We start from the raw sequence: 287,402 nt of genomic DNA, 5'->3' as shown, positions 1-287,402 counted from the left end.
TAATATCCTAATAATTATCTTATTCCAATCATTAGGGCATGCCTTTCTTGTTAAGATGTGCATTTGATTATTTATGATAGTTCTTACATTTTGCAGCAATCGAGAATCCCAGAACAGGCAGTTTGTGAAAGTTATCTTGGAGTAAAACAAGCCACTGAGGACACTATAAACTCAAAGTGGAAAGAATTTGAAGAGGCAGTACTGAATCAATGGAAAGAGAGAGAAAATATTGTGGAGGCCAAATGCAAGGTAATTCAACTAATTTTCTCATGAATGCAACAACTTGAGCGTGGACATGATGATTTGCTCATGAGTGCTTCTGTTTTATTTGCATTTGAAGGAAGTCATGACAGGTCAACATACAAATGTAATAGACATCGCAGGATGTATAGGAACGGTTACCATCTATTAAGATATTGTTTGTAAGAATGAAATATATGAAAGTCTAAGCGGAATTTACAAACAGCTATCGGGCATAAAGGGCTCCTGCTAATGGTCTACATAGAAAAGAAGCATACAATACCTTTTTTTGAGGGGGGAAAAAGTTAAAAAAAAAAAAAAAAAAAAAAAACACACTTTTTAATCAAATAATGCCCCCAAAAAAAAAAAAGACCTTATACTCATACAATGTTGTATTACTATGTAGTTAAAATAACATTAATATATTTTTCTTAATTAATCAAGATTAATTCAGGTCCTGCCCCAAAAAATAAAAAATAAAAAATAAAACAAAAGGTTGCAACAAAACAGAGCAAGTGATAACGTGCAGGTGGAAACTGATTGCATGGATTTATTTAGAAGTCTTGCATGTGGTTCGCAAGCTTGCAGTCGGAGGTAAGGAGCTTTATTGCTTGATAAGTTTAGGTTGCGTGGTTCTTTTAATTCATGTACTTTCAATTTTAGTGCTTAGAGTCATAAACAAGGTTAGGAGCTTTATTGTTTGAAATTTTGAGTTTGCGTGTGCATTTCATTTGGTGCCCAGTGTCATAAACAAGTTTAGGAGCTTTATTGTTTGATAATTTTAGTTTGCGTGGTTCTTTTAATTCTTTGTACTTTCCATTTGATGCCTAGAATCATAAACAAGGCAGCCTCTTCCATTAAGTTGGACACCCCACAAACCAACCTAAGCTGGATCATTTTTTGTTTCACCACTTACTTCATCAATAAAAATTTTCCTTTTGACAAACTCTCTTTCTCTCGCACTTCGTCAAGGATATCCTATTCAAAGTTATCTTTGACATAAGAGAGAAAGAGACTCACTTTTAAATTCGTTGTGAAAAAAAGGGACGAAAAGGAAGATTAGCTTGCATCAGGGCCAGCTCAACCTGCTTGGGGGCATAAGGCAACAATTGAGTAAGGCGCTAAATTTCACCCGAAAAAAAGAGTAAGGATATAAATAATTTTTTTTTTAAAAATAAAAAATATTTAATTTATACATTTGGTTTTTGGATAATTATAATTTAGTACCCTTTAAAATCACATTATTTTCTTTAGGAAGCCATAAAAATTTTTTTGACACCTCAATATCCCATATTTTTAAAATTATTACAAATTGATCCAAATTTGTTAAAATTAACAAAACCGTGCAAAAATTGCACTTTAGTACCAGTAATTTTTTTTTAAATTTTATTCCTATTTAATTCAATAAAATAGATTAGTAAACTTAAAAAATCTTAAAACACCAAAAAACAAAATCTAAAAATTCACCATGTAATCCAACCAAACAGCATAAAGATATATTTTTTTATAAAATATGTTTTTTTTAATCAAATATTTACTTATCAAAAAAAATTTACAGTATATTAATAAAAATTACTGGCTCACTTTTTTGTTATAGGTCTTTATGTTCTTTTTTATCATTTTGAATATCCATAATATGTACGTATCATTATTATTTTTTTTTTGAAAAAATATATTGTATATTTTAATATTTTAATAATTATTAAAAGAATAATAGTTATCTTTTGACCCAAAAAAAAAAAATACTTATCTCTAAAAAAATATATAAAATTTTGAGTTTCTTCCCAAAGTTTATAACATTTTTTTATAGTACAATTTTAGAAAGAATTATAAAATTTTGTAAACTTATTTAAGAGATAACTATTTTAAAATTTTGGCTTGCCTCAAGCCGGCTCAATCAGTTTGGAGGCCTAAGGTAAGATTTGGGTGAGACCCGAAATAATTTTGTTAAAAAAATAAATATTCAATTTATATTTTTTTTTCTTTTGAAATTAAAAATTACTTGTTAAAAGTGTAAAATATCTGTTTTTTTTTTTTTTTAAGGAAAGAAATCTGTTGATGTCAACTATTAACTTGGCTATTTAGCAAAAGAATTAATTAGAAATATCCATGGATATAAATGCTTAATTAATTCGAATACAGAAGTTTAGAGAAATTAATAAGTGTCTAAAAACTTTCAATGTTTCCAAAAAACAAAATTACCAATACATATATTTCATAAATAAAAAATAAAAAAATAAATATACAGTAAAATTAATCTTGATAAATAAATATTCGATAAATGAATAATCTCACTAAATAAATAAAATTGTTAGGTCTCAATTCAATCCAATGTTATAAATGGCAAATATACTAAATGCATAAAATAAATTTTTTTTTTTCAAAATTCTTTGGAACCACTTGAATATATAAATTAATAGTTAATTAAACTTGTAAAAAAATAATTAATATATATATATATATAAACATTTACTATATATATAATAAGAAAATAATTATCCATAGTAGACTTCTTTAGTGAAATTTTTCATTAATTATTTTTTCTTTATTTGTTAATGAGTGGGAGGAGCAGAGAGTAGAGTCCGTGAGGGTGAAAGGAGGATCAATAGCTTAGAATATGCAAACAACAGAAATGAAGAGAGGATCAGAAACTTGGAATATGCAAAGAATAGAAATGAAGAGAGAATCAAAAACTTAGAATTTGTGAAGAATCAAAATGAACAGATAATCAAAAGCTTGGAATCTACAAAGGAAAAAAGTAAAAAAGAAGCATAAATTTATGGAGAGAGAATCAAAAGCCTAGAATCTGCGAAGGAAAAAAGTAAGAAAGAAACAGAAATTTATGGAGAGAGAATCAAAAACTTAGAAACTGCAAAGGAAAAAATTGAGAAGGAAATGGAAATTTATAGAGATAGGATCAAAATTTTGGAATCTGCAAAGGAAAAAAGTGAGAAAGATGCAGAAATTTACAGAGAGAGAATCAAAAGCTTGGAATCTGCAAAGGAAAAAAGTAGGAAAGAAGCAGAAATTTATGGAAAGAGAATCAAAAACTTGGAATCTGCAAAGGAAAAAATTGAGAAAGAAGTGGAAATTTATAGAGATAGGATCAAAAATTTGGAATCTGCAAAGGAAAAAAGTCATAAAGATGCAGAAATTTATAGAGAGAGAATCAAAAGCTTGGAATCTGCAAAGGAAAAAAGTAAAAACGAAGCGGAAATTTATGCAGAAAGAATCAAAAGTTTGGAATCTGCGAAGAACAAATATGAAGATAGAATCAAAAATTGCGAATTTGTGATGAATCAAAATGAAGAGAAAATCAAAAGCTTAGAATCTACAAAGGAAAAAAGCAAAAAAGATGCAGAAATTTATGGAGAGAGAATCAAAATGAAGAGAAAATCAAAAGCTTAGAATCTGCAAAGGAAAAAAGCGAAAAAGAAGCGAAAATTTATGGAGAGAGAATCAAAAGCTTAGAATCTACGAAGAATAAAAATGAAGAGAGAATCAAAAACTTAGAATTTGTAAAGAATCAAAATGAGGAGAGAATCAAAAGCTTGGAATCTGCAAGGGAAAAAAGTAAAAAAGAAGCAGAAATTTATCGAGAGAGAATCAAAAGCTTGGAATCTGCAAAGGAAAAAATTGAGAAAGAAGCAGAATTTTATAAAAATAGAATCAAAAGTTTGGAATCCACAAAGAAGAAAAGCGAGAAAGATGCCAAACTTTATGGAGAGAGAATTAAAAGCTTGGAATCTGAGAAGGAAAAAATTAAGAAAGAAGTGGAAACTTATAGAAAGAGATTCAAAATTTTGGAATTGGAAGTTTATAAAGAGAGAATAAAAATTTTGGAATCTGTGAAGGAGAAAATTGAGAAAGAAGCTGAAATTTATAAAGAGAGAATCAAAAGCTTGGAATTTGCAAAGGAGAAGAGTAAAAAAGAAAAGAAAATTTATAAAGAAAGAATCAAAAGTTTGGAATCCGTAAAGGAAAAATGTGATGTGTTTCTACTAAAACTCTACGCATCGCTTCGTTTGGCGGAGGAGGGATTGGTTAGGATCATCGATAATGTTGTTGATGAAGAAAAAGTTGAAAATTGTACAAAGGAGAGTGACGAGTTATAATTGGATGGAGAATTGAAGGCGGTTTCAGAGGAGTTACTGGCGGTCATAAAACTTGCCAAAGTGGTTGAATTGAAGGTGAATGAATATAAGGAATCAAAGAAGAAGGAGAGGAGGGAATTGGAGAACAATGTGGTGAGTTTGACGAAAGAGAATAGGAATACAGATAGTTTGCTTAGGATTGCTTTGGTGGAGATGTAGGGTGAGGAGAAGAGCTTGAGTAGGTTGAAGAAGAATGGTGAGCAGAATAGGGTGGCCATTTTGCAGATTGCAGAAAGTTCAGGGACTAAGGTGGATGCTTCTAGGGCTAATGTTGGGACTAATTTAGATGGTAGTGAAAGTGAAGAGGAGGTTGTAAGCCTGGTATGTTCTACTTTTGTTCCCTTTTTACTTGCACCGTTTCTTGGTTAAACTAAATTGGTTGAAAGGAAAGAGTGCTTTAAATTGTTGTTGGATTGAACTTTCATATTGCAATTTACCAATTGTGTGTCTAACTAGTGATGAATAGCAACTCTTCTTTTGAAAATAAGAAAAAATAAAATTTTATAATAAATTTGTAGGTTTGTTGTTAATTCATCAATGTTTTTTATTGCTCAGTTTGTAAGTTTGTTGTTAATTCATCAATGTTTTTTATTGCTTTGATGCTCCTATCTATGTCTATTTATCTTAGTTTTTTCTGGAAAATAGCAAATATACTTTTAAGCATTGGATATTTGCCCTGCTCCGAGCATTGTTCTATAATTTGTAATTGTTCTTATTAGGCATCAACTGTAGAGAGGATAACGAAGAATTTAAACCTGGAAATCAGTCAATTGAGGAGGTCTTTGGAAGAATTTAGGTATTTAATTATCAAACTATGATCACTCCATTAGTTTTTATATTATATAATCACTCAGTTATAAAAAAGTATTTTAATAATTAAAAAAAGATTTAATTTTGTAGATTGGGTCATATAATGATAATATTGAAATATGATAAAGCTTTCCAAGCGTGAAAATCTACACCATTGAAACTAGATATACTTGAGTATGTTTTGAGTGGTTTTCTGTTACTTATTTGTTGACTCTTCGCAGGTCAAACACTGAGGACCTACATAGTCTTGCAAAGAAATAAATTCAAGATATTCTGAAAACATGCTACATATCAAGGAGTTAGAAGATAAAGAGAGGGTGTTGGCCAAAAATGTAGTCATTTCACTTACTAAGGAAGGCTATGGTTGTTTACCCTGCATCCCAGCACTCTGTTTCTTTCTTACTTAATTCCCTCATTTTATGAATGTAAGGTTGAGGAACTACTGATGAAGATAAAGCAAACTGAAGCAGAGGTTGCTAGATGGAGGGAAGCTTGTGAATTAGAGTTGAAGCTGAGAAACATGAGATTGAAGAACGTGAAAAAGTGGTAAAAAGAAATTTATCCTTCTTTGATTAGGGTCTATTTGTTACACAAACACACACACACACACACACACACACACACATATATATGCATATATATAATCTTACTTCTTTTTTTTCCCCTTTTTTTCCTCATGTATTTCGTAGTAATTCTCAAAAATTGGTTTCTCACATTTTTGTTTTATTAGGTTGCCATTCTCAGCCAAGAACTAGAGAAAACAAAGACTGCTTTGGACATATCAAATCGCAAATTAAATGAAAAAGAAGAACTTGCAGCTGCTGCCATGGCTGCCCAGTCAGCAGCAGAGAAGTCCCTGCAACTGGCTGACAGCACAGCTATAGGACTCCGTAAGTGGGTAGAAGAGTTGTCAAAACAATTAGAAGAAGTAGAGATGTCGGGATCCGTCCAAAATTTCTCACCGGAACCCTAGACAAGCCCTGATCCCAGGAAAACCCTACCGGACCTTCCAATGGAAAATCCAGCAGAACCTCCCCTAAAGGTTGGACTTACCGCAAATTTCCTACACTGAAAACACACTTCTATATACATCCCCTTATTCCTTCCACATTACTACAATTTAATTCCACAAATTTGCAGCACTTCAAATGAATAACAGGAAATCAATGCATAATTAATAAATAAATGTTCAATACAGTATACAGAGCATTATACAAATAAATATGAAATTTATTCAAATATGGGCATCAAAATTTAATTCACAATTTATCTAATTAACATAAAATAAAAACATTCAAATATTAAAATATCACAATATAATTAATTTGACCCCCAAAATTAATTCCAAAGGTGGGTCACTCACCTGGAGCACGCAATTAATCCAAGATCCTCCATGGGATCAATTCCACGATGCACACGTGCTCCTAGAACAACAACATTGCACATCTCAAATAAATTAATATTTTATTCGGGTAAATAATACCCGGTACCAGGGGGTTTAACACAAAAGTTAACCAAAATTTGCGAGTAATATACCGAAACGAAGCTTATGGAATGACGATAGCATTACTGGCCTCCATTGACACCAATTCCGCCGGTGATGGTCGGAATTTTCCCGGGAAGTACCGGTCGAACTTCACCTCCTCATAACTCATGAACCACTTTGAATTTAAACGATTGGAGACCATATTTGAACTCAGAGGACCCAAAATAGGGGGAAAGGGGTGGAAAATCGGACTGGGCTGGTCGGAAACGGCAAGAATCGCCGGAAAAACAAAATAAGCCGCCGTCTGCTTCAACCGCCGATCTGGGCATGTCGCCGATCGGTCGGCTGCCAAACTTGGCGCCTGAGCTCGCCGACGGTTGGGCTTCACCGGTGGCCGGTGCGTGTGGCCGTCCGGTGACCGGAAAAGGTGCAGCAGGGAGAGAGATATCGACGGGAAGGAGAAAATGAAGAAAGAAGGAGAAGAAGGAAGAAGAAAAAGAAGGTTTCGGCCCCGGGGGGGGGGGGGGGGGGTGGGTCTTTTTCCCATGTGGGGGAAGGAAAAAAAAGAAAAGAAAAAGAAAGAAAAATAAAATAAAAGAAAATAATTAAATAATATTATTGTATAGAATAATAATAAAATAATATGGTATTTAATCATGGTTGACATGTGGCATCTCACCGTTGTGACACATGTCACCCTTTGTTAAGTCACACGTGGCATACTGTTCACATATTTAAAAATAATATTAAAATAATACTGTATTTGAAAAACTCTACAGGTCCATAACTTTCAAACCACATGTCCAAATCGGACGTACCACTAGTCTACGGACTCTTATCGACAAGTACTTCACAACCATGCATGAGTCAAGGTGCAACTTTGCATGACAAAAAGTCAACTCTGGCACCCCCTTGACAGTTCGACCTCAACTTATTTTGCTCATAACTTTCAAACCATAGCTCCGTTTTAGACGTGCTACTAGTCTATGAACCCGTGATAACGTGTACTTTTTAATGGTACCTCGGTCAATGTGAAATTCCATCAGGAGCAAAAAGTCAACATTTGATCCCTTCTCGGTCAACAACAGTCAAATCCGGTCAACCTTGGTCAAATTTGAGAAATTTTCGGTGTACTTTGGGATGGGATGTTACAAGAGAGCCGAGACGGGAACAGACGCAAGGCCAGACACATATGTGGGCCATGGCAACCACTCAAACTGAGTACTGCTACTATGAAAAATAAAGTGAAGATTGTAAGGAGGATGCTGTCAAAATGCAAGCCTTGGCGAGCTCTCAAACTGAGTACTGTTAAGAAGAACAATAAAGTGAAGAATGAAAGAAGGATGCTGCCAAAATACAAGAAGGATGTTGTCAAACTAAGTACTACTACTATGAACAATAGAGTGAAGAATGCAAAAAGGATGCTATCAAAATGCAAGCCTTGGCAAGCACTCAAACCAAGTACTGCTACTGTGAAAAATAGAGTGAAGAATGTTAGAAAGATGCTGTCAAAAAGCAAGACTTGATCGATTAATATCTGAAACTCTATAATTTATTTCAATTCTTTCTTCTTATGAAACTTTAATTATATTTGTGCCTTCTATTCAAATTTTTTTTTTCTTTTGTACACTCACATTTAACTAGGTTAATGGAATTTCTTCTAGTTGATTCAAAAAAATTATCTCAACAAAATTGCCTAAACAAAAAATATTTCCTTGAGGATGCTTGTACTCCTGAAAGGTTTTGGAGATTCTTCACAAAGTTCAAGGATGGATGATACTTCCTTCTCTACAATTGTCAGGACCCATGTAAGATCCCTTCCCGGAATCCCAGACAAGTCCTGATTCCAGGGAGATCCTACTGGACCATCCTATGGAAAATCCGGCAGCACCTTTCCTAAGGGTAAGATATGCTCCAAAATTTATCTGTACGGAAACATACTTCTAAATCGTACCACCTTATCCGTCCCTCCTTACTACAAATAAATTCCACAAATTGCAGCACTTCGATGATAGATCGTATAAAACATACACATATATGCAATAGGAGTAATTTACCAAATAAACAACCAAAATATACCTTTAAACATTCATGTCCGCCCACACCACCCACTTAGTGCTACAAATTCAAATACATTTCAAATGTTTTTTTACAAATATACCAATGCATAATATAAAAAGAGGTGTACAAACCAATCACCACACCAACAATAATAATAGTAAATATTTTAATGATAATGATAACTATATTAATACAATTCGTTTGAGGGCTACGTATAACCATACATATTCAAAGGTTATCCCATAACCTGCACGATGGCTATCACATAACCACACCTGCCTAATGGCTATCACATAATCACACCTGCCAAATGGGCTATCACATAACCACACCTGTCCAATGGCTATCTTTCTCACCCGTAGGTTGTAATACTTGTTCAAAGTTATCATATGATAATAACGATGATAAAATTTATTAATAATAACAAGAATATATAATAAAATCAATAGTAAGAAATCAGATCACGAATAGACAAGGTAGCATAAGATAAAATATTATCTTAAAATCCGTAACACATAATAAAATATGCATAATCGTAATGGAGATATATACGATACCATCTAACATACTGTGTGATCCATGATTCCAGCTGTCGCCGATACTCTGCTACCCATACAGTCTGGGGTGGTTGCCTAAATTAGCCATCTGATCCCTTGGATTTGTAGGCAACATATATACGAGGCTAGCTCTACATGGACCACATCGGATCCTCGCCCCGTACGGTGTGGTATATAAAACCTAATATAAACTGACACTACAAAAAAAATGGGAATTAGCGACTATGCTGTCAGTGACGAAAAAGTAATGGTCACTGAACGAATAAAACAACGACCGATATTTAGTCGCAGAAACGATAGTAAGAGAAACGTGTAGAATTTTGGTCGACCTGTTATGGTGACCAGAAATTTGGTCACAAAAATAAATTTTCGCTGACCAAAAACTATTTGGTAGTTAAAAAGGCAGGGCGGGAAGCTTTCCCACCTTTTTTTTTGGCGGGAACATGAAGTTTCAACGACCAACCACTATTGGTCACTAAAAGTATTTATAAAGGACCAATATATTAATCACTAATAATATAACTTAAAATTTTTTTTTAAGGAAAAATAGCAAATAATGTTAGCATAAGGCATTCCACGACCAAATTATTTTGGGTGGTCAAATGTTATATTTGTGACGAAAATATTGGTCACTAAATAGAATTTAAAATAATAAAATATAAAAAAAAAAGTTTATAATAGGTTTAGTTTAATGCCGTCAGCGACCAACTATGTTTGGTGAGTAAATGCAAGGGCGGGAAACCATCCACATGCTTTTCCATTTTGGCGGGAAGTGAGAACCTTGACTAAATGTAAGAAAAAGAAACATGAAATTGGTAATTTAATGGTTTAAGCTACCATGTCAGTGGCTATTAAATAGATACAAACGGTGTTAATAATAATATTAATAAAATAATCCACAATGAAGCTGCATTTTGTAAAGAAATATTTACTAAAAAAAAAACAGATTTTATTTATTTTTTGTATTTGTGGTTACAATCCCGATAAAACCATTTTTGGATGGATGATCCCCATAAAACCCTTTAGATGATAAAATTGCACCGGCCCTATTTCCTTTCTAAAACTCTCTCCAAGAGTTGTGCTGCCCCCTTTGGATTGCCTCACCTCTCTGACCATTCGTTGCTTCTGACTGCTTGGATTGGCATCTCTCTCAAGCTCCATCTCAGGTGTGTTTCCTCTCCTATTTTCTCTCTGTGCTTTTTCTTTTCTCTGTTTCTTCATTTTTCCCTAAGTTGCTCATTCCATGAAATGTAGGTGAAAGATGGGTTAGTTCTTTGTTACATATGACAAAGAGTCAACTGGATTTAATGAGCTGATAAAGGAAGGATTGAAGGATTTATTAGGGACATGAGAGGAAGCAAATCTATTCTTGGTAAGAGACATCTATAACTTCTTTTTTTCCCTCTATGTTTGTTGTGGTGTTTTGTGAGAGATAGGTATATTGAGTGAGAGGAGTCTCTGGCCCTATATGTTATTGGTTTTTGGCAATGTGGTTGATATTTTCAAACAATAAAGTTCTAGAAATTTTTCCCACATGTTGATACATAATTGCATTTTTATCTTTTTTCCTATGTTCTTAACATAATGTAATGAGTTTTCATGGATTGGAATTTTCTTGAACTGCTTTGTTGCTTTTGAAAAAAACACAAGCATCGTAATTTGATTGCTTGAGATTTTTTGTTTTTGAGAGATACTGAATCAAAATGTAAAAAAAGAAAAAGAAAAGAAAAAAGAAAGAAAAAAAAAAGGGTAACCGAAAATGGGAAAAAAAACTTGAGGTAAAGAAGTAAATATGGTTTTCCAACCTATAAACAAATAAGACAGTTTCTAGATTTTTACTATATTTTGGTTTTTTTGGATTGGAACTTTTAAGAACTTCTAAATTGTTGAATGTTGAATAATGGACTCTGTAACTTGTCTAATAATAAACACCCATAACATAGCAAAATGTAATTGAATATCAATATATAATATTATTACATATTGGGAATTGAATGGAGAAATCAAATTAGAATAACTCCTGTTGAATATATATAACTAATTGTCTAAATATTATTTATGATCACCTTGTGTAGGCATGGTGCATAATTTGTGGAGATTGGAATACTGATCGCATCCTCCATCTATATAGATGTATGTACATATATAAATATGTGGGTTTGAGAGATAGAATAAGAAGGGACTATAACATTTCCACAAGATCAGTGATGATTGCTTCATTTATGCATATATACATGTATGTATATATATATACGTATAACAAAAGGATTGAATGATTAAGATTATTGACAATATCAATCCCTTAGATATAGTATTGATATTATTTTTTATGTTTGTAGGATGGTAATATAGGGGAAACAAATATTGCCAAAATATTCCTTTAAATATGCCACCTAAGAGATCAAGATATGTACCAGGAAGAGAGACTTTGGTTCCTAGGAGGTCTCCTAGGACTACCCCAGCACAAAGAGAGACTTCGGTCCCTAGGAGGTCTCCTAGGACGACCCCAGTAGAAAGAAAGACTTTGGTCCCTAGGAGGACACCATCACAAAGAGAGAATTTGGCTCCTAGGAGGTCTCCTAGGATGACAGCATCATCTAGAAGGACTGCATCGCCTAATGAAGACACCATCCCCTAGAGGTCGACAACCTATGCAAACACCAGATCGTTCCACAACACCAACGCCTAATGAGACATCAATACCTAGTGGTCCAGAGTATGTGGAAACACCAATTCCAAACATTACATCGTCTAGAGGTCATTCTCCTATAGATCCTGTAGATGAGAGTACTGAAGATACACCTGTATCCACTGGTATGTTGGTAATCTATCATATATGTTATGTAAATTGAGAACCTATATTACATAGTATTATTAATTAACATTATTTCACTTTGTAGGTTTAATGAAGAAAAATACACGTGGCATTACGCGAGGATTGGAAATTCTTAAAACAATGGCATCCAATACTAAACTTCGCGTCCAAGTAAGTGATGGGGATATGCATGCATATGGTGACCATTGTTCTCCCTTTGCCAATCAGATTGGCATTGCTGTGCGTAACTTTGTTTCACCAAGATTGAAGGGATGGAAATATGCTTCTGATGATGAAAGGAAAATTGTCTACAAACATATTGTTGTGAGTAAAACTTAGACTCATATCATTAATATACCATATCAGTATTATAATAACTAACAAGGTTTTATTTTCCTTTTGTGTATAAGGATCGGTTCGACATTGATCTGAATGATCCTCAATGGATAGAGATTGTTGAGAGGCATTGTTGTGATAGGTACAAAAACAATAGGAGTTATTGCAACAATCATTTCAAGCTGTGTAAGATGCATGGCAAAGACCCATTGCAATTTAGACCAAAAAGATTACGATGTCAAGAAGATTGGGAGTGGTTGTGTGCTCATTTTGAGAGTCCAGAATTTTTGGTGAGTTAGAACTATTTAAACTGTTTCAAACTTTTTTTAAATTCATGTGTATATTTTATCATATTCTAAACCATTTATTTTATATATACAGAAATGTTCTAAAGTAGGGCAATGTAATAGGGCTAAAAGGCTATATAATCATCATGCTGGATCAAGATCGTTTATTGCAACAAGGGCAGCACTAGTTTGACATTCTTCAACAATTACTTTAGTTATATTTGAGAATGGATTATTTTTTCTTTATTATTTTTCCATATTATGGTAAATACTCGGTTCATAAAGTGCTTGATAAGTGAAATTTCCAATTGCATTAATACCTTTCATATCTTAGTGTTTACTTAGCAATTTTAAGGATAAATCTCTTGCTCATGCATCTTATGTCTATTCAAATTTGGTTGTCATTGGATGCTAATGGATTTTTACTAGTTTTGGTCCTTTGACAGTTTATAATATATGTCATGTATCTATAGCAGAATTGGGTTTGAGCTTAGAATTCCATGGCTTTAATGACTATTTAGTTTCATTGCCATGATCAAAAGGCAAAAATGTCAACAGTATCAGCTAAAAAGGACATTTACTATTACTACCTTTGTTATTCCGACAAACCTTTTATGCTTCAACTTTGTTGATATTGGATTTCTACTGCCTTGTAGCTATAGTTCTATGTGATTCTGTTGATTTGTTGTTACCTTTGTTTGTGAGCTATTTCTAAGCTATGAATCTTGGTGATTCATTGGGATGTTGAATTGAAGTTGGAGATTATGATTATAATGTTATATAAGTGTCTATATATACATATATATATATACATACATACATACAGAAGGTTTAGTCCCAAATGTGAATGTGACTTTCCCTATGTTTAAGCATGCAAGTAAAATTATCTTTCTTTTTATTTTGTAGTCATCTCCAAATGAACCAATTGGTGAGATTGAGTTTTTCAAGAGAACACACTGGACACAAAAAAAGGATGGAATAATGTTATAGCTGAATCAAGATATGTAAGTTTTACTTATCACTCCTTAACTGGTTTGACATACTTGTAATATCTTATAATGACATTTTTATACCTTTCATGTTGTTAGAATGAGATGGTTCGGCTACAAGAAGCACAAACGCAGCAGACACAAGATGATGCTTCTCCTGATGATACTGGTGCACCGGTTTTTTTAACAGAAGCTGACATTCGTGCACAAGTCCTAGGTAGAAATGCTGGATTCATTTCTGGTGTTGGACCAGCTCCAAGAAAGAGCTATAGCAACTGCTTAACCAGCCTACCCCTCAGTTGGCTACAGAGTTTGAAGATTACAAGGTTGAGGTAAAAAGACTTGCACAAGTTGTGGATCAACAGGCAGAACTCATTGCCAGACTTTCTGCATTCTTGGATGTGAGTCAGCATCCTTCACGTCCCAGCCAGTCGCCGCCACCACCACCACCTACTACAACAATGACTTGATGTTATGGTTTCTGCTTGTGATATGCATAGCATTAAAATTCACCTATACATAGTTTTTTGATAGTGTACATAGTTAGAATGCAAAATATTTGCATTCACAGGTGAATTTTTGGCACTATGCATGGTTCTAGACATTTGCAATCACAAGTCTTTTTGCAAAGCATGTACAGGCACAAGTGCTCAGCTTACAGTCCTTTTGATACACTACTTTCTGTTTGTAGTGTAAGTATATAAATGTATGCAATGACAATTATGTGTAGGCAAGGACACTACTTTATAATCCTATAATTATGACATGGATTTTGACTGAATTCGATACTATGCCCTCTCCATGGTAGAACGACATTTAACTGCAATGTTTTAAAGGTTTAGGAGGTTAAACGAACTTGAGGACAAAAATGCAAACTTAAATAATTAAATTAAGGATAAAAAATGCAAAATGAAAAATAGTTTGTGGGATTCCATCTCTCCCCTACATGATTTTAATTTTGTTTTTCTGTTATTATTTTTTTTTTTTTTTACATTTTATTGTTCTCAATAACAAGAATAAACATAATGAGACCAAAAAAAAAAAAAAAGCTTGTTTATATTAATGTTGTTTAAACTCGAGAGGAGGCAAGCTGCATTTTCTTTATTTTGCACTAGTTCGAATTTTTTTTTTTTTGTTTTTTTCACTAACTTTAATGTTATACTTATTTTTGAAGTAACTTATTTTTTATTTTTAATGTATTTTTAACTGTTCACATGGAAAATTATATGTATACACATATATATATATATGTATATATATTTTGTGCCTCAATGAATGCTTAACTTTTGACTATGAATTTATAATAAACGTGTTGTAAATTAATAATTGGTTCTATGCCAGGAAAAACACTTTTAATGTAATTGATTATTATTTGTCAAATCTTTTTGTTTTACTTAATATTCTTATCATTTTTTTGTTTTCGCAAATTAGTGCCACGATTATTACCGACATAACGTAATAATTATTTATGATTATATATTTTTTATTTTAATAATTAATTATAAAATTTACAAATTCTTACTCCCTTAATGATTAATTGTGAAATTTATATTTATAAGTTGTTGGAAGACATTTTGATTGTACAAATAGTTTGATGGAAAACGTCTAACATTCACGGTCTTAGTGTATTTTTCTAACATCAAATTATAACAAACCTTATTACAAATCTTAAGGGCTTAGATGTATTATAGCATAGTTTTTATAAGTAACTATATGTATATAGGGGAATGTACTGTGTACAAATTAGGGGTTTGACACATATTAGCGATCCTTAACTGTTATTAGCTAATGGTAAATAATCGCTTATTTTTATTAAAATAGATAATAAAAATAATTATTTTTCAAAATTATAATATATTTAAAATATATCAATTTTCAACTATTGAATGATCCTGCAATTGCTAGTGTGATTTGTCAAACATATTTGTCAAATATTTTTGATAGAACACGACCCCATACATATATATAGTTCGCAATTTATTTGAGATACTATATGTCGCCGTATAATTATATATAAAATATGTGTTTAATTATTATGATTTTGATCCTTCTTTGTTTTCTCAATGAACATTTGTTATGTTATTATAGTTTTTATCATACAAAGAAAGATGTTATTTACATACTAATCTACAAAGATACTTGTACATTTATATATGTATATATATATATTATCATTAGTGTTTAAATTCAAACTCATGATCATGATATAAAATAATTGCAAATGCACATAAACTTTTCTGATACTTAACCACATTATAAATATGTTTCCTAATAATTTACACTTGATTAATTAAGATGGACAAAATACATTTTTCACTTTCCATACATATAGCTTTCATTGTTATTTAACATATATATATATATATATGGACATTGTTTTATAGAAAATGTATATTACAATATTTGTCATATGAATATTAAATTTTTATATGGTTAATTCTTAGGTTCATATGATTTGGACAGAAGAAAAAAAGAGAAAAAGAAAGAAAAGAAAGCAAAATAGAGAAAGTAAACGGAAATTTATATTGGAAAGTGAAACCCAAATATGAATTTCTACTTTGGTGGGAAGTTTTGCCGCCTTTTTCCATATTTCCCATTTATTTCATTTTGCTAAAATCCCAATCTGTCCCTTATGTTTACGTTTTAGCAAAAGCAAATCCCCATTTGAAACATTTTGTGTGATAGGAGTCCACCCCTCTGTGCGTCCATTTCGACCGGTAACACTCTCAACCTCTCTCTCAGTTTTGTTTTCTTCTTTTCAAAATACAGCTTATTACCTCTGCTACCACCTATCAAATTTCGTCCAATTCCAAAATTTTGGCTGACTGAAGAAGTCATTCTTCATATGTATTTTTGCTCAGCTTGTAAGGTATACGTGAATGATTGGGTTTTATACATATCAAACGAAAGCAACTGGATTGAGGAGCTGGTTGGATTTTCAGTTGGATGTGATGAGCCGAGATGGAAAAGGTTCTTCATGAACTAAGGAAGGCATTCTTGGTAAGAGACATTTTCTTTCTGAGTTTGTGGTGTCTTTATGTAAATGACAGAGTTCTAGTACTGTAAATATTGAAAAATATATCAGATTTTTGTTTTTGGGTTCATACCAAACTACATGATGAGTCAATAGGAAAACAAATATATGTAACCTGCATTCTTTGTTGGAGCAACTTACAGCTTATTGCAGCATATATAGGATTAGGTGAATACTTTTAGTTCCTATGACTTATACAAATTACATTTCCATATCCTATTTGGTTTTCATAATTTCTAAGCGTAATTATATGTCATTTCCTGGAATTATGGTTTGGTTGTTTGTGGATGAGGTGGTTTTTTCCATTTGACTTACCCTCCAATAAGATTGAAAAAACTAATTTATTATTTTGGCAAAAACAATAAAAGTAGTGCATCTACACGAACTTGAGCCCAAAAATCATGTGGCAGAGCAATTGAAATAACCAAATGTAGGGATACTTGCCAAACTCCAAATCAGGTTGTAAACCAAGTCATCATAGAAACATAATAACATTGTCCACATTCTATTTAAAATATTATGTTACAAGATAACTCTATATCACACAGTTTAGCCATAACTTAATGCCTAGTAAGCTGGAAATTTCTATTCTTATTTTTTTCAATAAAGTATATCTACATACATATAATTTTTATGTGATACATAAATATATATTAGCAGCTCCTGACATTGTGCTTCCACTACCTTGCTGTCACCTTTAAAAAGGATCATGCTATAAGAAAACACACTGGACACAAGGTCATTGAAGTTTTATCTTTATTATGATAAAGTGAAGTTGATTATCAATGTTAATTCTAGACGGCTATGAATATACTCCAAAAACAAATAGTAGTGGAATGAATAATGCTTAGTATACCTATCATTGTTCTTTTTATTGTTTTTTTTTTTTAAATAGACCATTTCATGTCTTTGAGTATATGAATATTGCAATGTCTGTTCTCCTTTTGCTAGTTAACTAGTTTATTATTCTTTTAATTTCCTATCCTTTAATGCTATCTTGCTGTGTATTGAGACACTTAAACCCATTTTAGCTTCAATATTGTACAAGTTAAGTTATTTTAAGTGCTTGATATATTATATCCTTATAACTATACTATTGGTTTCTTCTAGGAAGTTATGGAAAAAAAATGGATATGGTGTCATGATAAGCTGTCAGATGAATACACAAATGGTGTTAAATCATTTATTGAATTGGCTAAACATCATTTAGATGAAGATAATAGGACTAGATGTCCTTGTCGATATTGTCGGAATGTGTATTTCCAAGATATAAGTGTAGTTGAACGACATTTATGGGTGAAAGGATTTTCACCAGATTATCACAATTGGATTTATCATGGAGAGGCATTGAATTTTCAAGGTATTGAAATGGGTTTTGAGGAAGATGATGAAGCTGTTGAACATGATAGGGAAGAAGATGATAATGATGATATCATGGTAGCATTGCAAGATGCTGTAGGTGACATGGATATTGATGTAGATGCATATGAAGGTCACATTGGAGATCAAGATCATAGAAATAAAGAATTTTCAAGATTATTTGCTGAAGTTGAAAGCGAGTTATATCCAAGGTGTACAAAGTTCTCTGCATTGACTTTTTTGGTCAGATTAATGCATATAAAAGCTTTAAACCACTGGAGTAACAAGTCATTTAGTATGTTGCTTAAACTTCTCAAGGAAGCACTTCTAAAGGGTACTAAATTGCCAAAGTCTTACTACAAGGCAAAATATACACTTCATGCACTTGGATTAGGATATGAAACGATTCATGCTTGTAAATGGGATTGTGCATTGTTTTGGAAAGAATCAGCTGAATTGGATAAATGTCCAATATGTGCTGAACCGAGATACAAATTTCAAGGTACTGAGGGGAAAAGGATCCCTCAAAAGGTGCTTCAATATTTTCCTATCACTCCAAGATTGCAAAGATTATTTACATCTCGCCATACTGCTATTGATATGAGATGGCACAAAGAGAAGCGTCCTAACACAAATGGAGTATTGAGGCATCCAGCAGATGGAGAAGCATGGAAGCACTTTGATGAACAATATCCGATATTTGCTATGGATCCTCATAATGTCCGGCTAGGTGCTGCCACTGATGGATTTAATCCTTTTAGTAACATGAGTACTTCGTATAGCATGTGGCCAGTGATGTTAGTGCCTTATAACCTGCCACCTTGGAAGTGCATGAAAGAGACTTTTTCGATGATGTCACTATTAATACCAGGCCCAACGGCACCTGGAAAAGACATTGATGTGTACTTACGGCCTATGATTGATGAATTGAAAGATCTATGGACAAATGGTGTCACCACTTATGACATCTCTAAAAAGGAGAGGTTTACAATGCATGCAGCAGTGTTGTGGACAATACATGACTTTCCAGCATATGGAACACTTTCTGGATGGAGTACCAAAGGATACAAAGCATGTCCGACTCGTAATGAAGATACTTCTTCCCAAGCTTTAAGAAGTAAGATTTGTTACATGGGACATCGTCGATATTTACCCATAAATCATGCATGGAGAAATAATCGACAATATGATGGAAAGCCTAAACGAAGGTTAGCTCCAAGGCAGTTTTCAGGAGCTGAAATATTACAACAGTTAGATAGGACAATTGAGAGCAGACCGGGGAAACATCCTAACAATGTGGATAAAAAGAGAAAACGTGCTGCCTGTGAATTAAATTGGACAAGGAAAAGCATATTTTTTGAACTAGAATATTGGTCTAAATTAAAATTTCGGCACAATTTGGATGTGATGCATATTGAGAAAAACATTTGTGATAATATAGTTGGAACAATGTTGGACATCAAAGGTAAGTCGAAGGATACTGACAAGGCACATATGGATTTAAAGGATCTGAATATTCGAAAAGAATTGCATTTACAAGAAACTGGCGGTAAAGTTTTGAAACCTTTGGCATGTTTTTCATTAACAAGGGATGAAAAACATGAGTTTTGTAAGTTTTTGAAGTCTATCAAATTTCCAGATGGCTATGCTGCTAATATTTCAAAGAATGTGAACATTAAGGATGGTAAGATATCAGGTTTGAAAACTCATGATAGTCATGTTCTTTTGCAACAACTTTTTCCCGTGGGTATAAGACCTTACATTAAGAAAGAGGTTTGTGGAACAAATATTGAAATGTGCATGTTCTTCCAAAAACTTTGTGCACGAACTCTATCTGTTTCAGACTTGGATATGTTACAAGAGGGGATAATACTTACATTGTGTAAATTGGAAAGAATATTCCCTCCAGCCTTTTTTGATATCATGGTTCATCTAGCAGTTCACCTACCATATAAGGCAAAAATGGCAGGACCAGTACATACTCGTTGGATGTATCCTTTTGAAAGGTAAAACCTTTGGTTATTAAAGTTGATCAATCAATTTACATTCTTTTTATTTTTTTATTTTTTTACTTTTTTTTTATTTTTATGATATTTTTCATTCATTATTAGAGCTTTGGGAACATTGAAAAAATATGTGAGAAATAAAGCTCATCCAGAAGGTTCAATAGCAGAGGGTTATGTTGTCAATGAGGCATTAACTTATTGTTCAATGTACCTTCATGGTATTGAAACTCGATTCAATCGGCCAGAACGTAATAAAGATGGTGAGAATTAGATTCCTTCGACTTTGCCAGTATTCACTCAACCTGTGAAGTTGTTGGGGAAACCTCAATTTGTTGAACTGAAAGATGATGATTATAAAAAAGCTCATTGGTACATCCTTTACAATTGCTGTGAGTTGCATCCATATTTTGAGTAAGAACCAAAACTTATATATTATTAGTTGAAGTTCAAAATAAGTAAATTATAAATCCATACTTCTAATTAAATTACATTTTTGCAGTGAGCACACCAAACTATTGCAAAACAGGGGTGTCACAAGTATTCTGCAGGTACAAGAAAAGGAATTTCCACAATGGTTTGAACAAAGGGTATGTATTTTTTAGTTATAAAAGGTAAAATTCCAGCTTGATATGTAAGTATTGTTAATTAATTAAAATTACATTTTCACAGATAAAATATTTCAGTAGATGTAAATATCCAATGGTAACTGATGAGTTGTACTCACTAGCATGTGGTCCTGATTATGGAATAAGATCATATAGTGGATGTGTAGTAAATGGAGTTCCATATCGCACAAAAGTTCGTGATGATAGGCGTGTCACTCAAAATTGTGGAATTTGGGTTGTAGGTGATCATGATGGTGAATCTTATGACTTTTATGGGGTAATAGAAGACATTCTTGTGTTAGACTATAGGTCCAAACACTCTGTTGTACTTTTTAGATGTGCATGGTTTGACACAAATGTGAAAAAGAAAAAGATGATCACAGAGTTTCAAATCACAAGCATTAATGTCACTTCATATTGGTATAAGAACGACCCTTTTGTCCTTACCTCACAAGCTAAACAAGTGTTTTACATGGATGATTACAAGATGGGTCAACATTGGAAAGTGGTTCGAAAGGTGCATCACCGTCATCTGTGGGATTTTCCAGACCGATTAGATGAAGGTGATGATCATGGTGATTCATTTGAAGTTTATGAGTTGGATGCTTATCAAGAAAATGATTCAATGGACATTCAAAATTTATTTAAATCAATTGATATTGAACGTCTTAATCGTGAAGATATTGACCCAATAGAAATTAATTTGAAGAGTGCAACAAACTATAAAGATGCAGATAGTGAGGCAGAGAGTGGAGATTTTGAAGATGCAGATAGTGGTGCAGAGAGTGAAGATTATGAAGATGCAGATAATGGCACAGAGAATGAAGATAATGGGGAGTACAATGAGGAAACCGACAATGATAGTGAAGATGAGTTGTTAAGTAATGGTGAAACCGGTGAGGATACTGACTCATTTGCATAAATAACTATATTTTTTTTTTTCCTTTTTTCAGTTTCCTATGTAATGATTTCTGTTCATGTTAAAGATGATTATGCTCCATTTCAAACTAATTTAATATAACTATATGTTGCTTTTTTAATATAGCTTACTAGCATATATATATATATATATTAAGTCCAGAATGTTCATATTGTCAGCTAATAATTCGTCTTTGTTTTTATTGTCATCACTTTACATATACTCTTATTCTTTAAATTTTTATCACAATATGATTATAATGCACCATGTTATCACCTTGGACATATTAGAAAGTTACTTCACTTTGCATATACTAATTACTTGTACTGTTGTATTTATGTAATGATTTCTCTTCATCATACTGTTGTATTTGTGTAATGATTTATATTCATGTTTATGCTGATCATGCTCCATTTTAACTATAGGTTAATATAACCTACGCTGTCTTTTGAATGTGGTTTATTTGCATATATTAATTACTTATATTTATATTCTCACTTAATAATTTCTTTATTTTTATGTCATCATCAATTCCAATATGCTTTTATTTTTTAAAACAGGGGTGTCATCATAATAAAATATATTGCACCATCTTATTACCTTGGACAAGCACCTAATGACAAAAATGAGTACTTTATTTTTTTTTTTTTGTTGCAATTGATTACATCTACAGTGCCGAACATGATCCTAATAGGATATTTCTTAAAGTGAATTAGGAGGATTAGATATATAAAAATATAAATATATATATATATACATATGTATATTTGTTTTTATTCCAATTCATGATAATATTTGGAGTAACAGTGATTCTATTTCCTTCAATGTTTTACCTTGTGCAAGTTATTTTTAGATTGAGAATTACTTGTATATTTGTGTAGAGTTTGTTTTGATTGAAAATTAATTATGTATTTTCATTTGTGAATTTATGCTCAATCATGAATGTTATTGGCTTAATAAAAAATGTTTTATTGGTGAAATTATTATTGCATTTTTTAGAGTTTGTCTTTTTTTTCCTAAATTTTATTATTGCCTCTATTTGTCAAATATTCACAAATGCATTTAGTGTTCTTGGAGAATTTCAATAGAAGTGAGGGATATTTATTATAGAATACTATTTGAGCTGAATCAGTTATGCACATTTTTTTTCCCCAATATATCAATCATTTAGTAATTTGTTTCTAATTTGTTTCGTTTGTATTTTGTCTTCAATTTTTTTTAATGTTTTTTATATTTAAGAATGAGATGGTATGATTACAACAAACATGCGTTGTTACAGTTTATGGTACGATTACAATAACCATGGATATTGGTGCATGCTTTTCAAATTACATTGTAGCATCTCACAAGTATAAATTATATTGTTTGCTTTATTCATGTTATATACAGATGCTTTTTCTTCTTTAATATTTTGTGTTTGCAATGTAAATATAGTGTGATATCAATTTCATGTATGTAATGAAATTTATAATAATATAATCAGTTTTATACTTTTTGGTTAAACATATAATTGAAATTATACAATATTATTAATATTTATTAACATTCATAAGCATAATTCACTACCAATCTATTGGTAATTGATACCAAAATAAAGGTTTATAGAAACCCAATATTGGTAATTGATAATGCCCTTTATTTTGGTATACAGTGAAAAAGGGATACAGTGACTAATATTTTTGTCATTAAAATGCATTTCAAATTGCCAATGATTATTATTATTAACCATAACATTCGTTAGTGAAAGGTTTCTCGAAGACCAAATAATAGTTACAGAGTAATAAAATTTGCCACCAATTGTAACTAGCCACTATACCAACAATTTTAGTGACTACAAAAATGTGTCACTCAAACACTATTTAAGGACCAAATAATAAGTCGTTGAAACTAAATTCTTCAACCAAATCACATTGCTGCTAAAACCATATTTTTGCAACCAACTACATGGTCGTTCAAAACCTCTTTTGATGACTGGAACATTTTGTTATTGAATACGATTTTTAGTGACCATAATTTTGGCCATGAATATTTTAATAATTGGTCCCATAACATTTTTTGGTTACGAAGTTATAAGTTTTTATGACTAAAATATATGCTTAAAGTGACCATAAATAGTCACCAACACAGCATTGAGTGACAAAATATTGGTTGCTCATATTTTATAATTGGTCGGTAAAAGCTTAAAATTGGTGTCCTTTTTAATATTCAAGGCGTTTTAAAGACTAATTTATGGTCACAAAATCCTTAAAAACTAGCCACTAAAACCTCAACTGATTTAGCAACCAACATATATTAGTTACTAAATAGAATTTGTTACAATCTTTAAGCGACCACGTGGTGACCACGGTTTTTTGGTCTCTAAAAGCCACTAGCGACCAAAATTGGATGTTTTGCAACCAAATTAATGGTTGTTAAAAGGCATTTTTTTAGTAGTATGACATAAATATGTATATATATATATACTAAAAAAATACTTGATGCACATACTATATACCAGTGGTACCCAACGATGCCCAGCGTCCTAAGGCACCGACTGACGGGGAAGTTATAAAGAGAAAACCAACATCCAGGCCGCCCTGGCATCCCAACAATGCCGATGCTATAAACACAATCCCGGCCACGGAGGGGGGCGGCTATGATCAATCTCAAACTTGCTTGCCCTCGATCCAATGGCAACCACGGGAGAGTATAAACCTGCATGCTCATCACACTATACCCGCATGCTAATCACATCCATAACTACAGAACACCGGTACGTGTATGGTGCATCGAAAATCAATAAAATTTTATAATATTATATTTTTATAATAATATAATATAATATTAGAAAATTTGAATTTAATAAAATACATTTAAATTTATGCACTTTCATAAATCCATAAAATTTCATGCATAAATAAATAATTAAACACATAAGTATAGTTTCGATCACAATAATTCAATATAATCAATTCCTCAAACCTGCAAATTAATTCATACTAAATGTCAATAGAACCACATACAATTCCACAAATAATTAAGCATATAAAGATACATTCTATTAGATGCCATAACCTCACAGTAACCTCACAATAAAGTTAATAATAATTTAACAACAGTTTAAAATGTACAGCTTTCCAAATTTCAAAAACATTAATTCAACCCATATTTATGCAATTCAACACAATTTGACATTATCAATATAAATAGCAATTATTTAAATATTAAACATATATTTTTCAGATTACCACATTAAAATAATATTATTTTATCCAAAAATGGCATCTTTCAAAATACTCAATCATGATTCACAAATAAGGTGCCAAATGAAAGCTAAGGAGATGATAAGTGTAAAATCAACCTTCGTTCGGCTCGGAACCATCGGACTTGGCTGGAAAATGGCTGGGAAGCTTCGGCCGAACTCCCCCTCCACTCATCTCACCAATGGTTTGGAATTTGGGCAAATGGATGTCATTTTTGGAATCAAGGGTTCGAAAACTAGGGGGAGGGGCCAACCTCAGGACCGATGGCCGTTGGAAAACCGTCCACCCACCACCTCGCTAACCGTTGGCTTTGGATGTCGATCCCAGCACATCTGCCGGCCAACCGACCGGCGACTTATGCCCGAGCTCATCCAGCCGTGGGCCACCATGTTGTCCAGCATGTGTGGCCGTACGACAGCCGGAAGAGGTGCAGCACAGAGAGAGACCGGCGGGAGTGAGAGGGAAGGAAGAAAGAAGAAGGAAGAAGAAGAAGGAATCGGGGGGGGGGGTGTTTTTCCCACGTGGGGAGAAGAAAAAGAAAAATAAAATAATATTAAAATAATTAAATGATAATATAATATTTAATTAATACGACACCTGGAAGTTTTCCATCGTGACATGTGGCTTTCTTTATCCATGATACATGGCAACTTCCAAGTGGTGACACATGGTGCAACTTTAAGGACTCCCTCAAATATTTTGCTACCCAGTAAAACTAGTCTTGGAAAACACAGTCACAACTTTACATACCCATACCTTTCCAGCCATAGGTTCGATTTAAGCGTGCTACCAGTTTACAGACTCATATTGACGAGCACTTTTGTATAATCTATGGATCAACATCGAAATCCATATAAATAAAAAGTCAACTTCGAGCTCGTCGACCAATCTGGAGCGTATCTTGTTTCACTCATAACTTTCAAACTGCAGCTCCGTTTTCAACGTGCTACCAGTTTACGGACTCGGATTGATGTGTAAACCACAATGGTACCTTGGTCAGTGCAAAATTCCATTAGAAGCAAAAAATCAACATTTTGACCCACTTGGTCAACTGTCAAACTTGGTCAACCCTCGATTAACGTGAAAATTTATGATGTATTTCGGGATGGGGTGTTACAACAATCCTCTATAAGAAAGAAAAATCTCAAATCACTTTAGATGTAAAGTATTAAAAATCCTGTACAATAAGAATAAATGTGCTTGTTAATTTCTCACCTTTAATCTTTTCAATTCTTCCCTATTGATAAGGAACAAAGGAAAAGAAAATAAGTTCATACAATTACAATCAAACTTAGCATGGAAGAATTCTAGGAATGAAACTTTTAAAGAAAGAATGGTTAGATGAAACCTTCACTCGACAACTGCGCATCTGAATGTTTCCCTAAGACTATTAAAATTAGCATAATCCCATCCATCATTTGTTGCTATTTTTTTATCAACAATGGGAGTTTCTTGTTATAAAAAGCAATCAGAGATAAGATGGAAGAGAATGAAATGCTCGTAGTGGTCATTAAAGGGCTTCCTTTTGTTCCTAGAAAACATCCGAAAAGAACTGCTACAGAACAACCAAGAATGGGGCAAAAAAACTATAAGTAGATACACAATTTCGACTGTGATAAGTAAACCCGAAATCAGATATTTGTACTTTGATCAACCATGGGTGTTTCTGGTTTCCTAATGTCAAGGGGGACTAAAGCATAAGATGAAGCATCATTCTCTTCTAGCATCTTAACACAGGGTGGAGTTGCAAAATATAGAGATTTCAGGTTGTTTAATATTTCCAGTTGTCTTGCACTAAGTGGTGGCAACCCTTCTTCATCCAAATGTTGTTTCCTTTTCACTATTTTGACCTATAACATGAGAGAACATGTCCAAAAGAAGAATTACGTTACATAAATTCACATCTCATTTTATATAAACTCAGACTTCAAGTTCCAAATGAAATAAAATAATTCACCTTCTTTGTCAAAATTGAATGTTTTTTCACCGCTATTGATGCTAAAGAGAACTTCCTTAAGGTGGCCCTCTTAAATTATAAAAATTTGTTATGCTTTCAACCCACATTTCATAATGCTTTTTTAAAGCAATTATTCATTACCTCTTCCACTATTGAAGCAAATTTGATCTGTAGGAAGCATGAGAACTTGAACCAAAGGGAAAAGGTTCTAGCACTCCTGGACTACTGACCGCTCAATACTCCTTCCATTCTCTTATTGACATGTGTAATTTGTTTTCCACATCAGATATGCCTTACTATCCTCTTAGACATTTTTCATCAATTCCATATCTTGCCTTCACCAAAACACAGTTCCCTTTTCGATTGTCTGGTATAGATTTACAATTGCAATGAACAAATAGCACAGGCTGGAAATAACAAGAAAGAAAAGAAGAAGAAAAAAAATAGTTTTTTCAATTTGTGGGCGTAATAGCCTTAAGATGACCAAAGAGGTGCTCTTTGGCATTCAAAGATCCTCTTTCTTGCTATTTTGCAGTGAAGGAAATTGCGCATGGCATAACTCATGATGATGGGAAATGGTTAGTTTCCAATATGGCAAAAACATAATGAAACCTTATGTCTTCTATAGTTGATGGGCCAACAAAATTCTTGTGACTACATTTGTCCTGCACTTGATTTGCATGATCTGCACCTTCAAAGGAGAAAGCAATGGCTGGCCAACCTGGGACTTGTGCCAAAAGTAACATGGCTTTGACATCAACCAAAGCTTATGACCATAATACCTACTTTATGATAAATACAAAAGATAGTATATATATATATATATCAAGGTCAAACCTTATGTCTTCTATAGTTGATGGGCCAACAAAATTCTTGTGACTACATTTGTCCTGCAATTGATTTGCATGATCTGCACCTTCAGGGGAGAAAGCAATGGCTGGCCAACCTGGGACTTGTGCCAAAAGTAACATGGCTTTGACATCAACCAAAGCTTATGACCATAATACCTACTTTATGATAAATACAAAAGATAGTATATATATATATATCAAGGTCGCATTTTCCTTTACTTGGGCAAATCAACCTCAGAATTTGACTGTCGATCACCACGTATCAACAGTGTTTGTTCAGTTCCCTTATTGGTAGACCACCACCATTTACATGCTTATTTCTCAACCTCAATGAAACCATTATGATGCTCAACAAGATTTCCCGTTCTAGGTCTTTGTAAAAGAAGATGTGCACATAACTTGCTGATCCAAAGCATGGAGTAATCGAATCCACTGGACTGGGCTGTCACCAGGCATGGAGAAAGAAAGAAAGAAATGGATCTTTTCCAATTGCTCTCGCCTAATGATGGTATCAAGAGAGAGTTATTTCCATCCTCTGATTTCATTGCACCTGGAGTTATTTGTTAATTGAGTGAGAGGAGCAGAGAGTAGAGTCCGTGAGGGTGAAAGGGGGATCGATAGCTTAGAATATGCAAACAACAAAAATGAAGCGAGAATCAGAAACTTAGAATATGCAAAGAACATAAATGAAAAGAGAATAAAAAACTTAGAATTTATGAAGAATCAAAATGAACAGATAATCAAAAGCTTGGAATGTGTAAAGGAAAAAAGTGAAAAAGAAGCAGAAATTTATGGAGAGAAAATCAAAAGCTTAGAATCTGCAAAGGAAAGAATTGAAAAAGAAGCAGAAATTTATAGAAATAGAATCAAAAGTTTGGAATCTGCCAAGGAAAAAAGTGAGACAGATGCAGAAATTTATAAAGGGAGAATCAAAGGCTTGAAATCTGCGAAGGAAAAAATTAAGAAAGAAGTGGAAATTTATAGAGAGAGATTCAAAAGTTCAGAATTGGAAGTTTATAAAGAGATAATCAAAAACTTGGAATGTGTGAAGGGAAAAATTAAGAAAGAAATGGAAATTTATAAAGAGAGAATTAAAAGCTTGGAATTTGCGAAGGAAAAAAGTGAAAAGGAAGAGAAAATTTATAGAGAGAGAATCAAAAGCTTAAAATCTACAAAGGAAAAATGTGATGGGTTTCTACTAAAACTCTTGGACTCACTCCGTTTGGCAGAGAAGAGATTTGTTAGGATCATCAATAATGTTGTTGATAAAGAAAAAGTTGAAAATTGTACAAACGCGAGTGATGGGTTGGAATTGGATGGAGAATTGAAGGCAGTTTCAAGGAGTTAATGGCTGTCACCAAGCTTGCTGGAGTGGTTGAATTGAAAGTGAATGAGTATAACGGATCAAGGAAGAAGAACAAGAGCAATTTGGAAAACAGTGTGGTGAGTTTGACGAAAGAGAATAGGAGTATAGATAGTTTGCTTATGATTGCTTTGGTGGAGATGGAGGCTATGGATAAGAGCTTGAGTAGGTTAAAAGGGAATAGTGAGCAGAATAGTGTAACGGCCCAGTCCACCAGCATCAAGATATTATCCGCTTTGGACCCAGCCCGCACGGTTTTAAAAGGCCTCTTGAAGGGAAAGGTATCCACACGCTTATAAGCCATGTTTCGTTCCCCTTTCCAACTGATGTGGGATGTTACAATCCTCCCCCCTTGGGGCCCAGCGTCCTCGCTGGCAAACCGATCCGGGTACTGGCTCTGATAGCACTGTAACGGCCCAGTCCACCCGCATCAAGATATTGTCCGCTTTGGGCCCAACCCGCAAGGTTTTAAAAGGCCTCTTGAAGGGAAAGGTATCCACACTCTTATAAGTCATGCTTCGTTCCCCTTTCCAACCGATGTGGGATGTTACAATAGGGTGGACATTTTCTTCAGATTGCAGAAAGTTCAGGTACTAAGGTGGATACTCCTAGAGCTAATGCTGGGACTAAGTTAGATAGTAGTGAGAGTGAAGAGGAGGTAGTAAGCCTGGTTTGTTCTGCTTTTGTTCCTTATTTTACTCGCATTGTTTTCTGTTGTTTAACCTAAATTGGCTAAAAGGAAAAAATGCTTTAAATTGTTGTTGGATTGAACTTTTATATTACAATTTACCAAGTGTGTTTCTAACTAGTGATGAATAGCAACTCTTCTTTTGGAGAAAAAAAATTATAATAAATTTATAAGTTTGTTGTTAATTCATCAATGTTTTTTATTGCTCAATTTGAAGTTTGTTGTTAATTCATCAATGTTTTTTATTGCTCAATTTGTAACTTTGTTGTTAATTCGTCAACATTTTTTATTGCTTTGATGCACCTATCTATGTCTACTTATCTTAGTTTGTTCTGGCAAATAGAAAATATAATTTTGAGCATTGGATATTTTCCTTGCTCCGAGCATTGTTCTGTAATTTGTAATTGTTCTTATCAGGCATCAACTGTAGAGAGGATAACAAAGAATTTAAACCTTGAAATCACCCAATTGAGGAGGTCTTTGGAAGAATCTAGGTATTTCATTATCAAACTATGACCACTCAGTTATTTTTGATATTATATAATCACTCAGTTATGAAAAAGTATTTTAATAGTAAAGAAAAGAGGAAGAAAAGATGTTATTTTATAGATTAGGTCAAATAATGATAATATTGAAATGTGATAAAGCTCTCCAGCAGCAAAGATCTGCGCCACTGAACCTAGTTATACAATAGTACATTTTGAGTGGTTTTCTATTCCTTAATTGTCGACTCTTTGCAGGTCAAGCACCGAGCACCTACAGAGTCTTACAGAGAAACAAGCTCAAGATTTTGCTGAAAACATGCTATATATCAAGGAGTTGGAAGATAGAGAGAAAAAGTTGGCTCAAAATGTAGTCATTTTAGTTGCTAAGAAATGCTATGGTTGTTTACCCTGCATTATTCCCTCATTTTATGAATGTAAGGTTGAGGAACTCCTTTTGAAAATAAAACAAACTGAAGCAGAGGTTGCTAGATGGAAGGAAGCTTGTGAATTAGATGTTGAAGCTGGGAAACGTGAGATTGAAGAACGTGACAAAGTGGTAAAAAAATTGTATCCCTCTTTGATTTGGGTTTGTTAGTTACACACACACACACACACACACACACACACACACACACACACACACACACACACATATATATATAGATAATCTTAATGATTTTTTTACTTTTCCATTTTTCCTTATGTATTTTGTATTAATTCTCAAAAATTGGTTTCCCACATTTCTGGAACTAGAGCAAATAAAGACTATTTTGGACATATCAAATCGTAAATTAAATGAAAAAGAAGAACTTGCAGCTGTTGCCATGGCTGCCAAGGCAGCAGCAGAGAAGTCCTTGCAACTGGCTGATAGCACAGCTGCAGAACTCCGCAAGCGGGTAGAAGAGCAGTCAAAACAATTAGGAGAAGCAGAGATCCGAGACCAGAGCCGATGCAAGGCCAGACACATATGTTGGCCACGGCAAGCACTCAAACCAAGTACTGCCTGTATGAACAATAGAGTGAAGAATGTAAAAAGGATTCTACCAAACTGCAAGAAGGATGCTGTCAAACCGAGTATTGCTACCATAAATAATAAAGTAAAGAATTTGAGAAGGATACTATCAAAATGCAAGACTTGATCCATTAATGTCTGAAACTCTATAATTTATTTCAATTCTTTCTTCTTCTTCTCAAATTTTATTTATATTTGTACCATCTCTTCATTTTTTTCTTTTGTACACTCACATTTTACTAAGTTAGTGGAATTTCTTCTAGTTGATTTGTTTAACTAGTATTAGGCAGCTTGGACGATGGGGGGAGGTTCAGGAATTGGTGAATCAAGTTCGGAAAGTGAACGATTTTGGTGAATCAAGTTCGGAAAGTGATATGTCTAACCATTGCAAATGCTATTCAAGCGATTGTTAACAAGTTCTGCTCTTTCTTTAAAACAATTTTTCAAAGGAAAATGTTGAAACAGTTTGAAATGACCAATTCATTTCTATCATTTTCATATTCCTAATCGGTTTTCCAAATTTCATCTGAGAATATTTGCCTTTCAAGCGGAAAACTTTTTTCATCATCATCATCAATTCCTCCTCCACAAAATCTTGTCGTTTGATTTGTAAGTTCCTAGTGTGCCAAACTAAACAAAGAAATCCACTGTGAGTCTCTACTTTAGCAGTGATGGAAGTTGCAAAACTTTCAAGTGCTGAGAAGATAGTTTTTCATATATATCTTTTTCAATAAAATGTGAAGTGTGCACGGAAGATAGTTTCTACATATATTTTTTTCAATAAAATGTAAAGTATATCAGATTTCGTTTATGGATAATTTGCATTTATGGGACCTATGTGTCTACTAATATTGGACTCGCCTTGGAATAGATTATAAAACAGGAAAAAGTAACTAAAAAAGTTTAATCAACCGGTGCCTACAACATAGATATCACCATAATTTACATTTCAAAAGAATCAAGATTATCAACATATCTCACAGCAACTTCATATTGCCACAACCATATCTATCTACCAAAAGATACTAAGTTTTTTTTTCCCACATTTCAGAATACTTGTTTGGATAATTTTTTTCCCACATCTCAGAATACTTGTTTGGCTAATTGAAAAGCCCCTCAACTTCCTTTCTCATCATTTGATTGACCTAAGTAGAAAAAGAAAACAATGAAAAGCAACCTAACAGCTAACATAATACAGCCTTCAAATTTTTTCTACCAAAAAAACTTTCTGAAAAATAATAAAGACAAAGCTAAATGAGAACATAAAATAGTTGATGGAAATAAAAGCACATACCTGCTTGGCTGAAAGACCAATTTCTTTTTAAGTCATCGAGCTGAAAAAAATATTGATTCCTTAGCACCACGGATTCATAGAAACCATCTCAGCAAAACTACCTAAGTAAAAAAAAATTTCTTGAGGATACTTACACTCTTAAAGGGTTTTGGAGATTCTTCACAAAGTTCGAGGATGTATGATGCTTGCTTCTCACCAATCCCCTATAAGAAAGAAAAATCTCAAATCATTTTCGATGTAAGAAAAGTACTAGAGATCCTTTATAAGAAGAATAAATGTGCTTGTTTCTCACCTTTAATCTTTTCAATTCTTCCCTATTGATATGAAACAAAGGAAAAGATTGTAAGTTCATAAATTACAACAATACATAGCTTGGAAGAATTTTTTGAATGAAACTTTTAAAAAAGAATTTATGTCATAAAGGTGACAAACAGCATGAACTTACTTGTTTACGGTATTTAAGAACCTGAGATACTCTTGAACAAGGGAACTCTGCAACAACAATTGCAACAACATAAAATATTATGAGACAGAGATCCATGAAATTACTGGTAAAGAAAAAATGGATAGATCAAACCTGCACTACAAAACTGCACATGCTGAATGTTTCCTAAGCATTATTAAAATTAGCAGCCTCCCATCTATCATTTGTTGTTTCAACCATGGGAGTTTTTGGTTCCATAATGTCAAGGGGGACTAAAGCACAAGATGAAGCATCATTCTCTTATGGCATCTTAACATAGGGTGGAGTTGCAAAATATAGAGATTTCATATTATTTGATATTTCTTAGTCTAGCACTAATCAATTGTGATCCTTCATCACCAAGTGAAATCTTGTTTTCCTTTTCACTGTTCTAACCTTTACCATGAGAGAACATGTCCAAAATAAAAGTTATATATAAATTCATATCTCATGTATATAAAATCAGATTTCAATATCTAAATCAACTACAATGAAATCTACCTTCTTTGTCAAAATGAGCATTTTTTCACTGTTATTGACACTAAGAGTAACTTTCTCGAGGTGGTTTTCTTCAATAGGAAAATCCTAGAAGAAATTATAAAAATTTATTATGCTTTCATCCCTCATTTCACAATGCTTTTCTGCTGCAATTATCCATTACCTTTTCCACCTTAGAAGCAAATTATGTTGGCTTCAAAAACTCTGATGATGGATTATCCTGCATTGTATACACATCCACTTCAAACACATATCTCAAGATTTATATCTTACTGAGATTTACATAAAAAAATATAAAAAAGGAATTCGTAGAATTTGTTTTTTTCCCCACTTAAACATTGCTTCTGCTGTGCTTTACCTTTTCCACTATAGAAATGGGTTCTGCTTTTGCACTACTCAGAACATCTGACGACTGATTCTCTTGTATTGGATATCAACTGACCTAAGTTAAGCTTTTAGATGATTTTCAATAAAATAAAACAAGATGTTATTAGAAAAGGACAAAACTTCCTCTCCTAAAGATTTTATTGCATTTGTAACATTTCGAACAGACTTTTCCTACAAAACCTGATACAAAAATTTAAAACTATTTCCAGAAAATTTAAAGGTGAATAAAATTAGAGGCAAAATTTTGTGAAAACCTCACCTCTTCGTCAACTAAATGCTCAAATGTTGAGATATTATCAGACATCAAACTTATGTACAGTGAAATCCAATGGACTTTAATGCAGGTTAAAGATCATATGTTTTCTTGGCATCTTGTTAGTGTAATGTCACTTTTGTTGCTGTCATAAGTTGCTTTGTGATGATTAGTTACTGTACTTTATAGCTTTTTGGTAAAAACACTGTTGTATTAGGTAGCCAAAGTATGGCTTGTCTTTTAGCAATACGATTATTGCAATAGTAGGTTAAAATTAAGTGGTTTACTATTTCTAAAAACTTGTGTTTAGATGTTCTGTCCAAAAATGAACAATGTGTGTTCACCATACCAATTTAAACTTCTTTTTCTTTCTCTTTCCTTTTGCTGTGTTTTTTGTCTAAAAATCCTACAAATGGTATCAGAGCTCTAATGATCTTAGTGGAGCTGTGAGTGAAATAGCAAAAAAAATATAGAAACCTTCCTTCTACATTTCCTTTTGCTTTTTTTAAATGGCTTCAACTCATTTTTCTGCTCCATCACCTCCTATATTTTCTGGAGAAAATTATGCCATGTGGTCTATAAAAATGAAAGCTTACCTTCAAGCTTTTGACTTGTGGGAAGTAGTAGAGACCGAAAGAAATCTTCCCCCTTTGACAACAAATCCCATTATCGCTCAAATAAAGCAACATAGTGAGGAGGTTTCTAAAAAGTTTAAGGCTTTATCTGCCTTACATGCTGGTGTTTCAGAAGTGATGTTCACTAGAATTATGGCTTGCACTACAGCTAAAGAGGTCTAGGACAAGCTAAAAGAAGAGTTCCAAGGAAGTGCAAGAACATGACAAATGCAGGTATTGAAATTAAGGAAGGAGTTTGAAACTTTAAGAATGAAAGATTCTGAATTGATACAAGACTTCATTGACAAACTTATGAAGGTAGTAAACCAGATCAAAATTCTTGGAGAGGAGCTAGGAGATAGAAAAGTAGTGGAAAAACTGCTGGTAAGCTTACCAAAGAATTTTGAGGCAAAGATCTCATCCTTGAAGGAGTCAACAGATTTGAGTCAGATTTCTTTGTTAGAGCTTGTTAATGCTTTACAAGCAACTGAACAAAGAAGATCTATAAAATAAGAAGAAACCTCAAAAAGTTCTTTTCTGGCACTACAAAAAGGTAAGGCTCCAGAAACAATAATCAAGGAAGCAGCAAGATGGAGGAAGTAATGTCAAAGGAAAACATGGTGCTAGTACAAGTAGAGAGGGTGAAAGAAAGAAGTTTATGAAGTACTCTCATTGCAAAAAGGACAATCATCCTGAAAAATATTGTTGGTTTAAGCCTAATATTCAATGTACAGCTTGCAAACAACTTAGACATATTGAAAAAGTTTGCAAAAACAGAAGAGGACCAGTGCAACAGGCACACCAAGTACAAGTTGCTGATGAAGCACGGCAAAGTGAGGAAAGGTTGTTTGTTGCTACATGTTATGCAAAAAATGGCAACAAAGAAGCTTGGTTGGTGGATAGTGGCTGCACTCAACATATGACTCATGATGCTGATCTCTTCAAGACCTTGGATAGAAGTTTTATTTCCAAAATTCAAATAGGAAATGGAGATTTTATTCAAATTCAAGGCAAAGGAGATGTGGCTGTGGAAACTACAACAGGTACTAAACTCATTTCAAATGTGTTATATGTATCCGAAATTAATCAAAGCTTGTTAAGTGTGGGCCAAATGCTTGAAAATAGATATTCTTTGAATTTTCAAGATAAGTCTTGCATAATATATGATCAACATGGAAGTGAAATTTTAAATGTTGGAATGAAAGATAAAAGATTTGTGGTAGAGTGGAACAAGAAGGGAAATAATGTTTTTTATGCCAAAACTAGTGATGAATTTTAGTTGTGGTATAAAAGACTTAGTCATTTTAACTATGACTCCTTGAATCTAATGCATGAAAAGAAATTGGTGGAGAATATGCCTGTTGTTAGCAAAAATCTGAAAGTGTGTGAAGTGTGTCGGCTTGGTAAGCAACAAAGGCTGCCATTCCCTTCGAAAGGCGCTTGGAGAGCATCTGAAAAGCTTCAGTTGATTCATGGTGATGTATGTGGACCTATAAGTGAGCATTCTATCAATGGTAGTAGATATTTTCTCACTTTCATCGACGATTTCTCTCAAATGTGTTGGGTGTATTTCCTGAAACAAAAATCTGAAGTTGCTGAGATATTCACCAGCTTTAAAGCCATGGTTGAAAATCAAGCAAAATGTAGCATTAAGGTGATACGATCAGATAATGGGACTGAATATACAGCTCAAAAGTTTGAGATGTAATGCAAAGAAGTGGGAATTCAACATCAGCTGACCTCTCCGTATACTCCTCACCAAAATAGGGTTAGTGAGACGAAGAATAGGACTATTATGGAGATGTGTAGATGCTTGTTGTTTGAGAAGCAATTACCAAAGAAGTTTTGGACTGAAGCAGTGAATACCTCGGTGTATTTACTAAATAGATTACCAACTAAAGCCTTGGAGTTCAAAACTCCATATGAGGTGTGATATGGAGTCAAGCCTACTGTGGAGCATTTGAAGATATTTGGGAGCATTTATTATACATATGTTCCTAAAATTAAAAGAGACAAGTTGGATCAAAAAGCTGATGTGGGAATTTTTGTTGGTTATAGCGGCAACACAAAAGGGTACAGAGTATATCATTTGAAGACTAACAAGTTAATTGTTAGTAGGAATGTTAAAGTTTATGAAGTTGCTGTTTGGAATTGGGAAAAGAGTGAAGTTCAAGCCTCAGAAAAGAATTTCATCCAAGAACATGATGAAATTCAGGAGGAGACCAATTCAAATGATGAAGATGCCGTTGGAATCTGAGGTACAAGATCCTTGACTGATGTATATGAGAAAAGCATCTGAGGTACAAGACCTTTGACTGATGCATCTGAGAGAAGCATCCAAGGTATAAAACCTTCCACTGATGCATCCGAGATAAGCTTCCGAGGTACAAGACCCTTCACTAATGCATTCGAGAGAAGTGTCTAAGGTACAAGACTCCTGCCTGACATCCAAGATACAAGACCCCTCATGTCCGATGTTCGAGATACAAGACCCATATCAGATGTCCGAGATACAAGACTCCTATCTGATGTCCGAGATACAAGACCCTTGTCCGATGTTCGAGAGCTACATGACCCCTATCCGATGTCCTAGATACAAAACTCATGTCCGATGTCTGAGATACAAAACCCATGTCCAATGTCCGAGATACAAGGCTCATGTTTGATGTCCGAGATACAAGACCCTCGTTCGATGTCTGAGATACAAGACCCTGGTTCGATGTCTGAGATACAAGACCCCTGTCTGATGTTCGAGGTACAAGACCCTTAACTGATGTATATGAGAGATGCAACCTAGCATTATGTGATCCAATTACTTTCTATGAGGCAAATCAGTTCGAGACATGGAGAAAGGCCATGAAAACTAAAATCAGTATGATAAACAAAAGCAAAACTTGGGAATTGGTGAACAAACCTCAAGGCAAAAAGGTCGTTGGAGTGAAATGGGTCTTTAGGACCAAGCTCAATGTAGATGGTACAATAAACAAGCACAAAGCAAGATTGGTAGTTAAAGGTTATATGCAACAACTTGGTATTGATTATGGAGATACATTTGCACCAGTTCCAAGACATGAGACAACCAGATTTTTAGTAGCACTTGCTGCTCAAAAAGGCTGGAAATTTTACCATTTAGATGTGAAATCTACATTTCTAAATGGTTACCTACAGGGAGAAGTATATGTTGAACAACCTAAAGGCTTTGTTGTTCAAGGAAAGGAAGACAAAGTTTATAAACTGCATAAGGGCCTTTATGGCTTGAAATAAGCTCCTAAAGCTTGGTATAACATAATTGACTCACACCTTGTTGGAAAAGGATTTAAAAGGAGTAAGAATGAGCCTACTTTGTACGTGAAGTCAGGTTCAAATGATGAAAAATTGATTGTTTCTCTATATATTGATGACTTGTTTGTTACAGGAGGAGATTCACAAAGTGTGTTGAAGTTCAAATCTGAAATGCAAAAGGTGTTTGAAATATCAGATTTAGGAGTGATGAACTACTTTCTTGGCATGGAGATATCTCAATTTACTCATGGAATATTCTTATCCCAAAAGAAGTATAGTATGGAACTACTCAAAAAGTTTGACATGGAGAAGTGTAATCCAGTTGACACTCTAATGGTTTACAATAAAAAATTTGAACTCGAAGATGGTGCTGCCAAGATTGAAGTTTCAACCTATACAACCCTTATTGGAAGTTTGCTATATTTATGTGCTTCTAGACCTGACATTATGTTCTATGAGTTTGCTTTCTATATTTATGCATGCTCCATCACATATGCATTATTCTACAGCTAAAAGAGTGCTAAGGTACATTAAAGGCACCATAAACTATGGTGTTTGGTTTTTAAAGCAAGAAGAAGGCAAGTTGATGGGCTATGTTGATAGTGAATGGGCTGGCAGCATGGAGGATTCAAAAGGTATTTCAAGATACTTATTCTCTCTTGGTTCAGGTCCATTTTCATGGAGCTCACAAAACAAGGTTCAGTTGCTCAATCCACAGCTGAAGCTGAATATATTGCTACTGTAGCTGCTTCAAATCAAGCTTTATGGCTAAGAAAGTTGCTTGTTGATTTAAATGAGAGGCAAGAAGAAGCTCCCATGATATATTGTGACAACAAGTCTGCAATTTCCATTGCTGAAAATCCAGGTCAACATCGAAGAACAAAGCATATTCTAGTCAAATATCATGCTGTGAGAGAAGCTGAAAGAAATGGTGAAGTGAAGCTGGTTCATTGTAGTTTTAAGGTCCAGCTTGCTGATATTTTGACAAAAGCTTTGCCAAGAAACAGGTTTGAAACATTAAGAAATAATCTTAGTGTTTCTAGCAAAAGTGCCAAGGAAGAGTGTTAGTGTAATGTCACTTTTGTTATTGTCATAAGTTGCTTTGTAATGATTAGTTACTGTACTTTTAGCTTTCTGGTAAAAACACTGCTACATTAGATAGTCAAAGTATGGCTTATCTTTTAGCAATATGATTACTGCAGTAGTAGGTTAAAATTAGGTGGTTTACTGTTTTTAAAAACTTGTGTTTATATGTTCTATCTATCCAAAAATGAACGATGTGTGTTCACCACAGCAATTTAAACTTCTTTTTCTTTCTCTTTCCTTTTGCTGTGTTTTTTGTCTAGAAATCCTACACATCTAATACTTCATAACTTTCCTAACTATACACCATAAAACTGTATAATAAAGAGTCCACAACTACCATTAAAGTGATTTGTTAAAAAATTAGTGACTGATACCTTAGACAAACTCAAAAAAGAACCAGTAAAGAAACTTATATTTTTACATTGCAATCTCATTTCTCAAAGTAGATAATAAAATACAAATTCATATTGAATGCAAAACAAGAACTTACCTTCTCTGATGTGGTCAAGTGTCTTGCTTCATCACAAAGTCTCCTTCATAGAGAAAGAAGTATTTTTTTTTTTTAAAAAAAAAATTGGATGATAACAATCAAATAAGAAAAATAGGAAACCATTATATTTCAGATTATCACAAAATTTAGAGCTCCCTGACAAATCTTCCTTTCAATGCAGAAACTATACCACCATTGGCTTTCTTTTCAAAAAGCGGCACCTGGGAGCTTGCTTGTTTCTTTGCAATAGCCAAAACAGGCCTAGGTAACTGGCTTTTATGTGATGAATGAATTGTTGCCCTAGCCAAACTTTTACTTTTCTTTGCTGATTATGAGGCAGCATGATTGATTCTTTAACAGCAGCGAGATGCCAAGTTTACCATGTAAATAGAATCTTGGCAAAATGATGGGTTCTATAACAGAAAATAGATTATAATAAAAGAAAACAAAATTCAAAGTTAGAAATCAAAGAAAAAACTCAACACAGAGGCAAGAAAATGTAAGCAAAAAGCCTTACCAAACATGTGACCATCAAAACTCTGCTTGGCCCTCCTAGAGAATCTTATAAAAGGCATGTGACTTTACTTTCCTAGAATGGTACATGGCTTTCATTGGCACTCAAAGCATGAATGACATTCAATAAGGCATAGATAGACTTATTGAGTCTCTGTTCTCAACTACACTGAGGCTGTCACCACTTTTCCTTCTGGAATCTTCATAACCAAAAGGCACCACCAAACTGTTAAAAAGTAAAATAATAATAATTTATAATTTCATGGCAAAGTGTTTGTAAGAGGATGAGAGGATGACTTAAGCAAGCAAGCATCATTAGCCTTATCCATTAAGCCAATTTTGTTGACTATGTGGAAGAGAGGACAAATTCAATTTGAATTCAACCACTTTAGGAGAAGTCAAGTTCAATTTGAACTCCACCAAAGAGAATTCAATTTCAATTTAAATTCCACCCTCTTCTCCTTTATATATATGCATATAGGCTTGTTGTAAAACTTGACCCCATTTTGTAGAAAGAGAGAGCTTTAATTCCCTTCCTCTCAATTATATTATCTCAGGTCCACTCTTTCTTTACCCTCCTCTATTTTATCCAAGTCTCCAATTTTAAATATGTTTTGCATATTATCCAAGAAATTTGGTATCAGAGCCTAGTTTAACCCCTTCACAAAAACCCATGGCAGCCAATAACCAACAACTTTTAATTATGCCCAAAATCTAATTCCCATCTTTACTGGTGAGAGTTATGATTTTTGGTGCATCCAAATGAAAACTCTTTTTATTTCAGAAGATTTGTGGGATATAATTGAAGAAGGCTATGATGAGCCTGAAAGTCTGGAGCAACTGCAGTCTTGGGTGGAAGCAGCAAAGAAGGAATACGCAAAACATTTAAAGAGATGCAAGAGCACTACTTTTCATTCAATAAGGGGTAAGTAAAAGCGTCATCCCTATAATATCAAATGCAACAAAAATCTAATGCTGCATGGGAAATTCTAAGACAACAATTTGGAGGCCATGAAAAGGTAATCTCCATTAAACTTTAAACTCTTTGGAGAGAATTTGATAATTTAGCAATGAAAGATACCGAAGCTATTCAAGAATTCTCTTCAAGAGCTTCTGCAGTTATTAATCAAATTAGAAGTTATGAAGATACTATTGCCGATCAAAAAATGGTAGAAAAAATATTAAGATGTTTGCCAGCAAAATTTGAGCATATTGTTGCAACTATAGAAGAGTCCAAAGATTTGAAAACATACTCTTTCGATCAACTATTTGGCTTTCTCGAGGCACATGAAAAAAGAATGAGCAGGTTTTCTAACCAACTTGTGAAGCAAGCATTCAAATCAAATTGCAACATTACAGAAAGGAATTTAGCAACCTCAATAAGCAACTCAACAAAAAGAGGAGGTTCTTTTAGAAGAGGACGTGGTAATCAAGGCTGAGGCAAAAGAGGAAGAAATAATTATGAGCAAAGAAATTTCCTCGGTAAGTTTAAAACCTTATTGCATTATTTGTAAAAAAACCTGTGCACAAGTCAAAAGATTGTCATTTTAAATGCACAAAGTGCAAAATTTCTAACCATTTATGAAGAGATTGTTGATATAAAGACATGCGAGAAAGGAATGAAGTTAACTATTCTGAAAAGGTTGAAGATGACTATTATTCATGCATGTCTGTTACACAAGAAGCAAAACATACATGGCATTTGGATAGTGGATGCAGTAGTCATATGACAGATGATCCACAACTCTTTGTGAAGATAGATAAAAAAAATTTATCCGAAGTAAAGCTTGAAGATGGAAAGTTGCATGAAATTAAAGGAAAAGAAGTTATAGCATTAAACTTCAAAGAAGGTAACTCTAAACTCATCCATGATGTGCTTTATGTTCCTGGTTTAACATCAAATCTTTTAAGTGTTGGCCAATTACTCCGAAAGAATTATTCTGTAAATTTTGATGGAGATGAAAGCACAATTATCGATAAAAATAAAAACATCATGGTGGCAAAAATAAAAATGAATCAAAATAATGTTTTTCCTCTTATTATGCCACATGATGAAAAATTAGCTTTTCAAAGTCAAAAATTGGATGATTCATACTTATTGCATCTAAGATACAGGCATTTAAATTATAATGGCCTAAAATTATTAAAAGACAAAAATATGGTTTTAGGCCTACCTCCTATTGCCCATATAGATAAAGTCTATGAGGGATGCATATATGGAAAAATGCATAGATTGCCATTTCCCAAAAATACCTGGAGAGCAAAGGCACCATTAGAGTTGGTACATTCTAATATTTTTGGACCAACTCAAACTCCATCTCTAAATGGAAGAAGATACTTCCTTCTGTTTGTTGATGATTATACCTGAATGATGTGGGTATATTTTTTGAAAGAAAAGTCAAAAGCTTTTTCAATCTCTCAAGAATTCAAGGAGCTTGTAGAAAAGCAAGCCGAAAAGCCGCTGAAAACATTTCGAACAGATCATGGTGGAGAATTCATTTCTAAACCATTTATGAAATACTGCGAGAAAAATGGAGTTCAAAAACAACTCACTGTTCGACACACCCCCCAACAAAATGGTGTAACTGAGCGAAAAAATAGAATAATTGCATAAATGGCTAAAAGCATGCTAAAGGAGAAAGGTCTTCCAGATGACTACTGGGCAGAAGCCATCAACACTGCCGTCTACATTTTGAATAGATCTCCAATAAAAGCTATCCTGAACAAGACTCCATATGAAGCATGGCATAAACAAAAGCCCTAAGTACAACTTTTAAAAGTATTTGGATGCATAGCTTATGCACATGTCCCCTCACAATACAGAGAAAAATTTGATGAAAAAGGAGAGAAATATATATTCCTCGGATACAGCAATGAGTCAAAAGGTTACCGGCTATACAATTCAAAAATAACTAAGCTGATAATTTCTAGAGATGTTATCTTTGATGAATCAGCAACATGGAATTGGGAAAGCACTCACAAAATAGGAGCAAAAATATTTGAAGAAATTCCTATTCAGGATAAGTCAGATTCTTAACCAATTCAAGACCCTGGTCCAAGCCCAATCAAAAGAATGGATATACCTTCAGATGATGAATCACCACCAACAAAGGTACTCTCACTCGTAGATATTTATGAATCTACTAATATGGAATTTTTTACATGTGAGCCTCAAAATTTTTAAGAAGCAATAAAAGAAGATATCTGGATTAAAGCAATGGATGAAGAAATTGCAACAATTGAAAAGAATGATACGTGGGAACTGGTAGATCTACCTGAAAACAAAGATGTTATTGGACTCAAATAGGTCTACAAAACCAAGTACAAAGAAGATAGAACAATTCAGAAGTACAAAGCACGGCTAGTCGCCAAAGGCTATTCGCAATAGCCCGGAATTGACTTCAACAAGACATTCGCACCAATTGCTCGAATGGAGGTACCAGTTTATCAACTGGATGTCAAATAGGGCTTCCTTAATGGAGAACTCAAAGAGGAAGTATATGTGGAACAACCTTTGGGTTACACCATCAAAGAAAAAGAAACCAAAGTCTTACGATTAAAGAAGGCACTATATGGATTAAAGCAAGCACCATGAGCTTGGAACAGCAAAATTGATTCATATTTTAGACAAAATGGATTTCAACAGAGTCCAAGTAAGCCTTTGTAACAACCCAGTTCACCCGCATGAGATATTGTCCGCTTTGGGCCCCGTCCGTACGGTTTTAAAAGGCCTCCCAAGGAAAAGGTATCCGCACCCTCTTATAAGGTATGCTTTGTTTCCCTTTCCAACCGATGTGGGATCTCTCAATCCACCCCCCTTGGGGTCCTGTGTCCTCGCTAGCACAACAATCTGGGTACCGACTCTGATACCAACTGTAACAGCCCAGTCCACCTGCACGAGATATTGTCCGCTTTGGGCCCCACCCGCACTGTAACACCTCATCCCAAAGTACACCAGAAATTTCTCAAATTTGACCGAGGTTGACCAGGTTTGACCATCATTGACCGAGAAGGGGTCAAATGTTGACTTTTTGCTTCTGGTGGAATTTCACATTGACCGAGGTCTCGTTATGAAGTACACATTGGAACGAGTTCATAGACTAGTAGCACATTGAAAACGGAGCTACGGTTTGAAAGTTATGAGCAAAACAAGTTGAGGTTCAAATTGTCCAAGGGTGCCGGCTGACTATTTATTTTTGGGGGATATGAGCTTTGACTCATGTACGAATGTGAATTACTCATCGATACGAGTCCGTAGACTAGTGGTACACCTAATTTGGACATTTTGTTGAAAAGTTATGGACCTATAAAGTTTTTCAAATACAGTATTATTTTAATATTATTTTTAAATATGTGAACAGTATGCCACATGTGACTTAATAAAGGGTGCCATGTGTCACAATGAAGAGATGCCACATTTCAACCATATTAAATACTATATTATCTTAATATTATTTTATTATTTTATTATTTTATTATTTTATTATTTTATTATTTTATTATTTTATTATTTTTATTATTTTTTTATTATTATTATTATTAAAAAAAAATTTATTTTTTCCTCACGTGGGGAAACACCCACGAAAATTTCTTTCTTTTTCTTTTTCTTTTCTTTTCTTCTTCTTCTTCTTCTTCTTCCTTCTTCCTTCCTTCTCCCTCTCAGCTTCACCCCGTTTCTCTTTTTTTCGATCATATGAAGCCACACGCACCTGATGGGGAGGAAGAGGGGGAAGATTCCAGCCAGCAGCCAGAAAATGGTGGCCAACCATCATCGAATGCGGCCGGATCGGGCTTCGTTGCGGACGACGGCAAGATTGGCTCCGTCGACAATCCAGCCACCACCCGGCCAAATTGATACTCCTTTCCACCTATTTTGGACCTCCAGAGCTCGATTTTGAGGTCCATTCAGCTCAATTCCTTGTCATTTGGGAGATACGACAAGTTGAAGTTCGGTCAAAACTTCCCATCCATTCTGCCGGTCCCTGCCGATCAAATTAAATCCAACGGATATCGGTAACGTATTCCTCGTTCTCTTAGCTTTCTGTTGGTATCTTATTTATGAATTTTGGACACTGTTTGTGTTAAACCCCTCGGGTACCGGATATTATTTATCCGAATAAAATATTAATTTATTTGACCCTGTGTAATATTGTTGTTTTAGGAGCACGTGTGAGCCGTAGAATTGATCTTATAGAGGACCTTGTTGGATTGCGTGCTCAAGGTGAGTGATCCACCTTTAAAATTATTTTGGGGTGATTAATTATATTTATTTTGTGTTAATTTAATATTTAGAAAATATGCTCATGTGGTGGAATTTATTTATAACTATAGTAAATTGTATTATTAATTTCGGTAATTTCTATATATATATATATATATATATATATATATGCTTATTGATGCTAAATGAAAGTTTGGTTTATTAAGAAATTCTTGATTATTATTATTGTGATTTACTAGCATTTACTACGCATGAGCAAGGTGTTTTCATTTAATTAATTGTATTTGGATTTTAATATTATTTTTGGGCATGATTCAATTTTAAATATTTCAAGAAAAATATTGATTTAAGTTTGGTGCTTTCAAATTATATAATTATGTCTTGAAATATTATTTGATTGATTTTATGATTTGGGAAAAGTTATTTGTATATTATCATTGGTGGATTTATGCTGGAGATATTAAAGAAAAAATGTGGGATAGTGAATTTGAAAAATGGTATAATTTCCACGATGAATTTTGGAAAAATTGGGTATTTTAATAATAAACTTGGTTATTTGTTTTAGACGCACTCATACAGTACTGGTGTTTTGTACTGTATATGTGGATGAGCGGGCAAGTTATAATGTCTCCCGTGAGTTTCCATCAGACCGAGGGCAGGCAAGTTTGATATTGGCCATAAGCCGCTCCTCTCCATGGCCGGGATGACGGTTTAAGCAGCGGCGTTGTCGTGACGCCTAAGTGACCGTATGCAAGTTTCTTTCTTTAACCTCCCATCAGATGGTGCTCGGGATACTAGGTATCATAAGGCATCACTGGTATATAGTGTGGTGCGTCAAGTTATTTTCTCGATATGAATTTCAAACCAAGATGCTTTAAAATCGTATTTAAAATTAAACATATTTAATTTTGTTTTATTGCTTATTTCAAACTAATATTTTCTAAAATGTATTTATTCATGTTTTCAATGTTTTCAATGCTTATTCTAAATTTAATTATTGGATTTTTAAAATGTTTTCAATGTATATATTGAGTTCTAAATTAATGTTTGTATTTATGTGCATTCTAAATTATTGCATTCTGTTTAATTTGATATTTTCTTGATTATTTCTTTTATGTAAATTTTATTGTGATTTTGCTTATTTTATTTATGACATTTTGTGTACAATTTAATAATTGTTATTAAAATTATTCTTGTTTCTTATTATACGTTCTAGATCTTTAATTTAATGTATTTTATTTATAATTTATTTAATTAATTATTCCTTGATTTTTGGGGTACAATTATTTGGTTTTGTGAAAATGTTTTAAAAGGGAAACTTTTCCAACTGAGTGAACTGTAAGTGATGCGAATCCACCCGAGACTGCTCGACCAACAACCCGCTGGGGTGCTGACCCAATACAAATGAAGGTGGGGCCGATCACTAGGGCCCAAGCCAAGAGGTTCGAGGACAATCTTGCTGTCTTCATACAAGGAATAAGTCACAGCCAAGAGGGGTTGGCCATATCTAAAGAACAAAGGCCTGTGTTACTCATACAAGCAATAGAAGCCAAAACGGGGTCGGGTGACGTTTTTGGTAACAATAAAGAGGCCGGGTTGTATGAATTGGAACCCCATCTTTATGGGTTCAATTCATATGGAGGATGAGTCATAGAAACCAGCCAAAGCAGCTTCAAAGCCGACCAACAAGGTGGTTTGCGCACAAGGAGAAGGAAAGGGCCGGATTTGCTGTATTCTCCGCGGGTTTTACTGTATTTTACTGTATTGGCCTTTTTTCATACTTCCAAGCAAGGGCAACGTGGGGAACTTCACAATAAGCTTATTTGGCATCCTACAAAGCATATTGAAGCTGATTTGGAGATTAATTTGGTCAAAGAATAGTCAAAGTCAAATTAGTCAAAAAGCTAGTATTATAGTTTCCTAATTTTATTCTACTTTTTGTTTTAGGAAACTACCTTTACTTTTTAAGTTTTATTTATTTATTTTCTGGATAAATAAGTTTAGGAAAGTTTTTATTTTATTATTTTCATTGTAAATTAATTAATTCCTAAATTCAAAATAAAGGAATTAATTAATCCAAATTAGTTTAGGATTAGGAAAGTTTCGGCCAAGGTAGGATTCTCCATTGTGTGGCCGGTTTTTCCTAGGGTTTTTAGGCTTTATGTTGTTTCTTTCAAAGCCTATTTAAAGGCTTATTTTTCATTAATAAGATAACTTGAAAACTTTGATTTGATTAAGAAAATACTTGTGAGATTAATTATCTCTTTGTTCTTTGAGAACACCTAAAACACCATTAGAGAATTGGTTGTTTTAGCTTGACTTATCAATAGGTTTTCCATCCCCTATTGTGGCGTCTACATTATACCAAGGTTTCTAACCACAGGTTGGTTAGGGGTTGAGGTCCATTCCATTAGAACTTGAACTTAATTAAAGATCCGGGCTAATATAATACGGGTTTAGGAGCAGGTCGTCCTAGGTTCGTATCATTTGGTATCAGAGCTAAATTTTGTTCAGGTTTGATCTATCTTTATTTGCTTTATTTGTTTTTGTGTTATTCAGCAATTTTAGCATTAGGTTAAGGTTGCATCCATCCTATACACGTTCAGCATCTTAAAAAAAAAAACAAAAAAAAATTCATTCCTAGTTGAATTAGGATTTCCTAGTTTTATCGTATTTTTGTTTCCTAGTTTGTTGGTTGTCTTTTATCATTGTTCTTGTTAATTTGGTTTCTGTTGATTTTTCTTTGCTGTTTTAGTCTTAAATATTTGCATTCATATATTCAAAAAAAAAAAAAAAAGAAAAGAAAACAAGAAGAAAAAAAAAAAAAAGAAGTTTGCGGCAACATTTAAAAAAAAAAAACTGCACATTTTGTTTATTTGGAGGTCACGGGTTTGGTGTTTGTTTTGGAGTTGGAATTGCAATTTTGGTAATTATTCTTGCTACTGCAGTTGTTTATGTTCTGTGAGTGAAAAAAAAAAAAAAAAAGAAAGAAAGAAGAGGTAAAGTCGAATATAAAAAAAAAAAAAAAAAAAAAAAAATTTCAGTTTGTTGGAGTTTGATTTGTTTGCTGGAAACTGTTGGAGCTGCTGGTTTTTGATTATTTATTCAGTATTTGAGTTGTTGGGAAATTATTCTTGCTGCTGGATATTTGGATTTTGGGTGTTTAAATTTTTTGGATTAAAATTAGTTAAAGGAATTGATACAAAACTCGAATTACAAAGAACAACAACCAACAACTTTTCTATATTTTTGTTCTCTTTGATTCTTGATCGTATTTGAATTTCTTTTCCTGGATTTTTATTCTTGAACTCATAATCTACTACCATCTGGTGCAGTTTTCAAAAATTCCAACATTTTCCCATTATTTTGTGTTTTCTTGTCTAGAAAGCCGAAAAATTAGGATTTGTTGGATTTTTTTTTCGGTATTGCCTACTTTTTGCTACTGTTTTGTTGATAAGTTTAATTAAAACATACTAGTGATCTAATTGCTGTTTTGTGGGTGTTTTAATTAGAACTTTGAGATAATTCATTGAGTGGAAAAAGGCAAGAGTGTGTGAGCTTAAAAGAGGGTAAAAGCCGAAACTAGTGTGCAAACACGAGTGTCGAGACCTTGTTTGAGTGAAACACGTGAGGGAGTGAATATTGTGAGGATTTATTTTATTATTGCAGTATTTTACTAACATGGCAGATTCTAGAATAAGAAGAGGAGATCCACCCTTGAGGATCAATGAGGAAGAGTCCGTAGCATTTCATGGCGATGACCGAGCTACCGGAAGTGGAGATCAAGTGGACTTGAGAACTATTTTGGAATCAATACAGCGGATGAGTGCTCAATTTGAGCATGTAAACCAAAGAGTGGGAAGATTAGAAGCCTCGCAAAGAAGGCCGAATACAAGAAATAGGCAAGAATTCCATGGAGGACGAGGCCGAGGACGAGGAGGTCGCGAGAGGCCGAGAGAGGAATTTGATGAGGAGCCATTGGACGGTGACTTTGAGGAAGGTATGGACGAAACCTTTGCTGTCCAAGATAGAGCTGGCCGTGGGAGATATAGGAGGGAGGATACAGATGAAGATTTGGGAAATATCAAGGTTAATATCCCACCTTTTATGGGTAAAAGTGATCCTGAAGCTTATTTGGAGTGGGAAGAGAAAATGGAGATGATTTTTGACTGCCACAACTATTCGGAAGGTAAGAAGGTGAAGATGGCAGCAATGGAGTTTGGCCATTATGCACTCCAATGGTGGATAAATGAGCAAAGCACCCGAAGGAGGGTTGGTGAAGACTTAATTACAACATGGCGACAAATGAAAGGAGTCATGAGGAAGCGGTTTGTGCCATTCCATTACCAAAGGTTGCTGCATCAAAGGCTTCAATCTTTGTCTCAAGGAAGTAGGTCCGTGGAGGATTATTACAAAGAGATGGAGATGTTAATGATGAGGCTAAACATGAGGGAGGATAGAGAGGCAACAATGGCAAGATTTCTTGGAGGGTTAAACCGTGACATTGCCAACCAACTTGAATTACAACAATACTTGGAATTGGAGGAGATGTTACATGTAGCCATTAAACTTGAGAACCAATTCAAGAGGAGGGGTGTTAGTACATGGTTTGGAGGAGTTTCTAGCAGTGGGAGGACAAGTTCAAGTGGCTGGAAAAACAATTCCACTTATGAAAACAAGTTGAGGCCGAAATTAGGAGAAGAATCTACCAACAGGCCAAGAAGGGAGGTTAAGACCGAATCTGTCCAAGCACTTAGAGGTGAGGTAAAATCTGATCCTAAACCTCAAAAATCTAGAGAAATAGTTTGTTTTAAGTGCCAAGGAAGAGGACACATATCCAGCCAATGCCCAAATAGAAGAATCATGGTATTAAAGGGCGATGGTGAGCTGGAATACGCAAGTGAAGAAAGTGGGGCTGAAACCGAGCAAGAGGAGGCTTGTAATGAAGATGAAACCGAACCTGTAGATACCTCTAATGCTGAGTTAAGCTTGGTTTCAAGGAGAGTACTTGCTGTCTACAAAGATGAAGAGCAGATACAAAGAGAAAACATCTTCCACACTCGCTGCGAAATACAAGGTAAAATTTGTAGCATGATTATAGATAGTGGGAGTTGTACTAATGTGATAAGTAATCTTGTAGTTGATAAATTAGGCTTGAAAACAATTAAACATCCAGAACCTTATAGATTACAATGGCTTAATGATAGTGGTGAGATGAAAGTAAACAAACAAGCCAAAGTAAAATTTAATATAGGTAGATATGAGGATGTAGTTGTATGTGATATTGTGCCTATGATTGTCGGACATATACTATTAGGTAGACCATGGCAATTTGATAAAGATGCTACTCATTTTGGTCGAGAAAATAGTATTGTTTTCAGGTTTAAAGCGAAGAAGATCAAGCTGGAGCCGTTATCTCCTAAAGAGGTTTACAAGGACCAATTACAAATGCAACAAAGGAGAGAAGCCGAAAAGCTCAAGGAAAAAGCAAGCATGGCACCAACGGCTTCACCATCCATTCAAGAAGGTAAGATTGAGGTTGCTGACCAAGGTAAGGGTTCTAAGGTTCATGTTGAGTGGAAAGACCAAGAAAAAGCCGAGAGAGAGGTGAGAAAAGAGAGCAAACCCGACAGCATAAAAAAACCAGAAATTTCCGCCAATGAGAGCCAAACCGAAGAAAGAAAAAGAAAAGAAAGAAAAGAGAGGAAAAACCAGAATTTTTATTTGAGTTTAGGGGATATTAACAAGGTTATTGAGTGTAAGAAACCCTTGCTGGTCATGCTTTACAAAGAAAATTATTTAAATGATCAAACTAACTTTGAAGAACTTGAATTGCCAAGTTCAATGATTTCTCTTTTGAAGGAATTTGGAGATGTCTTCCCGAATGAGATTCTAAGTGGACTACCACCTATTCGAGGGATAGAACATCAAATTGACTTGGTTCCAGGGGCTGCCATACCAAATAGACCAGCTTATAGGAGCAATCCCGAAGAAACAAAGGAGCTGCAAAAACAGGTAAGTGATTTGCTTGATAAAGGATATATTCGTGAGAGTTTAAGTCCTTGTGCTGTTCCTGTTTTGTTGGTACCTAAAAAGGATGGTTCTTAGAGAATGTGTGTTGATTGTAGGGCTATAAATAACATTACCATCAAATATAGACATCCCATTCCTAGATTAGATGATATGCTTGATGAATTGCATGGTGCTTGCATGTTTACAAAAATTGATCTTAGGAGTGGTTATCACCAAATTAGGATGAAAGAAGGTGATGAATGGAAAACCGCATTCAAAACTAAATATGGGCTGTATGAATGGTTAGTTATGCCTTTTGGATTATCTAATGCACCTAGTACTTTCATGAGGCTTATGAATCATGTAATGCGTCCATTTATTGGTAAATTTGTGGTTGTTTATTTTGATGACATTTTAATATATAGCCGAAATTTGGATGACCATGTGGATCAACTTAGGCAAGTTTTGCAAGTTCTTAGAAAGGAAAGATTATTTGCTAACATTAAAAAATGTGACTTTTGCAAAGAAGAGCTTGTGTTTCTAGGTTTTGTAGTAAGTGCTGCAGGAATTAAAGTTGATCAAGCTAAGGTGAAGGCAATCCAAGAGTGGCCGGTTCCTACATCCATTACCCAAGTGAGGAGCTTTCATGGCTTGGCAAGCTTTTACCGAAGATTTGTCAAGGATTTTAGTACCATAGCAGCACCATTGAATGAAGTTGTCAAGAAGAATGTTGGCTTCAAATGGGGGGAAGTACAAGAAAAATCTTTTAATTTGTTGAAAGAAAAATTGTGTAATGCACCTTTGTTAGTTTTGCCAAATTTTTCTAAGACTTTTGAAATTGAGTGTGATGCTTCGGGTGTAGGTATTGGAGCTGTTTTAATGCAAGAAGGAAGGCCCATAGCCTACTTTAGTGAAAAATTGAATGGAGCTGCCCTAAACTACCCGACTTATGACAAGGAGATGTATGCTTTGGTGAGGGCTTTGGAGACGTGGCAGCATTATCTCATGCCAAAGGAGTTTGTGATTCATACGGATCATGAGTCTTTGAAGCATATCAAGGGTCAAGGAAAGCTCAACCGAAGGCATGCTAAGTGGATTGAATTTATTGAAACATTTCCATATGTGATCCGCTACAAAAAAGGTAAGGAAAATGTGGTTGCCGATGCATTATCCCGAAGGTATGTGCTCTTTTCTACCTTAGATGCTAGATTGCTTGGATTTGAACAATTGAAAGAACTTTATGAGCATGATAGTGACTTTGGAGAAATTTTTAGAACCTGTTTGAAACATGGATTTAATAAATTTTACATATTTGAGGGATATTTGTTTAAGGAAAACAAACTTTGTGTGCCTAATTGTAGTATTAGGGAATTATTGGTTCGGGAAGGACATGGGGGTGGTTTAATGGGTCATTTTGGTATTTTAAAGACTTTATCCTTGCTGCAAGAACATTTTTATGGGCCTAACATGAGAAGAGATGTTGAGAGAATTTGTGAAAGATGTGTGAAGTGCCGAAAAACAAAATCAACATTGAAACCGCATGGATTGTATAAGCCTTTGCCGATTCCTACCTATCCTTGGATAGATTTGTCTATGGATTTTATTCTTGGGTTGCCTAGGTCAAGGACAGGTAAGGATTCAATATTTGTTGTAGTAGATAGGTTTTCTAAGATGGCACATTTTATTGCATGTAATAAAACTGATGATGCATCCAACATTGCTAATTTATTTTTCAAGGAAATTGTGAGATTGCATGGAATGCCAAAAACTATTGTGTCGGATAGGGATGCTAAGTTCTTAAGCTATTTTTGGAAAATATTGTGGGCTAAATTAGGTACTAAGCTTTTATTTTCAACTACTTGTCATCCACAAACTGATGGACAAACCGAAGTAGTAAATAGAACCTTGTCTGCATTGTTGAGAGCATTAATTAGTAGAAATTTAAGGACTTGGGAAGAATGTTTGCCACATGTTGAATTTGCATATAATAGGTCTTTACATTCAGCAACTAAATTTACTCCATTTGAAATTGTTTATGGTTTTAATCCTTTGACTCCATTAGATTTAACACCTTTGCCTTTAAGTGAGCGTGCTAATCTAGATGGAAAACAAAAAGCTGATTTTGTAAAGCAGATTCATGAGAAGACTCGAGCAAACATTGAGAGAAGGACCGAGCAATATGCAATGGTGGCTAATCAAGGCCGAAAATCAATGGTGTTTGAACCTGGAGATTGGGTGTGGCTGCACTTAAGGAAAGAAAGATTCCCCGAACAAAGGAAATCAAAACTCATGCCGAGGGGTGATGGACCTTTTCAAGTTTTGGAGAGGATAAATGACAATGCCTACAAACTTAATCTACCTGGTGAGTATAATGTTAGTGCCTCTTTTAATGTTGCTGATTTATCTCCTTTTGCTGCAGGTGATGACTTCGATTTGAGGACAAATCCTTTTCAAGAGGAGGGGAATGATGCGAATCCACCCGAGACTGCTCGACCAACAACCCGCTGGGGTGCTGACCCAATACAAATGAAGGTGGGGCCGATCACTAGGGCCCAAGCCAAGAGGTTCAAGGACAATCTTGCTGTCTTCATACAAGGAATAAGTCACAGCCAAGAGGGGTTGGCCATATCTAAAGAACAAAGGCCTGTGTTACTCATACAAGCAATAGAAGCCAAAACGGGGTCGGGTGACGTTTTTGGTAACAATAAAGAGGCCGGGTTGTATGAATTGGAACCCCATCTTTATGGGTTCAATTCATATGGAGGATGAGTCATAGAAACCAGCCAAAGCAGCTTCAAAGCCGACCAACAAGGTGGTTTGCGCACAAGGAGAAGGAAAGGGCCGGATTTGCTGTATTCTCCGCGGGTTTTACTGTATTTTACTGTATTGGCCTTTTTTCATACTTCCAAGCAAGGGCAACGTGGGGAACTTCACAATAAGCTTATTTGGCATCCTACAAAGCATATTGAAGCTGATTTGGAGATTAATTTGGTCAAAGAATAGTCAAAGTCAAATTAGTCAAAAAGCTAGTATTATAGTTTCCTAATTTTATTCTACTTTTTGTTTTAGGAAACTACCTTTACTTTTTAAGTTTTATTTATTTATTTTCTGGATAAATAAGTTTAGGAAAGTTTTTATTTTATTATTTTCATTGTAAATTAATTAATTCCTAAATTCAAAATAAAGGAATTAATTAATCCAAATTAGTTTAGGATTAGGAAAGTTTCGGCCAAGGTAGGATTCTCCATTGTGTGGCCGGTTTTTCCTAGGGTTTTTAGGCTTTATGTTGTTTCTTTCAAAGCCTATTTAAAGGCTTATTTTTCATTAATAAGATAACTTGAAAACTTTGATTTGATTAAGAAAATACTTGTGAGATTAATTATCTCTTTGTTCTTTGAGAACACCTAAAACACCATTAGAGAATTGGTTGTTTTAGCTTGACTTATCAATAGGTTTTCCATCCCCTATTGTGGCGTCTACATTATACCAAGGTTTCTAACCACAGGTTGGTTAGGGGTTGAGATCCATTCCATTAGAACTTGAACTTAATTAAAGATCCGGGCTAATATAATACGGGTTTAGGAGCAGGTCGTCCTAGGTTCGTATCAGTTTTGAGAGAAATCATTATTTCAAATATTTATTATAATTATTTATTTAATTGTTTGGTATTGATTAATTAAGTTTCTTTTATTGTTATATTATTAATATTATAACTGTGTAATAGATTGGGTCACTCACTGAGATGATTAGCCTCTCATATTTTTAAATTCTGTTCCCCTAGGCCCAGGTTGGGAGACGTTGATCGTCCGGGACAAGCCCGATGTCTCAGTTCATTGCCGAAAGTCCAAGAAGCATTTCCTCCCTTTTTCCTCTCCATCTTGTATTGCTTCATCTATCATTGTATTAATTTCATATTTATCTGTATAATGCTCTGTATACGGATTGGACAGATATTTGTTTAATTGCTTACTGATTCCCTGTTACTATCTTGGAGTGCTGTAAATTTGTGAAAACAAGTTGTAGTAAGGTGGGAGGAATAAGGTGGTGTTTATTGGAGTGTGTTTTATGTGCAGGGAATTTTGTGATAAGTCCTACCCTTAGGAAAGATACTGCCGGATTTTCTGTTGGAAGGTTCAGTGGTGTTTCCCTGGGATCAAGGCTTGTCTAGGGTTCTGGTGAGGGATCTTGGACGTGTCCTGACATGCACGGGTTTAAAAAACCTCTCAAGGGAAAGATATCCACACCCTCTTGTAAGGTATGCTTCGTTCCCCTTTCCAACCGATGTGAAATCTCACAGCCTTCCTTATATGTTAAAAAAGAAGGTATGCAAGACATTCTCATTGTCTGCTTATACGTTGATGATTTGATTTATATTGGAACCAATCCAAAAATGATAGAAGAATTCAAAAATGCAATGATGAAAGAATATGAGATGACAGATCTTGGCCTAATGAAATATTTTCTTGGCATCCAAGTTCAACAAGCAAAAGGAGAAATATTTATTTCTCAAGAAAAATATTTAAATGATCTTCTCAAAAGGTTTCATCTGGACAACTGCAAATCAGTATCTACACCAATGGCATTAAATGAGAAGTTACATAAGGATGAGAGCGCAGAGAAAGTTGATGCAAAAAACTACAAAAGTTTAGTTGGATGCCTCATTTATCTAACAAATACCATGCCAGATATTGTCTTTGCTGTTAGTTATGTTTCCAGATTCATGCACGAGCCAAGTAAAAATCACCACGCTACAGCAAAGAGAATCCTTCGCTATCTACAAGGTACCAGAAAGCTTGGAATTAAGTATGCCAAAGAAGCAGATAACAAGCTCATTGGATATACGGATAATGACTGGGCAAGTTCTGTAGATGACAGCAAAAGCACCTTAGGATATTTATTTTGCTTAGGAACAAAACCAATTTCTTGGTCATCAAAGAAGCAAAGGACCGTGGCATTATCTTCAGCAGAAGTAGAATATATATCTGCTATAGATGCAGCAAGTTAAGCAATATGGCTCAGACGAATTTTATCAGATATGCAACATAAAGAAACTGCTCCAACAATTATCAGATGTGATAATATGTCAGCAATAACAATGACAAAAAATCCAATGTTCCACAGCAGGACAAAGCACATAGAAATTCGACATCACTTCATCAAATATTTTGTGGAAGAATAAGAAATTCGACTTGAGTTTGTCAACACAACTGAGCAACTAGCAGACATTTTTACAAAGCCAACAACAACAGAAAGGCTAGAAGACTTCAAGAGCTCTACCAAAATTACAAATTAAGAGGGGGTGTTAAAAAATAAAATAATAATTATTATAATAATAATTTGTAATTTCATAGCCAAGTGCTTGCAAAAGGATGAGAGGATGACTTAAGCAAGGAAGCATCATTAGCCTTATCCGTTAAGCCGCTGTTGTTGACTAAGTGGAAGAGAAGACAAATTCAATTTGAACTCTACCACTTTAGGAGAAGTCAAGTTCAGTTTGAACTCCACCAAAAGAGAATTCAATTTCAATTTGAATTCCACCATCTCTTCTCCTATATATATATATATATATATGCATATACGCTTGTTGTAAAACTTGACCCCATTTTGTAGAAAGAGAGAGCCTTAATTATCTTCCTCTCAATTGTATTGTCTCGGGTCCACTCTTTCGTTACCCTCCTCTATTTTATCCAAGTCTCCAATTTTGAATACGTTTTGCATATTATCCAACACAAACAAGGGTTATTATAAAAAAATATTTCTTTTAACTACGTGCAAAAAATTTTATTTAATTGGGATATGGCAAAAAGATATAACCTGCAAGTCAACAAAATTCATCTTTCCCATAAGAAAAGTGTTTGAATTTTTGTTATGAGCTAATACATGCAATATTAAGCCCTTGTGCCCTCTACGAGGAAGTTCATTTGCTATAGTTTTTGCTAGCTTACAGGAGCCCAAACCCACTAGCATATAGTTTTTGAAATTCTGAAATGGATTTCACAGGAACCTAAGAATGAAATGAATACAAAGGAATTCATAAAAATGACCACAGAAGCCCATACCAACAAACTTCTACAATTTGTGAATTGAAACATCAAATAACTTACTCGAGAGAGTCCTTTAAGTTGGATTTTTCCTTGAGGATCTTCCAATACAAAAACTGCTGGTTGTTTTGTATCAAGTAAATCACATACACGATCCTGATACACCTCCTAGATAGATATAGCCATTGAATTTCCATTTTACTTTGCGTGGTTCATTTAATTTATGTACTTTTAATTTTGGTACCTAAAGACATAAAAAAGGTTAGGAGCTTTATTGTTTGATATTTTTAGTTTGTGTGTACTTTGTCATTTGGTGCCTGGAGTCGTAAACAAGGTTAGAATCTTTATTGTTTGATAATTTTAGTTTGCGTGATTTTTGTATAATTCATGTACATTTCATTTGGTGCCTAGAATCATAAACAAGGCAAGCTCTTCTGTAATATACGGGTAATATATATATATATATATATTTTTAAAAAAAGATTTTATAACTATTTATTTTAAAAGAAAAAAAATAGATTTTTATCCTAATAGGTTTGGTTATAAGTATATTTCAATTTTATTAGGAAATTGAAAAAAAAAAGATATTTACTCTATCTTTGGTCTTATAAAAAGGAAGAAAAAAAATACGTTTTACTTTTACATTGTTTTCAACTTTGCGCCACTAGGGTATCAGGTAAGTCTTCTTCTTCTTTTTCTTCTTTTTTTTCTTCTAGCCCTAAAAGCTATTAGGGTTAACATTAAGGGCTTCCAATCTTAATTTAGGGTTTTGGTATTCATTTAAGATTGTTAGTGATTCAATATCTTTGGAGATTTCGATTTCTGATCAAGTTTTGGAGCGTGGGAAGGAAGATCCTAAATCTTTGAGATTGATCAAGTTTGGTTTTTTCTGATCCTTTTATGTTATATGATATTATTTGACATGTTTTAGGGTTATAGAAGCATCGATTAAGGTTGAATTGAAGAGTTATTGTTGAAACCCTAATCTGGAATTTATTTGATATCTGTACAGAGTGAATTTATTTAAAATATTTAAAGGTTTCTTTCGGCATTAAAATTTTTATGGATGAAAATATACATGTTTATAAATCAATAGAAATTTATTTGGAGCAATTTGGATCCGTTTTCAATTTCTTACGAAATTTTAAATTTATGCATTCTGTCTGATTTTTCTGTGCGACTGCAATATGGTTTGTATGTAAAAATTTCAAAACAGATCCAAAAGAAATTATTTTTATATTAGTAGTTGTATGCTTTATACTATATATGTCTAATATTACTTTATAAAAAAATTTGGCTTCAAATTCCTTATACTTTGCATGTGGTGATTTCCTGAGTTACCTATATGTAGTTGTCTGAATTTATTTTCTGGTCCATTTAGTAAAGAATAAAATTCTATTTAAAATAGTTTTTGATCGTTATTTGACCTAATAATTTTTATATCGAATTAACTATATATAGTTAAACTCTGTAAAATTTTACTGCTTTTGAAATTGTGTTTTATTTTTAATGAATTTTTGTGTAGACGGGATTCCTGTGAAATGCTGATTTTAAGTTTCTGTCAACTAGATACTAAATTTAATTTGACCATGTTTTCAACCTTTGTTTGGCTTTTAAAATTTTATATGAGTATATGTGAGTGTCTAGTTTTAATCTGCAAAATTTAAAATGGATACAAAATTTCATGAAAGACAAACAAATTTAACATTAAACGAAGGTTTCTGAAAATCTAATAGTTTCAATATTTCTTTGTTAATTTTTCAATGAGTTTTGAATAGTTTTTCATTATTATTTTATGAAATTGTTTTAATCACAGTCACTTATGCATGTGTTTAGTACCCCCATAATTTTTCAGACTTAGATAATATCATTTGAATAAGGAATTAATTTCTTGTTTAGAGACTGTTTATGGATTAATAGGTTTTTATTTGGCTTTTGGTGATTTGATCTTGTTCTAAGCTTATGATTTTAAGATTTGAGGGTTAAGCTATGACGGTCTTATGATATCAACTCTTATTCATTTAGTTTGAATTTAAGAGCTTGATTATGGGATTTTTACATAAGATATTTATGGTATATGATGGTTCTGTTTTATACTGATAAAAGACTATTGGTATTATTCATAGGTTGTTAATCTTTTGTGAACTTTGCTGATCAAGGTAAGTTACTGGACTTTTTAAAAACTGAAACCATAGCAAATATGTACTTACGTTATTGATTTATTAATGTTTTTCTATAAATTTATGTTTTATGGAATATATATGTATTGGACAAAGAAATTATTGGATTATTGATATATGTATTTTTGCTCTAGTTATTGGTACTTAGTAGGCATCTATGTGATACGTTATGATATGTTTTCGGGTGTTAAGATGAATCATGTAAGGGTATTTTCTCTAGTAATTTATGATTCTTTACCTTCGGGTTTAGATGTATTATTTCATGTAGGAGGACCTACTAATGATCACAGTAGGGGGTATGACTTATATCTTTAGGTATAAGTGTTTGTTTTTAAAATTTATCTTTCCCCACTTGTTAAATACCTTACACTCGAGTTTATACGGATTACCGATGGGTATTTATATGTTATGCCAAGTCCTACTAGGTAGTTAACAATTAGAGTTTATAAAAAAATTATGTTTACGTTGTTAAAGATTGTTTTGGAATATTTATTTATTACCATTTTTAAGTTTGTTTTTTTTTCCTTTTGTATTGACAAAAAATCCAGTAGCTTGCTGAGTTTTATACTCATTATTTATTGTTATGGTTTCAAGTACTCCATAGTTTCAAGGTAGCTGGATTTGGCATATGATAATGGTGTTTAGCTGTTTTTATTTTTATATTAGTTAGCTTGAAAGACCTTTTGGGTGCCGGAGTTTATTTTTGTTCATTTTCTTTGGAGATATTTTTAAATATTATTTATTAATGACGTTTGAATACTTTTTATGTTCTGCATTATAAGTATTATTAAGTGTTATAAGTATGACTTTTGTCACACTCTAAGTATATAGACTTGGGGTGTGACATCTTCCATTAAATTGGACCCCAACAAACCGGCCTAAGCTGCAGCGTATTTTATTTCACCACTTTATCAATAATTTCCTTTTGACCCAAAACAAAAAAAATATAGAGTGAGCGATAAAAGGTCCCATGCCAAAGCCAAAGTACCCAGCATACCTGTCCTTCCCAACAATTCTTTGACAGGTAGTTCTAAAACTCTCTCTCACACTCTCTCTCTCTCTCTCTCTCTTTCTCTCCAACTTTGTTAAGGATATCCTATTTAAAGTTATCTATAACAGCTAGAGAGATAAGGGACTCACTTTTAAATTCTTTGTGAAAGAAGGAAGACAAGGAAACTTGGCTTGTGTTAGGGCGGCTCAACCTGTTTGGAGGCCTAAGGCAAGAATTGAGTAAGGCCTAAATTTTAGCAAGAAAAAAAAAGTAAGGCCTAAATAATTTTTCTTAAAAAAAATAAATATTCAATTTATATATTTATTTTGGGATAATTATATTATTTTGTTTTGAGGCCTGCACAATTTTTTTTACACCCCAATACTTTATTTCCAAAATTATTACAAATTGGTCTAAATATAGTAAGTTAACAGAAATTATTCAAAAATTGCACTATAATACTGCTTTCCCTTCTTTTTCTTTTTTTCAAGAAAGAAATTTGTTTATGTCAACTTAATATGCTCCGCTGTTTATCAAAAAAGTTAATTAGAAGTTTTATGGATATAATTGCTTGATTGCTTCCAATATATCAAGTTTAAAAAAATTAATAAGTCCCTAGAAAAAAAACTTTTTGTGTTTCCAAAAAACAAAATTATCATAATATATATTTCATAAATAAAACAAAATAGATATACAATAAAATCACCATAAATAAATGTTACCTAAATAAATAAGTTCACTAATTAAATAAAAATGTTTGGTCTAAACTCGGGCCAATGTATTAAATGTATAAGATAATATATACATATATATATATATATATATATATATATATATATATATATATATATATATATATATATATATATATATATATTTTAAATTATTTAAAACCAGTTGAATATATAAATTGATAATTAATTAAACTAGCTAAAAAAAACAAATAATATATATTACTATACATAATAAGAAAATAATATATCCATTAATAGACTGGTGAAATTCTTCATTGATGATTAATTTTTTTTTTATTTGTTAATTGGGTGGGAAAGAACCAGAGTAAGATTTATAGAAAGAGAGTCAAAAGCTTGGAATTTGCAAAGAAAAAAAGTAAAGAGAGAATTGAAAGCTTGGAATACACAAAGAAAGAAAGTGAAAAAAGAATATAAAGCCTAGAATCTGAGAAGGAACAAAATGAGAAAGAAGCGGAAACTTATAAAGAGAGAATCAAAAGCTTCGAATCTACGAAGGAAAAAATTGAGAAAAAGGTGGAAAGTTATAGGGAGAAAATCAAAAACTTAGAATATGCACCCAAAAAAATGAGAAAGAAGTGGAAATTTATAGAGAAAGAATGAAAAGCTTGGAATCTGCAAAGGAAAAATGTGATGGGTTTTTGCTAAAACTCTTGAAATCACTCCGTTTGATAGAGGAGAAATTGGTTAAGGTCATCAATAACATTGTGGATGAAGAACAGATTGAAAATTATACAAAAAAGAGTGATGGATTGGAATCGGATGGAGAATTGAAGGTGGTTTCAGAGGAGTTAATGGCGGTCACAAAGCTTACAAAAGTGGCTGAATTGAAAGTGAATGAGTATAAAGAATCAACAAAGAAGAAGAAAAGGGGATTGGAGAACAATGTGTTGAGTTTGACAGAAGAGAATATATAGGAATATTTATAGTTTGCTTAAGATTGCTTTGGTAGAGATGGAGGCTGTGGAGAAGAGCTTTAGCAGGTTGAAGGGGAACATTGAGCAGAAAAGGGTGGTAATTTTGCAGATTGCAGAAAGTTGGGTTTGAGAGTGTTAGGACTAAGTTAGATAGTTGTGAGGGTGAAAGGGAGGCTGTAAGCCTGGTATGTTCTGCTTCTTTTCCTTTTTTGCTTGTACCAATTTTGTTGTTTAAGCTAATTTTGGTAAAAGGAAAGAGTGCTTTAAATTGCTCTTGGAATGAACTTTTATATTGCAATTTACAATTTTGTTTCTAACTAGTGATGAATAGCAACTCTTCTTTTGGTTAAAAAAAAAAAAAGAAATTTTTATAGTAAATTTGTTAGTTTGTCAGTAAGTCATTAACGTTTACTTTTGCTTTGATGCTCTTATATATGTCTATTTGTTTTAGTTTGTTTCGGCAAATAGCAAATCTCTGACCATTGTTCTTTTATTTGTAATTGTTCTTATCAAGCATCAACTGTGGAGAGGATAATGAAGAATTTAAACATTGAAATCACTCAACTGAGGAGATCTTTGGAAGATTCTAGGTATTTCATTATCAAACTATGATCACTCAATTATGACAAACTATTTTAATATTAAAAAAAAAAGTAAAAAAGAGGAAGAAAAGATGTTACTTTATAGAATGGGTAAAATAATGATAAGATTGAAATGTGATAAAGCTCCCTAAGTGCAAAAACCTGCTACATTGAACCTAGTTATACTTGAGTACATTTTGAGTGGTTTTTTGTTACTTAATTGCCGACTCTTTGACAGGTCAAACACTGAGCGCCTACAAAGTCTTATAGAGAAACAAGCTCAAGATATTGCTGAAAACATGCTATATATCAAGGAGTTGGAAGATAGAGAGAAAAAGTTGGCACAAAATGTAGCCATCTCATTTGATAGGAAATGCTATGGTTGCTTACCCTGCATTCCACTACTCTGTTTCTTTCTTACTTGTTCCCTCATTTTATGAATGTAAGGTTGAGGAACTCCTAATGAAAATAAAAGAAACTGAAGCAGAGTTTGCGAGATTAAGGGAAGCTTGTGAAGAAGAAGTTAAAGCTGGGAAATGTGAGATTGAAGAACGTGACAAAGTGGTAAAAAAATTTACCCCTCTTTGATTTGGGTCTATTAATTACAGACACACATATGTGTATATAATCTTATTGTCTTTTGCTTTTCTTTTTTGACATTTTTCCTCACATATTTTGTACCGATTCTCAAACATTGGTTTCTCACATTTCTGTTTTATTAGGTTGCAATTCTCAACCAAGAACTAGAGAAAACAAAGACTGCTTTGGACATGTCAAATCACAAATTAAATGAAGAAGAAGAACTTACGTCTGCTGCCATGTCTGCCCAGGCAGCAGCAAACAAGTCCTTAAAACTGGCCGACAACACAGCTGCAGGACTCTGCAAGGGGGTAGAAGAGCTATCAAAATAATTAGAAGAAGCAGAGTGTAACACCCTGTCCCAAATTATATTGGAATTTTTGCACGTTGATCGAGGTTGATCGGATTTTATCATCATTGACCAAGAGGGCCCAACTTTGACTTTTTGATTTGGATAAAATTCTAGATTGACTGAGGCACCATTGAGAAGTACGCATCGACATGAGTCCGTAGACTAGTAGCACGTTGAAAACAAAGCTACGGTTTGAAAGTTATGAGCAAAACAAGTTGAGATCCGAACTATCCGAAAGTGCTGAAGTTGACTTTTTATTCCTATATAATTGAGCTTTGACTCATATATGATTGTGAAGTACTCATCGATACGAGTTCGTAAACTAACAGCACACCTAATTTGGATATGTGGTTTGAAAGTTACGGACACGAGAAGTTTATTCGAGACAGTGGTTACTATTCATTGATCTATGTGTATGTGAACAATGTCGCCACGTATCAAGTTTTCAGCCAATCCCGTGAGTGCATAGCGGCACCCAGTGGTGGCATTTTAATTGGCCAAAATGGGTGGTGGGGCATGGGAGGGAGGAGAGTGAAAGAGGAGAGAGAATAAGGTGAGAGAAACCACCACCGGCCATCACCATCTGACTGCCATCCAACCACCATAACAGTATAGGCACTAGACCACCTTTAAGCCTACTTGAAAACTGGACAATCCCTAAAATTTCAAGGCCAACCGACCGCTGATGCGCCTGAATAGGGGCGATTTTCGGCGGGGGTCCTGCTACCTTCCACCATGGATTCCTCCTAAACCAGACCTTTGTTTGCCTCACCGCCGGTCTCGTTGGATTGCCCATCACCAGTTCTATCTTCCCGCCAATTTTCACTGCCAATGGCCACTGGACACGACGCAGGCAGTGGCAGAATTCGGTGACCACGGTGGCTCGCCAGAAAACCCATCTCTGGTGAGTTTCCGACGACACCTCCTACCCTTCCCCACTAATTCGAGCACCTTGAATCCATTTCTGATGTCCTTTTCCCTCAACTCTTGATGGATTGTGAGATTTGAGCACATTAAACCCGAGATATTTTCGACGAGATTCCGGCCACCACGGATCCAATCTCCAGGAGGTAAGACTCAATTCATGATCCTCGAGTCATAAGCTTCGATTCAGTATGTCGTTTGCGAATTTTGGATATCGTTTGTGTTAAATCCTCCGGGTAATAGTGTATAATTTACCTAATTAAAATACTAATTTAATCGATTTTGTGTAATGTTGATATTTTAGGAGCATGTGTGGATTGTAATATCAATCCTATGGAGAATCTTGATTGAATTAAGTACTCGAGATAATGACCCACTGTCAGGACCCGTCCAAAATTCCTCATCGGAATCCTAGTCAAGCCCTGATCCCAGGGAAACCCTACCGGACCCTCCAATGGAAAATCCGGCAGAACCTCCCCTAAGGGTTGGACTTACCACAAATTTCCTGCACTGAAAACACACTTCTATATTCATCCCCTTATTCCTCCCACAATACTACAAATTGATTCCACAAATTTACAGCACTCCAAATGAATAACAGTAATCCAATGCATAATTAATACATAAATGTCCGAGAAAGTATACAGAGCTTCATGAAGTACTATTAAGCATAGAATACAACAAGGATGAAAGAAATATTACAATTGAAATAAATGAAGACAAAGGTACTTCTCGGACTAAGACAGCGATGGAGATTTGGTTCGCTCCAGATGAACGTCTACCACCCCTTGCACCCAAAGGAACGGAATTTAAAAACGTGAGATGCTAATCATCTCAGTGAGTGGCCCTATCTATTGAACACTTTTAATATTAATAATATAACAAATGAAGGAAATTAATTAATACCAACAATTAAATAGATAAATAAATAATAAACAATTGAAAGTAATAATTTCTCTTAAAACCCTCACTATTAACTCCATTGGAAATGTTCCCTTTTTAAAACATTTTCACAAAATCCGTTATTTGTATTTCCCAAAAACCAAGGGATCAATTAATTTAATAAACAATAGATAAATACCCCAAATATAAATAAAATGTAATAAAATATAATAAACAATTTTTGAACACTTTGGGGTTTGAAATTTCTATCCGAAAATTTATACTTGACGCACCACACCATATACCAGTGATGCCCTCCGATACCCAACGTCCCGAGCACCGACTGGCAGAGAGATTAAAGAGAGAAACTTGCATACGATGCTTCGGCGTCCCGACAACGCCGCTGCTGAAACCGTCATTCCGGCCACGGAGGGGGGCGGCTATGTGCACTATATAAAACTTGCCTGCCCTCGGTCCAATGGCAACTCACGGGAGACATAATAACTTGCGCGCTAACCACATATACAACCAGAACACCAATACTGTATGAGTGCGTCTAAAATAATTATTAAATTAATTATTACCGTACCGATTTTCCAAAAATCACCATGGGAAATATACCAGTTTTCAAATTCACCATCCCACATTTTCCTTTAACATTTCCGATACGAAACCATCGATAACGATATACAAATAATTTTTCTTGTAACGCGAGGTTCAACAAATAATATTCCATGGGCATAATTATCAAATTTAAAACCACCAATTTAAACAAATAATTTCCTTAAAATATTTAACCAATTATGCCCAAAAATAATATTAAAATCCAGATACGATTTATTATTGAAAATACCTTGCCCATGTGTAATAAATACAATTAAATCACAATAATAAAAATCGGGGATTTCTTAATAACCCAAAATTCCGTTTAGCACCAGCAAACATATACGTACTTATAAAATAATATTTTTCCACAATTATAATTAAATTTCCACCACATAAGCATAATTCTAGATATCAATTTAACACCAAATAAATATAATTAATTATCCCAAAATATTTTTAAAGGTGGGTCACTCACCTTAAGCACATATATCAATCAAGATCCTCCACAGGATTAACTCCACTACCCACACGTGCACCTAAAACATCCACAACACACCAAACCAATTATATTAATATTTTAATCGGGTAACACCCAAATGGGTACCCAGGGAGCGAACACATACGACAACCAAAATTGATGAGTAATATACCGAATCGAAGCTTGAGTGACAAGGATCACGGATCCTGTCTTACTTCTCGGAGATCGGACCTGAGGTGGCCGGAATCTCGCCGGAAAGCTTTCGGGATTCAACTCTTCGATTCTCTCAAACCGTCGTGGATTGGAGGAAAAGGACATCAGATTCGGATTTAGGGGGTCGGAATTAGTGGAGAGGGACTGGAGACGGGACTGGGTACTCGCCGAAACAGGGATTTCTCCAGCGAGCCGTCTAGGTCATCGGCAACTGTCGCCGCCGACGGCACGTCCGGTGGCAGATGGTCGAGATTTTTGGAGGTTTTGTAGCTTGAAGGGAGAGGGTCTCAATGGTACAGGCGGTGACAAGAATGGAGGCCGGAATGTGGAGATTTCGGCGGTTGAAGGAATCGACACTGCCGCCGGAAAAAGCCCCGATTCGGGCGTATCGCCGGTCGGTTGGCCGTGAAATTTTGGGGTTTGGCTGGGAATGGGGAGGTGCTCCTGTCTAGCCGACGCGTGTAGCAAGAATCAGTCGAAAATTTTGACAACTCCGGTGGCCGGTGATTTTCTCTCTCCCTCTCTCTCTCCTCTCTCTCTCTCTTTCTCTCTCCTCCCCCGTCGTTTTGCCAAATAAAAGCCACCGTGGGTGACACTGTTCACCCACGTGGACCACTCAGGTGTCGACACATGGTGTCACTGTGCACTTAAGCCAGATATAATAAAATATTACAGTATCTGGAAAACTTCACACGTCCATAACTTTTTAACCAGATGTCCAATTTAAGCGTGCCGCTAGTCTATGAACTTATATCGACAAGTACTTTACAACCATATAAAAGTCAAAACAAAATTCTACAACGATAAAAAGTCAACTCCTGACACCTTTTGGACAGTTTACACCTCGACTTGTTTTGCTCGAAATTCCGCACGTCACTAGAACAGGTAGGGATACTGATCACGCATCTGCGCTTTGGGCTCCCACGTTGCTTCTTCAATTAAATGATTCTGCCATAAAACTTTAACTAAAGGAATAGTCTTGTTACGTAGCACCCGCTCCTCGCGATCCAAAATCTTCACTGGTTGCTCTACATACGAAAGATCTTCCCTTAATTCTATGTCAGGAGTCTCGAGTACGTGTGATGGGTCTGCAATATATTTCTGTAGCATCGAAACATGAAATACGTTGTGCACTCGGGCTAGCTCTTCCGATAATGCTAATCTATAAGCCACGGGGCCAATCCTCTCCGTAATCTCGTAAGGCCCAATATAATGAGGACCCAACTTACCTCGTCGACAAAGCGTACTACTCCTTTCCATGGAGATAACTTTAGGAATACCCAATCTCCTACTTTGAATTCCAAATCCTTCCTACGCACATCGACATAACTCTTTTGTCGATCTTGGGCAACCTTCATCCGATCCTTAATGATCTTCACCTTGTCCAAGGTCATCCGTAAATACTCAGATCCAACCGCATTATTCGTTGCAAGGAGTCTCTCTTCTCCTACTTCACTCCAGCACAGAGGTGTCCGACACTGTCTCCCATATAAGGCCTCATACGGGGACATCCCAATACTAGCCTGATAACTGTTGTTATAGACAAATTCTATCAATGGCAATTGTTCATCCCAACTACCGTGAAATTGCATAACACAAGACCTTAGCATGTCTTCCAATTTGACCCCACTTACTCAGGTATCTATCACATGAGCTAAATACCCTTGGCAACCCTTATTCAGTAGCTTCTTGGCGGTGAGGGTAGATATTAATCTCGGCAAAGGCCTCCCAACTTCCCCACGGAATACCACTTCAGGCAAACCTGGCCTCCTAAATGTAACTTCTTTGCTAAAACAATCTATGGAAGCATGGTTCCTTGCCAACCAATCCATGCCCAAGATTACATCAAGTCCGGATAGATCCAACAAGATCAAGTCCGCTTCCATCACTTGATCTTCGATGCAAAAGAAACACTCCTTGATCAACTGACTAGGCCACAAGGATTCTCCTACAGGAGTGGCTATTTCTAATAGACATCCTAAAGGAGTAGGGGTCATACCGACCCGAATGACAAATTCCTTTGAGATGAACGAATGTGTTGCTCCCGGATCTATAAGCATACGTGCATCATTACCAAAAATATTCAAAGTACCTGTAACAACGTCGGGTGTGGCTCGGGCTTCCTGCTGCGTCATAGCAAACACTCGACCTTGACCTGTCTGCTAGGGCTTCCTTCCTCTACCTCGACTCAATCTTGCAAACGGTTGGGCCGATCCCGAAGAACCTCCTACTGCTTGACTCCCCTAGGAACTCTGACCCTGAAATACACCAGTATGTTGTGCTCGCCGACCTGCCCCTAGCATACTGCCACTACCATAAGGGCACTCCCTCCTTATGTGGCCTGGCTGCCCACACCAAAAACATATACCATCCATTTGGCACTGCCCGGAATGCTTCCTCTTGCAAATTGGACAAGTCCGCGTAGGACTAAAGTGTGACTGCTGATACGAGCTTGTATCCCCACTAATCGAATGGCGAGCTGTCTGGGGCATACAATAACTGCCTCTCCGCTGAAATCTGCCTCGTGGGCTCGATCCACCACTACCCGATGAGCCTGAACTATGGCTCTTCTTGGACGCACCTTGACTAGGTGCCCCACTATATGAACCTTCGAATGATCTATGGCTTGAGGGTTTGCGCATCTCCACCTGCCTCTCTAACTCCAGCGCTGCATCCCTGGCGGACTGATAAGTGGATGTACTGATCCAGCAAGGGTGAAGGCTATGTTCTCGCTCAAGCCATCTATGAACCTCACCTTCTTTACATGGTCATCGGGAATCATGTGCATGCAGAATTCAGATAGTTCCCAAAACTTTCTCTCGTACTCGGACACAGTCATGTTCCCCTGTCGCAGCTCCTCAGACTCTCTCCTTCTTGCCTCACGGTAGGCAGGAGGGCAATATTCGGTAGTGAAGGCAACCTTAAACTGATCCCATGTATGCCTTCTACGAGTCTTTTCTACTTTCCACCACTTCTGGGCGTCTCCTTCTAACATGAAACCAGAGATCCTCACCATATCTTCGTAAGGACACTGTATCCCCTCTTCTACGATTTTCTCCATGTTGGATAGCCAATTCATGGCTGCAGCTGGGCCTTGGCTTCCATTGAAATTCACGGCTCCCAATCGTCGAGCCTTAGGCAACTTGTCTCTCAACTAACTCGAGCCTTAGGGAGTTCAAGCTCTAGTAACCAATCCCTTCAAGACGCGTTTTGACAAAACCTTGAGGCTAAGGGGGAAAGAAGGAGTGAACCCTGGGCCAAAGAGGACAATATCTTGATGCAGGTGGTACTGGGCTGTTACAGTCCGCCCCCCTTGGGGCCCAGCGTCCTCGCTAGCACACCGATCCGGGTCCCCCCTTGGGGCCCAGCGTCCTCGCTGGCACACCGATCCAGGTCCGGCTCTGATACCACTGTAACAGCCCAGTACCACCCGCATCAAGATATTGTCCTCTTTGGCCCAGGGTTCACTCCCTCTCTCCCCCTCTAGCCTCAAGGTTTTGTCAAAACGCGTCTTGAAGGGAGAGGTATCCACAGCCTTATAAAGACTGCTTCGTGCCTCTCTCCAACCGATGTGGGATGTTACACCCACCTTCAAATTGATTTTCGGGCATTAAATTATGAATATTTTGTATTAATTGAATATTTGAAAATCATATCTTATGTGTTAAATATTTAGTAAATTCTTATTTGGGATTTTGATGCCAAAATTGAATGAATTATAATTACTTTTGCATTAAGGAATATTTTTATTTTATGAATTTTATGAATTTGGAATTTAATTTAATAATTATTGAATTTGTTTGTTGGATTATTGCATAATTAAGTATTTGAAAATATGTTTTATGTATTTGATATTAAGAGAGTTTCTATATAGAATTATATTGCCAATTTTTGATCATTTCTAGTATATGGTTTGGTGCAAAAAATATTTGGGAATTTAAAGGAATTGTGGTTTTAAATTCTTTTAATTATTGTTATGTTTATTATTAAATTTACTGTGCATAATTTTATGAATTTAATTATATATGGATTTATGTGGTATGGATTGATTCTTTGGATTTGAAAGAAACTATCTCTTTTAAATTCATTATGCATCGATGAATTGTGGGATTTAACTACGCATGATTTTTACGTGATTTTAAGAATATCTTTGTTTTAAATAAATTTTGAAAATTTGAGAAAAATATTGATTTAAATTATTATGTTCCAAAAATATTTATGCATTGAAATAGTAAAGGCTTGACCTTATGCCATTGGAAAATTCATATGTTCAAATTGATGGATTTGGAAGTTGATGGATTTGAACTCGATGGATTTATGAGGATGATTTAAAATAAATGTGAAAATATTATGAGTTTAAAGGTGATGTGAACCAACGGATTTGAAAGTGGAATTTATGAGATTTTGATTTTTAAAAATATAATGATTTATGATTTTTAGATGCACTCATACAGTACTGGTGTTCTGTACTGTATTACATGGATATGATTAGCATGCATGATCAGACTATTGGACCTGAGGGCTAGCAGGGTATAATGCACAGTGAGCATCAGCCACCCCCTCCATAGCCAGGTGACTCTTAATAGCATCGGCCCGGTGGGACACCACCGTGACCGGATGCAGGTTCTCTCTTAACTTCCCCGTCAAACAGTGCTTTGGGACGCTGGGCACCGTCAGACATCACTGGTATATAGTATGGTGCGTTAGGATATTCTCGATATGATTTTCGAAACAAAATATTTGTAAATTGTATTTAAAATGTATTTAATGATGTCTTTCAACAAGTATTTAATTGATATTTTTTAAAAATGCATTTCACCATGATTTTACCATTTAAATTGATTTAATGATTTAAAATGGTGTTTAAAGTGTATCCAACATAAACTTTGAATCTAAATTATCATTTGTATTTTATGTGCATTTAATTATTGCATTTTATTTATTTAATCTTCCCTTGCTTATTTCTGATGTGAATTTCATTGTGATTTGTTTTATTCTATTTATGACAATGTGTTACAATTTAATAATTGTTATTAAAAATTATTTTTATTTCTCATCATAAATTTGGATCTTTAGTTTATTCTATTTTATTATCAATTTATTCAATTGATTATTCTCAATTTTTGGGCTATACAATTATTGGATTTTGCGAAAATGTTTTGAAAAGGGGAACCTTTCCAACGGAGTGAATGGTGAGGGTTTTGAGGGAAAATATTATTTTCAACGAATTATTATCTATTTATTTTATTATTACTATTAGAATTGTTTAGTAGATTGGGTCACTCATTGAGACGGTTAGCATCTCATATATTTAAACTTTGTTCCCCTAGACTTAGGTTAGTAGACGTTGATCATCTGGAGGCGAGCTCGGCGTCTTTGTTCATTGCTAGAAGTCCAAGAAGCCTTTCTTTCTTTTCCTCTCTATCTTGTATTATTTCTTTCATCTTTTGTTGTATTAAATTTCATACTTAGTTGTATCTTTATAAAGCTTTATATGCTATTTTGGACATTTAATTATTTAATTATGCACTGGTTCCCTGTAAATTATTTGAAGTCCTACAAACTTATGGAAATAAATTGTAGTAAGGTGGGAGGAATAAGGAGATATTGTTAGAAGTGTCTTTTCTGTGCAAGAAATTTTGTAGTAAGTACTACCCTTAGGAGAGATGCTGCCGGATTTTCTTTAGAAGATTCAGTGGTGTTTCTCTGGGATCAGGGCTTATCTAGGGTTCCGGTGAGGGATCTTAAATGGATCTGAACACAGAGAGCCGAGACCGAAACAGATGCAAGGCCAGACACATATATTGGCCATGGCGAGTACTCAAACTGAGTATTACTACTATGAACAATAGAGTGAAGAATATAAGAAGGATGCTGTCAAATGCAACCCTGGCGAGCACTCAAACTAAGTACTGTTACTATGAACAATAGAGTGAAGAATGCAAAAAGGATGCTATTAAAATGCAAGCCTTGGTGAGCACTCAAGCTAAGTACTACTACTATGAATAATAGAGTGAAGAATGTTAGAAAGATGCTGTCAAAATGCAAGACTTGCTCCATTAATGTCTGAAACTTTATAATTTATTTCAATTCTTTCTTCTTATGAAACTTTATTTATATTTATACCTTATTTTCATTTTTTTATACCTTTTGTACACTCACATTTTACTAGGTTAGTGGAATTTCTTCCAAAAAATAAATAAATAAATAAATCAATGTTAGAAATGATGCCTAACCAGTGCAAATACTATTCAAGCCATTGTTAAAAAGTTCTGCTCTATTTTTGAAATAGTACGAGCTGAAAAATCTACACCATCTCTTTTCGGTGTTTGGCTACTTGAAGTATTTAGATATATATATATATATATATAGGTATGTGCATTGGTGCCTTGTGAGCTCGTTGATCTTTTTTTCTGGCCGTGTCGATGCCAATTGCAAAACTTAAGGCCTCTTATATAATACTCCAAGTGCAATGAAATCAGTGGATGGAAATAATTCTCTCTCGGTTCCATCATCAGGCAAGAAGGATTGGAAAAGAACTATTTCTTTCTTTCTTTCTCTACGGCTGTTAACAGCCCAGTCCAATGGATTCGATTACTCCATGCTTTGGATCAGCAAGTTATGTTCACATCTTCTTTTACAAAGGCCTAGAATGGGAAATCTTGTTGAGCATTGTAATGGTTTGATTGACGTAGAGAAATAAGCACGTAAATGGTGGTCCACCAATAAGGGAACTAAAAAAACACTGTTGAGTTGTGGTGATGGACAGTCAAATCCTGAGGTTGATTTGCCAAAGAAAAGGAAAATGCGACCTTGATATATATATATATATATATATATGAGCTTTTGTATTTATCGTAAAGTAGGTATTGTGGTTGTAAAGCTTTGTTTGATGTCAAAGTCATGTTACTTTTGGCACAACTCTCAGGTTGGCCAGCCATTGCTTTCTCCCCTGAACGTGCAAATCATGTAGATTGTTGAAATACCACTTATCCTAAAAGCTTAAGCTGATGGAAGGTGGGCTTTCATTTCATTTATATTTTTCTCTAACACTCCCCCTCAAATGTAGGCCTTCCTCTTTTGGGCTTTCCTCTGGGTCCTTACTTTTTTCTTCTTTTTTTTTTTTGGGTGGACTTGTTGAGTTTTGAACTCAGGACATCTTGGATCTCTGGCTCTGATACCATGTTGAAATACCACTTATTTCAAAAGCTTAAGTTGATGGAAGGTGGACTTTCATTTCATTTATATTCTTCTCTAACACAGATCAAGTGCGAGACAAATGTAGTCACAAGAATTTTGTTCGCCCATCAACTATAGAAGACATAAGGTTTCATTGTTCTTTTGCCATATTGAAACTAACCATTTCCCGTTGTCATGAGTTATGCCATGCACAACTTCTTTCACCGCAAAATAGAAGACAAGAGGATCTTTAAATGCCAAAGAGCATTTCTTTTGTCATCTTAAAGCTGTTACACCACAAATTTTCAAACTATTTTTTTTTTAATATTTTTCTTCTTTTCTTTCTTTTTTTTCTTCTTTTCTTTCTTTGTTATTTCCAGCCTGTGCTGTTTGTTTATTGCAATTGTAAATCCATACCTGACAATTGAAAAGGGAACTGTGTTTTAGAGAAGGCAAGATATGGAAACGATAAAAAACATTATAGATAGAGAGGAAAGGACAACATTTCTAATGTGGAGAAAAAAATGCACATGTCGATTAGAGAATGGAAGGAGTACTAAGTGGTCAGAAGTCGAGGACTACTAGAAACTTTTCCCTTTGGTTCATGATTTCATGCTTCCTACAGATCAAATATGCTTCCTGTCAGGACCCGTCCAGAATTCCTCCCCGGAACCCTAGACAAGCCCTGATCCCAGGGAAATACCACCGAACCTTCCAACGGAAAATCCGGCAGCACCTCCCCTAAGGGTAGGACTTACCAAAAATTACCTGCACTGAAAACACACTCCTATAATCACCCCCTTATTCCTCCCGCACAACTACAAATTGTTCCACAAATTACAGCACTTCACAACAATAACAGCAGCCCAGTGCATAAATAAAACATAAGTGTCCAAATAGTATACAGAGCTTTATGAAGTGCTAGTCAACAGAAATACAACAAAGATGAAAGAAATAATACACTGAAATGAATGAGTACAAAGGTACTTCTCGAAACACGATAGCAGCGGAAAATTGGTTCGCTCCGGAAAAACGTCTACCACCTCTTGCACCTAAGGGAACGGAACTTAAAAACGTGAGATGCTAATCATCTCAATGAGTGACCCTAACTACTGAACACTTTTAATGATAATAATAATAATAATAATAATAATACAATAAGGGAATTGAATTAATACCAACAATTAATAATTAAATAATAACAGTTGGAAATGATAATTTTTTCCCCAAAACTCTCACTAATCACTCCGTTGGAAATGTTCCCTTTTTAAAACAATTTCACAAAATCCAATATTCGTACTTCCCGAAAACCAAGGGATCAAACCATTTGAGAAACAGTAAATAAATAAATACCCCAATATATAATTAAAATGCAATAAATTATAATAAATAATTTTTGAACACCTTTGGGGGTTTGAAACTTTATTTGAAAATTACACTTGACGCATCACACCATATACCGATGATGCCCTCCGATACCCAGCGTCCTGAGCACCGACTGGCGGGGAGATTAAAGAGAGAAACTTGCAAACGGCACTTCGGCGTCCCGACAGTACCGCTGCTGAACCATCATCCCGGCCAAGGAGGGGGGCGGCTGTGGCCAATAACAAACTTGCCTGGCCACGGTCCAATAGCAACTACTGGAGAAATAATACTTGCGCGCTAACCCACATAATACTTGCGCGCTAAACCACGTGTCCATACACCAGAACACCAATACTGTATAAGTGCGTCTAAAATAATTATTAAACCAACCGTACCATTTTCCAAAATTACCCTGGAAAATATATTAAATTTTCACACTTACCATCCCACATATTTTTATTTAACAAATCGGTACGAAACATCGATAACAAATAAAACCATAATTTTTCTCGAACTACAAGGTTCAACAATAAAAATACCGCGGGCATAATTTATAAAATTTAAACAAATATTTTCATAAAATATTTAATCCAATTATGCTCGAAAATAATACTTAAAACCACGTACGATTATTACCAAAATATACTTTGCTCATGCATAATAAATAAATTAAATCACAATAAAACCACAGTTAAATTGTACCACATGAGCATAATTTAAATACCAATTAAACATAATTAATTGCCCAAAATATTTTTGAAGGTGGGTCACTCACCTTAAGCGCATAAATCTGCTAAGATCCTCCGCAGGATCAACTCCACTACTCGTACGCGCACCTAAAACATCCACAGTATACCAACCAAATATATTAATATTTTATTCAGGTAATTCCCAAATGGGTACCCGGGGAGCGAACACAACGACAACTAAAAGTTACGAGTTATATACCGAATCGAAGCTCGAGTGATGAGGATCACGGATTCGGTCTTACTTTCCGGTGATCGGACCTGAGGTGGCCGGAATCTCGCCGGAAAGCTTTCGGGTTTTGACTCCTCAATTCTCCCAAACCATCATGAATTGGCAGAAAAGGATGTTGGATTCGGGTTCAGGAGGTCGAACACAGTGGAGAAGGACCGGCGGTTCGACTGGGCACTCGCCGGAACAGTAACTTCCGGTGAGCCGCCACGGTCACCGGCAACCGTCGCCGACGGCGGCGCGTGCGGTGGCCGTTGGCTGAGATTTTTTGCTTGTAGGCATTCTTGTTATTCGGCTCCAAAACTTGAAAAAGTCCATCCATAGGTAGCATGAGCTTTGACTTTCTTTGTTTAGGAAACCTTTCCTTTTGTAAGTGCAACCAAGCCAATTCTCCTGGGTCAAACACTATTACAACAAAATCTAGAAATACATGCTCATTATGGTAAAAATTACACTTTTTAAAATTAGCAAACAATATTTCCCAAATTTTCAAATTGCCACTAAGTAAAGCTCTCAACAATGCAGATAAAGTTCTATGCAATAAAGACATCTTTAAATAAGTATCTTTAAAATTCATGGTCAGCAATGATTTCTTATTCATAATTACTTTATTAACATCACCAAAGCTAAGATAAAAATTTATATTCTTCCTTTCTTGTCTTCCTTTTCCTTTCTCACTCAATGCCATCTCACCTTCCTCACTCTCGGCTTTTGCACCAAATTTTTCACTCTTGGTTTTATTAAAATCTTTCCACACAACCTGAGTATTAGAAGACTTACCTTGGATAGTAAGCTCACCTTTTCCCTCTTGATTGGATGGTAGTCCACTTGGAATTTCATTTGGGAAGACATCTCCAAATTCCTTCAAAAGAGAAATCATTGAACTTGGCAATTCAAGTTCTTCAAAGTTAGTTTGATCATTAAAATAATTTTCTTTATAAATCATGACCAGTAAAGGTTTCTTTAGGAGATAATGGTTCCAGCTTGACCTTCTTCCCTTTAAACCTGAAAACAATACTATTTTCTCAACCAAAATGAGCAGCATCTTTATCAAATTGCCATGGTCTAACTAATAATATATGTCCAGCAATCATGGGTACAATATCACATAAAACTACATCCTCATATCTACCTATATTAAATTTTACTTTGGCTTGTTTATTCACTTTTATTTCACCACTATCATTAAGCCATTGTAATCTATAAGGTTCTGGATGTTTAATAGTTATTAAGCCTAATTTATCAACTACAATGTTACTAATTACATTTGTACAACTTCCACTATCAATAATCATACAACAAATCTTACCTTGAATTTGACATCGGGTGTGGAAGATATTCTCTCTTTGAATTTCATCCTCATCTTTGTATGCAGCAAGTACTCTCCTAAAAAGCAAGTTTAATTCAGCATTGGATGCTTTCAAGGTTTCAGGTTCATCCTCCAAGTCCTTCTCTTGTTTGGCTTCATCCTCACTTTCTTCACTTTCCGATTCTAGCTCGTCATTGCCCTTTAACACCATGATTCTTCTATTCGGGCATTGGCTAGCAATGTGTCCTCCTCCCTGGCACTTAAAACACACAACATCATGAGTTCTAAAAGGTTTAGGATCTAATTTTAACTCATTCTTTGGTGCTTGGACAGATTTGATTCTAGTCTCCTTCCTTGACCAGTTTGAACTTTCTTCTTTGACTTTCAGCTTTGGCTTGCTTTCATAGATGGGATTGTTCCTCCAGCCACTTGAATTGGACCTTCCACTGTTGGAAACACCTCCAAACCATGATCTTACACCCCTCCTCTTGAATTGATGCTCTAATTTAATAGCCACATGCAACAGCTCCTCCAATTCCACATATTGTTGCAATTCTAGTTGATTGACTATTTCACGATTCAAACCACCTAGAAACCTTACCATAGTTGCTTCCCTATCTTCATTCAAGTTCAATCTCATCATAAGCATCTCCATCTCCTTGTAATAATCCTCCACGGATCCATGTCCTTGAGATAAAGATTGAAGTCTTTGATGCAGCAACCTATGATAGTGTGATGGTACGAATTGCTTCCTCATGGCTCCTTTCATTTGTCGCCATGTAGTAATCAAGTCATCACCAACTCTCCTTCGGGTGTTTTGCTCATTGGTCCACCATTAGAGTGCATAATCGCCAAACTCCATTGCTACCAATTTCACCTTCTTAGCCTCTGAATAATTATGGCGGTCAAATATCATCTCCATCTTTTCTTCCCACTCCAAATATGCTTCGGGGTCACTTTTTCCCATGAATGGTGGGATGTTGATCCTGATATTGCTAAGATTGCCATCTGTTTCTTCCCTCCTATATCTTCCATGGCCAGCTCTATCTTGGACAGCAAAAGTTTCGTCCATACCTTCCTCAAAGTCTCCACCGAATGGCTTCTCATTGAATTCCTCTCTGTGTCTCTCGCGACCTCCTCGTCCTCGGTCTCATCCTCCATGGAATTCTTGCCTATTTCTTGTGTTCGGAATTCCTTGAGAACCTTCTAGCCTTCCCATCCTTTGATTCACATGCTCAACTTGAGCACTAACCCGCTGTATTGACTCCAAAACAGCTCTCATGTCCACTTGGTCTCCATGGAATGCTACGGACTCCTCCTCATTGATCCTCAAGGGTGGATCCCCTATTCTTATTCTAGAATCTGCCATGTTAGTAAAATACTGTAAAAATAAAATAAATCCTCACAATATTCACTCCCTCACGTGTTTCACTCAAACAAGGTCTCGACACTCGTGTTTGCACACTAGTTTCGGCTTTTTCCCTCTTTTAAGCTCACACACTCTTGCCTTTTCCACTCAATAAGTTATCTCAAAGTTCTAATTAAAACAGCCACAAAACAGCAATTAGATCACTAGTATGTTTTAATTAAACTTATCAACAAACAGTAAGCAAAAAGTAGGCAATGCCAAAAGAATCCAACAAATCCTAATTTTTCGGCTTTCAAGACAAGAAAACACAAAATAATGGGAAAACGTTGGAATTTTTGAAAACTGCACCAGATGGTAGGAGATTATGAGTTCAAGAATAAAATTCCAGAAAAAAAAATTCAAATAAAAACAAAAATCAAAGAGAACAAAAATATAGAATAGTTGTTGGTTGTTGTTCTTGTAATTCAAGTTTTGTATCAATTCCTTTATCTAATTTTAATCCAAATAATTTAAGCACCCAAAATCCAAATATCCAGCAGCAACAATAATTCTCCAGCAACTCAAATATTGAATAAATAATAAAAAAAAAAACCAGCAGCTCCAACAAATTTCCAGCAAACAAATCAAACTCCAACAAACCGAAATATTTTTTCTTCTTTTTTTTTTTTTTATTCGGCTTTACCTCTTTTTTTTTTTTCACTCACAGAACATAAACAACTGCAGTAGCAAGAATAATTACCAAAATTGCAATTCCAACTCCAAAACAAACACCAAACCCGTGACCTCCAAATAAACACAAATGTGCAGTTTTTTTTTTTTTTTTAAATGTTGCCGCAATCTGTTTTTTTTTTTTTTTTTAATATATGAATGCAAATATTTAAGACTAAAACAGCAAAGAAAAGTCAACAAAAACCAAAATTAACAAGAACAGTGATGAAGAACAACCAACAGACTAAGAAGCAAAAATACGATAAAACTAGGAGACCTAATTCAACTAGGAATGAATTTTTTTTTTTTTTTTTAAGATGCAGAACGTGTATGGGATGGATGTAACCTTAACCTAATGCTAAAATTGCAGAATAACACAAAACAAATAAAAAAAATAAGGATAGATCAAACCTGAACAAAATTTAGCTCTGATACCAAATGATATGAACCTAGGACGACCTGCTCCTAAACCCGTATTATATTAGCCCGGATCTTAATTAAGTTCAAGTTCTAATGGAATGGACCTCAACCCCTAACCAACCTGTGGTTAGAAACCTTGGTATAATGTAGACGCCAAAATAGGGGATGGAAAACCTATTGATAAGTCAAGCTAAAACAACCAATTCTCTAATGGTGTTTTAGGTGTTCTCAAAGAACAAAGAGATAATTAATCTCACAAGTATTTTTTTAATCACATCAAAGTTGTATTATTATTGAAAAATAAGCCTTTAAATAGGCTTGAAAGAAACAAAACAAACCCTAAAAAATTAATTCAAAACCGGACTCCTATAGGAATTAGGAAACTTGACCGAATTCTAATATGTCCTAAACTAAGTTTCCTAAACTAAAATTGATTAATTAATTCCTTTATTTTGAATTAGGAATTAATTAATTTACAATGAAAATAATAAAATAATAACTTTCCTAAACTTATTTGTCTAGAAAATAAATAAATAAAAACTAAAAAGTAATGGTAGTTTCCTAAAACAAAAAGTAGAATAAAATTAGGAAACTATAATACTAGCTTTTTGACTAATTTGACTTTGACCAATCTTTGACCTCTTTGAGCTTCAGATCAGCTTCTAGATGCTTTTTAGGATGCCAAATAAGCTGAATATGAAGTCCCACACGTTGCCCATGCTTGGAAAAATAAGAAAAGGCTAATACAGTAAAATACAGTAAAGCCAGCAAGCAATACAGCAAATTTGGCCAAATTCTTGATGCTGTCCGTACAAGCCCTTTTTGATTGCATTTGAGGCTGCTTTAACTTGATTCCATGACCTCTTAGGCATATGTATTGAACCCATAAAGCATTGAAACCATCTTAGGCATATGTATTGAACCCATAAAGCATTGAAACCATTTCATACTTCCCGGACTCCAAAAATGTACCAAAATCGTCACCCGAGTTCGTATCAGCTTCCACCACTTGGATGCTTCGAATAGGCTTTCTATCTTCAAGTATGGACAAGCTCTATTGAGATTGATTACCCTCTGTATAAATACTCCCAGGTTGCCCTTAAATCTCTTAATTTGAGCTCTTATGATTGGCCTAGTCTTCATCCATGTCGAGTCAGCACCCCAGCGGGTTATCGGTGGAGCGGGCTCGGGCGGAATCACATCACATCCATCCTTGAACTTCATGAAGAATCTCCTGAACCCTTCAAGAGTGCAAGCTCCTCATGGAAAACTTTTTTGTAGGCAATTTTGTTGAGATTATTTCTTTGAATCCTTGGTGCTAAGGAATCAATATTTTTTTCAGCCCGATGATTTAAAAGACATTGGACTTTCAGCCAAGCCGGTGTGTTCGTTCATTTCCTTCAACTATTTATGTTCTCATTTAGCTTTGTCTTCTTTATTCTATTAAAAATGATAGAAGTGAATTGGTCGTTTCAAACTGTTTCAATATTTTCCTTTGACAAGCAATACCTTTTTTTGAGGAGGAGGAGGGAATGCAAAAAAAAAAAAAAAGAAAAAAAAAAGCTTATACAATGTTTTATTACAATGTAGTTAAAATAACATTAAAATATATTTCTTAATTAATCAAGATTAATTCAAGTCCTGCCCCAAAAAATTAAAATAAAAAAAAGGTTGCAACCAAAGAGAGCGAGTGATAATGTGCAGGTAGAAACTGATTGCATGGATTTGTTTAAAGGTCTTAATGTGATTTAGTTTGCACGGTTCTTTTAATTCATGTACTTTCAATTTTGGTGCCTAGAGTCATAAACAAGGTTAGAAGCTTTATTTTCTGATATTTTTAGTTTGCGTGTACTTTTCATTTGGTGCCTAGACTCATAAACAAGGTTAGGAGCTTTATTGTTTGATAATTTTAGTTTGCGTGCTTCTTTTAATTCATGTATTTTCTATTTGGTGCGTGGAATCATAAACAAGGCAGCCTCTTCCATTAAATTGGACATCCCACAAACCAACCTCAGACGGATCATTTTTTAGTTCACCACTTCGTCAATAATATTATTCTTTTTGACAAACTCTCTCTCTCTCTCTCTCTCTCTCTCTCTCTCTCTCCTCGTCAAGAACTTATTCAAAGTCATCTTTGACATTAAGAGAGAAAGGAGACACTTTTAAATTCTTGTGAAAAAAAAGGGAAGAAAAGGAAGATTAGCTTGCATCAGGGTCGGCTCAACCTGTTTGGAGGACTAAGGCAGAAATTGAGTAAGGCGCTAAATTTCACCAAGAAAAAAAGAGTAAGTCCCTAAATAAATTTTAAAAAATAATAAATATATAATCTATTCATTTGTTTTCAGATAATTATACTTTATTATCCTTTAAAATCACATTATTTTATTTAGGGAGCTATACATTTTTTTGATACACCAATATCCCATATTTTCAAAATTATTAAAAATTGATCCAAGTTAAAATCAACAAAAACCATCCAAAAATAGCCCTTTAGTACTCTGTAATTTTTTTTTTCATTTTTTCCTATTAAATTCAGTAAAATAGATTTTACTAAACTTAAAAAATCTAAAAACTCACCATTTAATCCTACCAAACAGCATAAATGTATTTTTTTATAAAATATGTTTTTTTGAATAAAATATTTACTTTTCCAAAAAAATTACATTATATTAATAGAAATTAATTGTTCACTTTTTTTTTTATAGGTCTTTATGTTCTTTCTTATTATTTTAAATCTCCATAATATATACATATTATTATTTTTATTTTTTGGATATATTATATTTTTAATACTTTACTAATTTATTAAAAGAATAATAGTTATCTTTTGACCAAAAAAAATAATACTTTTCTCTTAAAAACATTTATAAAATTTTAAGTTTCTTTCCAAAATTTATAACATTTTTTCATACTAAAATTTTAGAAAGAATTTCAAAATTTTATAAATTTATTTAAGAGACAACTATTTAAAAATTTCAGTTGTGCGTCCAGCCAGTACAAACAATTTGGAAGCCTAATGAAAGAACTGAGTGAGACCCAAAAAACAAATATATATATATATATATTCAATTTATATATTTGGCTATTTACCAAATGAATTAATTAGAGGTATTTATTGATATAAATGCTTGATTGATTCCAATACAGAAGTCTAGAGAAATTAATGAGTCAATAAAAAAACTCTCAATGTTTCCAAAAAACGAAATTACTAAAATATATATTTCATAAATAAAAAATAAATATACATTAAACTTAACCTTGATAAATTAATATTCGATAAAAGAATAATCTTGGTAAATAAATAAAATTGTTAGATCCCAACTCAATCCAATGTAAATGATAAATTTCCTAAATGCATAAAATATTATTTTTTTTTAAAAATTCTTTAGAACCGATTGAATTTATAAATTAATAATTGATTAAACTTGCATAAAAAGAATTAATATATATATATAAATATTTACCATACATAATAAGAAAATAGTTATCCATTAATAGACTCCTTTAGTGAAAGTCTTCACTAATTCCTTTTTCTTTATTTGTTGATTTAGTGGGAGCAGAAGAGAGTAAACCAGAAAGTCCACCAGCAAGTACGCCAATGAGTACATTTGATTACACGAGAGTCGAAGAACTTGAAAAGACAACCAGAGAATTGGATTCCGAGAAGAAAAAAATTGAAGAGAGAATTAAAAGCTTGGAATCTGCAAAGGAAAAAAGTAAACAAGAAGCGGTAATTTATGGAGAGAGAATCAAAAGTTTGGAAACTGCGAAGGATCAAAACAAAGAGAAAATCAAAAGCTTGGAATCCACAAAGGAAAAAAGTAAAAAGGAAGCTGAAATTTATGGAGAGAGAATCAAAAGTTTGGAATTTGCGAAGTACGAAAATGAAGAGAGAATCAAAAATCTAGAATTTGTGAAGAATCAAAATGAAGAGAAAATCAAAAGCTTGGAATCTGCAAAGGAAAAAAGTAAAAAAGAGGTGGAAATTTATGGAGAGAGAATCAGAAGTTTGGAAACTGTGAAGGATCAAAACGAAGAGAAAATCAAAAGGTTGGAATCTACAAAGGAAAAAAGTAAAAAAGAAGCAGAAATTTATGGAGAGAGAATCAAAAGCTTGGAATCTACAAAGTACAAAAATGAAGAAAGAATCCAAAACTTAGAATTTGTGAAAAATCAAAATGAAAAGAGAATCAAAAGCTTGGAATCTGCAAAGGAAAAAAGTAAAAAAGAAGTAGAAATGTATGGAGAGAGAATCAAAAGTTTGGAATTTGCAAAGGAAAAAATTGAGAAAGAAGCAGAAATTTATAGAGATAGAATTAAAAGTTTGGAATCTGCAAAGGAAAAAAGTGAGAAAAATACAGAAATTTATAAAGAGAGAATTAAAAGCTTGGAATCTGAGAAGGAAAAAATTAAGAAAGAAGCAGAAATTTATAGAAAGAGATTCAAAAGTTTGGAATTGGAAGTTTACAAAGAGAGGATCAACAATTTGGAATCTGTGAAGGAAAAAATTGAGAAAGAAGCGGAAATTTATAGAGAGAGAATGGCAAGTTTGGAATTTGCAAAGGAAAAAAGTAAAAAAGAAAAGGAAATATATAGAGAAAGAATCAAAAGCTTGGAATCCATAAAGGAAAAATGTGATGGGTTTCTACTAAAACTTTTCGAATCACTCCGTTTGGCGGAGGAGAGATTGGTTAGGATCATCGATAATGTTGTTGATGAAGAAAAAGTTAAAAACTGTACAATGAAGAGTGATGGGTTAGAATTGGATGGAGAATTGAAGGTGGTTTCAGAGGAGTCAATGGCAGTCACAAAGCTTGCGGAAGTGGTTGAATTGAAGGTGAATGAGTATAAAGAATCAAGGAAGAAGGAGAGGAAGGAATTGGAGAACAGTATAATGAGTTTGACGGAAGAGAATAGGAATATAGATAGTTTGATTAGGATTGCTTTGGTGGAGGTGGAGGCTGTGGAGAAGAGCTTGAGTAGGTTGAAGGCGAACAATGAGCAAAATAGGGTGGCCATTTTGCAGATTGCAGAAAGTTCAGCGACTAAGGTGGATACTTCTAGGGCTAATGCTGGGACTAAGTTAGATGGTAGTGAGAGTGAAGAGGAGTTTGTAAGACTGGTATGTTCTACTTTTGTTCCTTTTTTACTTGGACCGTTTTTTGTTGTTTAACCTAAATTGGCTGAAAGGAAAGAGTGCTTTAAATTGTTGTTGGATTGAACTTTTATATTGCAATTTAACAATTGTGTGTCTAACTAGTGATGAATAGCAACTCTTCTTTTTAAAAAAGAAAAAAGAAAATTTTATAATAAATTTGTAAGTTTGTTGTTAATTCATCAATGTTTTTTTATTGCTCAATTTGGAAGTTTGTTGTTAATTCGTCAATGTTTTTTACTAGTTTGATGCACCTATCTATGTCTATTTATCTTAGTTTGCTCTGGCAAATAGCAAATATACTTTTGAGCATTGGATATTTACCCTGGTCCGATCATTGTTCTGTAATTTGTAATTGTTCTTATCAGGCATCAACTGTAGAGAGGATAACGAAGAATTTAAACCTGGAAATCAGTCAATTGAGGAGGTCTTTAGAAGAATCTAGGTATTTCATTATCAAACTATGATCCCTCAGTTATTTTTTATATTACATAATCACTCGGTTATAAAAATGTATTTTAATGATAAAAAAAAAAGAAAAGGAAGAAAAGACGTTATTTTATGGATTGTGTCAAATAATGATAATATTGAAATTTGATAAAGCTCTCCAAGAGCGAAAATCTGCATCATTGAACCTAGATATATTTGAGTACATTTTGAGTGGTTTTCTGTTACTTAATTGTTGACTCTTTGCAGGTCAAGCACTGAGTACCTACAGAGTCTTTCAGAAAAACAAGCTCAAGATATTGATGAAAACATGTTACATATCAAGGAATTAGAAGATAGAGAGAGGGTGTTGGCTAAAAATGTAGTCATTTCACTCACTAAGAAATGCTATGGTTGTTTACCCTGCATTCCAGCACTCTGTTTCTTTCTTACTTATTCCCTTATTTTTTGAATGTGAGGTTGAGGAACTCATGATGAAGATAAAGCAAACTGAAGCAGAGGTTGCTAGATGGAGGGAAGCTTGTGAATTAAAAGTTGAAGCTGGGAAACATGAGACTGAAGAACGTGACAAAGTGGTAAAAAAAATTATCCCTCTTTGATTTGGGTTTGTTAGTTGCACACAAACACACACACACATATATATATATATATATTATATAATCTTAATGATTTTTTTTTCCCATTTTTCCTCATGTATTTTGTACTAATTCTCAAAAATTGGTTTCTCACATTTCTATTTATTAGGTTGCCATTCTCAGCCAAGAACTAAAGAAAACAAAGACTGCTTTGGACATATCAAATCACAAATTAAATCAAAAAGAAGAACTTGCAGCTGCTGCCATGGCTGCCCGGGCAGCAGCAGAGAAGTCCCTGCAACTGGCTGACAGCACAGCTGCAGGACTTCGCAAGCGGGTAGAAGAGCTGTCAAAACAATTAGAGGAAGCAGAGAGCCGAAACCGGAACAGACACAAGGTCAGACGACACATATATTGGCCTTCGCGAGCACGCAAACCGAGTACTGCTACTATGAACAATAGAGTGAAGAATGAAAGATCGATGCTGTCAAACTAAGTACCGATACTATGAACAATAAGTGAAGAATGCAAAAAGGATGCTACCAAAATGCAAGACTTGGCGAGCACTCAAACTGAGTACTGCTACCATGAAAAATTGAGCAAAGAATGTTAGAAAGACGCTGTCAAAATGCAAGACTTGTTCCATTAATGTCTGAAACTCTATAATTTATCTCAATTCTTTCTTCTAATGAAACTTTATTTATGCTTGTGCCTTCTCTACATTATTTTTTGCTTTTTCTTTTGTACACTCATATTTTACTAGGTTGTGGTGTAACACCCCGTCCCAAATCGCACCGGAATCCGTGCACGTTGACCGAGGTTGACCGTTGACCGAGCGGGTCAAAAGTTGACTTTTTGCTCCAGTTGGAATTTCGAGTTGACCAGGGTACCGTGGTGAAGTGCATGATGCCCCGAGTTCGTAGACTAGTAGCACGTCAAAAACGGGGCTACGGTTTGAAAGTTATGAGCAAATCAAGTTGAGGTTCGAACTGTCCAAGGGGTGCCAGAGTTGACTTTTTATTTATGGGGAAATGAGCTTTGACTCATGCATGGTTGTAAAGTACTCGTCGATACGAGTTCACAGACTAGCGGTACGCTCAAAACGGACATCTGGTTAAAAAGTTATGGACGCGAGAAGTTTGCCGGATACCGTAATATTTTAATATTTTTGAGATGATGAACAGTGAAACACCACGTGTCAGCTTTTGATTGGTCCACGTGGCATGAACAGTGTCACACAGTGGCTTTTATTTGATAAAATTCTCGAGGAAGAGAGAGAAAGAGAGGGAGGAGAGAGAAAGAAAGAGAGAGAGTCCGACCGGCGCCGGAATTTTTCAAATTTTCCGGCTGAATTACTGTACATGTGCTAGTCAGCAAGATTCCCCTCCCTATTTCCGGCAAAACCTCCAAGTTTCACGGCGATCGGCCACCGGACCCGCCCGGATCGGACGTTCGAAGATCGGCGGCGAGTTTTTCCCTCCACCGCCGATCGACCCACTTCCGGCCATTTTCCGGCCACACGCGCCTGACACCCTTCATCCTCTCCTCAAGTTCGGCCGAACCACCAAGTTTCATGGCCATCAGACCACCGACGTGCCGGGATCGGAGCGTTTTCTGGCAAGGGGCCGGAAATCTTCAAACCTTGATTTCTCCGCCGTCCGGCCTCCGTTTGCTTCACCGCCGGTCCCGTTGGATTGCTCTCCCCACGATCTTCAATTCTGCAAAAAATCACAACCAACAGCCACCGCATGCGCCGCAGCCGGCGACGGTTGCCGATGACCGCGGCGGCTCGCCGGAAGTTAATGTTCCGGCGAGTACCCAGTCTTCCAGCCAGCTCCAGTCCACTGTGTTTGACCTCCTGAACCTGAATCCGGCATCTGTTTCTGCCAATTCGCGATGGTTTGGGAGAATTGCGGAGCCGAAACCCAAAAAGCTTTCCGGCGAAATTCCGACCCCGTCGGGTCCGATCACCGGAAAGTAAGACCGAATCAGTGATCCTCATCACTCGAGCTTCGATTCAGTATATAACTCGTAACCTTTAGATATCGTTTGGTGTTCGCTCCCCGGGTACCCATTTGGGAATTACCCGAATAAAATATTAATATTTTTGGTTGGTGCACTGTGGTTGTTTAGGTGCGCGTACGAGTGGTGGAGTTGATCCCGAGGAGGATCTTAGTTGATTTACGCGCTCAAGGTGAGTGACCCACCTTCAAAAATTATTTTGGGCAATTAATTATATTTAATTGGTATTTAAATTGGTATTTAAATTATGCTCATGTGGTGTGATTTAATTATGGTTTTATTGTGGTTTAATTTATTTATTATGCATGAGCAAAGTGTATTTCGGTAGTATTTGTACGTGGTTTTCAGTATTAATTTTTTGGGCATAATTGGGTTAAATATTTTATGAAAATATTTGTTTAAATTTTATAAATTATGCCCGCGGTATTTTTATGGTTGCATCTCGTACTTTGAGAAAATTGTGGTTTGTTGGTTATCAATGTTTCGTACCGGTTTGGTTAAATAAAAATATGTGGGATGGTAAGTGTGATAATTTAATGTATTTCCCACGATAATTTTGGAAAACGGTACGGTTGGTTAATAATGTTTATTTTTAGACGCACTCATACAGTATTGGTGTTCTGGTGTATGGTGTATGGACACGTGGTAGCGCGCGGTTATTATGTGGTTTAGCGTGCGGTTATTACTTCATCCGTTGTTGCCATTTGACCGTGGGCAGGCAGGTTTATTGTTATGCACAGCCGCCCCCCTCCTTAGCCGGGTGATGGTTTCAGCAGCGGTACTGTCGGGACGCCGAAGTGCCAGTTGCAGGTTTCTCTCTTTAACCCCCCGCCAGTAGGTGCTCGGGACGCTGGGTATCGGAGGGCATCACCGGTATATGGTGTGGTGCGTCGGTGTAAATTGCAAATAATGTTTTAAACCCCAAAGGTGTTCAAAGTTATTTACTATAATTTATTACATTTTAATTATATATTGGGGTATTTATTTATTTAATTATTGTTTATCAAATGGTTTAATCCCTTGGTTTTCGGGAGGTATGTACACTGGGTTTTGCGAAAAGGTTTTAAAAAGGGAACATTTCAAACGGAGCGATTGATAAGAGTTTTGAGGGAAATTATTATTTTCCAACAGTTATTATTATTTATTTATTAATTGTTGGTATTTGTTATATTCCTTAATTGCTATTAATATTATTTTATTATCACTAAAGGTGTTCAGTAGTTAGGGTCACTCACTGAGATGATTAGCATCTCACACTCTTAAATTACGTTCCCTTAGGTGCAAGTGGTGGTAGACGTTCTTCCGGAGCGAACCAAGTTTTCCGCTGCTGTTGTGTTTCGAGAAGTACTTCTGTACTCTTTTATTTCAGTGTATTATTTCTTTCATCCTTGTTGTATTTCTGTTGATTAGCACTTCTTAAAACTCTGTATACTATTGGGATACTTATGTTTTATTTATGCACTGGACTGTTGTTGTTGTTGTTGAGAAGTGCTGAAATTTGTGGAACAATTTGTAGTTTGCGGGAGGAATAAGGGGATGAGTATAGAAGTGTGTTTTCAGTGCAGGTAATTTGTGGTAAGTCCATCCCTTAGGGGAGGCTCTGCCGGATTTTCCGTTGGAGGGTCCGGTAAGGTTTCCTTGGGATCAGGGCTTGTCTAGGGTTCCGGGGAAGGAATTCTGGACGGGTCCTGACAGTGGAATTTCTTTAAAAAAAAATGTCGGAAATGATATGCGTAACGATTGCAAATACTACTCAAGCCATTGTTAACAAGTTCCGCTCTTTTTTCGAAACAGTTTTTCAAAGAAAGTATTAAAACAGTTTGAAATGACAAATTCACTTCTATCATTTTTAAATTCCTAATTGGTTTTCCAAATTTTTTATCTGAGAATATTTGACTTTGAAGCAAAAAAACTTTGTCATCATCATCATCATCATCAACTCCACTCCACAAAATCTTGTCCCTTGATTTGCAAGTTCCTGATGTGCCAAATTAAACAAAGAAATCCACTGTGAGTCTTTACTTTAGCAATGGTGGAAGTTGCAAAACTTTTGAGTGCCCAGAAGAATATTATATATATATATATATATATATATATTTTCAATAAAATGTGAAATCTATCAGATATCTTATGCGGGTCATTTGCATATATGGGACCTATATGTCCACTAATGTTGGACTCACGTTGGAATAGACTATAAAACACGAAAAATAGATAAGAACAAATGCTAGAAAAAAGAAAAAGCCTCAGCGCCAACACAAAATTAAATGGTTAAAAATAAATAATATCCTAGTAATTATCTTATTCCAATAATTAGGCATGCCTTTCCCATTAAGATGTACATTTGATTATTTATGTTTCGTTCTTACATTTTGCAGCAATGGAGAATGCCAGAACAGGCAGTTTGTGAAAGTTATCTTGGAGTAAAACAAGCCATTGAGGACACTACAAACTCAAAATGGAAAGAATTTGTGGAGGCGGTATTGATGCAATGGAAAGAGAGAAAAAAATATTGTGGAGTCTAAATGCAAGGTAATTCAACTTATTCTTTCATGAGTGCTACAACTTGAACGTGGACATGATGATTTTCTAATGACTGCTTCTGTTTTATTTGCATTTGCAGGAAGTCACGACAGATCCACATACTAATATAAGAGGCATCCCCAGGATGTATAGGAACGGTTACCATTTAATAAGATTTGGTTCGTATGAATGAAATATATGAAAGTTTAAGCAGAATTTACACACTGCTATCGAGCATAAAGGGCCTCTGCTAATGATCTGCATAGAATAGAAGCATGGAATACCTTTTATTGAAAAAAAAATAAAAAGAAAAAAGAAAAAAAATAAACTTTTTAATCAAATAATTAAAAAAAAATCAAATAATTATTTATAAAAATAAAAATAAAAATTTGAAAAAAAAATTAAAAAAAAATAAAAAAAAAAAAAAACCTTATATTCATACAATGTTGTATTACTATGTAGTACATTAAAGTATTTTTCTTTTAATCAAGATTAATTCAGGTCCTGCCTCAAAAAATAAAAATAATAAATAACAAATAAAACAAGGTTTCAACCACACAGAGCGAGTGATAATATGCAAGTGGAAACTGATTGCATGGGTTTGTTTAGAGGTCTTACATGTGGTCCGCAAACTTGCGGATGGAGGTAAGGAGTTTTATTGCTAGATAATGTTAGTTTGCGTGGTTCATTTAATTCATGTACTTTCAATTTTGGTGCCTACGGTCATAAATAAGGTTAAGAGCTTTATTGTTTCATATTTTAATTTTGGTGCCTAGAGTCATAAATAAAGGTTAAGAGCTGTATTGTTTGGTAGTTTTAGTTTGCGTGTCCTTTTCATTTGGTGCCTAGAGTCATAAACAAGGTTAGGAGCTTTATTGTTTGATAATTTTAGTTAGTTTGCGTGGTTCTTTTAATTTTTTGAACTTTCCATTTGATGCCTAGAATCGTAAACAAGGCAGCCTCTTCCATTAAATTGGACACCCCACAAACCAACCTAAGCTGGATCGTTTTTTGTTTCACCACTTCATCAATAAAATTTTTCCTTGTGACAAACTCTCTCTCTCTCTCTCTCTCTCTCTCTCTCTCTCTCTCTCTCTCTCTCTCTCTCTCTTTCTCTCGGACTTCGTCAAGGATATCCTATTCAAAGTTATCTATGACACTAAGAGAGAAAAGAGACTCACTTTTAAATTCTTTGTGAAAAAAAGGGAAGAAAAGGAAGAATAGCTTGCATCAGGGCCGGCTCAACTTGTTGGAGGCCTAAGGCAAAAGTTGAGTAAGGCGCTAAATTTCACCCAGAAAAAAAGAGTAAGGCCCTAAATAATTTTTTTAAAAAAATAGTAAATAATTAATTTATATATTTATTTTTCAGATAATTATACTTTACTAATACCTTCTAAAATTAAATTATTTTATTTAAGGAGCTGTACAATTTTTTTTTATACCCAATACTCCATATTTTCAAAATTATTGCAAATTGATCTAAATTTGTTAAAATAACAAAAATTGTCCAAAAATTGCATTTTAGTACCCTATAATTTTTTTTTCCCTATTAAATTCAGTTAAATAGATTAATACGTAAAAAATCTTAAAACCAAAAAAAAAAAAATCTAAAAACTCACCATTTAATCCAGCCAAACAGCATAAATGTATTTTTTTTTCTATAAAATATGTTTTTTAATCAAATATACTTTTCCTAAAAAATTACATTATATTAATAAAAATTACTTGCTCACTTTTTTTTTATAGGTCCTTATGTTCTTTTTTATTATTTTGAATATCTATAATATGTACAAATTATTATTTTTATTTTTTCAAAAAATATATTGTATTTTTTAATACTGTACTAATTTATTATAAGAATAATAGTTATCTTTTGACCCAAAAAAATAATAATTTTCTCTCAAAAAAATGTTTAAAATTTTAAGTTTCTTTCCAAAGTTTATAACATTTTTCACACTCAATTTTAGAAAGAATTTTAAAATTTTATAAACTTATTTAAGAGAGAACTATTTCAAAATTTTGGCTTGCGTCAAGCCGGCTCAATCAGTTTGGGGGCCTAAGGTAAGAATTAAGTGAGACCCGGAATAATTTTTTTAAAAAATAAATATTGAATTTATATATTTTGTTTTTTCCTTTGGAAATTAAATATTACTTGTTAAAATGGTAAAATATTGTTTTTTTTTTTTAAAGAAAGAAATTTGTAGACGTCAACTATTAACTTGGCTATTTATCAAAACAATTAATTAGAATTATTTATGGATATAAATGCTCGATTGATTCCAATATAGAAGTTTAGAAAAATTAATAAGCCCCTAAAAAACATTCAATGTTTTCAAAAAACAAAATTACTAAAATATATATTTCATAAATAAAATATAAAAAATAAATATACAGTTAAATTAACTTTGATAAATAAATATTCGATAAATGAATAATCCCATTAAATAAATAAAATTGTTAGGCGAACTCAATCCAGTGTAATAGATGATAAATTTATTAAATATATAATATAATAATTTTTTATAAGTTTTTTCAAACCGCTTCAATATATAAATTAATAATTGATTCAATTTGTAAAAAATATTAATATATATATATATATATATATTACTATTATAATAAAAAAATAATTATTCATTAGTAGACTTCTTTTATGAAATTCTTCATTAATTATTTTTTTCTTTATTTGTGGTTGAGTGGGACCGCGAGCAAGTAAATTTGATTATGGGAGGGTCCAACAGGTTGAAGATCTAGTCAGAAGCTTGGAATATGAAAAGAACCAAATTGAAGCAAGAGTCAGAAATTTAGAATTTGTGAAAAATCAAAATGAAGAGAGAATCAAAAGTTTGGAATCTGCGAAAGAAAAAAGTAAAAAAGAAGAGGAAATTTATGGAGAGAGAATCAAAAGCTTGGAATCTGCAAAGGAAAAAATTGAGAAAGAAGCAGAAATTTATAGAAATAGAATCAAAAGTTTGGAATCTGCAAAGGAAAAAAATGAGAAAGATGTGGAAATTTATAGAGAGAGAATTAAAAGCTTGGAATCTGCTAAGGAAAAAATTGAGAAAGAAGCCAAAATGTATAGAGAGAGATTCAAAAGCTTGGAATTGGAAGTTTACAGGGAGAGAATCAAAAACTTAGAATCTGTAAAGGAAAAAATTGAGAAAGAAGCAGAAATTTATAAAGAAAGAATCAAAAGCTTGGAATTTGTGAAGGAAAGAAGTGAGAAAGAAGAGGAAATTTATAGAGAGAGAATCAAAAACTTGGAATCTACGAAGGAAAAATGTGATGGGTTTATGCTAAAACTCTTGGAATCGCTCCGTTTGGCAGAGGAAAGATTTGTTAGGATCATCAATAATGTTGTTGACGAAGAAAATTTTGAAAAATGTACAAAAGAGAGTGATGGGTTGGAATTGAACGGAGAATTGAAGGCAGTTTCAGAGGAGTTAATGGCCGTCACAAAGCTTGCGGAAGTGGTTGAATTGAAGGTGAATGAGTATAAAGAATCAAGGAAGAAGGAGAAGAGGGAATTGGAGAACAGTGTGGTAAGTTTGACGGAAGAGAATAGGAATATAGATAGTTTGCTTAGGACTGCTTTGGGGGAGATGGAGGCTGTGGAGAAGAGCTTGAGTAGGTTGAAAGGGAACAGTGAGCAGAATAGGGTGGCCATTTTGCAGATTGCAGAAAGTTCAGGGAGTAAGGTGGATACTTCTATGGCTAGTGCTGGGACTAAGTTAGATGGCAGTGAGAGTGAAGAGGAGGTTGTAAGCCTGGTAAGTTCTACTTTTGTTCCTTTTTTACTTGAACCGTTTTTTGTTGTTTAAGCTAAATTGGCTATAAGGAAAAAGTGCTTTAAGTTGTTGTTGGATTGAACTTTTATATTGCAATTTACCAATTGTGTTTCTAACTGGTGATGAATAGCAACTCTTCTTTTGGGGGAAAAAAATTTATAATAAATTTGTATGTTTGTTGTTGGTTCATCAATGTTTTTTATTGCTCAATTTGTAAGTTTGTTGTTAATTCGTCAATGTTTTTTATTGCTTTGATGCACCTATCTTTGTCTATTTTTCTTTGTTTGGTCTGGCAAATAGCAAATATACTTTTGAGCATTGGATATTTGCCCTGCTCCGAGCATTGTTCTGTAATTTGTAATTGTTCTTATCAGGCATCAACTGTAGAAAGGATAACGAAGAATTTAAACCTGGAAATCAGTCAACTGAGGAGGTCTTTGGAAGAATCTAGGTATTTAATTATCAAACTATGATCACTCAGTTATTTTTGATATTATATAATCACTCAGGTATAAAAAAGCATTTTAATAATTTTTAAAAAAAAAAAAAAGGGAAGAAAAAGATGTTATTTTGTAGATTGGGTCAAATAATGATAATATTGAAATGTGATAAAGCTCTCCAAGAGCGAAAATCTGCGCCATTGAACCCAGATATACTTGAGTACATTTTGAGTGGTTTTCTGTTAATTGTCGACTCTTGGCAGGTCAAACACTGAGGACCTACAGAGTCTTACAGAGAAACAAGCTCAAGATATTGCTGAAAACATGCTACATATCAGGGAGTTAGAAGATAGAGAGTGGGTGTTGGCTAAAAATGTAGTCATTTCACTTACTAAGAAATGCTATGGTTGTTTACCCTGCATCCCAGCACTTTGTTTCTTTCTTACTTATTCCCTCATTTTATGAATGTGAGGTTGAGGAACTCCTGATGAAGGTAAAACAAACTGAAGCAGAGGTTGGCAGATGGAGGGAAGCTTGTGAATTAGAAGTTGAAGCTGGGAAACGTGAGATTGAAGAACGTCACAAAGTGGTAAAAAAGTTTATATATTATATATATGTATTTTGTACTAATTCTCAAAAATTGGTTTCTCACATTTCTGTTTTATTAGGTTGCCATTCTCAGCCAAGAACTAGAGAAAACAAAGACTGCTTTAGACATATCAAATCGCAAATTAAATGAAAAAGAAGAACTTGCAGCTGCTGCCATGGCTGCCCAGTCAGCAGCAGAGAAGTCCCTGCAACTGGCTGACAGCGCAGCTGCAGGACTCCGCAATCGGGTAGAAGAGCTGTCAAAACAATTAGAAGAAGCAGAAAGCCGAGACCGGAACAGACGCAAGGCCAGACACATACGTTGGCCACGGCGAGCACGCAAACCAAGTACTGCTTGTATGAACAATAGAGTGAAGACTGTAAAGAGGATGCTGTCAAAATGCAAGCCTTGGCGAGCACTCAAACCGAGTACTGCTACTATGAACAATAGAGTGAAGAATGTAAGAACTAAGAAGGATGCTGTCAAGATGCAAGACTTGCTCCATTAATGTCTGAAACTCTATAATTTATTTCAATTCTTCCTTCTTCTCGAACTTTATTCATATTTGTGCCTTCTCTTCATTTTTTTTCTTTCGTACACTCACATTTTACTAGGTTAGTGGAATTTCTTCTCGTTGATTTGTGTAACTAGTATTGGGTAGCTTGGACAATGGAGGGAGGTTCACGAATTGGCGAATCAAGTTCGGAATGTGATATGCCCAACCATTGCAAATACTATTCCAGCGATTGTTAACAAGTTCTGCTCTTTTTTTGAAACAGTTTTTCGAAGGAAAATATTGAAACAGTTTGAAATGACCAATTCGCTTCTATCATTTTCAAATTCCTAATAGGTTTTCCAAATTTCATCTGAAAATGTTAGCCTTTCAAGTAGAAAACTTTGTTCATCATCATCATCAATTCCTCATCCACAAAATATTGTCGTTTGATTTGCAAGTTCCTAGTGTGCCAAACTAAACAAAGAATTCCACTGTAAGTCTCTACTTTAGCAGTGATGGAAGTTGAAAAACTTTCCAGTGCCCAGAAGATAGTTTTCATATATATCTTTTTCAATAAGATGTATAGTTTCTATATATATTTTTTTTTTCAATAAAATTTGAAGTCTATCAGATTTCGTATGTGGATAATTTGCATATGGGACCTATGTGTCAGCTAATGTTGGACTCACCTTGGAATATATTATAAAACGGGAAAAAGTGACTAAAAAAGTTAAATCAACCGGTGCATACACATAGATTGCCACAATTTACATTTCAGAAGAATCAAGATGATCAACATATTTCACGGCAACTTCATATTGCCACAACAATATCTGTCTACCAATCTTACAGGCGAAGAAAAGATACTAGGTTTTTTTTCCCACATCTCAGAATACTTGTTTGGCTAATTGAAAAGCCCCCCAACTTCCTTTCTCATCATTCGATTGACCTAAGTAGAAAAAGAAAACAATGAAAAACCACCTAACAGTTAATATAATACAGCCTTCAGATTTTTTCTACCAAAAAAAACTTTCTGAAAAATAATAAAGACAAAGCTAAATGAGAACATAAAATGGTTGATGGAAATAAAAGCACATACCTGCTTGGCTGAAAGACCAATTTCTTTTAAATCATCTAGCTGAAAAAAATATTGATTCCTTAGCACCACGGATTCATAGAAATCATCTCAGAAAAATTGCCTAAGCAAAAAAAATTTTCTTGAGGATACTTACACTCTTGAAGGGTTCTGGAGATTCTTCACGAAGTTCGAGGATGTATGATGCTCGCTTCTCTCCAACCCCCTATAAGAAAGAAAAATCTCAAATCATTTTGGATGTAAGAAAAGTACTAGAGATCCTCTATAAGAAGAATAAATGTGCTTGTTTCTCACCTTTAATCTTTTCAATTCTTCCCTATTGATATGAAACAAAGGAAAAGATAATAAGTTCATAAATTACAACAAAACATAGCTTGGAAGAATTTTTTGAATGAAACTTTTAAAAAAGAATTTGTAAGGCTAGTCATAAAGATGACAAACAGCATGAACTTACTTGTTTGCAGTATTTAAGAACCTGAGATACTCTTGAACAAGGGAACTCTGCAACAACTCAGCAACATAAAATATTATGAGACAGAGATCCATGAAATTACAGGTAAAGAAAAAATGGATAGATCAAACCTTCACTACAGAACTGCACATGCTCAATGTTTCCCAAGGACTATTAAAATTAGCAACCTCCCATCTATCATTTATTGTGTCAACCATGGGAGTTTTTGGTTCCATAATGTCAAGCGGGACTAAAGCATAAGATGAAGCATCATTCTCTTCTGGCATCTTAACACAGGGTGGAGTTGCAGAATATAGAGATTTCAGATTGTTTGATATTTCCCGTAGTCTAGCACTAATTGGTGGCGATCTTTCTTCATCAACAACCGAAATCTTGTTTTCCTTTTCACTGTTCTGACCTATAACATGAGAGAACATGTCCAAAATAAAAGTTATGTAGATTCATATCTCATGTATATAAAAGCAGATATCAAGATCTAAATCAAATAAAATAAAATCTACCTTCTTTGTCAAAATTGAGCATTTTTTCGCTGTTATTGACACTAAGAGTAACTCCCTCAAGGTGGTTTTCTTCAATAGGAACATCCTAGAAGAAATTATAAACGTATATTATGCTTTCATCCCTCATCTCACAATGCTTTTCTGCTGCAATTATTCATTACCTTTTCCACCGTAGAAGCAAATTCTGTTGGCTTCAAAGACTCCGATAATGGATCATCCTGCGTTGCATACACATCCACTTCAAACACATATCTCAAGATTTATATCTTAGATTTACATAAACAACAAATAAAAAAGGCATATAAATATTGCTTCTGCTGTGCTTTACCTTTTCCACTATAGAAATGGGTTCTGCTTTTGCATTCTTCAGAACATCTGACAATTGATTCCCCTGCATTGGATCTCAACTGACCTAAGTTAAGCTTTCAGATGATTTTCAGTAAAATAAAACAGGATGTTATTAGAAAAGGATAAGACTACCTCTCCTAAAGATTTTATTGCATTGGTAACAACAGGCTTTTCCTGCAAAATCTGATACAAAAATATAAAACTATTTCCAGAAAATTTAAAGGTGAATAATATCAGAGGCAAAATCTTGTGAAAACCTCACCTCTTCGTCAACTGAATGCTCAACTGCTGAGATATTGTCAGACATCGAACTTGCCTGCGGTAAAATCTAATTGACTTTAATGCAGGTTAAAGATCATATGTTTTCTTGGCATCTAATACCTCATAACTTTCCTAACCGTATGCCATAAAACTGTATAATAAAGAGTCCACAACTACCATTCAAGTTTTTTGTTAAAAAATTAGTGACTGATGCCTTGGACAAACTCAGAAAAGAACCAGTAAAGAAACTTATATTTCTGCCTTGCAATCTCATTTCTCAAAGTGGATCATAGACCACAAATTCATATTGAATGCAAAACAAGAACTCACCTTCTCTGATGTGGTAAAGCGTCTTGCTTCATCAAAAAGTCTCCTTCATACAGAAAGAAGTAATTTTTTTATTATTTTTTTTTTTTTTTTAAATTGGATGATAACAATCAAATAAGAAAAACAGAAAACCATTATATTTCAGATTATCACAAAATTTAGAGCTCCATGACAAACCTTCCTTTCAATGCAGAAACTATACCACCATTGGCTTTCTTTTCAGAAAGCGGCACTCGGGAGGTTGCTTGTTTCTTTGCAGTAGCCGAAACAGACCTAGGTATCTGGCTTTTATGTGATGAATGAATCGTCGCCCTAGCCAAACTTTTACTTTTCTTTGCTGATTCTGAAGCAGCATGATTGATTCTTTGACAGCAGCGAGATGCCAAGTTTACCATGTAAATGGAATCTTGGCAAAATGATGGGTTCTATAACAAAAAAAAGATTATAATAAAATAAAACAAAATTAAAAAATTTGCAATCAAAAAAAAAAAAAAACTCAACACAGAAGCCAAAAAAGGTAAGCAAAAAGCCTTACCAAACAGGTGACCATCAAAACTCTGCTTGGCCTTCCTAGAGAATCTTGTAAAAGGCGTGTGAGTTTGCTTTCCCGGAATGGTACATGGCTTTCATTGGCACTCAAAGCATGAATAACATTCAATAAGGCATAGATAGACTTATTGAGTCTGCTATTCTCAACTACACTGAGGCTGTCACTGCTTTTCCTTCTGGAATCTTCGTAACCTAAAGGCACCACCAAACAAGGGTTATTATAAACAAATATTTCTTTTAACTAAGAGCAGAAAATTTTAGCTGATTGGGATATGGCGAAAAGATATAACCTGCCAAGTCAACAAAATTCATCTTTCCCACAAGAAGAGCGTCTGAATTTTCATTATGAGCTAATACGTACAATATTAAGCCCTTGTGGCCTCTACGAGGAAGTTCATTTGCTATAGTTTGTGCTGGCTTACGGGAACCCAACCCACTAACATACAGTTTTTGAAATTCTGAATTGGATTTCACAGGAACCTGAGAATGAAACGAATACAAAGGAAGTCATAAAAATGCACCACAGCAGCCCATACCAACAAACTTCTACAATTTCTAAATTGAAACACCAAATAACTTACTCGAGAAAGTCCTTTAAGTTGGATTTTTCCTTGAGCATCTTCCAATACAAAAACTGCTGGTTGTTTTGTATCCAGTAGATCACAGACACGATCCTGATACACCTCATAGACAGATATAGCCACTGAATTTCCATTTTTCTCAGCCACCGAAAGGATCTCATCCATTGCCATTGCTGCCAACCCAGGCTTCTCAGAAGTACCCTTCCAAATCCAATGGTTCAATTCATTAGTAAAACAATTTATTCCTAAGAAAATGAAATACTTTATAGATTTAACAGTGAAGAAAAAAAAATTAGAAATTGAATTTCACCTTAATTATAGAAGTCTTTCCGCTACCTCTTGCACCATAAGCAATAATAGTGGCGTTACAACCATCAAAGACACCAGAAATTAGAGGCTTTACTTCTTGTAGAAAAACTATGTCATTGTCTTCATTTTGCTCATAACAATGATCCACCTCATAAGACTCTTTATGACTGTAAGAGAAAGATATATAAAATAAATCAAAAGGAAGTTAACCTTTTGTTTGGATCAAGAAGAATTAAGAATTTTATCACATCCACCACACCACAACGTTAATTGTTTCTTGATAAGAAGCAAAATATTTGAAACACAGGATATACATAATTGGTCCAACTCTTAAAACCTTTTGGTAATACAACGATATAAATCATCCCCAGTAAACAAAATAAATTTTAACCCAAATCCCTATTAAATGTATTACTAAACAAGAAACAAGAACTGAAGCCAAGATCAGAGGCACCTTGCCGATTGGTCACCGAAAGACAGAGAAACAGTCTCAGAAGCCTCTCCCTTGGGCTTTTTCGTAGAGATCCAAGAAACCCCACTTGGGAAATCAGCCTCCAGATCAGTAAACCCTCGGATTTTGGCTACTATTCGAACTTTTCGTGATGGGTTCAAACCCATTGTATTATTTGTGCAGCAGGGTTGGCTGTTTGAAGAGACCAAAGCCATGAAAAAGACTTGAAGAATTTTGAAACCTGACGTCCGATGAACGTTTTTCCTTTCTGTTTTCAAAAATAAAGAAAACCCAGTGGTGGAAGAGCGCTGAATTGAATTTGAGTTTTGGAGACCAAGATTATCTCTGTGACTTCCAGAGAAAGATAGAGATTGAACTTGAGGGCCAATGGGTTTTTCTGATTTTTGGATTTTATATTTTTTCAAATTTTTATTTTTGGGAAATAAAAGTAGCCGTTAGCGGTAGAGAGTTTTCAAATTTAGCTTACCTGGCGCTCATTGAACGCTCCTTCAAAGGGAGAGAGGTCATAAATGGGCCAGCCCAGTAGCCCACTAGACCCAGCTTTCCATTTAGAATATTCTTAATCAAATAAAATAATTAATATTTTATTAGCAACCAAAAATAAAATTACTCGTTAAAAAATTTTTAAAAAAAAAAAAAACAAAAGAAAAAGAAAAAGAGATGGAACCCAAAAAAAGAAGATGTTACCCACCACCCAAACCACAAAATTATTAAGTATTCAGAAACAAATAGATTCTTTATAGTTGTGTATAGTATATTTTAGTAATAATTTCATTTAATTCATATAACAAAGAGTAACAAAAGATAAAAAGTTTGGTAACTTTATAAAGAAGAAAATCAGATTGTGTGCCTGGCTTGATTGACTAAGGTAGACTAAATCTAAGTATTGAAATATAAGATGAAATTAGTGTTAAAAAAAAAAACAATTTAGATTATGATGAGATGATTTAATATTTAAAATAATGTCAAAAAGAAAAAAATAAATTCATATTCAAAATTCGATGAAAAATAGTGAGATAATAGTTTAGGTGTGTATCACATATATGATATGTTTCGTTAATTTTTTTATATAGAATGATACAATCATATTTTAAAAAATTATAATTGTTAGAAGAAATGCAATCAATTAATATTAATCATTTAAAATAAATCCCAAAGCATACTCTTTAAGCTCTATCTATTTAAGTCCCCACACCTTTATAATTAATCTTGCAAAATGATACAGACCTTATTTGGATCACATAGGTTACCCTTATATCACAATAATGCACATTCCTCAATTTCTTAACAAAATTCATTTTTTTTAAAAAAAAAATTCTAAATAAAATTCCATGTTAAATACATTACTAAATGAAAAAGAAAAATTACACATTGATTTTTATTTTTATTTTTAAATTTGTAGAAAAGATTGAGTTTTATTTTCTTTTTTAATCTTTGGGGATAGATATAGATGACAAAGAGGAGATGTTTTTTTTTTTTTTTTTTTTTTTTTTGGGTAAAATGACAGAGGAGATTTGTATTGTCTTTGGATTGGTTAATTTTGGCCGTTTTGGGTAAAATACCAACCAAACCGTCAACCGCTAGTAAGCTCACATTTTCCCAGCAGCCAAACAGAGTGGCAAAAACATCAAGGGCGGCGAAAGAAAGTGAATTCGCTAAATTCACTGACTTTCAGATTCTTCCCGATCCCTAACTGAGTTGGGTTGGGGGTTTTATCGTTCTGAAGCGCAAAGCTGATATATTGATTTTTTTTAGGGGAGGTTGGGATGGGATCAATGGACAAGAAGACGGAGACTATCAACAGCACGAACAAGTCGTTGACGGCTTGTGATGTGGAGGCCCTGAAGAAATGCTTGGAGGACAACAATGGTGACTACGTGAAGTGCAAGACACAGATAGAGGCTTTCAAGTCTTCTTGTGCTTTAAAGAAACCAACCCAATCAGTAGACTCTCCTCAAAAGCTCAATAACGGTGTGTGAAAGTGAAATTAGTCATCACTCTCACTCTCGTCAAGTTCTTTATGATATTGGGACCGTTTAACCATCTGGGTTTTACCCTTTTTTTTATTTTTTTTTATTTTTGGGTGTTGTGTGGTTTATGAGGGAATTGGTGATGGAAATTGTAATTTTTCAATGGATTCTGAAATCATAATTGTGAAGTTTCAATAAAAATTTTGAGCTCAAAAGTATTGATTTTGAAGGCTTTGGGGCGTTTTACTTTGTAACTGTAGCATAAAGTTTCCAACTTTTGATTATAACTTCATGGCTTGTGAAGAATGGTTTTAGCAGTAAATCTTTCTTACCACTTTCTTTTTGGGAGTGAATAATGATCTGAAGCAAAATGATGAAAGTGCTTGGAAGAAAAATAGGGCTATATACAATGCTAAGTTTGTGTCTGTTTTTGTTGTTTGATGAGGAAATCTATTACACCTTTATGCTTGTTTTTGTTTTTGTTTTTGTTCTATATTAAGGTCCAGGCTAACAAACCCATTATAGAAGTTATAACTACGAGGTTTGTGTTCCCTAAATTTCCATGTTTCTTGGAACCGATTCCCAACTTGCGTCTTTTCATCTCCTTTTTTTGTCCTAAACCTATTATGTAATCCCAAGATCTAAGTCTTCAGTCAAAGGATAAAAGAAGAGTGAATCTCCAACAGTGAATTTCCAACAGTGAAAGAAGATATCCCATCAAAGTAAATCACAGGAAAGAAACTGATTGTTGAATATCAATTACTATATGAATGTTTACTGCCCTAGTGCTATATAGCTCACGACAAAACAATGGCAATCATCTCATTTTCTAATCAAACAAATAGGTTAAAAAATCTAAATTTACTTTGGAGTTTATACATCAACATGCTTTACAACTCTTCCTACATGTCCCATAGTAATCAGGCGAGCCAACCATGAACACAGGGTTCTTTTCACATTCTCCGGTGGCTGCCCAACTTGGGCAATTGTCGTCTTCATCGTCGCATTCACTGTCCCGTGATTCCGATGATAGCTTTCCTACTCCAATGGCTTTTACGTGAAAGAATTTGGTGGCATACCACATTTCCCCCTCAAGCACAGGGCATCTAGCATGAGAGCTACTAGTGTCGGGTGTTGTGTTGGGATGGAGAGTGAAAAACAGAAATGCATTCCCTTTGATTGGTCTCAGGATATTATTTCCCTTTGTGCAGTCAGACAAAATCTTGCTTTTCAGCTGCTGAGACTGTTCCAAATGTTTTTAACACATAATGGTGAGTTTGAAACCTAACTAGTGTAAAGCTTTATGCTAAGCTTGTAGAGAATTTCCCTCTCACCTCTGACTTGGGGAATAGAATCTGACCACCACGGTTGACATTAGAGAGATACAAGATAACTGTTGCAACCAAAGGTTCACTGGCTTCCAAAGTCGATTTATTACCAAAATAATCGAAGTTCTTTCCATCGCCCTGGAGTCCTCTGCGCGAAACCCGTAAAACTCTGCCGTTCTCTGAAGGAAAAACCATGTAAAGCAATAACACAACAGAAAAATTGAGCAGAAAGGTGTATTAAAATACAAGACAGCGAGTTTAGGAATGGGAAAAAGAAGGGCCAGTATTGTGGTATACCTTTGGGAAGGAAAGTCCAAGCTGAAATTCTTTCTTCAATTCTTGAAACTATATCATCCTTGAATCAACAAAAGTTATTACTGTTAAGTTACATCAAGCCTAAAAGTTTAAAATGAGAGAAGGTATGCCTTAATGGTCAATATGACAAATATCCTTCTAAACCTGTATCTAAAGGAGCAGAATTCTCTTTAGATTCTACTGGGTCGGAAAAAATTTCTACAGATTCTACAGGGTTCACAAAAAGTTTAAAGGGAAAATAGTAAAATGCTATCAATTAGCGCATTAGACCTCCAATTCATTATTCCAACTCAAAGGAGAAAAAGGAAAAAAGAGGGCTGTAAGTTACTTGCAATGAACAGTTCGCTACATGCTCCACATACAACTTTTATGACTGGTAGATAACATCATATAGACCTCCAATTCATTATTCCAACTCAAAGGACAAGAAGGGTAAACGAGGGTTGTAAATTACTTGCATTAAACAGTTCACTACACGGTCCACATACTGTTTTTTTTACTAGTATATAACATCATATAGATCATAATAATTGAAAACTGGTAAGCTCGTATATAGAAACATCAACTTTGGCATTCAAAAAGAAGATTTAACAAAAGCAAAAATCACAAACATGTTTGCACATCTATAATGATGGACAACTCAGCAGTAAATAGTCAATGGTAGTAGTAAGTCCCTAAAAGCCACATTCTTAAGAATTTAGTTAAAATGGAAACTTACTTCTATATGCAGAGGGATTTCTAAACTTTTAAGCCGCCCATTTGTGATGTCGTCTCCAGATTCATCATTATCTCTCAAAGATTTTTCATTTGTATCATGTGCCTATGCCCAAAAATGCATTTTAAAACTGTTGAAAGGATATAATGAAATGAGATACTGAAAGCAGAAAGCAGAGGGGATACCAAAGAGATAAGGTGATCACATTCCTCATCTGATAGAAAACCTTTATATAAAAAGACCCTATTGCAAGAAGTATAAAGTCAGATTTTGAAAACAAACAAACATTAAACTAGCATAGAATTAAAGCACCATAAAATTGTTCCTCAAAAAGACTGATTTGTAAATCTCAACTAATTCCATGCAAAACATTCATGATGCTGCAAATGATTGACCATTTTGTAGATGAAATGTAGAAAGCATAAATCAATAATGTGCCTACCTACTATGCTTAAACATATCATTTTGTATGAGGTAAAACAACCATCAAATAAGAAGTTAATCAATGTACCTGACCTTGGTCGCCAAGACAGTTGGACAACACGTGAAGGGTCAATTCTGTTGGAAGGAACAGGGTGACCCATTTGTATGATAGTGTCATGGTTAACCTCCTTTCTCCTTAATTCCTTCCGGCTACTGAAGCAAAAAGGTAGCAAATAAGAAGATTAACAGCAAAATTTTACCAAAATTAAAGGAAGAAAAAGAGAAAATTGCTGTAAAAAGTATATTATTCACTGACTAAACTAACCAAGAATATAGCTAAGAATGTAATCTTTTTTGCTAGGATCAGAATGCAAAGAGGAAAATATTGTACATTGATACACAAAATCCGCCAAAGTCTACTTGGCAAAGTTAGATCCAATTATGAAACAGTGAAACTGAAATGGGTAATCACTCAAGAAATGGATGAAGAAACAAATAAGAAATTCCATCAAACACCGAATAGGCCGTGTGCACGACATCATTCAATAAATAAGCATGCCGAAACGAAATTTGTTAGCATCATTATGAAAGCCCAGATCAAGAACACCATGATTTCCAAGGACATGGCTCTGAATATTTAAGCGTTTGATACCCTTTAAAATAATTACATAAAAGAATAAACAAATAAAAAAATAATAAATAATAAACAAATAAATAAAAAAGCTGGAGCGAGGTAAAAGAAATGAATTAATCTACCAAAACTACCAACTTTGAATCAAGCATGGTCCACTTGGGGAAAACTGGGAAGTCATTCCCTCCATGGACTAAAACTCGGATATGAAGCTGTAATGACAGAATTTAAAGATGGGTTTCTTACATTTCGGAAGAAGAACCGAGGAAACAACACGAAAACGCCAAAAGAAGGTAGATTGAGAGAAGGGAAGTCATTGTTGATGTGCAAGAAAATGGCACCAACAATTTCTAATTCTAACCGCAGCTGCGAAAAGAAAGAACCTTTTGAAAGAGAAAAATCTAAAACAAGTTGCGTGTTAAAAGTTTTACGCAACGTTTTCTGGCGCACCGTACAAGGTAGTGCACTTTTAATTCCAAGTGTCTTTTCTGGCATGGCCGTTTTGGTATCTAGTTTACATTATCCATTCATTAGTTTATATTATTACCCCAAAAAAAAAAAAAATAGATGTAATTAGTTTATATGTTCAATATATATATATATATATTTATTAAAAAAAAAAAAAAAACCAACAACAACAACAACAACAAATGATTTACATTAATAGTAAAAAAATCATTACCATTCATTATTGTTATTTGTTTTCCTATATTTGTGGGAGGTGGGAGGTGGAGGTGGGCTAAAACCGTCGTTGAATTCTGGAAGATTTTATTCCAGTATCAGTTTATTATTGAAGCTCAGACTGTGTCTCTCAATACATAATAAATGTAGAAATAATGTGATGACATGAGTTGATGAAAAACTTTAATTAATCACAATATCATTCCATTTTATTTTCTTTTGCTTTGCTTTCTCTTGAAACATTTTCCTTGGACTGTCAACACTTTATTTCACAGAATCATCAGAAAAGAACTTTTATTGTCTCATCATGAATAAATGGGTATCAATACTTTTCTCAATCATTTAGAACAGCTTCATTCTCCTGATTCCAGTTTTCAACATTCCCCCAAAAAAAAAAAAAGGAAAAAATTATAAGTACCAAAAAAATAAAAATGAACAAATGAATGTCATCCTCAGCAACCTCAAATCTCATCTTTTTGTATGTAGCTTCAATTACATCAATCATCTACATGCGACTTCTTTCGGGTAATATGACCAGACTCATCCTTGTCAAAGAGACGCTCAATTAGTTCATCCCATGTTTCTCTGATTTGGGATTTCTTGGATGAGGCAGGAGTTGATTTCCCACTTGATTCAGGTGACTTCTCCTTATCCCCCTCGTCGAATGTTCCATATTGGAAAGGTGAATAGGCATGAGGCACAGCCAATGTAACAGCTCTCTGCAGCGCCGCTCTATACTCTTCACTGTGTTCTCTAGCTAATGTCTGCTGTCTTTCCATCTTTTGTTTTGCTGGAATCTCCATGATTTGGTCTTTCTCTAACATTAACTGGAATCGGCGAAAATGATGCACATATTAGATTTTTATACAGTATACACGGATAAAAAGAAGAACAAAACGTACAATGCACTACAGCCAGATTTCTTTAATATCAGCTTCCAAATATTCTTCTTATGACTAATATTATCACTTGAAAGAAGTCGAACATTCTACAGATTTTTTCTTCCTCCCCCCCTCTCCTCCTCCTCCTTGAATATACAGTCTGAAAACAATAGTCTTATACCAGTGAAAGCAAACGAAAATAAAGCATTAACTGGAGATAATAAACATTGATTAAAGAGATTTTACATTTAGAGCTCTTTGGGCTTCTCTTTCTATCCAAATGATGGCATGATCAGAAGTAGCATTACAAGAAAGAACAATGTGTTCAAACCTCCCATCAACTGGCACTGCTGTCCTTACAACTGGGGGAAACCTTCCCAACCTGTAAACAAGAGTATGGTTGGTAAATCCATACAACGTTGCTATGGTGACACTTGCGGCTAGAACTGATACCAGAACAAGCAGTCTTAATACAAAAGCTATCCGTCTTTCTTGGAAGAATAAACAGCCCGGATTTTGGACAACCTAATGAATGGAACCAGACTGGTATGAATTTGGATGCTAAATAATCAATTTTGGGGGAATAGCATGTCTATTCTAAGAACAACTAATAATAAAATGTATTATTCATCAACGTTATATTATACCAAGCACATGAAATTTTCCATCCTTGGACATTGAAACTAAGTGGGAAAGAAAAAAGTAGTCTTTATGTGTGGTTGTCCAGGTAAAATAAAGAAGTATGAGCGTTTAGGCATAAGACTAGGCCAGAAATATAATCGAAAAGTGCATGCAACAGTGATTTGGTTTAATGTGTGTGTACAGCTCAAAGTACGATTATTTGCTTTTGGATTTATCCATTTGTGCAACCAACAGGTCAAACCTCTTCAGTGAGTTAGCATGTATTCAACAAAATATGCACCTAATACTGACTTATACCTGAAAGGTCTTCTCTCAACAATGTGATAGAGGCGACCAGGTGCATAAAGCCTCCTTGGATCTTTAAGCATCTTCTCCTCTGGTATACATGTATCCTTCATGCACCTTAGGCATAGTAGGCATGGCAAACTGTTTGAAAGGGGGAAAAAAAAAACCGAACTTTAGGACATGTTGTATTCAAATTCAAAATGCATAAGCAGGTATAGACTTTGAATATCCCATAACTTGTGACATGCTCTAATTAGATTCTTCAATACTGGCGTAGGCTTCTTTTTTTTTTTTTTTTTTTTGGCCACAACAAATCTAACCTTTTAAAAATGAAAGTGGTATTTCTAACAAAAGATGAATTTTCATTACTGTTAAAGCAAAGAAATTTATTCACAAAAGAAGGGATGTAGCTTGCAACTCATTGTAAGATAGAGCACATGACATTCCTTCTCTAGTTTTGCAAATCATATAAACTTTAAGAGTCTATCAGCTATAGATTGAGCTATAAAAGGAAAGGACAGGCAAGGACAACAATACCAGAAAAGTGACTTGAATATGTCCTCCAAAGGTGTGGCTGTCCGTGGTAAGAAGTCATCCTGATCCAATGTAATATGATCAAAATCAACCCCAAAGAATATACTAACATCCATTTTTGAGTAAAAATGTTTCTAATATCTTATGTAATTTACTAGACCACAGACATTATCAAATAAAGAGTGAGGCACTTTTTATGCAGATATATCAAACTCGTCCCCTCAAAAAATCAATAATCCTCTAAACAAAATTCATACATGGCAATCACTATTAATAAGACCAGATTATTCACTCATACTGTTAACCATGGCCTCTGATAGAAGATGAACACCCTAAGGACATTTACTGCTAAATAACAATTTTAAAAGTGGCTCCTCTCTGAACTCAGAGAGGATTCCATTGCCAGCATCACCGACAAACTTAAACAGCTCAAGGTGAACTTAGAAGTTCTTAAATCACAAAATAGAACAATGATATCCATATGAAGTTTAGGTAAAATCTCCATAAGATACATGTCCAACAAGGCCATCCAAAATTCTTCCCACTGAAACAGCAAACAAATAATCGATACAATGACTTGCCTGAAGCACAACAGAATTGATGACGTCTGCATATCTGACTGCTAGATTCAATGACATACACCTGGCAGGTGCAATAGCATAGCACCTGACTCTTCTCCGGTCAATATTTCCCAGTTTATGAAGATTCTGCACAACCACCAGCGTTAACAATGCTGCCACACCTGACCCCAGTGAATGGCCAGCAAAAGTCAAAGTATAATTTGGATATTTCTCCACCAAATCCTTAAGAATATCACATTCTGCCTCCAAAACACATCCAGCAGCCTTCAATAGCCCATTGTGAACATACCCGCCATCAAACTTCCTCTTCCCCAGCTTATTATCCAGTAAAACCGCATAGTCACTTTCTTTTGCCAAATTAAGGCCCCTAATTGCTAGAACTATGTCCGCATGAGCATGATCAAGGTATAATATATATGGAGGAGCCCTCCCTTGGGTATCTTCATAAGTTTTTCTCAGAATTAACCAATCTGGGTTTATTCCATAGCCTTCAGGTGGTTCCCAAAGAGGGTGGCGGATATCATCTTCATAAACGGCTAGAATATAGCGGCAGAGGCGAGGAACAGACTCAAATTCTTCAGCAGCAGCAGGCCCCCAAGTCTCACTGTCATGGCCTGCTGTGTGGAGGCACCGCTTCCAAATCCAGCGGCTACATGCCAAACAATAAACACACTCTAGGAGAGGGCATCCACATAGAATTGACATTGATGCCTACAGTCTAAGAATGCTAGGATAGGACAGAACGCATGGGTTTTTGAAAGAAATTCCTAACAGAAAAATAAAAAAATAAAAAATAAAAAAAAAAGGAAGACAGGTACCCAATGAAGGACAGGCAAAAAGGAAAAACCGGAAATTGGAACTTGTATGATGTAAGAATTCAACTGGGAGTGAATATCCTGTTGGTAATAATAGATATATACATGGACGTCCAAAATGAGATTTGAAGTATAATTTAGAATTTTCAAGAAGAAGCTGGGTATTGTTTAAGTTTGAGTAGCACGTAATGTACATAGAGGTTTAAGATGGTAATTATCCTATTGATCAAAAATTAAAGAACTTGGTACTCAAAAATGGTATATCAAGCAACCGGAGAAGATATGTATTCACCAAAGTCAAGAGAAGCAACGGTTATACGGCACAAGACCGGGAATATAAAAGACATCCAATAATAATAAACAAAAATCCAGGAGGAGATGGTGACTGAGTTCAAACCAACAATAATTACCAAAACCCAAAGAATACTTAAGAACAAACAAGAGCTGAGATAACCTTCATTAAAGCTTTGAAATTTAAGCGAGTTTTAATAAGCGGAGACCATGAACCTGATACTTCGCACAGGAATTTAAATGGGTCTCCACCAATTAAGCTTCTAATATGCACTGATAGATATTCCAGCGGCTGATTATAGCAATTTATGCACCCAAATAGCGCAAAAACAAGCGGCAGCAAAAAGCAGAGATTACAGAATACCTAGACAAAAATTTCAACTTTGATCAAGAATCTTCGTCTTCCAAAGCATCAAACCGGATCATTCTGAGGACAAGAAAAACAACCAAAAAAAAAAAAAAAATCAGGCATTTTAGATTCAGAGCATGGACTTTCATTGTAAAGTGGGAGGTAAAGATTGTTTTTTTGTTTGTTTTCATTTTTTTTTTTTTTTTAATATATGGGAGACATATTGCTCTGAGTTGTACCTAATATGGCGAGTTTGGTAAGAAATTTAATAAGCAAAAAACATAAAATCCAAAGTATCAATCAACAACTTCCAGTCAAAAGGCTCAAAACCCATTTGGGTTTTTTCATAAATTCTGACTAGTGGGGGCCAAATGGAAGTTAAAAAACCAGTGTATATGAAATTCATTTTTTGCTGAATAAGAGTAAATAAAATTCATATACATATGATCTCATTGCTAGGTTTCGTTGGCAGTGGCAGCAGTGTAAATTTGATTGGGGTTACAGTTGTATTTTGGTCTGGTCATTTTTCTTGAACCTTCGTCATGTCGGCTTATACCTTGTCAATGTCACGTGACTCACGTGCACCAACAGTTTAATCCGTTAAACTTGCAAATGGTTCCTTGATTCCCGATTTCACTCTCACATTTTAATTGCTTTTATCAATCGGACTCTGTAATCTTTGCCCCAATACTTCACCAATCAAATTACAACTTATAAAAACTATTATCCTAATGCACATTATTTATTATATAATCGAGCAGACAAAATATTTATTTATTAATACACACTAGTTATTCCATATTAGGGACAAGCCATAGCTCTTGTTACATTTTTTTTTTTTTTTTCAGTTTCTTAAATCAAACAAATTAAGATTTAAAGTATATTTTGTAGTGTCGTAGCAAGGAAACCTCCAACATCACTTTCATTGGGCACCTTTTGGAGATATACAGTCGATATATACCATTTTGTTTGTTTTTTTTGTTTTGGGGTGTCTAAAATATGATTGCATTATAAAGCGCAAAAGGGACCATACGGTCGGTGTATACCATTATTAGCACTCATATTTTGTTATTTTATTTATTGTTCTTATAAATGTATTATGTCCACATAGATTACACCACCGTTTACTCTCTCTCTCTCTCTCTAAAAAAAAATAACAGTTTACATGTGTTCATGCTTCCAATTGAAAACTCCAAATATATTAGTAAAAAATGGTGGAGCATTTTTCTTAAGTTTTTTTTTTTTTTTTGGTAAATATTTTCTTCGTTCTTTGTTCGATAAAGGATTGGAAAATTATTTTATGATATTCAAAATTAATACAAAATAAAACCCCTGAGAAAATATTTCAAAGTTTATTATCGAAAAATATTTGAAAGTCCACAATCAAATTAAGGGCCCAGATGGTGAGCTTGGGCCAATTTCGCATTTTGGGCTCAGCGCATTAGACACATAAAAGGCCCCATTGATATGACCAAAAGACCCTTACTAGTTGTTAATTTTCCTCACGAACCCCTATATATATAAAATGCTCAGTCTGTAAACCCTAGCTGCCATCGTCGACTCGTCTCGGTATCTCCAAGGTCTGCCTGATCCAAAGGTAAAACCTAAGCTCCTCTATCATTTCAGTTTCTAGGTTTAGTCAGCAAGGAAGAAAGTCGGGACCTTTGTTGCTTATTTCTTTATGGGTTTCATTACCGTTGAAGAATAAATATAACTTTCAAGTAAGAATGGATTCTAGTATGATGGAATAAGACGCAAATGAGGATGATTTTCTGAGTTTCGTTATGTTCTGTGTATGTTCGTTTGCCTGCATAGTTGTATTTCCAAAACTTGCATGTTGGTTGCTTAATATTTGCAGTAAGAATAGAGTCAATAGTGTTTGATTCATCTCATCTGCTTGCAATTGCTTGCCTTGTTGGTTGCTCAAGTACTTGTTAAAACCATGACGTAATATCAAATCTTGCAAAACCCGTCTTTTAGTTTTGTGTATGAACATTCTTTTTATGATGAGAAAATATTTTTCTTACTTATGGAAACTTGAGCTTTACACAACAAATTGTGGAAATTTGATTTAAATTGATGGAAATGTATGGTTTTTAGTTTGCTTATGATTTCATTTTATTCGGTTGTTATTGGGATTCTACTAAATTTGCATTTTGGGTGGAGCAGGCAATGGCACCAAAACAACCAAATACTGGCCTCTTCGTGGGATTAAATAAAGGTCATGTAGTGACCAAGAAGGAGTTAGCCCCACGACCCTCTGAGAGAAAAGGGGTAAGTTCATCCCAACCATGCTTAATATAAGGAGTCCATATGAGCAGTACTTTTAGCTTGAGTCATGTCAACAGTAAATTACAGAAATATGTGTTTTTGGTATACTCTTATTCGCTACCATTTGTGCGATTTGCTCAGGCAGAAAGTGCTCTCTTTCTTTTTCCCTATGCAGTGGGATATTTCTTGAGCTTCTAGGCATTATGTCAGATTGCTTAAATTGTTCATTCATTTGACATGCAGAAAACCAGTAAAAGGGTTCACTTTGTTAGAAACTTGATCCGGGAAGTTGCTGGTTTTGCACCATATGAGAAGAGAATAACTGAGCTTCTGAAGGTTGGCAAGGACAAGCGTGCATTGAAAGTTGCCAAGCGCAAACTCGGCACCCATAAGAGGGCTAAGAAGAAGCGTGAGGAGATGTCTAATGTTCTCCGCAAGATGAGGTAATAATTTTACAGGCATTCTATATCTCGTTTTATTAATAAAAATTCAATCTTTGATTGCTTAAAGTTCATATGTGAATTGTGCAATGCAGGGCTGGAGGTGCTGGTGACAAGAAGAAATGAGGAATGATTTTGCTAATGGTGGAGTAGTAACGCTGTTATATGTTATTACTTTGAAAAGCAATTTGTTAGAGGATTTATTTTTGTTTCTAATGTGGAGACTTAGAAATTTTATTTCAGATACCTGTTTTGTTTGAGAGTTGACAAATGGGAACATCGAATGCTTATCATTTTATATGCCGTTTTCAATTTTACGAGTTCTAGATGTTTTTTGACACTCCCTTTCAAGTAACAGTACTGTCTTATCGCACTAAACATGTGGATTTTAGGTCATTTATTTAAATTTTTTTATGAGCAGAAACCACTCTTTAAGGTTTTATTTTTTGTTTTTTTTTTTTTTTAAATATTATTTCGTATCGTAAAACTGGTTGGTAGGTTGCTACTGGGGCCGATCTCTTTTCGGCCTGGGAAGTTTGTTTAAAACATTATTATTAACAGTGTGTGAAAATGAAATGTCAATTTGGATTGCTCTGATCATTTATGGAATAGAGGAAGTATTATTATCGAGGATTTAAAATGGGAAGGAATTTGAGCTCGGCTCTTTACGCATTTCTAGTTTTCTAGTCGGTTTTGCAATGAATGTGTTTTTTGGGTTTTTTTTTTTTTTTTGGCTTGGAATGAGTTTTAGTATTTAACATTTGTTATTGCGAAAAAACTGTGTTTATTTGTGAGCAAGAAAAAGGAAAAGAATTTAAAAATGTAGTTTCTTTCAAGTTTGGTTGGTAGGAGTCTATCGATGAGCTATCATGTTTTGTCGTCAGCATCAAGGCCTGGTTATGGTAGAACTTGCAATAATTTAGTCAAATAGGCAAGAAACTATAATTAAAATGTCTGCCTTTGAAGCAGCCTGCGGAGTCAGCATCTTGCAGCCTTTCAATAAAATTCCACGCTTAATTGTATATTCAATAAAAATTTACCAAGTGAAATAAAATCATCTGCCAAAAATTTCATGCAGCCGTTTAAAAACAATGCCAGGCTTAATTTTGTCCGGCAAACATAAGACTCGTCTCATAAATGGTGTATACAACTTTAAAAATTGACTGCGCTTTCAAAACCAGTTCTTAGAACTGCATTTCCGAATACATCCGTATTTTGGTCAGGTAGAGGCCACCTAACAATACAAAGACGAAAGAGAAAACTAAAATTACACCTCTGACTTAGCAGCCAATACCTCAAAAATTATTGGAGTAACGGAGGGAAGAGATACAAGAAGTCATGGGGACCGACAGAAGGGGTTTTATGTCTTGAATTTTTGGGTGAGTTTCTCGACTCCTTCCCTACAATCTCCCATGACTCGCTTTGCACCTTCTCTGATGGTCAGGCGAAACTCAGATGTGCTCTGCTGCAACTCTTGTGCTGATGCATAGGCCTTTGAAACTGCAGCATGTCTTATATTTTCAGTCCTCCTTCCAGCCTCAGAGGCCCATTCCTTGAGTTTTGATATCAGGAGGGCTATCTTTTGAATGATTCTGTAAATTATATCTCTGGATTTCTCTCTTACATCCTCTGCCATAGCCTTGAGTTTGCCCATTAAGTTTTCGGCCCTGCTAACAGTTCCTTCAACTAAGACCTGCTTGCCAGCATCAAGCCATGTAACTCCAGCCAAGGACTCTTCACGGAGGTCATTGTCAACAACTACCTTAATGCCATGCCTCTCCCAGCGGTCTCTAGCCTCCTCAAGGGCTTTAGCTTGTTCTCTTGCTCTTTTTGCTTCATCCTCAGCCCAAGCCCTGGATAACAATGACTTAAAATATTATAAGAAGTTGCATCACAAAACTAGATTGAATGTCAACAAACAAATGAAACTTTAATGTAAATGTGTGTTTGCTGAGAATGTACCATCTTTTAAAATGGAAAGATATCCATAATTTGCCTCCTAGAAGTATGAACTACTTATATACCTGGCCATGGACAAGGCTTTCCGCTCAACCTCAAGCTCATACTGCAAGCGTGCAATTTCCTGGCTTTCATTTTCTGTTTCTTTCCGAAGTTTATTAATTTTTTCCTTTTCGTATGATATCTCCACTTTGTTACTCATAAGGCTTTGCAACTGTTCTTCCACCTCACGCCTTAATCTTGACAGGACTTCCATTTCTGAGTCAACAGCTGCACGTTCCTTCATTAAAGCAATATTATCTTCCTCTCTCTCAGCTCTTAACTTTTCCAATTCAGTCCTTGCTTCTTCTGCCATTTTCTCAATAGCATCTATCTTTTCCCTCTCTTTGGAAAGTTCCTTCTCAAAATTTGCATTGACATCCTTCTCAACTTCAGCTACTAAAGCACTATGCGCAGAAACAGCATTTTCAGCCATAGATTCTGCTTCTATACGAGCAAGCTCCTCATTAACTACATCAGAAGCCTCACCAGTTGCTAGAGCAATAGCGGCCTGAGCTTTTGTTACTGGCTTATGTGGCTGGAAGAGCCTTGTGTAACCTATCAAAACATGAAAAAGAATATGAGAATCAATCTTGAGATAAGCTTGTAAAAAACAGTCAAACAGGTTCATACTAACCAAATGCAAGAGCTATAATTCCCTGTTCTCCAGCAGATAGGTCAGCAACAAGGGCAGGACATGCATCAGGATGTACTTTATCAGAGTCTATAAACCCTGAAAGTTGGTAGAGTACCTGTCTAAGATCTGAAATGTTAATGTGATTTGAAAGTTTACACTACAATATAAGTAACAGATTAGGTCAATAGAAAATTTGAAATGAGCTTCACACTAATTACCTTTCTGTCAGCTTCTGGTAGTTGTCTCTTTTCAAGAGCCATCTTCCAACTTACAAGATCCTGGCGTGATAGAGGGCTGTGGTATTTATTACAGGAGAAGGAAATAAAAAAGAGAAAAATCATACACCATTTAGCTTGGAAATAAATTGCCAGAAGGGAGAAAATTGAGCAATGAATTTATATTACTCAACAGAGAAGATAAAAAAAACATAGATACCAGTTAAAGAAGAAAACAGTTTTAGCAAACACTGGAACAGGTTAAGCATTCAAACTATTATCATTGGCTTGGGGATTTATGGCCAGAGTGAAAATAGAACCAGTCATGCACATACTTTCCAAACAACAGAAAGTAAAATACATAAAGTTGGTGAAAACTTGATAAAAAAATGACCCATCAAGTGCATGCATATTAAAATGATAATGTCAGAAACCTTTCAGGAGAGAAATCAACTGGACCCTGGTCTTCATCTAGAGACGAAAGCATATCGTGTCTGGAAAGCTTGCTTGAGATAAGTCCAGCTTCTGCCAATCCTGAAAGATTATATGAGTTAGAAATTTCTGTGCAACAGAGAAAGTCACACTAACAGGAAAGCCTCTGTGATAGCCAAAAAATTTAACATCTAGTTTTCACCTTGAATGGATGAAAAATCAGGGTCACCAGGCGTAACATCATCAAATGCAAGCTCAGTGACATTCTCGATGTACATTGCAGGATATACTTTGGATATTGTGTTCCTATAGATAATAACAGATCATCATTTCTTTATAGGTGAATAAGATGCCTTACAAAAGCTACAAGTCAGTCCATAAAAAAGACCCAAAAAGAAAAGAGGTTTATATTATACCTACAAGAAACAGGAGAGACATGTATACCTTGAAAGAGCACTGCTCGCAGAAACCAACCATCTAGCAAATTCACGACGTGTACATAAATCACCAGGTTGAACATCAGCTTCTATGACCTGAAAAGGAACATTATACTTCTAATTATGAAATGCAATATTTCTTAGTACAAGTACAGGTTAAATTATAGAATTCTTAGGACTACATGACCGCTTTGAATCCAGAATTTCCTCTTCACATAATGAAGACAAAGCCTTTTACCTAGAAAGTTTAGCCAAGAATTGAGTTCTAGCATACACAAAAAGTCTTACAATAACTTCAACATATGCTCTTAAGTGCAGAAAGTACACAACAGAGTACCTTTAACACTTGCAATGCCGCTAATGCCTGTCCCTGAACCTGATCAACTACTGCAGGAACCAACACTTTTCCAGGAAGCACCTGCAGAGCTGCAGAAACCACAGATGGAGCAGGTATACCAGCAGAAGAGAAGGAATTCCCAGGGTTTGATGATACAAATGTGCCTTTACTAATATCATTATCACTTTGTGTAAATGGCTGATTTGGAAATGAAAGCTCAGATGCTGACACAGATGTTCCAGATGACCCACCTTCACCTCTGCTATGCACTTCCAGAGGTGAACTTCTTTCAGCTGAGACCTCTGGCAATTTGCTCAGGTCAACATTTGGATTGGATGAAGATGAGACTACATTTACTTTGCTGTCTTTAGGCAAAATATGTGGTTCTAAATTTGAGTTTGACTGCAGACCCAATGACTCGTTTAGAGCCAGAGGCTCGTTAGGTGAATGGTTAATGAAACTAGTAGAATCCAATGATTGATCAGAAGTTTGATCTCCACCGGAATCAGATAGTTCATCCTGCTTGTCAAGGCTAAGGTTTGACGGAACAGTATTAGAAACTGACAAGTCCGCTTGTCTGACAATGACTGGGTTCTCTTGCTCAGAAGTTAATTCTGCTGTACCAAGCGGAAAATTGCCATCCAAATCTTCAAAACCAGAGGCAACAAACGATTCATTGCCTTTTTCAGGTTCAAGAAGATTGTATGACTTTGACACTGTATCACTGTCAGTATCATCTAACTTCTCATTAAAAGTTGATTTATATTGCACAGTTTCTTCAGTGGAAGCATTGTTGAAGACATCAGTACCATCGGATTCATGATCATTCATGCTACCGACATCAGACTTATCACCAACTCTATTTTTAGAAGCATCAATGATTTCTGAAGATGAAGAAGAATCCCTGTGTGTACCTGTTCCGCCTTCCAGACTACGATCATCCTGCTTATACAAGTCTTTTTCAAGCCCCAGGACTTCATCATTCTGATCATCTGACACCAATGACACTTCCTGCTGCGTTGTCAAGGGCTCCATCTGTTGTTTTGGTCCTGTGTACAGCGACATATACATTTACATATTGCTAAAACCTAACAAGACTCTGTTCTATTGAATTTTCCCATCCTGAGATAAACTTGATGTTCTCAGAGATAAAAGATGATTACTCACGAGAACTGCTCCTTTTTCCCAAAGATAATGCAGCAAAAGTAAGACCACCAGCAAGAACGACTCCTGCTACTCCAGCTCCCACTATTCCTGAAAGCAAACTACTTCAAAAGCATTAATCACTATATTCTAAAAGAACCATCACACGTAAATTACCTTTTAATCAACGAATTAACTGAATGATTCACGTAAATAGTAACCATGACTGATTATGGAATTACATATTGTTAAAATAGAAAAAAGATAACAAAAATTTTGCACTATAATGGAGTTTTATCATCAACTAAAGCCAATACTGAAACCATCTACATTTTTAAATTGCAATTTTTGGTTGCTTGAGAAACACATAAAGTAGAAAAAATTAAAAATAAAATAAAACAAAAAAGAAAGAAAGAAAAGATACAATAACTTATTTCTCAGCAGTCAAATAGACGCTAAAAAGATCAAAAACAGCAAATAATTCCAAAAACTGTCATCACCTCCAAACCAGTTCTTTCTCTCCGACTCCATTGATTCTTCTCCACCTTCAGAACCGGACCATCCAGAAAACCCATCAACTCCAGAATCCGCCCGGACCAACGCAATTCTACGACAACGCTTGCCACTCGCATTCCTCGCTTCCTCATTAGCAAGACAGAGTGCACGAATCCAACGATCCTGCTTCCCCATACGAGCCCGTACAAGAATCGCAGGGGATTTCCGATAGTTCACGCCATTGAGAGCTAATCGAAGTTGTGGTGAGCTTGGAAGGCACGTTGTTGCAGCCATAGCAGCCATGAAAAGGTAGATAGTGAAATTAGGGTTCGATAAGAGCTTGAAGATTTTGAATCGTTGAAGATTGGAAGGGGAAATTAAGGGGCTTTTTTTTTTTTTTTTTTAATTTTTATTTGTTGGTTGCTTATTGGAAAGCAACAGACAGTGAAACTGTCTCTCTAATCTTCTTTATATCTATTTGTCTATCAATAAGCAACAAGAAGAATATGAATGTGTAATAAGCATTTGGACCACTGCGGCAAAATTCACTTCTCTCAGACTCTCAGTTTCTAACTTCTATGCACCTCCCCACCTCACCCACCTAACCAATCTAACCATTCACCCCAAAAAATAATAATAATAAAACTAATTTAACCACTTCTATTCTCAAAAATATATTATTAAATTAATAATAAGCATGTTTACTAATTTAGTAATTTCATTATAACAAATTGTCTAACAATTTTTTTTTAATGATGGGACCAAAATTTGAAAATTATCATGTGAACTAGATTATTAATTAACAAGAGATTATTGCCAATCAATAATGTTAAAATTATCAAGATATTTAACAAATTTATTTATTAAATAATATAATATTTTATAATTAATTTAATTTTTTTAATTTATTATTTTTATTTAAATTTAATTTATATGAATATACTAACTAATAATATGTTAACATATATTATATACCATTTGGTGAGCATTTCTTACAGTCAAAGTATGTGAATTAATAAGAGATATATATGAATTCCTAATCAAAATTTTACTAAGCTCTATATGCTGTGTTTCATGTTATCTTTTCTTGTAAAAAATATATATATAAATTCTGATTTTAATTATTTTATGTGCTAATTTTCTACCTGACACATCCAAATTTCAAAAATTGTCAAGCAAACTATTCTTGAAAAACTGAAAAAGATTTGTTTATTTTCTTAAAAGTTACGAGAGAAACTCACCGAATAGAGACGATAAGTCATTAAGACCTAAAAATATTCATCTTTTTTTCAAAGGAAAAACAACTTTATCAACAATAATTTGAATGCTTTCTTTGTTATTATTATTATTATCATCAAAGTTGTTATAAAAGATAAGCACGTTCTTCACGAGTTCTTACATTAAGCACTTAAAAATGAATTTATTATTATTTTTTTTTTTTGATAAATGCACTTAAAAATGAATTATCATTAAACTCTCCCCATCTCGTGCATTATTTTTATACCCGTTCCAACGTTGATAAGCCTCGAGACTAGCATTTTATTTCATCATAGATATATATATATATATATATATATTAAATAATAATACCAGACAGATAGTTATCTTTGAAATTCATTGGAATATAAAAATTATTGCATGTAAAACTTCATTTTCCTTTATATAATTTTTCTTTACATATGTACATCTTACTCAACTGCAAAGCTTTATCCCTTTAATAACTCCATGAGTTCTTCTTCTTATTCTTCTTCCCTTTTTTTTTTTTTTTTTAAATATTCTTTGTTTTGAATAAAACTTAAAACAAAAAGTAGCCCTATAAATTTAGTATATGGATGGCTGCATAGAAAACCAAGGCATGAGCACTACACATGGATAAACAGCATAAGCACTTGACAAGTAAAGTGATTTCTGATTCCCATCCGGTTACTAAATTAGGATATGCTTCTCATTCAGAGTCGAGTTTGAACTAAAGGCTCATACTAAATGGGAATATTACAGGCATTGAAATCTAAAATTTAAAGCAAATAAAACTGTGAATACAGATACTCTCGAATCTTGTAATACTCCTCGCATAAAGGGCCTTCAATGACAATTTGCTGAGTACCAGAACCACCACCCTACACATATGGATAATAATGAAGCATGATAATTCAGGCCTCTCATCCACAAGCCGGAATTAGAATAACAAACCCTATTGCTACAAGCTTAACCGCAAATTGGTCGACCTACCAAGTGGTAAGACACCAAAATGAAAATAGGAAGTATGACTCACCTTGTGGCTTGCATCTCCAACCTTGCGAAGTGTCACGTATTCACCGCATCGCAGAGCCCCACCAGAAAATTCAACCTGTGAATAAACGATCATAATTCATTTCATGAATCTCAAATGATATGTTATTTGCCTGATAGTCATTTTCTCAATGCTAGGCTCACAAAAATAAAAATAAAAAAATAAAAAAAAAATAAAAAGTTTTATTGAAAGGTCTAGACAATCAAGAAGAGTAATTGTTGCATGTTGGTGGTCATGGGAAGAATAAAAGACCACCAGTTATTTTAAGCAGGCCATGGAAATGGTACCTGAACGCCATTATCAGCAAGAAATTGCTTGAAGTTCGCCATTTTTAAATCACCAACGAGTACAGATTTATGTGGTGGTGGTGCTGTTGAGATGGGTTGTAAAGACAACGAGTCATTTTCTGTCTTTCCAACCTCAGCATCAACCCAAGCTATTTCATAATCTCCAAGCTGCAGTTGTAATTTCATCGTACTAGTGAGGAAAATTTAATGTATAGTGAGATGCTCTAGTGTTCAGAGACTGATGCTTACCTTCTTAAAGAGCACATTACTCATTAGCTTCTCAGACAGTTGTACCTGCATTTCACATAAAAGGAATATAAGTTAATTACTATTATTGAAATCATGAATACGAAATAATCAATTATTCAACTAACTATACCTTATAAGCACACAAATCAGAAGTGACATCAATTGTTTCTTCAATTTGGGGAGCATAAACATGCGGACAAACATGTTTCAAGCAGTGCTGCTTCAAATGTTCTGTGGCTTCTGCTGTTCCATGAACCAAAACCTCCAACCACCAAGAAAAAAAGATAGCATAACCATAATGTTAATTCACTATAAAACTGTTGAAAGGTCTCTTTGGTTCCACAATGAGGGAGGAAAATAAAAGAAAAAAGACTTCTGGACACATACAAGCTTCAGAGGAGCCATGTGGGAAAGAATTGATTTGATGGACCGTGCATCAGAACGGCCCTCAAAATCCATGTAAAGCAATGAAGACTTGACTTGTACCTGTATTAGAACACAGCTTTGGTGAATACAAAGACTAATAAAACCGCAACTACAAGATTTTAAGGAGTAATAAAATTTACACAAATATAATAGAGAAGAAAACAACCACTCAATTTTTACGATAACAGAACATTTGAAGGACCAGAGTTGAACCATTTATGGTAGTTAATCTGAAGCTCAACTTACAGTCAATTCATTAGATACAACTTTTGAAGGCTTTGTGTCAAGCATTAAACTAGCAGAACCTTCATCAAGCTTTCCATCCAAATCACCACCCACCTGTAGTTACAAACCATAAAGCTAAGCTATATAGGTTTCTATAAGAAGTTCTTAAAACTTTCCAACATTCTAGCTACGATCAGGTGGTGCTAAAAAACCAAAGCAGCAAGAAAAACAAAAGTAAAATAAAACTGGCAAAAAAAGTCAAACAATTACATGCATTGCTGCTTGGTCCATATCTTCATCTTTGATTACATAATCATCAGGATTTATTACTTCACCAAAATCATCCCACTCAGAAGTATTTTCATAAAAGGGAAACATTGGAGCAACACTGGTGGAAGAAGGGACAAATCCATCAATTAGTATATCCCGGTATCCAACACCATGTGGTCCTGCCACTACAATGTACAATCAGAACAAGTTATTACATAAATATTAAGACACGAGTAGTGTCCATATGAAAACTAAATGATTCTATAAACCAACAAATCCCTCAAAAATATTAGCTTAAGTCAGTTGGGTTGTTAACATACCATCTGGCAGAGGGTGAGTACTGCTGGCATCAATAACCATCGGATCACTTGTGTTATCATCAGCACCGTGAGATGCTTTTGATTCCTCCTCTTTGATAATACTAGCTTTAAGAGCTTCTTCCTTTTTTATACGGTTTTGCTCTTCTTCATAGGCAATAAGCTCTTCTCCAACCAAAGGAACCCTCTTGGACATGGTGACCTTAACAGCTTTTGGAGGTGGATCTGCCTGAAGCATGCGAGCTAATGTGCCAAACTGCACAAAAAGGCAAGGCAGAAAGAAGCACATTAGTTCAACAATTTGTACAGGACAGATTATGTAAAACTTGTGTCACCCCAAAATGGAGGGAAGTTATTATAAGAGCATCGGCAGGGGCCACACGACAGGACAGATTATGTAAAACTTGTGTCACTCCAAAATAGAGGGAAGTTATTATAAGAGCATCAGCAGGGGCTACACAAATATTTTACTTGCATATTGCATGTTAATACTTTTTTCAAAGTCAAGTAAATAAGTTGCAAAAGTTGTTATATATGCTGCAACCTTTAATAACATGAGCATAAAAATACACTGCATAAACCAGTAATAAAAGAATACCATATGCACAATCAAGTAGGTGAAAAACAATTAGTCAGCGGATGAAAAAGAAATTAAGGAAGAAAAAAAAAAAAAAAAAGCAACAACAACACTAAACTATAAATTCATCACCCAAAAACAGAACAAAATACCAGAATAAAGTTTAAGCACACAAGACCGACAATTGCATTAAATACAAGATGGATAATGCTTTGCATGAATAATTGTATGAACCACCTAAGTCCTACTGAATACCTGGCCTCTTTCGGTAAACAGCACAAGATTCTTGGCATCAGTTGCCCATTCAACAAATATATCATGGGAAAAACCTGCTTCCAAACTAGCCATGGATGCTAAAACAACCTACAAGAGATCTACAAGTAAGGACTCGAGGCAAAATAAAGAGAGCATACTCCACAAACTATGCAGGTAATCAAACCTTCGGACCCTCTGGAGCATTGTCAAGTTCGCTCTTGTTAACTAAAAGTGTGACATGCCTGCAAGGGTTGGCATAAGTGTCTTAGTAACTAACTGCTATCCAAGCATAGCAATTCACACTGTATATTATGTAAGTGACTCTAGTACATAAGATTTTTCTGAGTAAACAAATATATTGCCAAGAGCAAAAGTAAAAGCTAAATTAAATGTGAAATATACTTGGACAAAAGTTAAAGATGCTTACTTCAGAAGAAATGCATTATCACGTGTCTTTTCAAAAGACTTTGCTATAGAATCACTCATCCACTCAAGGAAACTTTTGACATAATCAATGGTGCTAGATGCAACATATGTTAGAAAGAAGATGGGATAGTTCAGATTCTCCTCCACCCAGCACTGAAACTCACCACATATATTTATCATCACCAATTTTTATTTAGTTTCACAAGAAAATTTTATTATTAACCACGAAAAAAAAAAAAGGAAAAAAAAAATAGGTTGCACTTGCAGTATTCCTTGGACTTACCGATTCCAAAATTTGAATAAGTTCCAATACTCGTCCAGCAGTATCAACAGGTAGTAACACCTTTCCATCTGCTCGTAGAGTTTTCTTTATTGTATCTGGTATAAGAAAAAAACCACACTCATGTATGTGTATTTAAAATACTCTAAATCATATATATATATATATATATATATATGCAGTGCATCAGTGTGATCTGCATTCATGCATGCATGAAGAAGATAATTTGCCAGTTCACAATGTTTTATGAAAATTAAAACTTCGAGTACCTGTGAATTCTTTGTCCTTTTGGCGTCTATAAGGCTGATTGTTTAAAGCATTATAGGCATCTGTTATAAGAACAGCAGGCCGCACAAAAGAGGATTGATTAATTCCATTCAAATGCCTGATGAAAACCACACCAATAAGTAGCTTTTTCCTTATTCATACAATGCATCTTAAGAATATAATTCAAATGGAGAATAGGTTCTAGGAAAGAAAAAACATACTTTTCTTTGCGATGGTTGAAGTCAACTGCATATATAACATCCTCCCCATCCTTAGTTATCTTCCACACAGTACCTCCCAAAAGATGCCCAGCCACATGTGGAGAAATTACTATTCCCTCCCCTTTACCTGATGGCAGTAATAATGTATCAAAAGCCCCAAAAAAGAGGGAAACAAAAAAGTGCCAGTACAAGACAAAAAATTCATACCAGATAGGTGATGATTTTGAGAATAGGTCAGCCTGGTCACATTTTGGAAAGCAGAATCAATATCATCCAAAGTAAACAGATCAAACTCTGAAACTTGCTGCAAAAATAAATAAATAATAATAATAATAAGAAAGAAAAACAATTACAAACACTCTAAACCAATATTAACATCAAGCCACCTTCAAAAAGAAAATAACCAAAATTCAGATTCTCAAACACTTCAGCCCAAACATAGGATAAGAAGACAGAAATAAAATAAATAAATAAAATAAAATAAAGTAAAACAGTAGAAAGTTTAGTTTTTTTTTTTTTTATTGAAGAAAACGGAGGATTTGTTGAATGAAAATTCACCTTCCGTGAGAGATATTGATCGTACATAGTGAGAAGCCCTAATCTGTAAACGGGCTCTGTGGAAAAGACAGGAGCGGAGAGCGCAAATTGCTTCATTGCATATGGCAGAGCACCAAGATGAAGTGTATCTGGGTGTGATAGCAATACTGCATCAATCGTCGAAGCTACCCTGCATCACCAACCTCCAAAATCAATGAAAACGAAGCTCGAGAACCATAAAACAAATGCTTTTACAAGCAATTCTCAGCTAGCCTATTCAATTTGTTGGCCACAATTACACATTGAGTGTGATTCAAAGTGGGGCAAAAAAAAGAAAAAGAAAAAAAAAATCACATTTTTAAATCGAAGCAAAAGTATCAAAGTAGAAAGACCTGGAGATGGGTTGAAGGAGAGAGGGATCGAAGTGGTCATTCCAGCCACAGTCGATTAAGAAGTTGAAACCGTCTATTGAGACCAAATACGATAATGGGTTCTCGTTATACACACCGCACAGCGGTGTTATCTGCACTGAAGTACCCATTTCGCTCTTTCTCACTCCCTAGTCCTGCTACCACCGCGCACTCAGAGGAGACAGAAGAGTCTGGTTTCTGAGAAAGAGAAGGAAGCGGAGTAGTTTTTGGGGAACGGGGGCGGCCGGGGGCATCCTACTTAAACGGCGTCGTTCTTTCAAAAATTGTCCAGTTAGTAGCCGCCATTCGTTCAATATGAATTAACAAAATGTCTAAACATAAAAAGGTAATTGTCATCGTTATTATTATTATTATTATATTTTTTTTTTTTCCCTTATTTTGCTTTGAGTTTATGGTTACAATTTATTTATCATGGTTTTGAAGCCTGGACCAGCTCAAATGATTATTAATCTAAGTATGATGACCGAACAAGGAGTTGTCGTTCCAAATTTATAGTTTTAGAAGGCAAATTTGAAAATTTCCAAAATTTGTAGTTTATAAGGGTCAAATTGAAAAACAATTGAAAGTTTGGGATAAAATGATATTTTCCCTCACTTTTGTTATTTCTGTTTTTAAGAGTAAGATGAAGCTTTACTATATTGGAGTTCTTTTCATTAATCGGTAAAACCTCTCTGGTCTCAAAAGGCTTGCCAAGTCAGTATGCTAACAAGAAATGTATACCTATATTTTATTTCAAATGTATATTTTATAGAAGAAATAAGATGGTTCTTATAAATATAAATATAGCCTTTCCTTCTTTCCATCATTGAGCTGTGTATTTTGAAGAGCAACATGTAAACTCCGATTCAGATAAGCGTAAATTAAACATCATCGACTGCTAATTAACCCATCCAGTCTATCCGGCAGGAATAAGACTTCCAAGTGAATTTACAACTTGTAAATTTTTTGGTTCTGTAAGCTCTACCACAAAAGATAAATGGCTTAAACTTCTATTTGTCGCCCCTTATCGTTGAGGAGGCTCGGCGTTGGTCCATCCCATAACTCTCCTAGCTCCTTCCTTATCCAAGAGACGACGATGATTGGCCCTAGAGTGGAAGGTACCTAAATTCACCAAACAAAGAGGGAAAAAAAAAAAGTTAGAAGAGCTTCAAAATATACAAGATGTGGAGTTTTATCAAGGATCGGGAAAAAACTACCAGATATAGAAGAGCAGGTTGAGGGGCATGAGTCAAAACGCCAGCTGCTAAAGCAGTAACCAGTCCAATGGCATATCCAGGGAGAGCATACCAAATGTATTTATGACCCTTTGAGGAATGTACATCTAAGAGATTTACTGAATCCCGGCTCCTCTGATGATCGAAAAAGAGGACTAAGGCTAGAAGCATGGCTGGAATTGCCTGCAATACGATAAAATCAGAGTAAACTAAAAATTTGTTGAACACTTTCACAAAGAAATACGTAACTAACCGATTCCTGAAATTGACAGGACAGAGAATGCCATAATGGCAGTTTCAAATAAATAAATAAATAAAAATACAACAGAATGACAAAATAAGCATGTTCATAACTTACAGATAGCTTATCCTTATTTACAGTCAAAATAATTAAATAGGAAAGGAGGAAGATAACAAAAGATTTATTTTATTAAAGGCATATATAGTAAAGATATGACAAAGATTTTAGATATTATAAAGATATGAAATAGATTTCTCTAAAACCAAATGACTGATTTATATAGATTAAAACTCAGTCCTGTTTACTTGATGCACTGAATAGCCGCAGTAGCATAGGTTGACCAGTCCATGATGAACTTCATACTTGCAATTCAGAAAGAGAAACATGCCCAAATCATGAAGCATTTTACCAGGTCAAGAGAAGGAAAAACCAATAAAAATTTCTCTACACTTTGAACAGAAAAAATGTAACTAGAATACTACATGCACATGGCATTCATTTCAAATGCTGCTCACTGACATAAGTTACAGTAGCAATGGCTAAAACAGAAAAGTAGAACATGAAGGAGAAAAAGGTAAGGGTGCCAAACCATGTCACCAAGACCAAGCATCATGAAATCCGAAGCACTTCCTCCAGGTATTACTCCACCCAACAAGTTCCTGGGAAAGACAATCTTAACAGGCAACTCCAGCTTTTTTGTTATCATCTGCAACCCAGGAAGGCTCAAACTAGTAGCAACAGTGTGAACAGGATTTGATGCTTGCTGTGTTGCAACTGATACCATGACATTTGCCCCAAAAAATCTCTCAGAGAAGAACACCCAGAATATGTCATATACAAACAAACAAACAAGGAGCATTGCACAGATTTTAATGTTTGGAAGACGCACATGGCTCACAAAGGCAATACAAATAGAGATGCCCAACAAATTGTTTAATATCCAATGCCCAGAAACGAGCCATGCTGCTACTATACCAGAACATAACAATAATAAGAGTCCTTGGATTCGCGTAATGGACTTTGAACAGCACCGCGACACAAATGGGTCAGCCAGCCCATACTGTGCCTTCAAATAGGCTACATAAGGAGATAGGCAGAAGAAAAGGGATGAAACAGAGGCAATGGCTGTGAATGCAGTGAGAAGTTGTGAAACAGAAGAGAATAGGTAAAACATCAAAAGCAAACTGAAAGAACTCATTACAGGAATCATGAGTGCTTGTGACCGATCTAACATAATGGATGCTTCTGATAAATCACGATTTCGCTCCATTTCTTTTCCATAATTTAGAGCACGAAATGCAGATCCATATGTCACACCTACAGCTGTCACAATTAGTGAAATGGGAGCAGGCTCCAGCAAATACAAAAGCTTCCACAAAGGCTCCATGACTATCAAACAAAATTCTTTCTAACTTCTTATCTCAATTTCGTATTCGTAAAAGTAAAATAACATAAAATCACTATCACTAGATTTTTTACCAAAGTTGTACTATTTCTCGAATGAACATTTCACTAGAGAAATCCATCCAACCTGCAAAATGTTCCAGCCAAAAGAATCACGTAAGAGCACAGAAAATACTAAGAGAAAGTATAGCAGTCACTCAAATCAGCTGAAAATATAAGCTAAACGCCTGGACAAACACTAAAAGGTTGTTACTTTGGTTGCAATGAAACTAAATGAAATGATAATTAATCAAAATAAAACGAGAAACTTAATCCCAAAAGAAACAAGTAAGAGCAATTCACTTCATATGTTTGAGCACCCAAGCAGATAAACATGTTAGATTGTATAGACGCAAAGAGAAGCCAGCCGGCCAACTAACATAGTCGTAGACCAACACTACAATTGGTAACTTGGTTACTGAGAAGTCTGACGGATTAAATAATAAATAAAAAATTGAAACTTTTTTATCCTTTTAGGCTAAATTGCAAAACTTGTACCTTGATGCTGTAAAATGAATTGGAAGGATAAGCAGCAAATATATATATATATATATATATAGAAAATTTGTTTCCATTATTCTATTAAAATCTGAAACCTAGTCTTGATGTTAATTTTCCCCTCTTTGCCTAACAAAAACCTGTATTGAAGAAAGCTTAGCCCCAATTCATGGCCTGGTTTTATTTGACTAATTCAGTAATTAGTAGCAATCGAAAAAGTAAATAAATAAATAAATAATTGGAGCTTTATAATTTTCCTTCGTTTTCCACCAAGTTTCTCACCAACAGAACAAAAGTTTAAAAATAAAAATCTCAAATGTTTCATTTGCATACCAAATCATCAAAACCAACAGCAAAAACAAACATTTAGGGCGTACAAGTCAACAAGCAAAGAAAGCAATGTACCATTTACAGACAGACATTAAATCAAACATATTTTATTCATATATAGCTAAAGATCTGAAAAAGCAAAGGCCTTGAACTGGAAAAATTAGGGGATTGCGGAAGTAATTGATTGACGAAGGTCCTGGGAGGACTCACCTTGGACTTGGAATTTGCAAAATCTTTTTCTCTCCTATCAATCAAAGACCCTTTTCCCGGAGCTGTATAGCAAAGAAAAGCAGCAACTTACTTATTTACACTTTCTCCCCAGTATTTCTAACTTTTTCTTATTGTTTCCGTTTGTTTGAAGTTTTTATTCATTTTAGGTCGCTCAACGTCGAAACGAAGGAAGCAGCAAAAAAGTGAACACTCAACAGTCAACAGTGTAACATGGGAAAATTATAGATTTATTATCCCTGTTTTTAAATATATATTCAGAATGACTACAATGAAATAGAAAAAGCTATTCATGAGAATAAAAAAAAAATAGAAAATGAATAATTACTTCATATATTTAGTAATAATTTCGAATTAGATTCATTGTTTAACTTTTATAATTTTTTTTAATTTCAAATATTTAACCATATAACTGTTTATGAAATAAAAACAAAAAGGAAGATAAATAATTATTCCATATGTTTTGTTCTGAACTAATATTGAATTTGATTCAATGTAAACTTTATGTTTTTTTTTCAAATATTTCAAATATGATAAAATTTAATTAGAAGGTAAGTTTTATATCTATTTATATAATTTCATTATATGGAAATCATATAAAACTAAATTTATTAAAATATGGTAATGTCTATCCATTAAAATAAAATAAAAATAACAATTTTAATGTTTTAGGATGAAGACAAATCTATTCATTTACTTGAAATTATGGTAATTTAATTCTACTCACAAATCATAATTTTTTCAAATATGCATTTTTATTTTTATAAAATTATAAAAACGTTATTCCAAATTTTGTTTTTATTCAATGCGATCATTATATGCACAATTCCTTAAAAATGTTAATATGTAATAGTTAAACGTATAAGATAGCTGTCATATGCTGGTCAAAAAAAAAGATAGTCGTTATGTTTTATATCTATTCCACGTTTACCACTAAATATATATATCTATATATATATATATATACGAATGAATACATTACATAAAAAATAAAATTTAAAAGGAACATTTATGTAATTAAAAAAAAAAAAAAAAAAAAAAAGAGGACGTTTGTGTAGTTCCTACTGAAATAATTACAGAAAAATATATCTTAATTAAATATTTAAACCGAATGATGTTAGAGGGTATCAATTAACCAATCTATTAAAATATTTATCAAATTGTAAGTGTCATTATATTATTAGCTGATAATTAATTACATTTAATTTCAAAAGAATTTGAATATCCATAATTAAAATATATTAAAACTTCATTTTTTTTTTTAAACAATATTAAGACTTCAATTGATAAAATAAAAATATATCATATTATCGTATCATTTCAATAAATATTATGGTAAATTAATTTATACCGTTAGTATTACTCATTTAAGTTTAACATTTTTATCCATCTTCCTTATTAAATCTTCATGAATCATTATATTCACAAAAAAAAATATATATATATAATCCTGACTTTAAAATAAATAGAAAAGATATAAAACAACCCTAACAATCTCTTTAATATATTTTTTTAGTATATCAAATAAATATATGTGTATCAAATATCATATATTAATATTTTATTGATTAACATGTTATTATAATTTAGATAGATAAGTAAATTTATAAAAATATAATTAAAAATATAAATCAACTACATATTAACATGAAATGTTAACATGTGTCATTTTATATATATATATATATATATATATATTTTTTCCGTGGAATCTCTTTACTAGTCTAGGTAGGCTTTTAGAATAACAACAATATTAAAAAATCTAGATATAGATTGTGGGTATCGCTCATATTTTGTGTTAAAAACCGCATGTAATCAGATGAAAGCTTCGGTTGTATTCGGGAATACCAGAAGTTCAACCTATGGTCGAAGAAGCAAAAGAAAATTTATTGCCGAAGTGCCACTCAACCGAAGAAAAACAAAAACAACAAAAAGAAAAAAATCTAATGCCTCGGTGCGTACAAGTTCCAATGTGAATTTATTCCTATTAAAAAAAAAAAAAAGTGAGTTTATTCGGCGAAGAAAAACAAGTTCCAACGTGAAATGGTAATTTGGTCATAATTCAATCATGGCCGATTCTACAAAAAAACAAAATGGTCAATGAAAATGAAACAAAATATGAAAAATCTAAAACAAAACAATGGGCTTTTGTTGACATAAATACGCCTGGGTCCAAGAAGTTATTTTGGGCTGCGCCCATATTGACAACCGTGGGTCAAAGTTACACTATTTTTTTTTTTTTAATTTTATTTTATTTTGTTCCGATTACTTGAAAAATTAAGCTTCTGTCAAAAAGTTTAAAATGAGCTTGCTTAAAGGAAGCTCAAATTATCTTTCGATGAATTAAATCATCAATTACTTTTCAAAAATATTTTTATATTCTTTTTATAAAATTACAATATTATCCTAAGAAGTCAAAAGTATTATTTCGATCCAAACACTTTACACATTTTGAATAAAAGCTCTCGCAAGAAGTTGTACCGTGTACATTATGTTCAGCTATCCTCTGATTACTTTCTAAGTAGTTGAATTAAAGCAAAGCTAGCAAGGTAATTTTAAAGTGTGTCTTTCATTATTATTATTAATATAGACTTTTTCCTTGCCCAAAAAAAAAAAAAAAAGTGCATATTCTTTGATAGAGATATGAATAAGATAATCCTTCAAATTTAGTTAGAATTGCATTGTCCTTGGACAATTATGGTATGGGTGGAGGAGGTACCACCATGTTTGGAATCTTTTATCCATACAGATATTGCCTCTATTATAAAATAAAATTTAATTTAACTTTTTTTTTTAAACAGTATTATAATTTGTAATTTGGAAATGAGGAATTATATGACTATCATATTTGTTGATCAAATTTTGATTATTAAATAATATGACAGTTTGTTTTTGGTTTACATATGAATACAATCTTAAATAATATAAATTGAGCACATAAAATGACAGAAGGTTTGGCAAATAAAATTGGTGATCTAATTTGTCAAAAAAAAAAAAAAATGATAACTTTAATATTATTGTCCATAATTATACAATGCAACGAATGTAAAAGGCTAAATGAATATTGATACAAATGGATACTTTGGTTATAAATTTCAAAGGCAACAATACATGTGAAGTATATTTAAGTACATCCACCCTCAAAATTTTTCATAAGCTTCGAGAATAAGAATGTATCGACGGAAAATAGAATAAAAGTACGAGCCAATACTAGCTAGTCTTTTGGATATAATGTAACATGTGAAATAAGTTTGAAAATCTACCCAATTCCCCGCTCAGCAATATGTAAACTAAAGTTTCACATGATTTAACATGGTCGATCATTTTCACCTCCACATGAATACAATAATTTCCTAATGCTTGAAATTTCAAGCATTCACACCTTACAAAATCACCAAACCAGGTCCATAATATGTCCACCATTTATTTTTTCTATTTTTATTTTTAAATTTTTTTTGGAGTGAATATAGAGTAGGTCCACTAGTTAGAACTTGGCCAAACTAAATGTGAATTTATTAATATTCTTAAGGTAGATAAAATAATTAAAATGTCACATATCTAAACTTACAAGATGCAAAAAACACAGGATTTAACAATAACAATTACAGTCTGACAATTCACATGACTTTGCATGTAAATTAATGTGCTCAAAATAATTTGCATCAGATCAGATCCAACATCATAGTCATTAATTATGAGCATTAGGAGATGATATTATTAAAGTATAATTCCCACCCAAAATCAAATCAAATCAATCAATCAAAACTCATACACACTCAAATATTTATGGTACATTTTACGTATATAAATGCTTTAAATTTTGTCAACGTTGGCATTATTAATGCAAATAATTATTATATAGTAGTTGAAATATAACCACACTCTGTTATTTAAAGCATGGTGGGACTGTTATAAGGTAAATCATAAAAGGGAAAAAAGGAAAAAGAAGCTTCAAAAGTATTATAATTCGTCATCTTCTATGTTTCCGCTAACCAAGAGATAAAAGAAAAGGTACTCATTCTCAAAGTCTCTGTTTTACTCTCTCTCTCTCTCTCTCTCTCTCTCTCTCTGTGTTTTTCTTGTGCTTTATATTTTTTTTCAAAGGAGGCGTGGTGGTAGGCCATTGATGTTAACAGAGCTTTTGAAAGCGTTAGTCACGGACAAGTTGGTCATTAAATTCAAGTACTCAAACAGAAACTCCCATAAGTGGTTAAAGTTGGTAACAAACCAAAATGCGTAAACAAAATGCAAAGGAAAAAAAAAAAAAAAAAAAGGGCCAGCAACCAAACAAAACTATATTGGACCTTGATCTAATGGTTTCCAAAACTTGGTTTTGGTGGAAGCGTGGGTCCCACAATCCAATCCGAGTTGATAACTCCGAAGCTGTTTTCTTTTCTTCTTTGTATTTCCTTCCCCATCTAGTGGGGTTATAAGGTTCCTTCCCATCATTCCAATACGACACGCATCTCTCATCTATTTAGCTCGACCAAACTGCCTCTTTTCAGTTCCAGAGAAGCTTTCGCTGCTTTTCTTCTTCTGCTATTTGTGTTCCTCAATTCTCAATCTTCTTCTGCAATTATCTCACTGCCAATTAAAAGTTTCGGTTTTTTAGGATTTTGTTGTTTTTGTTGTTGTTGTTGTTTTTTTTTTTTTTTTTTTTTTAATGGTTTCGCATAGCATTGGTGGAGACTGGAGAACAAGTACGGACGGTGTCGTTTTTTATTGACATTTTCGGGATTCAAATGAGTTCTTTGTTTCTATACGTCCATTGATGTTGTATATAAACTTTCTACGGATCCGAATCGTTTATGTGAACTTTTTGTGAAAAAAAAGCAGAGGAATTTTTTGCGGTTGGTGAAGCGAAAATGGTGACGAATGCTGTTGTTGTGACGGTTATTGTGGCTTTGATAACGTGCGGTTCGTGGAGAGTTAACGCAGATGAAGGAAGGCTATCGGTGAAGATGACTCTGGTTGGGAATGCTTCCGCCATTGGAGCTTGTAAGTTTCTCTGCGAAGAAGAAAGAGATAATAAATTTAATCTTCTTCTTTTTTTCTCATTTTTTTAAAAAAATATTTTGCGGTGAATAATTGTAGTTTGCTTGGATGGGAGTTTACCTGCATATCATTTGCACAGAGGATTTGGAGCGGGAGCCAGAAACTGGCTTTTACAGTTCGAGGTAAAATCTTTTATTATTCCATAACTTTATTAAAAAAAAAAAGAAGAAAAAAAGAAAAAAGACAAAAGGCCTGTAAGAAAACAAAAAGCACTTTTTTGTTAGCGAATCATCTAATGCCACGTGATCAATTAATCTAACTGGGGCATAATAGTGTCGTGTGGACGACCATTGACTGGTTTTTGATATTTGGGATTGGATTTCATTGGGCTGTTTTACAAAATATAAATACGACGTCGTGTCCTTTGTCTTGCCTTTCTGTGTAATGTGCGTGACTGTGTTGCCCAAGAGACTGCGCAGCTCGTATTGTAGTGTGCGGCGTCTGGGGCAGCTTATTTGCCGATGGGTGGTATATGAATCAGGAATCGACCTTTATTATTATTATTATTATGAAAAAGTGGAAATCAAATTCCTTTTCTGTCTCTTTAAGCGGCGCAGTCATTGTATTTATACCACAAAAACGGTTTTTGGTCCGCTTTATTTAGGCCAAAAATTATTAGTTCATTTGGGTCTGCTGAAATCGCGTTGGGTAAACTACGGAATAAAGGGCATTGAGTTTGGTGGGTGTTTGGGTCCAATTTTAGGTGTTCATGATGATAATTTTGAAGTGGTGGTGGTGGTGGTACAGGGAGGTGGGTGGTGCAATGATATTAAATCATGCGCGGAGCGAGCCAATACACGCAGAGGATCGACACGTTACATGAGCAAGTGGGAGGTTTTCTCTGGAATTCTATCCAACAATGCCTCTCTTAATCCAGGTACGTTTCAAAATAAGCATAAATGCTAAAAGCAATTAAGACACACCACCCCGAACTGTTTAATTAGTCTACATATATTATAATAATAAAGACACATATTACTACCCATTTGATGCGGTTGTTTTAATTTAATTGTCATTCATTATTGTATTGCAAAAAAACACAAAAAACGCGTAACCAAAACAAAAAAATAAAAAATAAAAAATAAAAAAAAAATGGAGAAAATTTTAGACACGCCTACTATTCTTTGCCTGCTTAAGAAAGACCCCTTGCCTTTCTAGATTGCTCAGCGTCGTCTATGGTGGCCCAATTTGAATCTCTAAGAGAATGGTAAAGTGGTATCCATTGCTCTTTTTTTTTTTTTTTTTTTTTCCTTCCCCATGTAGCAATGTCTTCCACCGTCCAATTTCTGTGTCTTTAAACAAAAAGGGGGGTAAATCTGGGAATCTTGGTGAAGTCCAATTACAGATAGACGTACTATGTTCCTCCACATTCTATGTTGTCACTTTCACGTGACTAATTGATGACAGCTATTATATATGTTTCACTTCTAGCTTCTGACACTTTGACCTTCCGGCTACTCACTCAACCTCACAATACGGCAAATAAGCTCAATAATCTTGTCAGTTTTTGTTTTCTTTTTTGACTATTTAGGAACATTACAAATATAACCATGTCTGTCCTATTGTTTTAAATCATGTGTGGGGTCCCCATGTTCATTGGTTTGACAGACAGCAACTTATGTTCTTTGAAGTTTCCATTTAAACTCGAAGTCCCTGTTTGCATCCTCATTTAAGTTTCCATCAATAATTGCGAATGTTTATTTATAGTTTATAGAAGAAAATGAGTTTTTGAAGAGGTACTGGATATTATCAAATTTATTAATATATTCACAAATTTACAATTTTTCACTCTAAGATTATTAGTTCAAAAAAATTGACACACAATACTGTTTTGGTAATTTGAATGTGTTTTTCTTTCTTTCTTTTTTTTTTTTTTTTTTTTTTTTTTTTTAGCTATGCCATGCAATTTTTTAGTACATGGCTAAATCCGAACTCAGAATTCATAAAACAAATAACAATTGTGTATCCAATACATTTTCAAATCAAAACACAGATATGCACACAAACTCCTCCTGATGAAATGAGTGAAACTGTATCATAAACAGTGTCCTCCTTGTTGAAATGAACTTAAAACCATTGACTACAAAATCATCAATTAGTTTTGCTATTTGTATATTGTAACTCAAAATTACGTTTTTATTTCCCTAACTCTAATGTTCTCATTGTGAACCAGATTTTTATAATTGGAACCGCGTCAAGCTTAGGTATTGTGATGGAGCCTCATTTGCAGGGGATTCTATGTTTTACAATGGGGTAATCCTCTCAAACAAAAGCTTACCAATTTCCTTTCCAATGCATACCATTTGATCATGCATGGTAGCTCTTTTTGCTTAAATGGTATTTTTCATTCTTAATTTATCAAATCGGTCCAAATCGCCAAGTTTAGCCACGTTCTACAATATATCATTCTGTTGATGTTGTTTGATTTTATGTGATAAAAACATGCTGGTGTAGTGTGCATTATTTGATTTCTCTCTGTAAAATGAACGACAGACAACATTGCTCTATTTCAGAGGACAAAAAATTTGGGAAGCAATTATTCAAGACCTCCTACCTAAAGGTTTGGGGCAGGCACGTAAGGTAAATTTCCACGGCTTATACGTATATATTTTTGTGTTCATATTCCATGATCTATGTTTTTGTGATTTATATAATCCCCAGTGTCTTTGCACAGTATTTTAATTTTACGAGGCAATGGATGTTTTTAACAATTTATTCTATCTCTTCTTTAGGCTTTGCTGTCAGGTTGCTCTGCTGGGGGATTATCATCATTTTTGCATTGTGACAGCTTCAAGACGTATTTACCAACAAATGCCAGTGTCAAATGCTTGAGTGATGCAGGGTTTTTTCTTGACGAGTAGGTTCTTAATTTCTACTAAAGGTTAATATGCACTTACTTTTGCATCTCATTTTCCCTTTCAATCTTACGGATTTTATTTCGTTTTGTTCTTATAGGAGAGATATAAGCTTGAACCACACAATGAGATTTTTCTATAAAGGTCTAGTTTCTTTACAGGTACCCCTTTTGTTTGATAACATTTTCAGCAACTCTCTTTAGAGCATCCACCCCCGAGAACTTCATAGCATACTTTTCAAAGCACATTGAGTGTATTTTAAAAACTTTAATTAACTTTTTGACCTACAAACTTAAACACCATCAAATGCTTCTAAGTTCTCAGAGGAAAAACGAACTGTGCTAAACCAAAGGAAATCAACATAAAAATGAAGAGATATTGCATTAATGAAATTATATTACATTTTTTTGTTTTCTGCTTTTCCTTTTTTTTTTTTTTTTCCCCCTTCCTTCTCTGTGTGTGTATTTGAATGTTCTTAGAATGTCTTCATGACAGGAAGTAGAGAAGAATCTCAATAAGAACTGCACAAGTTCCCTTTATTTTCCCGAACTGGTATTATTTCAATCAATGGCACTTTTGGATCCTTTGCCTCATCGTTCATGTCTTTGTCTCATCATTCTAACGTCTATCTCGTTGGTGCAGTGCATTTTCCCGCAGTACACATTGAAATACATTACGACACCATTTTTCATTTTGAACTCAGCGTATGACGTATTCCAAGTATGCACATATATTTTCCCATGCTAGCTTTTTATTCATCCAAGTTTTACCCAACAATAACATCCATTTTGAAATTGAAACATGTGGTGAGTAGCCAATAAAACTTCTAATATTTGTTAACAGTTCCATCATGCATTGGTGCCACCATCGGCTGATCCACGTGGAGTTTGGAGCCGTTGCAAACAGGACCCTTCAAAATGTAGACCTAACCAGATAAATATATTGCAAGGTGCTTTGACATTCAAAATTTTCTTACTTCTAGCCTCATGAATTTCTTTGACCAAAACATAAGATTTGTTGAATTATCAGAAATTGGGTTTGTTTCTTAATTTGCTAGATTGTTTCGACTCGTTTCCTCGATGTGAAATTTCTATTTACAGGTTTAAGGCGGGATATGCTTCTTGCTTTGGGATCATTCTTCAATTCCTCAACAAGAGGGGGAATGTTCATAAATTCGTGCTTTGCTCATTGCCAAAGTGAGACACAGAATACATGGTTTGGGGTTGACTCCCCAAGAATACACAATAAGGTACAAAATAAGTTTCATAATATATATATAGAGATATATATATGGCTCACATTGTTTATTAGTACTGTTCTATTGTTGATGAATTGCATCTTCTGTTTTGGGTTGGAAATTGAAAGTTCTTGTGAAGTTTTGCTGAGGTTAATTTGTAGCTTATATGGTTGTGTTTTGACCAGACCATTGCAGAAACAGTTGGTGATTGGTACTTTAGCAGGAGGCTAACTAATAAGGAGATTGACTGTGCATATCCCTGTGGTACTAATTGTCATAATCTAATACAATAAAATCTGATCAGGTATATCGGAATATCATCATGAATTTAATTATGTTTGGATGTCAATGTCATTTTGCTTCTTTTTTTTTTCTTGGTCTGAGACCCAGTATCATATACGTATTGCAGGTCTTACACAAACTTCCAATAGATTGCTTAGGTGCTGCAGAGTTTGCTATTTTTTTTTCATTGAAGCTTCTCTAATTCTCGAAGAGAAGCAAGGCTTGTTTGGCAGCTTTTCAACCAAAAAGAAACGGGAAGGCCAGGAAGAAAAATACATAGACTTTGATAAATAGAGTGGATTTCACAGAGGATTTTTTTTTTTTTCTTTTTTCAAAGAAAAAAACAACAAACAGAGATTACGATTGTATTCAATTTGATTCGATTAATTGATTAATGAATAAATGCATTGAGGTTCATCGTCTCTCTAATGTTGTTCTTTATTATATATGCTTTCCAAAATGGAAAAAAAAAAAAAAATTTGAAAGTTGGTTTAGCTTTTTCTTTTTTTGATAAAATGAAAGTTGCTTTAGCTGCTTTATTATTGTAGTGAACAAATTATCACGTTGGAATCTGACATTTCCGGTTCTAGCTCGGGACATTTCGATTGGGTCTTCTGTTGGTGGACAATAGTAGTAAAGAGCAGAGAGCCACAATTTTTCTAATAATAATAGATAATCAACATGTTTGCATATGTTTTCTTTTTCTAAATTAATAAGTAGTGTTCATTTAATCCGACAAAAGCCCATTAAATATGTCAGTTCGTGTTTGAACCTACCAATACGATAACTTGGCAGAAAAGTGCAAGAATAAGATGATGACGTATACATATATAATCAAGACCCAAGGCCACAACCAGTCATTAATATCACCCTCCAACACACTTATGTGTATATATGTGTATATATATATATATATATATTTATATATGTACCCTTAATTCGCATATTAATAATTTCATATTACTCTCTTCGGCATTAATTTTACTATGCAGTTTACTTCAATCGGTTTCACTAAAATATGAGGTTTACTAATTACGGACGATTGGTTCTATTTAAGGTAAGCAGGCGGGGGAGAATATATATGTTGAAAATTATGAAAGCAAAAGGCGCTGTATGTGGAAGACCAATTCTTGTTTGTCTGCTTATGCATTGCTATGTAAATTATTTCTTTTTTTATATGTATGTTTTGGCTGTAAAAATCCTGAATCAGCATTTACAATCGAATGTTGATAGTGCCCCCAAATTTTAGCAATCAATTTGCTTTATGATGTAAGACTGTAAGTTACTTTTTAGTTTTTTTGGCTTGTTATAACAAGAATTATTGCTATAGTCAATCATTGTTTTCTATTCCAATAATGATCTTAATGGTTATAAAAAATTCTATTGATGTATTGTAATAGCCAGAAACATAAAAAGAATCGACATATTAACCAAGAGAATAAAAAACTTAATTGTCTATTTGCTTCGAAGGTAATTTAGAGATTAAAATGCAAAATAAATTGTTGCTAGGAGTAATTTAAAATTGTATTAAATATATTTTTTCTCAAACTTTTTATTAACGATATTATACATTTCTCACATTACCAAAAAAAAGATATTATATATTTCTCAATTTTGTTGGGCTTGTATCAACTAAATATCACACATACCTATAAAATTTAGATTTATTTTAAAATGTTAATTATACACACATATCAAATTTCGATTTTTTTTTTTGGTAAAAAAAAAATTTAGATTTATTCGAAGTGTTCTTTTTTCTTTGAATTAAATGTTACTTAAATAATTGTGTTTAGGTGTTTGAAAGTTTTTACTTGAATTAGTGATAGCAAACACATTCAGAAGAAAAGAAGTTTGTAAATATATTTTTATTCTAACTGAAAAGCTAAATTTTTTATTTTTGGGAGAAAATAGCCAAGGTTGTTCGTTTCATTATTTGTTCTTTACAAATAATATGTATATCATAATATTATTAGATAGTAGTTAAAATAAATTATTTACTTTAAACAATAATTACCAGTAATTATTGAAAAAAATCAAAAAACTTAATTATAGAACTCATAACAACATCAAAGACGTTAGACAGTGGCATTAGCCAATAACAAAGAAACACAAAGGAGGCTGTATTAAAGTATAAATTGGTTATGAAACACCACAAAATATTTGGGTGTTGTTTTAACTTTTGAATTCTCTCATGGTATTAGCTCTGTACATTGTTGTCAGTCTTTCTGAAGGGAAAGGATTAAACAAGCCTCTCTGCAACAAGGATGGAGGCTGACTGGAACATCCTGGCCGCCTGAAGTTCAGACATCATTCCGATGATGAAAAGGTCTTGAAGTTCTTCCTCATATTTTCTAACCTGGCGAATCCACTTTGTTTGCTTTCGAAGCTAGGTTCGTTTGTACGACTTCCAAATTCTTAACAGGATTTCCAAAACAACCATAATGACCATCATTTTTTCATGCAAGGATGACACTCATATTTCAAGTGGATTTTCCAAGAAAGGTCATTGACAGTGTGCAACTCCAAAGGCATTTTATTAGCAAAAGGAAACAAGATTAAAAAAAAGTGCGCTTGTGTGTGGAGAGATCCAAGAGGTTCCCTGTTTTAACCCGAGTAGTGGTGTGTAGGTTAAAAGTTGATGACGTGTCAATTTTCTTAAACAAACCAATTTTCAAATATAATTTATGCACTTGAAACTACAAAAAGTATATTCTATGTAGAAAAATAAAAAATAAAAAATAATATATATATATATATATATATATTATAGCTTCCTCAATATATTTAGCAATTTAGTCAAAAATTACATAATAATATATATTGATATTTTCAAATTTTCTACTATAATTTTCATAAAGTTTTTAAAATATCTATTGAATTTTAATTTTTTTAAAAACATTATTGAACACATATAAAGATCTAAATTATCTCAAAAAGAGATTGAATGTACATGTGAAAGTAAATGTTATGGTAATTTCTTTGTAATATTCGTGAAATTTACCATAATACTTTTCACATGTGATGGTAGTTAGTTTTACATGATAATATTTGTCCTCATATGTGATGGTAGTTTTATATATATGATAATATTAATTAATATTTCTTCTCAGTTTATATAGTCAAATTGATAAAACATTGATTAAATAAAAATATCTTTGAATTTTGATAACGACCTTTTTAAAATAAATTTTCATTAATTTTTATGAGATTTTATGAGATATTACTAAAACTAACACAGCAAAATAAAAAACTAAAAAACCAATCAAATGTGATATGGCTGAAGATATTACTAAGCTTAGAAGAAAACAGCAGTAGAATAGAAAATAAAAACTATCAGAATCTAACAGCTAGATATTGCTTGCTTGGAAAAAACAACATCAAAATAAAAAATAAAAAATAAAAACCAAAAAAAAGCAAAGATAGGTGATGAATAATACCATAGAAAAATTGATGGAGCTCTATACTTATGGGTGGAGTTCTGAGTGAGAGATGTTGCTAATTTGCTAATATGCTATTAAAAAAGAAGAAGAAGGACATATGATGGTGTATATATACATATATATATAAATTTATTTTGGTGAATATTTATAATTTACCTAACATAGTAGGACTATATATGTACAATTTTTCATAAATAAATAATGGTAAAATAAATAAATAAAAAAAGTAAACGATGTATATGGTATTTGTATTTTTCATACAGGAATGAAACGATTCTCATGTTACATGAAAAATAAGCCACTGAAATAATGAGTCACGTATTGCTTGATAAACAAGTAGTTTTTTTTTTGTTTTTTTTTTTTACTATAGTCCATGCTTCAGGTTATGAAACAAAGATGTTGCAATTCAGATTCTGTTGTATTCAAGACCATAAGTGTAATTTGAAAATTATTACCAAAAAAGCTTATAAAGCAAATAACCACCTTCTTGGTCAAATTGAGGAGATGTTGAAGAGTTTTGCTCTAGCCCCAAATTCATTGAGATACCTGAGGATGCTGCGCAAGATATCTAATTTCTCATTGGAGCTCAGGTTCTAGATCTATTACTTTGATTTATCAAATGAAAAGAAGCAATAAGTATGTTCTAGTTTTATTTTATTTTCTGCTACTTTTTAAGTTATTTGAGATGATAATCTATTTTCTAGTACTTTTACATCTTATTTGAGATGATTGACATTTTGAATATCCTTTGTCCATAAGAGATCTAACTTCCATATTGGTTTTCTTTTGTCCGGGTCTAAGGATCCAATTTTTTGTATATTGACATTCTTCGCTGCAAAAGACTTTATTTTCCAGGATTGGTATTATTTCCATGGAACTTTTGTATCTTTTTCCCCATCAAAGTATGTCCCTGTTTCATCGTTCTAATATATATATCTCATTGTAATAATATCACTTATTAATTTAGTTATGCTTGGACGTCAATGACATTTTGCTCTTTCTTTGTGGACCGAGTCTGAGAATGATTGTATTCAATGAATTTCGATTCATTGATTAGCGTTTAAATTCACAAAGGTTCATCATGTCTCTAAAGTTTGTTCATTATTATGCTTTCCGAAGTGGATAAAAAGTCGAAAGTACCCCAAAAAAAAAAACAAAAAAGTCAAAAGTTGCTGGAAAATAGCTGTAATTATTCCCTTAGACAAATTAATTTATAATTGCTGGAAAATAGCTGTAATTATTCCCCCAGACAAAGTAATTATAAGGAATATAATTATTCTCAACTTCACACAAAGGATTTTCATCTGTAATTATTCCCTCAGACAAAGTAATTATAAGGAATATAATTATTCTCAACTTCACACAAAGGAATTTCATCTGTAATTATTCCCTCAGACAAAGTAATTATAAGGAATATAATTATTCTCAACGTCACACAAAAGATTTTCAACTTTCATAGATAGAATTTTTATATATTTTTATATTTCTTAATTCTTGGCATGAATTTGATGAACAAAATTTATTTTATTGAAAGTATAATAATTATGTTATACGTTGTTTTATTTATTTTAAGAATGCATTTACATTGTTTAATTAGCTAAATTTCCAGATGTCACCACCAATTTATACCAACATCTTGCATGACACAACACATGCAATAAAGATCATATATTTACCAAAAAAAATGTAATAAAGATATATTATTTTGTTTTGCTCTTTGAAATTAATTGAAAAACATACCAATTAAAATCACTCATTAAAAGCAGATAAAAAAAATCAAAAGGTGATACTGTATTTTAAGAAAATATAATAGAATAAAAATTGTAAACATAAGATAGACCATAGCATGTAAAAAAAATAAAATATAAAAGATTCTTTTAATTTATTTTTTTATTTTTTATTGGGATGGATGTTATTTTTCATTTTTTCTCTTCGTTCTTTTACTCGGAATAGGTGTACGCGACCATGCTGTCATGCATGTCCCACCAATGATATTTGGACCCCACCATACCCATCCACGACGTAAGGGGGACATACATGTCCAGATATCAAATGGAGAACCCCAAAACCGTAATTTCAAAGGACCTGAATCCCGACACCACCTAAATTTCATTCAACCACAGCCCACAGTTGTATGCAAGATTTTCTCCATTCGAAAGTCACTCCAAACCACCCTCCACCGCATTTTAATAACATAATATACTAATGAGTTTAATAATATCTCCAATTGTTTAATAGATTGCTATTGTATACGGTAGGAAAAAAAAAAAAAAATCAACCATATGAAATGAATAATAGATATTTAATTCTAATATTGAGTATCAATGATTTTATTTAAATTTTAAATAATAAAAATGTGTATATTTTTTAAAATAAAATAATAATAATTGATATTATTTATTTATTTATTTATTTTTAAAAAATATTATTTTATTGAGTTAATATGTGTAAAAAAATAATTTAAGGTAGATAGTTTTCTTGACAAGGCTATTTATCTTTTTTACTATATTAGATTGATAAAGTATTTATATAAAGCTACCAGGAGATTTTTTTTTTTTAATAAATGTCTATATATTTGATATGATAAAAAAATTTGATAATTCATATTGCTATTGGAGATGCTTAAATTATGTTTTAATGTCAATGACATTATGCTCTTTCTTTATGGACAGATATGGAGGATGATACAACTATTGCAGGTCTTACAAAGACTCAGATTGTTTAGCAGCCAATTTTCAAACAAGAAAGAAAAAGAAACCAGGAAAGAAAGGGTAAGTGTGGTTTTTACAAGGGAATTTTTTTTATTATTTTAGGAAAAAAAATAAAAATAGTGAGAGAGAAAAGAGAGAGAGATTATTATTGTATTCAATATAATTCGTTTTATTGATTAATGTTTAAATTAATAAAGGCTCATCATGTCTCTAAAGTTTGTTCATTATTTTGCTTTAAAAAGTGGAATAAAAGTCGAACGTTGCCGGAAAATAGTAGTAATTATTCCTTAAGACAAAGTGATTTTAAGGAATATAATTATTCTCCACTAGAGACAAAAGGGTTTTAACTTTCATAGATAGAATTTTTTTGTTTTTTCATTTTTTAAAATTCTTGGCATGTACTTGATGGACAAAATTTCATTCATTGAAAGTATAATAATTATATTATAAAATGTTTTTTTTTTTTGAAAAATACATTTTACATCTTTTAATTACTTTTTTTTTTTATGAGTAACTATACATTGTTTAATTACCTAAATATTTAGCTGTCACTATAAATTTATAACACATAACATGTAATGAGGATCATATTATTATTTAGTTTTGTTGTTTGAAATGAATTGATTCAATTGAAAAACATACCAACTAAAATGAAAGAGGATATTGTAATTTAAGAAAATATAACACAATAAAGTTGTAAAAATCATGAGATCTAGCATAGCTAGGGATGTCAATTTGCCCCGTCCATTCCCGAAACCGCGGTGCACCGCCCCTAACGGGGCGGTTTTTCCTCTAAAATTCGAGGATGCGGGGCGGGCTTGGGGCAAATACCTAAAAACCGAGTCGGGGACGGGCCGGGGACGGGGAATAATAACTCCGCCCCGAACCCGCCCCGATATATATATATATTTATTTATTATTTTTTTTTATAAAATTTTATTTATGTAAAATCATTTTCTTCTTTTTTTTATATTTATTTTTCTAAATATGTATTTTATTATAATTGTAAATTTGTTCCTTGATGTATTTTATTATATTTTTATTGCATTGTAGTCATTTTTTTTATATTTTAATCATAAAATAATTTTTTTATATAAATTTTTTTAAAAAATATCAATTAAAAAACAAAATGGGGAAAACCGTCCCGCCCCGTTTCCACCCCGCAAAATCTCCGATCCCGCCCCGCACCTAAAAAAACGTGAAAAATCACGGAGATGGGATGTAAAATTTTCTGCTGAGATGGGACGGGATTTTAAAAACCAGCCCCGCCCCGACCCGTTGACATCCCTAACCATAGCAAGTATATGTTTTAAAATAAAATATAAAAGATTCTTTGAATTATTTAAAAAAAAAAAGATTCTTTGAATTTATTATTATTATCTTTTTCTATATTTTATTAGGATAGCTTTCCATTATGCTCTGCGTTCTTTCAACGGGAGTAAGTGTACGTGCGACTGTGTTGTAATGTATGTCCCACCAATAGATGTTTGGACCCCATCAAAGCCATCAACAACGAAAGAAGGACATGGATGTCCAAAAATCAAATGGAGATCCCAAAAACCGTAATTTCAAAAGAGGAGTCCAAACCAGAACCCAACCCAATCCACTCTATGCCCTCCACCTCCACCTGTCTCATCCCAATTTCCGGTTTCGAAACTCGTAACCACCTCCACTCTCCCCCAAACCAACGGGTTACACATCCCAACAGTCAGTTAGAACCACGCTTTAATTTACCAAAACACCCCTACTCAAAATCATCATCATTATTTTTTATAAAATTATGCAAAACCCATTGTTATCATATAAATTGCCATACGTGTCCCCATTTCCACAATCTTTCTTCTCATCTGAGTGTCTCTCGCTCATCATTAGACCCAAAAGGCAAAGACCAAGAAAAGGAGGAGAGTGGACTAGAAGAAGAAGCAGTAGCAGTGGTAGTAGAAGTGGTGGCGATAGAGGTAGGGTCAGGGCAATGCCTGGTTCATCGTTTGGGAGTGAGGATAATGGCTCTCTGCGTAGCTTCAAGCTGAACGAGTCCACTTTTTTGGCTTCACTCATGCCTAAGAAAGAGATTGGTGCCGATCGCTTCGTCGAAGCTCATCCTCACTACGATGGCCGAGGCGTTCTCATCGCTATCTTTGGTATATTTCCTGTTGGTCGATTCTACTACTACCACTCGCTATTAAATTCCCCTTGTGGAATCCAAGAAAAGCAAGAAAGAATTTTATTATGTTTTTATTTATTTATTTTTGATTATGAAGAATAGGAAAGAGAATGTTGATCTTTTTGTTTGGTTATAGATTGGTAGGAAATGAGAAAATCAAATGAAAACAAATTAAAAAAAAAAGTGGAATGAAATATAGAAAATCGAGAAGAGGAGGGAGGACTCTGCTGGTTTTCTTTTACTTTGTGTTTTAAATGAACTTCTCTGCAACCGAGTACAATGGATTAATTTTTTTTTTTTTTTTGGGGGTTTCAGATTCGGGGGTGGATCCGGCTGCTGATGGATTACAAGTTACATCCGATGGAAAGCCAAAAATATTAGATGTTCTTGATTGGTAACTTGAATACGGAACCAGTTGGTCATGGAGTTTAAAATATGTTTATAGCACTATAGCAGTATGTCTGTTTGGCAGGGTTTTTCTGCCTTAAAAGCTTTGCTTAAGTGTCAAAAAGCCCTTTTATCAACAAGTAAAACACCAACCAGTAAAAGTGTTCGATAAAAGTCAAGAAATATATATTGATCAAAATATAAGTTTTTTTGAAGCTTCTTTAAAATATCTATTTTTAATTTATATAAAAATTTAATAAATATTTAATACTGTTTAATGAATATTTAATATAATTTTTTTATTTACAACTAAATACTTATTAATTTTTTAATAAATTTTTTTTTTCAAAAATATCTATTATAGAAAGCTCTGCGTGTTAAAATTCTATTTTCATTAGCTATATCAAACGGATCCTAATCTAACTTTTCTTCTCTTTTTCAGCACGGGGAGTGGGGATGTTGATACCTCAAAAGTGGTAAAGGCTGATGAAAATGGCTGTATTTCTGGAGCTTCAGGTTAATATCTTGGAACAAGATTGAGCAGCTCAACTTAGGCATATCAGTGTTCTTGATACGTTTTAATTGTTGCTTTTTATTGAATTTCTTAGTTACATGGCTAGAGATTAAAAAAAAAAAAAAAAAAAAAAAAGGAGAAAAATGTCCTGTGCCCCATTCAAGTTTTTCCTATATGTCTTGTTATCTTTTCTGGTGTCTGTACTGTTCTAGATTTTGTTGAATTCCAGAAAGAATGGTGATATCCTAGTTTGTAAATTATGAGTTCTTATATTTTCATTCGAATCATTCCTTTTCATTGTTAATAGAAGTACATATTACTTTATCGAATGGTAATGTTATCTTTTTATTGTAAGTTGTAACAATGATCTTTTCTCCAAGATGCCACACTGGTTTTGATGCAAGTTTCCTATAGGTACTTCTCTGGTTGTCAATTCTGCATGGAAGAACCCTTCTGGTGAGTGGCATGTGGGTTATAAATTTGTATACGAGTTGTTCACTAGTGATTTGGCTTCTCGCTTGAAGGTAATGTGATTTAGTAATTGGTTACAATAGCAGCTTCATGTAACATAACATTGGCTAACAAAAATTTTCTGTTTCTCCTAAATTTTTTTTGTAACAGAAAGAAAGAAAGAAAAAATGGGATGAAAAGAACCAGGAGGAAATTGCTAAGGCTGTTAAGAATCTTGATGAGTTTGATCAGGTTGGTGAAAATGCTGCTTTCCAGTTTCCTGAGCTGGTTACTGATAATCAGATCCTGAATATACAAATTACTTGCACATTCCATGTAATTTTTAATTGAAGTAAGCATGTCATTGCACATTCCATGTAATTTTTAATTGAAGTAAGCATGTCATTTTCAGAGTTCAATATTGGAATTTTTTTTTCCCCCCAAATTATTGTTACCATTTTTGGGTATAGAACTGCCCTTCTCTTGTTGTACCCTCAAATTTCACACTATGCATCTTAATTGACATTATTACTAATGAATTGAAAAAGCTCATTTCTGTTTTCACTTCTACTTTTTTGCAATATTAATTCTATTTTTTCTTTTTGGGTGCTGCTTTTCTACTTTGTAATCCTTGTGTTATCACTTGTCTTCCTTAAATATATCATATGTTAAGAAGGCTATGCCTATTGAAATCAAATTTCATTTGGTGTATGTTTGTCCATAAACCATGTAAAATATGTCATATACTGTCCCTGGAAACTTTGCTTCGAGGTGATGGAAGTTTTTATGAATGTAAAAGCTAACCAGTTATAATCCTGAATTTATGATTAACAGTGATGAGCTTTTATAATTTAACCAAAAAAAATAAAAAATAAAAAATAAAAAAGCGACGAACTTTTATAGATGTGGATGCATCGAATTGCTGTTGAATATATACATATTATGATTATTCCAGAAACACATCAAGGTGGAGGATGCAGACCTGAAAAGGGTTCGTGAGGACCTCCAAAACAGAATTGATTATCTACGGAAGCAAGCTGATGTGAGTATCTGAGATTTGTTTCTCTTGGATTATTTTGGGTTCTAGAGGTGACGACCAAGATTTTATGTTGTAGAGCTATGATGACAAAGGGCCAATTATAGATGCTGTTGTATGGCATGATGGAGATGTATGGAGGGTTGCCTTGGACACACGGAGTCTTGAGGATGACCCAAACTCTGGGAAGCTTGCTAATTTTGTGCCCCTAACTAATTTTAGGTATGTTTCGTTGCTGTAAGATCATCTAGTGCTTGTAATACTACCCAAAGGTAATGATACAAAAAGCCGGAAATGAGATGTACTTTGTATTGTAGTAAAGCTTAATTTTATGAGTGGTATATTGTTTTAGTATTTTAGCAAAGCTTAACTTTATGGAATGGTATACTGTTTTGTGAAAGGGCAATTCTTGGTGATCAATGTTGAGATCACCTCATTGGAACCTGAATTGATCAATGTTGAGATCCCTCATTGGAACCTGAATGGTTGTTGCCCCCAAAAAGGATATACATTTTTAATTAAGCAGCTTGAGCTTATCATTCCTGAGTTTTTTCTTTGGAAAAGTGATAAAAGGAGACAGGCACCAAAAGGTTATAATGATTAACTGGTGACAAATGGAATTTCCAAGAAACCATGTATATTAGTCTATGACATCATCCATGTTGTAGTCCAAGCACCTCTTCTGCTGCAGATCTAACCATTGTTCCCCCATAATATTGAAGTTTTCATATTTGTTGTTTAATTTTTTCAGTATGCTCTTTTTGTAATGATCTAGGACTTATTGGATCTTATGGATTTTTGAACTTTTTTAAAACTATGCTTACAGGACAGAGCGGAAGTTTGGTATTTTTAGCAAATTAGATGCCTGTACGTTTGTTGTTAATGTGTATGATGAAGGGAATATCTTAAGTATTGTGACAGATAGCTCCCCTCATGCCACTCATGTTGCTGGTATTGCTAGTGCTTTCCACCCTAAGGTACCAGCATCGAACTTAAAATGCTTGCAGTTTTTGCCTGATTAGCAATTTACACTTTGATATGTAATTGCTGTTAGGAGTTCTTGTTGAATTTACCTTTTGATATGTGGTTGTTATTAGGAGCCCTTGTTGAATGGAGTTGCACCTGGTGCACAGTTGATATCTTGTAAAATTGGGGATTCACGCTTAGGTTCAATGGAGACAGGAACCGGCCTCACTCGAGCTTTAATAGCTGCTGTGGAGGTGCTTTCATTTTTTCATTTTTATTTTTTGATAATTTATCTAAAACACTGAAATGGCCAAAATTACCTATATCTTTCATGTCTTTATGGGAATTTAGCATTATGGTGACAGAGTTACTTATAGGGGTTGATATATATAATTATTTGATGGGCATCTAGTTTTTTATTTTGTTTTGCAGCACAAATGTGATCTGATCAACATGAGTTATGGAGAACCTGCTTTATTGCCAGACTATGGACGCTTTGTTGACCTTGTTAATGAAGTATCATTTCTAAAACTGTCATTTTGGCTTGAATTGTAATCTTTTACCCATCTATTTGACCATGCTTTCAAATGTGCTAAAATTAGGCTGTAAACAAGCACCATTTGATATTCGTAAGTAGTGCCGGTAATAGTGGTCCAGCTTTGAGCACCGTTGGAGCACCTGGTGGTACCACTTCTAGCATTATAGGAGTTGGTGCATATCTCTCTCCTGCAATGGCTGCTGGTGCTCATTGTGTTGTTGAAGCTCCGTCTGAAGGGCTTGAATATACATGGTAATTTTAATTCCCCTTGAAGGTCTGACTATAATCGTCAGGTGCAACCTCTGCCGCTTTTGGGTTGTTCTTGAGGTTTTACCTTATTGTGCATAATTTTCAGGTCCAGCCGAGGACCAACGGCTGATGGAGATCTTGGTGTCTGTATAAGTGCTCCTGGTGGGGCTGTTGCTCCTGTTCCTACATGGACTCTCCAACGACGTAGGCTTATGAATGGAACATCAATGGCATCACCATCTGCCTGTGGGGGAATTGCATTACTCATAAGTGCAATGAAGGTACCTATATCAATGCACAAGTAGTCTTGAATTTGCTCCTTTTCTTTGGATCATTGGTGTGATTTCTGGCTCAATTCTCTGATACCTATTCTTTCTTGTGCAGGCTGAAGGCATTCCCGTGAGTCCTTACAATGTTAGAAAAGCTCTTGAGAATACATCTGTTCCTGTCGGCAATTTACCAGAGGATAAATTAACCACTGGACAAGGGCTTATGCAAGTTGACAAGTAAGATATTGTTATCGAGGCCTTCTCTTGATAAGCTTCAAGAACAGATTTCATTTTGCAAAAATGGTATTTATTTATTTATTTTTTGTTGATTGACAGGGCACATGAATATATACAACAGTGCAGGAATGTGCCATGTGTTACATATCAAATAAAAATTAATCAGTCTGGAAAATCTAGTAAGTTTACCTTCCTTTTCTCCCTGATAGGCGCTAAAGTTTTGGGTAATGTGCCTGTTGAGGACTGACAGTGCACAATTTGTTTGCCTGATAGTCCTATATAAGATATATATGGTAGTCTGGATTTTAAAACGTGAAAAGTTTGGTAGATTTGGGTGATTATCTTTTTTGTGGATACAACTGAGTACTGTATGGTTTCTTTTTGAAGCTGTATAGATTACATTTTTTAAGTCTCTAGGTACAAGGTCTTCAACTCTTCATTCATTCTGTACAAAATTCTTCTTGATTTTACGCTAACATGGTTAATGAAAGTGCATTGTTATTGGTATGTTTTAACTGCAGCTCCTATATCACGAGGCATCTACATAAGAGAGCCTAGTGCTTGTCAACAATCTACTGAGGTGAGACTGTTAAATGACTTCCTGAAATTTGTCATTGTGATAATGCTGGATATCATGTGGTATTGTTGAATGCCATCACGCAACTTATGATAGTGCCAGTGTTGCTAGATAGTATTTTGTACTGTGTTGTGGCATATGACATGACATTGGACTGTCCCGTTTGTTAGATTTTCCTATATTGGCAAATTTATGTCCCTTCATGAAACTGTTCTACCTTCATTGAAATGCAACACACTTGGAAATTCTTTTGGAACCTCTGGATTGTGAGTCACAGTGTGCGAACATTGATTTTGAATGCTTTAAGTGGTTTTCTAGGACACAAAAGGTTAGGTAAAATTCACTTTCTTTTTTAATTTTAAAAAATATTGCGTAGTATGATTTTCATTATTCCTGAAGCAACAAATGTCCTTTGTTCTGCTCTGTATGACATTGTTATTACTACCATATGAATTTCTTTTCATCATGAAGCCATGCAATATTTTTTAAAATATGAAAATTGTGCTGTCACATCTTGCATATATGTTTTGCACAATCACTTTGTATGAATGTTTATGCTGTGGTCTCTTCTGTTGTACAATTACTTTCACATGTTCTACTGTATATTTGATTGTTACCGTAGCTGAACTAATATTCTTACAGTGGACAGTGGATGTTGAGCCAAAATTTCATGAAGATGCAAGTAAGTTAGATGAATTGGTTCCTTTTGAAGAATGTTTGGAGTTGCATTCAAGTGGACCAGCAATTGTGAGGACTCCTGAGTACCTCCTTCTTACTCATAACGGGCGAAGCTTCAAGTTAGTTACACTACTTTAACATACCTCTTCATCTTCTTTCTGATAATGAATGCATCAACATCAATGGTTAAGATGCATTTATACGTTAAGTTGTTGGCCTTAGTATATATGCCCATGGCAAGAAAATGACATATGTAAGGGGCAAGAAGGCTTAGCAAATATCTCATGTTCCAAATTGTTAAAGCAAGAAAAGTAGTGGAGTGAGCTTTATTGGTCACACATGTTTTTTGTTCTATAGCTGAAATCATCTGTAGCATCTATGGTTGTTGTCATGTTGGTGATATTATCTTTATGTCTAGTGGGTGGGGCAATGCTGATTGTTTAAGATAGATTCTTTCAATGCCAATTGTTTTGCTACACTAATTATCTCTTAGACTCTTACTTTTTAATAGTTTTCATCATTGAAATTCTTTTCTTTTAGGATTTCTTAATCTTGTCAATCTTACAAATTTATTTCCCTTTTATTTTGTTTTCTTTGTATATTTGTTCTGTGGCATTTGTTTTGATGTTAAGTGGTAGCTAATGCTACAACTAACAAGATTCCATGCTCTTTTTTCCAGCATTATAGTAGATCCTACTAATCTTAGTGAAGGACTGCACTATTGTGAAGTCTATGCTGTTGATTGTAAAGCCCCTTGGCGTGGTCCTATTTTCAGAGTCCCAATTACTATAACAAAGCCCAGTGTTGTGATTGATCGACCTCCCTTGATTAAATATTCGAGAATGTCTTTTCTGCCAGGTCTGACTGTTAACTTGCTTTAAATTCTGCTTCTCATATCCAATAGTGCTTTTGGCTCCTTGTGAGCTGATATTTTATGTGTGTTTTTCATCCTTGTAACTTAATCCTTGTCTCTTCTTGCAAATGCTACTGTGTTTAGGCCACATAGAAAGGAGATTTATAGAGGTCCCACTTGGTGCTACTTGGGTTGAAGCAAGCATGCAAACATCAGGATTTGATACATCAAGAAGATTTTTTGTTGACACTGTTCAGGTACGGGGTTCAGTGATGATTGATTTATAGAAGATTGTCCACACCTGCTCTAACATGCTTGCATTGTTCAGCTTTACCCCTTGCAAAGGCCTAGTAAGTGGGAGAGTGTTGTGACATTTTCTTCTCCTTCCGCCAAAAGCTTTTTCTTTCCTGTTGTGGGTGGCCATACAATGGAATTAGCTATAGCTCAGTTTTGGTCAAGCGGCATAGGAAGCCATGAAACGACTATTGTTGATTTTGAAGTAAGCTTTCTTATTAGGACTTGGTTATTTTGTTAAACTGGGAACATTCATTTACTTTCTAAATGTGCAACTCTGAGAGTGAGATGCTTTCATAGCAGGCATCTGTTGGTTAGTTTGCCATAATTTTCTGTAGTTTGTTCAATGTTTCTTCTTTTATTTATGTTTTCCTTTTTTTCTTTTTTTTGAAAAAGGAAACTGGAGTCCCTGTAGATTTTGATGTTACTTTGTTTGGCCTTACTTTCTAGATTGTGTTTCATGGAATTAACATTGACAAAAAGCGAGTAGTTCTTGATGGAAGTGAAGCACCCATCAGAATTGATGCTGAAGCTTTACTGGCATCTGAAAGACTTGCACCTTCTGCTATTCTAAAGAAGGTGAAAGTTATTATCATATTCCGGATTATTCGTAGTTTCTAGTTTCAGTGCGGTTATTTGACATTTTTTTTTTTTTTCTCCTCTTAATTTTTTTTTCTGTTTTCTTTTTCTTTTTCTGTTTTTTGTACATTGTGGGGCTGTTCATTTTTCAGGTAAGAGTTCCATATCGACCCATTGAGGCTAAACTTTTTACACTCACAAGCAGTCGTGACAAACTACCTTCAGGCAAACAAATTCTAGCACTGATATTAACGTGAGTCACTGTTAGACATTTACTTTATTGATTGCTTTATTTGACTGACCTTCGAGTTTTATACCAATACATTCTTATTTTGCCGGTCCTTCAGATACAAGTTCAAATTAGAAGATGGAGCTGAAGTAAAACCTTACATTCCATTACTTAACAACCGCATATATGACACTAAGTTTGAGTCTCAGTTTTATATGATCTCTGATGCAAACAAGGTACCACATCAATTTCTTGTTATATGAAATTTTAATTGCTCATTTTTAGGGAAGTTAGGTATGGATTTACCCATCCTCAAATATGAAGTGTTGCCTCTAAAACAGTCAATGAAGGTCTGCACTAAGTGATGCTGTATTTGTTGCTACAGATTTGATTCCATTATTAAAATACTCTTGTGTTGGAGAATTTATTTTTTTCTTATTACCATTTTTTTTTCCCAACTATAGCGTGTATATGCAATGGGTGACTGCTATCCTGAATTTTCAAAACTTCCCAAGGGAGAATACAGTTTACAATTCTATCTAAGGTACATTCTTCTTTCTTTCCTAGTTAGCATGTAACCAGCACAAATTTTCACATACTGGACTGTCCTCATAAAAGTTGCTTACTTGAGATGATTGTACTACTGTGATTTAGTATTGAATTTCATTTTAGAATTACTATTCAACGTACCTCGGCATTTTTGTGGAACATGAGATTTGATTCAACATCAAAAAGCTGTGATAGAGGAAATTAAATTGCATTTTGTTTGGATAAGTTCTGAACTATTTCAAAAATTTCCCCATGCAATTTGTGTTGTTTCAGGCATGACAATGTGCAGTATTTGGAAAAGATGAAACAATTAGTGTTATTCATCGAGAGAAAATTGGAAGAGAAGGTATGGCGCATTCCTTTTGAGGATCGAATTTTGATTTCCTTAATCAATGCTTTCCTATAATGGTTCAACAATAATTTAATAAGTTATGTCTTTCATTTCCATGTTTGTTATACTTGTACTAGTTTGGTATAATTTCTTAATTTAGTTAACTGCTGGATACAAATTAAGGATTCATTTGGGTTGTGGACTTTTTTTTTTTTTTTTTTTGGTTGGTGTTTTAATTTAATTTATTTTAGTTAATTAATTAATTTGTATAGCATGAAATGTTTATGTATTGAATCCTGCTAATTACTCCAGCTGTTTTCGTCTGATCCAGGATGGAATTCAATTGTGCTTTTTTTCTAAACCTGATGGCCCTTTGATGGGAATTGGTAGTTATGAGCCAACAATTTTAGTTCCTGGGTATGTATCTGAATCTGTTCATATGGTTTAATGATGTATTGTTTTGAAATTCAATTTCAATTAATTATTGCATCTCATATGATAGGAAGAAAGAAGCATTTTATGTTGGCCCACCCCCCAAAGACAAGCTTCCAAAGGTCTTTCGCTATCAATATTTTTCTTTGAGATAATAATGTTGTATATGTTTGAAGATACTCATAAAGTTTCTGCAGAATTGTCCTCAAGGATCTGTATTGCTTGGAACGATCTCCTATGGAAAGCTTTCATATCTTGGGCAAGGACACGGAAAAGACCTGAAGGATTACCCTGTGTCTTATCATATTTCTTATGTAGTGCCGCCAAATAAGGTTCTAATATTTGTATATATGCTAAAATAACTAGCAGGCTGCATGTCATTATAAATCACTTCATATCTAATCTAAGTTCATCTCATTATAAATCAGTTTCATTTTTACTTTTTGACAGCCTGACGAGGACAAGGGAAAAGGTTCTTCTCCTACTTTAACCAAGTCTGTCTCTGAACGCTTAGAAGAAGAGGTGTGTTGAGTACATGATAGTAGTAATTCTAATTTTTATCTCTGTGCTTCTGGTCTTTTAGCTAATATATCTAGGATGACTTCCAATTTTTATTAAAAATTTGGATCAACGTCCGAAATTTGTTGAATGCTTGTCCATATATTATGCATCCACTTGCAAACAGACATCAATTGAAATTTATATATCTGTGGAATCCTGCCATGTCCCTATCGACACACAAATAGCCATATATCCTATGTATTGTATTTTGATACCAATCTATTTGGCACTGCATATGTGCACAATAAGTAGTCTTTTTTGTTATTTTTTATTTTATATATATATATATATATATATGGTTTTAAATCAAATCATGTTTCATATTGTTTTTCCCCTACTTCTTTTATTGATTCTGTTTTGTAACTTCCATTATAAGTCGAATACACAGAATATTATGTAGGTCCGATAATTTAACTTCATGAAATCCCTTTAACGTATTTAATTTGAATTATGGTTTTGAATGTTGATTTAATCAACAATCATGTAATGGTAGAAGTTAAATTCTTTTAGACCATTAATAATAGTGTTAAGTTTTTAGATTTGTTATACCTACTTCATAAAAGGTGGAAAAAATGTTTTGTATATTTCACTTTCTCTTACATTGAGCACTTAGACATGCGAACACTATGTCAGGACTCTTTGATATTGGTAACTGGTTTCTGATTTGGTCCTCCCAATTCATTATGATCCTGTGCTCTTATAGTGCCCCCTTACTCTATCCTCATAGGTTCTAAGGTATTTAGATATTTTAAATACTTTAGAGATAATGTTGGTAATCTCTTGTAAATCAGGTTCGGGATGCAAAGATAAAAGTTCTTGCAAGTCTAAGACAAGATTCCGATGAAGAAATCTCAGAATGGAAAAAGTTATCCGACTCTCTTAAGGTACAGGTTGTGTTGTTATCATTTAGATTAAATGCTTTAGGGGTGGAGTGTATCCTTTTATCATTATATTTGCTACTTTGTTCTCATGAATATGAAGCTCTAGTTGAACTTTTACAATACCTTTAAAATTCTTCAAGCTCGGTATTGAATATGAGCTTAGCAGATTGAATGACTGAAATGTTGCATTAACATAATATATCAGTTTTGTGTGCATATGTGCTTCAAGCCTTTATCTACCTTATCATTTATATATGCTGTATTTCTGAAAGTTGAAGTATTGAATTGATTCTATGTTTGAGGATAAAATATATCTAGTCTATTATTTGAGTGTGCTCTGGAATTCGCTGTAAATTTTATAGTTGCTGTAAATCCATATGTACGCTTCATTGTTGCAGTCTGAATACCCAAAATACACTCCACTGCTTTCAAAGATACTGGAAGGTTTGGTTTCTCGAAACAATGTTGTGGACAAAATCCATCATGATGAAGAGGTAATTTTTCTGACACAAGTGATCTAAATAGATGTATTTTCATATTCATGAAAGATGTCCGTTTCTTTTCCTCCCCCTGTTAGTATTTAAAGTATTGCATTGTTTGAATTTATTGGGTTTTGTTACCACGTGGTTCTCTGCCACAGACTATGAGAAGCTTTCTATAAATTGGTTTACTTTATTTATTTATTTATTTTTCGACAATGAGTCAGTTTACTTGATGGAAAAGTTTTTCTCTTCCTATTTTTCCCTTGAAAGCATGTTGTTTAGAAAGGATAGGAGGTTATTGAAATCTGATCTTAATATTTAGAAACAGTGATACAATGTAGCCCCGGAACTTAGGAAGAGATTTTGTTGGGAAGAATATGGATTATCTGTACAAGAACCTGAGAATGAGGCTATGTGTAAAAAATTAACGATTATAATTTGATGCAGTTCGCCTTATATAACCTTCTTCTTCTTCCTTCTCCTCTTCCTCTTACATTTTTTCTTCCTCCTCCTCTCTAGTTACAAGGTAACTTTCACTTTAAATTGTTTTACGGCTGGTAATGAGAAAGACAATTTCATCATGCAATAATTGAATCAATTTTTGTTAACAGATCATGCTTGGCTTTCTCAGCTGAAGATAATTTGTAATCTCATATTCAAATGTTACTTGGAGTACCTAATTGTTATAGTTTTATGTAGAATGTTAAGTTACCATTTATTTCAAGAGATTAAGCCAATAGGAAATAGACCCAACTATACATATCAACTAATGCAATAGAAACTTAATAAATAACCCCTCTTCATGCTTAGGTCTGTTCAAAGTGCACCCCTACTCATTCATAATCATAGATTATTAGAAATAGAAGCTACCAGGATACAAACACAAGACTAGATAGACAATTAGACTCTGATAGCAAGTTTAGTTACCAGAAAGGAAGGAGCTTGTTGGTTGCCCGTGGATTTTTCGACTTAGTTTTGTGCATGTCCTTTCCTCCTTGGCTATCAACTTGGTGATGTACAAGAGAGGAGGTCTACATGGAGCAATCGCCCAAATTCATTGCTTAGGCAGATTTTGGCCTATGTGCTTGTAAAGTAGGCAATATAATGTTTCATTGATTTTTCATTTTTATTTTTTTTGGTCAGGATTTTCCAGTGGTGTATTTAGTTTGTTTATTACAGTGATAACTGTGTTTGCAAAACATATTAAAGCATATAAATATTTTTAATAACTAATATGTGCAAGACATAATGACTAACATGAGAAAGTTGGGATAAAACACTGAGGATGCTCCTGCATATCTATATAAAAGTTAGATGTTTCTTACTGTGAAGATTTTAAGGGTAACTAGGATAAAAATATAAATTCAGATTGACAACTAAATTCTGATAGTATTGTAAGTTCCTATAAATTCCCAAGAAAACTCAAGCCTGATAGGAATTAGATCTATGTATGCAAGCCAACACAAAAGACACTGATGTGATGAAATTATTCACAGTTGCTCATGTATGTTTTTTTGTTTCAATGCATTATGAAAATTTTGCAAAATATTTTCTTTCTACCATACTATTGTCTCTCATAGAATACTGCTGATTCTATTTCGTTCATTTAATACGCAAAATTGGAATATTTTTTGTTCCGTTTGAAGAAAGGAAGGATCCCAAAGGATCGATCTTTCTTTTAGTTGTTGAATCTTTCTTTGATTGATCGAAGTATGATATTCTGAATCACTTCCCTGAAAGAGGGATTGCTTGATTTGGTGATATGCATCATGTATCTGATTGCTGCTGTGCAGGTTATCAGTGCTGCCAATGAGGTTGTTGATAGTATTGACAGAGACGAGCTAGCGAAATATTTTGGTATCAAAAGTGAACCTGAAGATGAGGAGGCAGAGGTATGTATTCTTTATTCTTCCTCCCTGTCCCTCCATTCTTTTTTCTTGTTCTTTAAACTTTCAAGACCCTTTTGGAGATCTGTACCTATCAAGGTTTTGCAGTTTGGACTTACTTTCTAGATCATATATCGTGGTTGTTATTCCTACAGAAAATCAAGAAGAAGATGGAAACATCCCGTGATCAATTAGCAGAGGCACTTTACCAGAAAGGACTAGCACTTGTAGAGATAGAAACTTTAGAGGTTAGAGCAGTAGCTTCCAATTATAGTAATTTTTACTTTATTTCTTAAGGTCAACTTTTTTTTTTAATATTTTGTAATTTTTTATTTACTTTAACACCACATTGTAGGAAGTATAAATTAATGAAATGATTCTGCATGAATATATGGGATGTTTTGTTTAAGTTTTTATCTGCCTGAGAAAAGTTGTATGAGTGAAATCACTGTAAACTTGGTAAGTTGTAGAAAACATTACACTTATGTTTATATAATTTGTAAAGTAGTTGATCCTTCTTGTCTTTTGAGTTCATTGCTTTGCTGCATGTAAGTCTTTAGTCCCAGACATTATATCTTATGAACTGTTGTGTGGATCTGAGTGGCACGATCTATACAGATTTGCATACATCAGGATTCATGTCTCCCTATTTTATTCTGTATCTATAATGATAGCAATGCTTAGTGGGACTAGTGCTGGTCTAATCAATTCCTGTGGGGTTGTTGTAGGTTCTAGCGAGATGAATCAGTTCACCATTGCATTCATTTCCCTTCTCACACTGATATATATATATATATATATATATTTTTTAACTGAAGTTGATTGAATAAAGAAATTTTCATTAATAAAAAGTTCATTGTCATTCTTTATATAATTGTTGCAGCGTAAGAAGACAGCATCTGAAGGTGCAAAAGATGTGGACGAAACTGTTGACCGTTCTAGACCAGACTCTGGTATCCAGCCTGATAAGTTTGAAGAGAACTTTAAAGAACTGAAGAAATGGGTTAATATCAAGTCCTCTAAATATGGAACCCTCTTGGTTATACGTGAGAGACGTAGTGGAAGGCTTGGAACTGCACTGAAGGTATGTTTCTTCCATGTCATTCTTGGTGGTTCTACTTCTACATGCTGCCACGCTCCTTATGTGTCTTTCATCCTACTTCTATTTTTGGTCAAATCTATTTTCTTAAAATTACTTTTTTTAGTGAATATTGAGAACGGGAAAATTTCATTGTGTTTAAAATAAATTCTGGCTATTGATAGACTTGAGTGGGGTAATCTTATCCTGATCTTGATTCTTTTTTTAATTACTTGCTCAGGTGGTGAACGACTTAATTCAAGACGATGGAGAGCCTCCTAAGAAGAAGCTATATGAATTGAAGCTGTCTCTACTTGAAGAGATCGGTTGGTCTCATTTGGTGACATACGAGAGACAATGGATGCATGTGTGTTTCCCAGCCAATTTGCCTCTTTTCTAGAGCTTTGCTCTATTTTAATGACACACATATCTCATCAAATAAGTGAGCCTGATTCTGGGCCCATTCTACTAGTTTGGTTTCTCTTTAAGGCAGGGATTGCGGAAGGGCCTTCGCCTTACCCCATAAAAAGGGAGGCCCAAGAAAATTTCTATGAATAAAATGTCATAATGTTTATTTTATATTACAGTTTTATTTTATATTATAATAATATACTTTTTTGATTCCATGAAATCTAAGTGCATGTTTGACAGAGTTTTTTTTTTTTTGGATCAAAAGCTTTACTTAGAAAGTCAAAAAAATTTTTGTTAAAAAATAAAGATGAAATCTAAGTGTATGTTTGATAGAGTATTTTTGGGATTAAAGTTTTATTTGAAGATCAAAAATTTTTTTGTTAAAAAATAAAAATGTTTAATAAAAATTAATAAACATTTGTCAATAAAAAAAAACAGTTTTTTAAAATTATTTTAGAAAAGTTTAAATTTTATGAAAATTTTTTTTTTTAACATATATGAAAATTCAATAAGCATTTAATGTAGTTTTTTTAGTTTATATAGAAATTTATTAAGCATTTAATGTAGTATTTTTATTTACAACTAAATATTTATATAATTTTTTTTTAAAAAATTTATTATATAAAGTTTTATATATTAAGTTATCTACCAAAAGGATCTTAAATTTTTAAGAGAATTTTAAAAATTTGCCCTAAAAAATTAAATAATAATAATAATAACAATTAGTGAGTTTGGAAATTCATTTCTTCATGTATCTTCCACTTTTTCGTCTACGACAATGGAATGTCCCTTTTCGTTAAAGTGCCATTTCAACGAAACAGTATCTAAGATTGAAAAAAGGAAAAAAAAAAAAAATTCCAGATGCAAAGGAGAATTCGCCGGTTTATTGGATCTGTTATAAAAACTTACCTACTTGTGCACCGTAGTGAATAAAAATGCATATGTTGCATGTTTTAAAACCCCTTTACTTTCTTCCAAACAAAAGATAATTAATTACTTTTTGCTGAAATAATTAGAAGAAAATATTATGGAGATGATACCTTTAGCATAACCTTAAAAGTGATGATAACGCTTAAAATTTCGATATCAATGTTTGTTTAATTATCATTATTTAATTGAAAAATAAATTTATAATTGAAAATACAAATATACTTAACAGTATAATATTTATTTAATTATTTTTGATTTATTGTACATAGAAATTTATGAAAACTTTTGGTCTTATTGACAATTTTTTATTTTTTTATTTTTTCATTTATTTTAGTGGTTAATTTTATATATTTAAAATATATATTAAATTTGAAATAATTATGAAGAGATATTTATAAATAAAATATTCATTTCATCATCTTTAGAGATTAATGCTCGACAAGGGTTTTGTTAGCCTTTCAATTGCTTTCAATCCATTACTTTGGGTGCTTTCAATCCTCCACATGATCATATAAGTATATATTGTCAGAGTGCTTCTTTATACACAACGTAAATATCTATTCCCACTGCATTAATTATAAAATTCCTAAAACAACCTCTGATTGTTTTTTGTTTTTATTTTATTTTATTTTATTTTATTTTATTATTATTTTTTTGTCTGCCCTTCTAATCTTTAAATCATTCCATTCTTTAGGGTTTCATCTCTTACTTCACGCCTACAATATTTCATACAATCCCAGTTCCCCATTGGTATCTTAACTTTGGTAATCTAAAATTTTTACCTTTACCCATTTTTTAAAACCAAAAATCCAAAAACAGATTTCTATTCTTTCCTCCCATTTTCTTAGCAATCAAACACCAGCGCATAATTGAAAAAACATGAAGTAAAAAATTGTACCTGAAAGATGTGCACTAGAATAATGACATATAACCAAGAAGCAATCTAATCCCAACTGGATAGTTTGATCCAAGCTCCATTTCCAATTTTGGATCCGTATCTTCGTGTTCTTCAGGACGGGACATCGTGATTTATGATTGCTCTCACATAAAAAAAAAAAAATATATATATATATATAAATATATATATTTATCCGAATAATGATGATTCAAATACTTAAAAGTATTAATCATTTTATGTAGAAAGAAAACGGGAGAAGAAATTTTGGTTTTGCAGAAAGAAGCACCCATATGAGATTCTCCTAATTCTATGTAGTTTGTTTTTGTGATCCGTTACCCCCTTGGACTCATGGTTTTTGAGTCCGAACCTCATGTCCATAAGCCCTGAAAGATCAACTCTTATGTTTTGGGTCATTAATAAGTACGAATGCACAAGCTAATCAAATCTTTATTCACCTTATTGTTCAAACCAAAAACAAAAATCCATATCCGAAAATATATAGATACTAATCCCTATTCGAAAATATATAGATAGCCTTTGTCTTTGTGGGAGGGTCATCGAAGAAATTAAAGCATATTGCTTCTTGAAACCATTCCATTCACAGACATATAAATATATATAGACATATATATATTCCAATGAAAGAAATACATATGTTTGTTTATTTTACAAATGAGAATTAGACACAAATTAATACATAATGGTATACATATATATTTGTGTTTTGGTGTATCGCTTGTTTACATGATTCCAAGAGCTATCCAAATACAAACAATTTCTTCTTGAAAGTTAATCAATTTCTACTACATATCTATATATAACTTTATACATTATGGGGAGGAACATTTAAAAAGAAACAGAAAATGCACTTGTAGGTAAAACATTAAACGCAAAAATTAAAAAAAAAAAAAATGAAAAGTGAAAACAGATAGTAGCTAGCAAAGTTGATGGAATATGAGAGGGAGGCCATGGATAGGCCTAAGAGAGAGCATAATAGAAGGAGAATGAGAATAGTTTGGAGAGAGTGTGAAAGAAAACCTAGAGAGAATCAAGGTTAGGACTATCTTATACTCCATGAAGGTCAAGTTCCTACCAACACACATTCTTGCTCCAAACCCAAAAGGCAAATATCCCATTTTGTGTTTGCATCCACCATTAATGTCATCCTTGAATCTTTGAGGTTTGAACTCATTTACATCTTCACCCCATAGATTTGGGTCATGGTGCATAGCTACGACATCAATCCACATATTGGTTCCATCAGGGATAGTAAGGTCATTTACTTGAATGTCTCCTCTTGCTTGTCTTTGCACATTTGGTGCTGATGGGTATAGTCGAAGAATCTCACTCAGCACCCATCCCATCTGGCATATACATACATCATCATTATCTCATTCTCAACTTGTAAAAATTTCTCAGGTTTTATCCATATACAAAACTATAAACGTATATACAAACTTTTCCTCGTTTGGTGTTGTATTTTATATTAATTATTTTATGATAGGAATTTGTTGTACGTAGCATTATTGACCAAGTTAATTAGTGTTGAAAAAGAACAGTAAAACTTGCATTTCCCATGCAAAAAGTTTATAATAGTACAAGTTTCTCTTATAATAATACGGATTATCTAGATCTTCAATATTTATTTTATTAGTTGGTCTGGCATTCAAGGTTTGCTCCTAACTTGCTAGAAATATGACTGACTATTTATACCGCTGACTGTCTTTTTTTTTTTTTGTTTTTTTTTTTTGGTTATTAGTCAAACCTACAAATTCCTGCCAAGTGGCATTAAAAGGCATTTTGGTGTGTAAATACCTAAGAAGTGCTAATTTGTAACCATAATCTTATGGTGAGACTGACTTGTCATTAGCCATAAAACCTTCTTAATCTCCGAAATAAATTAAATAATTTAAAAAGCTCATGACATGGGAATCATGTCATTCATGTGCAGCTTTCACACTCGTTAAAAGCGCGTGAACCAGCGCTAAGTGCGACTTTATCATTTGGTCTTTGACCCTCCCACCATCTTTCCAGCTCGGATATTTGGACGTTACAGTAGGAATGTCCAAAACCCAATTTCCAAAACTACCCTTCTGGAATACTAGTTAGGTGAAGACCAATCAAAGACCACGAGGACTGTTTGCCAAAAAGTAATAATAATAATAATAATAATAATACAAAAAAGAAAAAACTACGAAGATTTCAAAATTTTGCAATTGGATCAAAAGTCTCTCATTACAAATACTAAGAAAAGTATTCTACTTATCAAAATTTTATTTTTTATCTAAATTTTCCTCAAGTTGTAACTTGACATCTTGAACAAATCAAAATATTGTTTAAAAAAAATTCTTTTAATTTGAAAAAGAGTTAAACTTATCTTTTCATTAATTAAGTAAAAACCTCCAAAAGTTATAAATATCACCAGGTCATATAATCCAATGCAATTTTAAAAATATGTGTCTTCCTTCTGAATAGGCCTAAATACTTATAAATTTTCCTCCCATACATAGCCTACAAAATTAAAGATTATGTTTTTCTATTCTCATATTGGCTAAAATGAAATGAAACTCAAACGATTCAGTGAAATAGAAAAATAAAGAAAAGTATAAAACACTTAAACACTTGGAAAGAGCAACTTTTGGCATGCATGATTCTTTAAAATGTATAGGTATATCACGCATGGTAATGTGATATGTAGAAACTGTCAAAAAAATTTACCTTCTTAAGCCCAGAAAGCAAGCTTGCATCAATTTCTTTGTCTCCTATCACTTCTTTAATCTCTTCTCTAAGCTGAGTTTGCCATTCTGGATGGATAGCAAGAAGTAGCAAAGTCCATGTAATTGCTAAGGCTGTTGTCTCATGGCCACCAAAGAAAAAAGTTTTGCATTCATCCACAAGTTCTCCACTCGTTAATGTCTTCCCTAAACCACCTTCTACTTGGCTCTCTTTTAGCAACAAACCAAGCAAATCCTGTGGTGGAACATTACTACTTTTCATCAATTTCTTTCGATCGGTGATGATCGAGAAGAAAAGCTGATCGATTTCTTTCCCGAGCCTTCTGGCCTCAAGGTTTTGTTTAGGGCATAAGAATTTTCCAAAAGGAACTCCCACAAAACGGTTGCTCATGAAAAGAGTCATTTGGAGGGCTCTTAATTTTTCAAGAACAATTTTGCCATTTTGGTAACTTAGTCCAAAACTTGTCCTGGCGATTATCTCTCCGGCTGTCGCTGTGATTTCGTGCTCAACATCGATTTCCGGATTGCCAGAATTTATCAAACTACTCCATTTGTCCAACATATTTGTGGTGGACTCCACCATTAAGCTTGCCATTACCTATCACACAAGTAATATATTTTTTCAGTGCCTAGATATGAAAAAAGCATAAAAGCCAAATCCCTAGAGATTTATTCAGAAAAGTAACATCATATATATGGTAAAAATTATTTTTTATAACTTATCTTTTTTGCATTCTGAAACGATTCAATAAGATATTAATAGATAAGCTCTAGCCAATCTTTTTTTCTAAAATTCTCTTTGCTGTCCAATAATTTTTGTCTTTTGTTCTTTTGAGTTATATAACAAAGAATTGAAGTTCCCTTTATCATGTAGGTTATAGATAATGATCTCCAAAATCATATATTCCTAAATATATACATATATGCAATTTTTTTTTTTTTTTTGGGAAATGGGTGAGGTTGCCTATTGAATAGTGGACGGCACATCTCTTTACATATCAAGAGGTGTGTGTCGCCCATCAGTTAACAGGCAATTTTGCTTACCTCAGCATTTATATATATATATATATATAGTTTTATTCTATTAAGCGTTGTCATTTATATTATTCTGGTTGTCTGTATCTTATTACCCTATTAATTATGATAGGATAATAGGTATATGGGTGACACCCCTTAGTAGCAAGCTGTTACATATATATATATATATGCGTGTGGGTGTGTGTGTGTAAAATACCTGCCCTGACATCTTTCACTTTCAATTATCTGTTTTCATGATTTATCATTTTAACATAAAAACTATATTGATTTTGTTATCAACCAAAGATCAGAAAGAAAGAGACCTTCAAGTTAATCGGATTGAATGCGGGTGCAATAACATGGCGATGACGAACCCATTCGTCTCCTTCAGTCATAAGCAAACCATTTCCAAACATGGGTTTTCTATCAAATTTGAAAACAGATGGTTTTCCCCAACCCTTCCCCATAACTTGGGAAGACATTTTCTTAAGAAACTCTGGCTCTGCTACATATAAGAATGGCTCTGTGCCTAGCCAGTATATGAATACTTTTCCTGTCACACGAGAAACACACAAACTCTATATGTAAGACCTACAACAACTTCATGTTAAACACGACAATAAAACACAAGAAAAAAGGTTGAATATTTTTGTAAGACCAATATGAATATGTATATATATAAGGTATGAATATTTCTGTCAACTACTAATTTCACGAGTAGAAACTTCATGCTTCATGCATGTCAAACTCAAAGGTACAATTCCACAAGAAAATATGAAAGCTTGTGAAGGTGTGCGAAAATGGTGGATGAGCTATCTAAGAAGGCTTACCGTAGGACTTTTGCCACATAGAGAAGTAGGGAAACACCTTTGAATGTATATCATGGTTGATGATATCCAAAGAAGACCCAAAAGAAATGCTTTTGCTCTTCTTTGTCATGTCGCTAATATTACCTAGCGGGAAACTTGGAGATGGACCTCCAAACCCATTTTTCTTAAGTTTAAGATAAGCTAGAGTAGGTGATATCCAGCAACAAAATAATAACTTCCATACAAGGATGAGAAGGAAAAACCCAGTGGCTAAAGGAAATGATTGATATAGACCCACAAGCTCCATCTATTTTCTTTCTCTTTAAAACCAACGAACAGAATTATTTTTTTCTTTTTGTTGGTAGATTGTAAGAGAGAATAAGAGGGAGCAAAAATGTGTTTTGGTGGTTCCAGATAGAATAATCGAATGGGTATTTATAGAGAAGGATCATAAAGATTGTCGGAATTTTTGACTGGGAAATTACCTACTTTGAACGGGGCTTTGAACGAAAAAATTTTCTAGTCTCCTATTTGGAATTCTTGGAATTCCCATGTTTTTTCTTTTTTCTTTTTCTAAAAAAATTGTGCAATAATATTTATATAAATTAACTTTTTTTTTTTTTTATGTAGGCCTTTTAGATTAATTTGTCGACTTTGCTTTCTTGTGGGCAAACGAGTTTGCATATAAATTCGTGGGGAAGCCCGCCTGCCATTTCCTTGGAGTCAATTAATGGATGTTTTCCACCTGTGATTGATGACCTTTGAATGGTCGCTGGATACAGACAAAAATAAATAAATAAATAAATAAAATACAAATCCTCTCTGTTGATTCTTTTTGTTTCTTTAATAAATAATATTTCTTTTGGAAATTTTGTTACGAGGAAAATCAACCTTCTTTTTTCCCCCCATTTTGATTCATGTGTTTTCAATAAACAATCTTTTTTTTTTCTTTTTTCCTACAGAAAGAACCATATTAGGTGCTTACAACCACCGACCTAAGATGATAAAAGTTTGAAAAAAAGAAAAAAAAAAAAAACAAAAAACAAAATCATTTGCTCGATACTTCATTTTTAAGAAGTTTCTTATTCATGTAAATGTTGACACTAAATAGTTGCACTCCAATTTCTATACTAACGTGAAACGCCTATAACAACTCATATATAAGTCCTTTTTTATTTTTTATTTTTTATTTTTTTAAATAACCCATAAGCTTTTAAGTTGAATATGGTAATTTCCTTTTTTTTTTTTTTTTCTTACTTGTCAAGTTAGTTACAATTACATGTAGGTTACGTATTTTTCATGAACATATTAATTATTTTCCATTTTTTAATTTTTTTTATAAATATTATTTGAGTTAACCAATAAATAAATAGTAAATTACATAAAGATCATATAGTCTCGGTTTTTTTTAATACAAATTATTATTATTATTATTTTTTTTTGTATATTTTAGTATATTGTGAAACCATCAATTTTACCCTTCCGTATATTAACATATATAAAAAAGTTAGACGGTCAAGTGATGATTCTTTTTCCTTTAAATTACAAAAATAATATTTTTATGTTTTTTAGCCAGATGAATTAATTACAATATATATATATATACACACTTATTCTGAAATAAATCATATTATTAAAGTAACTAAATTTGTTTATCAAAAATTTTCGTTATGAACTGATGGTATGGCCCTATATTATTAGCTTTTGTTTTATGTCCTACTTATTTTTGTATGTCGGCCTCATTAGTTTAATAACTAAATTGTCACTATTTACGAACGTTGACAATTTTTTGTAATGGATCATTTGACTTATGGATGGGAACTCATTCATTCTTTAGCAAATGGTGATACTATACATTCGTAGTAAGTACATACACTCTCATTAACTTTTTTTTAACTTTTTTGTCGATATATATATATATATTCTGTCAAAGATTAATTAGGGATATTTAGTTAGAGTTTTGATACATATCACTATTCAGGATACTATATCATGCACAAATGGTAATATGCCTATACATGGGAATCTATCGTGCAAATCTTGCCAGACTTGTGCTGTTAAAGGAAGGACAAGCAAGGCTTGTGCTGTTGAAGGAAAGGTATATGCTGTTGACAGTGGAGGAACCGATCCTCAAGGCACTCACCAAAGTCAACGTAATATCAAGCATTGATGTCAGATTATTTTGCTGATATGCATTGATAACTAATATGGAGTTTCCATGCACAGTTTATGTAGTATAGGTATGTAATCAGTTTGTACAATAAGAATGGTGTGCAAGTCAATAATAATTTTCTCTTTTCTCTGATATGCATTGATAACTAATATGAAGTTTCCATATACAATTTATGTAGTAGAGGTATACAATCAGTTTGTACAATAAGAACGGTGTGCAAGTCAATAATAATTTTCTCTTTTCTCAAAAAATAATCTGACATCAATGCTTGATATTATGTTGACTTTGGTGATTGCCTTGAGGATCGGTTCCTCCACTGTCAACAGCACATACCTTTCCTTCAACAGCACAAGCCTCGCATATCTTTCCTTTAACAACACAAGTCTGGCAAGATTTGCATGACAGATTCTCATGTACAGGCATATTACCATTTGTGCATGATATAGCATCCTGAATATCACAATGAGTAATAATGTGGGATCCATTGTTGACACAACAAATATCATTGGTTGCATTTATCGTATTTTAATTTTTAAATTAAAAATCATATGAAAAATTATATTTTTTTGGATAATTAATTAAACTGTTATAATAAACTGTTTAGTAATAATTCAATTTGATACCGGAAATCCAAAAAGTTCAAAGTTTAAAATTTAATAAATCTATTTTAAAAAAAAAAGCATCAAAATATTAAAAAAAAAAAAACCTAAAAATACATATTTGAACATTTGAAAGAAATGATAATTTAATTAAACATGATAATAATAGTCTTAGTGATGACAAATATTTTTTTTATTTTATTAAAATTTTCTCTCAAAAGTTTGAAATTACAAAGAAAACAACAAATTAACTTTTAATTTGCATACTTCAGTTTAGATTTAAAGATTAATGAAGAATGACAAATGTGAACGTGCATAAAAAGTTCGTCCTAAATTTGTTTTTATTACTTGTTTAAGCCTTTAAACTTTGGATTTTTGGTTTGATTTATTTTAACTTGTTTAAAAAATTAGGATACGACCACTGATCAGCCTCATTTTGGTTCAACTCTGATTTCGGCTACATCCTCCAAGTAAGATTCACGTGGGTGCATATATATATATATATATATATATAGTCTTGGAACATCTCGATAACAATTTGTTGAGGTTGAAACATATAATTCGTGGAAAATGAGAAGAAAAAAGAATTGAGAAATGTCAAGTGAAAAGCATATGTTATTTCCTGGATTGTTTTAGGAATTTAAGTAGAATTTACCAACAACACAATTTAATTTCAGTCAAAATGGAATTTGTAATTCTATCCACTTTTACAGAAAGCTAGCATGAAGAAGAGGAAGTTTGAACTAGATAAAAGAAAGAAAAAAGAAAATAAAAAGAGAAAGCAAATGGATCTTCTAGTGGAAGCGGAAATTAATTATAACACTTAATTTGATATGGGTATTTGTGAGCATTCCCATATCGGCCGTGGTAAAAAATCGAATCTTCAGGAGTTGTTTAATTTCGGTCAACAATCAAACAGTAGTAAAGTCAGAATGTCAACCATAAAGTAAAATTATAAACAAAACAAATATATAATAATAAAATTATATATATATATATATATATTTAAAATAATAAAGAGCTGTACTTTGTCCCAAGAAAAAGATGCTTTATAAATGATAAAGCGACTCCACTCATACTATTGACCTACCTATGCTGGGAAATTTGGAAGACGAAGTTGATTTTGCTTCCAAGTGAAATTACACGTGTTAATGAGTTAATGGTTTGTTTTAGGCTCCATAATTTGACATTAATATTCAAGCTTCCTCCCTATTCACCGATTTTATGTCACGTCAACGTTGGGGACCATTTTAGGTTAAAAGTCATCACTTTAGTATTATATGAAGTGTTAATTATGAAACTAAGTGGTTTTAATTGAAATTTAATTGTAATTCACCAACAAGCAAATGATAAATTATTGTTCAATGATCCCAAATCTTCCTATTCCAAAATAAATAAATAAACAAATAAAATGAAATTAATGATTTATTAAGTAATTACTTGAAAATGATATCCCGGCCCAGCCCACATGTAGGATTTTCAAAACTTCAAAAGTACATACTTTAATTTCATACTTATAAATACGGCCCGGAATAAGTATTTGTGGAGTATTATAGATTTATATATAAATATATGGTCAAAGTGTTTGGCGTAGAGCATTACGTCACCCAGCAAATAGCATGAACAAAAGGATCTAATACTCAGTACTGTTGCTTTTGCTACATAATACTAATATATAATATCTACTACCAAATTCACTAAAATTATTCCAATCTTTTCCTTTGCTTACACACGTGTGGGTATGTGAAAAGCTGAATTTTATCTTTGACCTTTGTTTCTTTTCCAATTACTTTTGTTATTCTGTTTAATTTTTCAAAAATCATATGTGGATCTACCACAAAGTAAGAGCATGTTGTACCCTCATAACAGTGTGAAGGCACACGAATGCTGTATTGATTGGAATATGGCTTAAAGTAATTGTATCGAAATTAATAACATGAGTATATATATATATATTATTAACTTACTAATTTACTTTTTTTTTCCTTTTTTTTCCAATGAAAAAGGGGTACAGTCCCAAAAAGAAAAAGAAATTACATAGAATTTAGTCCGGGTGAGGTCATCCTACAAAAGTCTCTTCATGTGAAAGGCTAATGCAATCAAGGGGTAAATTTCAGGTACTTAAGCTGCGTTCCCACCTGTTAAAGTATACAATCCATATCTATATTAAAGGTGGGAGTATGGAGTAGGGTAGATCCTTTATGCAATGGAAAGGATGATTTGTAAGGGCATAACATAATTAATTGTAAAATTGTTTTTAAATAATAATGTGCATAAAAAATATTTGTGAGTATTAGTTAATTAAATATTTTATTAATTAATTATAAGTAAAGGGTTATGTTGATAAAAGTAGAGGATGACCCGTGTTTCTTTTTTTTCTTTTTTTATTTTTAAATATTAGGTTGATAGGATATTTAGACATATTTATTGGAGAGATATTTTTTTGAATGTTTGTCTTCTTTTTTTTATGGTAAAAAAAAAATTAATAATAGATAGAGTCATTGAAGATGTTCTAATATTAACATTTGTTGGCAACTCTATTTCCATTTTACTAATTTACCCTATCAAGTGAATATATGTGATTATGAATTATTTGTTTATTTTTACTCGCTGTCCCATTTATTTCATAAATTTAATTCTTGTACAACTTTTAAAATGGAAACTTGTCATTTTTGTGATATTTGATATTTAATCCCTTTTATTTATTTGAAAATAATTTTTTTATTAATATATATATGTATATATGTATATATTGAGTCAATTTTTTATCATGCCAATCTGATAACAATAATGCTAGACATACGCCTAGTTACCAATGAATTCGTGTCCCGTCTTTCACTGCCAAAATATTCTTATCTTATTTGATGGTTAATTATTAATTAGGACATTTTTCACCAAATACAATACTAAATTAATGTAGTTCTTCCTCAAAATCTATATGCACTTAAACCCATCAATATTATACCCCGAAAGTGGAAGACAATAAAAGATCACTAATGCGCAGAAAGGCAAAAAATTTCAAACTCTAAACTTAGGTTCTTAATATTGCTAGATATAGCTAGAGTGCTCGGCAGTCACCCACATTTGAGTCGTTCATCCATTGAAATTGCTAGCACTTAAAAAATTCTTAAAAAACTAGAATTTGAGGTTGCACATCAAGTATATAAGGCATTAAATATATTTAATATAAAACCACTACAGGTGAAAAACACATTTATTCAAATCTTTAATTATGAATTGTCTGCATTTTTATTAACATTTCTGACAAGTCATGGGTGGAATACCCAACTATTGGTCAAGTTGAAATCATTCTGTTGATATTCATTTGCGCTAATTTGGGACAATATAGATATGTATACATGTTATTCGTTGGTGACTATTACTTTGACCAAATCAGTTTGTTGGTTGATTTTCCTGAATTGCTAGAGTAAGTTAGGAACAATTTGTAAAAATAATAAAATAATAATAAAAAGGTTAGGGACAATATCTTATTTGTTGGTTGATATGCCTTTTGACTCAATTGCTCTAGTTTTATAACCACACACCTAAGAGATATATCGGCCGGTTAACTATAAAATCCTCGCCCCGACGTTAATATATATCGGCCGGTTAACTATTAAGTTTCAGCCCACCCGCGCTGCAACTTTCGAACATTTTCCCATTTTTTAAAAATATTTTTCTCATTCATCTATTTTTTCTGCATCTTACTTTTCTACCTCTATAATTGTTGAATATAATTAAACTACTAATCTATAATTTTTTAATAATATAATGCTTATTTAATTAATATTTTTAATTAATACAATAATTTACTTTGTTCATTTTCCTTTATTTTGATTATAATGAGTATGTTTAATTTAATTTTTTTATAAAAATTGTAATTGATTTATTATTAATACCGAATCAATTAGCAACAAGCTTTGAAATCATAATTTCTTTTTTGAATTCTTTTTTTTTTTTGAAAAATGATTTTTTTCTTCAGTTTAACCATAATTATTTGGATTGACATATTAAAAGGGGTTACATTTTGTGATGGTGCATCCCTGGAAAATTTTCTTTGGTTGGGTAAAGGCGTTGATCGAAGGAGTGGTGATATTTCCACCGTTCCACTTTCTTTGTCGGTGCTAAACTTTGACAATATTAAAATAAAAGATTCAGATTAATCGATCCAAATCCAATGGTAATAATTTGTTTCATCGATGGTTTATACATTTGGTGTAAATTTCAATAGGGGGCTGCTCAAAGTCTACTCCGGTATGTAGATTTCTCTTGCAATTTATTAATTTTGTGAATTGGGCTGTTTCCAATGCCACATTTATTCTCTACTATATTGATGACTTTATGCATTAATTTCTAGACCCCCAATACAATTTTAGTGGACTATCTTCTTGTTTTGGTAAGGTTCAATGGTAAAATCATTACACTTTCAGATTTAGAGTTTAAACCTCTAACTGGGTGAAAATTTTCCTTCCTCAAATTGTAATAAAAAAAAACTCAGTATATAAATAATTATTTTCATTATATATATAAATACATATACACAGTCCGTCTATGGTGCGGACGGTCCTCATGCGGACCACAGTATTGGTGACGGTTTTTCATAGTATTAGTGACGATTTTGTAAGAAACTGTCGTTAATACTATGAAAAATGTCACTAATACTGCGGTCCTCATGCGGACCGTCCTCACCATAGAATTTCCGTACATATATATATATATATATATATAATGCTTTAATTTAAAATACATTACAAACGAAAATGTTACATTCACAAGCTGGACTAATTAAATGGGTTGAAGTATGAGAGGCAACCCATAGCTAGGCCTCAAAGTGAGAAGTGTAGAAGGAGAATGGCAATAAATTGGGGAAAGGGTAAAGGAAAACCTAGACAAAATTAAGGTCAACACAATCTTGTACTGCATCATACTAAAATTCCTACCCACGCACATTCGTCCTCCAAACCCAAATGGCAAAAAGCCCATTTTGTGGTTGCACCCTCCATAGATGTCATCCTTGAACCTCTCTGGTCTGAATTCATTCACGTCCTTCCCCCATAGAGCCGAGTCATGGTTCATTTTCACGACATCAATCCACATGTTGGTTCCTTTTGGGATTATTAGGTCATCTACTCGAATGTCTTCTCTTGTTTGCCTTTGTATATTTGGAGCTGGGGAGTAGAGTCGAATAACTTCGTTCATCACGCATCCCATCTGCACCATTCAAATAAAATCATGTTACAGACAATTTTATACGTATAATTTTGATATAATAAGCATTTTGTAAGGATCTTATATATGAACTTTAGGCTTTGATATGTTGAAAAAATGATTCCATTTTATATTTGTAACTTTTTGATATGACAGAGATGTTAAAGGTTATCAGTTATTTTATTATAATTATTTTATTAATTAAAATGTAACATTCTTTATATTTCCATCTTATTTTCCTAAATATAACTTTTTGAACTTATATGTATATTGATAAATATATATATATATATATATATGCCTTTTTATATGCACTTTGAGAAGTTATTTTTCTTTGTCCTTAATCTCCAAACCTAGCTCAACTGTTGTGGTTATAATTTTGAGATGGTGAGGTATTAAAAAATAAGTAACAATAATAATTCTTTTGCTATGTTAGGTTTTGTCCCTTTATATCCACTAATAAATTAAATTATTACCGGTATAAATAGTTGATTCCCACCATAACATACATTTTTAAATCTACTATAATAGACATGTATATTTATAATTTTACTACAATACATGTATACACACATATTATAGTGAGAATTTAATTATATTTAATTTGAAATAATATATCCTATATAAACACGAAAGTATAGTGATTGTGTACGTCCACTGTGATGGTAATATAATATATATGTATATATATATATATCGAAATTAGCCAGATGGTCAAACCGATTAAAGTAATAGTCCTCGTGGAAAAACTTTATAAGCCTAGGGAGAGAAAAAGTTGCGGTGATACGGAGATCAACACAAAAGCAAAAAGTGGTAACATTTATATATTCTGGCGGCTGACGCGGGCGTCATCTCTCTCTTTTTCTCTATTTATCCACTGCTAAGCCACTCGCCCCACCCCATATATACGCGGCACTACTACTACGAGTATTGACCACCTATAAACACTTTTTTTTTTTATTTCTTTTTTCTTTCTCCTAATATTATAATAAAGGATAATCTCTTAATTAATTAAATATTTATATATTAATTTGCATGGATTTGTAAACAAGCACGTACCTTTTTGAGACCAGCAATGGTGGTAAAATCAACTTCTTTATCTCCAATCACTTCTCTGATCTCTTCTCTCAATTGGGTTTGCCACTCTGGATGCAATGCCAAAAGCAGCAACGTCCAGGTCAATGCCAACGCCGTCGTATCGTGGCCTCCGAAGAAGAGAGTCTTGCACTCGTCGATCAGTTCTCGAGTCGTTAATGGCTTCCCTGTCCCTCCATTTTCATTATTCGATTTAAGCAATAACCCTAGCAAGTCACAGTACTGAGGATTCTCGTCATTAATGGTTTCTTTTCTAGCGTTTATTATTGATAACAGTAGTTGGTCGATTTCTTTTCCAAGCCTTTTGGCCTCTAATTGCTTTGGGTACATGTACTTGCTGAAAGGAACCCCTAGAAAACTGTTGGACTTGAAAAGAGTGATTTGCATGGCCTTTAGCTTTTGGAACACTTTTTGTCCATTTTGATAGTTCTTGCCAAAGCTCGTCTTCGCGATGATTTCTCCGGCTGTTGACGCTATGTCTCTCTCGACATCGATTTCTGGGTGACCAGAATTTATGAGAGTTGTCCACTTGTTCAGCATATTGGTAGCTGACTCTACCATTGAGCGTGCCATACCCTATGAAAGCAAATTAATAATATTGGAAGATAAGTAATTAGTCACATATTTTACCAATCGAATTCACAATAAGTACTGAGATTAAAACAAAGTTATTCCTGGCTACCATTTGTACATGTATATAAAACAATCATAATCATATCAAAATATTTTAGCTTTATACAATACAAATAAATCAAGGTACATTAATTATTTTCAACGCTACTGACTAATTTGCATTGCATTTTAATTTTATAAAGATAAGATATTTTGATATGATCAGGATTGATATATAAGAAGAAAAGTACCTTTAAGTTGGCTGGAGAGAATGCAGGGTTGATGAGGCGTCGGTGACGAACCCAGTCGTCACCTTCGACCATAACCAAACCATTACCAAACATGGGTTCTCTATCATTTCTCAGTACACTGGGCTTTCCCCAACTCTTGCCCATCACTCCAGCTGACATTTTTCTTACAAATTCTGGCTCTGCTATGTATAAAAATGGTTCCGTGCCTAGCCAGTAGATGAATACATTCCCTGCACCATTTATGAATCAACTTCAATATATATATACACACATGTTACCTTATTTTGATACATTCATAGCAAAATGTTTGTCACATTTTGATATATCCATAAAAAGATTACCATGCAAATACTCATACTCCAGAAATATTCTTAATTAACGAAAACCCACGAAGTTTATAGAAAGGAATAAATTAAGGACATGAAAATATAGTGTATGTATATATATATATATATATATGTGATATATATACCGTGAACTTTTTGCCACCGGTCGAAGTAAGGAAACACAGTGGGGTGTATATCATGGCTGATATAATTATTGTTGCATGAACCAGTATTCCCAGTTGCCTTTCTTTTCATCTCACTAGTGTTACCGAAAGGGAAACTTGGAGCTGGACCTCCAAACCCATTTCTTTTGAGCTTACGATATCTCCGAATCGGACAAATCCACCAAGCGTTTAACAATTTCCAAATCAAGAAAGAAAGATTGACCACCACTATAAAACAAAGAACCCCAAGAAACTCCATCTTTCCAACTTCCTTCACTACTCCTCTTGTTCTAATTGAAACTTTGTATTTTGAGTAGAAAACTTTCTCTGAGTAGAAGTTTTGGCTTGTATTGGTGTTGTTGTTCTGAAGAAGCAGATGGGTTTTTATAGGATAAGATATGGAGGCTAAAGAATTGAAGAATATCCGAATTTGACCACGAGGAAGTATCTAACCGTGTGTGGAATTTTATTTATTTATTTATTTGTTTTTGTTTTTTTAATAAGAAAAAGAAAATTATTTTTAGCCGTTGTTTTGCATTTGGCTTTTCGAACCTCGAGAATGCTGAGGCTTCGTAATGGTTCCCGGACTGCCATGTGGCAGTTCTAGGATGAGCGCGGTGTACCGTCCAAAAAATCAGCCGAAAAGCATTGCCACGTGGTCAATCCTACATGCTTACCACGAGGAGAAAATTAACATTTTGTCTATATATATATATATGTTAATTAATTTTATTAAATAAATATAATGAGCCAATCAAAAATAAGGCTCTGCCTTTTCCCTATCACAATTTAACGATTTATACCAACCACAAAAAAGAAATCAAAATTTCAATAAATTCATCATTCAATTAAATGTGAACTCCTCTTTCTTTCTTATATTTCTTCCCACTTTTAGTGGACTACTGTTCATAATCACATTTTTGAGTTTTTTTCCTTTTTCCCTTTTTTTTTTTTTTTGGGGGCGTCACATTACTATATATGCATATGTTTATTAAATATAGAAAAGGGCTCCTGATAAAATTTAAAGCCCAACTTAATCGATCAATTTGAAGGAGGTTTCGATTGCAAATAATAAAATAAAAATAAAAATTAGAGAAATTAAGGAAGGTTTTGTTTAACCGGGGGGGGGGGGGGGGGGGGGGGGGGGGGGGGGGGGAAGCAATAAGGGAGTGCGCTAATGCTGATGATGGTTTCGGTAAACTAGAATAGTCTCATGCTTTCTTTTTTTCTTTTCTTTTTTTAATTAAAGGAATTATAATGTAATTGTTTGAATACTTTGTGTCCCATACATTGGATATATATATTTTTTAATCAAAGGTCTGTGTTTTATAGTCGTTTACGAATGTTATCAGCAAAATTCATGGTCCTAAGAAGATGACATTAGGAATATCCAATGAAGCAATATTATAAATGTGATTCTACGTACAAATCCAACTAAGGTTTGACATTAAGGATAAGATTGATATTATATAAGCTAGTTAGAGGTCTCGGAATATAAAAGTAATTGGCAATTAACCAAGATGATTAAAAAAAAAAATTCATGCTAAACTTGGGTGTGTGTATATATATATATATATTAATGCTAAATTGCACCTTTAGCAGTATAGTTTTCACTTGCATTATCATTTATTTGCTAGAGTCATTGTATAATTACACCTTTATCTGTCTTTTCTTATATATAAATAATTTTAATGTTGTGTTAAATATGGAATATTTTTTTATACTAGTTCATTTGGAATATAAGATTAGATTGGACTAATTAGATTAAATTTAAAATAATTTAGTCTAATCCAATTAGATTTTTTTAATCATTTACAGCCTAAATATTTCTATAGGAATAGCCCAACGATAAAGCTATTGCTTTTTTGAATAATGATTTGAATGAATTTGAATCCCTCTATCCCTAGTCCCTATTATGAGGGGGAAAAAAGTGATCCGGAACTTTATGGCTAAGTATTTTGTTGTTGTGCTGATTTATCAAAGCTTTTCACCTTCCAAGATACATAGATTTAGGTTCAAGTGCTGTAAAATAAATTATTGATCGTTGATGAGGCAATTGATGAGTAGTGATTCAAAAAATTTATTGAAAATATATATGGGAACTTATTTTACTATCTTTTATAGGAACATCTAGTTTCCAATTAGGTCAATTGATGGTTTTACATTAAATACCTCATTGATCAATCTTTATATATTTTTAAGGTTGATATTTAAGAATATATGTATGATTTTTGAATTCTTATTTGGTTTATGTTATCCAAATGGGTTTTTCTTAACTAAACCTTCTCAGGTTAACCTGATTAAAAAATAATTCTATACAGGAATTCTCACATCCTATTTAGAAAAAAATAAAAATAAAAATTCAGATCTCTCTTCTTAATTATTGAATCTTCTTAGTTATTGAATTGCTTTAAAACCTAATAATTAAATATAAATTTATAATTTATATGAGTCCATATAAAGTTTACTTTATCTTTCTAAAATTAGTAATAAAGATTATGAGAATATTAATAGAAGAATAACTCTTTTTACATATATTATGAATATTCCAGGCAAGTATCTACAAAAATAAAAACAAAGTTTACTTTACCTTTCTAAAATTAATAATAAAGATTATGAAAATATTAATAGAAGAATAACTCTCTCTACATATATTATAAATAATCCACGCGAGTATTGACAAAAATAAAATGAATTGTGCATGTTTATTTTATTCCTTTGGAGATCAGCAGAGCAAATTAAACGTTGATCATATGTATTTTGCCTGTTAAGTCTCTTCTTTCTTCTTTCTTTCCTTTTATATTTTTATTATTTATGATTTTTACTTTTTTTAATTTCATATAAAACAAATTTAATTTTATATTAGTCAACAAAATTTAATTTGCTTTAAATGACTAATATAACTTAACATTCAAATACAATATACTGTTTTCAATGATGTCAATCTTTTTTTCTTTTTTCTTTTTTGTCGCGGTTGAGGTCGCAGCCAGGTTGGCAAGTGTTATGCTTCTTTATTTTCTTCTGTTTAAGTTCGAACTTGTGGCAAGACGACAATATCAATGATTACCCAAAAAAAAAAAAAATTATTTGGTTCTAAAGTTACATTTTACTCCAATAACTCTATGAAATATAATGTACTTAATTGACTAAATCTTTTGTCATTAATAGTTTTTCTTTTTTTTCCTTTTTTGTTAGGGATTACAATATAAAGGTGTGAGATTTGATCCAGATGTGAATAAAAATGTATTTTCAGTTGTTTTACCATTTGATCAATTTAGCACATTTTATTAAGATTTAATTTGGCAATTAAACTTTTCGACTATAACATATCGTAGAGTCAGAAATTTTCACCATATAAGGAAGACTTTTGGAGCAGAAAAAAGATTCATATATGCTTTTGCACCATGTATATATATATATACACAATCCTGACTTACAATCACGGAAGTCTTCTACAAAGTTGTATCAATAATGGTCACATTTATTCATGTATGATACAGAACATATAGTATTCCACACATTTTCATAAATTAAACTTCTAAACACCCAAAATGATTGTTAAAAAATATGCATATTATTGCGTATATTGAATTGAGACATTTAATCCGATTTATAAAACTGAAAATTACCATTAACAAGTTCAAATGTTATAAGTTTGTTTTTTTTTTTTTTTTTCTTTCCACATAATAAGGGTAAAGTAGTCCCAAAACAACTGTTTCCTTAGACAATCTAGAAGCAAAAGAACCATTTCCTTGTACAACATTTCTAAATTTCCACTTCAATAAGGAAGGAAAAAAAAAAAAGGGAAAAAAAAAAAAACATCATTTGGATATGCCCATATGATTCTACTCTTTCGAATGCATTTTATTTATTACTTTATAATACTTAGATATGCATGTCGCTTTCATCGCTGATGGAAGTTGTGAAAATTGTGAAACTATATGATAACATGAAATATATATTATATTATAAGATAGCATATCAACATGGTGGACGGCTGATGCACTATGAACTCAAATTTATTGGACATGTATATGTTATGGGTCAAATAGCAAAGGTTTTGTTTGGCTTGTGAGCAGAAACGAAAAAATATGAAAGTTTGTTCCTGTTACGTGTTTGGACCAAAACCAAATCATGATTTTCTTCATATAAAATGTGAAACAGCCGCCCACAAATATTCACCTAAACTTAATAATTAGGACTTTTTTGCTACTTGTTTTTAATTATGAATTCAGAGCCTTTTATGTTTTTATAATCTCCAGCAACCTTCTAGTCAGACTACCACAAGAGGAATTAATAATACTTCGTATTTTAATTTGCTTTTACTTTGATGCGCACGTGCAGCTTATACATCTGGGTGTAAAACACGTGCGGTGGTGAGAGTATCGCTAGCCCATTTAACTTTAATGGATTTACATTGGGCTTATTTGGCCCATGTTTGTGGCGGCGACGGTGTTGGCCCCTTACTTGTTATTTTTAATTATTAATTATTCCTTTTGTTTTTTTATTTTTTTTTAAAAAAACAAAAACAACAAAAACAACATTCTTGGTGGAGGTAAGGAAAAAAATATATAATTATTTAGTTATGATCACATCAAATTAATTAGTAAGAGAATTTCGTTAACAAAAATTAATGAGAATTGATCAGGTTATTTTATATCTTCTATACATTTATCATTTTTTTTGAGGATTCTTAATTTTCTTAAATAAAAAAAATATTTATCTCTGGTGGTGATAATATCTAGTTATAATTATATAACATTAATTTACGTATTTTATTTTGAAAAATAATAATGACTGGATAAGGATTCCGTCAACTTCAAGCCCAGCACTATTGGAATACCCACATTCCGAAACCACTATTCTTTTTCACCAACAGAAAGTAGATATATTTAATACATAAAATCACAAAAAGTAGAAAGTTCTCTAAAATGGACTATCAAAGTTCCTTCAAAATCCGCGCTCTTGTTCAACAACTTCGTCCTCATGTTCTCGAGGTATACATATATTTAATACATATATATTATAAATTCTAAAACACGTGTTTTTATGTATTTAACGCAGTTTTATTCATGTCTTTGTTATTTTCTTGCTGTGTTTCATATATATATATATATATTTTTTTTTTTTTTTCTTGTATTGTTAGGTGGGTTAATGGTTTCTTTCTCTGGTTGCTAGGAAAAAAGGAAATTGACTAAATGGGTTCTCTTTTTTTATTTTTTTATTTTTTATTTATTGGTTAAGTTTTTCCTTTCAATTGTTCTAACTTTATTACGTAGGATAGTAGAATTTTAAGGATAGAAATATGAATTTATCTATTTTATTGCCTCGGTTTGGTTTGTAGAGTTTTACAAATGGGGAAAATTGTTATTTACTTGCTGCATTTTTTGGCTTCTAATTGTGTGTTTAACATTCTGAACCACTTGTCTTGCCTACAACTTGATTGAAAGAAGTACATAGGACCAAGTTGTTTTCAGCACCACAATGAGCAGTCAATCCAGAGCTTAAGTTGCTGCTTGTTTTGAAACGCTGTTATGGTATTAGGCTGAAGTTTTTGTCATAGATACAGTAATGGTGGACACTATTCTATTAAATTATATCAAACATCAGGGACAACTTCCTTATGCAACTTTTAGTTCTTTAGGCCTCTTGGGATTTTGATATAGGTTGATGGGCATGCCCTTATCCATTATACCCATAGCGTTTTCTAGTATTTCATATGAATCGGAATGCTCAGTAGTGTTGCTCTAGGACTTCTTTCGGGCGGTGTAAAAGTCTACATTCATTTATTAGTTCTAAAGTCGATTTCTCCTTCTAGATAAAGACAATAAGAGAAAATAATATCATGTTGTTAATAGGAAATAAACACAACAAAATTTATGTTAAACGTTATTGCTGTCCAATGTGGACTTGCATGACCGACATATATTGCCCTTGCTACATGTTTGATCAAGCTATACTTCAGCAACTAGTTTTGAAATTTAAAATAATAACTTTTATATTGTTGTTGTTTTGGTAAGCCTACGGGCTACATCATGTAAATTGATTTTGATGGTCTTTGAACACGGTTAGTTGATAATGATCTCTAGGTTAAATAAAACATGGATGCAAAAGAATTTCCAAGAACGCCTTAATGTACTTTTGTTGAATTCGGTTCTCTTTATCGGCCAACTCCTTTTTCTTAATTTCGTCTGTTTATTATTTGGTTAACATTTTGTTCAAGCTTTCAACAATTCCAGCTGTTTGCTTACTGGGATTTTCCTGGAAACATGAACACCGATATGCCATTTGCCGAGTTTGATCGGTTTAAGTGTGATGGCATTTTTCCTCTGTTCGAATGTTGAAACTGTGTATACCAACTGTTTGGAATGGACTATTCAAAACTCCTATGGCATATATATGATTCACTTTTTTGAGTGGAAATACTCTGTAATCATCTTTTTGGCCTTTTGTCCATTTGTTCCAAAATGTTGGAAGCAACTTGAGCTCTATAGGGATCTCAAATGACAATTCACAAACATCTACACTGCAGCAAAGGGACAGTCTAAACTATTTGTGACTATTGACTTAGACTCAAAATCTATCCCTTATAAACTACTATGAAATAAGGACTGTCCCATTTGATGAAGATACATACATATTCGAAGTATTAAAACCATGGATCTATTTGTTACCCAAGGTTCTGAGTGAATTTCTTTCCTTTTCGTTTCTTTTTTTCTTTTCCCTTTCAACTCATTGAGGACAAGCTACTCCTTGCATGTTTTTGCGACTCTTATGAACTTCTTAAAAGCACGTTATTTGAATTGTTAATTATTTTGAAATGAACATGTCTGACTATTTTCTTGGGATCTTAATGTAGGTCGTTCACACCCCTGACTTTCGAAGCTGTAAAGGGGCTGATGAAATTCGTAAAAGTGAGTTATTTCAAGAGACCAACCGTGCATTAAATTTACTTGCATAAACCTGAATGATTAAAGTGTCTTTGAAAATGTTTTGCATGCTTGCTTTATTTGTATATACCAATGTATTTCCCAGATTGAATATACTTGGGGATGATCATGGGTTTTAGTCATACCATAACATCCACTAGCCCATCAATGGCTTTTCAACTTTACAGTAATTTGTGATAACTCTTCAACAAAATAATAGAGCTACTTTCCCAGCCATTGAAAAAAAGTTAGCTGCATAGAAACATGGAAGTCCCCCATTTTTATATTTTCTGTATGTTTTGCTCTATTTGCAGTATGCCAATTAAAGCTTTGCAAAAACAAAATTTCAAGCGGAATTTTACATTCAACATGCAACTTGCAGAGATGAAGCTTCTAATGGATCTATACAAAGAGATGACACTGGAGACGCACAAATAGGGAAGGCTGTGTCAGAATATCATCTACCGCCACACAAACGTGCAAAGCTGCTTCACCCTAGTTGTGGATAAAGCTGTGCAAGGTAAACCTTCAAAAACAACATGTTTCAGCTCAGATAAGTAACATAGTGGGCTACAGGGAAGCTACATTGTTGGTGGCTCAGCTTTTGGTATTAATTTCATTACATTTACAGGCAGTAAACCTTCATATTACGGGGTGACAAAAGAGTCTTTTCGAAGCAGCCACAAGTAGTTTTGATGAGTATCACAAAAACACTATCAAACAGTTCCAAATGAAGCAGCCATACAAAAGCTACCTACTATATAGTATAGACATTTTTTTCAAAAAAACTCCTCTTTGCAATTCAGAAAGAGAGAGAGAGAGAGAGAGAGGGAGGGGAGGAGGAGGAGGACAAATGAGGTTTCCTCTATCTGGATGGAGGAAAAATTGGTTATTAAGGTTTTCTTGCATCCTCGTGCTTTGTGAAGAAATATTAGAAATGCTAAGGGTAAACAAAACCACAGTTACATTCAACGTGACACCATCAGAAACCCTCATAACTTTTTGTTTTTTGGTGAAGCAAATTAACAAAGGAATGATTTGAGTAATAGTTTAGTTTTTGATGCAATACCTTAAAATTATTTTTTTTTTTCCCCTTCTTAATGCAGAAGTCTTTGTCTTCATTTTTTTTCCCATGGCAATAGATGCACTGCATGCCTCAAGACGTTAAAAATTAAACTAAAAATAGTTTAAATACCAAAATATACCAAACGTTGAAGTTTAAAGACAAAAAAAAATAATAATAAAATAAACTAAAATAATAATAATAATAATAATAATAATGATAATAATCCTGGGCTCGAAATGCAAATGCGAACACAGTTTAGGGAGACAATGCAATGATTTTCCAATCGTTTCGATTCTGGGTATGACTTAAAAAATTAATGTACATGTGATGACGTGGTCCACTGGTCGCAATGAAGGTTTTCTCAAAATTAATAGCTCAAAGAGTTGCGACATCTTCAAATTAAATAAATTGAGTAATCTACAGAATGCACATAATAAAAAAAAAAAAAGAGAAAAAAAAAGAAAAAAGAAAAAGAAAAATCAAAAATCATGGAAGAGCATAATAGCATCATCAAGTTTCATAAGAGATGATTCTAGGTATATCTTCACTTTCTTTATCCGTTCACATTGTTTCTCCAATGGCCCCGTACGTTTTGCCAGTGGAACGGCCAATACCTGAAAACAGTGCACCAACATGCCATAAACAATAAAAATAGAAACAAAGACACCAAGAAAACTAGTCCATAATTTTGCAAACCTCTTTTTGTTGATCCATCTCATAAGCTGTTCGTAGGCTCAAATTCAAGGCAGCATGGTACATCTCATCTAAAACACGTTCATATAGAATTGTCTTATTCACTTTCCACAACAAGAAATTCAATTGCCTAGGCACTGTTACTGTTACTTTCTGCAACAAAAATCAAAAATTTTCATAAACATTAATGGGAACTCCATCAGCATTTGTCTACGTTACTAAAAATATAGAGTAGTAACATGAAATACCAAGTCGAATAGATAGCTAAGCAATTAATTCACAAAGAAGACGTTTATAGTAATTGCCTTTGATCTGGATCAATTTTCTATTTGTTCCAGTGTACTAACCCAAGTGGAATATCCAACGTAAAATTTTAGCAACGTAGTCTTTTCTGGCACCAGTGCAGAATTTACTTTAAATGTAACAGACGAAATGCTTATTAATACATTTAGAGTTTTAGACCATGCGTGTATGCAATTGTTTACCATATCATATGAGAAGATTGAAGGAGTCTACCTCCATATACAAGTAGTCATCCTGCCATAGCTTGTATAGAATCTTGGGAGTATCCTTCTTTTCAACCAATGTCATATCTGAAATCTGGAACAGGCAAAAAAGCAAAATAAATGCAAGAGCAAAATGCATAAAACCTTCTTTAGCTATTAAAAAAAGAAGTAAAAAAATAAAAGGGCAAAATGCAAAATGTAAAATGCCAAAAGAAAAAAAAAAAAAAAAAAAAAAAAAAAAAAACACTCAAATTTGAAAATAGTGCTTTAAGTTTAATTTTAAATGATATCTAAGAAACTGATTCTATGTTTCCAGCAATAGAATCCAGAGCAGACAGTTCAATACTTTATCAGTCTCAAGTAGGCGGCCAGCCTTTGACAGTAGCCTAAACATTCTGTAAGCATCCTTCCCATGTCTTTTCAACACAATTGATTCCACCTGCAACATTGGAACTATATAAGACATCTATACAGTGAATGAATTAAAATAAATAAATAAATAAAACATTACAAGGAACACAAATGAGACACCTCATCATTCCGGGCAAGTTCGATATTGTTCTTCAAATCTGTATGGGAAATGTGAATGTTTCAGTAAGAACTCCAAAGGCGCCCAAAAATTAAAAAAAAAAAAAAAAAGGAGCAGGAAAAGTAATCCAAAACAACATAGAAGAAACTCAAAACAAAAGTTTTACTGCTGCACAAATATAAACTGGAATTTAAATATATATATACATATATATATATATAAATATGTAAACTGTACCAACACTATATAACTCATCTATCGCCATGGAGGATGGACAACCCAATTGGACAAGGGAAGCTCTAACACGATCCAACGTCATGCTCCGACCGGCTTCACTCTTCATCACCTCCTCAAAAATGGAATTAAGTGACAGGGAAGCTGTAATATGAATGAAATAAGTAGCTAAGAAGGTAGCACTGGAAAATATTGGTCGAAAAGAGAAACGGTAAATGACACATCCAGAAGTAGTGTTTTTTGTTTTCATGCATGAGGAAAAAGAAAGAAAAGGAGAAATTTGCTTCGTATAAGCATATAATGGTAAAATGCTGCCACATCTTGTGGCTATATGATCTTGGCTCATATAAATGGACCTACAACTAATTAAATATTGGTTTACCTGAATTTTCCATTTTCACTTTATTCTCTGCAGCTCTAGTTGCTTTTAACAATGCCCTTAAGACAATTGCAGCTCCATCATCCAGTCGTGCTCTCACATTTTCCACACAAGCCTAGAGAAGATGGTAGGATATGAGCAGCACATAATTTTATATAGAAATTCAGAGCATGCAGAAGTAAATTACAAAACAAGGGAATGAAACAAGAGAATCCCTCACATATACAGCATACACATCCTCCAGGTAAATTGAATAACATGAGATCCCATTATCTAAGCCAAGAAAGAACTCAAAGATATAAAGAAGAAAAGAAAATAATGATTTAAATGTCAACCTAGCAACTATGTTGCACAAAGTGAAAGTAGAAACTTCATTAAAACTTCATTTATGGTCAAAATCTTAATTTATCTCCATCAGGTCATTAGCAGAGCATACAAGCCTCCACAGTACCACAAATAGAACATTTACAATATTCTACATGTTCCCAACTTTTTTGAATGTGAGAAGATAAATCAAACAGAAAATGACATGGTATATTCAACCTTATGCCTCAGGCAACGAATGAATTCCTCAAAATTCGCACGCCAAAGAGTTACTTCCTTGTTGTCAGACGCAAATTCCCCATCCAACTCCAACGTATCACTTTTGCGCTACAAAGCAGAAACTTTATATAAGCACTGAATCAACCCACTATTTTAAAGATAAACCATACACTGACCTTCTCTCCAGCATGCATGATTGGAGAACTATCCTTGCTCATTTCAGTGTCATTTTCAGCCTCAAGATTTGTCATAATTGAAAACCTCAAAGCTTCCATAGGCGCTGCTGCTTCTAAGACACATTGCTCTAATGTCTTTCGTACTTCAACCACCTATAATTATTAAACCAAAGATAATAAGTAAATAAATTTACACTAACAATAATAAATTTAAAATAGCACAAGTTCATTCACACTTTAGAATATTATTGTGCACTTTCAACAAATGTAAAATTACCTCACAACTTTAACACAGAAGCAAAATACTGTATCAGACTTGGCACCTCCCTTATTCAAAGGAATTTCAGAATATAGTGGTTTCAAAACACGTACCATTACCTCGCAACTTTAACAGAAAAGCAATTTACCTTAGCAGATTTAGCACCTCGCTTCTTTGCAGGTGTTTCATCTGGAGATGGTTCGGCAACAAATGGTTCAGGGGCTGGGCATTGTTCAATAAACCGTGCAGTCACAAGTTTCTGAAAACTTTCCCGCGCATCATTCTGAACTGCATAGAGGCTCTCTAAATCATAAAACTCAAAATACTATGCGAAATTGATCACACAAATGAGACATTAAGGCACAAAAAAGACTTACCTCCACTTTTAAATGACTTGGCTCTTTCATACATTTGTTCCTGAGTAAGCCTACCATGCTGAAGCAAACCCTCAAGAAGTTGTTCGCACTGCAAAACCAATGAATCAACACAAACTCCGCAAAATCCATCCGTGAATCATCAAACTTAGTTTTGAAAAAAAAAAAAGGAAGAACTGAAAGTGAAAGTACTAACATCTTTATCCAGCTCCTGGGATACCATCTCCAAGAATTTGGGAAACCTCAAGCGATGGAGTATGTTATCGAACAATGCCAAGTATTGGGTCTGTATTTGCCCGTTTACAATATCATCTTTATATACAAAATCATTCAGAATATTATTAGGAGGTCAATTCATGCTCATTTCAATTGCTAAGATACAATTTATATATATATAAATAAAAAATTGGAGCGCTTGAACAACTGATTAAACAAAAAAAAAAAATAATAATAATAATAATAATATAACTAGGCAATCGATTTCGTACCCAAATTATATAATTATATATATATATATATATAAAGGGAAAGATTGGGAAAAAAATACCGGGTTGCTCAGCAGAGAAAGCTTGAACGCAATTGTGCTGGATAAGGATGAGGAGGGAGTTCTTAACTTGCACAGAAGTGAGCTCCGTGAAACGAACTAGTTGTTGGAGTGTTAGGGGTCCTCTTTTTAGAAGATTTTCACACACTTTCTGAACAACCAAACACCATTCAACACAATAATTTCCAAACTATATAATATCATAACAGTAAAAGAGAGAGAAAGCAAGAGAGTGTGTGTTAAATTTACAGCGACTAGGTTGCCGAAATGTGAAGTAACTATGTGGACCGCGAACTTGATTCCGTACGGAGTCACCATTATCGTCGTCTTCTATAACGTGGTGCGCCCTAAGGGGTTACATATTAGCCGTTGACAAAGTCTACAGCTGATCGGCTGCGACTCAAATACTCAATCTTTTCGGCTCGCCGTCGTCGGCTCAAACCCTTTCCGGTACTTCTTTCCGGTTTCCGTAATTATATGCTAAAACCCGTCCTCATTGATCGATGCTTTACTCTTACGACTGCCAAACTCATGTCGTTCGGTTCATTAGCCCTTTCGTCCCATCTAATTGCTTCCTTGTTGGGCCTATTGAACACCCTCTAAACGCTAAGGGCAACAACGTTTTGGGCTCTAATAAAAAATATAATGGGCCTGATGAAGAATTTCACATCGATGGACCCAACTACCTTAACAAATGACAGCCAACACAAATGGTGAAGCAACTCAAATTGCAGTTTCACTTGTAGGTGTGGTAAAAAAATTGTTTATATATATATCCAAGAACAAAAAATACATATAGTGTTTTAATGAGAGACACGACACAAGTTTGGCAGAAACCAATTACAAAGAAATAGAAAAATCAGAAATTACTTGGTATATCGGTATTCAAATTATTGGAATTACTGTAAGTTTTAATTAATTAGTATACAGTAGAAGTAAAAGCGTAAGAGCTGCTGACTTTGTAAATGTGTAATAATATTATATGCAAAATAGCCTCCTTTTTCTTTTACTAGTTTAAAAAAAAAAAAATATTCTCCTATATATGCAACAACAAAAAATAATAAATAGGCGTTTTATTGAGAGATGTGACACAAATTTTGCAGAAATCAAATACAAACAAATAGAAAAGTTAGACATTACTTGGTATACCGGTATTCAAATTATTGGAATTATTATAAGTTTTTAATTAATTAGTATACAGTTGAAGTAAAAGAGGTAAAAGTTGCCGACTTCGAAAATGTATAACAATATTATTTGCAAAATGGCCTCCTTTTCTTTATAGCTTTTTGAAAAAAAAATAAAAAATTGTGTTAATCATTCTTGTAAGTAGCAAGGTTGTTGTCAGACAGTATATCATCTTTCTTTTTCAGAAAACCATTGACATTGATTCCCAACCTTGGTTCTCCTTTTTTGTGCATATAAGTTTTCTTTAAAAGCTTGTTTCTTGTACAGTTATTTTACTTATACACAGTTGCATGATTCTCAATCAGCTTGTACTTTTTATTATTATTTTTTTTCTGTTTCGGTTTGCTGTTGTTATGTCATTCATCACTTTTACAGGACAAAAAATAATAACAACTATTAATTTATTAGGTATAGTTTCAATTAAGCACCTTATCTGAAGTACCAAATATCACAATTATTCATAGTTGCTATGGCCTCATTTGAGGGTACTGTGAGACAACATTATTTACTTCACCTTTTTTTATTATCCTTATGATTTCCTTACACCTAGATAATAGAGATTTTGTAATTCTCATCTAAATTATAATGTCCATTTTAAGAGATTATAATGTCCATATGAGACAACCTCATCAATGATAAAGTTATTATTTGCTTTATTATAAAAATTTAGAATTTCAATCCATTTACATTCCATATATATGTATATATATTATATAATACAATTAATTCAACACTTTAATTGATTTTGTTGTACATAAGAAAAATAATAATAATTACCTTTTGTCTCAAGTAAACAAGGAAGTGAGACAATTAGGAAGACATGGATTTTAATGAAAAAGAGTAGACTTTGGAGTGTGTTTGTAAAAAATTGAAGGGCAAATACTTGCATGACAAGGCAACTGACGAAGGAGCGAGAGAGATAGAGACGCAATGCCTCAACGATGTCAATAGCAGAGAAGTGACCACACGATAAGAAAAGAGACAGTCCCGATTGGTAGGGATGAACTGTTATTTTCTTTTATTATCAGAATACAGTTGCAAATTTATTACTTCCACAATATTCTAAGCAGGAACAGGAACATCATTGGAATGTTCATAGAACATTCATGCTCCAAAAAAAAAAAAAAATTCTTTATTTAGTGTTGTCCATTTGTTGTTTCTAAAACATGTTTCCACTTCCTAGACAATATTATTTGTTTTGATAAAGTTTTTAGTTTCTGATGAACTGAGTGATTAATCTTGAAATGCAAGAATTATTGTTTTGTTAGATGAAATTATATCATTAATACAACAAATCAGCAATTAATTGTATACACAAATGTTTCTCATAAAATTCTTCTCTAATTATCAATACATATGATTCAATGTCATATAGTTATTGAAGCAATTTAGTGTGTTCCTTTTTTCTTTTTCTTTTTTAAATTATTTTCTCTTTTATTGTTGTTACTCCTATTGGGAGGCCTTTGCAATTGACACTGCGTAAAGGACCATATATACAGGTTTCGGTGAGAAGCCCTTGAGTATGAATCACATTCTACAAAGTACCAATTCGTAAGGCAGTGGTACTAATATTTTATAAAGGTAATCCTCACGAGAATATGTATATCCTTTTCTCCGACAAAACTTGTTGAGACTTGAGAGATCGAATACTTCTATTATAGAATTAATTCTTTTCAAATAGAAATACTCTGGTTGTACCATATAAGAATAAAGATGTATCATCATCCGTTTGTATCTACATTTTTTATTTTCTGCCATTTTCTCTTACAGAAAACAAGCATCACTCTATTAGATCCTGTTGTCTGTTCAAAAGTACCCTATATGGGCATATGGCCTGCTTCATTAATTACAAATAAGGAATATGTAAAAACGTGACCAACTTTCATACACAAAATATGGCCACTATACTTTTTTTTTTTTTAATTTAAAAATGGCCACCATAACTTATCCGTATAACTTTTCAGTTTATGATTTCGGTTCCGAAATCATTTTCCCACTTAAAGTCAGAGGAGGGGCCCAAAAGCAAAAATATAGGTTTGTGAAAAGAAGTCAAAGGAAAAAAAAAATCTTAATTAATTAATTCAATAATACTATTGATGAGATTTGTAGACCCTACTTGCAAAAATTTGTAACATGGAATAAGATATACCGGTTTCTTACTTTATTACAGAAATGACAGGATCAAGATATACAATTGGAAAAAGATCAAGGAGATGAGGGGAAAAATATATATATAAATAATCAAAATGAGAAATGACGGAGGAGCATAACCTAGTAGTGATATATATAAAAGAAAATAAGAAAAGGAGGTCCAACTTTTACCATTTGAGTTTTCAATTCAAATACGAGGCAAACATGGATACCCCATGTGCACCGAATCAAGGAGACACGTCAACTAAATTGCAGTGTGATTGGATGGAGTTGTGTGTGTGTGTGTGTGTGTGTTTGGGTGGTGCGCTGAGTGGTGTGTGTGATATGCCTCGGCTTAGCTATATGGTCATGGTGGTTTTGGCCTTAACGCCAGCACTTCACATGAAAATGATGGTCATCAATATGAAAGAGAGAGAAAGCTTGCACGTAGAATTAAATCTTCCACGGAAATACCCAGCTAGAATACCTTTTTCCTGTTGTGACTCGACAGGACCACCGGCCAAATTCTTTCAAATCATGCTAAAAAAATTTCTGCACAATTTAGTTGTACTCGGAATGTCTTCTTTCACTTTTTCCCTTGAGACGCATTAGTACCTAGTTTCCAATTGCTAAAGGGGATATTTTTGTATATTACTGACAGTCCATTCGGAAAGTGTCAACTTTTTTTAAAAAAATGAATTTCAAAATTCAATTTTTTGAAAATCAGTTTTCCCTCCTATATTTAATATTTAGTTAGTAATAGAAATTTTAGAACTTAAAAGTAAATTAAATGGGGCAAATGGTTTATAACTTGAATAACTTATTTTCTAGGCTAAAAATGCCCATTTGGAATAAATTATAATTAGTCTACTAATTGATACATAGCATATGTTAGGAATTCTCAGATTGTGACCATGTGCATTCTGATAAAGAACTATATTATAAGAGTTCCAAAGCTAAAGATTTGAAAATGTATAAGTCTACTTAAATTCCTTTAAAGTTTTACCTTTTAAAAGTTGTATAATCCTGCTAAACTCATAATCCGATAAAATATTTTAAAATCTCTGTTTTTTTTTTCTTTTAATTTTTTGAACAACATTAAATTCATACAAAAAGAAAGATTGTAGCATATATATCTAAGTATATGTTTGTAATTCATTAAAAATAATGATGATCTATTTAAACGTATAGAGGAATTTTAATTTGAAGTTTAATAGAAGTATAGGTAGATATGTATATATATATATATATATATATAGAGAGAGAGAGAGAGAGAGAGAGAGGTAGATAGCTAGTAAAGGAATAAAAATAATAAATGATTGGAAAAAATTGAATTCCTATGGTTTAAGGGAAACCAATTCACTATTATGTGGTGCTCCCCTTGTCTCGACGGGATGTCTTTTCAAACTCACATCAATTTCAAAATTTTTACATCATGAATAAATTTTTATTTATTTTATTGGGTTTGGAATGTGTTTCTACGACTACTGTGCATCAGGAAAGAGACATTGATTTATATTACTAGCACCTTTTAGTCTGCATACGAATATGTACTGTATAATTTATATACGTATATATATATATATAATAAAGTACTTGAGATTTCACTCTGTTTAATTATTTTAGAGTTAATAATGATAGTAAATATTTCAAATTAGAAAAGAGAGAATTGGGAAAATGTCACAATCTAAAGGCAAAATAAATGTAGAGTTTCTTTGCAGCAACAATAGCTGTTTGATTGCAACTTTTACCTGCCTATAGAACCATCAAATTGTTCATTATCTTGTCGGTCCCCATGATGACTAACACACTAAATTGATTCGCGATTAAACAGATTAAATGCAGTAGGCCATCGCATGTGTTATGATGCGATTGCTCAATTAATTCATTTGATGGAGATTAATAATTTTATTTTGGGGAAACAAAAAATTGCTCAAATTTTTTACATATTTTTATGCCACTAAAAGAATATTCACAATCTTTTTTTTTAAAGAAATTAAAAAGAAAGGACAAAAGTAAAAGTTTCTGCTTCTTTTGCGTCTTAGAATAGAATGGTATAATGAATTATTATTATTTTAATAATTCTATGGATAAAATACATCCAATAAACATTAGAAATTAATATACCAATTAAGAAGAATCACACAAGAAATAGCAACTGCAGAGGTTTATGAAAAAGGTCCTTGCTCAACTATGCCCACCCAAAAAAAAAAAAAAGGCAAATAATTAGAACTTTAAAATATGAATATTTAAAAAATGAATACTCAAAATAGATATTTGATTTTGGATCCCTTACTGGTCATGACTTTTGGTAATCAATCATGCATTTTGACTGTTGGAAGTTGTTTAGAAACACGTATACATATGCTTGTCTTTTTTGATGTTAGAAACTGGTTAATGATGCTCTCAATAATATTCATGAAAGTCACTTTTTTTCTCCTGTTGAATTCACAAGAATATTTACTGATACAATTTTTTTTCCGTGATTTCTATTCCAACTTTTCTTTTTATATCTCAGACCGTGACACCAGTACTTTTTTCTTAAAATCATTTGGATATAAATTGATGAGAAAATTTGTTATAATAACACAACTTGTTGGTGGATTCATATAAGAAGGAAACTATTCCGATTGAACTTTTATTTGTTTATTTTTTTCTTTAAATCGTAGCACAAGTTTTTAATTTAATTTACAACAATATTTTTTTGTCCAAAAAAAAAAAAGCAAAGGTGAATTAAAAGCATATTATTAATTAAATTAAGATATACAATAGCTAGATAATTTAATTAATTAATACCAATTTACGGGTTCAGAGAAGATTTGAGTAGCATAGAAGGACTAGCTATAGCTAGCCAGCTAGGGTTAACTCTCTTTTTTGTTGACTGGGAAATAAAAATGATTAATATGATTAAAAGAAATTTGGGGGGTCAAGTATATATTAATTATTTGAAGCCAAAGAAAACAAAAAGTAAACTATCTTGCATTCTTATTTTGAAGGGTTAGTAAAGCCACTTTTTGGTAATATAATAGATAGATAGATAGATAGATAGATAGATATATAGAAGAAGGTGGAGGATTACATGTGAAGCTGCGTAGACGGCTAAAACTTTCTATCACACACCAACTGCGTGAACAAAACTTTAACCACCATAACACAATTGCCAAAGAACAACACCCCCAACTCTTTTTAATTCTCTTTTCCCTTATAAAGATCAACAAAACCAACCCAACACCACCTCTTGGACCACCACCACACCCATATATATATATATATATATATATAAAAGCTAGCTTCCAGCCAAAAGTGGCTTTTGGAATTATGAATATGTTTGCAGAAGAAGCTCCATATATATATATTTATATTAGTGGTTTTTGAGAGATGGATTTTGAAGTATATGATAAAATAATATTAGTGCAGGTGGAGACTTCCAAAGGGATCGCATTGATCTAATTTGTATGATATCTCTGAATCGGTTTTTTGGCTGTTTTTTATTTGTTTCATCTATTGGATCATGCGATCCCTTAGGAAATTTCCATCATTTTTGCTCTACCATACATGGAGTAATTCCACTGCTAGCTGTTCAACTACAATTTCCAGGTAAGAAATATCACCATGGAATTCTCTGTGTCTTCCTTATTAAGCGTATGAAGGTTAATTTAGTAGCTAAATATATTCTTATAGGGGGGGTTTTGTTCAAAATATATCATTATTTAACGTATGAATTAAATTTCTCTTTAGTTCTTGGGGATTTTATAGTTGTTAATTTCTCTTCTCGTTTTAACATCCCAAGTCTCTCAAATAGAAAATTCTTTTCCTAATTGTCAATTATAAATTAATATATACAGATTCAAGAACAAATAGAAACTTGCACAAGATCGTCTTCTTTTCCAACATCAATCTCTCTTTGCATATATAATATCAAATGTTAGAATTACTTTTTCAACTTAATTCGTCCAAATTTCATGCCAGTTAATCTCACCACTTTCTTCTTCACATATATACTACTTGTTGAACTTTTAGGACATAATCAAACTGGATAGAATAACATTTTAAATATATGTTACATAGGTGATGATTTTGTATGTTTTTATTAACCATGGTGTAGTTGATGAAGATGATGAATCGGGGGAAAAAAAAAAGCTTAGATATAATGGAAGAAGGAGATATATGGCCGGAAAAATCTTAGAGATGGAGAAATCTTGGGGTCGAGATTCTGTGTGACAGCCAGTGGGAAAAAACAAACATGATTATCCAATTGACAAACCCACTAAAAACAGTAAGCAGTGTCGGAGCCCCATATATGACCCCAATGGCCATGTTTGTGTGATGGTTGAAGTAATCAATTTGTTGCTTCTTTCTGTCCTTTACGAAATGTTCATGGACACGCGCGGTAGGTATCAATCACACGAGTGATTCGAAGCAATACATACCATAATAGATAGACAATAGTATATATAGAAATTCTCATAGGAGAACTATCTTTATATAAAACTATCCGATTTTCTTTATTATTTTTAAATTGTTTTAAAAATTGAGATTTAAATATATATTTGAAATTTATGTGAATTTATATAAGATTTTTTAATTTTTTTTTTAGATTTTAATAATTTAATAAATCTATAAATTTCAAATAATCTTTAAATTTCAGTATTTGAAACAATACAATACTAATAATAAAGGTATTAATGATTTTCTATTATATAAGAGACTAACCCATTAAGCCAAAATAAGCTTCATTTGAGATATAGATCTTATCCCTCTTTCTCGTTTTATTACATTGGCCCACTTCCCATCTCACAAGCACTCAATTCTTTCTTAGTTAAATAAAAAAAAAAAAAGAAAAATAATTTTTTTTCTCATTTTCACTTTTCCTCTCTATCCTGAGAGAGCACCTTAACATATTAGCAATAATACTAAACATATGACAAATTTCGCGTTGACTGGAGATTTGAAGTGAGGGCAGTGAGAATGAGGAAGAGGGTAGAATGTTTGAGAGATATGAAAGAGAAGAAATGAGGAAGAGGGTAGAATGTTTGAGAGACAGAAAAGAGAAGAGTCGAGGTAAGGGAGAAAGAGAAGGTCAAATATGCATTAATTTTAGTTACACGCCCATAGATGCCTACTTGTGTGTGTGTGTGTGTGTGTGTGTATATATATATATACCAAATTGCTACCATGGGCAACATCTCCCAATGAAGGAGCGACAAACTATCAGAATCCATTACATATGCTTACATGTAACGGATTGTGATGAGACTATTGTTCCTTATTAAAAATGGATAACATCACTTATAATATATATGTATATATGATTTTGCAATAAATTGTTGCAAGCGTATAATTTCAAATGCATATAAACATGATTACATGTAATCTGTGTATATATATGTTTTATAACAAAGTTGTATATATGTATTATTAGCTCATTTATGATGGGAGAAGGCGTTCTCCACTTGGTGAATGGCTAATATATATCATTTATTACATTTTCTCATTATTGCATTTATATGTATATATATATATATATAACCATATATAAATATAGCATCTAACATGTTATGTTCGAGGTTTTTACAAATATATAATACATTACATGAAGGCTTATTTCTTGGCCATGAGCTTAGACTTTGATCGGTTTTGATATTTTTTCTCAACATCGATGCTAAAGGACTATATATTCCTCCATAAAAACTTTTTTGCTTTAATTTGCTGTTCTGCCACTATTGAATATAATGTTGATATTGCTGATGCCTACTCTCTCTTCTATTCTCTCTCTCTCTTTTTTTTTTTTTGGTTGTTGTCCTAATTTTCTTCTTTCTTTCGTTATAATTTCGTACCATTTCAGAGAGGACTTGGAAATAGCTAGTTTCCTGTTGATATTCTTTTTTTAAAACATTGTTAAAAAAAAAAAAATTCCTGCAATTAAATGTTAAATCCCCCATCTTTTCCTCATGGTTCCTTGAAATTGATACAATGGTTAATAATATATGAGACATGTGTGTCTCACCGAATAATTTTTCTTGTTTAGGTCAATTATTTTGTTAGAAATTAAATGTTTCATAATATAGCATATATTTTATATAAAATATTTGAATATTTGTTATTAAATCACGCTAAGTGAGAGGCGAATACGCTCTTCAAAATTTTGTTAACATTAAACGCTTTAATTATTAGATTAATAAAAAAATCAAATTTCCAACGTATAAATTAAGTAGAGTTGTTGATTTTTCTTTTCGACTAATTTCTGTTGATAGACTTAAGCATGATGATCTTTTATATGCATTTAATTGTCTTTTTTCAACAAATGTCTGCTGATTAACTGAAAATTATTCTTGCTGACATTTTCCAAAGACTAGCGTAGTCAATATATCAATCATACATGTTGTGGGTGAGTTTGGTTTTCGCTTAGGTGGCAATACTATGTAGGTTTTCCTGAGATTTTTGGCATGTTGAAGACAAAGAAGGTGAAAGTTTTGATCAAGCAGGATTTCTACATCAACAATATACATATATAAAATTAATTAATTAATTGATTTTATTTATATATTTATTTATTCTCACTCTCTCTCTCTCTCTCTCTCTCTCTCTCTCTCTCTCTCTCTCTCTCTCTCTCTCTCTCTCTCTCTCTCTCTCTCTCTGTGTAGAGTGAAGAAGGAATTGTTCCACCTGGAAATGGGGTTCCCAGAATAAAGCAACAAGATAGCCCAATATCTTAAACCAATATTTTATTGGGTTGGGTTCGAGATCGGCCCAATGATACGCATTTTATGTATGGCTAGTCACACCAAATTCAAGGCAAGGTTCTTGCCCCAAACATTAATACCAAGCTCAAAGAATATCAAATGATCTAGTTGCACTCTAAATAAATTCTATTTAATTGTATTATAAGTTTATATTTTTATTTGATTTAAAATTATTATTAAAAATATTATTAATTAAACATATTTGTATTTAAAAGTATAGGTTTTAGTATATCAAAATTTATTTAAAAATATGTAATTGAACATTTTAAAAATATACTATCAAACGTTTTTAGATATAAATATCTCATATATGTTTAAAAGTATGTAATTAAACGTCTTCAGATATGAATATCTCAAATATGTTCAAAAGCATATAACTGAACATTTCAAATATACTCAGAAGTATACAATTGAACATCTTTAGAGATGTTCATAATTTTGAAATCAAACATTCCAACGAATATATTTTTCTATTGTCCAGAAGTGCTCTAACTGTAAAAATTTTTTTTGTAGAATTGCCATCACTATTAGTTTCATCTAAAAACATTGTGAAGAGTTTTTGTGAAATGATATTTAATTTGTAAGTGATTTATGAAAAAAAAAATTTAACTTTGTTAAAACTCTATAAATTATAAAAATTTTAGATATTAAAAATATTATATAAATTCATTTTATATTTTTTATATATATTTAAATGATATTGTCTGCATAAAGTTTTTTTAGAATTGTGTATAAAACTTCTCATAACAAATCCCTTTTCTTTTACCTTAAAACACGAAAAAGTAATAATAATAATAATTGCACTAAGGACCTACAACATTCTTTTAACGACACAAGAAGGGAGAGATTTAGGCTAAAAAGGGCAAGACTGGATGCCTGAATCAGCAAAAGACCACAAAAATTGAGCAATCCAATTATAATTCCTTGGAACCTACAGTACGTTATAACAAATAAAATGAGAAAGATTTTTGTGGATGTCATGCATGAAATGCATTCTAGTGAGAATGACCCATATTTGGTAAGATTGCATTAATAACAACTTAACAATCACTTTCAAGAATCACATTCCTTCAATCTTGAGAATCTGCAAGATCAACAACACACAAGCAGAGCATTCAGCAAAATCAATATTGGAATTTGAAATTTTCTTGGACCACATTTTTAGAGCATTTCCTCAATGATCCCTGACCACTTCATCGATAGCAGAAACATCTCCTTTGACAGAAGCATCGAAGTTTAATTTAATGAAATCATGTTGAGGTGGACACCAATTTACAACCGTCTAGTTCAAACATTAATAATTTAAAGAATTGGATTCGATAAGGAAGTTGTATTTTTATTCAATTTTATTTATTTATTCGTTTATTTTTTTGCATTTTTATTCAGGTTCTCATATTTTATACATGTCGCATTCTTAATTTCCAAGTTCTGTACATTGTTAGTTCCTTTTGATTAATTAATGTCTGGACATTAATTAAAAGATAATTAGTTCAGAATCACATAACAAATAATATTTGGCTACAACTTAAAGCCTCCAATATATTATTTTATTAATTTATTTATTTGTTTTTTGGGTAGCTGGTAAGGGGACATTAGGGAAATTATACATCTACTTGGGTTAGGCAGGTTGAAATTAAGTTGACAGTCACCTACAGGGATTCGATGGTTGGTGAGTTGATCATGTTGAATATATATGTGCAAAAATGTAATTAAATAAAATGGCAAATTGATCAGAAAAATGATTTAGAATAATGATTAACTAATGATCACAAAATAAATATAACAGATTATAAGATTTTTTTTAATTAATTAAAACGTGACTTTTTCAAACCAAAATCTATTATCCTCAAGTTAATAACTATCCATGATTATAATCCAATAATAATACCTCTCATATGATTTATACTTTTGACGTTGTAAGTTGAAATTACTTTTCTTCCGGATTAAAGTTGTATTGTAATCCGGATAATAAATTAATAAATAAAAAGGTTAACGATTATCCATGTCTTCCATCTGTGCTTTTGCAAATTATTGTCGTTTTTCAATTTATAAACCTATTGTTGCATTATTGGACATTTTTTCTCCCTTATTTTCTGATTCATAATTAAATTTCCGTTCCTGTTATGTTCAAGTTCAATGGAATGTTCCGAATTAAAAGGATATATATATATATATATATATATCAATCCTGAAAGTTTGATATATACATGAAATGTGGACCCTTCGGTGCATCACGTGTGGATACAAAATTGGTTCATGAATATTGACCACTGTGTCTACAATTTTTTTTTTTGTTTTTTGGGTAAAGAAAGTAAAATTATATTTGAACAGTATGAAATTGGAGATGAAAGATTTTGCACTTCTAAGCCTAATTAGAAAATAAATAAATATATGGCCATTTATTACCATCTAGGTAATTTCTTAGAGCCGAAAATAGAATTGAACATATTTTCGTAATTTGGTAACCGCAAAAAAAAAGGAACTTTATTATTAACCATAAAAAATTACAAATTAATCTAAATATAATAAATAAAATTAGCATCCTTTAGTATATATTTGTTTGAAAAATTATACCATTAAGAAATTACAAGGGCCAGTAATGATGGGGTTGGTTACTTGGTTCTGAAGTAAATCCGTTAAGTACTCCCTAATTATGGGAAGCAACAAAGTCCAAAACGAAAGATCTGAGAGTCAGACAAATAACTAACTCTGCCGTGGTCCGTGCCTTAATGAGTTCATTAAATAAATACCGTTTTTATAATCTTTTTTGCCCCGCAAACAGCGGAAGAGAAAAGTCCATCTCATGGAACTTTATTTACGGCCTTCTTTCAATTGTTTGGTACTTTTGTGTCTTTCTCTTCTGATACTTCCACGTTTTTTTCTTCCTTCTTGGTTGATAAAATGTTTCATTGTTTCATAAAATAAAATAAAATATAAAAATTCAAAACCTTTATTATATATATATATATACATATATAAATAATGTGATAAAAGAAAATATAAAAATTCAAAACTTTTATTTTATATATATATACACACACACAAGGAAGTAATATGATAAAAAAATTTATAAAAAAATAAGTAAAAATATATTTTTAAGCTATCAAATCTGTGATTTTATGTAAATAAAAAGAAAATATGTACAGCTTTCTAGAAATTTCCTTCTCTTCTTCGCACTCCATCCCTTGTCTGACTCTGACCAGAATTTAAAGTGGGTTTTTGATAAAATGTTTCATTGTTTTATAAAATAAAAGAAAATATAAAAATTCAAAACTTTTATTTTATATATATATATATAGAAACAATATGATAAGAAAATATAAAAATTCAAAACTTTTATTATATATATATATATATACACAAAAATAATATGATAAAAGATTCATAAAAAAATAATTAAAAATATTTTGTTAATATGATAAAAGATTCATAAAAAAATAGTTAAAAATATTTTGTTTAGCTATTATGATTTTATCTAAATGAAAAAAAATATGTAAAGCTTTTTAAAAATTTCCTTCTCTTCTTCGCAATCCATCCCTTGTCTGACTCTGACCAGAATTTAAAGTGGGTTTTTTTGAAGGTGGTCATCTACCAAATCAAAGCCAATTAAGTCCATGCTTTTCCTTTTCTAATAAGTTAATAACAAGCACCCAAGAAAGTGGTAACTTTTTTTCGTACTTGTGTTTGATTTCTAAGTTTTTAATTAAATTATTATTATTATTATTATTTTTAAACGTTGCGGTCAATCTGAATCTAGACAGAAAAAGAACAACAAATGGCTTTGGATTTGATAAGTGGAATATATTAGAATTTGGACTTTCCTAGCGGAGCTAGTTACTTGCTTAGGTGAAGTCGTGTTCTACTCTCTCTCATGGACAGCTGTACTTGTTAATTTTATTTCATTTTTCTTTCTTGTTTACTTCAAGCTCAAAAAAGAAAAGGAAGAAGAAAAAGAATTTTTTTTTTTAATATAAGATAATTTTATTCTCTCAAATCAGAGTTTAAGATTTATATCCAACCTTGGTCCTATAAATAGAATGAATAATTTTATAAGTTTAAAATCATTTTAAAACCAACAAAAAATTAAAAAATTTCATAGTTAAAACAATTTAGAAAAATGTAATTTTATTAAGACAATTACATTCCAATAATATATATATATATATATATTTTTAAAATGGTTTCTCAATTGATCCACATTAAAGAGTCTATCTCAACTTGAATGCCCTATGGAAAAAGATGTTAATCTAATTAACTGACTTTCTAAATACTGGTGCTATAAATTCTTAAACTTTCTAAAGACCGGCGCTATAAATTCTTAGACTTACTTTATACGCGGACTTACATCCATAAGGGGCCGATTTTTTATTTTTTCATCGCTGAGGAGCAGATTTGGAAAAAACCTTGCATACAAACGAGGATGTACACTACAGTGCTTTGCCTAATTGCCTATCCTATGATATTAATTAATATTACTATGTATATTATAGAAAATTATAAAACAAAAATAATAATATTTTGGTGGAACATGAACATTATAAGGAAACAAATCAAAAGACAAAACAAAACAAGGTCCCTATAAGTTGAAGTAGATTCAAAAATTGAAATTGCGTAATTCCTCTCTCTAGCTAGTCACATTCATGAGTGTTAATTAGTGATATTTAAAAACCCCAACTTAGCTCGGAAGCCTACAATTATATTCGGTTTCTAATAAATATATATTTAGAAAATAAATATTCAATTAAATTAATATAAATATAAAAACTTCTAGCTAAAATGTCTAAAATCCAAAGAAACTAAATTAAATGTATATATATATCATTCATATATGACAAATGAAGAGCTAGATTGACTGTAGGTTCTTTAAATATATATATATATATATATATATATATATATTTTCCCTATAGAATCCTCTTTTGTGTATTTTGTCAAGCATCCAAAAGAAGAGCTCGTCCAAAATATTATACCAAAACCTGCAACGCAATTAACCTACAAAATAGTGACTATCCAATTCAAACAATCCAAATTAAGAGAAAACAAGAATTCGTATATAACCATCATGTGCCATGAGCAGACGCATGACACACATTCATGAAAGTCCCGCCACTGATAGCGGCAGAAAATTGACTGGAAATAAGTTTTTTGTATTCTGGTCATACAAAAGCCCTTTCAACGATACGGCCTCCGTGGGGTCCATTACGAAGACCGCATTACAACTTCCCACTAAAATCTAAACTAGGCTTCCTTGTCATAGTTTTCACATTGAAACTCTAGAAACGTTCTTAATTTCCATGCCTAGAGTTAGTTCTCTACAGTAACCTCTCCAAGACCACTATAAAGATGCCTCCAAACCAACCCCATTAACCATTCGTAGCACATTCCTTCTACAGAACCCACAAACACCATATATTCAATATCAGCTGCTTGTTCTCATAGCTAGCTACTCCAATGGCTTCTAAATTTGTCTTCATAACCCTTGCAGTGGCAGCTCTTGCACTTTCTCTATGTGTGCAAGGAACGCTAGGTTGGTGCTGAATTTACATTTTTATTGCATACCACATGCCGTATATGAAACAGGATCTAATTCTCATTATTATGGTTTTCATTTCTTGCTTTTGGTGTGTATATATATATATATATATATTTTTTTTTTTTTAGGAGGAACAACATGCGAGCAACTGGACCAAGATACATGTGCATTCGCGGTGTCGTCATCGGGAAAACGGTGCGTTTTGGAGAAGCACGTGAAGAGGAGCGGACAGGAAGTGTATTCGTGCCGTACATCGGACATCGAGGCGGACAACAAACTCAATGATTGGATCGAGACGGAGCAGTGCATCAAAGCGTGTGGTCTCGACCGCAAAACGTTCGGCATCTCGACCGACTCTCTCCTCGAATCCACTTTCACTCAGAAACTCTGCTCCCCACAGTGCTATGACAACTGCCCCAACATCGTTGACCTCCATTTCAATCTCGCCGCTGGTGAAGGTATATACACCCGACTTCTTTTCATGCAAAACTACAAGGATTAATTTATTGCTTTTATTATATATATACATATATATATATATATATATAAACATTTTTAACATGAAAATTGTTTTTGGTTATTTTGATATGTAGGTGTATTTCTTCCAAAACTATGTGAAGCACAAGGATCGAATGCTCGTAGGCAAATGGCTGAGTTGCGTAGCTCTGGTCTGGTTGCACCAGGACCAGCGAAGCATGGTGTGAAACTTGCTGCTGCACCGATTGTCAGCGCTGAGCCACCTTTCTCAATTTAATTTGTTCTCCTTTCATATAAACAGTTCTGGGAGTTAGCATTTAATATATATATATATATATATTATAGTTTGATACATAGATATACTCGGGTTTCAATGAGAGAGATAGAAAGAGTTTAATTAGTAGCCGGACTTGATTACAGTATTGTTCGCATTGGTTGTAATCGGGTTATGTGCTGGGGTGTGCTATTCAAAATCTATGTGTGTTGTTTAAGGCTTTGTTTTAACATTAATGTTCATTAATTACTCTATTTTATTTATGCTTTACACTTATGAGTTTCTGAATAACAATAATAATGATAAAAAAAATAAAAAAATAATAATAAATTGAGGTTTCTGAATAATAATAATAACGATAATGATAAACCCAATTTTTTTAAAAAAAAAAAAAATTGATGTCCTATATTATTTATATATATGGTGAAATCGGAGAAAAGGAACAGGGAATTGTGGAAAACAGCACTCGAGAAGGAATAGTACATTGTATGACTTATTTTACAGGCATAGCATTTTATTTTATTTTACTTAGTATTTGGAGTTAGAAAATCGTTTGTGGTTTTGACACGAGGTTTGGTCTATTTCCAGTCAAATAGGTACAAATCAAACTGCTAGCGTCTAGTGAATGTCAAGCAATTATATTATTCATTGAAGGATATTGATGAGCGTATAAGAAAAGGTTAAAGTTGAGTTGAAAATTGAAAATTAGACTAACTTTCTGAAAAAAAAAGAAGAAAAAAAAAGAAATATATATATATATTGAGCTTCCTGAATTTGGGGTCGAAAGTTTTTATTTATAGATATATACGGCGTAAGACTCGGAAGCATCACATTTATGATCAATGGAAGGTGATGACTCATTTAATGGAGGAATTAATTGATTATTTAATATTGCAACTTAGATGGTCCATATGGTGTGGCAAGTCAACCCAGGGAAAGCTTCAAAATTCAAAATACTCATTTCACATTCTCAAAGTTATAAATTTATTACATAAACAAGAAAAATATCAGTGTTTTATAGCAAAGGTTAAGAAAAAAGTGAGGGATGAACAGGATTTTAAGAACATCTTGAATAGTAATCTTAATTAGTGTCCTGTTTTTGGAATATTAAAAGCCTGTTTGATCATATTTTTTGTTTTTTATTTTCAAAATAGAAAATAAAAAATTATTTTTTGTTGTTTAATGAGAAGTGTTTGATCATTAATACTTAAAAACAATTTTCAAAACTAAAAAACAGAAAACATGTTTGGCTAAACAATTTTTAAATTTTTTTTTAAAAAAATTTTTTTTTTCTACTTTATTTATTTTTTTATATATAAGGAACCTTATATATAATATATATAGCTATAATATACACACATATATATATAACATATATATCAAAATATAATATAATATTTATTTTCTGTTGAATTTTTTTAAATTATTATTGATTGATTAACATTATATATGATATTTACAGCGATATATTTTTGTGGAAATATTTTATCTAAACTCACAGTTTTGCATTAATTTCAATTTAGCCTCTCAAATTTTGAAAATTACAACTGAGACTATTATAAGAGATGTAGATAAAATTATTTTGAGGGATGTGAATGAAATAATAAGAAATAAAAATGAAGATTGTTTGAAACCTGATAGGAGGTAATGACATTTTTAAAACCTTAGGGATTAAATTGAAATTCATGCAAATATGAAGATCTTCTTGACACTATTACAAAGGAAAGGTAAAAACAAAAATAAACAATAAAAATAATAATAATAAATACAATAGGAAATAAGGGGAAATAAAAATGGAGATAAGGAGAAAAAAAAAAGAATAACTTATAAAAAAACAGAAAAACAATGAAAAAGAAAAAGTAAAAATTAAAAAAAAAATATCTGATATAAATGGAAAATAAAAAAAATAATGGAATAAAGGAAAAATGGAAAATTAGAAAAAAGAACAAAATAGAAGAGAGAGAGAGAGAGAGAGAGAGAGAGAATATTTGATAAGGTAAAAACAGAAAATAAGGAAAAAGAACTAAATAGCAAAATAAATAATTGATATAAGAAATATTTGCCTAAAATACTGATAAAAGAAGTAAGATAAAAAAATAAAAAATAAAAAACTAGTAGGTATATAACGAAATAAATGAAAATAAAAAATAATAAAAAAAAAATAATTGATGTAACTTATGAATGATTAAAAAAAGAAAAAAGGAATAGCTATTTTTTTAAATTGTTCTATTAAAAAAAATTAAAAAAAAAAAGAGGATGATAAAATAAGTGAATAAAATAATTTAATTGGATACATTTATAAAGGCATAATATTCTATTTTTCTTTATTTACTACTTTTTCTCTCTAAGATATTCTAAAACATTTAAGTAATGTTTTTTCTTTACAACTTTCTCGCTATAAGATAGATAACCGTAGACTAAACAAAAATGATGAAGAAAACAAATCAAAATAATATGTATTTTATTATTTTCAAAACAGGTGAAAATATTATTTTATTATTTTCTAAATTTTATTTTTTTTTATTTGTTTTCTAAAACTGTTTTTGAAAACTGATGTCCAAATAGATAATTTTTTGTTTTGAAAATAATTTTTCATTTTATAGAATAGAAAACTATTTTAAACAGATAGCCAATTAGAGCAACGTGTACATTTGTATAATGGACAAAGAGAGCCAAAACTAAATCTGGATGATGCTCTGCCTCTTAGCACGTCAAATTGACAAATTGTGACTGTAGATTTAGGCAGAGTTGGCACACTATGGAATATGGACTATGGATTAATAAAGGGGAAAGGATGAGTTTCAACTTTTGAGAAGGGTGTTGGTAAAATATTAAGCAATTGTACTTTTGATCTAAAATTACTTTTTGTAGGACTAGATTAGCTTAGAAAAAATCTTGGAGTCTTAAATGTGGTCTTGAGAATCAAAATGCTCTACAACGTTCTTAGTGCTTAAGTATAGACTGCCAGACTCAGTGCTGGGCCTGGGCTCTTTAACATCTCTCTGTTTCATAGTTAAATCAAATAAATAATTGAACCTGGAAGCTCAAAATCCGTCCCTACTCAAAGTTCACTCTCGAATTTAATTATAGCAAACGTTAACGAACATAAGAAAGCAATTTTCAAAAGAAATTCTTATTAAGTTAGACACAGATCCTCCGCCTAGTTTTTTTTTTTTTTTCTCTTGAGGTTGGTCTATAGTGCAAGATTGATAACCGCATATTTACAATGAGAATCTCTCTTAAAGCCAATTTGTGATAGTTTGAAACGTGTAGAATTATTCACTCTTTATCATCTATCATTTTCTTTTTTTGGGGGAGTAATATTTGAATTTGTTATTCTTGAAGTCCCAAACATTAGTATAAATAATGTTAACGAATCCAAGTGTGAATCTTAATATTTATCATCATAACCGATAATGCCATTATTTTTAAAGTTAACATTTTAATAGTAACCATTTAAATTGTCATTTGACATATAAATTATACTGATACTTGTTTACGGATAATAAATAGTATTTTTTAAATTTTTTTTAACTACATAAAAAAACTTTCATTTATAGTTTACTACTGCTTCAATATTTTCAATAGATGGATGTTTAATTTGGGTTGAATGTGAAGCTATTGATTTATATATATATATATATATATATACACATAGAGATATTTGATCAAATCTATAAAAATAAATAAATAAATAAATAAAAATGATAGAAATTTATTGGAGTCCAAAATATTTTTAATTAATTAATACTTTATTAATTCAATCATAAAAATTTAAAAACATTAATGATATTACCATGATACTATCATAATTTTTATTTATTTATTTACATGTGAAGAGAAGTATTATGGTACACATTAACAATAACACTCCCAGAATCCCTCTCACAAGTAAATGTAACCTTTTTTGGTCTCAGGTCTCCTAGAGTTTAAGTTTTCTTTTTTTTTTTTTTGAATTTTAAGTATTACTCTATTCTGCGTTCGCGGTTACTTAAGTTTTTTTTTTTAATAATATTTGTTCCGTGTGTTTAAGTTTTTTATAATACTATTCTATTTTGCTCTGTGTTTGCTATTAGTTGAGTGCTATCAGTTTTTTTTTTTTCCCCTTTAATTTTACCTTGTTTTATTTGTTTGTTTTTTTTTTAATACTCTATTTTTTTTTTCATTTTGCATTTTGAGCATCTATTATTTTGTTGCATTAATCTCTAAGTTAACTAAAAAGATTTGACTAATGTCATATTACCAACTGCACAGCGGGTGGATTTTTCACAAAGACTAATAATAATGAAAAATCCCACCAATACCTTAATCAAGTGTCAAATATTGATATTGATGAAAATATTAAATACTCTAAAATATAAAAATATCAATGAAACATTAGAAATTATTAAATATGATTAAATTTATAAGAAATTTATAAAAAAATAAAATTTATTATTGCAATTTCAGAGTATTTTTATGTAGTCAATACATTATTGGTTTAACTATAAAAATTAATAAACTATTAACGGATACACCATCAACGCTACCATACCATTTTCTTTCACATTTCTTTTTCCTTTTTCACATGTAAAAAGGGAATATTATGGTAAATATCAACGGATGTTACCATAACAGCTTAACCCTTTTTTGCAATCAATTGGATATTTACATATTATAATAATATTGATAAATTTTAATAAAATTTAAAATTTAAAATTTAACAGATATTTTTAAAATTTTATAAAATTTATGATAGAAGTTTTAAAAATATTAATAGATATTATAAAAATTTCGATTAAATTTTAAAAAAATTAACATATGGATAAAAAAATTTATAATAATATCGAAATTTTTAATAATTTTAAATTATTTTACAACTTAAATGTCCTATCGACTTTCAATTATTGTTAAACGTTGATTATACAATTGATTGACAATCGCTCATGTCAGATTTTTGAAGTTCAACAAAGTAGAATTAGAATATGGAAAGGTATTCGCTTAACCTTGCATAATTAATTATTTTCAACATGGAACATAAGTGATTGAAAAGCTTCAATCCTTAAACACGTAGTTTTGATTTCGGCCGCCCTTTTTTTTATTTTTTTAGGAGATCGGTGACAAGTGACTATAGACAATATATATATATATATATATATATAGATAAAATATAATATAATATCATTCCAAAAGGACTGTATACGATGACAAACTCAACCATTAAATTTATTAGAAAAACTATTTTTAAAAAAAAAAAAAAAAATAGAGCAGCCAAAAAGGAAGTTACAGAATATTCCCAACAGTGCAAGAAGAGTACACATTGTGCTTTATACTCGCCACTTATAATTGACTCTATGCTTCCTGAACAATGTATCCTGTATATATATATATATATATGGAAATTTTTTGTGAGAAAAGTTTATAGAAAAATTACAGTATTAATGACGGTTTTTTATAGTATTGATAATGATTTTTTAAAAAATCATTATCAATACTATAAAAAGATCCACACCATAGATACACTGTATATATATATATATATTTTTTTTATGTTTGTCCTTAAATCATATCATATCCTTCAAATTAAAATGGATTAGCTTTCTTTATTACAAATTATATAAAATTTGAAGATTAATATTAAGCTATATATGAAATATTGGCCTTCTTTCAGAAAATAAGACATGGCTGAATGGTCACTTGACCTTTCGATTGTTTAAAGAGTTTCAATGAACTCATAACCATTTTTCGCTTAAACTAATAATTCCCTTAAAAAATAAATCCGGCTCGTCGTCATCAGCTTTAGTTGAATTTACCATCTTTGAAATACTTGGCCCTATTCTAATTTAGCTAAAGCTAATAAAAATTCTTCCACCATCAAAAGGTATATACCATTTTATGCTAATTATCAAAGTGAAATCCAAGTGAGCACTTAAGCTGGTTCTTTCTGTGATCTTAATTCACAAACCAACCAACATACTTTGGCATAGGATTTTGCCTAATTTTATGAAGAAAAAAAAAAAAGGGGGTTTTACAATTACAATTAACAAGATAAGAACAAATTGTAATCACACAATCCCAAGTTTTAAGAAGTACAAACATGACAAATATTTACGAATCCTTATCAACTTCCAACAAATGTTAATTACTAGTCCTTGTCATAATTAAAAATACAATTTGTCAAAACCCCATGAATACATGCCAATTACGTATCTACCCATGTTATACATATTATGGTTTTACATCTAAAATGAAGAATTAAAAAAAAAAAATAGATAAAGTGTCATATCACACATTCATATATACATACAAAGAGGGGGGAAAAAGAAAAAATAGTAAGTACGTAAAGAATGACAAACAAGCTAAAAGGTATATAACAAATATAAAAATTCCTAACATAATAGTTGAACTTTGATCAATCAACTTTTATCATTCTTATTATATATATATATTTTTTTTATGGGCTAATTATTCCAGTGCTTCTTTTTCTTAATTTTTTGAGTAATTTAATCCAACTTAGTTGAGGTAGTTCATATTTATTTTGACAAACTGCTGCCACGTACACAAATCAGTCCCCTCACCTCCCACATATTTATTCAAGCGTGTCTTTAAACTTTAAACCCGAAATAAATAAATAACAGCGTAATATGTAAATGAAAAACGAGCCCCAGGCATGGGAATGCATAAAACGACATCGCAACAGATAAAAACAAGCAAAGGCTGTGTTCCCGAGGCAAATCCACGCGTCCGCACACTCATCTCGTGGACCGTATCCCCTGCAGTTTAGTCTTATACGGTCCAACAACCATGCACGTCATCCTTGTATTTATTTGACAAAACTATCCTTATGTGGAGATGCTGCCCAGTCCTACTTGTCCCAACGTACCATTCCTCAGAAGCAGAATTTCATTGTCAAGTTATCAAATTACTGCATTTCTTATACGGTATAAAACCTGAGCCTCTATGATTTTGCCACGTTGCAGATTTTCATTAAGTTTCCTATAATACCCCTTTCTTCTCGATCCTATTTATATATGTTGTTGAACCACCTTGTCCTATTCTCCTCCCAATCCTTGTTTTGTGTGTATTTAATTTTTACAGGGAAAAAAGATCAATGGAGGGTCTCACACTAACCGGATTGTTGAGCAGAGTCGCCGGTGAGTATCCTACCCGCAGAGCTCTCTCAGTTTCTGGGAAGTTCGATTTGACTTACGCAAGGCTACAAGAACTAGTCGAGTATGCCGCTTCTCGGCTTGTGGCTTCTGGTGTCACCCCTAACGATGTCGTTTCGCTCGTCTTCCCCAACACAGTCGAGGTATTAATTTATTATTATTATTATTATTTTTCTTTCATAGTATTTCTTGTTTATTGTTTGGCTGTCGAGAAAACGGTGGAAAAAGAGGGATAGAGTATAGGAATTGAAATATTGGGTATAATTAGTTTTTGGAAATTTTGGAAAGAGTTTCGATAGAGTGAAAGTAGAAAAAAACAAACAATGTTTTATCAAAATTATTATTATTATTATTATTTTGGTTGTGGAATATTGTCCATGCATTGTTTATGAATAAGAATATTAGTTTGGAAATTGATTGGTTTATTTCTTTATTTATGTACTTTCATTTGATTATTTTGTTTCTATTTACAGTTTGTGATAATGTTTTTGGCTGTAATCCGAGCACGAGCCGTGGCTGCGCCGCTCAACTCAGCCTACACGTCGGATGAGTTCCAGTTTTACCTATCCGACTCGGAAGCTAAGCTATTATTAACCTCGAAAGAAGGAAACGACTCGGCTCAAGCTGCGGCTTCCAAGCTCAACATCCCACACGCCACCGCCGCGGTCTCCCATTCCAATTCCGAACTCGTTCTTTCTCTTACTCAGTCCGTTTCGGGTCCCACCTCCATCTCCGAACTCACCAACGAGCCATCCGACGTGTCGCTCTTCCTCCACACGTCTGGCACCACGAGCCGGCCCAAAGGCGTGCCGCTGACTCAGCTCAACTTAGCCTCTTCAGTGCAGAATATAAAGTCCGTGTACAAGCTCACTGAGTCAGACTCAACCGTCATAGTCCTTCCACTCTTTCACGTCCATGGTTTGTTAGCCGGGTTACTGAGTTCACTCGGTGCCGGAGCCTCCATGACTCTCCCAGCAGCGGGCCGATTCTCGGCTTCCACATTTTGGTCAGACATGCTCAAATACAACGCCACGTGGTACACCGCGGTTCCCACCATACACCAAATCATATTGGATCGCCACCTTAGTGCCCCGGAACCCGTTTACCCGAAGCTCCGATTCATCCGAAGCTGTAGTGCTTCGCTAGCACCGGTTATACTGGGTCGGCTAGAGGAGGCGTTCGGGGCACCGGTTTTGGAGGCTTATGCCATGACGGAGGCGACCCACCTAATGGCGTCGAATCCGTTACCGGAGGATGGCCCGCATAAACCCGGATCAGTTGGGAGAGCCGTGGGTCAGGAAATGACAATATTAGATGAAAATGGAGCAATACAGGATGCTAATGCGAGTGGTGAGGTGTGCATAAGGGGTCCCAATGTGACCAAAGGATATAAAAGCAACCCAGAGGCCAACAAAGCTGCTTTTAGGTTCGGGTGGTTCCACACTGGTGATCTCGGGTATTTTGATTCGGATGGGTATTTGCATCTTGTGGGTCGGATCAAAGAGCTTATCAACCGTGGAGGTAAGCATTTCATCTTGTTATTCTTTTGTTCTTTATCTTGTATAATAGTTGAAATTAAGAGTTGCCCAATAGATATCATTCATTTTTTAGCGTACCCAAAGCTGAAATCAGAAATGACAATAATTTATTGCGCAGTTTGGAAATTGAAGTTGAGGCATTTGGTTTCTATTTGGTTTCTATTGAAACTCTATGATAGCCAATCTCTTTTTTGGGTTTTGCCAACTTGATATCCGAATATCGACCTCTTTTTAACAAATCAAACAAATTGTAGAAAATTAGCCAAAATTGTGTCAAATGCTGAACATTGGGATATGATAGAGCCTTTTGCGTGACACATAAGGAATCATTATTATTGCATAATTGATATATTATTATAAAAGGCCACAAATGAAGTTTCAGGACATGAAGATTGGCATTTGAAAAGTGTTTGTTTTCTACTTTTCTTGGTACTAGTCTCTCATTGATCTCTCTTTCTCGAATTTGTTAATGATTTTCAGGGGAAAAGATATCGCCCATTGAAGTAGATGCTGTACTTTTGACTCATCCAGACATTGCACAAGCGGTCGCTTTTGGAGTCCCAGATGACAAATATGGGGAAGAGGTATAAAGTGTTGCTTTAAATTAGAATTCTTTAATTTTGCTTACTTTTCTCACTGACTTTTCTTTAACATTAGGTGATATCTAGGGAAATCTGTTTTTGGTAGTGTCATACACTTTGCATGAATTTTATAGGCACTGTTTGGTGTTGCGGCCCCACAAGTGATGGTAGCACTTACCAGAAACTATTAATTATAAGAAATTTGTTTTATGGTTTTGGGCTTAAGTGACTTGTGGTTGGTGACTGATTCATGGAAAGCTTTAGTCCGAGGCCTCAACAAAAGTAGGGTTTGATTGTAGCATTCTCCTTGCAAAGCTTTCTAAAATGAAAAAGATAGCTTTATGAATTTATGACGAAGGTTTGAAAGTTTCTTTGTATAATCTCAGATTAATTGTGCAATTATTCCAAGAGAAGGATCAAATCTCAATGAGGAGGAAGTGCTGAGGTTCTGCAAGAAGAATCTTGCAGCATTCAAGGTTCCTAAGAGAGTTTTCATCACAGATTCTCTCCCGAAAACCGCTACTGGGAAGATCCAACGGCGAATAGTAGCTGAGCATTTTCTTGCTCAAATATCAACCGCGAAAGTGCCTAAGTTTGGGGCATAGAGAATTTGCTGGTAATCACGGTCATGGTCCTCTACATTTTATAAGTAGAAGGGTAACATAAGTGCTTGTGTGTGGCCAACATGGTAATATGGCATTGTATCTAAACTGAAAAAATTAATAATAATAAGGTTTTCTATCCAATAACATCATAAATTATGGTTTTTATTTATTTTATTATTATTTCTTTGTATGTCTCAATTTTGTGCAGAGGGTAGAGACGATTTTTCTCGAGCGTGTATAATTCATATACAGCCCTTCTTATAGGATTAGCTGCTTAAGAAGCTTTTTTGGGTAGTGCCGTAATACAATATAAAAGGAGTATTTGATTGCTGCTTTATAGTTAAGCTTGCCTTGTAAGATTACCGTTTGACAAGAAAATAAAGTTTAATGCCTCTCTTCTTGATGCTGCCAGACAAAAAGGTTCTATTTCCACATTAGAAAGAAATGACGAAATACCTCAAAAAATCACACTTGAAAAATAATAATAATAATAACAAAGACGGAACATTGTCTAGCATTACCCATGAGAATTAGCATTCAATTTTTTAAAACTAACACCCTGATATGATAGCCATTCTTCAATATTTGAAAGTAAACAAATCCTTTAGGCCTCTAATATCTAACTACTACACTGAAACCAAACATGCACCAGCACAGACTGGCCCGCACTTAGCAATCCAAACCCAAATAAGGTATTCAGGAAACAAAAACATATAATAAACCCACAACGTAAAAATGTAACAAACCCAACCGACACAAAATGACCTAGTCTTCCGGCTGAAGTTCCTCCTCATCTTCATACTCGTATCCCTCTTCATCTGCTGTGGCATCTTGGTACTGCTGGTACTCAGAGACCAGATCATTCATGTTGCTTTCTGCTTCTGTAAACTCCATCTCATCCATTCCCTCTCCTGTGTACCAATGCAAGAAAGCCTTTCTACGGAACATAGCTGTGAATTGCTCACTCACCCTCCGGAACATTTCCTGAATTGAAGTGGAGTTACCAATGAATGTTGATGCCATTTTCAGACCAGTAGGTGGGATGTCACAAACAGTTGACTTGACATTGTTGGGGATCCACTCAACAAAGTATGACGAGTTCTTGTTTTGGACATTAATCATCTGTTCATCAACTTCCTTCGTGCTCATCTTGCCCCGGAACATTGCTGAAGCAGTCAAATACCTCCCATGTCGAGGATCAGCAGCACACATCATATTCTTGGCATCCCACATTTGTTGAGTGAGCTCTGGAACAGTTAGAGCACGGTATTGCTGGGAACCACGAGATGTAAGAGGGGCAAACCCAACCATGAAAAAGTGCAAACGAGGGAATGGAATAAGATTAACAGCAAGCTTGCGGAGATCAGAGTTGAGTTGACCAGGAAAGCGAAGGCAGCAAGTCACCCCACTCATGGTTGCAGAAATCAAGTGATTCAGGTCTCCAACTGAATTGGGCAGAAAAAAAATATTGGTCAGGAAATGTTGGGTTTAGAATGTCAAGAAGTATCAGTTAAATATGCGTCACCATCTACATTTCACTTATTTCCATAAGCAAGTTGCAAGAGCATTAAGCATCAAACGAAAAAACTAATAATAAAAGGTCAGATACTTTCAAGAACACAAAACCCTAGAATATCTATTAAGATATATGCAAAAAACAGAGATAACTTTTTGAAAAACAACTACAAACAATGAGCTGAGATCATATACAAAAAACATGTGAAATTGTTTCACTCAATGAAAACATCCTAGGTCCAGGTGTCTTCACTTATAGCCGACATAAAAGAATCCCAGCTGCTCTGCATCATTTTCACAATGATGCCTCCTGAGCTCACACACTATTAGTACGTTTATGAGGACAGAAATTTAACACCATGTGGACACCATCCACATGCTTCAAAGCAAGAAAATTCAAGCAAAGAAACTAGTATCTTATCCAAATAATGTGAAAAAGTACACAAGGATGAGACCACAAGACAATACTATCATTGTATTAAACTAGTATCTTATCCAATTAATATGAAATAGTACATATGGATGAGACCACAATACAATACTATCATTGTATTTTTACATTATGTCAGGACAGAAAGTTAACACCATGCGGATGCCATTCACACGATTCAAAGCAAGAAAATTAGAACAAAAAAATTAGTCTATTATCCAATTAATGTGAAATAGTACAAGGATGAGACCCCAGGACATTACTATCACTGAAAACACAAATCATAGCGCCTTGCACTTTTAAAGCTGGCAAAAGTAAATAATCATGCAGACATTTCAACAACAAACACTAAAATAACAATATCCCCCAAATCGGAAATCGGGATACCCATCTTGTCTAACCACATGCAACATTGAGATGCAAGGCAACTAACATCGGATATGCTACATGAGGGCTGAGTAAATAATCATTTTTTCTTTAAGTGAATGTGTACCATAATACCAAATAAGCAACCAAGAAAAAAAAAAAAAAAAAAAACAAGCAAACTATGTCTAAAAGAGTGACCAAAAGAGAAGAAACTCACAGCTTGGCGTGGTAAGCTTGAGTGTGCGGAAGCAAATGTCATACAGAGCTTCATTGTCCAATACCATACACTCATCTGCATTCTCAACAAGCTGGTGAACAGAGAGTGTCGCATTGTAAGGTTCAACCACAGTGTCAGACACCTTCGGGGACGGGAACACAGAGAAAGTGAGCATCATTCGGTCTGGGTATTCTTCTCTGATCTTTGAAATGAGAAGGGTTCCCATTCCTGATCCAGTTCCACCTCCCAATGAGTGGCAAACCTGAAACCCTGAAGAAGTTTCCGAAAACATGTTAGGTCATGCGGCTTTTGCAATACTGTAATACAGTAAAATTACTGGAAAAAGCAAGAAAACGATACACAAGCGCCTTCTAAACCACCCCATTCATCCAAAAGAGAAGGGAAGGGGCCTACCAACTGAGCTATATCCCCCCGGATGCTTCCAAGGTGAGTAAGCAGTAAAATATTTCCAGAATAATATAAAGAACATAGAATACTCACTTGGATACTGAGTTTGAAATCGAATTTTTGAATGTTACATCAATTTAATATGACTTTGTCATTCTTCTTCAATTTAGTTTTTTCAAAAGCACAAAACACGCTTGTAGAAACAAAAAAAAAATCCAAACCGCACGAAACGGATTTAGACAAAAATTAATTGAGATTCCATTTATACCCTTCCCATTCCCTGAATTTTCTCAGATATGAGAGAGAAAACCACCAATTATATAAAACATCCTAACTTATATGCGGTGATAATTAAACAAGCATAGATCTAACCGTAAAATCAGCGACCATAATTTTGCAACAATGTAAACCAAAGCATAGCGTATTGAAATCTTCATATTCCAAGTCAAACTTTAAGGAAAAACGTCTGAAAATTTATCTTAGAAAATCACAGAATGTTTCCTAAAAACACTATTCGCAAAGAAACTAAACTGAATAACACACAAAAAAGCACCGGAAAGTGGTAAAACGAAAAATTGCAGAAAAATTAAATACAATGGAAGAAAATTTACTTTAAAACGCTTTCAAAATAGACATTGAGATTTTAACAAAGAAAATGAGAAAATACCTTGTAAGCAGTCACAGTTCTCAGCCTCCTTCCTCACAACATCTAGAACAGAGTCAATCAACTCAGCACCTTCAGTGTAGTGACCCTTGGCCCAGTTGTTTCCGGCACCGGACTGCCCGAAGACGAAGTTATCGGGCCGGAAGATCTGTCCGTACGGTCCAGATCTGACGCTGTCCATGGTCCCAGGCTCCAGATCCATGAGCACAGCGCGAGGAACGAAGCGTCCGCAACTCGCTTCGTTGTAGTAGACATTGACTCGCTCGAGTTGGAGCTCATTGTTCCCCTGGTACCTTCCGGTGGAGTCGATGCCGTGCTCGGCGCAAACGACTTCCCAGAACTTGGCTCCGATCTGGTTCCCGCATTGACCTCCTTGGATGTGAAGGATCTCACGCATTTTCGATGACTGAGTAGCGAGTTCACTCACTGAGATTTAGAGAGAGAAATGAAGAAGAAGAAGAAGAAGAGGATAGCGATTCTAGTGAGAGACTGTGAAGGAAGGGTACTCTTGGGAGTGAGAGAGAAAGTGAGAGTGAGTGAATCTTTATAGATTGGATATGACGGAGTCACGTAACGACGTTGTGTAGCTCGAAGAGTTTAACGGTGGTAAGACAACGTCGTTTGGTTTAAGTGGGAATTTGAATTTTGAAAAGCGAACCAAAAAATTTGAATCAGATAATTTAGGGAGTAATCAGGTAGGATTAAGAGGCATCGTGACCTTGCGATATGTGTGCTCCCAGTGGACCCCATTAGGTTTTTTAAAACGTACGGCTTGATGTGTGTGTGGCTGTATCTGATGTGATACGCCTTCATGCTTCATAAAAGCCCGGGGAGGGATTGGGAGAAGGAACTATGCCGCCACGCGCTGTAGCGGTCGACGCGCCAAATCATGTGGAGTAAAGTGGGGTTTTTGGGATGGAGCCAGCCTTGTGAACATGCACATGAGGGGCTGGTACTCGTAGCACGTGATTGATAGGTATGGTCATGTGAGTGGCACTTTCTCAAGTACATTCACTTAAGGGTGTGTTTGGCTGTCTTTCTCAGTGTTTAAATATTTGCAATTTACAGTTTTTTGACCCAATAAAAACCAAATATAATATGTAAAATCAATCACAATGAAATGTCTCCATGTGGATACTATATACTCAAATATCTTTATTCTTCAACAAAATATCTACACTCAAATCTCTTTTATAGTACCTATTTTTTTATCGAAGGAACTTTCATTCATTTATTTTCTTTTTCTTTTTTTCTTTTTTTCCTTTTTTTTGTTTGGGTTAAGGAGACAAGAACTTCGAATTTGGAGAACGATTTTAAAAAATTATTGTACTATCATATATATATATGCTATAAAATTGATTCTAATACTTTGGCAATAGATTTGTTAATAATTTTGAATGTTTATAAAATCTATCCCCTCAAATTTCAATTTTTTTTTTTTCCTTAAAGTCAACTGGAAATGTAAGTACGATGAATGCATCATTCTCATCACGGCAACCAATCAATATCATTAAAGAATTTAAGTATCCTAAATTGCTTGAAAATTATAAGATGTGTTGGCACAAGAGCATAAAATGGATTGAAATTTATTTTGAATATGTCTACGTTTATTTTTATTTTTTAATTATTATTATTTTGTGCAGAAATGTCTTTGTATTGATACACTTGTAATACTTTACAAGTGGTCGAAAAAAGATAATGTAATAATATTTTATTGTAACAATATTTTACAATGAAGATATGGTTATTTTCAACAAATAGTCATTGCATTTATAGTATAACACCATTGTCAAAATTGGTTTTCTTGTATTTTACACAATACCATTAATAAGTAAAACCCAACCAATTGTTCAATATAATCTCAACTCTGAAATTGACACAGGTTTCAAAGTCTTTTCCGCTAGTTTTCTCTACAAAATATGCCATTTAAGTTCACATTCATTTGTAATAACATATATTTATATATATTTATAAAAAAAAAAAAAAAAAAAAAACAACAACAACAACAACAATAACAATAACAATAACAACAATAATATTATATTATGTCTGACTCTTTTTCGTTGGTATAAATATTATGTCTTACTCAGAAAATGGTTTAAATAGCAGGAATATCTCAAAACCTTTCAAATATAGACGTATTATCAAATAAAAATTGAATGTTCACTGCCCAAAGTCACTATGACCTACAAATGGTATCCCTGATTGAAAAGCATGGCCCCTACATAACTTAGCTTTCACTCAAGCCAACACCAAACACGAACAAAGTGGACCCCCCTGACAAAACCAAAAAGATAAGAGATTTAGATGGCCAAAAAGATAAGAAAACAAAGAGGAAGAAGCAATGTTATCATCATAGAAAAATGGCATCAAGTGAGTCCATCACTTAACCTTTCAATCTTCATTAAAAAGCTAACAATTCTGTAATACCATTCTTATATTTTTTTTTTCTTAAAGGGGGTCCCAAATATTCAATATTGCTTCCTTACTAAACCCTTTTGAATGATTCCAGATACGTCTAATAATATGAGGAACTAGCAGTTGATTTTTCATTCTCATTGTGCAATAATGATTTGCTTGCTTATACAAGGATGTGTTTGGAAGGTAACAAACAATTTTATGATCATTGAAAAATGAGAATTGCATTTGCCTTTGTATACTTAGAGATATAATTGGATCTTGTACTGCTATCCCAAAATGTCCTATGTTCTTCCGGTCTGACAGCTTTGTTTACATTGCTGGGATTCCAAGCAACCTTCAAAGACGTCAGTATAAACTTATATGATATTGGCTTTCTCTACTTTTTTCCTCTTTTTTGTCAGGACTCAGGATTCAGTATGGAGGGTAACGTGAGTAGAAAACAATTCTCATAGCTGGCTTTTTTATTTTGGGTTGGTGGAGATTAAGACAGTGGGCTTGTTACATGCATCAGCATGAACTAATTCTACAGTTCTGGGCCTTCGGTCCCATTCCCCAAGAGGCCCATATAGTTTATCTTCCAAGGCAACATCTCTTTTTTTTTTGGGTGGAAGTTAACATGTGTTAACTATTTTGTATTTTCATAAAAGAAAAAAGAAAAAAAGAAGGAGGCCTGTGTTACTGAATCATTAGATATGCTGGATATGTTATAATGACATAACTAATTGCAATTTAGTTTAAAAAGTAACATAGAAAAATGAAGATCAAATAATGACAAAAACCATATATATATATATATATATATTTTAAAGAAAATGTATTTATGGTAAAAATCATAATTGTAAAAAGTTTTTTTATTTTTATTTTTTTGGACAAATTGCAAAAAAGTTGTTTGAAAATTTAAGGATGATGATTGTTTGAAATTATATAAGTAAATAAACTTGTAAGTTTATTTGTGCTTAAAGGAAGGCTATTTTTCAATTGATTTAAATTATTGCATTTTTTTATTTGGTATCATTAAAAAGAAATGTTAATACCCACTACGTTCATAACAACAATATTGGAATGATCAATTAAATTTCTCAATTTTAAATGTTATACGACAGTTTTTTCAGAAAAAAAAAATATATATAAAATATTAATAATTAAATAATATAAGAGCATCTTCAATAATAAATGTTATTAACCATTAACATTTGAAATTTCATATTAATATATCTTCTTTAAGAGCATTTTTAGTGAGATGACATGTTGGTATTATATTGTTAAATTATAATATATGAACACCCTTTTGCTTATCTGATTGCAAGTGGTGCAAAATTTGCCACTTCCAATAAGAGCAAATTTACAATTTGCCAAATTTGTCATTTGGCCCTACTTTTATAAAATATGTAGGTCCAATGTCATTTAATGAGTTAGTTAATATTATTTTTGTTTTTAATTGGTAAAAAGTAATCAAAAGTAAGTCTGTTGATATTTAAGAAAATTTAAAATTTGGCATTATTATTTTTTAGCATCTGTTATTGGAGTATAAATTATAAAATTTTACATTAACATTAGTATTTATCATTAAAGAGCATATGCCAATATTAAATTATAAAAATAATAATGCCAAGGTGGCATTTTATCCGGAGTCATGGTGGCTCCTACTTAGGTAAATGTCAATACCTGCCAGATTTTGGCACTACCTCTTTAATAGCATGTGTCGAAAAATAACATTGATAAAAATATAGAAGAAAAAAATGTTGGATTAGGTCCTATTTTCTATATATTTTAACATTTAAAATTAAAAATTATATTATTTAATTGTATGAATTTTATATATTTTATTATAATAAGATATACTAAAAATACCAATTGTATTAATACAGTTTATATTTTTTACAATATGCTATTTTTTTTTTTTTTGGCTGAAATATTACAATATGCTATTGGAGACTACAAAAAACATATGTATAGTATAATTTGGCACTGTAATTACAAAATGCAATGTCATTTGGAATGCTATGATATATATGTAAAATATCTTTGAATACAAAGAGCTAGCCAATTACATTTAGACACGAGGGGAACCTACAATGACTCTGGGCGTACCTGATCTCTTCTCCTTCAACCCTCTCGTATCACCGAGCCTCCACCAGTAAGCCACCAAAAACCCTCCCAAACTCTCTTCTTCGCAGTTTCAGACAAGAACAAGATGGTGAGCAAAAGACAGAGAGAAGCTCGCAAAAGATATAAAGCAGAGCACCCTGAACTATTCCCAAAGCCAGAGCCTACTCCCCCAAAAGACCCGAACAAGAAGAAGAAAAAGAAGAGCAATTTCAAACGCAGGAAGGTAGAAGAGAATGACCCAAACAGACCCATCAAAAAGGGTTTTAAGAAACACCCACTTAGAGTACCTGGTATGAAGCCTGGTGAAAGCTGTTTCATCTGTAAAGACAAAGGCCATATTGCTAAGCTTTGCCCCGAGAGAGCTCGGTTGGACAAGAAAACGGTTTGTTTTGACATTTTTTTGATTGTTTTTTCCCATCTTGGTGTGTGTTTATATAGTTGATGAAACTATTGGTAAATTTTGTTTGTGACTATTTGAAATCAAGGTCGAGTGGGCAAAAATGTTAAACTTTTTTCTTCTTTTTCTGTTTGTCATTGAACCATGGACCAAATTTAACATTTTCATTATTGTTTGAAAAGATTAATAGAGCTGATTTCCGTGTTGAGAATTGGTTGCTTCTGTATTTTGGTTTGGACTAAACTTATATTTGATATTTTAATGTATATTTGTGATGCTTTGCAGATATGTTTGCTCTGCAGAAGACGTGGGCATAGTTTCAAGAATTGCCCTGACAAGAACAATGAAGCTGTAGAGAAGAAAATGTGTTACAATTGTGGAGAAACCGGCCATTCGCTCGCTAATTGCCCCCAACCTCTTCAAGATGGTAATTTTCACATATGTGCTATATTCATAATTAGATCAAGCTGAATTATGTTTTGGTTCAATCATATGGCATTGCCTAGAATGATTTGTTGACTATATTGGGTGACTCTGTAGCTTCATGAGATGTTTTGCTACTGGAAATTTGATTGTTGGCTCATCCATAATCTTCCAACTTGTTATTTCGACAATGTTTTCAATTTGAAATCCGCATTCTGTTCTTTGTTTTTTTTTTCAATATATATATATATAGTAATTCCCACTACAAAAGTATTGAAGTTTTGCTTTGCTGTATATGGAATTTAATATGTCCTTTTGTTTTCACTTTGGGGGTTGTTTTGTATGCTTACAGCTTCGTACAGAAATGTGAACGCGGATGCTCGTAAGATTTTGTGGTAAATTGTTGTCCTTGCAGAGAACTACATACTGCTGAAAGAAACTGTTGAGGAAGATTTGCTCTTTTCGTTTTATTCCTCTTGTTTTTTTAGTGCATTGCAAATTGTGTTAACTTGGTTTGATTTGGGCCACCTCCTTTGAGGACATATAAACTTTATGTAAATGAGATTTTAACCATTTTGTTATGCCATTGTTTTCCTACGAATCATAATTCCTTTTTGCTGGTTATACAGGAGGAACTAAATTTGCTAGTTGCTTCATCTGCAATGAGACCGGACATTTGAGCAAGAACTGTCCTAAAAGTACTCATGGGATATATCCCAAGGTATATTAGTTTTCTGGTTTGATTTCTGACTTTCTAAGAATGATGAGATGTATCATTCTTCAGAGTTTGGGCTATAGCACTGAAGATATAGCTGCTGATTACACATCTTTTTTTCCTGTAAGATTCTTGTCTGTGAATGAAATCTGACTTTTTTTCAATATGATTTTTATCTTTCATCAGGGTGGCAGTTGTAGAATATGTGGTGGTGTAACACATTTGGCAAGACATTGTCCAAACCAAGGCAACAGAGATTCTGTAGCTGCTGGTGGATCTTTTTATGCATGTAAGCTATTCTACAGAAATTCCTAATTGGTTCTCACAATTAAAAAGAATAATAATAATAATTATTATTATTTTTCCCGGTTGTTTATTGTTTTTCTCGTTTTGATATTTCTTTTTCAATAGAAGTGGTGGAATTTCATAGGTTTATCAAGCAGGCGAGTTTCTAATTACATATTTTTTTTTTTCAGCTACAAAATTTGAAGAAAGGCCAAGAGTGACCAAATTTGTGAGTGGGGATGATCTTGAGGATGATTTCATGGTCGGTGAAACACATAGTGGTAAAAAAGATAAGTCCACGGAACAAGAAAGTCTCTCAAAATCAAAGAAGAAACAAGGACCTAAAGTAGTAAATTTTGTTGGATAACGATGATTTAGATTAAGATTAGATTCATGGGAATCATTTATGATTCATTTTTGTTGATGATTGCCATTTTGGGGGAAGTATCGAGCAGTGTAAACGTGTTCTTTTTTACCGATTAATACTAATTGTAATTTATACATTGGTTTTTTTTTTTTTTTTTTTCAGTTTTTGTTTTTGATTTTTGATTTTTTTTTCTATATATTTTGGTCATACTTGATTCATCAAACCCAAAAGGTTTTGCTAACGCCCTGAATTTTCTATAATAGTTTCAGTAAAGGGTTAATAAAATAAAAGAACCAAATTATAAAAAGCGAAATAAACAAAGACGGAAAAAAAAAAGAAAATAAGAAAAAGAAAAACCAACCGTGGTTGCTCATGCAATCATCATAGAGTAACGTGGCAATAAGAAGTGTAAGATGAGGTGGGGATGAAGAGCCATGGAAGGTTGAGAGAATTCTCAACCCTTGTTTTGTCCCTCAAAATTCTCTTCTTCACCGCAATTTTCTCAGTTCTCATGCCTTCCCAAAAATAAGGATCTCCTCTCTCTCTCTCTCTCTCTCTCTCTGTGCCATAGTCTATACTCTGCCATTTCTCACTTCTTTTCTCCTCTCTCTTCTTCCTCATTTCTCATTAAGCATCATCGTTTCTCTTTGAAGGACAACATGGTATGTTTTCGATGCCCTCGATATCTCTGTAATTTTCAAATTTATATGATTTTTCTCATAATAAGCCAGAAGAAAATAAGAAGGAGATTTAGACTTCTGAAGAAAAAAACTATTAATATTAGTTACGAATGCATATGCATGCAATTCATCTGATATGTATGCATGCATTTGTGGGAATTTGGATCAAAAATCAAAAATCAAAATTTTGTTCCAATAGATCATTTTCCCTTTTCTGTTTTGGGTATAGGTTTGTTTCATTATATCCTCCATTCATGTTAATATCTTAAAAGTCAGATGAGAAACTATTCTTCTTCTTCTTCTTTCTGTATATTATTTCTCAAAATAAAATTCCATTTCTCATCAATGTCCACAATCTGCTATAAAATTGGATGGCTTTATCACTTGAGTTGTCCCAACACCTTCCAACTTAAAAGTGCTATACTGTGGTTTGTTATAAGGCATTTATTTTCTGGCTCACATCTAGTAACGATTTTTGTGATGTTGCATTCGTATGTTATATACATTTCTGTTTCTTTGTTGCGAAAAAATAAAAATTTTGGCATAGGCGAACGCGGCGTCTGGAATGGCCGTCAATGACGAATGTAAGCTGAAGTTCTTGGAGCTAAAAACGAGGAGGAACCATCGATTCATCATCTTCAAGATTGAGAATCAAGAAGTAGTGGTAGAGAAAGCTGGGAGCCCGGAGGCAACCTATGAGGATTTCACCTCTTCTATGCCTGCTGATGAGTGCCGCTATGCTGTCTTTGATCTTGATTTCACAACTGATGAGAATTGCCAGAAAAGCAAGATTTTCTTCATTGCATGGTAATTTATATAGCCTTGCATTCATTTAATCCTTCTATAAACATAGTATATTTTAGCATATTGTAGTTAAAAAGCACAAATTACCTCTCTTCTTAGCTCTTAACGAATGATGAAAAGTTGGTCAAAACTCCAAAGCAATTATGCATGAGACTTTTTTAGGACTAAGAAAGCTCTTTTTTTTTTTTTTTTTTTTTTTTTTTTTTTTTTTTTTCTGGAAGCATACTGTTTGATAAATTAGAAATGGAAATAAATATGGTGTTTTATGAAAACAGGTCTCCAGATACATCAAAAGTGAGGAGTAAGATGGTGTATGCAAGCTCCAAAGACAGATTCAAGAGGGAATTGGATGGGATTCAAGTTGAGTTGCAAGCCACGGATCCTAGTGAAATGAGCTTTGATATTGTAAAAGCTCGAGCTCTTTGAACTCTCTCATTTCTTTCCATTTACACACGATCTTCTCCTTTACAGTTTTACATTTTCTGATGAGAAGCCCATTTTCTTTTTTTTCTTTTTTGTCTTTTAATTTTCGTTTTCTTTCTCTTTTATTTGCATTGGTTATATACCAAACTTGTAATTTAATGTAGTATTATATATTGTTTTGTCTGATTATCACTTTAGTTGTTTTTTCATTTTTTTTCCTGGGGGATTAGTACTTTTTATTAAGTAACAAGATACACATTTGTTAGTTGTTGGCGAAACGATAAGCATTGTTATTATCCCTTTACTTTTTCTGCAGCATACCACTTGGAGAAGGTACTTTATACTCTGTTGTTTTCTTGACGAACACATCAAGCATATATAGCCTACTTCTGGTACATTCACACGAACTGAATTTCAACATTAATTGGCCTATAATTCATTCCAAACTAAAAAGAAGTAAAGATTTGTTCAACAATTATTTTGCTCATGTCCAAGTAACTGCTTTTATCACATTTCCAAATAGCTAGAATTTGATCTACCTGCACCTTAAACCAAGTAAAAGGAAGATAAACATTAAGTCAGAGGCTACAGAGACACCTTATCAAACTTGCAAAGGCATGGTCAGACCCTGCATTGATTATCAATAATGCCATGGGCATAAATGAAAAAGGTGGACTCTGGTTATAGAAGTGTGTACTCTTTAACTTCCACTATGCAGACTCTTAATATATCCGAATTGGATGTATGTTTGGCTAAACGTGCATAAGGATAACCTTTTACATGAAAAGCTTGCTACTACCTAATTCTTCTCGTACAAGTAGTTCCCCTGTTTCATGTACCTCAAAATGTTTTGCACAAGACAGCAAATGCTGCTACATGACTCAGTGACATTGCAAATACTGTATGATTGATTATCTTCATAAAAAAACAATAGGACATAATGTTTTAAGCAATACATTTATACTTTATAAAATGACATGCCTTTCACTGATTATAACTGTAGGTTCCGAACTTTTCATGAAACCATCTTAGTTTTAGGCTTGAAGTCACATAGAGGGTGTCTTTCATTTGATCAAGAGGCTGAAAGTAATTATGCCTCCATGTTCTGTTGAAGAGTAGGGCAGAACTAAATCCCCAAAGGCCTACAGCAAATACAAATGCCTAAGCAAAGCATTACAGCTATATTTATTTAGAGGTATTTTCTTTGATAAATTTGAAATGAAAACAAGTAGTGTCTTATGAAAACAGGGCTCCAGATACACTTAAAGTCAGTAGTAAGATGGTTTATGCAACCTCCAAAGACAGATTCAGGAGGGATTTGGATGAGATTCAAGTTGAGTCCAGGGAAATGAGCTTTGATATTGTAAAAGCTCGAGCTTTTTGAACTTTCTCATTAACCAAGACCGTACCTGTCCATGAATATATCCTGAAAAAAGAAAAGGAACAGGACAACCAACAATGCTGAATATGGTGTAGATAAAGAATAAACTGCCGGATACTCTTACATTCACAGAAACACACTTTTAACGTTAACTGGCTTATACTCCAGTGTTTAAACAAAAGAAGTATACTTGTTCGACTATTATTGTGTTCAAATTGAAAGTAACTGCCTTTAATACACAAATAGTTCCCCTCAAAATTCAAATGAAGAACCACATTTCCCAAGCATTTGGAATTTGATCTGCCTGCCCTTTAAAGTAAAAGCAAGATAAACTTTGAGTCAAGTTCTGCATCTCTTCAACATTGTTCTGGAACTAGCATAGATACGACCAGAACCTGCAATCAGCCGCTATACTGTGAGCATGGAGGAAAGCTTGGATTCCACTCCCAATGTTCTATTGCCATAATGGCCAAAGGTGATAATTTGATGTGTGTTTGGCTAATTGCAAAAGATGCAAGAAAAAAACATTTACATGAATAACTTCTGCTAGTAAGTTTTAGCCATTAAAAATAAAAAATAAAAAATAAAAACCAAAAACTTGTGCTAGTAAGTAGTTCCTCTGTTTTTATATACCTCAGATGCTTTGCTTGAAGACTGCGAATGCTCCTAGTTGTTGAATCCCTAGTATGCGCATGTCAAACTATCCATTAGTACATGGATACCATTGCAAATAATAATCAAGGACATAAAATAATAACAGGACATAATGCATTAAGCAATAATATTTTGTACCTTGCAGAAGATGATGCCTTTCAGGCTTTCACTGATTTTGAAGGTAGTTTCTGAAGTTTTCACATAGATGCTGTCTTTCATGCGGTCAAGAAACCTAAAGTAATTGTGCCTCCATGTTCTATTAAAGAAAAGGCCACCACAAACTCCCCAAAATCCTATAGCAAATCCAACTCCCATGCCTAAGTAAAACCATGACATTACATTGTCATCATCTTCATTTCTGTTCTTGTTCTCAGCTGTGGGCGTTACAACATCTCTGCTGCAGTTCGGGGTAAGTGGAGGACCGCATAGACTATTCCCAACATAGCTGGATGCGTCAAAGCTTTGGAGTTGAGTGCCTAATGGGATCCTTCCCCTTAGTTTGTTGTAGGACAAGTTCAAATGGCTCAAAAAACTCAAATTGGACATACTTGGAGGGATTTCACCTGAAAGCTTGTTCATAGAAAAATCAACCGACTCCAATGCTCCCATTTTACCCATTCCATGAGGGATTTCTCCTGTTAAAAGGTTATTTGACAAGTTCAATGATTCCAACTTCGCAAGACTAGTAATTTCTGTGGGAATTTCTCCTGACAAAAAATTACCAGACAGGTCAATGCTATTAACATATACGAGATTTTCGATGTATTCCATCTCTTGACCTTTCATTACGAGTAATGCATCCTCTTTGAAGAATGACGTTGATCCATTCACTGTATACAAAAATCCACGGTAATCATCCCCTCCAACCATAGAAGAGAAATTGCAAACGCATTTTGGTATATAACCTGACAAATTGTTATGTGCAACGTCCAAAAGTTGAAGAGCACTAAGAGCACATAGTTGTTCGGGTATACGACCTTGGAACTTGTTCCAACGAAGGCTAAGAATCTGTAAATTTAAGAGCCTTGTTCCAATCCAAGCAGGAAGCCTTCCCCTTAACATATTCCCACCAAGGTCTAGAGTAATTAGTTCTGTACAATTCCGTAAAGACAAAGGTAATTCTCCTGAAAGGTGGTTGTTTCGTAGGTGCAATGACTGAAGCAAAACCAATGAACCCAGAGAAGATGGAATAGTACTATTAAATTTGTTGTCGCTTAATTTCAAGATCATCAAATTCTTCCACTTTGTTTACCAACAATTGGATATTGCTCCTGATAATTGATTGTTTTGGAGATCGAGTGTGTCCAAATTCATTTGCTCACTCGGCCTGTTGCACAGGAACTGAGAAACAGAACCAGAAAACATATTGTTTGAAAGATCTAATCTAGCCACATTGGAAGATATACTAGGCAATGGCCCCTCGAAGCGGTTGTGGCTAAGGTCAATTACTGAGTCCCCAGACAGTTTCTTAATTCTTCCATTCATTTGATTATGAGAAAGATCCAAATATGAGAATACAAAAGAGTCCCAAAACCAAGAGGGAATGACATCTTCAAGACTCGTGTTTGATAACATCAAGACAGAAAGATTCTCCTGTGAACGTAACCACAATGGAAATGACGGTCCTAAATGCCATGAGTCCATGTATAATGAAACAAGTTGAAAAGGAGGAAGCCAACTAGGACGTACATCCAAAGTTAATGGGGTTCTACCTGCTTCTAATTCTCTCAATCTCGTTGAATTGGCAAAGTGAGCCTCTGAAACAACACCTTCCATATACTCATTTCCGTAAATATCCAAGCATTCTAATTTGGCAAGTTGCCCAAATGATTCGGGTAAAGTTTCATTAAAATGATTAAACCCAAGGCTCAGATATCTCAAAGACAAAAGGTTTCCCAGTGATACTGGAATTGGACCAGAAATCATATTTTCTGATAGAACAAGACGGGTCAGAGTCTTGAATTGCCCAATTTGATTGGTTAACTGACCATAAATTTGACCATGCAAAATACTCAAAACCTCTAGATTACTAGAAACACATCCAGACAAACTATCTAGCATTTGGGATATCAATTGGTTCCATTTGTTCCCCGACAAATGAATTTCCTTTAAGTTGCAAAGTCGAGTACCCATGGAAGTTGGCAACTTCCCTTCAAGGTCATTGTTACTGAGGTCAAGCATGCTGATAGATGTCAAGTTTGTTATGTGACTAGATATTGTACCTCCCAAGTTATTATAACCAAGGTTGAGAAAATTTAAATGACTCATCTTATACAACCAACTGGGTATTGATGAGGTGTTAAAATTGTTATATGAAAGATCGAGGTGCACAAGAGAAGTCAGGTTCTGAATACCTTCAGGGATTGGACTTCCATATGCAGCGTTACTAAGATCAAGAGAAGCCAAACTTCTCAAATTGGGAATCCATTCTGGAATACCTTGACGACTGGGGGATCGGGATCCCCCATAAAAATAGTTAAATGAAAGGTCAAGAACGGCTAGAGAAGAAAAATTGACATGATATGGCAGAGGAACATTGAAGTTAAGTAGGCAAGAGGACAAGTGCAAGACTGTCAAAGAAGGGAGTGAATTAGTTACCTCTAGCCAATCAGATGCTCGTGAAAGGTTGACATAACTCATGACTAGGAATTGCAATGAAGAAAGATGAGAAAGCCAACGAAGATTCTTTGCATATATAGCCAATTGGTACTCACCAAATCTGCCATAAGTTTCATCTCTCCAATCTCCATGGAGATCAAGAACCCGCAAGTGTGTGAGGTTTCCGAGTTGATGGGGAATGACACCGCCGAATTGAGCATGAGAAAGATTGAGATATCTTAAGCTACTTAAAGAGCCAAAGAATTCAGGGATAGGGGTTGCTCCAAAATCATTGCTGCTCAAGTCCAAGCGACGCAGATGCTTCAACTCCACGAGGGAGGGGCTTACCTTACCACCCAACAATGCCCTCTCATATGCATCATAATTTCCATCAAAATCAAAGTGACTGGGACCTCTAAGGAGGAGCTTGTGGACGTGACCGGTGACGTTATCACAAATAATACCACTCCATTTGCAGCAGTCTGAACCATCAGCCCACGAGCCCAAGCGGCTGGAAGGATCACGAAGGTCTTGTTTGAACTTTAGAAGAGCTTCTCTCTCACTTTCTATGCAACTCATTTGGGATTTGGAGCTTCCACTGCAAAAACATGAATTGTTAATGCATAGGACGAGGAAGAAGTAGAACCCAAAGTATACAACGCTACTAGCCATTCTAATTAAAAACCCAGTGCGCACGCAAAACGTATACAATTGTGCAGAGTAGCTTTGGCATATATAAAAACATGGAATATATATGGATACATGTGAGCGCACTTACCCATGAACATGTATTATTAGAATCAGTGTGGAAATTGCAGCGTCTGGACTAGAACTGGAAGACTTTGACTAATCGGTAATGAAGCGGAACGCGTACTTCTTCACCTTAAATCAAGTTATATTTAATACCATATGAATTATTCAGTATTGTAATTTCTTTTCCAAAAAGAAAAAAAAAAAAAAAGAAAAAAGAAAAAGAAAAAGAAAAAGAAAAACAGTAGCTATTTTAATTAATTGAATATCCGATACCAACGAAAAATTTACATACAAGGCAGCATCTATGCAACGACAATAATACAAACATGAAATATCAGACATTAAACATACGAGCCTTACACCCTCAAAATAATGGTTACGCTCAAAATAATTATTGAATGTTTGATATTTAATAGTTCATCTTGCACTACATCACCCATACAAGAATGATTTGATGGTATATAAATAAAATTTTATTTTCTCTGAATATTTGGACGTAAAAGAGAAGTAGTATATGGCGTGCGTTTACTTCCATGTGGAATTTTCTAGTCCGAACCATGCATATTAGTCAAGGATGTGATACAGCTAATTTGTGGCTGGAATAATTAATAGAACGCATGGACTATGAAATTTGTCCGATCAATCTTAATATACATAATAGGGACTTTTTTTTTCCCCCTAATTTTTTAATAATGAGCATTATAGGAACGTACAGTAAAATCTCATAAGTGAATAATCAATAAATTACCTATCTTGTTTAAATAATAAAATCAGTCTGCTAAGTTAACAAATAAAGAGAATAGCACATACAAATTCATAAGATGTTTCCAACCTTACACTTTGGATTTGTATCCTCTGCTTGCTTATTTTTCAATACTTGTGTACGCTTGGTTTTTTTTACACTTCAAACGTATATTAACATATATTTTATTTTCATTTTTTTTTCTTTTTAAATTTTTCATTGGTAAAATAGTTTAATAGTAATCATTGGATTGATAATTCACGTTCAAGATTGAAAAACAAATGTAGACATGGATTGATAGAGAATATATATGTATATATATTATAAATCTACCGACCTTACCCCTATGTTTAACTTTATATCTCAATCATTAATTGTCTATCCAATTAATGATATATAATTATCTCCTTTCGCAAGATTACAAGATTACATATAATATACAACAAAAATAAGCAGAAGCTCCAAATGTTGTGGGCTTGTAGGCATTATTATTGATAACTATATTGTTCCAAATTATGATCCTCTGTTTCCTTAGTCCTTGTTTATGTTTGTAACTATGGTTCAGTCGATGGCCAAAGAGAACAATTATTTTTTCTTCAAAAAAAATAAATAAATAAAAGCTGAGATATTAAGAAGCTGAAAATATCACTATATGATACGCTTCTTACAGATCACATATAGCAGTATAAATATAAATATTTATTCGGATTATTAATAGTGTGGACCATAAAGCTTTGTAGACTGCAAAATTGTTTTTGGGAGTTCATAAATGTTATGGACAGAAATATTTAACATCTGATTAAATAAGGAGAAAAACCTTAGAATTGGGTAGCTTTGGAAGAAAAGCAGGGTACTCATCAACAATATATATTACTTAGTAAAGACTCGTTCGACAATTATTTTGTTCAAAGTGATCGTAACTACCTTTGATACGCAAATCGTTTCCTTCAAAATTCAAATGCAGAAACACATTCCCCAAGCATTTGGAATTTGATCTATCTGCACTTTAAAGTAAAAGCAACATAAAGTCTTGAGTCAAGTTCTGCATCTCTTCGACATTGTTCTAGAACTAGCATAGATACGATCAGAACCTCCAATCAACAATGATACCGTAAGCATGAAGGAATGCTTGAACTATGGTTATAAACATCTCCACTCTCAATTTTCTATTGCCACAATGGCCAATGGTGATAATCCATTATACCAACTCTTGTATCCTGATTTGATGTATACTTGGCTAAAGATGCAAGAAGGTAACTTTTACATGAATTACTTGTGCTAAAGTCTATTTGCAAGTTGAAAAGTAATTGCTCTGCTTTTATATACCTCGGGTGTTCTGCCGAAGACTGCAAATGCTCATAGGTGTTGAACCCATGGTATATGCACATGTCAAACTATCCATTAGTACGAGGACACCATTGCAAAGATATAATCAAGGGCAAAAAAATAACATAAGGACATAATATATTAAGCAAAATTTTTGTACCTTGTAAATGATGATGCCATTGAGGGTTTCACAGATCATGGTCAAAGTAGTTTTCTAACTTTTCACTGATCCATCTCACCTTTAAGCACGTAGATGCTGTCTTTCACGAGGTCAAGAAACTGAAAGCAATTGTGCCTCCATGTTCTGTTGAAGAAGAGGGTACGACAGACACCACAAAATCCCATAGCAAATCCCACTCCCATGCCCAAATAAAACCATGACATACCATTGTCATCATCTTCATTTCTGGGTTTTGTTCTCAAATTTGGGGGGTTATGCCATCTCCGCTGCAGGTCTGGGTGAGTGGAGGACCGCATGGACTATTCCCGATAAAGCGGGATGCACCAAAGCTCTGGAGTTGACTGCCTAATGGGATCCTGCCTTTTAGCTTTTTGTAGGACAAGTTCAAATGGCTCAAGAAACTCAAATTCGACATACTTGGAGGGATTTCACCTGAGAGCTTGTTCATAGAAAAATCAACCAACAATGCCATCTTGGGCACACCAAAATAATTTTCTGAAAGAGGATAGGGACGTCTAAGAAGGAACTTTTGGACATGACCGGTGATCACAGCAGTCCGAACCATCAACCCACGAGGCCAAGCGATTGGAAGGGTCATGAAGGTCATGTTTGAACTTTAGAAGAGTTTCTCTCTCACTTTTTATGCAACCCACATGGGATTTGGAGCTGCCGCCACTGCAAAATATTGAACTGATAATGCATAGAACTAACTAAGAACCCAAAGTAAAGAGCACTACCCATTCTAATTAAACACCCAATGCCCACGTAAATAATGTGTACAATACAAATAGCACTAGAATTGGAAGAAAAACGGAGAATGGATATATATGTATGTGCACTAGCTCATGCATGATTTATTATTGGATTTAGTGTGGAAATTGCAGCGTCAGGATGTGTGATAACCAAGTTGTGGCTGAAATAATTAATAGAAGGCATGGAATTCGTTGATCAATCTTAATATACATTATACGGAATTTTTTTTTTTCAAACATTATAGGTACGTACAGTAAAATCTCATATGTGAATTATCAATAAATTAACAATATTGTTTAAATAAATAAATAATAAAATGAGTGTGCAAACTTAATAAATAAAGAAAATAGCACAAACAAATTCATAAGATATATTAAAGACCACTTTGTTTTACAATTTTTAACTTCTCAATTTGGTCCTTTTTCAAAATATGTTTCTATTATAATTTCTGTCTTTCTTTGTACCTAATTCAAATAACTTATTTCTTAATTTTTTTTAAATACATACACCATAATTTAGTTTTTCTCTTGATAGGAAATCCTAAGTAAATTTATGCTCACAATTCATCTTATTACCGATGATAAAGCCTACAAATTACTACGGTGTGAAAGATCTATTTTGGAAAAACAATTAGTAAACTGCAAGTGTCATTTGAATCATGATTACGATAGATAGGCATTTTTATAAGTGGTATCTGCATCATGGTTGGGACCATAAATTGAATTGCCATATAGAGAGGAAGGTGGGACCATATTTGTTGTCCATTTTTTTTGGGCATCTGTTTTTTCCTGCGTTAGTTCTGCCTTATCCTCCCACACAATGCTTCTTGCCCCAAAAAAATCAGGTGGTCGACCACCTTTCTCTATATGATTCTTCCATTGAGAACTTGACAAGTGGCTGAAAGGATTGGTTTGGATTCTTAAATTAGCCAAATCAATTTTTTCCAATTTATGCTCTTGTTTTTTGTTTATTTTTGCCACTTAAAAAGTTCTTGCATTAAAAATTTTTCCAAGTTAAATGTTTGGAATTTTTTTAATCCCCATTTTGCTATACAAAAATTCCTCTCTGTTTAAATTTTTCCCTCAATTTAATCTTTTATTTTTTTAATATTTTTATCACCTAAAAATATTTTTTCCCTAATCTAATAATTATTTTTCCAATAAAATGATTTTTCTATTTTGAATTTGGCTATTTTAAAATCCACATCAACCGATTTTGACAATCCTTTGTCAAAATTATAATGAAAGAACCATGTAGAGAAAGGTGGTCTGAAGCAATTCTTTTTCTATATGTATATATACGTATAAATATTATTTGCAACAATTTTTTTCTATTTCAGTGTTTCAAACTCACAACCTCATGTTGCATATTTAAATGGCATACTAACTAAATCAATTCCACTTGACACCTAAAAGCATCTCTAGCTTTATAAATTGCTATCTATGCTACATAGAAATTGAAGCATTCTATATGACACTAATATTTACTTAATAGACACTTAACCTAAATATTGAACTCCAATGATTTTGTTTAAATCTCCATTAATTAATGATATTTACATTTATTTTTCCTTTAAAAAAAATAATAATAATCGTTAATGATGTATCTATCAATTTTTTTCCTTTTTTTAAAAAAATATATTTTTGATAAAGATTGATTTACTAAATCATACTGTCTAACAAATCCGTTAAAAGATTGATCTACTAAATCATATTGTCTTACAAATCTATTAAAAGTATATGAGATTTGTCATCTAAAAGTGTTATTTTTAAAGAAATGTCAAGACTTTTGATATGACAAAAAATAAAATAAAAAAATTAGCAATACACAAAACCATTGGAAACGTTCTAATCTTTTTTTTTTTTTCTGTTAACTGTTCCTGATTAGTTTTTTTTTTTTTAATCCCCATTTAATTACTTACTTTCCTCAACTATCTTTTCTTGATCCACAAGCATTTCTATTTTGAATTTTGTTTTCTTTTTAAAAATTTTATTAATAAAATAGTTTGGCAACCTTGAATTGACAATTCGTGGCGGGGTTGAAAAAGAAGCACAAAGAAGGACTTAAGAAAAACAAGAAAAGAATCATTATTCTACCAATCATCCTCCTATATATGTTTTCATTTACAACAAATTGCGTTTGGGTCAAATTAGGATGCTTTGCTTCCCTTTTCTATGTTTTTCTATATTTGACTTTGGACCTTAAACGTTGATTGTTAATCGAATGGATAATATGTAATTATCTCTTTTTATCTGAGTACATGTAAACATTGTTTTCACAAAATTATATGTAATCACCTCTTCAATCAAGTATTTAAAAAATAAGCATACAACAAAAATTAACAGACTATTCAAATTTGTTAAAATAAAAACATGTGTTAAAATACATTTAAAGTGAAAAAAGATCAAGCATAGACAAACACTTAAAAAAGCAAGATCCCAACTTTTTTGTACAGTGGAGACTGAGGAGGAGTTGCTGAACAGTGTTCATCACCAGGGGAATGGAATTTCCATGAAACTTATTGTCAAATTTTTTTTTTTGAGTTTTTAATGATAAAAATATTTCAAAAGATATAATGGAATTTTCATTATGAATTACTTAACAAGAAAAAGAAAAAGGTTTCAAAATGATGAATAGCTTTGTGCGTCTATGTGTGAAAGATGCAAACATTTTTCAAATCTCTTTATTTCACAATAAGTCAAAAGAGCAAGAAAATTTTCTGAGCCCAAAAAAAAGTCAAAAGTAAATTAAGGCCAGGTCATGGGTTCGAACCAGGATATGTGCAGCTTTAAAAAAATACTTACCAACTTTAATAAAAAATATAAAAACAAAAAAAAAAGAAGGCCAAAATGAATTAAACGATATTGGTGAAATTCCGTAATTTAGATAATTGAACAGAAAAAAAAAAAATCCTATTAATTTCTGTGCGCATGCTAAATTATGATGGGCTTCTTTGGTAAAACATCTTTCAATAAAAAACTAATGAATGGATATTATAAATAATGAAATAAATAAATAAAAGAAAGATACTATCTAAGAGCGATTATACATGAAAAGGTAGGAAGGAATATAAGACAATAAAATTTGAAAAAAAAATAAACAGAGCTATACAACTATACATACGAAAAGAGAGCATGTCCTGATTGTGTCGATCTTGTGCTTCGCATCTGCTGTCGAAGGCCAAAGACACCATGTATATTCACCAGAGCAGTTAATATTTTTAACAAACTAAAAAATAAAAGCTGAGATATTGAGAAGTTGAAATTATCACTATAAGATTTGTTACAGATCATATACGGCAGTATAAATAGAACAACTTATTCGGCTTATCAATTGTGTGGATCCTCTTTCAAGAATACTTTTTAGACTGCAAAATTGTATGTGGGAGTTCATGGACAGAAATATTTGACATTCTAACTGAATAAAGAACAAAAACCTTACAATTTGGATTGCTGAGCTCAATGTGGGTGCAGCTTCTGAAGGAAAAAAGGAAGTGATAATAAAGCCAAACGAGTTTTGAAGACGCCAAATGCTTAACGGTAGCCATTTTGAGCCAGTAGTTTTGCTTTTGTGGATTTTTTTAGAGAAACTAATGAGGCTGCACAAATACAGCATTTGGAAATGAGGCTTAGGATCAATATTTCACGACTCTAATACTATTTGATATATCTGAGTAATTAAATATGCATAAAACTAAAATTTCACATCAAAAGGGAAAGAAACCGTTCTTAATTAGGACATCATTTCAGAAATATACCTTTAAACGATGATCCATTTCCTAATCAAACAGACAGCTTCTAAACTTCTAAAAATACATCCTTCAAATATTAGGCTTATACTCCAGTCCAAATCAAAATAAGTAAAGACGTGCTCAACAATTATTTTGGCCAAATTGAAAGTAACTGCCTTTATTACACTAATTGTTTCCTTCAAAATTCAAATGCAGAAATGCAATTCCCAAGCATTTGAAATTTGATCTATCTGCAATTTAAAAGTAAAAGCAACATAAAGTTTGAGTCGCCTACTGGACTCAAGTTCTGCAACTCTTCATCTTTCAGGAACCAGCATAGATACTATCAGAACCTGCAATCAACAATCTTAGGATAAGTAATCCATTATACCAGTGATAAAACAGTACATTATCAAAAGTTGTTCTGTTATTTCTGATATATGTTGTATTTAGCTTAACCTCTTGTCGTTATAACATAGTCATCGATCATGCATCTTCTAATACAACGAAATCGTCAGTTCAACGTATATTATGTTTTCCATTCACGTTATATATTTTCAGGCAAAGATATATACAAAAAGCATGGAGGAAAGCTTAAATTCTGGTTATAAAATGTCTGCACTCTCAATTATCTATTTCCACAATGGTCAAAGGTGATAATCCATTATACAACCCTCTTATATATATATATATATATATGTATGTATGTATGATATTCTAATTTCATGCATGTTTCGCTAAAGATGCAAGAAAATAACTTTTACATGAATTACTTGGCTAGTAAGTAAGTCTACAGACTTGTTTGTGAAAGTAGTTCCCCTGTTTTTATATGGCTCAGATGTTCTATCAAAAACAGCATACGCTTGTAGGTTTGAATCCATAGTATCCGCATGCCAAATTATCAATTAATACACGAACACCATTGCTAATGTAATGATCAAGAACATAGGGGGAAAAAAAAATGAAGAAGAAGAAGAATGTCTTGAGCAAATATTTTTGTACCTTGTAAAAGATGACGCATTTGAGACGTTCAAGCATTATGAAAGCAGTCCCCTAACTTTTCTTTGAACCATCTCACCTTTAAGCTTGAAGCCACATAGATGTTGTCCTTCATGCGGTCAAGAAACCAAAAGTAATTGTGCCTCCATGTTCTGTTGAAGAAGATGCATCCACAGACTCCCCAAAATCCTATAGCAAATCCCATTCCCATGCCCAAGTAAAACCATGACAATTCATTGTCATCATTATCCTCATCTCCATTACTCGTTTTGTTCTCAACTGTGGGATTTACATCATCTCCACTACAGTTCTGGGTGAGTGGAGGACTGCACAGACTATTCCAGATATAGCTGGATGCTTCAAAGCTTTGGAGTTGAGTGCCTAATGGGATCCTTCCCCTCAGTTTGTTGTAGGACAAGTTCAAATGGCTCAAAAAACTCAAATTGGACATACTTGGAGGGATTTCCCCTGAGAGCTTGTTCATAGAAAAATCAACCGACTCCAATGCTCCCATTTTACCCATTCCATGAGGGATCTCTCCTGTTAAAAGGTTATTCGACAGGTTCAATGATAGCAAATTCGCGAGACTAGTAATTTCTGTAGGAATGTGTCCTGACAAAAAATTACCAGACAGGTCAATGCTAGTAACCAAGTCTAGATGTCCACTGTATTCAAACTCTCGACCTTTCATTACGAGTATGGCATCCTCTTTGAAGGATGAAGCTGTGACATTCAGTGTATACACAAAATAATCGTCCCTTGCAACCATAAAAGAGAAATTGGAAACACATTTTGGTATACAACCTGACAAGTTGTTATGTGCAAGGTCCAAAAGCTGAAGAGCACTAAGAGCACATAGTTGATCAGGTATATGACCATGGAACTCATTCCAACGAAGGCTAAGAATCTTCAAATTTAAGAGTCTTGTTCCAATCCAAATAGGAATCCTTCCCCCAAACTTATTCCCACCGAGGTCTAGTGTACTTAATTCAGTAAAATTTTGTAAAGACAGACGTAATTCTCCAGAAAGGTTATTGTTTCGTAAGTGCAATGATTGAAGCAAAATCAATGAACCTAGAGAAGATGGAATAGTACCAGTAAAGTTGTTGTAACTTAATTTCAAGATGATCAAATTCTTCCACTTTTTTAACCAACAATTGGATATTGCTCCAGATAGTTGATTATTTTAGAGATCTAGAATCACCAAATTCATTTGCTCACTCGGCCTATTGCACAAGAACTGAGAAATGGAACCAGAAAACATATTGTTCGAAAGATCTAAATTAGCCATATTGGAAGATATGCTTGGTAATGGCCCCTCAAAGCGGTTGTCGCTAAGGTCGATATAATCCAAACCAATCTTTGACAGTTTCTTAATTCTTCCATGCATTTGATTATGAGAAAGATCCAAATACGAGAATACAAAAGAATCCCAGAACCAAGAGGGAACGACATCTTCAACACTCGTGTTTGATAAGACCAAGCTAGAAAGATTCTCCTGTGAACGTAGCCACAATGGAAATTTCGGTCCTAAATGCCATGATTTCAAGTCTAATGAAACAAGTTCAAATGAAGGAACCCAGCTAGGATGTACATTCAGAGTTAATGGAGTTCCACCTGCTCCTAAATATCTCAATCTTTTGGAATTGTCAAAGTGAGCCTCTGAAACAACTCCCTCCATAAAATTATTTGAGCTAATTTCCAAATATTCTAATTTGGCAAGGTGCTTGAAAGATTCAGGTAAAGTTTCATTAAAATGATTAGAACTAAGTCCCAGATGTCTCAAAGACAAAAGGTTTCCCAGTGATGCTGGAATTGGACCAGAAATCATATTATCCGATAGATCAAGATGGGTCAGAGACTTGAATTGCCCAATTTGATCAGTTAACTGACCATAAATTTGACCGAACGCAATATCCAAAACCTCAAGATTACTAGAAACACACCCGGACAAACTATCTAGCACTTGGGATATCGATTGGTTCCAGTTGTTATACTGCAAATGGATTTCCTTTAAGTTGCAAAGTTGAGCTCCCACGGATGTTGGCAACTTCCCTTCAAGGTGATTTCCACTGAGGTCGAGCATAATCATAGATGTCAGGTTTGTTATGTGGCTTGATACTGTAACTCCGAGTGCATTATCAGTAAGGTCGAGAAAAGCCAAAAGATGCAACTTATAGAACCAACTGGGTATTGATGAGGTGTTAAAATTGTTCTCTGAAAGATCGAGGTGCACTAGGGAAGTCATGTTCTCAATACCTTCAGGGATTGGACCACCACCAAGTCCACCAAGTGTAGTTTGACTTAGATCAAGAGAAGCCAAACTTCTCAAATCGGAAACCCATTTTGGAAAGCTTTGAAAATAGTTTTGCGAAAGGTCAAGAGTGGCTAGAGATGAAAAGTTGACATGATATAGTAGTGGAGGAACATTCAAGTTGAGTAGGCAATACGACAAGTGCAAGACTGTCAAAGAAGGGAGTGAATTAGTTACCTCTAGCCAATCAGATGCTTCCGAAAGGTTGACATAACCCATGTCTAGGAATCGCAATGATGAAAGATGAGACAGCCATTGAAGACTCTTTGTGTACCCGTCCAAATGCACGCCAAATGCGTCATAAGTTACATCAACTGCTACTTTTCCGAGATCAAGAACCCGCAAATGTGTGAGGTTTCCGAGTTGATGAGGAATGACACCGCTGAATTTAGCATGAGAAAGATTGAGATATCTTAAACTCTGTAAAGAGCCAAAGAATTCAGGGATAGGTGTTGATCCAAAATCATTGCTGCTCAAGTCCAAGTGACGCAGATGCTTCAACTCCACCAAGGAAGGGTTTACCATACCACCCAACAACGCCCTTTTGTATGCATCTGTTAGCTCATCAGTTTCAAAATCATCAAGAGGATAAGGACCTCTAAGGAGGAGCTTGTGGACGTGACTAGTGATGTTATCACAAATAATCCCACTCCATTTACACCAGTCTGCACCATCAACCCAAGAGGCCAAACGATTGGAAGGATCACGAAGGTCTTGTTTGAACTTTAGAAAAGCTTCTCTCTCACTTTCTATGCAACCCACATTGTATTTGGAGGTTCCACTGCAAAAACTTGAATTGTTAATGCACAGGACTAGGAAGAAGAACCCAAAGTAAAGAGCACTAGCCATTCTAAGTAAACTTCCAATGCCCATGCAAAACGTATACAATTGCGCAGAGTAGTTTTGGCATGAAAACATGGAATATATGGATACATGTGCTCACACGAACATGTACTGTGTATTATTAGAATTAGTGTGAAATAGCAGCGTCTGGACAAGAACTGGAGGACTTTGACTATTCAGTCAATGAAAAGTATTAATCACGTAATGCAAACTTAACGGAAACCATAAAAAAATTTATTTTTTGTTGGGATAAAATTGGGGAGAGCGAATTCTGGATCTAGACCAAGTTAATCCAAACCAGGACTTACGTTATCCAAGTTGGCACACAACCATAATTAACCTCGTTAAAAGAATGATACAGTGTAAGTCTTTATATGTTGAATGTTAGAAATTTTATGGATCTAAATATACATAATAAATTCTATAAATCATAAATTACTAACCTCCAAACGCAGCCATTGATAAATTAGATCTTTAATCCTGGAAAATAGAAACAACGTAAAGTAGTGCCTATGGACACACTACTCTTAAACCACTCTCAGATTTCTGAAAACCCTAATCTCCAAATACTGTATGGTATATTATTGTCTGCTTGCCCTAGACCCTTTAAATAGTCTCTGCAAGTCAGACTTATCCATTAATTTTTGACACACATAAAATAATAATAATTTGATAATATAATTATACTAGGAAAAATATGGATAAGTCAATGGGCTTATAAAGAGAGTTGGTCCTCCAGTCCAATGGGCCAACTGGAGTCTTATAGAGAGTGTGTGACCAAGGGCCCTACTATAAAATAATAAAATAAGCCAGTCCCATTAATGGCATAAATAGGCCCTGTAAGTGAGTAATTGATTATGCCAAATCCACAAATATTAATTTAATTCAACATTCTCCCACTTGGACTGCATAATCATCATCATATAAAATCCAAACTCACTCACTATAGAATCTCCCGAACCATAATGCCATTTCATCCAAATATATAGTATACCGACAGGGCACAACAATATACTAGACTAGGCAGTAGAGATTTTCTCAGTAAATCTCCCATAACATTATACCATTTCAACTGAGTACTTTGCATGCTATAAACTCAGTCTAGGTAGTAGAGATTTACCTAACCATGTGCAATTCCCCAACACACAAAACCATTTCATTCAAGCACATTGCGTATCGACAGGATACAACAATATACCCAAACTAGGTAGTAGGAATTTACCATGGCACCTGTGGATCAACATACACATATACATAGACTAATAGTCTCAACAGGCCTGTAAATATAAGGAGCAATAATATGTGTAATAAATCATCTCATAAATAAATAATGATCCACATACATCAATGTATTAAAATATTCAAAGAAATAAATAATACTCAACATGGATATTACTACACAAACTCCCACTGACCCACAGCAGTCTCAACTGCCTAACAATCCCATACAGGACACATGCTCCTCAAATATGCCTACGGATAAAGCCTTGGTCAGTGGATCTGCCACCATGCTATAAGTCGACGTGTAAACGACAGTAATGAGGCCCTCTTCAACTTTCTCCTTTACCACAAAATATTTCACATCAATGTACTTCGCACCAGGAGTACCTTTTAAATTATTGGAGAAAGATACCGCTGCAGTATTATCACAATACATCATAATAGGCCTCTCAATGGAGTCAACTACTTCTAAATCACGGATAAAATTCTGTAGCCAAATTGCATGACGGGTAGCCTCATAACATGCCACATATTCTGCCTCCATAGTCGAAGATGCTGTCACTAATTGCTTGGCACTCCGCCAAGACACAGCACCTCCTGCCATGATAAATATATAACCAATGGTAGATTTTTTATCATCCACACAACCTTTATAGTCTGCATCACTATAACCCATTACTTCAAGAGAGTTGGTGCGACGATATGTCAACATATGATCTTTAGTACCTTGAAGATACCTAAAGACCTTCTTAACTGCTTGGTAATGAATAGGACTGGGATTGCTCATAAATCTACCTAGCACACCCACAGCAAAAGCTATATCAGGTCGTGTACAAACTTGAGCATACATCAAACTACCCACTGCTGAAGAATAGCGAACATTCTTCATTGCCATCCTTTCTCTATCATTCTTGGGACACTGATATTTAGAAAACTTTTCACCTTTCGTAACCGGTACACTTCCAGGAGAACAATTATGCATATCAAATCTATTAAGAATTCTATCAATATAAGCTTTCTGAAACAATTGCAATACATAATTAGTCCTATCTCGAACAATCTTGATGCCCAAAACAAAAGAACCCTCACCAAGATCTTTCATATCAAAATGGTTGCACAATATCTGCTTTGTCTCAGCTAATAGGTCAGTGTCATTAGTAGCCAAAAGTATGTCATCAACATACAACACCAGAAATATAAAACTGCTCCCACTGACCTTCATATATATGCATCTATCAACAACATTCTCCTTAAAGCCATTTTGGGTGACAACCTCATCAAACGTAAGATACCATTGTCTTGAAGCTTGCTTAAGACCATAAATCGATTTCTTAAGCTTACAAACCAAATTACCATTCCCTATTTGTTGGAAACCAACTGGTTGAACCATATATACATCCTCATATAAATCACCATTCAGAAAAGCAGTTCTGACATCCATCTGATGCAACTCCAGGTCATAATGCGCCACAATCGCCATAATGATTCTAAAAGAATCCTTTGTGGATACAGGAGAGAAAGTCTCTGTATAATCAATTCCTTCCTTCTGACTAAACCCTTTAGCTACAAGCCTAGCCTTATACCTCTCCACTTGACCATTGGAGTCCTTTTTAGTCTTAAAAACCCATTTGCACCCTATAAGCTTGCTACCCTCTGGTAACTCAACCAAATCCCAAACTCCATTTGATGCCATGGATTTCATTTCATCTTCCATTGCATCCAACCAAAAATTTGAATTTGAACTGCTTATGACCTCCTCATAAGTGACTGGATCTGAATCATCACTTATGTCAAACTCATGCTCCTGCAAGTAAACCTCATAATCATCAGGAATAGCTGATCTCCTAATCCTTTGTGACCTCCTTAAAGGTACATCAGCATCTACAATAGCTGGAATATCTTGCTCTTCAACAATGAGTTCATTCTGACCAACTACTGGTTCATCAACTACTGGATCAACAATATCTCTATCAGGAACAACTATACTGGGAATGAAAACACTTTCTTCTCTAAATTGAGATTCCCTTGGACCATTACTATTATCAAACCCAAAATCATCTTCAAAATAAATGGCCCTGTCTGATTTCACAATCCTGGTGGTGTGAGAAGGACAAAAAATTCTTGAACCCCTAGATCCTATACAATAGCCAACAAAATATCCACTAATGGTTTTAGGATCCAACTTCTTAATTTGGGGATTATAAATCCTTACTTAAGCTTTGCAACCCCATATTCGAAAATGATGCAAATTAGGCTTTTTCCCTGACCACAACTCAAAAGGAGTCTTAGGAACGGACTTACTTGGAACTTGATTCAAAATATAAGCTGCCGTCCTTAAAGCCTCTCCCCATAAATAATCTGGCAACCTAGAATTTGCCAACATAGACTGCACCATATCCAACAAAGTTCTATTCCTTCTCTCAGCTATGCCATTTTGCTGAGGTGTATCAGGCATCATATATTGCGCATCAATGCCACACTTACGCAAATAAATAGCAAAAGGCCCTGGGTTCTTTTCAGTCTCATCATATCTACCATAAAACTCACCATCTCTATCAGACCTTACAGCTTTTATTTTCTTATTCTTTTGAAGTTCCATCTTTACCTTAAACTCTTTAAAGGCAACTAAAGAATCTGACTTCTCACGAATAAGCTCAACATGTCCATAACGAGAGTAATCGTCAATGAAGGTAATAAAATATCTATAACCACCCAAAGCAGTTGGTGTAAAAAGTCCACATATGTCAGTGTGGATTAACTCCAAAACATCTCCACACCTAGCTAACTTATCATTTCTTACCTTGGCAGTTAACTTCTCTTTCACACATTCAACACAAGTCAACAGATCAGAGAAATCAAGATTAGGAAGTATCCCATCCTTCACTAACCTTTCCATTCTGTACCTAGAAATATGTCCCAAACGTTTATGCCATAACATTGAGGAATTGTCATTAACTCTTGGAAGTTTGGAAGCAACAATAGAATTAACAGAGAAATTGAGACCATTATTAAATAAATCAAGCTTATATAAATTGCCACATAAAGTTCCAAAACCAATAACTTTACCATCCTTAAATAATTCAACTTTGTTATTTCCAAACAAAAAACTATAACCTTGACTATCCAAAACAGAAATAGATAACAAGTTTCTTATTATTGAAGGTACATAAGAAACTTCTTGCAACTCCAAAGCATATCCAGTGGCAAGCTTCAACTTGATTGTTCCCACTATGTCCACCTTCACTCTTGAGCTATCTCCCATATAAACATGCTGCTCAAGATTGGTTGGGCCCCTTCGGCTTATCATCCCCTTTCTTCTCTTGCTTTCCCTTTAAGGTCCAACAGTCTATCTTCTTGTGCCCAACTTTATTGCAGTATCCACACCTTCCATTGAAGTACTATTTCCTTTCTCTAATCTGAAAACCACCATCCCTCGGCCCTTTAGGCTTCATACCAGAAAACTTCTTCCTATTGGGGTTAAAACCCTACCCAGGCTTGAAACCTTGTCCTGGCTTGAATCTTTGTCCCTTTTTTGGAAAAACTTCTTGGACTTATCTACCTGATGTGAAACCATAGCAATAGACCTAGACTTACTTAATTTAATATCATCCTCTTCCTTGACAAGGATAGTAGTCAATTCCTCCAAACTACAACCTTCTTTCTTAGTATTTAAACTCAACCTTATATTATCAAACTGTGATGGAAGACTCCTCATTATAGAATATGTCAAGAACTCCTCTCCAATGTCCATCTTAAGATCCTTCAGCTTATTATAATAGGAAGAAAGTAGCATAATATGGTCCCTTACTCCTTTAATACCATCATACTTGGTATTATTCAATAGGTCCAAATAATGATGCTTCTCATTCATATCAAACTTGATAAACTTCTTTCCTATCTCCTCAAGAAGTCTCTTTGCAGTATCCACTTTAGGAATACTAGCATATATGGCCTCATCCATGTAATTCTTCATCATCATCATACAGCATTTATTAGAGTGCTTCCAATCCTCATAAAGTTTCTTAGCTGCTGCAGTACTCTATCAGTCGGTATCTCTGGTGGATCTATCTCCAAAGCCAAATCCAATTTCATGAAGGTCAAATTCATAACTAAGGTTTTCTTCCATTTCTGATAATTTGTCCTATCCAATTTCATCATGGCAATCATGGGCAGAAGGTTTGGGGTGCTACTAGCTGTAAAAATAGTAAACAACAAGACATTCAAAAATTTAAGACAATTCAATTACTATTTTCCAGCCCCTCAACATAAAAACACAAACATAAATATCGCTTAGGGTCTTTGTAGCACTAAAGATACCCTTACGCAGGCCAGGGACAGTCAATCAAATAACCACAATCAAATGCATTGAACTGAATCACCGACAGGGCAACTCAGAACCTGCAATACATGGCATTTAATTAACTTCCACTGCCATTCCAAGTGTCATACAAAGCAACTAAAACTACCGACAGGGTAGCTTAATTACCCGTATAGACCCTGGTTAATAAGTGAGAGAAAAATAACATGTTGGCAATTTCATGAAATAGGCAAATATAAAACATCCCATCCACTATGCCAACATACATTACATTGGTACGCATAATGCAGATAAAATAAATCTCACGACAGATGAGTACCTAAAATCCCACACTACTATACCAACTAGGCACAAAGCCTCCTTGGGTAAGCTCACACAATCCAATTTTCCAATCACAAAGATTTAATTTAATTTAATAAAATTGGAATGTGATAATTAAACAAATAAATAAACAATAAATAATAAATTGAACAATTGAATCACTAAATTAATTAATAAATAAACAACAAATAAATCAATAAAAAAAAGTTTTTTTTTTGGCCTGCTGATGTCAGCAGTCAGCCCAAACGGCACGTCGTTCGCGCCTTCTTCTTCACCCAACTGGGTCACGGGTGACTAGGTTCCAGTCCAAACGGGTCACGCGACCCGCTAGTCTTACCCGGCCATATCTCACCGTTCCGGCCACCGTTTCCGACGATACCGGCGGCGTTAGTTTCTTCTTCCCTTGGGCAACGTTTCCCACAAATCAATTTGATTCAAAATCAACCCAAAATAAACATCCAAGCAAGGTTTATATTCGGCCATGGAAGTTTCAAAATCAACAGTTTTTTACAAGGTTTTGAACCAAATTGATTAATCTAATTCACTCCATTCAAACTGAAAAACAATTTCCAAGTTAACCCAGATCATGAATTCATACAAAACAAAATTTCCCCAAAATTTTGGAAAACAAATACACGCCCGATATTTACAATTTTTTTTTTTAAGGATTTTCAGATCCAATTAAAAATAATAAACAATATAAAACACAATAAAGAAGAATTTTTCACCATACTGAGGTCTTAATTCGAACTAAAAAACAAAAAATTCACATAATTTGCACAAACTCAATATAAACCTGTTATTGCACAAGAAAAGAAAAATTAATCAATAAAATTCCATCCTTAAAATTTGGATCTCCAAACAAGCCGCAAACACAGATGAATATCACATATTGGATTTCAGGAAACAAGCATGTAATAGCAGAATCACAAGGACAAGAGAATAATTATAAAATAAATATCATGTCATCAATATACACGATAAAAGTTCAATGGCCGCATATCAATATAACAACAAATTTCAAAATAATTTATTATGCATATTAACCATGCTCTGATACCAATTGTTAGAAATTTTATGGATCTAAATATACATAATAAATTCTATAAATCATAAATTACTAACCTCCAAACGCAGCCATTGATAAATTAAATCTTTAATCCTGCAAAATAGAAACAACGTAAAGTAGTGCCTATGGACACACTACTCTCAAACCACTCTCAGATTTCTGAAAACCCTAATCTCCAAATACTGTATGGTATATTATTGTCTGCTTACCCTAGACCCTTTAAATAGTCTCTGCAAGTCAGACTTATCCATTAATTTTTGACACACATAAAATAATAATAATTTGATAATATAATTATACTAGGAAAAATATGGATAAATCAATGGGCTTATAAAGAGAGTTGGTCCTCCAGTCCAATGGGCCAACTGGAGTCTTATAGAGAGTGTGTGACCAAGGGCCCTACTACAAAATAATAAAATAAACCAGTCCCATTAATGGCATAAATAGACCCTGTAAGTGATTAATTAATTATGCCAAGTCCACAAATATTAATTTAATTCAACATTGAATTCTTAAGAAAAGAGCAGTATTAAATAGCTGTTGTAATTAATTGAACCTTTTAATATGGAAGAAATTTTTTTACAAATATATATATATATATATATATATATTGAAAAAATTTACATATCTAATATTTTAAAATAATAATTATGATTATTATTAAATAGATGAACCTTACACGATAAAATATTTATTAAATATTTGATTATTAATGGGTCATGATATTGTTCATACGATATAATGACTGTGATTTTATATAAATACAATAATACTGCATGCACTAATGTATTTATCAAAAAAAACATTATTTATCATTATTATTAATTGATTAGTGATAAGATTTATACACCATGAAGTAATTTAATATTGATTATTTTTAAAAAGTTGACTTATTTATATTAGGTTTTTAGAGCAAAAGTCAATACATAATTAAATGCATCAAATTAATATTTATCATAAAAATATAAATCCTACTAATAATTATTATTAATGGTAACAAATAGCAACTCTTATCAAAAAAATATTTATCAAATAACATAATACAGTATATGTGTATTATTACCTGATTTAGTAATATAATATAAATATAAATAACCAAGTGAATTTTTAATAATAAATAAATAAAAATGAATGAGTAAAATTTTAAATTAAATCTAAGCGCAGAGCACCACAACCCACGCCTATTAGAAGGGTTCAAGTCGAGGGGATGGGTGTCTGGGGCATAGCCATACCACCAAAAAATAAAAAATAAAAAAAAATTAGAAAAACAAGCTAATTAAAAACTACTCCAATATTTGCCAAATTATTTAGTAAATAATTTAGTCACACTAGTATCGTTGATATATATATATATATATATGAAGGAAAAATTTGAAATCAAACCATTGTTTGAAAAAAGAAAAAGGCTGTTTTTTGACCATTGAGCCGTGCTGGCTGGACGTTTAAATCCCAGTATGAACTTGCATAATTTTAGAGGTATAGCGTGGAAGAAAAGCAGAACATGGCGTGCGTTTTCTTCCGTGGTTGAATTTGTAGTCTGGAGCCACTGTCATAGACTTGACTAATTGACGTAAAGACGTATTATAGCAAAGTCGTGGCTTGAAAAAGTTATCTAGAAGATAAGGATTTGTTTACCAGCCCCAAAAATGATTCTTCATGAGAGAGAAGACAAATAATAATAATAATCGTTACTATTATCTTTAAATTGAGGGTAAATATTACTCAAAACACTTTCTAATTTGTTGTTTTTTCAATAATATATTCTTTATGAAAAATATTAGTACAGCTTTTTTTATATTTTATTTTATTTTTTTGTGATATAGCATTTATTTTTAAAACTCTTACTTATGGGGTTACAATTTAATTTATTTACCATTCATTTAATCAAATTTTTTTTCTTCTATAGTTTTACTTTTTTTTTTTTATTTCTAAGAACTTAACCAAAAAAAAAAAACACAAACAAGAATACAAATATACATTTCTTCTAAAATTGCTATATTCTTAAAAATAGTGATGCTAAAATCCCCCATTTCCAATCTATTAAAAAAATAATAAATTATATATAACAATCATTATTGTCTCAAACATCTTCAAAAATTAAACTTATCCACGTTGAATATATTTGAAACTATTTATTTTTTCTGGAAAGAAAAAAATAGTTAATTATGGGTTTAATCATATTATTTTTTTATCTTTAAAATATGTGTAAAAATTTTCATTAAATGAAGCATAAATAGGTTAATTTTTTATTTTATTGTTAAGAATTTTAAAAAATAATATTATATTGAAATGAAAATGAAATGTAAAGGAATTATACTGATATTTTTCATAATATAAATGTATTATTGAAAAAATAACAAAATAAAAGATTTATAGTCATATTTACCATTTAATTAATTCCAATTTTATCAATTTTCACTTGACTATTTGACGCTTATTTTTGTTGATGGGTTTTCAGAATTAGGTTAATTTGGCAGAATTCTGTTATTATGTCATTAATGAAAGTATGTTATTTTAAATACAAAAATCTTTGGCAAAAATCATTGGGAAAAAAAAAAATATATATATATATATATATTAATCTTTGACCAAAGGATGTCTTTATATGCAATTGAATACGGCCTAATCCTTGTTTAAGTTTAGAACATTAGGAGTTTTTTTTTTTTCTCCCCCCTCCTTTTAAAGAGTTAAATCCACTTTGATATCCACGTTTCGCAATATTGTAATTTAGGTTCCTAGTTCTAAAATCTATTATAAAAATTATAACTATTAAATTTATAGAAGATTCAATGTGATATATTTTATAATTAAATATTTAAATTGAAACATATTTAAAATTAATTAAAATATATTAAATACAACTTTCAAACTTCTATTCATATTATCATATAGACATCCATCAAAAATTTAAAATGATTATGTGAAAGACTTATAAATCTCAATGGGATGACTAGTTGTCATGGCGATTTATGTCTTTATGAAACTTTCACATAAGAGGATCCAGACCTCCAAGGAGGACCTTGTGGACATGGCCGGCCAGTTATGTTATCACAAATAGCCCCACGAGTATTTTTAGATCACTACATCACATGATCAGCCAATAACGTTATCAGTGCGAACCCACACAATTCACCAGCAATTGAAGCTACAGAACCATTCGGCTATAAGTGGGAGATCGAACAATCGGTGGCGGAGCCATGCCCCATCCCTTTTTTATTTTATTTTATTTTTGCCATATATATTTTATTATATTTTAGATTTACTTTAGTATTTTACATATATTGGCCGTTTATGTTTTATTAATTTTCCTTATCAATTAAATATTAATATATAGAGTTCATAATTATTTATTAATTATCATTAAAATAACGAATTAGTTGTATAAAAAAAATGATTTTTTTTTTTTCTTATCTTCAAGCTTAAAACTAGGATTCATTGAAACCCAAAACAGAATGGCAACACAGAATATCTAGATTCAAGAGATTTTCTAGAGTACATACTCCTGTATCATGCAATCGATACAGGAGGTCGGCAGTCAACTCAAATCCACTGGAACCAAGAAACATTGGCTTGCTTGTTAGCTGTTCTAACGGCCCAATTAAACCTAACATCATTGAAACTTTGACACAACGAAAATACATTGTTAAACAGGCCTTCGGAAGCCCAATGCAAGGAGTTATTATCTTACTTTTCAATGCATCTGTCTCCACTATCACACTATCATTGTAAGTGCAACTGTAAGTGGTTTGTTATTTAGATATAGTTGACTAATCATGTATATTATAATCTCTTATCGGAAACTAAATAATTTTTATAAAATATAAGATCATAAGTGTTTTATCATCAAATTAACAGATAAAAAACTTTATTTCTCTGCTCTTTCTCTTCGAACGTATTGTTATTTATATTCAATAGATATTAAGTAATGTAATTTATGCTTGTTTAATTTATTTTCATTGAAAATAAACACTTTATTTTTATTTTTTACACAGTTTATTATAAATATTAATTTTTTTTTTTATAAATAATAATTTAACTTCAGACTCCCCCACCCTCGCATTCCTGACTTCGCTCCAGTGACCATTGCTCACGAGAGCACCAAGAAATGGGATTGTACCCAAGAAATACAATGTAAACACTCGTGGACGACAAACAACATTGGAGAGCAAACAGGTTTTATAAGGAATGAATCTTAAAATATCTCAAATATATTATATTATATGTTGTAATCTTTTATCATTTATTACCTTAAAAATATTCTTGGATCTGTAAAAATATAATTGATCATCAATAAGAAAAGTAGCCGCCAAGATTGTATTATATATCTTCTACTCTGCTAGACCATAGATTATATCATATGTCTAATTTAGGGATAGTAGAGGAAAACATTAATGGCATTAATGGGCTTTGCTCCATGGCATTTGAAAAGATTGGTAGAATAACCAAATGAAATAACAAATTTGCACAGCAGTTATACCGTGGCCTGGTTAATCGAACTATATATATATATATATATATATAGTTAGGAGTTAAAAACAGAGTTTTATCAAATGCAAAAACTGAGATATCAATAATATGGAAAAAGAAATTCTTTAATTCTTGTAAACACGCTAAATTATAAGATAGATTTATTTAGTGGATAAATATTTCTTTTTTGAAAATAAAAAAAAATGAAATATACATTGAAAAGCAAATTACTAATCAAGACTAAATATCTCTATGCGTCTACAAAAATAATAAATAAAATATAAAATAAAATAAACTCTTAAGATTGTTTATTTAAGTTGTCCCAGTAATTCTTCTCCCAAATTTCGACTTAATAGAATTCGTTTGTCTTCGGAGAATGGCATTAAGAGATGGAGCATAAGGAGGAGGAATGGTGCGAGGGCCACTTTCTGCAGGACCCTTTACCATAGATTCGATCATAAACTTTTTGGTTAGTCCTTGCGCAAAGCAAGCCAATGCCTCGGAACAGAGCTCTATAGCTTTTCGAGGGACGGTAGGCTTGAGCTGCAAGAGCTTAGCATATTCATTTAAAACATGAAACATATAATCATACACATTCTCCATCTTAAGTTCCTCTTGGATGAACTGGCTCGCTGCTTTTCCCATGGCTTGTGCCTGAAAAAAAAAAAAAAAAGAAAAAAAGTGAATAATATCGGAACATTAAGAAAAAAGGTTTATAATGAAAATAACTACTTGGATTATAGTAATAGCCTAAGTGATAAATTAATTACCTTTTGCTTGTGTGAATTGCCCCAGTCAACAGCAAACTTAATGGATCTGCATTTATCATCCTCTTTTATGGGCCAATAGTGCTGAACTGGCATCAAACTTCGAGTGAAGAAATCATAGTAGTGGGGCTTTACTACATTCGTTACAGAATCACAGGCTAGGATGTACTTTTCACTGACAGACCAAGCTGACTCTTCAATGTAGATCTTATACCTTCATCAACCGCAAGTGTAAAACCATTAGTTAATAAAGCAGAGTAAAGTTACCGATTGACATCAATGGCAATCAAAATTAGAAAAAGTTTTAAAGGAAAACCATTGAAAGTTAGGATGATTTTAAGTTATCTATGGATGCATTGGTTTGCCAAATCTGATTGTTTGTACCCTTCCTTCGAGTCTCGTAACCAATCCTGAAATTTCATTCAATATTACATAGTTTACTAATTTAATTTTTAGTTGTTCTAGTCTTTTAGAAAGGTGTTACGAGAATGTACTATGTTTTATTATTATTATTATTATTTTTTTGGTTACAAAAAGTACTTTGTTTTATATATAACTAAAAAAAAAAAAAAAATTGATGAAAACTAAAATAACTGAAAAGATTTACTAATTTTAAAAGTATAAATATTTTGCAAAGCTTTCCTGATGCTTTTTCGTAAAAGGAATATATATACCTTTCCTGTTTTCAGCTTTATATACCTTTCTTCTGTTAAAAAAAATTAAAAAAATGAAAAATAAAGCTGGATCACAGGGAAAAGTATTGGGATGGTTTTTGTTTATTCAACAGGAACATTATTGATTATTCCACCATCAACTTGAAATAATGATGGCTCAAAGTTGGTGCTAAACTAATCAGCAACTTTTGGTTCCAACTTTTTTGAAGTCCAATTGCAAGTTGTGGTTCACTAAAAATTTAAAATAGAACTAGGAATAGTACCTGAGCATAGACACGAGCATTCCAGTCCTGTTGGTCTGAGACGTTACATTTGAGAAGGTCTTGCCTGGTTGCAGCAACGGCTGGATTTCCTTTCCCATAAGCGTAAGGTTCTCTATCTACCCATTTTCGGCTCCTATTTCCTTCTTCCAAGTCCTTCAGTAATTCCTCCCTAGGAGAAAATCAACGTCTACCATTAACTTGCTTAGGAATTTTTTTTTTTTTTTTTTTTTTTGTTTTATAAAATTTTTGGTTATTATTTCTTTAATATTCTTCCATGTGTTTCTTCATTCATGCTTCCAAATTTGTACCATTCAAAATGTCAAAAAGATTTAACTGTGGCTCTAAAACATATTTCCTAATTGAAAAAATAGAAAGATATAAAATCCACAATCTTATATTATTTTATTAAAAATATATATATATATATATATACATATATAATTGCTATGAAAAATTTTCACATCATAAGTTTTGACAAAACGTATCAAGAGATTAATAATGTTACTTGGTGGATATGGAAAGGTTTTAAGTCTCACTGGCCCCAAAATGACCAATCAGGGCAGACAATACCGAATGCATTATCATCCCCACAGTAGCGAAACAGTGGTGGTGGAGCTGTGGCATTGAGCCCACTATAATCCCTTGATAGAACCACGGGCCAATCAACGCAGTCAAAGGAGGCACTTTCCCTGGGCATCTCCGAGCAACTGTAGGATCCCCCACAGGGTAAAAACGTGTCCGGTTTGAAATGACCTATGATATTTCTCCAAGTAAGCTTTACCATTTACGATCACCAATTTAAAGTTAGCTGTCCGTTTGGCGCTCTCTAACATCTCCCTTGATATGCCAGTGTGGGTCCAAGGCCTCAGATCTTCGTGGATCCATCTGAAGTAGTCAGGACAAGTTGGGGGTACTGGACGGTTGGGATCTTCATCTGGGAGAACAGGGGTTGAGTAACTTGAAGGGCAGGTTCGAGTGAGGTTGTATGCAGTACAGTTGAGTCGAATTTCAATATTCTTACGAGGCTTTTTAGGGATTTCAGAGGACACTTGGGATGTTTTGGTAGTTAAAACTGGTCCGGAAGCTGGACCACCTAGATACTGAGAGACAGAGCACAATGTTAAAGGCAAAGTCAAAAACGATGTATAGATGCCTAATCGCAATCCATACTCTTTTTTGATAAAGTAATTCTTGCCACTACCCAATTCTTCATGTAGAAGTAGTTCCCCTGTTTCATGTACCTCAAAATGTTTAGCCCAAGACAGCAAATGCTGCTACATGACTTAATGACACTGCAAATACTGTATGATTATCTTCGTAAAAAACGATAGGACATAATGTTTTAAGCAATATATAGACGGTGTCTTTCATTTGATCAAGAAACTGAATGTAATTATGCCTCCATATTCTGGTGAAGTAAAGGGCAGCACAAAATTTCCGAAAGCCTACAGCAAATACAAATGCCTAAGCACAGCCTACAGCTATATTTGTACTGATACTGATACTTTGAGTTGTTTTCTTGATGAAAACATATTTAGGAAGAAATTAACCAAGACCGTACCTGTCCATGCATATAGCATGAAAAAAGAAAAGGAACAGGACAACAAACAATGCTGAATATGGAGTAAATAAAGAATAAACAGCCGGATGCTCTTACATTCACAGAAACACATTTTTAACATTAACTGGCTTATACTCCAGTGTTTAAACAAAAGAAGTAGAGAATTGTTCAACTATTATTTTGTTCAAATTGAAAGTAACTGCCTTTAATACACAAATAGTTTCCTTCAGAAACACATTTCCCAAGCATTTGGAATTTGATCTGCCTGCACTTTTGAAGTAAAACCAAGATAAACTTTGAGTCAAGTTTGCATCTCTTCAACATTGTTCTGGAACTAGCATACATACGACCATAACCTGCAATCAGCAATTATACGGTGAGCATGAAGGAAAGCTTGAATTCCACTCCAAATTTTCTATAGCCACAATGGCCAAGGGTGATCATTTGATGTATGTTTGGCTAATTACTAAAGATGCAAGAAAAAAACATTTAAATGAATAACTTGTGCTAGTAAGTTTTATCCTTTAAAAAAAAAAATAAATAAATAAATAAATAAATAAATAAAAGAAGAAGAGGAACTTGTGCTAGAAAGTAGTTCCTCTGTTTTCATATACCTCAGATGTTTTGCTGAAGACTGCGAATGCTCCTAGTTGTTGAATCCCTAGAATGCGCATTTCAAACTATCCATTAGTACATGAATACCATTGCAAATGTATGATCAAGGACATAAAATAACAATAGGACATAATACGTTAATCAATAATATTTTTGTACCTTGTAAAACATGATGCCTTTCAGGCTTTTACTGATTTTGAAGGTAGTTGCTGAAGTTTTCACATAGATGCTGTCTTTCATGCGGTCAAGAAACCGAAAGTAATTGTGCCTCCATGTTCTATTGAAGAAAAGGCCACCACAAACTCCCCAAAATCCTATTGCAAATCCAACTCCCATGCCTAAGTAAAACCATGACATTTCATCGACATCATCTTCATTTCTGTTCTTGTTCTCAACTGTTGGGGTTAAAACATCTCCGCTACAGTTCGATGTGAGTGGAGGACCGCATAGACTATTCTCGATATAGCTAGGTGCATCAAAGCTTTGGAGTTGAGTGCCTAATGGGATCCTTCCCCTAAGTTTGTTGTAGGACAAGTTCAAATGGCTCAAAAAACTCAAATTGGACATACTAGGAGGGATTTCACCTGAGAGCCTGTTCATAGAAAAATCTACCGACTCCAATGCTCCCATTTTACCCATTCCATGAGGGATTTCTCCTGTTAAGAGGTTATTCGACAAGTTCAAAGATACCAAATTCACGAGACGAGTAATTTCTGTGGGAATTTCTCCTGACAAAAAATTACCAGACAGGTCAATGCTACAAACATATTGGAGATTTTGGCTGTATTCCATCTCTTGACCTTTCATTACAAGTAATGCATCCTCTGTGAAGGTTGAACGTGAGCCATTCAGTGTATACACAAAATAATTGGAATCGTCCCTTATAACCATAAAAGAGAAATTGGAAACACATTTTGGTATATAACCTGACAAGTTGTTAAGTGCAAGGTCCCAAAGTTGAAGAGCACTAAGGGCACATAGTTGATCAGTTATATGACCATGGAATTCATTCCAGCGAAGGCTAAGAATCTTCAAATTTAAGAGCCTTGTTCCAATCCAAACAGGAATCCTTCCCCTTAAATTATTCCCACCAAGGTCTAGAGTAAATAATTCAGTGCAATTCCGTAAAGACAAAGGCAATTCTCCTGAAAGGTTGTTGTTTCGTAGGTGCAATGACTGAAGCGAAATCAATGAACCTAGAGAATATGGAATAGTACTATTAAATTTGTTGTCCCTTAATTTCAAGATAATCAAATTCTTCCACTTTGACCAACAGTTGGATATTGCTCCTGATAATTGATTGTTTTGGAGATCGAGAGTCGCCAAATTCATTTGCTCACTCGGCCTTTTGCACAAGAACTGAGAAATGGAACCAGAAAACATATTGTTTGAAAGATCTAAACCAACCACATTGGAAGATATACTAGGCAATGGCCCCTCAAAGCGGTTGTGGCTAAGGTCAAGCACTGAGGCCCCAGATAGTTTCTTAATTCTTCCATGTAATTGATTATGAGCAAGATCCAAATATGAGGACACAAAAGAGTCCCAAAACCAAGAGGGAATGACATCTTCAAGACTCGTGTTTGATAAGACCAACATAGAAAGACTCTCCTGTGAACGAAACCACAATGGAAGTGACGGTCCTAAATGCCATGAGTACATGTCTAATAAAACAAGCTGAAAAGGAGGAACCCAACTAGGATGTACATCCAAAGTTAATGGGGTTCCACCTGCTGCTAATTGTCCTAATCTTGTTGAATTGGCAAAGTGAGCCTCTGAAACAATACCTTCCATAAACTGATTTGCGGAAATATCTAAGAGTTCTAATTTGTCAAGTTGCCCAAGTGATTCAGGTAAAGTTTCATTAAAATTATTAAACCCGAGCCCCAGATCTCTCAAAGACAAAAGGTTTCCCAGTGATACTGGAATTGGACCAGAAATCATATTAAATGATAGATCAAGCTTGGTAAGAGACTTGAATTGGCCAATTTGATTGGTTAACTGACCATAAATTTGACCATCGGTGATAGCCAAAACCTCTAGATTACTAGAAACACATCCTGATAAACTATCTAGCATTTGGGATATCGATTGGTTCCATTTGTTCTCCGACAAATGAATTTCCTTTAAGTTGCAAAGTTGAGTACCCATGGATGTTGGCAACTTCCCTTCAAAGTCATTGCCACTGAGGTCAAGCATAATGATAGATGTCAGGTTTGTTATGTGACTTGATATTATACCTCCCAGGTAATTATGACCAAGGTTGAGAAAATTTAAACGACTCATCTTATACAACCAACTGGGTATTGATGAGGTATTGCTAAAATAGTTATAAGAAAGATCAAGGTGCACGAGAGAAGTCAGGTTCTGAATACCTTCAGGGATTGGACTTCCATATGCAGTGTGACTAAGATCAAGAGAAACCAAACTTCTCAAATTGGGAACCCATTTTGGAATACTTTGACGACCGGGGAATCTCGAATAAAAATAGTTAAGCGAAAGTTCTAGAATGGCTAGAGATGAAAAATTGACATGATAAGTTAAGTTGGCAACAGGACAAGTGCAAGACTGTCAAAGAAGAGAGTGAATTAGTTACCTCTAGCCAATCATATGCTTGTGAAAGGTTGACATAGCTCATGTCTAGGAATTGCAATGAAGAAAGATGAGAAAGCCATTGAAGATTCTTTGAATATCCATGCAAATGGTACCCATCAATTTCGTCATCAGTTACATCAGCTACGCTTCGAAGATCAAGAACCCGCAAGTGTGTGAGGTTTCCGAGTTGATGGGGAATGACGCCGCTGAATTGAGCATGAGAAAGATTGAGATATCTTAAGCTCCTTAAAGAGCCAAAGAATTCAGGAATAGGGGTTGCTCCAAAATCATTGCTGCTCAAGTCCAAGTGACGCAGATGCTTCAACTCCGCCAGGGAGGGGTTTACTTTCCCACCCAACGACGCCCTCTTGTATGCATCTGATTCTTTCGAAGATATCGCCATATGCTCATTTTGGGAAAAAGGATTATTGGGACCTCTAAGAAGGAGCTTGTGGACGTGACCGGTGACGTTATCACAGATAATCCCACTCCATTTACAGCAGTCCGAACCACCAACCCACGAGCCCAAGCGGCTGGAAGGATCACGAAGGTCTTGTTTGAACTTTAGAAGAGCTTCTCTCTCACTTTCTATGCAACTCATTTGGGATTTGGAGCTTCCAAGGCAAAAACTTGAATTGTTAATGCATAGGACTAGGAAGAAGTAGAACCCAAAGGATACAACAGTACCAGCCATTCTAATTAAACACCCAGTGCCCTAGCAAAACGTATACAATTGCGCAGGGTAGCTTTGGCATGGATATAAAGACATGGAATATATGGATACATGTGAACGCACTTACCCATGAACATGTATTATTAGAATCAGCGTGGATATTGCAAAAAGGAAAAATAAATGAAATGATGAATCTTGACCTTTTCAATTATTAATTATCAAATGTCACTAGATTAGGAAAGAAGTTAAATGAAAAAAGGAATAATAAATAAAGGATAAATTATGGCAATTGATATTCAATTTGTCATATATTATTGGATCTTCAAAAGCTTAGGTAAAGTTTAAATGAGGAGAGGATCTAGATCCTTGCATTAGGCATTTAATTAGCATAGTAGCACTTGTAGTGAGAGTAGTCTAGCTGGACCGTTTTGTGTGCCTTGCATCTAGTGTCGAACGCAAGGTGTCAAAAAACAAAAAACCAGACACCTCATATATTAATCAGAGTTATTATAATTTTTAGAAAAAAAACAAGTTTTTTTTTCTTTTCTTTTTTGGCTGAAACTCAAATAACAGCTTGATTATATTACGTTAGGCACATATAAAAAGAGAACTTATAGTATTTCTAGTTGCATTACTAAATGAATTATATACAATTCTATCATAAATTTACGTTTTTAACCTCGTTTAAAATTACTATTAAAGATATTTAATAATAAAATATATTTGTATTCAGTAGAATAGACACAAAATCTTGTCTTTCATTCTTGATATGAGAATTAAAAATTAGTAGAAATAGATAGATACGTTCACTCACTTCTTCCTTGCTCATGCACTTGTTTCTTCCATTTCTTAACCTATATTAAGGGCATTCCCAATTAGGTGTATCTTCACATAAGAATTGGACTAATGAATTATATGATTAAATATTTCAAATATGTTCAAAATATATGATTGAACATCTCAAATGTATTCAGAAGTATGAGAACTAATTATCTTTAAAAGCGAATATTTTTTTATGTTTTTAGAATTATACGATTAAACATCTCAAATATATTCAAAAATATATAACTGAATATCTTTATAAACATTCATAATTTTGAAACTGAGTACTCTAATGAATATACCTTTCTATTGTCCAAAAATGTTCTAAACATAACAAAAATTTTGTGGAATTTTCGTAACTATCAATTTTGTCCAAAAGCATTTTGATTTAATTGTGACTACCAATTTTTATGGAGTGATGTTTTATTTATGAGTGGTGTGTGAAAAAAAAAAAAAGAAAAGAAAAGAAAAGAAAAGCTGTGTTTTTGGCATGGTTGGGATTGTATAGTTATGCATATTTTAGATATTAAAAATATTGTATAAAGTGATTTTCTATTTTTTATATTTAAAAGGTAATGTGTAAAGAACAATACAATATAATTTTTTTTGTGGAATTGTAAAGAAAACTTCTCGTATAAAAAATGATCACATTGATAAAAATGTGATAGACAACTTCAATTAGAAAAAAATTTGAAATTAAACCAAACTTAAAAGGCCTGACAACTAAAAATTTGATTTAGAAAATATAATAATTTTATAAAACATAAAAAGATAGTCCTGAATTTATTAATGTCAATAGCTTAATAGAGACTGCGCATATGATTGAATTGGAGAAATCAGAAGCTAAATTCAAGCAAACACAAAAATAGTAGGAAATTTTAAAAAATTAGGAGGGGCACAGTATCTTTGGAAAATTAGTGAAGAAATTTTTTAAATTAATAAAATTGAGAGATCAGAGACTGCATATATGGCAGTATAAATAAAACTATTTATTCGGCTTATTAATAGGGTGGATCCTCTTTCAAGAAAACTTTTTAGACTGCAAAATGGCATTTGAGAGTTCATAAGTGTAATGGCAGAAATATTTGACATGCAATATTATGATAAAATAGAGGAGAAACACCTTACAATTAGGATTTCTAAGCTCAATGTGGATGCAGCTTTTGATGGAAAAAGGAAGTGATATAATAAAGCAAAACGAGCTTGGAAAAGGCCAAATGCTTGACTGGAGGGATTTTGAGCAGTACTTTTGCTTTTGTGGAATTTTAGAGAAAACTTTTGCGGATTTTTTAAACATACTTTCTCAATTTCTATGCAAACTCACATGGTATTTGGAGCTTCCACTTCAAAAAATGGAATTTTTAATATTAAGGCATAGACCGAGGAGGAACACAATAAGCAAAGAGCGCGAGCCATTCCAATTAATCAGCCAATATCCACGGAAAGAGTGTACAATTGTAAAGTAGCTTTGGAAGAAAAGCAGGGAATGGATGCAAAAGTGCGCACTCATGAATTGAACGATATTTATTAATAGAAATATTGTTGTGGAAATTGTAGCATTTGGACAAGTACCCGAAGACTGACTTATTGGTATAATGAAGCTTACCTAGTATGGAATAAATATTTGTTGGCATAAATATATAATTAATTTTAAAAATATTTTTTAATAATTATTTGTAAAATATTATTGATTAATTATTTTTTAAAATTGATTTTTTTGAAAAAAATTTACTTTTAAAGAAATTTTAAAACCTCTTTAATAACTTTGTTTATTGTTAATTTTTTATTACATTAGAAAATGGATAACCATTCAAAAAAATCATTCAATGGATTTGTTTAAATATTCTATTAAATTGATGTGATTAAAAATAAAAAAAAATACGGTCTAGGTGACTCTTTATTTCTGTAAGCTTTGTCAGATATTCTAAAGCTTTTATAAAAGACAAAATTTCTTTAAACAGTCAATTTAAAAAAAAAATTATTAAAATATATTTAATTAATTAATAGCCATAAATAGCATTCTTCAAATTACTAACACCTAAAGCATCTCAAATAGTAAATGTGAATTATTACTTATGTGGCACAGAAATTAACATTGTCTAAGTTTACATAACATAAATATATAATCAATTTTAAAATTGTACTTCAATAATAATATGTAGAAAAATTATTTATGATTTTTAATTAATTAAATATTTTATTATTATTTTTTAAAAAGAATTAACTTTTTTTTTAAATAATTATTTTTTAGAAAATTTTATAATGTCTAACAAATAATATATATATATATATATATATATATTTTTTTTGGCTGCATCAACTTGGAGGATGTTTAGACATATCCATTGGACTGGTTTATTTTAGTGACTATATATTTTTCTAATATGACCAAAAAAGTTCTAATAATAGACATAAATATTGTTTTAATGTCACTTAGATTTAGATAATATTAATTTTTATATCACATAAAGCAGCAATTTATGTTCACTATTGAAGATGCCTTACACTATCTAGTAGACCTTATAGAAGGAAAATGTTACGTTTACAGGATTTTTTTTTTTTTGCCACATCAATTTGATGAGATGTTTAAACAAATCCATTAAGATTTTCTTTTTTAAATGGTTGTTTATTTTTCAGATGTAGTAAAAAAAAAATCTAATAATAAATAAAGTTATTGGAGATGCTCTAATGTATATTTTCATAGAGACCATAACTATTATTTTATTTATTTATTTATTATTATTATTACTTTTTTGTTTTTTTGGTAATGAGAGACCATAAATCTTGTCAAATACAATTTACACTGCAAAGTTAATTGTGATTGAATTCTTAATACCCTACTTAATTAAAGAGCAGTATAAACTATGAAGTATTATAATTTCTCTTACCAAAAAAAAAAAAAAAAGTAGCTATTATAATTAATTGAATCGTCCAATATGAACGAAAAATTACTAACTTTTAGAATGTATAAAGTTCATTTTGCGATCTTTACAATTTTTGTTTGCATTTTATATCTTTTAAATTTCAAAAAGTTACATTTTATTGACAAATCATTAAATATAATGGAACCCTAATTGCTTAATTATTTTTTTACCCTAAATTTTATTTTTTTTAATGTTTATTTGTCCACTAAATATCAGCTTTGGATTGTTTTGGGATAAAGAAATATTTAAAAAAAAAAAAGATAAAAAGAAAATGAAAAAAAAGTAGATTTAATGTAAAACGAATAATAAACTTAACAATTACTGTTAGCATTTGATAATTTGGTATCGAAATGTAAACTTTTTAAAATTTAAACGGTATCAAACGCTAGGAAAAAAAAAAAAATTGTAGAGCCCAAAATTAACAAAAGTTGTAGAGAGCCCAAAATTAACTTTTGCCCAAACTAAAAGGTACCATAGTGCAATTAACCCAAAAATTTACAAACAATACAGTATATATCTAATACAACGGCAATAAACGCATAAAATATTAATAGGGATGTATTTAATTTATAATTTAAAGAATTTTAAAATTTTTTAAAAATTTGGAGTATTCGATTTAGATTTTAAAAGAGTTTATATAAATCTAATGATATTCAATTCAGATTTTGATAGATTTTATAAAAGTCTATTAAAATCTAGGTTTATTTAATTATAACTTTGTAAAATTCTTTTAAAATCTGGTGGTATTTAAAAAGTCATTGATTTTAAAAGATTTTAAAAAATGATTGATTTTAATGGATTTAAAAAGATTTTAACAGTGAAATTATGAAGAAAATTGTCAACATGAAATCCAGCTTTAAACCCAAAGATTTCGTTCAATTCTTATAAAATTTTTATAAAGTCTGTAGAATTTCATAACAATTCATTAAATCCGTTAAAATCTATAGCTCATTTTAAATCCATCAAACTTTAAATTAAATATATTCCCTTAAAAATTATATATATCTAATCCAACGGCAATAAAAACATAAAACATTAAAAGTTAAACACATCATATGTTATAGTTTGTCTTGCACTACATGACATATACAAGATTGATTATGATGGTGTCCCTATGGGAATAACAGTGGTAATGTATATATGCCGTGCATTTACTTCTAGATAGAATCTGTAGTCTTCATATGTACATCTATATAATATCCATAGGTGTTAGAATTTTTAGTTTCTTTCTTAATTGTATTCTATAGTATGAAGCTTCATGGCTAACTTCTGATTGAATTAATTAAATAGTAGTTGGAGCTTCCATTACAAAACTTATATTAAATAAACGGTCAGTGGGATTTAAGAATATGAGGGTATGTACATCCATATAATATCAATTAGTGTTAGAATTTTTAGTTTCTTTTTTAATTGTATTCTATATTATGAAGCTTCGCGGCCAACTTCTGATTGAATTAATTTAAAAGTAGTGTGTGGAATTTGTTGCCTTATTAATATAGATGCATGTAAAGGTTACCGCGTAAGCTGTGGTAAACTCAATATATATATATATATATATACACACATATATATATATATATATTATTGGTTTCCCACAACTTTTCAAGCAAATGTACCAAGAGTCAAAGCGACATAATTATGTCTAATTTTCAAAGTTTCGATTTAATTCCTGAGTCATTTTTTAATCGATTCAAGTTTAAAGTGATTTGAACCATGTGTTTTGAACATGAATAGAATGTTCTTGACTTCTTTAATATACCTGTTTGTGTAACTGTGTTTATTTGGACACAAATAGAATGATATTGACTTGTGTTATACTTGAGGAAAGCCTAATTGCGTTTCAATCGGTTCTGCACCATCCATATCTTTTTTTTTTATTTTTTTTATTTTTTGGTTGCTGAAAATGATGTTTTATAATACCAAAAGACCCGCAGCTAACAACTGCAAAGGGAATAGGCACACGGCCCTACTCCCGGGTTACAAAATGTCAACCAAAGGCAAGGTGGTCTCGCATCCACCCTCCTGCTTAACTAAATCATAAAAAACAGAGGGAAGGTCATGCATAGTTACAAAACCAAAACACCTATGAGTGAAACACCAGCTGGTAACCACATGCGTTAAGAAGTTAGCTTCCCTGGGGATCCATTAAAAGTGAATTTCCTGGAAATTACTCTGCAATTGCCATACTTCCCGAAGGATTCCTTCTGTTGACCAATGACAAACTTGAAACTCCCTAAGGTTTAGAAAGCAAGATTTTTTGCATCTGATTCACACCAAACCTTAGTCCACCCTTGATCTAACGCCAGCTTTAGAATGACACATCTGCACCATCCATATCCTGTGACAAGATTGGTAGAATGACACATTTGTACAACAGAAGTTATATCTTAGCCGCGTTAATCGAGCAAAATATTTAGTCATGGACTCATGGCCTATTGACAATGTCCTAATTCTTAAGTTAGTCTAGACAAATTCACACACTTTCATTGTGAAATTTCATTGAGAGTCAGAAAAAGAGTTTTATCAAAATGCTGAAGCAGGGATCATTATTAATAATTTGAAAACAAATCCCGAATTAATTCTTTTATGCAAAATATTAACTCATGAGATAGATTTATTTAGCGGATAATATTTATTCTAGAAATATCAAAAAAATGAAATATACATGGAACAACAAATTGAGTACTAAATTTACTGATCAAGACTAAATTACCCTCTGGCTATACAAAGAACCTCCTAACATTGCTTATTTAAGTTGTTCCCGGTTATTCTTCTCCCGCATTTCAACTTGTTTAATAGAATTTGTTTGCCTTGAGGAATGACATAAAGAAATGAAGAAGCATAAGGAGACGTCATGGCGCATATACCAATTTATATTGGACCCTTCACCACCAATATGGATTCCACCATAAACATTTTGGCTACTCTCTTGTGCTTGGAAAGCCATTGCCCCCGAACAGAGTTTAACAGCTTTTTGAGAGATGGTAAGTTTGAATTGCAACGCTTATAGCAAATTCATCTGGAACCATCTGACTTCTAATTGAAAATAACATACTTGTGAGAAATTTTAACATTAAAATAGTCAATTTAAATGTATAATTATTTATATATTATAGTGTGGGTATAGCAGCTGGAAAAAGCACTGGAAATGAATGGCTATCTGGTGACGGAATGTAGGAAGCATATAATTTATGAGGAAAAGAAATGGCAGTTCAAATCAAAGTGCAATTCTTTAGATAATTTGGACCTTCAATTTAACTTTTAAGTAATTACCTCAATTTATAATATAGGTATCCTTCATATGCAGAAACATTATTCCAAGGCATTGAAACTCAATCAAAATGCACATATAAGTAAAACTGTAAAAGCAAGATAAGAGCTAACAAGTCGACTGCTGGTTCATGTCGCATGCTTTGCATCATTAGTTCTAGGCCAGAGACACCTCCTTATGTATGAAGAAGACATATTAAGGACCTGAAATTGAATAGTATCATGGGGTAATATATATTGTTATATGGATCATATTCATATATGCCAAATTAGAAATGAAACTATTCACTTGGTGTATCGACTGGATTTTCTCAAGGAAAAACTTTTTAAATTGCAAAATCATATTAGGGACCTCAAAAGTATCACAAATAGAATTCTTTTACATTCGGATTCAATAGAAAGGAGAAACCTTTGGCTTTCAGTTTCAAATTTGAATCCTTATCACTTACTAAGATTAAAGAAGCTTGGGTGATTATGCAATCAAATATCATGTGTATTGGAAGCTGAGAGAAGCATTGATGTCACTGATATATATATATATATATATATTTAAATATAAATATATAGGGGAAGACAAATGCAATCGCTTTGAGAAATACTTTATTTTGTGAATTCTAAGAGAAGCTAGTAAGGCTGCACATTGCCTTTTGAAATGTAGCTTATCAAAGCAATTCAGTGGACAAGCAGGGCCGGCCTTCGGATTTTTTGGGGTCCTTAGGCCTACTTTATGGGCTAATTTTTCTATAAATATTTAAAATAAATAATAAATAAAATGAACCACACTTTAAATTTTACTGAATAAAAAGGTTTCAAAAGTATATGCAATAATACTCAAAACACTTTTAAAAGTTCACTTAAATTTTTTTTAACATTTTTAAATCCAAAACTAATAATTAAACTATTAAAAAAGTTGTTTTAGCATATATTTATGTATTGTATATATGCAAGAAATAAGCATTAACCATACCACAATCGTTACTTTGTTAAAAGCAAACAAAGATAATTATGGTTGTAATTTTTTTTTTTATTGCAACACCGTTCAAAGATATTAATTGCTAGTTAATAAAAAAAAAAACCTAAAATAATAAAGGGGCTCATGTTATTGTTATTTTTACTAGGCATTTTAATATTCCAATTTTTTATTTCTATTTTAAATATTTTTTTAAAAAATTAAAAAAAATATATATTTTGTATTTAGGGGCTGACCAATTGGGGGCCTTGTGCCATTGAATACCAGATTCATGGTCTGGGCCGGCCCTATGGACAAGTTCAGTTGGCAAACATGTTTTAATGTTTGATGTTCGGCCTAAGATGCATGATAGCAATTCCAAACATGAATAAGAAGAAAATGTTTTAAGGACATACTGTTTGAAGCAGTACCTTATTGAAATATGAATATACGTTCACCGATTATGGTAGCAGCTTCTTAACTTTTCCTGGAACCATCCCACCTTTATGGTAGAAGCAACATATATCTAATCTTTCATATGGTCAAGAAACCGAAAATAGTTGTATTTCCATGTTTTATTGAAAAAGCAGGGCACCACAGACTCCCAAGAAGCTTCTTGCGGATCCAACTCCCATCCCCAAGTAAAACCATGACATTACATGGTCATCATAATTCATTTTCTTGTTCTTGAGACCAATGACCACACTGTCGATAGTGTATGTTTGTTTGAGTGGAGGACCACACAAACTGTTTCCCACATAACTAGAGGCATCGAAGCCCTGCAGTTGAGCGCCTGATGGAATCTTTCCACCCAAGAAACTCAAACAGCTCAAGAAACTCATAGTTGACATAGGTTGAGGGATTTCACCAGAAAACTGGTTCATAGAGAAAACCAGAGACTCTAAGGGCACGTTTGGCCATCTGTTTTTAGAACAGTTTTTTGTTCTATAAAACAGAAAATTATTTCTAAAATAACAATGTAGCTATTTGGCCATTTGTTTCTAAAAACAAATCTAGAAAACAAATTAAAAAAAAAACAAAATTGGGAAAACATCAAAAAGATGTTTCCAACTGTTTTGAAACCCACTTGTTCTCACCTTCGCTGCTCACGCTCGCTCTTTCACTGCTCTTCGAAACTTTCACCGCTCTTCGACCCTCTCACACCGGCTTACCTTCATCGAACAGATCTCGAATAGTCATTCCTTCAACAAATTTCGAACAGATCTATGCTCTTGGAGTTCACCGATCGAGGTTTTTCTTCTTTTCTCAAATCTTTCAACGTTCTATAAGCTGTTATTCTATAAGCTGTTATTCCTGTTTTTGCTAATTTTTTATTTTCTGTTATTCTTGTATTTTCATTCTCTAGTTTTGGGTGTATCACTGAAAAATTTTCAATTTTTTTTTTTTTTGGTTTTTGAGAAAAATTAGGTCTTTTTTGGTTTTTTTTTAGTGTTCTTAAGTTGGGTTTTTTCGAAATTTATCTCCAGAATGAAGATTTTGGTTGGATTTTGTATTTTTGTTGATAAATTAAGCGTGTTTGTAGTTTTGTTGGATTTGGGTTTAATTGCTTATTATCGATTGTGAATTTTTCTTGGTCAACTTTCTCGACTGTATTAATAATGGCTTCTTTAAAGTTGGAAAGATTTCATCCTTCATGTTCTTTTTGAAGGTTATTCCTCCTCCATATTCTTTGACTCCTTCAAAGATTGAATTAGGAAGGCTAGGAGTAATATATTTAAGAAATACATTTGTTCTTTTGGAGATTGAAGCTGTCATAAGTGTAGTGCTTCTCTAAGAATCAGATATGATCTCCCTCGTTCTTGTTCATGCTCCATAATCTATGCAAGCTGAGTATTTTGAGAAATCTTTTATGGTACCAAGTTTTCCAATAGCCATACTTCTGGTAGCTTTATTTTGTTCCATAGTATGTTCTATGGAACTACCGGCTTGAATTTGCCGATATTGGTCTGGAACATTGTTGTGTGACCTTTTTGGTTGTTGATGTATGTTGTGAGATTTGCATATCAAGAATGATGGTATTCATCACCTTGCAGTAAGTGCGATAGGGAAAGGCGAGGTTGCTTGTGCCATTTTCCATGTCATATCCATTTGTCTTTATGTCAACCATCAAAGATCTGCAAATCACATTCAAGAAACCAGTCAATGTGCAAAAACATTATTTTACAGAACCGTGGACAGTAAAATAAATTCAAGTTGAAATACATAATTATTATTCATGCCATCTCCTTGTTTATCAAATGGTTCTAGTACACTTGGGTAATCATATCTCTACGTTATATCAAATTTTAATTGTTGTTTTTCATACGCAAAGTCTGCCTTTTTTTTTTTTTTTGGGGACACTTTACAACCTTTACATATAGAATCGATTATTATTGTGTTTTACAAAGGTATGTTGGGTTTCAAAGATTGGTTAATGCATATGCAGTTGAAATGTTTGCATGTTACTTGTTGCTGGGGAATAGTAAAATGATATAGGTGATACTTGTGATGGTTGAATGGTGCTTGTGATGCTTAGACTTGGGCCATTTATTTGTTTTGGTAGAGCTATCACCTTAAGCCAAGGTCAGTTCTATCTTTGGATTGAAGGATCAAAGGGGAAGCAGTAAATGTGAACCTATTGCAGACCACACAGAAATGGATAGGAAATAGGAGCTAGAGATATTAATGTAGATTAATATAGTTCCCTTTGTTTTTTTCCTTTTTACCAAACCCATTTTTGACAAATGGGTTCTGCTATGTTCTTTTCTTACTGAATGATGAAGATTGGTATTTACACTATTTTTAATTTGGTCTTCCAGTTTCACTTTGATCATCTTTCTTGCCTTTTCATATAGCTCCTAATTGTTTTGTCTTTGTTTCAGCATGGAATTTGTCTCTCTCACTTTCTATGATGATTGCCTTTGCTGAAACTTTTAAATTCCTAGAAATGTTTATGATGATTGCTTCAATTTTGATGTTTATTTTTTCTGTAGTATATTTTTACGATGTCCACTATGGAAAATGATGGTGGTGATGATTCAACTCTATGGGGTGCTACAATGAAAAGATTTATATAGATGTTATGGTAGATTTGATAAATAAAGGTGGTATGAAAAATGGTCAGTTCAGTTTAAAGGAATGGACTAATATGCTTGAAGCTCTGAATAATAAGTCTAAAAGAAACTACAACATGAAGCAAATTAAGCAGAAATTCCAATATGCGTCGAAGTAAGCATCATGAGTTTAGTGAGCTGTTGCAACAAACTGGATTTGGTTGGAATGCTGAAACTAATACTGTGAATGCTACAGAGGAAATGTGGCAAAACTATATACAGGTATATGTATTTTCATTTGAGGATATACAATATATTATTATTATTATTATTATATGTTGATGAATATATTATTTATTCTTTTAGGTGCATCCTAAAGCAACTCAGTTTCGAAAGAAAGGATGTGAGCAATACAGGCTATTAGGAATTATATTTAACAGGTCAACTGCTACTGGAGTGTTTCGTCATGCATCTACTAGTGATCCACCCAATACTGATGATGAGATGGAATTGGAAGCTGAGAGTGTACATGATATTATAAAACTAATATTATAATATTTTGGTGTTTTCAGAAATGTATTGGTGCAATTGATGGCACACACATAAGCACACATGTTCCTGCTGACAAGCAAGTTAGCTATAGAGGTAGAAAATCTATAGTGCCTCAAAATGTTTTATGTGCATGCAATTTCGATATGATGTTTACTTTTGTTTATGCTGGTTGAGAGGGCACTGTAAATGATTCAAGAGTTTTCCTTGATGCAATTACAAGATCTGAGAATAAATTTCCATTATCTAAAGAAAGTAAAACATAAAAAATTTATAGTATTATTTGATTTTTTTAGTTGTATAATACATGATTGCATTTTTACTATCTTTTTAGGTGAATATTATGTTGTTGATTCTGGATTTCCATGTATCGTGGGTTTTTCTTCCTCCATTTTGAGGTGAAAGATATCATTTGCAAAAATACCATGGTAGAGGTCGCCAGCCAAGAGGACCAAAAGAATTGTTTAATTATAGGCATTCTTCACTTAGAAATGTTATTGAACGTTGTTTTGGTGTGTTGAAAGCGAGGTTTTGAATTTTAAACAAAGTAGACAACCTTTGATAGTTATAGCTTGTTGTACACTATATAATTTCATTCGAAAGTGGGCACAAAATGATGTTATGTTTAGACAATGGGAAGAAGAAGAACAAGAGATTGAAGATGAAGAAGCTAGTACAAGTGGATCAAACAATAGTATAGATTTGTCAGACGAAGCAGCAACAGCTATTGGAGCTTATCGAAATCAGCTTTCACAAGTAATGTGGCATGACTATATTAGTAATATGTAAAAATTAGTAATTTAATGGATATTATAGTTGGCGATTTTATATTAGACTTATAAAATTTAATTTCCTATTAGCAACAATTATTTTATTATATACTATCAATTATGTTTAATAATTAATTAATAAAAAATAATTGATTGATAATATGGCACACATGGAATGGAAAAAAATGAATATCAATGAATCAATCATAATAGGAAAAAAATGAATCAATAGTAATAGAAGAAAAAAAATTCAATTGAAAAAAAATGTTATCTTATATTTTAATATATATGTTATATTATATATCTATATATATATATGTGTGTATATAATTTATTAATATATGAATGAATTAATATTATGTATATATATACAAATATTTATAGCTAGATATATTATACATAAGGTTCCTCGTATGAAAAAAAAAAAAAGAAAAAAGAAAAAAAAAACTTGTATGTACAATACAAAAAAAAAAAAATACAAAAAACAAAAACTGTTTAAAAAAATTTTGAAAACTATTTAACCAAACATATCTTCTATTTTTTTGTGTTGAAAACTGTTTTCAAACATCAATGGTCAAACGCTCATTATTTTCATTAAACAAAGGAAAACAGTTTTCTATTTTCATTTCTGAAAACAATATTTCGAAAATAGAAAACAGAAAACATGGCCAAACAGGGCTAATGCTTTCATATTACCTATTTTCCAAGGTATCTCTCCTATCAGCTGGTTGTTTGCCAAGTGCAATGATAGCAACATTGAGAGACTAGTGATTTCAATTGGGATGTTTCCAGCCAAAAAATTACTAGAGAAGTCCATGCTTCACAAACTCAAGAATGTGTTGTAGTTATGAATCAGAGCTTCCATATATATATGTGTATATATATTATGTGCTTAGCAACTGTTAATGAAAACGAAAATGTTCTTAATTAGGAAATAATTAGGCCAGAAGACATAAATATACATAGGAACATAAATTTCACATGAACAAAAAGTAACTATTCTTAATTAACTAGGACATAGTTTCAGAAATAATACCTTGTAAAACGATGCATTCACCTAGTGTAAACAGCTTCTAAACTTTTCTCGGAACCATCTCATCTTTAAGTTTAAAATCACATAGATTTTATCTTTCATATGGTCAAGAAACTTAAAATAACCATATCTCCATCCCCTTTTGAAAAACAGGGCACCACAAACTCCCCAAAAGCCTCAAGCAAGTCCAACTCCCATCCCCAAGTAAAACCATGATATTATATTTATATGGTCTCTATCCACCCACTTGCTCCTCATATTTCCTTCTTCCAAGTTGTTCAACAATTTCTTCCAAGGCTTTATGTTAATCTCAGGCCCAAAAAAAGGAGAAAAATTATCAAAATGTACCATTAACTTGCCTAGGAATTTTGAAAAATTTTCACTCAATTATTGTTATTATTTATTTAATTGTCTTCCATATGTTTCTTCATACTTCCAAATTTGTACCATTCAAAATGTCAAAAGATTTAATTGTGGCTCTAAAACATATTTCCTAGTTACAAAAATTAAAAGATATAAAATCTACATATCTTATTTTGTTATAAAAATAAATATATATATATATATATATAAAATTTCTGTAAAAAAATTTCACATCATAAGTTTTGACAAAACATACCAACGAATTGACCAGTATAAAGCACATTAATAATGCTACTTTACTAGGTGATTTTCAAAAAAAGAAAAAAAAATGTTTCTTTACTTGGTGGCTATGGAAAGGTCTTAGTCTTACCCCAACATGACCCATCAGGGTATGATCCCTTGGTAGAACCACGGGCCGATCAAAGCAATGAAACATCAGCCGTTTGGGAGTAGGCATGGATTGGGTTGGTTCGATTTTGGACCAAAATACAATCCAATCCATACTTATTAGTTTCACTAATATAGAATTCAAACCAAACCATTAAAGTGTTAAATCCAAACCAAACCAAACCATTTATGATCGAATTGATTTGAATTGGTTAATCGATTTGAAACTTACCAATTTATAAATATATAATACAAATAAAAAATTTTCCAAATATAAAATATAAATAATAAATATAAATATAATTTAGGAACAGATGCTGAAGCTGCGATGAATCTTGAAGTCATAAGTCTTGAAGCAAAGAAGCAGATGGTCGAATCGAAGCTTGGCGTGGTTAATGGTGATGGTGATGGATTGATGGTGGGTAGCAACGGAGGTAAATGTTTAGTTTAGGGTTACAACTTACAATTTAATTTGGAATTTGAAATGTAAAAAAAAATATATATATTAAAAATTAATATATAAAAATATAAAAAAATTAAAAATTGATATATAAAAATAAAAAAAAATATTAAAATTAATATATAAAAATAAAAAATATATAATTTTTTAATTATATAATATATTATTTAAATTGGATTGAATTTATATTTTTAATTTATAACCAATGTAATTGATATAATTTATAATATTTTAAACTCAATTCAATTCAATTAATATAAAAATTTAATTTAAATAGTTAAAATTAAATTAAATCGAACGGATTAGAATAGATAGAATTTTATCCTTCCTACAACCAGTAGCGAAACAATGGTGGTGGGACCGTAGCATTTGGCCCACTATTATTCCTCGGCAGAACCACAGGCCAATCACGCAATCAAACATCAGCTCCACGTACTTTTCCTGAGTATCTCCGTGACAACTCTAGGATCCCCCACGGGGTGAAACTTCTCTGGGTTATAACGACCTATGATATTTCTCCACGTAAGCCTTACCCTTTGCGATCACCAATTTAAAGTTAGCCGTTTGTTTGGCACTCTCTATCATCTCCCTTGATAACCCAGTGTGGGTCCAGGGCCTCAGATCTTCGTAGATCCATCGAAAATAGTCTGGACAAGTTGGGAGTGTTGGACGGTCCTGATCTCCATCTGGGATAACAGAGGTGGTGTAGTTTGTACGGCAGGTTCGAGTGAGCTTGTATGCAGTACAGTAGGGTGGGATTTCGAAATTCTTCTGGGGCTTTTAGGGATTTTAGAAGAGTACACGTATGTTTTGGTAGTTAAAACTGGTTGGGAAGCTCTACCATCGAGAGACTGTGACAGAGAGCACAGTGCCTAACTGTAATCAATACTTTTTTTTTTTTTTTTTGATAAAGTAATTATATTCTTTAGTCAGAAATTTTACCATGCTACTAAAAATAAAAAAAATCACACAGCAAAAAGAAATTCCTTTCTGTTTCTTTGGAGCTTTGGAAGGCTCAAGATTTTGGCACCTCCCAGTGAAGAAGATCAATAATTAAAATCGTTCATTCAAAATATACTGTAAATTAGTGCATTCATTTTTCTATATAAATAAAATTTTAAAAAGATACTATACCATATAAAATAAATTAGTGCATTCAAAAAATACGGTACCATTATTGAATAAATCGTTTATTCAAAAAATATTAAATTAGTGCATTCATTTTTCCAGAGATAATCTAAAGGAACAAAATTTTGTAGGTGTTTTATTTTCATGACATCACAAAATATGTACATACCAAATATACAATTTTTTCCATTTTTTTTTTTAAAATTGAAACTAATTTTTATTTTTATATCAAATATATTTTTAAATTTTTATAAATCATTATATATATGTGTATATATATATATATATAAATATATATATATATATATATATATATCTATCCCTTTTAGATATTTTATCTAATTGAATAAAAGGTCGAGTCTCGGGCCATACGAGGTTTACTTTGATAACGTTTTAGATATTTTATATCTAAAATCCCTAAGATATCTATATGATTTATGATGTTTTTATAAAAAAATAAAAAGAGGACAAAATTCAATGAATTAGAGATAGTGTCGGGTAATAAGTGGTTTACTTTGATAATGTTTTACAGATTTTACCTAAAATCCCTAGAATATCTAAATGATTTATGATGTTTTTATTTTTATAAATCATTATTAAAAAAAAAAAAAGAAGAAGACAAAATTCAATGAATAAGAGAACGTCTAGAGTAAATCATACTTTATCTAAATGGTAAAATAATAATAATAATCGGCAAAAGAAAAGAAAGTTATTTTATGTAAGAAAAATGAGGGAGTTAATTTTTTAACACCTATAAACATTATAAAGTCTACCCCTTTTTAAAATTAGAAATAATTATAATTCCCCAAAAAGAAAAAAAAAAATTGATAAAAGAAGAAATCGCGGATCCTAAAAGACAGGGCCCATGTGCATTGCATAAAGGGGAATTTGACCCAATACCCCTATTGAAAGCCTTCTAAGGAAATTTACCCCTTCGGTTTCAATATTTTTTGTTTTGCCCTTTTATTTTTCAATATTTCTAAATTATCCTTTCAAAAGAAAGATTAATGAAAGGGTATGTGTATTCTATTTTTCCCCTGAACCTGAACGACATGAACGGAGCACAAAGAAAAGAGGAAGACAAAGTGAGACAGAATGCCGAACAGAGCTTGGGAGAGAGATGATTTGTGTAATGGGTAATGCAATTTTTAAAGTCTTTAAACTCAAGAGCGAGGGAAAATGACTTATTCTGGGAAGATCATCAGCTTGACTCTCTAATCCCTAAAGAGGAAGAGACCCATGTCTGTTTCAGCGATTTGAGCTCGAATGGTGCTTCATTGATGGCTCGGAAAGAATCTGTGGACTGGATTTTGACTGTTAAGGCGCACTATAGGTTTTATGCTGTGGCCGTTGTTCTTGCCATGACCATCTCCCGTAGAAGCGTTCTTCGTCTTCTTCTTCTTCTTCGAGCTTCGGCCTTTTCTGTAATTCTTCCAACACAAAGAAGCATTTCGGGTGAGTTTTCGTTTCATGACGAAAAAAAAAAAAATAAAAAAACAGATAACACTTTCTGCTTGCCTCCCCATTTCTTGTCTTTCCCGCTCTTCTTTTCTCTTTTGTTGTCCAACATTTTGTTTGAACCATGGCCATTTCGGGCTACTTTGTCCCCTGGTATCTCTTTAAATATCTGTAATTTCTCATCGATTTCTCACTTGAATTGGGTATTTTTTCAAAAAATTTCAAAAAAACCCACCATTTTTTTTAAGGGCATGGAAATAAGAGAAACTGTGATTTATTATTAGCACTTTTGGTATTGTGCACTCTTGGTATTTTTGTAGTCATTCAGGAAATTAGACCCAGAAGATGAGAGCATAGACTTGTATATGTGCAGAAATATTTAGGACAAATACCCTAATTTCAAATTTGAGTATACACTTGATTCAAACAACCAACTATAGAACATTGTCTGGTCATATGCATCTTCTGTCAAGTCATATAAGATCTTTAGTGATGCAGTGGTGTTTGATGCAACTCATTGCTAGACTGTATTTGATATGCCACTTGGGATATGGGTTGGAATGAATAATTATGGTATGCCTTGCTTCTTTGGTTGCTTGCTTCTGCGAGAAGAAAATCTGAGGTCGTTTGATGGGCATTGAAGGTAATAGAGTGAAAGTAGAGTACAATACAAATATATTCTATTAGTCATTTTGTGTAGAAAGGAAGTGGGGTTATTGGTCATTTTGTGTAGAAATTATGATAATACAAATTTTCAGTAATTATGATAATATAAATTTTTTTGTTAGTCAAACCATCTATTGTATGGCTTGTGGGTGTAATTGCTGTTTTGAAGGATAAGACGTGAGGTTCCTCATGCTCATGACTAAATTTTATATTGATTACTCATATGACTTTATGGAACTAGGTTAATTAATCTTTAGACAAGCATGTATTCTATCAAACTGTTCTAATAGTATCATCACCACTTGCTTATTTCCTTCTCTTTCTATTATGAAGAGAAAACTAATTTCTACTTATACATTTGTTATGTCATTTAATTTTATTTTTCTAAAGCCTACTTGACAAATAATCTGTTTTACTATTTGTGAAAATATTAGTCATCTTTGTAAAAGTCATAAACTTCATATTTCATTTGATTATTATAATGTTTTACGCTTTGATATGTTATTTTGCAGTTGGGTTACACATTATTGATTGATATTTATCATTCTCTTGTTTCATTTGGATATGTTATTTTGCAGTTGGGTTAAACATTATTGATAAATATTTATCATTCTCTTGTTTTTGATTGGATATTTTTTAGTGTTGACGAGTTAAGGAAGCTTTTGTTTGACAAGGATGCATACCATCAATTTCTACTTTCGCTCGATCAAGTTAAAATTCAAAATAATGTACGTACATAAGCTTTTTCTCTTATTTGGGAATCTGTCTATAGTACTTAAGTGCATAAGTGCATGCATCAACCCCTTTTTAAAATGCTTGTTAGTGAATATTGGGTATTGTGCTAATACAATGACTTTTGTGCTTGATTTATATGGTTTATTAATGAGCATGGTGGTTTATGCCTTCCCAATATATAGTAGTTTCGCTATTGTGATACTTGAGTCTATGTTTTGATTATTTTTCCTAGATATTTTTTTGCAACTTGACAATTATCAGCTTAGAGATGAAATTCACAAAGAAACACTGCAGCTAGCGAGTTAGTCTTTTCTTGTTATCTACTAGTTTTTGTTATATCAGTCATGCACAATTGGATTATGCATGGAGAAATCTGCTAGTTCTTTTTTTTTTTTTTAATTATATATATATCAGTCAAGCACAATTGAATTATGCATGGAGAAACAGATCCTAAATTTATTTAAACTCACAGGGGAGAACTTGGAAAATGAACCACGCATTATGGAGCTCAGAAATCAGGTAATATTTATCTTGCTTTCTTTAGGTAGTGTCGAATTTATTGTGTTGATTGTGAAACATTTTCTCCTATTTGTATGGTCACAGTGCAGAATTATTAGAACAACAGAGTTGGCTACTACATAGGAGAAGCTACATGAGCTTGAGAGACAAAAGGAAGAAATGTTGAGGTTCGGTTCCCCTACTTCCCTTCTCCAAAGGCTTCAAGGTATAGAATATGATAATTTATAGTTGGAAATCTACATTGTGTAGTTTCTTTGTGCTCAAGCACATGTTTTATTCTATTGTTTTGTACCTAGTGGCTATGCTTAAACATAAAAGAATTAATGTAGAGAAGCCAAATTTGATAATAAGTTACTTTATCTTAATTACTTTTAACCTTTATTTTACTAGTGTTTGTTTGCAAATGCAATGAACAAAACCGATGAGGAATATGAAAATCTGCACAAGCAGCTTCTTGATAGGGAGATCGAGCTCGGTCCTTTTGTGCAGATATACAAGAAGCTTCGCACCACTTAAGCGAGCACTCATTCATCTTGCAGCTAAAACAAATTCACTTAGTTGAATTGATATTATAGAAAGATATATACTTGGAACACACTGAAATCTTACTTGCAGTTTCAATGCATTGGCTAGATAAACATGATTGTCTGTGTATTATTTGGTTAAATATTTTCTCTTTGCTAGTATATCAGTTTTGACAGCACTTGTGCATGTACGTTCAACATTCATCGTGGTATAGTATTGTAAAGTTACAATTTTATCAGTTTTTGCCATAATTACATTTACATTTATGATTTTTAACTTGAAAAAGCAAATGGATGCAGTCTATTGCATGTTTGATAACATATCATTCCGTGTTCAGTTTTTGGTTCAGTTGTTTGTATGTTTCTTACTATTGCATGGATGATATTACTGCCCAATGGTAATGACCGATGCATCGTCGATAATTAACATTTGTACGCCGTCGTAAAAGAATCACCACAATTCCATCCGGCAACTTCAATCATCTGTGTTCCAACCAATAACATTCTAAATGTAGCCTTATTAATGATAAATTCTGACAAAGTAAGTGATCAAACGGCATTAAAAAATGACAATGTTCAATTTGTTTTTGATTCAAAAATTACCGAGGGTTTCGTCGGTAATTACCGAAACCCCTATGGCAATCACATTTTACCAATTTTTTGGGCCCCACAAGTCCCCTTACGTGTGTTAAATGAAAAAACATGCAACATATGGATTATAAAATGATCTTAAAGAGAGAAAATCCCAAAATTGCTTAAACATTTTTCAAATTTTCCAAAAAAAATACGATGACTGTACACTTTCGGTAATTCCCGATGAAACTGTCGGTAACCAACACATACCCTCTGGAAAAATTGCCGAAGGTTTCATCGGTAATTACCAAAACCCTTATGGCAATCATATTTTACCAATTTTTTGGGCCCCACAAATCCCATAATGTGTGTTAAATGCAAAAACATGCAAAATATGGATTCTAAAATTATCCTAAGGAGAGAAAATTCCAAAATTGCTTAAAAATTTCTCAAATTTTCCAAAAAAAATACAATAACTGTACACTTTCGGTAATTCCCGATGAAACTGTCAGTAACCAACACATACCCTCTGGAAAAATTACCGAATGTTTTGTCGTTAATTACCGAAACCCCTATGGCAATCATATTTTACCAATTTTTTGGGCCCCACAAGTCCCATAATGTGTGTTAAATGCAAAAACATGCAAAATATGGATTCTAAAATTATCCTAAGGAGAGAAAATCCCAAAATTGCTTAAAAATTTCTCACATTTTCCAAAAAAAATACGACGGCTGTACACTTTCGGTAATTCCCGATGAAACCGTCGGTAACCAACACATACCCTCTAGAAAAATTACCGAATGTTTCATCGATAATTACCAAAACCCCTATGGCAATCATATTTTACCAATTTTTTGGGCCCCACAAGTCCCATAATGTGTGTTAAATGCAAAAACATGCAAAATATGGATTCTAAAATTATCCTAAGGAGAGAAAATCCCAAAATTGCTTAAAAATTTCTCAAATTTTTCAAAAAAATACGATGACTGTACACTTTCGATAATTCCCGATGAACCATCGGTAACCAACACATACCCTCTAGAAAAATTACCGAAGGTTTCGTCGGTAATTACCGAAACCCCTATGGCAATCATATTTTACCAATTTTTTGGGCCCCACAAGTCCCATAATGTGTGTTAAGTACAAAAACATGCAAAATATGGATTCTAAAATTAACCAACAGCACCATTCAATTGAAGGACCATAAATCGCTCTACGCTATATTAAGACAATGGGGGCATGTTATGCGGTATGCGTGTGTTATGTAATGTAGTAAGGAATGCAATTAGTAGCTCAACTGCGTAACATGTGTTTTGGCATAATAGACATTGATTTTATGTGTTGTTTTGTTGGCATAGTCATCTGTTGTATTGTGTTTCTAAAATATCACTTTGTGTTTAGTTTTTGTTCAGTTTTTTGTAGGTTTCTTATTGTTTCACGGATGCTATTACTGCCCAATGGTAATTATCGATGCATTATCGGTAATTGACATTTGTCCACCGTTGTAAGAGAATCACCACAATTCCATTCGACAACTTCAATCGTGTGTGTTTCCACCAAGAACATGCTAAATCTAGCTTTATTGATGATAAATGTTGACAAAGTAAGAGAAAAAATGACATTAATAAGTGAAAACATTCAATTTGTAATTGCTTGAAATATTATCATAGATTTCATCGGTAATTACCGAAACCCTTATGGTAA

General features: G+C 33.2%; 23 protein-coding genes, 1 long non-coding RNA gene, 1 other non-coding gene and 4 pseudogenes across 56 annotated transcripts; 14 read left to right on the top strand and 15 right to left on the bottom strand.

The window, feature by feature from the left end:
- Positions 1-8,216, top strand: part of LOC112489179 (uncharacterized protein At3g49055-like) — a 9,590-nt pseudogene extending 1,374 nt beyond the window's left edge.
- Positions 8,217-29,055: 20,839 nt separating this feature from the next.
- On the top strand, positions 29,056-31,383 carry LOC107423278 (uncharacterized protein At3g49055). The gene is made up of 6 exons (XM_048470836.2): positions 29,056-29,268; positions 29,646-29,741; positions 30,177-30,253; positions 30,500-30,611; positions 30,684-30,802; positions 30,975-31,383. The coding sequence occupies exons 1-6, from the start codon at positions 29,056-29,058 to the stop codon at positions 31,381-31,383; spliced, it is 1,026 nt and encodes a 341-aa protein (XP_048326793.1).
- Positions 31,384-40,652: 9,269 nt separating this feature from the next.
- On the top strand, positions 40,653-46,958 carry LOC132804933 (uncharacterized). Of its 2 annotated transcripts, none has more exons than XR_009640188.1 (3): positions 40,653-45,149; positions 45,298-45,357; positions 46,671-46,958. It is a non-coding gene; the product is annotated as an uncharacterized LOC132804933 (long non-coding RNA). The 2 variants fall into 2 exon arrangements; XR_009640187.1 differs by lacking the exon at positions 46,671-46,958 and adding an exon at positions 45,923-46,383.
- Positions 46,959-55,945: 8,987 nt separating this feature from the next.
- On the top strand, positions 55,946-72,796 carry LOC107423253 (uncharacterized protein At3g49055-like; annotated as a pseudogene).
- Positions 72,797-84,405: 11,609 nt separating this feature from the next.
- LOC107414496 (uncharacterized protein At3g49055-like) lies at positions 84,406-86,988 on the top strand. Its single transcript, XM_016022622.4, has 5 exons — positions 84,406-85,312; positions 85,714-85,790; positions 86,042-86,153; positions 86,251-86,367; positions 86,537-86,988. The coding sequence occupies exons 1-5, from the start codon at positions 84,428-84,430 to the stop codon at positions 86,861-86,863; spliced, it is 1,518 nt and encodes a 505-aa protein (XP_015878108.3). The 5' UTR covers positions 84,406-84,427; the 3' UTR covers positions 86,864-86,988.
- A 5,021-nt stretch (positions 86,989-92,009) lies between these two features.
- Positions 92,010-96,287, top strand: LOC107414504 (uncharacterized protein At3g49055-like). The gene is made up of 6 exons (XM_048470638.2): positions 92,010-92,217; positions 93,610-94,682; positions 95,075-95,151; positions 95,404-95,515; positions 95,613-95,729; positions 95,809-96,287. Coding segments are annotated over exons 1-6 (1,809 nt in total). The 5' UTR covers positions 92,010-92,216; the 3' UTR covers positions 96,238-96,287.
- A 672-nt stretch (positions 96,288-96,959) lies between these two features.
- Positions 96,960-101,521, bottom strand: LOC107414505 (kinesin-like protein KIN-10C). Of its 6 annotated transcripts, none has more exons than XM_016022644.4 (18): positions 101,123-101,521; positions 100,670-100,835; positions 100,360-100,560; positions 100,069-100,258; positions 99,765-99,970; positions 99,407-99,654; positions 99,233-99,275; positions 98,904-98,969; positions 98,774-98,824; positions 98,622-98,684; positions 98,455-98,511; positions 98,294-98,378; positions 97,904-98,190; positions 97,776-97,822; positions 97,616-97,637; positions 97,458-97,526; positions 97,325-97,363; positions 96,960-97,174 (listed from the first exon to the last, which is right to left on the bottom strand). In XM_016022644.4, exons 1-18 carry the CDS (start codon positions 101,332-101,334, stop codon positions 97,130-97,132), a joined length of 2,097 nt encoding a protein of 698 aa, XP_015878130.1. In that variant the 5' UTR covers positions 101,335-101,521; the 3' UTR covers positions 96,960-97,129. The 6 variants fall into 6 exon arrangements, with proteins under 6 accessions (XP_015878130.1, XP_015878131.1, XP_024927248.1 ...); XM_016022645.4 differs by having other exon boundaries at positions 98,774-98,815; XM_016022646.4 differs by having other exon boundaries at positions 96,961-97,174; positions 98,904-98,957; positions 101,123-101,520.
- A 2,321-nt stretch (positions 101,522-103,842) lies between these two features.
- On the bottom strand, positions 103,843-107,006 carry LOC107414501 (probable prolyl 4-hydroxylase 12). Of its 10 annotated transcripts, none has more exons than XM_016022629.4 (7): positions 106,769-107,006; positions 105,985-106,101; positions 105,654-105,711; positions 105,472-105,573; positions 104,736-104,793; positions 104,445-104,617; positions 103,843-104,353 (listed from the first exon to the last, which is right to left on the bottom strand). In XM_016022629.4, the coding sequence occupies exons 1-7, from the start codon at positions 106,837-106,839 to the stop codon at positions 103,991-103,993; spliced, it is 942 nt and encodes a 313-aa protein (XP_015878115.1). In that variant the 5' UTR covers positions 106,840-107,006; the 3' UTR covers positions 103,843-103,990. The 10 variants fall into 10 exon arrangements, with proteins under 10 accessions (XP_015878115.1, XP_015878114.1, XP_015878117.1 ...); XM_016022628.4 differs by having other exon boundaries at positions 105,985-106,104; positions 106,769-107,005; XM_016022631.4 differs by having other exon boundaries at positions 105,985-106,104; positions 106,648-106,788.
- Positions 107,007-107,480: 474 nt separating this feature from the next.
- LOC107414509 (uncharacterized) lies at positions 107,481-112,084 on the bottom strand. 4 transcript variants are annotated; one of them, XM_048470139.2, is made up of 7 exons: positions 111,821-112,078; positions 111,449-111,659; positions 110,127-110,893; positions 109,549-109,607; positions 109,024-109,152; positions 108,331-108,466; positions 107,481-108,030 (listed from the first exon to the last, which is right to left on the bottom strand). In XM_048470139.2, exons 3-7 carry the CDS (start codon positions 110,829-110,831, stop codon positions 107,701-107,703), a joined length of 1,359 nt encoding a protein of 452 aa, XP_048326096.1. In that variant the 5' UTR covers positions 110,832-110,893; positions 111,449-111,659; positions 111,821-112,078; the 3' UTR covers positions 107,481-107,700. The 4 variants fall into 4 exon arrangements, with proteins under 4 accessions (XP_048326096.1, XP_015878136.1, XP_048326097.1 ...); XM_048470140.2 differs by adding an exon at positions 108,106-108,244 and having other exon boundaries at positions 107,974-108,030; positions 110,127-111,659; positions 111,821-112,084; XM_016022650.4 differs by having other exon boundaries at positions 110,127-111,659.
- A 951-nt stretch (positions 112,085-113,035) lies between these two features.
- On the top strand, positions 113,036-114,632 carry LOC107414508 (large ribosomal subunit protein eL36x). Its single transcript, XM_016022649.4, has 4 exons — positions 113,036-113,178; positions 113,751-113,855; positions 114,096-114,295; positions 114,388-114,632. Exons 2-4 carry the CDS (start codon positions 113,754-113,756, stop codon positions 114,416-114,418), a joined length of 333 nt encoding a protein of 110 aa, XP_015878135.1. The 5' UTR covers positions 113,036-113,178; positions 113,751-113,753; the 3' UTR covers positions 114,419-114,632.
- Positions 114,633-115,336: 704 nt separating this feature from the next.
- On the bottom strand, positions 115,337-120,587 carry LOC107414507 (uncharacterized). 3 transcript variants are annotated; one of them, XM_016022648.4, is made up of 11 exons: positions 119,992-120,585; positions 119,516-119,602; positions 119,263-119,397; positions 118,349-118,437; positions 118,019-118,107; positions 117,777-117,880; positions 117,577-117,676; positions 117,146-117,221; positions 116,928-117,042; positions 116,317-116,848; positions 115,337-116,145 (listed from the first exon to the last, which is right to left on the bottom strand). In XM_016022648.4, the coding sequence occupies exons 1-11, from the start codon at positions 120,287-120,289 to the stop codon at positions 115,653-115,655; spliced, it is 2,118 nt and encodes a 705-aa protein (XP_015878134.3). In that variant the 5' UTR covers positions 120,290-120,585; the 3' UTR covers positions 115,337-115,652. The 3 variants fall into 3 exon arrangements, with proteins under 3 accessions (XP_015878134.3, XP_015878133.3, XP_024927256.3); XM_016022647.4 differs by having other exon boundaries at positions 118,349-119,397; positions 119,992-120,587; XM_025071488.3 differs by having other exon boundaries at positions 118,349-119,397; positions 119,516-119,613; positions 119,992-120,131.
- A 1,240-nt stretch (positions 120,588-121,827) lies between these two features.
- On the bottom strand, positions 121,828-127,438 carry LOC107414498 (cleavage and polyadenylation specificity factor subunit 2). Of its 2 annotated transcripts, none has more exons than XM_048469788.2 (18): positions 127,006-127,438; positions 126,635-126,803; positions 126,284-126,380; positions 126,077-126,203; positions 125,858-125,973; positions 125,592-125,686; positions 125,310-125,461; positions 125,067-125,124; positions 124,883-124,990; positions 124,054-124,306; positions 123,734-123,912; positions 123,485-123,577; positions 123,200-123,298; positions 122,943-123,074; positions 122,813-122,857; positions 122,564-122,731; positions 122,259-122,333; positions 121,828-122,103 (listed from the first exon to the last, which is right to left on the bottom strand). In XM_048469788.2, exons 1-18 carry the CDS (start codon positions 127,152-127,154, stop codon positions 122,002-122,004), a joined length of 2,217 nt encoding a protein of 738 aa, XP_048325745.1. In that variant the 5' UTR covers positions 127,155-127,438; the 3' UTR covers positions 121,828-122,001. The 2 variants fall into 2 exon arrangements, with proteins under 2 accessions (XP_048325745.1, XP_048325744.1); XM_048469787.2 differs by having other exon boundaries at positions 123,734-123,918; positions 127,006-127,434.
- Positions 127,439-127,747: 309 nt separating this feature from the next.
- LOC107414499 (signal peptide peptidase-like 1) lies at positions 127,748-131,186 on the bottom strand. Its single transcript, XM_016022627.4, has 4 exons — positions 130,981-131,186; positions 129,089-130,030; positions 128,241-128,441; positions 127,748-128,145 (listed from the first exon to the last, which is right to left on the bottom strand). Exons 2-4 carry the CDS (start codon positions 129,884-129,886, stop codon positions 128,026-128,028), a joined length of 1,119 nt encoding a protein of 372 aa, XP_015878113.1. The 5' UTR covers positions 129,887-130,030; positions 130,981-131,186; the 3' UTR covers positions 127,748-128,025.
- A 4,250-nt stretch (positions 131,187-135,436) lies between these two features.
- Positions 135,437-140,849, top strand: LOC107414503 (pectin acetylesterase 9). Of its 2 annotated transcripts, XM_016022642.4 has the most exons (14): positions 135,443-135,698; positions 135,835-135,996; positions 136,093-136,175; positions 136,801-136,930; positions 138,227-138,306; positions 138,547-138,633; positions 138,786-138,910; positions 139,009-139,069; positions 139,404-139,460; positions 139,551-139,628; positions 139,752-139,857; positions 140,009-140,157; positions 140,331-140,449; positions 140,555-140,849. In XM_016022642.4, exons 1-13 carry the CDS (start codon positions 135,662-135,664, stop codon positions 140,436-140,438), a joined length of 1,263 nt encoding a protein of 420 aa, XP_015878128.1. In that variant the 5' UTR covers positions 135,443-135,661; the 3' UTR covers positions 140,439-140,449; positions 140,555-140,849. The 2 variants fall into 2 exon arrangements, with proteins under 2 accessions (XP_024927185.1, XP_015878128.1); XM_025071417.3 differs by lacking the exon at positions 136,801-136,930 and having other exon boundaries at positions 135,437-135,698; positions 138,567-138,633.
- Positions 140,850-148,216: 7,367 nt separating this feature from the next.
- On the top strand, positions 148,217-163,429 carry LOC107414512 (tripeptidyl-peptidase 2). The gene is made up of 34 exons (XM_048469915.2): positions 148,217-148,719; positions 149,058-149,136; positions 149,572-149,645; positions 150,058-150,167; positions 150,265-150,345; positions 151,049-151,135; positions 151,209-151,351; positions 151,956-152,106; positions 152,227-152,349; positions 152,528-152,611; positions 152,698-152,885; positions 152,989-153,163; positions 153,267-153,388; positions 153,488-153,567; positions 153,910-153,968; positions 154,608-154,762; positions 155,323-155,501; positions 155,641-155,753; positions 155,825-155,995; positions 156,241-156,369; positions 156,522-156,622; positions 156,717-156,834; positions 157,063-157,142; positions 157,421-157,493; positions 157,810-157,895; positions 157,981-158,032; positions 158,108-158,242; positions 158,361-158,432; positions 159,263-159,355; positions 159,751-159,846; positions 161,628-161,726; positions 161,876-161,968; positions 162,604-162,804; positions 163,040-163,429. Exons 1-34 carry the CDS (start codon positions 148,359-148,361, stop codon positions 163,196-163,198), a joined length of 4,122 nt encoding a protein of 1,373 aa, XP_048325872.2. The 5' UTR covers positions 148,217-148,358; the 3' UTR covers positions 163,199-163,429.
- A 2,509-nt stretch (positions 163,430-165,938) lies between these two features.
- LOC107414516 (cytokinin hydroxylase) lies at positions 165,939-170,156 on the bottom strand. Its single transcript, XM_016022658.4, has 4 exons — positions 169,620-170,156; positions 169,113-169,342; positions 167,756-168,370; positions 165,939-166,401 (listed from the first exon to the last, which is right to left on the bottom strand). Exons 1-4 carry the CDS (start codon positions 169,903-169,905, stop codon positions 165,973-165,975), a joined length of 1,560 nt encoding a protein of 519 aa, XP_015878144.3. The 5' UTR covers positions 169,906-170,156; the 3' UTR covers positions 165,939-165,972.
- A 6,922-nt stretch (positions 170,157-177,078) lies between these two features.
- Positions 177,079-180,364, bottom strand: LOC107414511 (cytokinin hydroxylase). The gene is made up of 4 exons (XM_048470563.2): positions 180,009-180,364; positions 179,537-179,766; positions 178,638-179,249; positions 177,079-177,581 (listed from the first exon to the last, which is right to left on the bottom strand). Exons 1-4 carry the CDS (start codon positions 180,283-180,285, stop codon positions 177,156-177,158), a joined length of 1,545 nt encoding a protein of 514 aa, XP_048326520.2. The 5' UTR covers positions 180,286-180,364; the 3' UTR covers positions 177,079-177,155.
- Positions 180,365-184,833: 4,469 nt separating this feature from the next.
- On the top strand, positions 184,834-188,500 carry LOC107414520 (uncharacterized). The gene is made up of 3 exons (XR_009640531.1): positions 184,834-185,023; positions 186,886-186,940; positions 187,338-188,500. It is a non-coding gene; the product is annotated as an uncharacterized LOC107414520 (transcript).
- Positions 188,393-192,793, bottom strand: LOC107414510 (uncharacterized). 2 transcript variants are annotated; one of them, XM_048470889.2, is made up of 14 exons: positions 192,508-192,792; positions 192,262-192,409; positions 191,911-192,026; positions 191,718-191,805; positions 191,489-191,628; positions 191,082-191,234; positions 190,906-191,013; positions 190,366-190,477; positions 189,987-190,127; positions 189,752-189,789; positions 189,567-189,659; positions 189,231-189,314; positions 188,718-188,867; positions 188,393-188,635 (listed from the first exon to the last, which is right to left on the bottom strand). In XM_048470889.2, exons 1-14 carry the CDS (start codon positions 192,574-192,576, stop codon positions 188,501-188,503), a joined length of 1,575 nt encoding a protein of 524 aa, XP_048326846.2. In that variant the 5' UTR covers positions 192,577-192,792; the 3' UTR covers positions 188,393-188,500. The 2 variants fall into 2 exon arrangements, with proteins under 2 accessions (XP_048326846.2, XP_048326847.2); XM_048470890.2 differs by lacking the exon at positions 188,393-188,635 and having other exon boundaries at positions 188,767-188,867; positions 189,200-189,314; positions 192,508-192,793.
- A 14,886-nt stretch (positions 192,794-207,679) lies between these two features.
- LOC125421387 (uncharacterized) lies at positions 207,680-208,870 on the top strand. Its single transcript, XM_048470298.2, has 3 exons — positions 207,680-207,843; positions 207,978-208,307; positions 208,443-208,870. The coding sequence occupies exons 1-3, from the start codon at positions 207,768-207,770 to the stop codon at positions 208,601-208,603; spliced, it is 567 nt and encodes a 188-aa protein (XP_048326255.1). The 5' UTR covers positions 207,680-207,767; the 3' UTR covers positions 208,604-208,870.
- A 6,758-nt stretch (positions 208,871-215,628) lies between these two features.
- LOC107414515 (probable CoA ligase CCL9) lies at positions 215,629-218,652 on the top strand. 2 transcript variants are annotated; one of them, XM_048469809.2, is made up of 4 exons: positions 215,629-215,891; positions 216,222-217,269; positions 217,767-217,870; positions 218,002-218,192. In XM_048469809.2, exons 1-4 carry the CDS (start codon positions 215,691-215,693, stop codon positions 218,056-218,058), a joined length of 1,410 nt encoding a protein of 469 aa, XP_048325766.1. In that variant the 5' UTR covers positions 215,629-215,690; the 3' UTR covers positions 218,059-218,192. The 2 variants fall into 2 exon arrangements, with proteins under 2 accessions (XP_048325766.1, XP_015878143.1); XM_016022657.4 differs by lacking the exon at positions 218,002-218,192 and adding an exon at positions 218,254-218,652 and having other exon boundaries at positions 215,630-215,891.
- A 291-nt stretch (positions 218,653-218,943) lies between these two features.
- Positions 218,944-222,604, bottom strand: LOC107414521 (tubulin beta-1 chain). The gene is made up of 3 exons (XM_016022662.4): positions 222,076-222,604; positions 221,001-221,270; positions 218,944-219,917 (listed from the first exon to the last, which is right to left on the bottom strand). Exons 1-3 carry the CDS (start codon positions 222,467-222,469, stop codon positions 219,238-219,240), a joined length of 1,344 nt encoding a protein of 447 aa, XP_015878148.1. The 5' UTR covers positions 222,470-222,604; the 3' UTR covers positions 218,944-219,237.
- A 3,931-nt stretch (positions 222,605-226,535) lies between these two features.
- On the top strand, positions 226,536-230,885 carry LOC107414519 (actin-depolymerizing factor 7). Of its 3 annotated transcripts, XM_060819743.1 has the most exons (8): positions 226,536-226,984; positions 227,285-227,426; positions 228,052-228,143; positions 228,324-228,408; positions 228,614-228,716; positions 229,231-229,252; positions 230,017-230,276; positions 230,549-230,885. In XM_060819743.1, the coding sequence occupies exons 1-8, from the start codon at positions 226,688-226,690 to the stop codon at positions 230,697-230,699; spliced, it is 1,152 nt and encodes a 383-aa protein (XP_060675726.1). In that variant the 5' UTR covers positions 226,536-226,687; the 3' UTR covers positions 230,700-230,885. The 3 variants fall into 3 exon arrangements, with proteins under 3 accessions (XP_060675726.1, XP_048326792.2, XP_060675725.1); XM_048470835.2 differs by lacking the exons at positions 229,231-229,252; positions 230,017-230,276; positions 230,549-230,885 and having other exon boundaries at positions 226,558-226,984; positions 228,324-228,426; positions 228,614-228,925; XM_060819742.1 differs by lacking the exons at positions 226,536-226,984; positions 227,285-227,426; positions 228,052-228,143; positions 228,324-228,408; positions 228,614-228,716 and having other exon boundaries at positions 229,067-229,451.
- Positions 230,886-232,173: 1,288 nt separating this feature from the next.
- On the bottom strand, positions 232,174-236,072 carry LOC107414477 (receptor-like protein EIX1). Its single transcript, XM_048471020.2, has 3 exons — positions 232,870-236,072; positions 232,711-232,758; positions 232,174-232,472 (listed from the first exon to the last, which is right to left on the bottom strand). Exon 1 carries the CDS (start codon positions 235,999-236,001, stop codon positions 233,980-233,982), a length of 2,022 nt encoding a protein of 673 aa, XP_048326977.2. The 5' UTR covers positions 236,002-236,072; the 3' UTR covers positions 232,174-232,472; positions 232,711-232,758; positions 232,870-233,979.
- LOC132805094 (receptor-like protein EIX2) lies at positions 232,849-233,961 on the bottom strand. Its single transcript, XM_060819872.1, has one exon. The coding sequence runs from the start codon at positions 233,959-233,961 to the stop codon at positions 232,849-232,851; it is 1,113 nt and encodes a 370-aa protein (XP_060675855.1).
- Positions 236,073-242,908: 6,836 nt separating the features above from the next.
- Positions 242,909-247,266, bottom strand: LOC125421605 (receptor-like protein EIX1). Its single transcript, XM_016022599.4, has 2 exons — positions 243,817-247,266; positions 242,909-243,167 (listed from the first exon to the last, which is right to left on the bottom strand). Exon 1 carries the CDS (start codon positions 247,043-247,045, stop codon positions 245,000-245,002), a length of 2,046 nt encoding a protein of 681 aa, XP_015878085.3. The 5' UTR covers positions 247,046-247,266; the 3' UTR covers positions 242,909-243,167; positions 243,817-244,999.
- Positions 247,267-258,664: 11,398 nt separating this feature from the next.
- LOC132805114 (uncharacterized) lies at positions 258,665-261,098 on the bottom strand (annotated as a pseudogene).
- A 759-nt stretch (positions 261,099-261,857) lies between these two features.
- Positions 261,858-265,535, bottom strand: LOC132805093 (receptor-like protein EIX1; annotated as a pseudogene).
- Positions 265,536-282,181: 16,646 nt separating this feature from the next.
- Positions 282,182-285,401, top strand: LOC132799125 (cyclin-D3-2-like). Of its 6 annotated transcripts, none has more exons than XR_009640194.1 (4): positions 282,182-282,677; positions 283,987-284,074; positions 284,554-284,600; positions 284,690-285,401. XR_009640194.1 is itself a non-coding variant. In XM_060819362.1 (3 exons), exons 1-3 carry the CDS (start codon positions 282,362-282,364, stop codon positions 284,721-284,723), a joined length of 402 nt encoding a protein of 133 aa, XP_060675345.1. In that variant the 5' UTR covers positions 282,198-282,361; the 3' UTR covers positions 284,724-285,401. The 6 variants fall into 6 exon arrangements, 2 of the variants coding, with proteins under 2 accessions (XP_060675345.1, XP_060675346.1); XR_009640193.1 differs by having other exon boundaries at positions 282,184-282,677; positions 284,685-285,401; XR_009640191.1 differs by lacking the exon at positions 283,987-284,074 and having other exon boundaries at positions 282,198-282,677; positions 284,685-284,805; positions 284,991-285,401.
- The last annotated feature ends 2,001 nt before the right edge of the window (positions 285,402-287,402 follow it).

The sequence above is a fragment of the Ziziphus jujuba genome, chromosome 8 (genome assembly GCF_031755915.1).
Source record: "Ziziphus jujuba cultivar Dongzao chromosome 8, ASM3175591v1".
NCBI classification, from domain to species: domain Eukaryota; kingdom Viridiplantae; phylum Streptophyta; class Magnoliopsida; order Rosales; family Rhamnaceae; genus Ziziphus; species Ziziphus jujuba.
The sequence above is the reverse complement of the archived record's forward strand: the minus strand, read 5'-3'. Positions and strand labels throughout refer to the sequence as shown.

Bases quoted from the DNA above. Each gene is read 5' to 3' on its own strand.
- LOC107423278 (XM_048470836.2), top strand. From the start codon at position 29,056: ATGGCTGTCACCAAGCTTGCTGGAGTGGTTGAATTGAAAGTGAATGAG. The intron at 29,742-30,176 runs GTTTGTTCTGCT...TGTTCTTATCAG, and splicing joins AAGAGGAGGTAGTAAGCCTG to GCATCAACTGTAGAGAGGAT. The intron at 30,612-30,683 runs GTAGTCATTTTA...TATGAATGTAAG, and splicing joins AGAAAAAGTTGGCTCAAAAT to GTTGAGGAACTCCTTTTGAA.
- LOC107414496 (XM_016022622.4), top strand. From the start codon at position 84,428: ATGTATGGAGAGAGAATCAAAAGTTTGGAATTTGCAAAGGAAAAAATT. The intron at 86,154-86,250 runs GTAGTCATTTCA...TTTGAATGTGAG, and splicing joins AGAGGGTGTTGGCTAAAAAT to GTTGAGGAACTCATGATGAA. The intron at 86,368-86,536 runs GTAAAAAAAATT...TCTATTTATTAG, and splicing joins CTGAAGAACGTGACAAAGTG to GTTGCCATTCTCAGCCAAGA.
- LOC107414504 (XM_048470638.2), top strand. The intron at 94,683-95,074 runs GTAAGTTCTACT...TGTTCTTATCAG, and splicing joins AAGAGGAGGTTGTAAGCCTG to GCATCAACTGTAGAAAGGAT. The intron at 95,152-95,403 runs GTATTTAATTAT...GACTCTTGGCAG, and splicing joins AGGTCTTTGGAAGAATCTAG to GTCAAACACTGAGGACCTAC.
- LOC107414505 (XM_016022644.4), bottom strand. From the start codon at position 101,334: ATGGCTTTGGTCTCTTCAAACAGCCAACCCTGCTGCACAAATAATACA. The intron at 98,512-98,621 runs GTAAAGCACAGC...TATGCAACGCAG, and splicing joins CCATTTCTATAGTGGAAAAG to GATGATCCATTATCGGAGTC. The intron at 97,638-97,775 runs GTAAGTTCATGC...TCATATCAATAG, and splicing joins TTCTTAAATACTGCAAACAA to GGAAGAATTGAAAAGATTAA.
- LOC107414501 (XM_016022628.4), bottom strand. From the start codon at position 106,839: ATGACTTCCCTTCTCTCAATCTACCTTCTTTTGGCGTTTTCGTGTTGT. The intron at 106,105-106,768 runs GTAAGAAACCCA...TTTTTGCTTCAG, and splicing joins CTCGGTTCTTCTTCCGAAAT to TAGCCGGAAGGAATTAAGGA. The intron at 104,794-105,471 runs GTAAGTTTCCAT...TGTTGATTCAAG, and splicing joins AAATCCCTCTGCATATAGAA to GATGATATAGTTTCAAGAAT.
- LOC107414509 (XM_016022650.4), bottom strand. From the start codon at position 110,831: ATGTCAATTCTATGTGGATGCCCTCTCCTAGAGTGTGTTTATTGTTTG. The intron at 108,467-109,023 runs GTATAAGTCAGT...TCTTGTTTACAG, and splicing joins GTTGAGAGAAGACCTTTCAG to GTTGGGAAGGTTTCCCCCAG. The intron at 108,031-108,330 runs GTAAAATCTCTT...CGCCGATTCCAG, and splicing joins AAGCCCAAAGAGCTCTAAAT to TTAATGTTAGAGAAAGACCA.
- LOC107414508 (XM_016022649.4), top strand. From the start codon at position 113,754: ATGGCACCAAAACAACCAAATACTGGCCTCTTCGTGGGATTAAATAAA. The intron at 113,856-114,095 runs GTAAGTTCATCC...TTTGACATGCAG, and splicing joins GACCCTCTGAGAGAAAAGGG to AAAACCAGTAAAAGGGTTCA. The intron at 114,296-114,387 runs GTAATAATTTTA...TGTGCAATGCAG, and splicing joins AATGTTCTCCGCAAGATGAG to GGCTGGAGGTGCTGGTGACA.
- LOC107414507 (XM_016022647.4), bottom strand. From the start codon at position 120,289: ATGGCTGCTATGGCTGCAACAACGTGCCTTCCAAGCTCACCACAACTT. The intron at 119,603-119,991 runs GTGATGACAGTT...GTTTGCTTTCAG, and splicing joins GAGAAAGAACTGGTTTGGAG to GAATAGTGGGAGCTGGAGTA. The intron at 117,677-117,776 runs GTGAAAACTAGA...ATAATCTTTCAG, and splicing joins TGATTTTTCATCCATTCAAG to GATTGGCAGAAGCTGGACTT.
- LOC107414498 (XM_048469787.2), bottom strand. From the start codon at position 127,154: ATGGGTACTTCAGTGCAGATAACACCGCTGTGCGGTGTGTATAACGAG. The intron at 126,204-126,283 runs GTATGAATTTTT...TACTGCCATCAG, and splicing joins TCAAAATCATCACCTATCTG to GTAAAGGGGAGGGAATAGTA. The intron at 123,919-124,053 runs GTATGTTAACAA...TGTACATTGTAG, and splicing joins TACTCACCCTCTGCCAGATG to TGGCAGGACCACATGGTGTT.
- LOC107414499 (XM_016022627.4), bottom strand. From the start codon at position 129,886: ATGGAGCCTTTGTGGAAGCTTTTGTATTTGCTGGAGCCTGCTCCCATT. The intron at 128,442-129,088 runs GTTTGGCACCCT...ATCGTATTGCAG, and splicing joins TGCTTGGTCTTGGTGACATG to GCAATTCCAGCCATGCTTCT. The intron at 128,146-128,240 runs GTAGTTTTTTCC...TGGTGAATTTAG, and splicing joins AACCTGCTCTTCTATATCTG to GTACCTTCCACTCTAGGGCC.
- LOC107414503 (XM_016022642.4), top strand. From the start codon at position 135,662: ATGGTTTCGCATAGCATTGGTGGAGACTGGAGAACAA. The intron at 135,997-136,092 runs GTAAGTTTCTCT...GAATAATTGTAG, and splicing joins TGCTTCCGCCATTGGAGCTT to TTTGCTTGGATGGGAGTTTA. The intron at 136,931-138,226 runs GTACGTTTCAAA...ATTGTGAACCAG, and splicing joins CAATGCCTCTCTTAATCCAG to ATTTTTATAATTGGAACCGC.
- LOC107414512 (XM_048469915.2), top strand. From the start codon at position 148,359: ATGCAAAACCCATTGTTATCATATAAATTGCCATACGTGTCCCCATTT. The intron at 153,389-153,487 runs GTAAGATATTGT...GTTGATTGACAG, and splicing joins GGGCTTATGCAAGTTGACAA to GGCACATGAATATATACAAC. The intron at 156,370-156,521 runs GTGAAAGTTATT...TTCATTTTTCAG, and splicing joins CTTCTGCTATTCTAAAGAAG to GTAAGAGTTCCATATCGACC.
- LOC107414516 (XM_016022658.4), bottom strand. From the start codon at position 169,905: ATGGAGCTTGTGGGTCTATATCAATCATTTCCTTTAGCCACTGGGTTT. The intron at 169,343-169,619 runs GTAAGCCTTCTT...CTCGTGTGACAG, and splicing joins TATGTGGCAAAAGTCCTACG to GAAAAGTATTCATATACTGG. The intron at 168,371-169,112 runs GTCTCTTTCTTT...CTTGTGTGATAG, and splicing joins TCAATCCGATTAACTTGAAG to GTAATGGCAAGCTTAATGGT.
- LOC107414511 (XM_048470563.2), bottom strand. From the start codon at position 180,285: ATGGAGTTTCTTGGGGTTCTTTGTTTTATAGTGGTGGTCAATCTTTCT. The intron at 179,767-180,008 runs GTATATATATCA...TAAATGGTGCAG, and splicing joins CCGGTGGCAAAAAGTTCACG to GGAATGTATTCATCTACTGG. The intron at 179,250-179,536 runs GTACTTTTCTTC...TTGCTTTCATAG, and splicing joins TCTCTCCAGCCAACTTAAAG to GGTATGGCACGCTCAATGGT.
- LOC107414510 (XM_048470889.2), bottom strand. From the start codon at position 192,576: ATGGTGACTCCGTACGGAATCAAGTTCGCGGTCCACATAGTTACTTCA. The intron at 191,806-191,910 runs GTTAGTACTTTC...TTGGTTTTGCAG, and splicing joins CCCAGGAGCTGGATAAAGAT to TGCGAACAACTTCTTGAGGG. The intron at 191,014-191,081 runs GTCAGTGTATGG...TCTGCTTTGTAG, and splicing joins TCATGCATGCTGGAGAGAAG to CGCAAAAGTGATACGTTGGA.
- LOC125421387 (XM_048470298.2), top strand. From the start codon at position 207,768: ATGGCTTCTAAATTTGTCTTCATAACCCTTGCAGTGGCAGCTCTTGCA. The intron at 207,844-207,977 runs GTTGGTGCTGAA...TTTTTTTTTTAG, and splicing joins ATGTGTGCAAGGAACGCTAG to GAGGAACAACATGCGAGCAA. The intron at 208,308-208,442 runs GTATATACACCC...TTTGATATGTAG, and splicing joins CAATCTCGCCGCTGGTGAAG to GTGTATTTCTTCCAAAACTA.
- LOC107414515 (XM_016022657.4), top strand. From the start codon at position 215,691: ATGGAGGGTCTCACACTAACCGGATTGTTGAGCAGAGTCGCCGGTGAG. The intron at 217,270-217,766 runs GTAAGCATTTCA...AATGATTTTCAG, and splicing joins AGAGCTTATCAACCGTGGAG to GGGAAAAGATATCGCCCATT. The intron at 217,871-218,253 runs GTATAAAGTGTT...GTATAATCTCAG, and splicing joins ATGACAAATATGGGGAAGAG to ATTAATTGTGCAATTATTCC.
- LOC107414521 (XM_016022662.4), bottom strand. From the start codon at position 222,469: ATGCGTGAGATCCTTCACATCCAAGGAGGTCAATGCGGGAACCAGATC. The intron at 221,271-222,075 runs GTATTTTCTCAT...AAACTTCTTCAG, and splicing joins GAACTGTGACTGCTTACAAG to GGTTTCAGGTTTGCCACTCA. The intron at 219,918-221,000 runs GTGAGTTTCTTC...TGCCCAATTCAG, and splicing joins CAAGCTTACCACGCCAAGCT to TTGGAGACCTGAATCACTTG.
- LOC107414519 (XM_060819743.1), top strand. From the start codon at position 226,688: ATGGTGAGCAAAAGACAGAGAGAAGCTCGCAAAAGATATAAAGCAGAG. The intron at 226,985-227,284 runs GTTTGTTTTGAC...GATGCTTTGCAG, and splicing joins CTCGGTTGGACAAGAAAACG to ATATGTTTGCTCTGCAGAAG. The intron at 229,253-230,016 runs GTTTTGTCCCTC...ATTTTGGCATAG, and splicing joins TGAGAGAATTCTCAACCCTT to GCGAACGCGGCGTCTGGAAT.
- LOC132805094 (XM_060819872.1), bottom strand. From the start codon at position 233,961: ATGATCTTGAAATTAAGCGACAACAAATTTAATAGTACTATTCCATCT.
- LOC107414477 (XM_048471020.2), bottom strand. From the start codon at position 236,001: ATGGCTAGTAGCGTTGTATACTTTGGGTTCTACTTCTTCCTCGTCCTA.
- LOC125421605 (XM_016022599.4), bottom strand. From the start codon at position 247,045: ATGTTTTCATGCCAAAACTACTCTGCGCAATTGTATACGTTTTGCATG.
- LOC132799125 (XM_060819362.1), top strand. From the start codon at position 282,362: ATGCAATTTTTAAAGTCTTTAAACTCAAGAGCGAGGGAAAATGACTTA. The intron at 282,678-284,553 runs GTGAGTTTTCGT...TTAAACTCACAG, and splicing joins AACACAAAGAAGCATTTCGG to GGGAGAACTTGGAAAATGAA. The intron at 284,601-284,684 runs GTAATATTTATC...GTATGGTCACAG, and splicing joins TTATGGAGCTCAGAAATCAG to TGCAGAATTATTAGAACAAC.